Source organism: Echeneis naucrates, chromosome 21, assembly GCF_900963305.1.
Source record: "Echeneis naucrates chromosome 21, fEcheNa1.1, whole genome shotgun sequence".
Classification (NCBI taxonomy): domain Eukaryota; kingdom Metazoa; phylum Chordata; class Actinopteri; order Carangiformes; family Echeneidae; genus Echeneis; species Echeneis naucrates.
Window position 1 is genome coordinate 2898374 of NC_042531.1, and position 287691 is coordinate 3186064.

Consider the following 287691-nt stretch of genomic DNA (forward strand, 5'->3'; position numbering starts at 1 on the left):
CACTGAAAGCCCCCCCCACACACACACCAAAAAAAACCCCTGACTCCTCACTGAGTAACATCTGTGCACTTTCTTATTCGTGCAATCAATCAATCGGCCAATCGTTTGGCAGCAAAGCAGGAGCTTCAGTTAATGTTCACGTCAAACGTCAGAGTCGCAGAAACGTTACGACCTCGCTGACTTTGCCTGTTGCACGACTGTCGGTGCCAGATTGGCTGGTTTCCTGGGATTTTAAAGAGAGAGAGAGTTTAATGAGAACGGAGCCAAAAACAACAACAACAACAACAACAACAGCAGTGGAAAAAAAACCAAACTGCAAACACCTTGTTGATGAGAGTGTTTCGGTTAAACTCGCTGTGACTGTGGACAGTTGAACATCTCAGAATGCACAACACGTAGCGAGCTGGAACTGGAGGCTGCAGCCGGCCGGGGCGCACCAAAACTGGACCCTTAAAACATCAGTCTAATGATTTAGGATTTCTGCTGAAGCACACAGATGGTTGGGTCAGAAACTGGCACCTACGACATTAATCAATGGGCCGAACCCGCCTCCTGTCAGCGGTCCAGGTGTGGGGAATGTGTTTCTTGGCACACTTTGATTCCTCTTTACGTGAATCAATCGTGCTCGAATGCCACAGTGTTTGTGCGTCTCTTTATGGCGGTAGTTCCCCGTCTTCAGCCGCTACTTCCTGCATGATAATGCGGCATGATTACGCTGGAAGTATCCCAATCAGGAAGAAGTCAAATCAAAAGATGGCTCAAGCTGGTTTGAAGACTCAGGCGGAGAGTTTGGGATGTCATTAAACTGACAATTGACTGCAAGAATGTGCAGCTGACAAATCTGCAGAAATGATTGGATGCAATCACGGAGCCAAATGAGCGGGGAGGGGGTCACGGTGGCTCACCTGGAGGAGCACGTACCGTTATAGGAGCGCTGACTCATACATACTTCAGAAGTAAGTCCAACGGCACAAAAAAAGGTTTCCAGCAGACTGATGATCAATTAAGGTTTAAGGAAACATTTACTTTAGGTTCAAATCCACACCTCATTAAAAGAGCTTCGTCACCATTGGTGTGGTAATAACCATGTGATTAAACTTGGGGGACGGTAATGATTGCTGTCTCTTTGTGGTCGTTTTGTGTCTCTTTCCAGTCGATGTGCTTCTCTTAGGGATCGTTTTGCATCTACCTGTGATCTCTGAGCCTCAGAACAAAAAATATTAACAGTCTCTTCACGCAGAGGCTCCGGAGCTCCTGGCCCGATGCCCGGTCGGCCCATCCGGTAATCCATCCGTGTGGAGGACAGATTGAACGATATTTGTTCTGCCGAAATGGGAGAAACTAAAAGACCCTTTTTCGTTCTTTTCTTTTTTCTTTTTTTTTTTTTTCTTCTCTCCTCTTTGCTTCATTCTGGATGAAGTGCACCTCATCTGGAGAGCAGGCAGCGATGACAAAGAGCTGCAGTCGAGACAGTTTCCAGCAAGCCGTCACAGTCTGTACAGGAAGTCACAAAGATATTCACAGGCTGCTCACGGTTTAATCAAATGGTACCAGAACAATCTGTTCAGCTTGAGCTCAGTCTGCAGTGATTGTTTTAATTACATTCATCTGTATGACACGGTCCCTTATTAAACTGCTGAATAGGCAATATGTGACTGTGATGCCAGCTCTTGTCTTTGACCTTCATAATACTCAAATCCTTCAGAAGGAAAACAAAATGGTTCCCATTATATCAGTCTGCCTTTTTCCAGGAATAGTTTTCATATTGATCTCTCTCATATTCACAGAGTTTCATATCACTTTAAGTATCCACATGTCCCAGGGATGAAAAGTAACTATACTCAGGTAGGTAAAGAAATGAAACCAACTGTTACACCAGATGGAAGCAGTTGTACTGCACACAATGAAAAATCCACAACGGTAGACTCACAATAATCCACAGCCAATCAATCGATTTCATTTATTCCAGGTTAAAGTGTGAAGATGAAACGCCTGCACCGAACACACCTCACACGACTGAGCTGCTCTGGAACTGGATGTCGCCTCTGACCATTAATCACTAATGTCACAGTAGTGCCCGGCCCCGAGGTTCGGCATCGGGTCACATGACTGGAGCGTGACTGTGTCTGACCGAGTTTAGGCGGAGGAAGAGAGGAGGGCGGGTGTGAATGTTGAAGTTAATCTCCATGGTGGCTGTAAAAGATGAGCGTCAGTTTCCAACACAGATTTTAATACTACAGGTCAACAGCTCATTAAAGAAGATGAAAAAAAAAAAAGAGCCGACACCAAACCTGGCCGTGTGACGACCTTGGCTCATCAATACATCCTCCATGGCAGAGATGCTCGGCGTGAGCAGCCATTACGCAACAAAGGAAACTGATGATGACTGTACACGGACAGCCTTGTACTTTTCAAAGCCGTTTCTTTGTCTAAGCTTTGGGACATTGAAAATAGATTGACTGCCGAGGCTGTCGCTGATAGACCTAGCACCCCCCCCCCCCCCACCCCCCAAAGCCTCTGGGAGAGCAGAAGGAGAAGTGATGCGACACCCTTCCTTGGCTGCTGGAAGACGCCTGAAACCACAGAGGCCTTTTCATCTGTTACTCTGCAACCAATAACAAGTCCTCGCAGCCGTGCTTCGATTTCGTACTTTGATCATCCCTCATGTGCGTCGACCTGTTTCAACAGGAGCTAATTGTTTTTCGCTACTCTGGGCCATCCTTGTTTGTCACGCCGGCGTGTCGCTCCTCGGATCTGACATTGTGTTATCCGGGTTTGCCCGTTCCTTCATGTATGAATCACTCGTCGGTCACAAATGAAAGCTGGATCCACTTTTCAAACGGGCTGTGAAATACAGCACGTTAATATCACTCAAGAGTTAATGGCAGCGGTCAACAGTTCACCCAGTATATTAAGAATTCTGCTTTGTCTGCTCCTACTGGACTTTGAAGTCTCTCCTTAAATGTGTCCAGTATTTTTCCCACAGCCTGGAGCTCAGTCAGCTGTGCTTTAAATTCATCCTTCACAGGATTTCACCGTCATTAAACTCCAAGATCTAATCTAGTCCAAGAGCTGGCCTAAATATTGTTTATTGATTCCATTCATCAGTGAAAGCTAAATGTAATTTAACTCTTTCTTTATATTATTTCCATCTGCTCGTTTGAGCAAATGTTGGTTTTGCGAAGAAACAGCGAGGTTCAAAGGTCCGAGATGAAAAGGAAAGCATTATATAGCGGAACGTGGATTACCCACGGTGCAGTTCTCCAGCAGGGAATGTATTTATGCACAGGGCGGGTTTAGCTGAGCCTCGTTGACCTGACCAGTCCAGGTAGCTTCGGTCCGTGACCACGTTTGGAGACGTGGCACTCGTCCTCCGGGAAGGAACATCAGTCAGGAGCAGCATCAGTCCTTCAAGGGCCGGAGCGTTCCAGCAGTTCTCCTGATGATGATGGATGATGGAGAAGAATCCGCAGAGAGGAGAGATCTAGGTGACTGGATGGATCAGCAAGAAAATGTTTTCTACTGAAGGAAGTCCAGTTCTTTTTATAAAGGAAGGTCCTCAACTTCAACTCCAGCTGTTATTGTCTTAAAAAGCGTGACAGTGATCATTCCCAAACCTCAACCACGTATTTATTATTGTAATCATGATCGCAAAGGCCAGTTAACTGTTGACATTTCCTAAATGTAAAACAAATGAATTTTTCAAATGACATTATCCCGTTGATGGGGCAGTCAGACAAGAAAATGTAAATTAAACTGAAATGAACTCGCAGAAGAAGAAGTTTGGATCACTGGAAACTTTTGCTGCTAAACCCTGGTACTGTGTGACAGCACGCAAAATGCACACAGGTCAGTGAAATTCAGGTATTTCTTATTGCTGCTATGATTTTCTGTTAAACCGCCGCACTTAGAGATGAATTACTGCGACCACACCTCCTCATCGAAATCCAGCCGACACAAACACAGACATCTCACTGAGAGTGAGTTACGACATGTTATATCTGTCTGCTACAATATTCCCCATCCATCCGTCACGTGTGTCACATTAAACCGAATGACTCACACAGCAAACAAATGAAAAAATAAAAATACGCTGCGCTCTTATAAATACTGCTGCGCTTGATTTTATTACTGACATCATTCCTCACAGTCCCTCCACTGACAAAAACTCAGGTAATCTTTGAGAGAGGAAACAACGTCATCAAATTTCATATTGTAGAAGGTCTCTAGCCAATTTTCCTTTTGTGGAAAATGAAATAAAAAATAAAAATAGGACAGTCTTTGCATTGCTCTCCAAAGAAATTTCACTTTATCTCACCACACATGCAAAGGCTTGTTTCCATTCCAGCTCAACTCCAGAGACGATATGAACCGAGTCTGACATCAACAGCATTTCACCATTTGCTATAGCAAGGATTGGAAAATGTTTACTAGGTTGCCCTTCTCCTTTTCCACATATTTCCACAGATGGATGAGATCAGGTGTTTTAACACGAGCCGCCTTATCAGATGTTCCTGCAGGTCTTCCTACACCATCGTGCCATCGGACCCGCAGGGACTTTTTTCCCAAGAGAAACAATAGCATCTGTCATTTTAGCTAATCCCCGTAGACCGTATGATTGTGTTCAGCTGACAAAGACCGTCAGCGGCTGCAGGAATTATGGCTCGTCAGTGTGGGCGGATCAGGCCGCCGCTGGTTTCCAATTTTCCACCAGCAGCCATGAACGGTTCCTTCTGAGCACGAGTGCGATTGTTGCTTCAGTTTGACCGGGAGATTAATGTCCTAACTTTAATTAGGAAGGTTCTCCAACCTTCACAAAGAAGGGACATTAACCCGAAGATCGTTTTCCTTTAACCTACCCGTTGTGTTACCACATGACAAAACACGTTTATCTCTTAACCATGTTTGTGCAGATTCAGTGAGATGTTGAAATGATGTTGTCCTGTTGATGGAGGCATCCGATCAGAAAATTGTTATTCTGGAGAAATAAACAATGGATTTTGTCATTCAGTTTTGAAGACTTGGTGGATTTGCAGGCAATCACAAACTATCTGGGGGCATAAAGGCTGAGGAGCTGTTCTTCTGGGTAAATCGGCCATTTTCTGCTGGCTGCCTCCACTCCGACATCCACAATACCAGCTGCTGCTGATGGAAATAGTCTCACTTAACTTTGCATGCAATGGCAGGAAAAGACGGCAGCACTGGTGGAAAATACAGAACGTGTGATTTTGAAGAAAGTCACACGATGAGTGTAAAAAATTTTGAATTATTACCAAACTAAAACAATATCTTCACATCAACACTGAAGTAAGACAGAGGGATCTGAAACTTAAAATCAAATTAGACACTGAAGGTTTTATGCCTCTCTTCTTCTCTTTACTTCCCTTTTTCTTGCGCTCCAAGCTGCTTAGATCATCAAGCACAAAAAAGTAATGAACTCCAAAACAAGTGGAAACCCGTTGATGATTTAAACTGCTGTCTGGAACATCTGTGCTAATTGTCACTTTGATTTATTTCAAACCAGAAGAAACTATAATCGGAGGAGTGGATCTGTCCGCCTCTGATTGGGTGGTACAGTCTGTCAATCACTCAGTAGCCACGCCCCGAGCCGCACTTTGAATAAAAAAAAATGAAAATCACGTTGTAACAAACTGAGTTCATAAATCAAGGGAGAGGTATGACAATGTTCCCATAGACTTCAATACAACCAGGGGATCGTATAACACCATGACTTCTGAAAATGAAAACAAATCACGGCGGCGCTGATGGCAGCCATCTTAATTATGAGCACATAAACTGAAAACCTAAACCAAGCCATTCGTTCTGCAGCATTTCTGCCCTTTAGTTAATTCAGGAGACATTTTGGATTAGCGCTTTTTACTTCATAGTAAAAAAAAAGAAAAAAATGAACTGATATCAGTCACAGCCTTTACGGGTGGATTAAAATGGCTGCAGTCCCATCAGCCCCATATTGCCACTTGCATAATAATTATTCTTCGGGACTCTGTAAACAAAGTCATTAGCTGGCTGATGTAGACTTCTGTAGTCTCTGTAATAGGGCCACTGATTTCTTGTTTCGGTGTTAGCGAAGACATCAGCCTGGGAAGAATATTGGCATTAGAGCTGGATAGATCCAGGCCTGATCAATTTTCTGTTAATGAGCTCTCCTTCTCTTTTCTCCTCCTCTCAGCTCGTCGGCTGCAGGAATGAAGAAGTGTCCCGCTGGTTCATCCATGAACCTCTAAAGGTCACGCGATATCTTGGCGAGCAGCCACTAAACATTAACCTCCGGTTGCATTGTGCTCTTCTCTTTGTCGTGTCATGTTGATCTACCGGGGATGAGGCCATTATGAATAATATTTTACAGAGTGATCATCGTTTGGTTTTTTTGGTTTGTGTTGTGTTTTTTGTTTTTTTGCGGTGAATAATACACCTTTTCAAATTCATGAGAAAAAAACATGACCCATACTAACTATTTATCCAGGGGAACCGTTTTTCACATGTTGACTGGTTATTTTCTGTGAGAAATGAAAAGCCAGCAGTCACACACTTTCTGACTACACACACACACACACACAGAGGTGAAAAGGGGGATGTAATCTATGACTATGAAATCACAACACCGCACACTTATATTCATGGTGTCAAGTGTTGAATAAAACTGCAGGTATAATTTAACTACAAACCTTCTCCTCTGTTTTTAGCCCATTAGTTTCTTTTTATCAGCCCATTTTTTTCCCGCTCTGACCCGTCTCGCCGTATCTTACAGGTGTACATGACGCAGTAGCTGTTTCCCTGACTGTCTTCCTGCCGTGATGTGTGGAGCGCCGCAGGATGCTATAAGCAGATTTTCTTGGTGATCCATGAGCAGCAGCAGCAGCAGCAGCAGCGCCTCGGCGGCGGCGGTGGCGGTCGGCTCTGAGCTCCTGGAGTTTTTACCCACAGGGGGAAAACAGATGAGGTTGAGTCAGGGGTCATCAGCTCCTCTTGGGCAGGACCCAGCTGATCAGCCTCCTCTGCTCAACAATCCAAGCACAATACCAGAACGCAGGGGCAAAGAACCGAGGCAGGCTTTTACCACCCGCCGATCTGCCTGCAGGTCAGCAGCTCTGTGTCGGCTCAGCGATTCACGAAACCGTAGCAAAAGTTTGGACGAATATAAAACATTACATTTAAACTCCTATCTTTTCTATTATTGTGGTCAATGTAGAATCTAATTCAGTACTCAACTAAACAACTCAAAATGTGCGTTGAACAGTTAAAGAAATGTAGATGTAGAGGTTAACGTTTCACTCTCCAAAACAGTCGTTCCTATCCTGCTTCGACGTTCCCCTTCTGCTGTAAAAGAACCTCGGAGTATTTCAGGTGAGCTCGACAAGTTAAAAAAAATATGATAATAATAAAAACAACTTCATGCTGCTTATTCATCATATTGCCTTTCTCTTAGCAGCTGCTGCTCCTCTTTGAGGAAAAACAGCGAGCTTATTCCATCATTACATTCACTGTGTGGACGAGGACTGAATTCAGTTGCATTATGAAAAGAATTACAGACGGCCAAACGCACATTAAAGGCAAAAGAGGTTTTCATCAGGTGACAAACCAGAGTTTTAACCACCACGCAATGCATGCTGGGAAGTTTATTAACATGCTGATGATGTTTCTGTTCAAACTTGAAATGAGACGAGTGTTTCAAAAGTCTTTCGAACTTTGAAAGTACTAAAATAGAATATTTAAAGGTCCCACATCATGTGAAATGATTTGTCTGTTCCTTCTGTGCCATAAATCAGGTCCAGGTTCTGTATTAATGCTGCTAAAGCATGAAAAGTGCTCAATCTGCAGGAAAATGCTCTCAGCCTGGATTCAGGAGCTGCACAGGATTTTTGGAACTTTGTGATGTCACAACTACGCAGTCACGTCCGGTGAAGCTTTGCAACCAATCAGAAGAGTCCTCTCTTCTGATTGGTTGGCTGACCTGTCGTGTCTCATCCAGATGATTGATCCTCACCTCTCCTCCCTTTTCAGATTCCCACTTCCTGTGTCCCATTGCCTGTCTTCCCTCCCCCGCCTGTGTATCTCGTCAGTTTGTGTTTGTTGCTTTCCTGCCTCTTTTTGACTCAGATTCCTTCCCCGAGCCCGACAGTCGGACCGAGTACCGAAACCTTTTCTGGATTCTGACTTCTTACTTTTTCTTTGAGTCTTCCCGTTCTGTGTGATTTCTCATCACGTCCTGATCGCGTATATCACCAGACTCATTCTGGTGTCAAACCAGTCTACGTTCACTTCACAGATTTCTCTTTGCCCCATTTACTACAACAACCTGCGAAACGTTCATTTTTGGCTCCGACTACCATGCAAATATTGTCAGCAGATCATTTTCCTGCGTTTTCACTCTGAAAGCGCTGAAAATAAAAAATTTAAGAGGACGGGGATGATGATAATGATCATGATGATAAATGGGGATTTTTCAGTGGCCCCCCTCCTCTGATGCCCTCGGCATCAAGGAAAAAGCCTCTTTCTGAAAAAGTTTTGAATCGACACCACCGCAGCTCTGAATAATTCAATGTAAATATTCCACCTTGCTTGGTTTAGATAGCTTTCCTTCGAAGCTATTTATAATATTTAATTATTGCTCCTATCTCGCGTTCAGCTTCATCCAAAAGTTAGTTAACTATTTATCACTGATAGTTGTTGCATGCTCTCTGTAGGCGGGTTATTCAAATAGTTTTTCACTGAACCATCTTCCCCAGTTTAATAGAAATTGTATACACGTCACACTTTCTTCCAACTGTTTTGCAACGTGCTTCCAGTCCACTGTGAACCAAACTTTTCATGAAAAGTGAGTTTTCTTTAAATAAATGAGGGAATCGCTCTCGGATTTATCCACCAGCTGGACCTTTTCCCTTGACTTTGTTCAGACAGCTGGTTCCGATACTCCTGCAGAAGTTCTCACTCACTTTGTTTTCAATCGTGCCCAGTTTGTCCCAAATCACTTTCTGTGGGGTTATAACATGTGAAAACTTCATCTGGTTCTCTGGAAACCTTGGAACTTTTCCTCTCTTGTTTATTCTGCGTATAATCAGAGAAAAAGCTGCTCAGGCAAATGCAGAGCTTTTGGAAAAGTCTTAAAGGAACAGAAGTGAAGTGAAGTGAAGCTGCTTTGCAAAAACAATCCACCAAATAAAAATGAGATGAATCCTGGAAGGAGGCTGCAGCTTCTTCTTGCCTCTTCTTGTGGTCTCAGTTTGGCTCCGTGGTGCTCAGATGGGGACTCAGCGGGGCCGCGGCCTCCATTACAGCACTGCCTGCTCTCCTTGTTGCTGAAGATGCCGCAGTTCTTCCGGACCGGTTGGTGTCTCCCTGTTGGTATTATCTCGGTTTTACACGGCTCAGTTCAGGGCTGCAGACAGACGCGCTGCCACTGTGACACACGCTGTCAGACACTTCCTTTTCACATGTCGGCTTTCAGCTTCACACCAGACACGAGCCATCAGAGGCAGCAAAGCCGACTCCACGCTCTCACCTCCGCTGTCCTGTCAGCAGCAGAGCTCCCAAGGTGCCGAGGGGGCAGCAGGTGAACAGATTGTACACATTTTTTCCAAACTGAGTGAAGTTCAATACACGAGGAGAGTGTTTGAGTTGGCTGGATAATAAGCACGTTGGGAGATGATGGCTTTTCCGGCAGAGATTTACACAGACGCTTTTGAAAGCCGTATTTACTTTGTCATAAAATTTGTGCTACTCAATCTCCAAAGGAAATGAAAGTGTCTAATTTGAAGGCTGTTTTCAGTTCATGACATATAGAAGGTGCATAATGTAAGCTGCAATTTATTTTTCTTCTGAGTTATTTTGTACTTATTTCTCCTTCAGGTTCAGACGATCAGTTCTACATCAGCTTTGTGATCTCAGTGACTCACAATGCAGCATGAATGCTCGAGTAGAGCCTGCTGATCTTTCAGTCTGGAGAGGTTTTAGTCAGAATGAGGCCAAAAACATAGAAAAGAGAACAGAGAATCCTTCCAGGGATCCGCAGCTCTGTGGAGGAGACACCTCGTTGATGAGAGAGGTCAAAGGTCAGAGTGGGAGGAGCTGACAGAGAGGCTCCGGTCACTCAGATAACCGCTCCGTTGAACCTTGAGCTGGACCAGCAACAACAGCAGAGACATCTTGGAGCAGTTCAGGCCAGTCGCCCTGCATTTCAGGGGGATCTTAAAAGGACCCTGGACCCTTTGCGACATTCACACCAGGCTGGGAGGGAGGTGGACGATTTCCATTCTCAAAAAGAATCTACAAGCATCACCAGAAACCAAACTCCCATGCAAGACTTCTGTTTGCCGATTTCTCATCTGCAACCACACATTTAAAATCGATCATCTTGATTCCTTCTTTAACTTGGTTCTCAGATGACAGTCGAGCTTGAGCTTGAGCTTTAAGCCGCTGTGGTGCACTCTCTGCCTTTGTCAGCTGCTGTGACAAAAACCCTTGTGACCTAATTGTGTCGAAAACTAAAGAACATGTTGTCAATTTCAGCAAGAATAAAAGCGAACCTGCTGTTAATTCTATTCACAGCAAGGAGGTTGAGATTCTGGACTCCTATAAATATTTAGGCACATTTTTTGACACACAATTCAAATTTGATGTCTGTACAGAAATAATTGCCATGAAAGGGCAACAAAGGAAGTAGCAGATCCATCTGCTGAGGAAGTCGAAGTCCTTTAACAGAATTAAGAAGATTCACTGTGTGTTTTAAGTCCTCTTACCTGCTCCAGTGTGAAAGGTAAGAAGAAGGTTTGCCCCAAAAATAATTGGAGTACAGCGAGAAGCGCTGCCCTCCCTCTGGGACAAACGTGTGGTCAAGAAAGCAGTAGGTATTATTGAGCTGCATGACCACATCATGCCTGCGGAATTTTTGCTCATGCCCTCTGGACAGCCATTTAAAGCTCCACTCAGGAAAACTAATCGTTATTCCAGATCTTTTATCCCCTCTGCTGTCAGGCTTTTAAAGCGATGTCGGACCATGTGGGACTCGGGCCTTGAACCCTGTGTGGGCTTATTACAGCCCATCATCTGTAATGTAGTCTTTTTTTGGTTTGTTTTCTCCACGTCATGGGGGGGGCAGGACAGCACTACTGCATGTCTGCTGTCAAGCTGAATCGCCTTCTGGATGAATAAAGTTGTATTGAATGTAATTGAATTGAAAACGTCCGCTTCACCAACACCAGACAGTTAGTCCGGCCTGACGGATCTGGATTTCTGCTGCGGCAGCAGATGTTGGGGTCAGGATGAATCCGTGGACCCAACCTGTTTGTTGTCAGCAGTCCAGACCGGCGGCGGTGTGATGTCGTGGATAAACTTTTCCCGTTACGCTCTTATTGCTGACCCCTCGTCCCCTCTCCCTTTCATTTCCATCCTCTAATGGCCACTTGCAGCTTGTTAATCCTCCAGGTCACTAAGCAGACGTCGCCTCAGACCGGTTTTGGAATGCGTGAGTTCAGCAGCTCTGACAACAGACTACAGCCTGATCATAAATACATGTTAGGAGACATGTGATAGGATATAATGAGAATCCTTATGAACAGCTGGGATATTATTCACTGCAGCAGATCATTAGTGTTCCTGCTCTGTGTCACTAACGCTCCATCAGGATGCTCGTCATGTAACGCTTCCCCTGCATACGCATTAGGAATGAGGAAAACACACATTCCAGCTTGTTTGTTTGTTTGTTTCTTTGTTTTTACTAAATTCATCAAATTTCATTTCATGCAAATTTAAGTTTCACTTTCATTACAGCTCGCGATAATTGCCGATTTAGAATCAATGTGCAAATGATTTGTCCAGCCAGACAACTCTGTGTGACTGTGCATAATCAGAAATATGTGATATATTTTTGATGGCCCAATAAGAGTTTAACTGGTATAATCACTGTTGTCAATCTTTATTATGGTTTTGTGAGTGTCTATCAAGTTTAACTGGTGACACACAAAAAAAATAGTGAAGCGACTGATACTCAAACACCACAACTAGCACGAGGCAAAAAGGGGAGTACTTAAGTACGAAGCCGCGAGTGAATAAATGAGTAACACAGTCGGAATCTATTTCAGTAGCATGCAAAACCTATCAATTATGAAAGCAGCAGGATCTGAGCAAGTTGATTTGAGGTTTGTAGAAAACGTGTGCGTGCGTCTGTCGTTCCTCTTTTCTTTCAGAGTGTCAGAGGAAAAAAGTTTCACAGGTTTTGGCCTCAGAAGGGGAAAAAAAAAAGAAGTTTTGTTTCATTATAGTCTCACGACACACATGATTTATAATGTTTTACTGTCTGCTGATTTTCTAACAAACTGCAGCAGAACGCATTTGACACCAAACTCCCCGACTGTGTGATGATCTACCACATTCACCGAGACTCCTAAATACGTCAGAATTAAAACCAAATGACTTATAGTTAAATAAATATAGTTAATAAATCCCATCAACACACATTGTTGCACTTCTGCTTCACACACTGCTGCTTTTTTTCCACTTAATTCTGGTTCTGATTTAAAATGTGTGTTTTTCTAAACTAAAAAGTAGCATCAGTGAAATGACCTCACGATTGTTTTCGCAGCATTTTCCATGAACCGACTCGGCCGACATGCCCTGACAGCTTCTCTCAACTGTTGTGAAGTTCTCCAAAACACCACGCTCGACCCTTGAGGCCTATTTATTTCAGTCTTTAAGTGTTTCATCTGTGTGCTGGACTTCAGAATTGGCCAAGGTTTGAACCCACAACCTCAAAAACTTCACCGTGCTCTTCAAGCAGCCTGATGCATTTTGTCAAACACTTCCAGCATCTCTATCTGAGAGCTTTTGAATCGTTGACTGCACAAGTTCAGAATTTTTTGAATCTAAAAAAAGATCAAACGTTAAAACTTCTGTGGAAAAAGAGCCACTTGACGAGTATTTGTCAGCCTTCACATGCTCGAGGTGTTAAAGGGGTTAGCGAGATACGTAAAGCTCAAACAAAGATTTGAGAAGTTTAATAAACTGAGGAGTGAACTGTGAATCTTAATGTGCTGTCTTCTACCAGCCTCCCTCATAAGTGGACACCAGCTGAGGTTTGAACGAAAATCATCAGAGAAAGACTTTCTGCTGCTTATTGAAAAACCTTCCATCAAATCAGTCAGGTTATTTCCTGAACGCCACGCAGCTCTTTGGTTATCCCGGGGAAGCCCTGCCTGATGGTCCTGACTGCAGCAATCTGCCCCGAAGTCATCAGGTTTCCTCTCAGCAGCTGTGTTATTCATCCAGCGTTGCTGTCCGGACAAACAAATCAATTCCAGTCCAGACTGTCCTGATCCGCGGTTCCCTGGTGGTGGGTCAAGTTCCTGAATCCCACCAGACCAGAACGTCCCTTTGTCTTCCAGAAGCTCTTGAAAGCTCATCTGGCCCGGCCTCTCCTGAAAACCCCAACAGATCCACATTCTGACATGCCACAGTTTGGGGGGTTTCCAGAACTTCAGACCGCCCTTCGCCGCTCACTTAGATCTCACTAATGTTTCTGCTCACCTGAATTACTTGGACATCTCAGCAGTACAGAAATCTACTCAGTCTTTAACCTTCATGAAGTAAATTGGCGTGCTCTCTTCAATAAGCACACTACTGACTAACATATCTTAGTATTTTAATTTCCAACCTTTCTTTGGAATGAAAACCAGAATGTTCCACAAAAAGGCAAATATCAAGAACTAAGTATTTTGAACAAGTTGACATTTTGCTCTAATGAGAATGGAGCATCACGGGGATCAGCTGTTTCTGGTGTCGGTCTGCACTCAGCAGGCACTTTATTAGGAACACCATACGAATTCTGACTGAGGCCTTCATTCGCTGATGGTCTGCCGGGTACATCTCCTAAATACCGACACTTAAATACTGATTCATGTGCAGGAAGAGGCATCTGTGTGGTTTTGGCATCACTTGTACGGCAGATGGTGGGCACACTGCAGCTCAGGTTCGTAGATGCATCCTGTCAACACCAAATTCAGACTCTAACATCTGCTGCCTCAGCACAAATCTGAAACATGACGCCTCGAATCAACAGGCTGTTTCCTCCTCAGAGCTGCTGCTCACTGGATGGTTGTTGTTTGTTTTTTAGCTCCATTTCAGAATATGAACTTTCTGGAGCTGCTGATCTCCTGGATTTTCATCCACAACAATCTTCAAAGTCAGTGAGTTCGTTCTTTTCGCCCCTTTCCGACATTTGTTGCGAGCATTACTCGAAGGCCCTGACCGATATCTGCAGCTGCCATTCTGCTGATAACTGCATGAGTAAAAGTACTCCGAGTCTTTGCAATCTAAGTGCTTCTATGACAAGACGGGATTAGGAACAGAAAGGTGATTTAACTCAATTAACCCTGCTGCCTGAAATACTCTCTGGAGCTCCGAATGATCTGCATCTGAAAACAGTCACCATTTGTGCAGTTTATTCCCGTTCGAGCAGTTTCTCTGGTAAAGACGTGAGAGCCCGACCATTCATCTGTTCAAAATGAAACCAAATGTTCAGGGGCCTGTTTGTAAAGATTGACGCCTTCGCATCGGCAATCAGTCCTGCTATTTACAGAGAGCAATGCTCAGTCTGTCTTAATTACTCACAGCAAAAAATTGGAGTTTCTGAAGCCCCAAAGATTTCCAGCCAGTTGCATCATTGCATCAGAGATATTATTGGGTGCCTCGTTTGACGCCGTGTATCCCGCCAACACCTGCTGTTGAGGAAAATGTTCAAAGCAAACCGACCGTGACACAGAAAGATGAACAGGAACGTATGAAACATTGCTCCAACGAGGAGAGTCAACAGGTGTGACTGTACGACGAAGATGCCAGTTAATAAAAATCCTATTCCATTCAGTCGGGCATTATCAGAAAACATTTCGCTCCTGTGAAAGAGAAATGGAAAAAAATGTATGAATGCTGGAAGCGTCTTAGAACTCTTTGGGGACTTTTAATAATGAAGACGAGGACAGAAGATAAAGTTTGTGTTGAGTTTGTGGTGGATAGTTGTGTGTCCTTTATCAGATATTTTCTTATCATCGCCATGATGATCGTGTTAAAGAAGAGCTGCAACCTTTTCCCTTAAATAACGAAGGAATTTGACCTTAAATGTACGTTTATGATTGTTACTATGACAACGAAGGTCTCTATCACCGACCATCCCTTCTTTGGATCCGACCAACTGACCGCCACGCCGTTTGTTCACTTGTTTGTGTTCAACTCTGATACGACTGGACCTCCTCGGTTGTCATGGTGACAATGATCAACGTGCACACCGACCACCATCGCCACAGTTACTGTAATAAACAAAAAAACACTTGACGTGACACAGGCGTCATGTGTTGTCGCGGCAACAACTAATTGATTTAAAGGAACAGGAATGGAACTGACCTCGCCCCGACCTCGGCAGACATCAGGACGCTACGACCACTAGATGTCGCCTAGAGAAGAAGAAAATGGATTCTCCCACGCTGACAGATGCTGAATGATCGACAGCTCTTCTCCAACAACGAACTCACTCTGACTATCAGAGCTCATCTGTAACAAGGAAAGTCTGAGCAGATGCATTCAATCAAACGTTCTTCAATCAGGGTTTGACTATTAGCAGCCGGAGCTGGAGCGTTTGTCTGTGAATCCTCTTCTTATCAGGTTCTTATGATTTTACCCCCCCGCTCTCTTCTTACTTGCACACAAACCAACTCACTTGTGGACAATCGCACACCCACAAGTCTATTTTCATCCCCCAGCCACTTTTCAATACGCAGTGCAGATTGCATCACAGGCACACAAACCCTGCATATCAGATAGAACAGAATCCAAAAGGACTTTAATATTGAACACATCGATAAATTCACAAGTAATATAAACCTACAGCAAATATCTGGAGAGACCAGCGACTGGGATTCACATGCTGTAAGATATATTTCGAGATTAAAAAAAGAAGAAGAAGTGGGGGGAAGAAATGAAAAACACAGTGAGTGATAATTTTACTGATACTTTCAGTAAAACCTTTCTCTCCCTCCTCAGTTATGATTTTTAATATGATTTTCTTGTTCTGTTGATTACAAAACAAAACAGAACATCCAAGTACTTTGCAAACTATGATAAAAAGCTCATTTCAAGGAGACAGGTTGCCAAAAAACAAGTTGTTCAGTCTAATTGTATCTAACCTGATGTAATTTGCGGTCAATCAACAATGAAGCAACTTGACTCGAATTAAGTGAATCCGATAAAACTCTCAGCACCGATGGACCTGTTTCACTTTCGCAGGAGGAAAGACGGTGGAGGATGGACGTCCTATTTCTCCTTCACTTCTAACCATATTAATTAAATAGCGAGCAGTCCGTCAAGGTGAAAACATCAACTACGCTCACACAGAGAGCAGAGTCTTCATAATGGGTTTCTATTCCTGCAGGATCCCCAACTCATCCCTGCAAGAGCCAAACGGTCATGAAATCCCTCTCAGAAGTTTGTGCGAGGTGTGGCGGGTGGAGTTTGGATACGCAGACGGGACGGCGGCCCTGGATGGTAAAATACTGAGTACTCATGGCAATGATAGCACTAATAATACTAAAGGCCGGGTAAAGGAAACCTCACAACCTGCGGCCTCTCCGAAGGCTCAATCCCCAAAATGACGAGAGGTGTGTGTGTCAAAACAGAGCTGACAGACACACAGGAAGCCGACTGTAACGTCACGTGCCTGGAGACTTGTCAGCTCCTCACAAACTAACAAAAGAGTCTCACTCTGAGCCGCTTCTTTTTTAAACATGCGGGCCGTTAAAAGTCTGAACAAACAGACGAGAGCGCACAGAAACGGAAGCTGACTGGTGTTGCAGCAGGTGAGAGCGAACTCCAGCAGCTCTCAGGCGGCTCTCACGTTGTGCATCTGGTTGCGGCTTCACCAGACAACGCAACACCTTTGCGACTAAAAATAAAACCCACGCTGCAAACGGCTCAAAGGTAAATCAGTGGGGCGTGCAGGGAGGTAAAAAGGAAATCATAGCAGGGCTCCAGGAAACACGCGACAGGTTACAGTTTGGTTTGTGGCTGCCAAGTAAAGGCAACGGCACGCTTAGAATAGAAAATGTGTTACAAAAAAATGATATAAAGGCTGGCAAGTGTTTTAGTCAGCGCAGGTGAGAAAGTGGCGTCTCGTTGCAGCTTTTAGAGCCGACATCTGGCACCATAAAGACGTTATGAACGGTTTTATTTACCATTAAATGCTGCCTACACGCCCTCGACTGTACGCTTGTAATTTTCTTTTGAATTCTGTAAAATGCACAGAAGTTAACTCGCGGCACTTTTCATATGGAGCATGTCTGCGATGTGCTCTTTCATATTAAAACAGAGACCCACGTCAGTAGCTCTTGGTGACAGTGTCAAAGGAGGAAGACTCACTTGAGCGGATATAAAAACCTTTTAACGTTATCAGGCTTATGTTGCAGCTCTGGCTGAAAACATAACACATTCAAAAACGTGGAAGAGTGATTGTGAAAGAAGGCGGCCAACATGAGAGCAGATCTGTAGACAGTAATGTGGCCGACTTCCCTCTTTGCTGCAGGAAGATGCAATTTTATGCACTAACCTGGAAGGCCGGTCCCCGTGAGGTGATACCGCCTTATTTGGTGATTTTACTTTCACACATTCAAACGTTTACTCCCAACTGAATTTGGTATCTGTTAGCCATGATCAGATTTGGTTGAATTCACTAAATGAGAACGAAAGCAGCCTCAACTTCAGACCGACTACATTAAATTCTTGCTGCGCCTGAGATTTTAAAACTGATGCACGATTTTGATTTCAACATGGCAAACACACGTAGAAACTGCAGGAAACTATTTGTCTCATCATGAGGAGAATCATCATTTCACATTACTCTGCGCATAAATGGTTCAACAGCACGAAGACTGTCGAAAGAAAGAATGAGCAGGATCCAAAAATCAGTGACTGAAATGAGATTTTTATTAATGATCAGGCTGGTCTGGTTCACTCAGCTGTGCAGGTCACAGAAAAAATGAACTTTCTGGACTCTTCGAGGTGAATTACTATTTTAAAATCCCCCACGTGCTTCGTTCACACTTAGCTTATTTCAACATTTCCATCCTGTTTATGTTTTCTCTTTGTTAGAAATTCAGCCTTTATCGTCCTTGTGTTGTGAATAAAGTTAGTTTTAGGAACGCTCGTTTCTCTCTTCTTAAGTCCTCATGAACAACCTCCTGACGTTTTCCACTGCAGCAAACGACAAAAGGTGGTTGGGAAGAGAGATTATTTAGACTTTGCCGACTGCAGCTCCGCTCTCCGACATCAAGCTTATACCGGTTTCCCACTAATGCCTCAGTTATATCCGCCGGGAGGGGGGGCCCTGTTTTCTCCATGTCAGAGGTTGCAGGTGGGAGGTCAGGTCAGAACAAAGACCGGATTACTGTCCTTTATCCTCTCCGTCTTAACTCCCAGTCTTTTCCCCAGGAAACATCTTCTAACTGAAAAGGTGAGAACGTCCAACGAAGAAATTCAGCTGCCATTTAAAATACTTACCTTTTAGATACACTCGATCTTTCTGAGATGAGAAACTATGTTTAGATTTAGAATTTGCTTTGTTTTCTCTCTTTACACAATAAAGACAATATATAACATCAACATGCATTTCTTTTCTGTCCGACTCATGTTCTTCATGTTCCTGAGCCCAAACTCACCAGCTACATTAATCAGTGTGTTGACATGCACGATGGTGACAACTTGAGTGTGTTGAAGATAATGAAAACCTGTCGACTCCACTTTTATTATGTTGATGAGCAATAAACCATTATCGCCAGAAAAACTCATTATCAAGTTGGCATTGCTTTAGTGATCTTCATGACAGGACGCATCAGTTCCTGAAGACTGGTGGCAAAAAGAAAACCGCCCAAAAAACAACTTGCTCTGACAGATGAATGCCTCCTTTGGTCTGAGTAGCAGAAGACGTGTTGGTTTGTTTTGCCACGGGCTCCTGTCTGCCTTATTCAGGTGTGACAGTAGGATCAGATGCTCTCAACTTCATTTTTCATCACGTGTTTAAGATAAAAAGCAAGAATGAAAGCGGCAGCCGCCTGGGCCATCTGTAACCACAGCTACGGGTGGCACTGAAATCGATCCTAATGTTTGTTTTATTGTTATGTTTGGATTATATGGCCGGTTTTCTGTCACTATTTTCCTCGAAGATAGATTCATTAGATCAGAAAACAGTGTGAATGGACGTAAAAGCAGTATTTTTCATATCTCTTTCATTAATAAAAGGAGATCAGCGTGAAGTTGGTATCTTGGAGAAAGGTGTAAATAAAACGTCCTAATTGGACTTGGCTTGGCTTCTACTCCTCCTCCGCCTGCATTCACACACAATGCAGGAACACAATACGGTGGCGGTCAGCTGGTGCGAATCACGTTAGCGTGTTTGAAAATCCCAACGGAGTGACAGAAAAGCAGCATTTGAGTCGCCCTGATGTGTTTTTCTTTGCGCTTCATGCCTCTGATCTCAACCCAGTCGGGTAACCAGCTATCCTCGATGCTGTTATTTTTCAAATAATCTAGTTTACGAGACCTTTCAGTCTTTTTTCTTTGTTTTGTTGTTAAAGAAAGCAGTGGCTTGACTGAAATATCACGCTGACAGTGATGCCAGGGGTAAGGTCAGGGGATCGCCGGAGGAAGCAGTTTATGTTGAGGAAAAGATGAACGTCGAACTAATGTCATGACAATCCATCCAGCAGTTGTCAAGACGTTTCATTCTGGACCAAACGCGGCGTCGAGCCTGAGGATTCCCCCTCTGGGAGCCGTGAGATCTCCTGCAGACGCTGAAATATTTCACCCTAAACTAAAATGGTGGACGGCCAACGCTGCAAATGTCTGCAGCCCTGCTGTTTAATTATTCTGGTGATACATTACCGCTTTCATAACCGGTCCTCGGGAAAGCAGTGAATAATGTGTTAGCATTAGCTGCAGCCACACAGGTCTTTAGAAGAACATAATGGGCAACAGTAAGAAATAAATCAAAATATAAATAGTTTATTCAAGGCTGTCTGTTTCCTCACAGGTCATGAAACAGCTGATGCCCCTAAAAACTGCCCAAATACCACAAAGGATGATGGGAGATGAAGTCACATGATCCATTCTGGAAGTAGAAAAGGTCTGTTAGAGCCAATAAATCAAAGTCTAAAAACCAAAAGTTTCATTCAAGTGAAATATAATAATGCACATATGAATAAATAATAATGCATAAAGGCGTTCTCCGGGTGAAAGCACATACAGAGCCTAAAAACAAAATAACATTTAGAGTTTTTTAGTGCTTGCAAATGTTCAGACCCGAATCAGACATAACCTATGAAAGCTTCTGGTTACCAAGGCCGCTGCATTCAGCGAGAGAAAAAACAAAAACACAAAATAATGACTTCCACTTCCACACACAAGCATAATTACAAGAGGAGACAGATCATAATTATGGCTGAGTTAGTTCATCGTAACGACTGGGAGCAGGCCGGGGTGGAGGTGGGGGGTGCCCGGCTCTGTCCAAAGGTTACAGAAGAATCCGACCACTCACTAATTAACTGTGTCTGCGAAGTGAGCTATGGAGGTGCTGGCAAGTGGATTGTTTTCAATATATATATAACTTATGGACAGTGCCAGCTAATTATTGCAGAATTATGTCGACGAGACGTATTTAAAAAAAAAAAAAAAAAGAAGCTCAGTTTAAGTGCAACAACTCCCGTCCAGCAGTGGAGCAGAGGAGCGAGGTACTGACCCGCCTGGGAGGTCACACTTTGTCTTTGTTGGCTGTAAGCCCCCCACGAGAACACAACAAGCCTCATTAGCCACAGAACACACTCCCTCATGAGGTCCAGCCCCGTCCTCTGCAGACTGCAGCAGCACGAGACGTGACTCTTTCAACGTCGCTCTCAGAATCGCTTCTGCTAGACGTACCGTCTAACATCAGGACACGTATGTAGAGGCACAGGACGCAGTTTGGGGGTCAAGAGTTTGACCTGCAGATCTTTTCTGCTTGTACCTTTAAATAATTGTCAAGCTGGTTTTATGTCCGAAGGTTTTATTTGGTTTTGTGTTACATTCTGGGCTTTTTCATGACTGCAAGTAAAAACACTCCCTGCTCCTCAGCTTGGTGACTCGGCCTCACCTGCCTAATCTGCTCGCTTCCCTACACATCATCAGCGTAGACAGTGGGAGAAGACACTCCTGCGGGGTGACAGCTTTATCTCTTTCCAATGAAGTCCAGCTGAAGCAACTAAATTGTGGACTCTGGATTATTATAGAATAATTGTTGAATCATTCTAATTGAATTATCTCAAATGTCCTGGCGGCACAGTGTTGCCCCACAAAGAGGAAGGTCACATACAGGGAGTACAGTATATCTGTAACATTTCACACATTTTATTGGTATTTCATGTGTTATAAAGGTATATCTTTATTTATATATGTGCAAACAGGAACTTCCTTTTTGGCCAGGTAGCCGCAGACGTAGACACACGTGCCATATGTTACATTTCTGTTGTGTTCTCTGTCCTCGGTGAACTGCTGCTGTGCGATAAGGTCACCGTAACCGTAAGTTATACGGCTCTCTGCTCATGCACGTGCAGTTCAACGCTTTGGGTGATTACACTGATGTTTTACATTAATAACTGTTGTGGAGCCTAATGGAAACCGGCAAGTCAGCACCGCACCAGAATGGACGGCATCAGTTTTTGTGCAGTCGAGCGCTTCCTCGGTGTGGCAGGCGGGCTCATCATCAGGAGGTCAAACAGGACGGGGGCCTGGTGAAGAAGACAAAGGACGACAACCCCGCCCTCCTGCTCTGCTGGGGGCTTCTAATTTTCAATTACCCCAAATGGAAATACCACAAAAGTTATTAAACTTTCTGCATTAATTACTCAAAGGGTTTAACTGTAGAGAGCTGTAGAGCTCCCATCAGTCACCCTGGATGACTTCACACATCACATGTTGTGTCTGAGTCTCTCCTGGGCTTTGGTGCAATAAAAGACTCGGATATAAAAGAATTGAGGGATTTTTCTCCATCAGTGATTTCACCACTATACCAGATTAAACGCCTTTATCTTCTCACATTTATATTCAGCGGAGTGCGACCCCTGTGATGTCGCACTATTATCACCAAGACGCATATGGACTACCCAGGGACGCACGCCAGGATCCTGTTTGTGGGCTTCAGCTCGGCCTTTCAACGCCGGGCCCGCCACCAGCTTCCTGCCTGCATCAGCACCGGCCTTCTCCAAGGGGGGTTGTTCTCTCCCTCTCCACAAACCACTGCACCTCAGGGGACCCGTCTGCGGACGACACCACTGTCCTGGGCCTGAGTTTGGTACAGCTGGTCCACCGGTGCAGTCAGAACCATCTGGAGCTTAATCTGCTCAAGGCTGTAGAGATGACGGAGGACTTTCGGGGAACCAGAAGAAGGCCCAGTAGAAGAAGTGCAACCTGCCACAGGAGCTGCTGGCCGTCTTCCACTCTGACCAGCCTGCAGAGAAGATCATCGGGCTGATCTTCCCACCATCTACTGAACGCTGCAGAGTCAGAGCACTCCAGTACAAACTGGTACATTTGGACCTTTCTTCAATCTGCACTGTGAATTAATATTCAAGGTTGTTTTTGTATCATATGTTTTATTCTTATCTCTCGTGTCCCTCATCTTCTTGTGTACATAATTCCTTGGGGATATATTTCCCATCTAAAAACATACAAATGCTGAGAAATTCATTGTCTGTGTGCACAAACTTGGCCATTAAAGGCGATTGTGATTCTGATGATGAGTTCAGTCACACATCACCTGTGTAAATGGATACACCTGGAAGGTATTACTGTGAACTCTGCTGTGCCACAATTGACATGAAATGAGGTTAAAACTGATGCCTTTCATTTGTATTTGCAGGATAATAACTGGAGGGCGGGGGGGTGAATCCAGGCATGAAAGCTCATTCATGACCGTGGAAATGGTATGACGAAGCAATCCCACCTCGATGTGTTATTATTAGTGTTTTAGATTAGCGTTAGAATTGTTCTACAGAACAATAAACCAATAAGAAAGGGTGGAACTGGAACACGCATACTTCCAATTACTTTTTTTTTTTTTTTTTTTTTTTTTTTTGCAATTACATCGTACTGACAAACAAAATCACCGTCTTCTGTTTTTTCTTTCAGAGGCGTGTGCCTTTGAGAGGCTGCATTTATCCACCAGATAAGGAGGAGGTCGAGTGAGGTGATGTGCACGCAGACAGAGTGCAAATAACGCTAAAAATAATAATAATGATAATCCTGAGTCCAGTCCACGGCAGCACAAGAGCCCTTTGGTTAAGGTTAAGCTAAAGATCAGAGTATCAGTTAAATGTTAATAACATTGTCTTGTCTCGAGCTCGGAGTCACCGCAGACATCTTCTGTCTAAAACTGAGATCGGAAACGTTCTTCTTGTGCATTTTACAGTAATCCAGCACAATCCAGGATGATTTATTTTCCCAACGCACAATATAACTGTCATCTCAGCGCTAAATCCCCCCCATTACTGACACTGTGTTTGTGGCATATAGGCTGCAGAGTTTCCATTCCTGTCATACATCATCTGTGAATAATACCCCAAACACAACAACCCCCCCGACACCACCTCTCCATGTCAAAGGCTGCAGATTTCACATTAACTTCATCCGGAGGGGAAAAGAAAAACGACCTGAGCGGTCAGAGGGCAGAGACGAGTGGAAGACTCTTTAATTCGGAATAAAGAGACATTTTTATGTTATTTCCTTTCGCTTACTTTGGAAGATTCTATCATGTGTGAGTTCTCTCTCCGACCCAACGCGGATGTGTGTGTTGTAATTGTTGTCTTGAAGTCGGGAGAGATGGAGGCTAAAATTAGTGCCTGGCAGCTGCTGGCTGGTGAGCATGCTAACGGTAACGGAAGAGAACATGTGAAGTAAAACTTGAGGCCACATTGTGATGTCATATCGACACTTAATGTGCCAATTAGTAAGTTCCCATCTGCTGCCAGCGCTGGAGATGGGTGTGATTGTCACAACACAAGACATCATATGATGGCAGATTCTACACAACGTGGTAACACAACAGTTAACGTTGACAGAGAAATAAATGTTGGCGTTGATGTTGACCCCATCAGTCATCAGATAGCTTTAACAACTACCCAAATACCACAAAGGCTTTTGTATCACAGCAGGAACAGGAGGTTAAAAAAGAAAACAGAAATGTGTGTTTTAGTTTACATAGAAAAATAGTGTCACTAACAAGCTAATAATTAACAAATGAAATGAAACTGGACGCTTCAGTGAAGATGCTAATTACATTCTCGAAGGCTTCAGAAAGTGACATAAAGGTCTGAAAGCTGATGAATCGCTCCACTCAGGAGTGGATCAGATGAGCAGGCAGCTGAAGTGAGTTACTGTGAGAGTTCAGACGAGCTGCTGAAGACGTCGGACTCATGATAGCTGTCAAACTGATTGCAGACACAGCAGGCCTGATTGGAGACAGAGAGATGTCTCTGATCACTGATCGCTGGCCCCCATCAGCAGGGGTGAGAACGACCGAGCTGATTTTCCCTCATGATTATTGCTTCACTTTAATAACAACTTCATACTCCTGTCCCAGGTCAAATCGCGGACCAGGATGCTTTAGCGGAAGCTCTCCAGTCGGGATCAATTGGTGCTGCAGCATTAGACATGACTCATCCCGAACCTTTACCCAGGTTTCACATCTCAGACCAATCAGAGCCGTAATCATATTCTGCAGCTGTAATATCCAGCTAATGCTCCCGCTTAACAGCTCTTCTGCTTCTGTTGTGCAGATATCGGCCCCCTCCTCGGCCCCACAACAAGGATTGTGGAGAAGACGGTGGAAAGCGCCTCGGCTGCGGACTGCAGAGTTCCTCCTGCCGATGCTGCAGATCTCTTTGTTTTACTTTAGACATCTGTGCGTTCACCTTTTCAGAGCACTTTCTGTTTCAGTAGTAATACCCAAACATTCAGGGCTAAGCTGAGATTTGAAGGAGATCAGCTTTTTCCTTTTTATTTGACACAAGTAAAACTCTTCCTGTTGTTAACCAGCAGAACATTTTGGTCATCCAGTGTTTGCTATGAATTTAACATTTTAGTGCACAATCGCACAGAGATAGCAAGTTAACAATGTGGCTGTGATAATATGGAAGTGCCAAACTATAAATGTTCAAAATGATTATAATTATTGTTGTAATTCGACATTGTTTTTATTGAAATCATCATTTTTTTTCCCACAAATAACTGAGCCATCATATTTTGGTGGTGAATCAAAATTAAAATCGAGACATACATCCACGAGAGAACAATTTTACTCTGAAATACTTCTGAACAATGTTATCCACATTAAATTCTCCACCGCTCATTGTTCAGCTTTGCATGTGTCTGGTCAACTCCTGGTGGTTAATATTTAAAGCATTCCTTTAATCAGCGAGTTGACGTGATTTGTGGTAATGCGTCCAGATAATGCAGAGTGCTTTGTCGCTGAAAAATGGGCTAAAACCTTCTGTAATAACAAAGAGTGACAAATGACTCATTATATATCCTTTCAGTCTCACTGTGGAGGCGAGCAAAAGGACAATGGCACCAACTGTCAAGCATCTCCACTAAGTGTACATTTGTTATAAAACTATTTCAACCTTTGGGGGGAAACAAAGAATAGTCAAAGGTCGCTGTGCTGACAAAAGGCTGAACTTTCCTCTTTAGAGTCTCAGCACTACCACAATCTTTATTTTACATATAAATTGTTATATTATGCTACAGCTCAGCTGAGAGAAACCAGTACAGACGATGTTCCCGAGCTTCCCCTTCCTGAGTCTGTACGGCTTGAAGAGAGACGCTACGGTGTTCCTTCTGCTTAAAAACAAGTACAGTACAGCCGGCGTATCTGTTTCCACATCAATCACAGCCGCGCAGCAAAGACGTCTTCAATATGCATGTTGGACTGGGAAGGCCTCGGCCGAGCGTCTGTGAAGAAATGCTGCCGATGTGCCTGCAGAGGAACAGACAGCGGCTTTTTGAAATGTTTCCTGTGGATATGTGGCACAGCTGCATCCAGCTAACTCTCTCCAAGAAATTACATTTAGATCCTCCTACAGCGCAGCAGTGAATATGTTTGTATTGGAACGTAGCATTTCCTTCATTAGGCTCTTTTCTTTAACAGAGACAAGGACATCCTAATTAATGGATGTACAAACGTTTCATGTCCATTCAGCTAAGAGCTGAACAACAATCCAACCAAACAAACATTTCGAGTGTGACTTCAGCTTCATTCATGTCTCCTGATTTCCTCAGATAAATGTCCACAATGCCTTGTTGAGTCTCCTGAGAAACAGAAATGTGAATTCTTAGTCACCTTAATGGAGCCAGTGGAAACCAAGTGTCTGAAAACTCTTTCAGGTAATACGTCACCAATCTTTTGTGGTAATTTGGGCCTGTTTAAGGATCTTTGATGTAAAAAAAAAAAAAAAAAGGAAATAGAGATAGAAGGTTTAAAGGCTAAAAGCTGAAATATAAGACAGAACATGGCTCTCCTTCCCTAAACTTTGTTATCAGTCTTAATTTGCAGAGTGAGAAACCCGGTCTCCTTCAGTCAGCACGCCTTCGTTCGCCCTGACCAGAAAAAAAAAACACACTGCCGGAGAACATAATCCAGGTAGCAATGATTTTTTTCTCATCAGAATGTAATTGGAGAAACAGTTTAGAGGCGTATAAATGTAATTTCAGGGAGACACTGTTGATTCAATGGACATACCAGACACTCTGCAGTGATTGCCTACATTATTAGAACACCTAAACTGCTCTCGTTATATTTCATTGGCTGGAAAAATTGTACATTATCTTTACTCATATTGCTTCTTTTGGCTCTTTGGCTGCGCTGCATTCATTTGACTAAACTGAATAGAGTGCTTATAAGAAGGTATGTAATTTATACGTCCACAAAGACGTTCTCCTGCCTCTGAGACACTCAGAGTAGATGTACATATGCTGAGAAAAAGCCTGATTACAGTGTGGAGTTGAAGGTCATGTTTTGAACGCCAGGCGTCGACTCCAATGTGCCCAAATGAGGCTCTGGTGGGGGGGTGTGGGGGGGTTGTGAGTGAATGTAGCGATGAGCACAGACAACAGTAAAGGCTGCCACTCACTCTGTATCTATGATCGTATTTTAAAAAGGGCAGGCTGTCTAGAAATGAAGGGCACCCTTTCAGCAGGCGGCCCACTCAGGCCTCCCCAAAGCCCAGAGAGCGGCTGACTCCGGCTGGCCTTTTCCCTCAAGGCTTCTCCTATAAACTGTGAAGGTGTCCCTTATGGTGAGCGCTACATAACTCCATCACAGATGTGACCTCTCTGAAAACTAGACGTGTCCTTCAGTTGGTTTCATTGTCCTGCACTTCCTTATTCAACAGTCTTCTCCTTTCAAAGTACTCGAAAGCCGGCGAGTTTGCAGGAGAAACTAAAAAAGAAATAAATAAAATAAAACCGCTGCTTTTAATTATAGCTTGAGTGAAGGTAAAAAATAAAAAACAAAAGCACAGTGGACAAGGTGAAAATCACTGCACAGCCCAGGTCATGTAAAAAAAAAAAAAGCCCTGTCTTCCTTGGAGAAATAAATCCAATCCAAATGGGGCTCGTCCCTTCACCACTGCATTGCGGTCCTGTAACTGCTAAGTTATTAAATATATGACACCGCGGCTCCGTATTTCATTACAGTCAGACTGAGCCAGTCAGTCAGAGTTGGACAGTCTTAATTTGGTCAGATCAAAACAAGCCTCTCCGTCTCCTCTGTCGCACTCCACTTTCAGGTCATCAATTTTAATGACAAACTTTAACAATCACGCTGACAAGCTACATGCTTATCATTGTGGAGGATCATTTTAAATACGTTTCAATGAAAATGTGGAAGGGTCAAATTTTGAGCTTCGAATGAAGTGAAGTATTTCCCTCTCAGATTCCCGGCGCTGGGTGAAGGACGGCACCTTGATGTGATTTCTGAGCCATATCAGCCAAGAAATTAGATATTATTGAGCAAAATAGTCTCCTGAGTTAAATTTTTCTAAATCTTATTTGGGTTTACTGCTGTTTAACTAAAGTTGGGGAGCATTTCACTTTTAAGGAGTTTTAAGTAAAACGTTCGGTTTGTCTTCGGCTCCGTCCACCGTAACTCACCCAGCTCGATCACCCAAAGGTCGAAGGTTGCGTCACTTACTGAACAGTCTTTGAACATCCTTTTGCTTTCGTCTCCACCCAGAACGCCGGAGTCTCATTGGCCACAGTTCCTCACGTTTGACCTCTTATTCCTTTTATAGGCTGTTTGTTATGCATCTCTTTTGATAACGAGCGTTGCCGGCGGGGGTTACGCACATTTCCATACTGTTCCCAAAGAAAGAATGGCTGCACGGTTCACTAATGGCCTTGGTTTGAATCTGCAGACATGCTCGACTCCTGGACCATAAAATCTAAGGTTTCCATTTGCAATTCCCCACCGATAAAACCCCGCTGATCTGACACAGTTTCTCCGTTTCGCTAATGAAAAGTGGAGGAATGGAGTCCTATAAGGACATGAATTCTGAGCAGGTTTGTAAAACTGTACGAACAGATGAAAAGTTAAAAAAAAAAATGGATTCTGTGAATCTAATACATCTCAACCATCACTTTAAATCTTTTATGTCAAACAGCGTTGTGCTTCAAATTATACAATTATTCGTATTCATGTATTTTATGTTATTATTCAAAGACATTATGTTTTTGCTCTTAGCCTCACTTTAATCATGAATTATTGTGTGGAGATGACGGTCTCTCTTATATTTCTCCTAATAGCTAGTTTTTCAAGCTGAATGTGCCAATCATCTTCACAGAATGGAGCTTTAATGTATTTGGTCTATTCACTCAGACAGCAGGACGTATTCAACCACAGTCATCAAGACTTCAGCTTGACAGGTAAGAACTTCAAAATGATTCAAGGAAAAAATAGAAAAAACCTGCAGACAGTCAAACCTGTGGACTCTAAATACATTTCATTTTACAGCATTCAGCATTATTAGGCGGATTTATTCAAAACAAAGCCGCTCATTGTTTGACACTATACATTAAATGAGCGGTTTGTAAGTTTCCCCACTGCTACTTAGGCAGATCCAAAAATAGACATTTCAGTATCAAACTTCATTAACTTTACTCACCATCGTACCTCATCGTATCATAGTTCACCTTGATTAATTTGACCTGATGGTCACCCGATGACACCAGATCCAGGTGATCATATCCATCTCCAAATCTGCTTCATGCATCCACATCCTCTATTATGTCTGCTGTGGCCAAATTCATTTCAAGCATTGTGTAAATAAATAGCAATAACTCAAGTTTCGATCGGGATTTCAAAACCAGTTGTGGCCGGACGAGAATGAAAGTGACACTAATATAAACGGTAATTAGGTATCAAACCTAAATCACAGACGTTATACTTCCCAGAGAGCTTCAGGAGCTTCACCAGATATTCCGTCGCTGCTATGTGACATTTATTAATGTTCTTTTCTTCCCTTTTCCGCGATCAAAAATGATGTCTGCCTCTCACTGGGGGGGCCGAGCTGCAGCTGCAGAAGCCATAGGAGGGAGGAGCACTCATCCTTCTCAAGTTATCAAAAATGCCACAAGTTTCCTCCTTAAACACAGAGAATGCTGGATGGTGGGTGAATATTCAGGCTACGGACTTGTCATTCTTTCCTGTCAGCATCCTCCCACAAGGAGCATGTGGTGCAGATGAAGATTTAAGCCGGTCAAACATTTTTGTTTACATCAAAGTCATCGGTTTTATTTATTAGTCTGCTCTCTCTGCCAAAGCCACAAATGGCGCCGCAGGGAGGGCTGAATGAAGGATTTGGTAAAAGGAGTTGACCTTGGTCAAACTCAATGCTGCAGCCAAAAATGTAACTTGCGACCGGTGTAAAATTTTTAATATGGCCATATTAAAAATTTTGAAGATTCATTAATCTTCATTAATCTTCATTTATAATTGCAGCAGCTCAAATGAAGATTGTCCACAGTTGTGTGACATCATCACACACAGTGGATCACATCTACTGACATCTGATTTGACAGTGAAAAAAGGAAATACAGCAGTGAAGTAAACAAAGCACCCAAACAAAAAGTGAAAGAATTAAAATAGAATCAGAATAGAAATAAAAGCCATCAAGGTTCGGTACAAGTTGACGTACTGTAAAAACAATGAAACAAAAGAAAACGTGACCAGAGCCACAAAGATACAAGAAGACTTCTTCTGCTTTACCTTTTTCAGTTGAAAAGGTTTCCTTTAAGTTGAGTTCACTTGTGTTTTTAAAGGAGAGAGAGCTCGTGTCTCACAGTTCAACCAGCTTGAAATGTTTCACTGTCTACCTTTCACAAGCCTGCAAGAACACTATCAAAGTGCTTTTCACCATCTTTATTCTATCTCGCATTGCTTCTGCTGAAAAGAGGCTCTGGAGGTAAAATCCCACTGGAAACACCAGGGTTTAGTCATACTTTGTTCAATTTGTTTCAAATCTTTATAAAAGAATTAAAAGGAATCAACTGAGAGGATTTTTCCTTTAGTGAGATTTGTAGGTAATATTTGCTGCAAAGGTAAATCAAAGTTAAAGGCATAATAGCATCTGCACACCTTGGGGACTCACCGCTCCCAAATCTGTTTGTAACGCTTTGATAACACCGAGAGAAGACAAACTGTGTTTAGTCAGGGGATTTAGCCTCATATTGTTCCCTTTGAAGAATCAAAAAGAAACACAATTTGGAAGGTTTCATTTATGCTTCGTGCAGCATTGGCAGGATAATCACTGCAAGTAGCATTATTACTAGTTTTGTGAAGCGAAGGTCCTTTACAGACCTTTTAGCACGCTAACGTCGCAGCAACAGCAGTGGTTGGAAATGAAAGACCACCCAACACACATGTATCCAGGAACAATTGCTCAACAATAGACAGCGACATCAGGTACCAAAATTTGGACGGACGCCTCGTAACTGAGCAAACCTTTAACATCACAGCAGTACTCAAAACCTCAAACCAAGTCTTCAACCCAGAACTGCACCATTTGGGTCAGTGTCCTCAGAGCATCACTTTTTACCCAGATAAACCAAACCACTCAGGAAACTTATTTAAATAATTCATCTAAAATATATATTCTGATGAAATGAAGCTTTTTGCTGTGTTGGTGCAGTTTATTTCATGTTTACAAAGACGTCTAATTAAATATGTTGTTCTTGAGAAAACCTGCGTAAACTCATGATATTCCCATTAGCCTCACCTGAGTTTCCAGGTGCTAATGCTAATGCTAATGAAGCCGTGCTAAACTGTAAGCATGCTCATCAGTATGTATGCATCGTCACTGTGACCACGTTAGCATGCTAATGTTGGAATTCAGCCCGGAGCACAGGGTGCTAAATTAGAGCAGCATTTTAGTCTTGAGTCACGAGTAAAATAAAATTTGATGAAATTTTGAACAATTGATGTCGTTATGTTTGTGTTTATATGTTCAGTCACACTTTGGACTAATCTAAACACTGTGGTGCTAATCGCAGTTCATACACTGAGCTAATTTAATATCATCAGCCGATAATGTGCAATTTAATCAAAGATGTTTGGCTCTATTAAGTTTGAAGTCACTTTGGCTCGACGAGAAGACAGAAGGCAGGAAACTCATACTAAAATCGCGGTTTGAACAAAAGCCCTGCCTGCAGCTGTCAAAGTAATCCTTGTTGCTATAAGCAGATGCATCATAGATACGAATCCATCCCTTCAGAATAAACAGGGGTTCTTTTGTCGAACGCATGTAGGAGGGCTGTTTGAGCGAGGTGCGCTCTGTAGGTGAGAGGTTCGTGAATGGGTGAGCAGCATTTCTCCTTTTAGCTCTTTCCTTTTGAAGCATTTGAAGAGGGAAATATGTGTGAATGCTGATCACCACTCTCCAACATGCTGGATTTTATCTCCTCTGCATCCCACCAGCCTGAGAGCATCATCCGGGTGAAAAGGCTCATGTGCTTTATAAAAAGGAGAGGGCTCCTCTTTGAGGTTAAATTGCTAAAAATAACACAATAAATTCTTATTTGGTTTCATTTATTTCTCATTTACAGGCCATTTTATTACACACTTTGGTATAATGTGATTCTTTTCACCTTACGGGTCTTTGCTATTTCTAAACAGTAAGGGGGATTTTAAATCAGTCAGGGATGGACCTTCTCTTGACCTTGGTGTTTGATATTAACGCCACATCAGCGCTGTCCACTGGGCCTAGTAGGACTGGTCTGATGATGAATAGCACAGTGTTGCCGGGCTAACGTATGTGAGGCGGGACACACTGGAGAGTCCAAAAAAATGAGGAAACTGACCTTTCAGCTCATTTACTGTAGCTTTAGGGTGCTTTCACACCTAACCTAAATCCATCTGCTGGTCGTCTGATCTCAGACGGGGATTTTTTTTTTTTTCCTATTATGCATTAGAAAGTGAAAAGGACTTAAGATGGAGGCGAGCTCAGATTGTTCTGTGTCCTTCTCCACGTCCTCGCTTTTACCGTACAAGACCATATTTATTGCCCTGCTTCTACCTGTTTGTCGTCATTCGTCTCACACACACACAAAAAAGAATCTGATACACATTTATTCTTACAAGACTCAGCAGATAAAGAGCTCAGAGTGTCCATATACACATCGGTTTGAGAGGAACGAGTGTGGAGTTGGGGGGTGGGGGTCAAAGTGCTCTTATGTGCTATAAAGAGAAATCCAGGCCAAATCAATTCTGCTGAGCTCCAACACTGAGTGGTTTTCACTGAACTCCCAGTTTTTTACAACTTCATCCGGAGCACCGTTTTTTTATTTCAACGGAGGACAGATTAACTAAATATCTCGTAGCAATCAATGACCATCGATCAGTTCCCTGAAACGGTTTTATTTCAGGCATGTATGGACCGAAGTGGAAAGTAGGGTGTCGCTAATGGAGAGAAAAGGACTAAATAGGATAGTGGGCCAGATCCAGCTGTTTTTTGTTCCTCCTCTGTGAGCTCTCTGCTGTGTTACTTAATGAAACAGGAAGCAAAGGAGACCACATTTCCAAAGGTTATCGTGCTCCAAAAACTTGGACACCACATGAGTCCCGATCGGCCTCATGTTATTTCGTTGTTTGTATTTGTTTATTTGTATTCTCGCCAAAATGAAGGTGAATGTAAACTGGGATTTGGAATAAACCTGACGAAGTTAAGTTTTATATTCTGCTCGTTTGCTTTAGCAGGGAAAGACAAATGGCGCCAGAAGTATGTGGCCCAGGTCAAGATCAGAGAAAGTGCACAGTTAAATCTTAATTAAGTCAGCACATCTGTGTTGTGTTTGGAATCACAGTACTTATCCAAAACGCACCCAACCCAGCTGTTGTGGTTGTCCATCTGCAAAATGTGTCATCACGCTTTCATTGTAACAAACATATATATAAATATATATAAAAGCAAAACCAGCAAATATTTTGGTTTGTTGAAACAAGTAGAAGCAGAAGCATTTAATATTTGAATAATGAGATATCAAGTGCGATGTCAATTCTCGCCCTCTCAAAGAAAGAAATTAAGTCTATTTGTAACGTTTTTTTGTAAGTAGTTGTCAACTGGAGTCATTTCATCAATTTTCCGGTGTTGCATTTGAAGCATTCACATCCATAAGCCGAATGCTGGCGGTTTTCTCTGCAGAATTCAGGTGAATGAAACCTGGATATTGGACCTGTGAGACATGGCTAAGAGCGCTGAGTTGTTGTGACGTCACAGAGTCACAGAAATGGTTTTAAAACTCATCTTCTGAATACAAATTAAGCGCATCTCTCTGTGGATTGAGCTCTTTCACAGAATTAGTGCTATATGGCGTGATCATCTGCCTTTATACCATAAGGGGACTTTAAGGCGAAGCAAAGGTCATAGTTTTGGTTTGATGTAAAAATGCATTTCATCTGAGGTCGGCCAGACAGAATAATATTTCCCCGGCCTTAACCAAGCCCTGTAGGAGTCCACACCAAACCATAAAAGTCTTTAATAATGCTGTAGTTCCAAGCGGATACCAGCGGAATGAACGTTAGCTGTAATCCTGCTACAAAAGTACAAACCTGCTGTGTGTGTGCGTGTGTGTGTGTGTGTGTGTGTGCGTCAGAGTTGAGCTCAGCCTCTAACTGATCTCAGAATTCAGCAGGAAGTCCAGTTATTTATTTCCCCAGAGTTTCTCTCCTTTTTTTCCACCGTACATTACTGAGGCAGACACATAAAACCATGGGAGAGAGCAAATTTATTTTTTCATATTTTGTATGCAGTCACGCCATCTCGAAAGATTGGCCTCACATTCTCCTCCAGTACAGATGGCACAAGGATGGGCTGTTTCAGGACAACACTTTGGCTTTGGTTCGTCCCCTCAAGCTCATCGTGTCCAAGCTAACGATGTTAATATGATGCATATTTAAGTTACAGTTTTAAAAAGACTGTTACATTAGCACAGAGCTGTTCCAAACAGAAGCTGGAGAATGTAAATCAATCCAACAGCTGAGATATTAGATCAGTAGCGTAACCGGAGGATAGTGCACAGTGAGAACAGCATGAAATTAGATTTCAGGGCGGCAGCACCAGTGAAAGTGACTGGTTTCAGTCAAAGTGTCTGCTTGAAGAGAATATACATCTTTGTGAGGCCTTTTGCTCGATGGGCTGTTCGTTTCTAAAGGAAACCAAAGTCTACAAAACTGCAAAGGTCCTCCTTCCTCAACATATTTGATGTCACGGTTACAAAAACGGCAGATGTGGACTGTGGAAACAACATAAAGTGCCAGCTTTACGTGAAAATCAAATCTCTTTTGGTCCTGTCGTAATTACTGTGGCAACTAGATGTTGCCGAGCAACAAAACTCAACTTTTGATGTTGCACAAACTACTCGTCTCACGTTTAATGAATAATCACTCATAATATAACGTCGTTTAAAAAATACTTGCAACTTATGCGGCAAAAATGAAAATAAATTCAGCAACATAAATTAAATCTCCGAAAACTATGCACATGAAATTATTATAAACTGTATCTGCAGCTCTGGGCCAAGCTTACGCCAACCAATAATCTTTGAAATTGATTAGAAACACAAAATAACTACTGTTGATTAACCTTGAGAAATATGTAAATACGTATTGTCATTGCTGATATATTATTCCCCTTTGTTGAGTGTTAACTACATATATTGACAGCTCATGAATTAATGTGATCGCTCACACCAGCAGTTATGAGGCGAATTGCTATCACACAAGCAAACCAAGCAAACAGTATTGAGTTTGTTTATTACATCAGGAGCCATTAATTTTCTGCCAGCTTTATATTGAATTTTTTTTTTTTTTTTTTGGAAACTTGGCAAGCAAGTGAGAACAAAGACAAAATGAGCCAATTTAATACTGTTTGGCAGGAAGAGGCAGATTTCACTCCTATCAGCTCACTGGATTTTTGTCTGAATGGGAATCTCTGAAATGAATTTGCTCCAACCTCATTCTCCTGAGGTGTTTGCACCTGTATGTGGTTTTTATCTTTAGAGCTTCCATTAGTGCTCCATGATGCAGAACTGCACCACTGCGTTGGGTAATTTTCTAATTTCATGACAAGGAAGCTCATTCTCCGTTAACATGTTCTGTTTCCAAGTCACTTTTCACTTACAAACAGCATGCTGAATTTCCTGATACTCACTCTTCAGTTGGAGGTAGAAAAGAGGTGACTTGATTTTGTAAATTATCCGGAACATAATTCTGTTGTTGTCCTTATTATTAATTCTGTCAGTCTTCAGCTTCATCTTAAAGGAACATTTCACCATAATTTCTTTTATTCAGATCATCCAGTTTCTCACTTATGTGAATGTTTCCTTCCACAAAATATCTACATTGCTGCAATTCAGTAATTAGATCAACTAACACTCACCCAAACAGCAAGAGGCTCATAAATTGTTAATTGCTTGCCAAACTCCTTTTCACACATGAGAACTTGGACCCGTTTAGAATTATGAACAGAAAAAACTCTTAAATCTTAGTTGATGTTAGCAGCAACAGATGGTTACCAGTCTAGAAGAAATGTTGCGAGTTCCGCATCAAACTTTGTTTAAAACGGGAAGCAACGCCAACCTTGTCCACAACATGTTCTGCTGAAGTTAGCTGCTAAGCAGCTACCTGACGACGTATACAAAGAGCTTAAGATTTTAAGTATGTTTAAGTGTGCACAGATGGAAAATAAATGTACACACCAAATTACTCATTAGAGGGAAAAATGTAAAGCTTCTATACTGACATGATCACGTATGGTTGTATAGCTGAATGTCAGTGAAAAGATCAATACATGAAATTTTTCAGCCTAATTCAGCAACAAAGATCTGAATGAGTCTGAGCGTGGAGGCTGTGAAGCTTCCTTCCATAATTCGTCGTGAAACTCGTGAAATAAGGTCACAGCTTTAGCAAACACTTAAAAAATATCCTGTTAATAACATGTAACACAGTCAGATAAAAGACAATGCTCGCTTAAAGCCATAAAATCAGACACTAACAAAGCGCTGTCTTTAAAGACACTCTGCTGTCATGCTTCATCCACCCTTAAATATCGGCTGGATTAGTTGGCATCCGTTTGTCAACCCTCTTGACTGTCGGTTCTCATTCAGCACTCGAGTTGGAAAAATGGAAATGAATGTCAGCAACACCTGTTTCCAGCTACCACGACGGTCGCTTGCTTCAAAACATAAAAGCTTTCCCTTTTAGTTGCACTGCCACTTCTGTCTCCTTCTCTTTGGGAGTCGAGAAAGCACAAAAATATCAATGCTGACTGCTATGATCATTGTAGTGTGCAAAGTAATCTGCGGCCGTCCTGCAGAAAGCAGAAATAAATAATAAATGGAGACTTTTCTGTCTTTCTATATGTCTGTTTGAATTGAAGCATGATAAAAGTTGGAGTATTTTTCGAGCACAGCTAAATTCATCCATGACTATTTGAAAAAATATGCCTCTTACGTCAGCCAACTGCAGAAGCTAACAAGCTAATCGCTAAAACACAGAGAATGGATGAACTTCAATGAACCTCTTTAATCCAATAAATTAATGAGTTTAAAGCAAAATGTGTCAACATCTATTGCCCGAATTAGCCACTTAAGTGATCCCATAATTTTCCATAATATTTAATCTAATACTTCGTTATTTCACAGTTGTCGTTTGTCAACTTTCCAGTAATGCTGCACTTCTGTTGGTATCTTTCTCTTTGTGTTTTTGTGTGACGTGACAAACGCTGTGAACACAACATCAGCATGGTACCAGAGGCTCATTAGCAAGGCTGCAGGTTTGGTAGTTTAGTTAATGTTCAGTTCTGTGTCCTATACCCATAAACTAATAGACTACTTTCCTTATGCTGTGATGGCGGCGTAACCAGATTATCCGTCTGGTTGATTAGCCCGAGGCGTTTTGGTTAAGGTTTGGCAAAAAGTAAATAAAGGGTCTGCACTATAATTGGATATTTTATTGCAAAAATAAATATATTATTTATGGACGTTTTACAGAGCCATTAAGTATCAGCCTTTATAATTATGTCTAATGTCTAAGCAATCATTGCACATTAGCTGTAAATGTAATTTCTGAGAGGCTACATTTTTGAGGATACAACCCCCCCCCCATTCAAGAAATAAAATACAGGATGCATTTAATCTCATTAGGAATTATATCATGACATTTGGTCAGTGCCTTTAAAGCCAAGTGTTAACCCTGCAGCTCTCCACACGGACACACACAGGCTGTGATCTTTGTTGCTTTTGTACATGTGTGTCTGTGATACACTGATATTTGGGCAGCCGCTGTCATCCACCACTCTGCGGGCCACAACTCAACCTTAACCTCAGGCCGCTACTATACTATTTCCACTCTGCCCCTCTGTTCTCACATTTGAGGCAAACAGCCACAACAGGGGCGAGATGAGAGGGAGCAGAGAGGCGAGGGCGAGGAGGTGAAGCCGAGGGAAAGACGGGGGGGTCGTGGTGGTGGTGGTGGTGGTATGGGGGGGTAGAAATGTAGGGAACCTCGCTGATGTGACACACTGTGCAATAATGAGAGTTAGAGGAGTAAATAACAACGGTGGCAGAGAGGAAGCGAGCAGACAGGTGGCAGCGAACATGAGATATATAAAAAGATGTGGCAGAGAAGGATGGCGGGGGGGGCAGGGGGGTGGATGAGGGAGGAGGAGCTTTGATGTACCTTAGTTTTTCCTCTTTTTCTTTTTTTTTCCATGAATGGCATCAATCAGTGAGAAAAAAAAGTGTGATGTATGAGGTGATGACTACTATTCAGGGAAATTACGACCGTGTGTGGCTCCCAGAAGCCGGATAAAATCCTCACACTAACCACCACCTACTGTCCCTGAAAGTCAGGCTCCTCGGCGTCGACCAGAGGAACCAGAGCTCCTCCCGATGGCCCTCCGTGGCACTGCAGCACTCTGTCATGGACATGACCCACACACGACAGCCACAGCACCGAGGACAAGCTGCTGCATACACTGGACACTGGATATCTCTAAATCCAGGAAGCTGAAGCTGAAAATCAGACACCAATGTGGAGCCAACATGGCACCAAGACTGCTCCTCCATCTTGATGCCTACGAGGGAAACAGAATTAGCTCGATCAATTAGATTGTTCCTTCTTTCTTTCTTTCTTTTTTGCTGTAAAATCAACACCAGATAACAACTGGCTTCTCATGCTGCAGAAAAAACAAACATCCTTTTCACTTGTTAAGAAACCAAATTATTTTTGTTTGAATCAAACACACTGCATCAACCCTTCAGGGATTACGCACTCTTATAAGATACTGAATAAATAAAAAGTTTAATTTATTTTGAGAAATTGCTCTTCACGGAAACAGAGCTAGGATAATAAACAAAAATCTGATTCTTGCTTATTAAACATCAAAGTCCTGACAAGAATTGGTGACGCGCGATTCCCTAAACAATTTGATATTAATATTTTTGGTTCTTTGTCTGTAAACTCCGACGTACCACTGTGAAGTAACACAGAACACAGGAGGACAGTTGCCCATATATTTACATCTAAAAACCTGAATGAGATGGAAACATTTAAAGCTCTTGGGTCTCAATGTGCCACTTACTGTGAGCGAAGATTTCTGACAATCACCAGCAAATTTCTGTTTTTCCACTGATGGTAATGCTCACGATGATAAGAGTGGCGGCGGTGTGTAAGCAATCAGGATTTAACAACATCTGAATCACAGTCCTCCGCTCTGAGTTAAAGCTCCCGTAAGGCTGGGCCCGATTCTGATGCGAGACTCAAAGTAAAAGTCCAATTAGGCAGGCTGACAACACTCCTGCGTGTCAGATAAGGTGCTGCCAGCTGCTGCTGGAGTCACGAAAAAGTTTGCCACAAGATGCCGAGACAGATACAGAGATGCAGCTTCTATTAGGGCGCTATTTGGTACATAAGCAGATTGCATCTATATGTGGGAAGAAACCTTCAGGCTATCTGGAGAAAATATGTTTTCTTTTGGTAAGGGAGGATTTATCAAAGGGTACAATAACACTGGGAATACATTTTCGCAGCCTTTTGCTTTATCCCTTAACTTTTGTCTCTAGGTTTGTGAGTGTCTCAGAATATTTTCAGTTTGATCAGTGATCCTCTCATCTCTGCAGCTTTTCAGAAGCTTTGGTGGTTTCTGGTACCTGATGATGCAAGTGCTGGCAGGCAGAAATGGCAGCTGCGAGAATCCCCCGTGGAATATATTTATGTGTGTGTGTGCGACAGAGAACGAGAGAGACATGTGACTCCCCTCCATCCCTCCATTTTAGCGATCACAGGCACAGAGGAGGCTCTGATTGTGATGAACTTGCTTCCTGCTGTTCTCTCTGTCAATCCGTCACTGCATTTCCTTTCCGCCATGATGCATATGTTTGTCGTCCAAGCTGTCAACCAGAAATGTTCTTGGACGCAACAGCTCCCAGCTGCTGCAGCTCATGATGTCAATATTTACCACCAGCCAAATCGTGTCCTATGGTCCGACTGTACCGCAACGTGAACGATGCAAATCAGCAATCCACCCATCTGTTATTGGTGCTACCGTGTCTTTTATCAGACCTATTAAGAGCTGTGTCCTCCTTTAAGAGGAAATCTGAAACCACGTCTATGTCGAAAGTGTCTACAGGATAAATACAAGTCACAAAGGAGTCGCTGAGTCCCAGCCCTTAAAATGTCAAGCTGGCTGCCTTTGGTTCACCCATCAGGAAGAGATTTCACCTTTACCGATCCAACTTTACAGTGTTAAACACACAAGGGTGCAGTTGCCTCGAGCAGGGAGACACGACAGCCTGCGAGAACCTGGAGCAGGATGATGCTTTGATACAGAGCCATCAAAGCTTTAAAGTGCAATTTGATGGAGCAAATGTCTTTTCTTAATCCCCACGGAGAGTAATGGAGTCAGTCTGATACTTTGTTCCAGAGTTAGACATTTATTATGAGGTAATTACTCCATAAGATCTACTGCGATTTGTATCACACACACACACACACACACACACACACATATATGCATACATATCCTCCAGGTTCACCATCAAGCTGAAATATTACAATTTTCATCAGAAATAATAAGATCTAAACGGGAAAGTGTTGTCACTTCCTGTTTAACCTGCCCGTCATCTCACACCCACAAATACATCAAAGATTTCCTTTTTAATGCTTTAATCAGGTTTAATTTTCAAAAAGTGCACAGTTAAAGCCTCCAGATTGACTTCTGATGAAGGTTTTGTTTGGGTTTTTTTCCACTAATTGGCCGCCAGTCCCCTGATACTTTCAAGTGACCCTCTGTCATGTCTGAGTTTTCCATCATGATGTTGGCTAATTTCTGCTCCATGCAGCAGCTTCCTCAAGGTGAACAACATATATAATTCATGAGGTGCATTGGAATTTTTCACGTCATGTGTGCTTTAAAGTGCAGCATAGTCAGCTGGAAATCCAGCCATGTTTATTTTTTCATAGAAGTCCATGAAGTGGATAATTCATGAGTACAAAAGGTCAGTGAGACGTCCATCACACGTGTCCATCCTTTCCTAAAATGTCAAAAGAGTTTGCTCCAATTTAGAAGACAGGATGGGAGAAAATATTTCATTCTGCAGACTTCTGGTTCGTTTTAAATTGAAGTACTTTCATGACACTCAGATTTTCCTGATGATGAAGAAATAAGAAACTGTAAATGACCCAGGCAGATGTTTTTTTCTTTTTAAGTGCTCTTAGCAATGCAAAATAAGAATTATCATTGTAACCTGGATCATTTTCAGATTCAAATCTCATTATTTTTCTTTGTAAAGTAGTCCTGGAGGCTTAGCCCAGGGGAGGTAAGCCAGAGGGAAGAATCATTAAAGATACACAGCGCATGCGTGCTGTCTTACGTGCATGGGAAGAAGCAGTCAGACAGTGTATATGTATTTATATATATATATGTAGACTTGCAGTAATCAATAAGACTTTTGTTTTTGAGATGCTGTGATGGCTTTGTTACTGTGTTTACCACCGTGATGTTTCCACGCTACATTCCCCGGAGAGAGACAGAAATCAGATATAATGTTTTTAACCTTTCCAAAGACTTTCTGCAGAATGTGAATTGGCCTCTTGGGGATTTTATTTTCACTGCAAAAATGGCAGCAGGAGACTGAAGCTCCTGCAGGAGAGTTTGATAAAGAGACAGCAGTTACAGACACCTGTATGTTAGCCCCAGTCCCACATAAATGAACCTGTATGATGGATGTGTTTTCGTTCTTGATAATTCATGTCGTTTCATGAAGGAATGGCCTGTGAAAGCTTTACACCTGAGATCTCCCACATGCTGTGGCATTTTCTGCGCTTCTCCGGCGGCTGCAATCACGATCCACATGAGCATCATAGAACTTTTATTTCACATTTACAGCTGATAGAAACCACATACAGCGATGACGAATGATTGTGAGTCATACGTCCATATATTTTTGTTTAACTCTTTGTGAACTACCTCCCCATTGATGAATGATAGTCACTAAACAAATTGAATTTTAAGTTTTTCTGGAATTTGTATGAAAATGTTTACATCATCATTATTATTATGTGAATATGGAAGAATTTTAGCAGTTATGTGGATAAAGAAAACATTGTAAAACTGCACACATTATCAAAGGTATGAACATGATATTTAGGAAATATGCTAATTGCCGTTCTCCCTTACAGTTTTTTTTTTTGTTTGTTTGTTTGTTTGTTTGTTTGTTTGTTTAATAGGGACAGTGCATGATAATAAACATGAGTAAATAGAAAGAAAAGATTCTGGCAAAAATATATATGATGAAGCTGCAACTGCAGTAGTTAAATCAGCTTAGCTTAAACTCCGGGAAGAACGATAAAAAGCTAGCTATCTTAGCGTAAAATATGACATAATTGTACTAACTTTCGACAGTTATAAAACTGCAGCTTCAACTCTTTTTATTTTAGCTTTTGTAAGAATTAACAAATGAAGCAAAACGTAAAGTTAAGCTTGAGTGGCCACATTTGACGAGATTAGTTGTCTCCATTTTAAGTTTTTATGCTAAGGCAAGCTAAACGGCTAGTGGCTCACACCGACAGACCTCCTGTCTGTCGGTGGGGTATCTTATCTATCCTTTCATTAACTCCCAGCAGCCAACAGGCCTGTTCTGCTTTCTTGCATTATTTGAAATCGATAGCTGAAGTGCTGAGCGGCTAAAATCAGGCCGCTTCTCTACTTACTGCTCCGTTGGTTCGCTCTCTATTCCAGAGCCAGACTTCATGTCATGTGAGAAAAGGTCCCAGGGGCCCAGTCCACCACCACCCCCTTCCCAGGGAGGTTCAAGATGGTGGGGGGAGTTGAAGCCATCAAGCATCCAGCCAGTAGCCATTTTTCCTTTCGGCTAAACATTGCATGAAAAGTATAAATGATGTCAAACCACCCTGAACATCTTTTCAGGCAAAGAATCAGGCCAATTGAAGAAGAGTAGTGGCAGTTTAAAATGTGAACTGTGGATTCTGCTACCCATAAGAAAGAAAAATGTTGTCTGGCAGTCTTTAAGCATCGCTCCTACTTCCTTTTCTCACTCAGCCCAAAGATTTCTTCTACCGTTCCTCCTTGTTTTTTTATTTTTTGCTTCCCTGAGTCCTCAAGCATTTTCCATAATCGACGTGTTCAAACAAACAAGTGCAATAATTTCATTATTGATTCAGGACGTTTATTGAGGCAGCTGTGTCGTGACCAGACTGCATCATGCATGAACTGGGGCTTTGGGAAAAATATGTTCTCTTCATTTGATTACAGAATATTTGCCACGTTAGGCCGCAGTAGAAGTTTCAGACGGTTATATATCACTTTAAGCTTTATTTTTCTGACAGAGTTTGTCAGGAGTTCAGTGTCCTCTGCCTTTATCGACATCATAAATCATTCCATCACTTAAGGTGGCAACTTAAGAGTTTAAATCACATTCTGTGCACATTTACACTTGAATGAATTCTTGATTTAAACTCTCATTTCCACAATTGCAGAGATCACATTCATACCCTGTGAACTGAAGATTTGTGCTTTGTCTTTGTTAAAATGTTTTCTGCAGTTTCACTGTGTTACAGAATCTTGATTTCATATTTTCAACCGTATTTTGTATTTTGTGTGAAATGCAAATCAAACACCTTATTTACTTGATGTGTCCTCTAGAGGGGGCTGAAATTTCAGAAACTAGTCAGCGCTTTAATGTGTTACTTTACAGGTTTGCTTGTCTGATGATTATTTTGGTTGGAAATGTTCCCAACAACAGATTCTCCAAATTTTTTGAACATTCATAACTCGTCTTTCATCAAGCCCTTTTTCTGAAACCATTTCTACCAGCACCTGTTCTGTTTCTAACTATTCCTTCCCTCCTTTTTTGCTGTAAAGAAAAACTAAAATGTGGTTTAATGTCAGCATAAGTTAGGAATAATTTAACAGGCAGCATTTCACGATCTCCTGGTGCCCATGCAAAAAAAAGCAGAAGTTATCCAATGTGCATGCCTCTTCCTATTTTCACTATTAATGCCACTGTTTGTTTACATTTTGACTGCAAAGTTGTGCCTCTACCCTTCTGGGTGCAGTGCATGAGTGGAATTTTGAAACAAGGACGACAGAGAAGATGCCAAAGAGACCAGACTTTGTGTCTCTCCCACTAATGCTGAACTCAACAAACCGTGGCGTGGCGCCTCTCTGAGAGAAAACCGCTCGTGCTGCTCATTGGAACAGGAATGGGTAGTGTGCTGTTCCACTCCACTTATATAATACCGTGCCAGTTTAGGGAAACGCTCTGCAGAGCCTATAGAAAGCATCCACGATGTGACACTTCATGCACTGATTTCTCATGCCCATTCAAAAGCCACAGTCCACAGTCTGCTGAGGCTGTGGACCTAGTTATTGCCTGGACAGCTGTGACATCTGTGGTCATATCGATGGTGCTACAAAGCCAAGCTGCTGTATCACTGATGCTACTGTCCCTCTGAACATCAGCCAAGAAAGGATAATTAAGCCACAGGGGATTTGTGTGTTGCTTCAGATACAACAGATGTGTCACCAACACAACACAGGAGTTCAGGTTAGGCAGAATGTTCAGTCTGTGCAACCACGTCAACTCTCTGCACACAAACAACCATCTAGTTAACGTTGCATTAACGCAGCATTCTGTTGCATCCAGAATCTTAACAGCCTAAGCACATCCCCTCGCAACAGTCACAATCACTGCTATGGCCTGTCTCGCTCAGGCTAGTTATATCTACCAACAGGACTACACCATTGCCATTTTTCTCTATAAAGTGCAAAGTTGGATTGTGTTGCAGCCACAACCGGCTGTGGCTGTCAAATGAAATACTCCTAATGCAGCACATCTTTTCTCTTGGATGGATAAAAATGCAAAATAAGGTAACAAAATATTGCAGAGGGAAAACAAAGTGTGAGACAAAACAATATTCATTGTGAGGAGGCACAAAACCTATCGGGAGGTAAAGCAGAATTATTTATGAGGATATGGAAGAGTAGTCCAGAATACAAATCCCCACCATGACCCGTTGACAGCTCAGTAAGTTACCAGCTGGGTTTTACAGCACCTTGTGTCGCTTGTCTTTGTCTGATAAAGTTCTTCTGCAGCTCAGGAAAGAAAGAAAGATGGATTGAAAATATCTAAGGTATCCCCTTTTACTAAAAAAAAAAAAAATCCACTTGATTAAATCTGGAACAATGACATGACAGATTTCATTAAATGTGTCCCTGCATTATGTTTATGCTTTTTTGTCTAATATATACATTCTCTCCCCCCATGGCTTATAACCTGAGCTTGGTCGCCCCAGAATGTAATTTCCCAGAATAATTGATGGTGCATGTTGAGTTTTTGTTTGCAGTACAACTCTTCACCCAGAGGAGGGAGTGTGGCCCTTCGGCTGTGTGCTAAATAGACCAGCTCAGGTGGATAACTGGAATTTATGAGTGACCTGAACCAGGAAGTCTCTCTCTCACTAACTCACTAACTCTGTCAAGTTACAGGAAGTTCAGTGGGACCAACAGCTCTCTGGTGGATTTGGTTTCAGCCTAAAGGCCATATGGAAAGGGAAAAAAGGAGAGAGACTCTCATTAGAAGCTGTTTTTTATTATTTATATTCTAAATCTTTTTCTGCTGAACCACTCCTGGCAATTCAAAATGAAAAATTTGATAACAAAACAAAATTCAGCATAAAAGGCATGTTGTTCATTTCTAAAGTCATAGAAGCAGATGAGCTTTTTACCTTCAGAGTTTATCAGTGTGTAATGTAGTAAATTATGTTTGTATATACTTGCAGCATGTTTTGTTCCTCAATGGAGCTCAGTGATTGTTAATTTTAGCTTGTTTGTTTGTTTTTTTGAGAGTTTTTATTGTCAAGTTAATATCGCCACCTTTATTTTGAAAGCACGCCGGAAGCTTCAGCAGCCGTTATAAATCTAGTTGATCGTTTTTACTTTTCAGTTGGTTTTTTTTTTTTTTTATTATTATTATTATTATTTCTCAGCAGCTCGCCCGAAGACGCGCATTCACGCCTGAAATGAGACACTGAAGTCGGCTCCTGCTTCCTGACAGCTGCCGGAGGAGACCCACCGGTGAGCTTACCGTAAAAATAAAATTAAAAATAAACCTCATCCAGCGACGTTTGGTCCCGTTTTGTAGCCGGCTGAAGGAGCTAGCTGCTTTTAGCCGCTGAACTGTCTTTGTTTTTAGAGCAAACTCTTTTTCTAAGTTACGTTGAATGGAAAATTCCTGCGAACCCCGAAGGGATTTTAATGTTTGGGAATTTACTTCCGCATTTGTTCTCCAGAAATACGTGTGAAGGTGTGTGTGTCTGTCTGATTGACTGACTGCCTGTCTGTCTCTCTGTCTGTCTGTCTATCTGACTGACTGTCTGTCTCTCTGTCTGTCTGTCTATCTGATTGACTGACTGACTGACTGCCTGCCTGCCTGTCTGTCTGTCTGTCTGTGTCTGTTTGTCTGACTGACTGACTGCCTGTCTGTCTGTCTGTCTCTCTGTCTATCTGACTGTCTGTCTGTCTGTGTCTGTCTCTCTGACAGACTGTCTGTCTCTCTGTCTGACTCACTGTCTGTCTCTCTGACTGACTGTCTGTCTGTCTCTCTGTCTGTGTCTGTCTCTCTGACTGACTGTCTGTCTGTCTGTCTGTCTATCTGACTGACTGCCTGTCTGTCTATCTCTCTGCCTGTAGGTCTCTCTGTCTGTCTGTCTATCTGATTGACTGACTGACTGCCTGTCTGTCTGTCTGTCTGTCTGTGTCTGTCTCTCTGACTGACTGCCTGTCTGTCTGTCTGTCTGTCTGTGTCTGTCTCTCTGACTGACTGCCTGTCTGTCTTTCTCCAGACATGGGTGTGTTTGAGACCTGCTCGGTGCTGCTGGAGCTGAAAACTTTACCAGTCAAAGAGAAGCAGAAGGTGAAATCAGCGGTGACAGAAAATGGAGGGACCGTTTGCTTTGTGGTCAATAAAGAGGTGATCACGTCCAGCTGCAGCTGTTGTCTGTCCCACCCTGCTGTTAGAGGTGTGATGTCCATCATTCCCATCTGTTCTTCCGCCCACAGTGCTCCCTGGTTGTGACCAGCGATGCGTCCAGCCTGAGCTCCAGCAGGCTCCGTGGCATCCAGCGGTACCAAGTCCCCGTGGTCGGGGTGGATTATGTGTACAGTTGTGTGGACCGCGGCGTGCTGCTTCCTGTGGACGAATACGAGCTGGAGACGTCCACCACCTCTTCGTTTTCACCCCCTTCTTTTCTTCTCTCCTCACCGGCCCCAGTTCCACTCTCACATAAAGGTATTATAAAAAACACAGATGTGTTCCAATGATATGAAGACACATAAATCAAAGCAGGGTGAGAAAATGTTCTTTTTCCATATTGCCTGGACGCGATTAAGTGATTTAAAGAGACACCCTCATTAGCGAGTCTCCAACCCAGTTTTTTAAATATATTAATATTTTAAAATATAAGTCGTTCATTAATCAACAGTTAGCTAATTTTTACAGCGCTCTGTGAAGAAGAGAAAGAGAACAGGATTTAATAAATAGATGTTGAATTTAATGATAATCTTATTTGCAGTAAAACAAGAAGTATTGGTTAGTTAGCATGCATAACAGTAACAATGCATACGATAAGTCAGAAGTCATCAGAAGTTCATTTGTATTAAAATCTGTAGAATACACACTGTGGCTTTGTAGCCTGTTTGTACAGTTGGAGAAGAAGATTGTGAAATTCTTACCATAAACTATTTATGAGCTTTCCCAACTTTCCCAACTACTAAAAAAGACAAACCAAATCATAAGCAGGACTCCACCCAGCTGTTGCCTTTTTACTTCACACAGCACAGGTTGCGAGTTTCTTTTCCTATTAAACCAAGTTCACAAGTTTTGCCCTGCTGCTTGTTTCTTTTTTGACATATGGGCATTTTGATTACAAGTCCAATTTAGCAGGTTTAAGAATGGGGGGGGGGGGGGGGGGGGACAAACATGGGACTTTGGTTTGGATAAAGACAACAGGTGCCATTTCAAACCAGCTGTGTTATATAAGGAACGTTTTGTGTAGTCTGTAGCAATCCATTCAGATTGTTTACATAGTGTGGTGTACGTTTAATGTGCATACCAGCTCTTGCAGAAGATTTGACATAAGACTGAGTGAGTTGGGAAACATGCGTCCCTTCTGTGTCGTGCACTGCAGTGTCCAAATCCCCTACGAGCACAGGACCTGCTGAGCAGCCCAAAGGCCAGGCCAAGTCTGTGGACCCAGTCAGTCTGACTCCGGAGAGAAGTGGAGATGTCCGAGAGAAATTCAGGTGTGAAAAACAGTAACATTCACTTCAAACCTATTAAACCGTTATACATTTAGATTCTGCCCCAGATCTCTGGTTGAATCAACACTGGCCACATTTAACACAGAAACTTTTCATCAACATTTTGCTGAAAAAATATTAATAATCTTAAAATCACTGAACCGCTCTGTTTGTTTGTTTTTACTATACAGAACTTACACTGAAACTGATTCTGATCTTCCATCATTTCCGGATAAATTTCAAGTGGCCAAGTATTCAGTCTTTGAGAAGGTAAAGCTTCTTGTTTTTAAGATTATTACTCGTACAGTTAAAGTGGCATTAGTGTAATTCTTTGTAATTGTATGCACTTCTCTCAAGGTAAACAGCAACACATGGTGTGTGCTGGAGCTGCAGAGTGCCAAAAGAGAGAAAGGACGACAGTACCGTGTGCTCAGATACTGGAAGAATAATAAAGCAGCCGAGGTATGAAGTCATCTGTAGATTCCTGCTTGTACCACATATTTGTGAGCTTAGTGAGGCTTTTGTATTAAACTTTAAAGTGTAAGTTCACTTTAACTAGTAATTTAGATTCTGCCTTTCTACTATTTGATAATTTCTAATGGTAATTTTTTTTTATTTGTTTATTTTTTTTTTTTACACCTTATCAGGTTGGAGATACATCTTAGGTAGATGTTCTTCTAGATGTTCATCTTAGATATTTAGATATTTTACTGTCCTGTAAACTGCCGACTGACCATCAGTCAAAGTAGTCCTCAGTATATAATAACATACAAGTGTATGTCTGTGTTTGTGCTGATCAAAGGCGGCTACAAAGGATACGCTGGTGTTTCCCTCCACCTCAGAAGAAGCTCTAGAGGTGTACCAGGCTCTGAGAAAGAGCTTCCAAGCTACCGGTCTGCAGCTGAAGAACAATATCTCATCACAGGCCATGGACCTGGGCTCCACCGCCCTGCAACAGGTCTGACACGCTCACTGCACATCAGTTTATTCACACATTTACAGCAAGAAAAATAAACCTGCAGGCATCAGTGATAAGAATTGCAGCATTTTGCCTTGCTGTAAGGCATCGTCTGTGCTGATAAGCCACAACCAGGCTTGGTTATTATAAAACTGAAGCATTAGCAGTCATTGCTTTTGGAAATTTGTGTACTGTAGCTAATGAGCTGATTAGGTGATTTACATGTTCCTTGTTTGGTCAACAGCTGCTGCTGGAGGAAAAACTGAACACGGGAAGCTTATCAAAGGAAGTGGGCATTTTTGTGGAGATGCTTTGGACAGAAGCCCTGGGCCACCTTTCCACTATCCTCAGAGTTTCAATCAAAAATCTCAGCCTCAATGATGTAACGTTCTGCATGGATTGTTCCACACAAATCCCATTCAGATGTCCCATCAGCCTGTTGGGACATTACATAAAAGACTCTCCTAATGAATCTCATTAGCATTGTGCTCGTGCTTTGTGACTTGTGTATGTGTAGGTGACCAGAGCAGAGGGCTTGCTGCTTCAGGCTCAGAAAAAGCTAAGACAGGGAAATCATCCTGAGGTGATGTCTCTCCTGCATGAGTTTTACACCCTTCTGCCACACTCGCTGCCCGAATGTTCTCCTGATGCCAAGCTCATCTCTCAGAAACTGGACCTGTGTCAGGTAACACACACTCTACAGCAGATACACTTATACAAACGTTTGTGTTTGGAAAGCCTGAAATCACACACAACATTAACATCTCAACAGCACGCCGCTGAGGCGAGGTGTGTCATAAACGCTGATAAATACTCACACACACTAAGGGTCAGCAGTTTAGATAGGATCGAACTCTGATAAGTAACACAACCACATCACATTTTGTTTCCTTTCATCTGAAGGGTGACATGACGTGTTTTTTCAACCTCTCGAGCATTCACATTGCACGCCAATTACAACTTTCAATATTTTACTTTATGTTCAATCCTTTTATGGTAATTAAAACCACATTGTAAGATATAATTATAATTATAGATTGTATTTCCTAAATTGTCTTTTGTTTTAGACCTGCACAAAGTCCTGAAATGCGTATCAGTGGCTCACATTTATGAACTCAAGTCACCGATATCTCATGTGCATGTCCAGGCTAACAGCAACACACCTACTTCTGTTTGTCAAGTTAATTAGAGATCTTCTGAGCATAAGTGAGGTGACCATGAGAAGCCCCGCCCCTTCCTGTCTGGCACATTACCGCGCCCTGAGGTGCAGCATCGAGACCGTTCCCTCCAGCAGTCCAGAGTACAAGACTGTAACTGCTCTGCTCCAGGACAGGTATAAAACCTCCTGAGTAATAATTTTGTTTTCTGTTATCGTGGAAAAGAAGAACACGTTAGCAGTGACCCAGTTCTTCTAAGCCACAAAACACGGGCTCACAAAACCTGTTCATATAAATAAATACTATCTCTTATTTCTATCTCTTTCTAAAACCTTTTACTCTCACAAATCTACCAGAAAATACCAGTCATAACACAAGTTTATCGTGTTTCATTGTGCTGTTTTAGAGCTACTCTTCTAATGCTTTTTCTTAAGTTATAGAAAACAAGGAAGGAGGATTGATGTTAAAAGTAGTTACACATTCCTACAAAGTAACTCAGATGTCGAAAACACAATGCTGAGTATTCATCCATACATTTCTAAAAGTGTATTTATCCACTTGTGCTTTGCAGAGAGTTGCAAATCCATCAGGTTCTGCGTGTCAGCAGAGGAGTGGAGCTTCAGACATTCAAGAATGAGCTCGGAAACATTAAGCCGCTTCTTCATTCCTCCAGCCCCAGCAACTTTGTAGGACTCCTGTCTCGGTGAGATCACAAACACAAATACACACTGTGGACTCAAACCTAACCCCAAGTCTTGATTAAACACGTTCAATGTGAAGACCAAATTCTTACCTGAAAAATTCATAAATTATGAGCATGTTTATACATACAAGCACACACACCTAAAAACAGTCAGGGTTGGTGTGTAATATAAATTCAGGTGCACAAGTTTTGTTTTTTTTTTTACAATTAAAAATACCCATTAATTTTTATTTCTGTTCATTCATCTTATTCTATGATAATACATGTAGTTAAATTTCACATATTTCCTTCCAGCTCCTCACAAACTGAAGAACAGTATCCCATATCTGAAATCATAGCATTCTGAAATCCAGCCTCTTGATCTTGTTCAGTGATCGTAGCTGTTGTTGCACAGAGACCAAAAAGAGAATTAAGAGTTCTGGAGTGAGAAGGGTTTTTTTTTTTTGTTTGTGTCTTTGTTTGTTTTTTCACTAACTTTTCGAATTCCAAGAGCTTCATCGTCTGCTGTAAGAGAATGCCCCACTGGAGGAGCATTATATATTCTTCTGGTTTTTCTTTTGAAGGTTTTTGAAGTTTTTACACTTGATCAAGTGAACTTCTTCTGACATTATCCTGCAGAGTTTGTGGATAAACAAAGTTCAAGCTGTGGCCATCTAGTGCTGTCTGCAGATATGATGTGTGAGGAGGCTGCATGTAGCTTAGTTAAAGAGCTATCGTATTTGTTGTTTGACTTTGTCCTTTCAAAACATATGTATGATACATATATTCCAATAGTTTGTTTATAACATTGTGATATGATAAATGAAAACCAAATAGTTTACTCCACATCTATATCTCAAAGGTGTAAAAGTTCATTTGGTTCATCTGTATAGAAATGCATGCATGCATGCCTGTATTGAGAAATTGAGCCTTAAAATCAGCCATCAAAACTTTGTGATTGCGACATTTGGTGTCAGCCAGTCAGAGGAGAAGAACACATTCCTGTTGTTACAAGAGCTCCACAGAAAATCCTGAGAGACGAGATATAAACTTTCCGAAGACCACAAATCTCTTGAAATAAAATACAGGAAATGTGTAAGAATGGGACCTTGAAACCTGAGAAATCTCCCTTTATTTGGTATCCGATGTTTTACCTTTCTCTTTAGTGGTCTGCTGTTGCCCCGCGTTGGAGTGGAGCATCATGGGATAGAAAGAACAGACATCGGTAATCTGGGCAGTGGAATCTACTTCACTAATGCTGTAGGGTGAGTAGTTTTGTCATCTTGTATAAAAAATTGTCTCTACTAACATGGGTTCACTTGTCTAAAATGTTAATGGGGCTAAAATGAGCCCAAAACTATTTAAAAAGTATGAAACTACATTGAAAGAGGTGTAAATATGTCAACCATCCGCAGCACCAGTCTTAAATACTCCAGAGTTGGCTTGACAGACGGCTCTCGGTTGCTGCTATTGTGTGATGTGGCGCTGGGAAGTTGCAAGGATGTCTACAAGAAAGACGTCACACTGACTGAAGCCCCTGAAGGACACCACAGTGTGCACGGAGTTCGATGCAGCCGTAATAGGCACTCTGAGTTTGAGGTAGAATGCGTGTGTGTGTGAATATAGACAGAAAATACCTAATTGGACAGAAATCTGATTTTATATGTTAAATTCAATTAAACTTCATTTATTTAATAGTATTCATTAAACATTAATTTTGGTTTAAAAAACACACACACCCCTTCGCACTCTCACTGACACACAGTGTGTAGTTATACACACAGAACGCAAAGTAATAAGAACAACAGAAATCAAGACAATGATAACAGGAACTGAGGAAAGGCCATCATTGATCTCATGAATTTGCATTTCCACTAATAAAACATAAAACAATAGGGAAAGCAAAGGTAAAAAAATAAAATAGCAAATAATAAAAATAATAAAATATTGGTATCAAAAATACCAATGACATGACATCTTATGTCTTCTAACATGTAAAATGATGTGCTGCAGGACGATGAGTTTGTGGTGTACAACCCTGATCAAGTGAAACTGAAGTACGTGGTTCAGTTTATCATGAAGGGAGAGACACTGAAGGAGTTCAGACCTGAAGTCGACACCTCTGCTGAGTCCTCTCTGCCTCCCCATGGTCAAGGTGAGCGCCATCAGGACAGTGATGTTGTTGACACTTTTCTTTTTTGTGGGTGTGTGTGATGATTGCACTTTGTATTTATTAAAAAATACTTGAAATTCACAAAGTTTCATTTTGACGCTCATAGGATGTGTATTGTCCTGATTGTGATGCAGGCAAACAAGCATTTTGTGTATGTGTGTGTGTGTGTGTGTGTGTGTGTAGCACCCAGTCTGGATTTCGATGAAGGGGATGAAACGATTAAGAACCCCCTGGATGATGTGACTGCCGGGCTGCTGGACAGCTCTGGTCAGCAGCTCCCTCTGCAGGCCGTCCACGTAAAGTGCAAACTGATGGATCTGCTCTCTGAGGTGAGTCATGACAGTGACAGCTCAGTGATCTGCTTGATTCGATCCATCTCCCAAAGAGTCAGTCCAGTAGCTTCAGTCTCCTGGATATAAAATGTTATCAGTTTATTCACTCACATGAGACACTGACAGTGAGACTGTTATCTCTTTTTTTCTTCTTTTTTTTTTTTTTTCCTCTTGCAGGTCATCATTTTCCAGACGTACACCAATATGAGCTCTTTGCCCATTGAGGCAAAGTATGTTTTTCCATTGGATGATTCTGCAGCAGTGTGTGGATTTGAAGCATTCATCAACGGGAAACATGTGGTGGGAAAGGTAACTTCGGGTCACTGACCTGTTTAACCTGCAGTTAATCTGTTTTCTTTTTTCTTTTTTTTCTTCTCTAAATATGCAATACAAAAAAAAATATTCACAGGATGAAAAATGAAAATAAAAAACTTACGTCTCATGTTCTCAATTAACTTTTTTCTCTCAGCAGCTGTAGAGTTAACAGTTTTTGTTTTTCAACTCTATTGGGTTGTCCACATTTTGATCTGTGGGGACAGACTGCTGTTTATCAAAACCAAATTGAACCATTTTTTCTGTCTGGTTGTCAGGTGAAGGAGAAAGAGACAGCTCGAAAGGAGTACAAGCAGGCGATTGAAAAAGGCCATGGAGCGTATCTCATGGACCAGGATGCTCTTGTATGTCCACCCTCAACACGTATCATCATGCAGATTGCTCTAAATCAAGCTAACCAAGGCTAATCAGGCCAGAATGATTCAACAACCGATAGCATGCATGTCATTAAAGAAACAGAAAGATTGTGATGAAACTGAGACATGAAAATGTATTTTCACGCACCTTTTGTGTTGTCGCTGTTTGTGTTCACTGCAGGACGTGTTCACCATCAGTGTGGGGAACCTGCCTCCCGATGCCACGGTCCTCATTAAAGTTACCTTTGTGTCTGAGCTGATTGTCAGGGATGGAGGCATCTTCTTTTCCCTGCCGGGCAGTGTGGCTCCATGGCAGGAGAGCGCAGCGCTCAACCAGACCACACAGGCGAGTACAGTATTTGCTCACTAACTTCCCTTTTGATTAATGTTTAATTAATCACATTTGGATTTTTTTCTGTCTAAACTGGTGCTACTTTAACAGAAACGTGTCTTGTCAAAAAAAGAAATGACTGCTTGTTTGTTGTCTTCCATCACACAGGCCACTGTGAAGAAAGTTTGCGTGACTGATGAAGCAGCAAGTACGAGGTGTGCTCCATATAGTTTAGTTTAGTTTTTTTTGTTGCTGGTTTTTTTTTTACTTACTTGATGTCTAACAATTTAATTGTTTTTTAATTGCTTTGTTGTGGGGAAACAGTGAGTCTATCATAACTGTCCACAAATCATTTATCAGGAACAACTTTTGCAAAACGCTGTTTCCTTCCATGAGTTTTTGTACAGTTAAACATGTGCAGCAGTTGTCTGCATATGGATTTGATGTGTTGTTCTTTTTTTCAGAGAGTTCATGCTCGACATGTCAATTGAGATGCCCTATGAGATCAGCAGTCTGAAGTGCATCACTCACAAAGTCATGATTAAGGTAATTTGGGTGAATTTTGTCTCCCCAGATTACACTTTACTCCCACATGAGCCTGAAAATTCAGCCGTCTTGGTTAAACATTCCATACATCCATTCCATGTGTGTGTAATCCCACAGAAAACCGACTGTAAGGCAGTAGTGAGTGTGCTGCCAGGAGAAGTCATGGGCACAGAAGGTTTCCAACTGTCAGTCACTTTGTCTCAGGTCCACCTGCCCAGGATGTGGGTGGAAAAACACCCTCACAAGGACAGCCAGGTCAGCCCGTCTGTCCGACCTCTTCTCTTCTCTCAGTCTGCTGCATTATTTATTTATTTTTATCCCTTCATCCGTTGCTCTCAATCTTTTAGGCCTGCATGTTGGTTTTCTATCCAGACTTTGACATCCACTCCAGCTCAGTGTCTGATGAAGTCGTCCTCTTGCTGGACACATCCGAGTCCATGAAGGGAGAGTCTCTCCTCATGGCACAGAGAATCGCCCTCCAGGTCCTCAGAACCCTCAGCAACAACCTCAGACTCAATATAATTTTATTTGGGACAGGTCAGTTTATGTACATTGTGCTAAAGGTTGAAGAGGAAGTTAAAATTGGAGACGACCTATTATTTATTAATTTCACTACATAAAATAAAAAAGATCAGTAAAAGTATAAAAGCAGCAGTGTTGGCAATCGAAACTCTTACTTGCACCGCTGTCTCAGTATCTCACCTGAGTGCCGCAGACAGGTGATATGAAGATTAAACCCACCAGTATAAGAAAGGTGAAGTGAACTCTCTTTTTTTACTTTATGACTGTTTTTGTGTGGTCAGATCACACTGAAGTGTTTCAGACAGCCCAGCCGCTCACTGATGCTCGTGAGGCAGCAGAGAACTTCATCAAGGTAAGACTGGAAGATCATTTCACACTGTAACTAGTTTCAGAGCTTCCCAGTAACTCCGCTGCTCCTCTCCCTCCTACCAGCGTGCCTCTCCAGTAGGTGGCAGCACTGAGCTGTGGCGACCGCTGCAAGCTCTCAGCCTGCTGCCTCCGAGCCGGGGGACCAGGAACCTGCTGCTGCTGTCGGACGGCCACATCCAGAACGCGCAGCTCACCTTGCAGCTGGTCAGAGACAACACTCAGCACAGCCGGCTCTTCACCTGCGGCCTCAGGTCTTAACGTGTTCAGGGGTCTCGGGTCATGGAGGGTGTGAAGATATTGACTCCAACGCCATACATTTAATTTTAGAAAGTCACTATAAAAGATAGAGATAGAGTGCTAATCAATCACAAGAAAAGTGGGTGTTCATATTTCTTTGTCTTATCAGTCCAACAGCAAACCGACACATGCTAAGAGCCCTATCTCAGGCAGGGGGTGGAGCCTATGAATTCTTTGATACAAAAGCCAAACACACCTGGAAAGGGAAGGTGAGATGACGGCCTCCAATCCATCACAGACTGTGCTAATTTTATGTTTCAGTCCTTGATTATTGTGTGACGTGGTAGGAATAAAACCAAGATCCTTTTTTGTGTACTCAGCTACCATATTTCTTCTGTTGTAAAGATACAATTTACATTAAGAAAAGTTTCACTATAGGCTTCTTTCCAACCCCAGTGAATTCATAATACAAAGGATGGGCGCTAATGATGAGTTAAACGCTGTTCATCTGTTTGTGCTGCAGGTGGCATGTCAGGTGAAGCGTATTTCATCTCCTGGCTGCAGTTCAGTGTCGGTGAAGTGGCAGCAGTTCAACCCAACAGCGCCCACACCTGTCCAAGCCCCCAAACAACTCCACGCTCTGTTCAATGACTGTCACACCCTGGTTTACGGCTTTGTGCCACACTGCACTAAGGTACATAGTGTCATTGTTAGTCTCTTGGATCTTAATCTCACCTCTTCAGTTTGCGTGTCTTCTTAAACCAATTGTGAAAAACATAACAATATTGAATGTATAATAAGTATGAAGCACATCCTCATTTTTAAATAATAAATCATCAAATATTTGTGTTCCTGGATACATTTTCATTATTTCACACAGGCCACCCTGCTTGGAAACCTGAGTGGGCAGGAGCTGAAAACCATGGTGTCAACCAGTGAGCTGCAGAAGACCCAAGGGACAGTAAGTCCACACTCATTCCCTCTCCACAGCCTGAAGAGAAGCCTTTTTCTTACTGCACATGCACATCAAAGCTAGTTTGTCCTACTGATACTGATGCAGGTCAAAGATGATTGTCACTACTATAAAGGTGATGAGATGACAATTGTTGTTATCAGTTTCTTCACATGCTCACAGCGAGAGCGCTCATCAGGGACTATGAAGACGGGAACCTGGATGGCAATGAGGCCGAACATGAGGTGTGTGTCACTGCTCCTGTTTGGGCCTAACCCTAACCCAAGTTCACACATCTTCAGAGATCTAATCACAAGTGGGCGAACTGAGGATGCATTTGAGATCTGCCAGGCAGATACATGAGGCACCGTATTGGGCCCTCCTTCTCTAGTGATGTCCTCCGCAGTGACACCAGATTTCTTTGTGACAGCTGTTTGCAGCACTTTTAATTTGCTCACATGGACAATCGCTCTCTTTCTCACATAGACATACACACTTAAACACAAGTCCATTAACGATAGTCCTGTTTATTGCATTGGCTGAGTGCAACTCCACATACCTGTGTATTTACATACAAAATGATGCATGTGGAGACACATTTTAAATCCAGCCCCTTGTCAATGGATCGTTGAAGATGGTGTTTGTGATTGTCAAATTACGTGTTAAATATGTGTTACGTTATACATCTGATCTCCATGCCCTGATTTGGAGTTTTTCTTTCCAGGGGAAGAAGGCAGAGTTGAAGTCCTTCATCATCGAATTAAGCAAAGAGTTCTCCATTCTGTCTCAGTTCACCAGCTTTGTTGCCATTGAGGAAAGGGTTTGTGCGATGTACAGCCTTTTTCACATTCATAGTTATTCCTGCTCACCTCTGGTAGCTGTCCAGCACCACTGCCTCCACCCTGCTCACTTTATATGATAGGTTGTAGTTTTCTCACATCATGTTCTCTCCGTTCCAGACAAACCAAGCTCATTTTTCCTTTTTTAGGATGCAGAAACAGAAGAGAAGGGTTTCACAAACATCCCCAAGTTAATTGCTGAAGAAAATGTGGACTTCCTCCCCTACATGAGCTGGACTTTTCCTCAGGATAGTGGAGACAAAGAGATGTTGTCCAACCAAAGCGACATCATGGCTTATGGCCACGTTTCTTCTTCTTCTGATGACGATTTAGCTCTTGAGGTACCCTTAAAATGTGTCTAGTGTATTCTCTGAGGACAATCAAATCCTGTGTTTTTCTCTGTTAAAGATATCCACCGGTTACGCGATGTGTGATAAACTTGTCGCTCAGCGTTCAAAACCTTTGAAGCCTTATATACAAACGTTTAGCCCCATCATGCATAGCTACGGCTGCACATTTGCTATTTTATGACGCAAGAATGCATATTTTGATTAGAGCCACTGCTTTTTTAATGTAAGGTCAGTGTGAAGAAAAAATTAAGTACTCTTAATAAGTAAATGAATCTGCACCACATCCTCTGAGTGTCATCTCAAAACTAACCAATTACTATGTGGCAGTGACATTTCAAAGTGTTTGCTCAACAAATTCAATATGTAAACAGATTATATGTGTGTTAACTACACAGATTTTAGTGTTTTTGTTTAGTAGTTCAGTTTAATTTTATAGCAACGAACAGATTCTGACCTTTTCTTTTGGGGGGGGGGTTGTTTTTCCTCTCTTCTTTTGTAGTGCTTTGCGGCATTTTCTGGAAAGTCAAATGTGCTTTCAAGTAGCTCTGAAGATTTGCTATCTGGGATGGATATCACAGAAGCTTGTTATCGTCGTCCACTTCATCCCCTTCCTTCTCCTCCTCCACCACCTCCTCCTCATTATCATCATCCTCCTCCTCCACCTCCTCAACCTCTTCCTCCTCCCCCTCTTCATCCTCAACCTCTTCCTCCTCATCATCATCCTCCTCCTCCTCCTCCTCCTCCCCCTCTTCATCCTCAACCTCTTCCTCCTCATCATCATCCTCCTCCTCCTCCTCCTCCTCCCCCTCTTCATCCTCAACCTCTTCCTCATCATCATCATCCTCCTCCTCCACCTCCTCAACCTCTTCCTCCTCCCCCTCTTCATCCTCAACCTCTTCCTCATCATCATCATCCTCCACCTCCTCCTCCTCATCATCATCATCCTCCTCCTCCACCTCCTCAACCTCTTCCTCCTCCCCCTCTTCATCCTCAACCTCTTCCTCCTCATCATCATCCTCCTCCTCCTCCTCCTCCTCCCCCTCTTCATCCTCAACCTCTTCCTCATCATCATCATCCTCCTCCTCCACCTCCTCAACCTCTTCCTCCTCCCCCTCTTCATCCTCATCCTCTTCCTCCTCATCATCATCCTCCTCCTCCTCCTCCTCCTCCCCCTCTTCATCCTCAACCTCTTCCTCATCATCATCATCCTCCTCCTCCACCTCCTCAACCTCTTCCTCCTCCCCCTCCTCATCATCATCCTCCTCCTCCACTGCCATCGCCTCCTCTTGTACATGGCCGTGCATCTCCACTTGCATTCAGCAGCTGTGAATCTGTTGATCGAGGCTCAGGTTTATTTGGAAGCGTAGCCGGCTTTGGCTTTAGTGAAAGGTTGTCTGTGTTTCCTCAGCCAGTTGAGACAAAGTTGTATCGGAAAAAGAGAGAAACCTCATCTGCCCCAAATATGATGATGTCACACACGACATCTAGGAAGAAAATCCAACTACAAGCAGATCTTGTCCCAAATAGGGGGCATTATACTCCATTTTCTTCATCTGAAATTCAAGAGTTCACCAAAAGTGCTTTACCTGTCAAGATCAGGAGTGAAACCAGTGATACAGCTCGTGAACGGATGAGTCGGCGTTTCGCTGTTCCTGAAGTGAGAGCGGATGATCCAAGGATATCAGTCCCCCCTCTGCCTGGATTTATAGCAAGTCGTCCACTACAATGTGGAGTAAATTATATTTCTGGAGCAGCAGAGCCTCCATCTGTGTACAAGCCCGCTCTATATCTGAAATTTAGGTCTGCATCTTTATCCAGACCATCCGCAGTTAGAGCGAAAAGACCACACCGCCAGTGGTGAGTTCTGAAACAATTTCTTTTTAAACAGTTACTAATGTTAAATAAATTAATGCTGGCACTCACCAAGAACTTTGTGTGAAAGTGGACAGTTCTTTTATTTGCTCTCAAAACACTTTAATCCTTTAAAATTTTTTGTCAGAAGTTTACAGTCAATTCTCAAGACAGTGTGCACCGACAGCAGGAACAGCTTCCTCCATCGTGTAGCAGCTTCTCTTTACACATATTTGCTGTCGTCATAATTTTTTATAACCATATTGCAGAGTTGCTGAGATCCCACTGTTTCCTCAGTCTTAACTGAAGCTTGTTTCTTTTAGCTGCATTTTGATGCATTACTGCTGCACAGACAGCAAGGTTTTCCTTATTAAAGTGCTCGGTGTGTGTATGTGCCTCGGATGTGTATATTTTGGTGTCGATCCACTGAGAGTGTCCTGCTGTGATCATGTTGTTTCAACAGGTTGTCATCACATGAGACTAACAGCCAAGAAGCACTGAAGCTCAAATGGACAAAGATCTTCCAAATGCAGCATTCAGTGAGACATTTTATCTTTTATTTGGCACCTACAAGTGATATCTTATTTCACATGTACTTAATTAAACCCACACTAAAATAATGATGCTTAAATCTCTTTCCCAGCTGACACCGAAGTTTATCCAATTCTGACCTTTTGGATTTTTTGTAACGTATTGTTTTCCATGACACAAATTGAAAAACTGCTTTGTTTCATCACGATGAAGAGCTTGAAACAGTGTTTGTATGGAGGACAGGAGAACAACATGTAACTGTATTTACTGGAATTTAAACCAGCTTTGGCTGCCTCTTCAGTGTATTTATTTTAAATTTGTGATAATAAAGTAGAATCTTCAGCTTTAAGGAGAACAGTGTTTTCCCCGATGGTTTGGATGTCATCAATGGGCCACTCTTTCCCAACTGGTAGTAATTGTGCTGCTTGGAAAAGCAGGAAATGAAGGTCTGTGTATTTGTCTGTGCTGCAGGAGGGCTACTGGGAGCTAACCACAGAACTGGGTGAAATCATAAATGTCCATGTCGACCTCTTTGCCAACGTGTACCTTAAAAACAAGGGCATCAATTCTCTAGGTGAGAACTGTCAGAACCTGTTTGAGGTCAGCAGAGTGTGGAGATGGAAAGAACCTTTTATGGTTTATGTACATATGATTTGTGTAGGCGTGAGGGCCCGTGCAGACATCCTGAGGCTGGTTGCGACTCTCCTGGTTCTGCAGCTGATGAGGGTGGAGAGTGTGGAGGAAGGCAAATTTCTCAGCACCCTCTTCTGCCTGAATGAGCCCCCTTCACCCAGGTCTGTCCACATCCAGAGATCATAACAAAACATGAAATTAATGACTTCAGTAAACTAAAACAAATCAGCTGGGTCTAAAAAAAAAAAATGTCATTAGAAATTTCAGTTTGCATTTTGTAAAGAGGAACTGTAAGAGGAACTTGTGTACTTTCGTGTAATTTAGCTGCCTCTTGGCCAAGTCGCATTTGAGAAAGAGAGATTCTATATCTCAATAAGTTTCAGCTGGTTAAATAAAGAATAAAGAATAAAAAATATATATATTTCTAATCTGTGAAATCATCAAGAACATATAGGCTCCAAACATCATATATATATTTTTTTTTTTTTTAACTACATCAGTAATCCACCATGTTTAGAAATTGAGACATGTTGTTTTCCCGTGAATGATTTACTTAAACTTAAGAAAATATTTGGACGTTTCCTCCTTTATTCCAGCCTACTGCCTCTTCCATCTTTCATTCATCTAGAGGTTTCACTTTGGCTCAACAATGTTAAAGACAGATAGACAGATAATGTGACAGACAGAACACAGAAAGTGTGAACGTGTCAGTGTTTTCTCAGATGATGAAGTTTCCGTTCTGCTGTTCCTCTCAGGCCTGAGTGGTGGTCCAAGGTGCAGAAGGCGGTGGACTGGGTTCGCTGGGCTGACAAGCAGTACCCCTGCATCTACAGCCGGCTGGAGTTCGGCCTGAGCTGGGAGTCCTCCACCCGTCAGATCCTGGGCTACGAAAGCCTGCCCCCCTTCTCCCCCCTAGCTGGTCTACTGATGGCCGGAAAGGCATGAACAGGAGAGAGTGTGAGAGGAATTTAAACCAGTTTTAGTTTGGTGAAATGATCTTTTAGGCATTTTAACATGCGTGCGTTCGCCTTCTATAAATCACTTTGAACTGTCCCTGTCAGTGTGTTTCCAATAATAATCAGATATCCGCTTTCCTCAGTAAATGCACTTCTTAATCTTCACAATCTCAAAATGGATTGATGTATTTACCAACCCAGTAAAAATTGAGCAGCAATAGACAGCTTAACTTAAATTCGATCCCATTCCACAAAGAAGTGAGACTGTTTTTAAAGCAATTCGAGTCACTGGGTTTGTACATGTTAATGGCAAAGCTTAACTTCTCTGAATGATCTATTTGTTTCAGTGCTTGTACCTGTGTGATGTGTTTTAAAGGTTCCAATGCAACCAAACTGAAAACGTGTCTTTAAACATCCACCTGCCTTACAATGATGTGATTCTACGTTCAGTATGTTTCAACATGGGGAGATAACAAATATAACAAAAAATTGTGTGTGTGCTTTAAAGACGTGGCTTGAACAAAAATAATGATAATGATGAGCAGAACAGGATAGAATGTGAGAGGATAATCCCACATAACTGATCGGCACTGGTAGACTGTTCGTTTAGGTTGTTTGTGCATGTCATGGTGAACAGAATTAAAATCTTTCAAACGCTGTGACATCTCGTCTTTTGTTCCCCATGATACTAAACATCCACTTTCTGCTGCTGCACGGGCCAGTAAGTTATCTTTCTGATACAATCAGCTCACACTTTCAATTTCAAGTAAGTTCTTTAAAACCAAAGCTATAAATGACTCGTGCATCACGTGATCTACACAGATGAGGACTGATGAGTTCCTCGGAAGTTGGACAGCAGCTTCGTGGATTCTAACCTTTTGTATTCTAATCTGTGCTGAGCTTCTAGGACACTTTGACAACAATGGAAGAGATCTATTGTAATGTTTATCCGGCAAAGCCCGACAACATTAAAGCCACAACAGATCAATCAGGTAAGAATGAACAAAGTGAGCTGTGTGTAGATGTTTCCTATAACCTGTCTCTGGTCTGTTCAGGTCCCCGCCGGTCTGAGGAGAGACTCCAGAGGGCTGTTGTTCCCGGTCTGTGCCTGCTCAGTGTTTTCCTGCTGGTCGGGCTCATCGGCCTCGGCGTCCACAGTGAGTCTGCTGCTGTCCATGAGTTAATAATAGTGTTGGCTTTTCTTCAACCTCCTCTTCCTTCTATCCAGTACATGCTTCTTTTTTTTTTTTTTTTTTAAATACAATAGTTGAAGGTAGGATTTTCCTTCCACTTGTACTTGTACTTGTACCACTTGTACTTCCATTTAATTGCAAGTAGCCATCAAACGCCTCACAGATATCTGCCTTTTTTTCTGAGGTTATACACTGTCAAAACATCACCTGATAATTTTTGATATATTTTCTTGTCTCAGAGAAATAAGGCCGCCCTGCATGAGAGAGGAAAGAGAGAATAGTTTAACTTCAGGTGGGCAGAGATGCAGAAAGCTATCCAACCGTTCAGCCTAACCCTAACCCTTGTGAACAGAAATCTCAAAGTCTCTGTAACACAAATTTGGCACAAACATTCACATTTTTGATGTGTTGTGAATTTGTTTAATGGCCAAAAATACTCACAAATCTGTCCATGGACCAAACCACTCTGCTGAACACAAAACAGTTTCAATTCAGCTTTTTTGCATTATTCATGATTTTTCGGAATTTTTCAGAAATCGAAACAGACGGACTCGAGTATGTTCGATGTGTCAGTATTTATCTTTATTTCAGACCATGAATCAGCCACAAAACTCGCCGTCATCAAAGCCAACCTGACTGAAGAGAGAAACCTGCTGATTGCCAACCTGACTGAAGAGAGAAACCTGCTGATTGCCAACCTGACTGAAGTGACTGAGGAGCTGAAGAGGCTTCAGCGTTTGGCCAAAAAGAGTGAGTGTCACTTTGCTAAAACACATCCCGGCTCACTTTACATGTATAACTCTACACATTTTCCACTCAGCATCTATTTTATGACTAAAACTAAATTAAAATATGATGCTGCCACGTTTTGACTCAGTATTATGTTTCATTCCAACCATCATCTGGAGTTCCAACTGTCCTCAGTTCTTCACTTCCTCACACAACTGTGATCTAAATATACTCAACAGCTGCCACACTGCCAGTCAAATATCAAGCTTTTAATGCGTTGAGTTTGACATTTCTTACAGAGAAAGCGTGTCCTGCAGGATGGAGGATGCTCCACTGTAGCTGTTATCACCTCTCCACCAAGTCTGCTTCATGGGAAGCAGCAAGAAAGGACTGCACAGCCAGAGGAGCAGATCTGGTGGTTGTAGACAGTCTGCACGTTCAGGTCCGGTCCGCTATGTGTAAATATTGTAGTTCATACAGATAGAATTCTGCCTGAAGAAGAAAAACGTGCAGCTGGAGGATCACGTCAAAGGTCTGGTGCCTGATTGGAAAGCTGTGCTAAAACAAATATAGAACCCTGTTTAATTTTGCAGAACTGGTATGTAGTTTACAGGATCGGTGTTCCTGTCAGTGGTTAAGCTTTTAGCCATACTGAGGTCAGACCTCAGGACTGAGTTAGTCAGGTCAGAACACACAAGTTTGTAATGTGGTCAGAACATTTGGAACAGACTTTCCTTCCTTTATCTTGAACAGGAATTCCTCACTGCATTCATCCAGCAAGAAACCTGGCTTGGTTTGACTGACAGAAACAGCGAGAAAACCTGGAAATGGGTCAACGGAGCTCCACTGAGTGTCAGGTCGGGAAAACAGTGACGTAGCATCTCTGCACGTACACAACCACCACTGTGCATGAACAGCTCTTTTTTCAATGACTGTATCTGTACGCAGAGAGTTGGGGACGTGGACGATGCTGATATGGTACTTTTTTTATTACTCTCCTAGTTATTGGCAAAAAGGGCAGCCAGATAAAGGTAACAGAAACCCAAAGTGGGGCAAAGAGGACTGTGGAATTCTTCAGCCCAACATGAACGCTGGAGAGAACTGGAACGACCTACGGTGTGACATCTCCAGGCAGTGGATCTGTCAAAAAACACTTTAATTGATTTTTTTAAGTCATATATTTGTCAATATTTTAAGATTACACGTAGATGACTGAAACTGAGAAAATGTACCATTAGAACAAAAAAAAAGTCCATAATGAATATTAACTGTGAAGTACCGTAAATGTTTTAACTTTTATTAAAGCATGATTGAATTTAAACTGCCAGAACAATGTCCAAAACTTATTTTAAACCATTTTATTTATGCGTATCCAAAAAGAAAGCTTCAGCCAGGATTCAAGAATTATAATAATGATAAGAGCAAGAGGATTAATGATATCCCATCATCCCTCAGTCAACAAGACTAACTATGATGAACAACATCTCATGGGTCTGATAATAATGTTGCTCTAAGAGGAGGTGCCATCACAAACTTTTTTGGCACTTGTGGGACTTCCTCTAAAGGGTTTGTCTGTGAGAGTAAAATATGAGTCATTCACCACAGCACAGACAAGATATTCTCAGAGCAGACTTCTCATCATCAGAGATGGACGATGAAATCTACGTCAACGTTGAAAAGGCCAAATCCGCCAACTTCAGACCTTCAACAAGTCCGACAGGTGAAAACATTCAGACAGTGAGGCTGAGAATGAATCTGTTTTATCACCTGTGTTTTCACTGAGCCGTCTTTTCAGGTTCAGGACCCAGCAGGTCTGCTGCCGTCGTCTTTCTGAGCCTGCTGAGTGCTTTCCTGCTGGCTGCACTCATCGGCCTCGGTGTCCTGACTCTGGTCAAGGAAAACAAGCTCTCCTCCCAGACTGAGGACCTGACCGAGATGACCGAAGAGCTGAAGAAGCTGCAGAGTTTGTCAAAACAGAGTGAGTGTTTGTTGGTCTGTGTGTTTCCGGTGTGTTTTCAGCAGCTCTCTGAACAGTTGAAAGCCTGTCACAGGAAATAAGTTTTAGAGTTCGTCTTACTCACCGTCAGAAGGTTCTCCACTAGAATAATCCTTCAATTTAAAACTCCTGGTTCTGTCTGCAGAGAAGACGTGTCCTGCAGGATGGACGAAGAACGACTGTGTCTGTTATCTCCTCTCCAATAAGTCCAGTTCTTGGGATGAGGGCAGAGACGATTGCAGAGCCCGAGGGGCCGATCTGGTGGTCATCGACACTCTTAAAGAGCAGGTATCCATTTTAACAAGGAAGTCACAGAATGAATTTGAATTATTTCACGACTAAACTAAAACTCGTCTTTCCATGAGGATCAGTATTTGTCTCAAAAAGGCTCACTGTGCTACTGTGGTTAAATTCCAACATTGTCTAATGAGCTCTCTGTATGTGTGCCAGCAATTTCTCTCGAATTTCAGCTCAGAAAGCGCTTGGATTGGTCTGACTGACAGAGCGGAGGAGGGACATTGGAAATGGGTCGATGGAACGCCGCTGACTGAGACGTGAGGCTTATTCTTATTTTTATTTTTCTGCTCATTGGCACAAGCAATGTACTGAAGAAAAAGGACAGACTTTAAACTTAGAGAAACTTAAAGACTTTTAACTTTAAATATGTGAACAAACAAACAACACGTAAACCCCAAAAAACTGACCAACTGCGTATTCCTGTTCTGATCAAAGAAGAATGCAGCAACCTCACTGAATGCACAAAATGAAACCTAAATACTTTTGTACCTATTAGACTATTGGATGCCATTTTATTTAATCACCCTAATTGGCCCAGCAGCCAATCAGATCCTGCCTGTGACGGTGCTGGGGCGGGCCAATGAGACTGCAGAAGTGTGCAACACTCACTGTGGTTTTGGGTTAAAATAGACCTTTTCACTTCAGACAGGGAACTACATCAGAAAGTAGTTTCCTTCTTCAGAAACCTGGGCTTCTAATGAACCTGTTTCCTGGCCCGTCAGGTTCTGGGAGATTAATCAGCCTGATAACGGCTCTGGAAGACCACAGTACGGGGAGGAAGACTGTGCAGAAATCAGAGGGGTTGGTCATAAACTTTGGAATGACCTGAACTGTGAGAGTCAGCTGCACTGGATCTGTGAACAGACTGCGTAGCACGTTTGGCTTTTCTTTTCTTTTCTTGTCTTTCTAACTGCTTGTGATACATAACAATCACACTGTCAGACTTCAGCTAATAAAGAACTTCCAAAACAAAAAATACACAATTGTCAAGTTAATTCTTATTATTGTTAAATAATGTTTTTGGTCCGATCTGCTGAGGCTCAGCATTAAATCCCTGAAAGGGGTTGAGTGCAGATCTGCGGCAGTTTTGATCTTCCCATGTTTCTCTGTCTGTCTTTGTCTCAAAATGCTGCAACATTAATTAGAAATATGTCCACGCTTTAAAAAGATAAGATAGTCATGAAGCCAAACTGTATTTTCAACAACTGACAGACTTTTTCTAAAAGACACATGAAATAAAACAAAACCATCTCTCCCATCAAATCCCAACAGCACTCTTCATTTTAAAGAAGCTGTATTCAAATGTTGGATTAGTTTTTTTTTTTTGTTTGTTTTTTTTTTTGTTTGGGGGGAGGGGGGGTTTCTTGCTTATTTCGTTTGTTTGTTTGTTTCGTTTTTTGTTTGTTGTTCAAAATGCTCAAATCCCCAAAAGACCCGACTCCAGACCAACAACCAGAGCGTCCTGCTCTGATGCTGTTTTCATGGCAATCACGTTGTGTTTCAGTCACATGATTAAAAATCATCACGTCTGAGACTTCAGGCTGGACGGAATATACTATAATAAACTGTTGAAAAAGGAAAACAGACCAAAACCGGCTGAGGAAGATGGATTACCGAGGAGAGACGACCGGTTTGATTTTACTTCATTTGTCTGTTTGTTTATACATTTTCAGGTTTTTATGTGATTCGTCCTTTTGTGTTACGTGTTGCCTTTTGTATTTTTCTCACATGAACACATGTTCTCTGTTTTAGAATTTTATTTTATTATAGCCTTCTAATGTCTGGGATGGGATGTTGATCAGGTATTCATTAATTTCTTCTCTTCTTACCCTAAAATCTCATAAAATTAAATCTTTCGGTTATTTTTTTATTAATGTATTGTCCTTAAAACTACTCAACTTTAAATGGACTGCCTAAATATTTTTAATTGAATATTTTTATTTGAAAATGCCTGCTAAAAACCTGACACTCTCAGAGGAAGGCTTCATGCTGTAACGTAGATAAAGTTTGCGTGTTTCTCTACAACAACATGACAGGAATGATTTTGTGGCAGAGAAACAACAACTGTTAGCTTTTGAATTAAAAATATGTTTTTCTTTTCGTCCACTGCAGCACTTTTGGAGGATTCATCGTCTCCTCAGTCATCTGGATGAAAGTCTAACTTCATCAAAATATATCATCATGATAATTTTATGCTTAATCAATCAATGTACCCATCAAATTAGGAAAAGTCATGAAATATGGAAAAAAAAAAAAAGTCAACTATTATTTTTTTGAATGACAAACATTGATTGGGATCAAAATGAGTCCGAGGATAACAGAAGGGTCACGTTTATTCTTAACGATCGAGCAGGCTATTTTAATATTTTATGTCAGGATGTCAGTTAAACCATCTGACTCCATTTCTTTAAAGGTGTTTCTTTGGGGTTTTGGTTTGTTTAGTTTTCTTTTTTTTTTTGCACCTCTGATGCTCTAGAGGAAGTAACAGTGTCAAAGTGTCACAGATGATCTCTGAAAGAGAACTGATTCTCAGAGCAGACTTCTCATCATCAGAGATGGACAATGAAATCTACGTCAACGTTGAAAAGGCCAAATCCGCCAACTTCAGACCTTCAACAAGTCCGACAGGTGAAAACATTCAGACAGTGAGGCTGAGAATGAATCTGTTTTATCACCTGTGTTTTCACTGAGCCGTCTTTTCAGGTTCAGGACCCAGCAGGTCTGAGAGGGGACTCTGTGCTGTCGTGGTCTTTCTGAGCCTGCTGAGTGTTTTCCTGCTGGCTGCACTCATCGGCCTCGGTGTCCTCTGTGAGTCTGGATCAGAAGGAGCTTTATTCTTTATTCTCATCAGGATCTGGACTTTAGTCTGTCAGTTGCGGTGTGTCGTCCTTCATGTCCTTATTTTGTTGTTTTGTTTCAAACGCAAAGCTGATTTTTTTTTAATCAAAGCATGTAAAGAAAACACATTCAGATATTTTCTTTAGGTGAAGTTTTATCAAAAAGGTACATTTCAGCTTTGATTAAAACATCAAGTATCTTTTATTTAAAATTGTAATCCACATTTAATGTACTTTTTTTTAATTTACTATGAAGATATTTGCTGGGAAAACACATTTTTGTTTTCTTCAATCAAAACATTATTATTCATAGACACCTTACAATATAAAGCAAAAAAACTGCAGCAAAATTAGGTTTTTCAAGCATTTCGACTTCTCTATTCTGTATTTTGTTTCACTTCCTTTTTATTATCTACGTTCATGTTTGTATTTTAGGATCATGTTGAGACTGAAGATGTTTTGTTTTTATCTGGATGAATCGTCTCCTGTTAATGTATGATGTGGATTATTTTGGATCCGATAAATGTGAAGTTGTCGTTTTGTTTTGTTTTATTTTAGACGATGAGTCCTCAAAACGTTCATCTTCAGAGCTCAGAGCCAACCTGACGGAGCTTCTTCGGATCAGTGAAGGCAAACTGTCGTCCCTGACCGAAGAGAGAGACCAGCTGAACGTCAGCCTCAGCGAAATCACTGAAGAGTGCAGCAGACTTCAGGGCTGGCGTAGAAGGAGTGAGCCACACACACACACACCAAAAAACATTTCACACAAAGGTTGTATTTCTCAAAAAGGAAGAATTTAAGAGCCACAGCTGCAGAGGAGGCCGGAGCATTGACAGCTGCTCCAGGAGCTCCGTGGCCTGACTCTCTGAAACGTTTGTGTCTCCTCCAGAGAACTGCTGCCCGGCAGGATGGAAGAAGTTCAGTCATTTCTGTCTTCTCCTCTCTAATGAGACCGGTTCTTGGGACGAGGGCAGGAAGGACTGCAGAGCCAGAGGGGCCGACCTGGTGGTGATAGACAGTCCTGAGAAGCAGGTGCGTGTCACTTTGGTACACATGTGAGTCTTCTGTGAGGTTGTGCAGCTACATGTTGGATAAAGAGCAAAGGAATCATAAAGAGAGTTTTTAGCAGCAGCCTGTCCAGAAATAATGAGAACATTAATTAATCTTCCAGCAACTGCAAAGTTTTTGAAGGTTCAAATAAAACTCGTGGAGGAAGAATTGTGTCCATCTCTGGAAATAAACCTGCCATCTTCTTCTGTTTCCTCATCAGGGATTCCTCATTTCCATGTCCACGACAGAAACTATAGCCTGGATCGGACTGACCGACAGAGTGGAGGAGGGAAACTGGACCTGGATAAACGGCGCTCCGCTCTCTGAGGGGTACGACCACAAAGTCAAATCAGTCCGAGAGGAAAATCTTCACCCAGGAAACTCACAAGATGGTGCTGTGGCTCCTTCAGGCGGCCATGTTTGAAAATGTTGAGTTTCCTGGTTTTATCACACAGAGGAGGCATCTGCTGATTAAGTCCCGTTGTAATTATGAGTCTTTTGGTTGATTCCTAAATGTGGAGCAGGTGACCTGCACGTTTAATGGTGAGGTTCAGAGACATCTGTATTTCTTATTCTCGCTCAGTTTTTAAAGTGCCGCTGGTTTTTGTAAATGGACTTCAGCTGACAGTTAGTCAGTCGACCCGTTGAACCAGTTTCTCACGGCTGAACGAGAATCTGTTTTTTTTAAACGGAGGGAGAAAATGTTGTGAAGCTGCTGCTTTTACTTTCACAAATGTTTTTACATTTCTTTAGTTGTTTGGTCAGTCTGTGTTGGTTTATTTTCCGTGAAGCAGACAGTGAAGTGTGTAGCTGTGGTTTGTTTGTTTGTTTGTTTGTTGTTGTTTGTTGTGGTTTGACATTCATCACACACGTCATGTTTCTAGATAAAGATATTTGTAAATAACAGATTTGGAAGGTTTTCAGGAGGTGTTGTTGGAGTCGAACTGCAGAGGAGTTAGTGTTAGTGTTAGATGAGGACTTGTCCTCCATGACTTTTGAATATTTTGGATATTAATGAAAGAATGATTGAATGCTGCAGGAGTCAGCTCGGGGTTCACAGATAATGTGTTTACGTGCTCCTCCATCAGGTACTGGAAGAGGTCCCAGCCTGATAACGGCGGTCAACCAAGGTCGAAAACCATGCAGGAGGACTGCGCCCACCTCACGGTGGGGTTGACAATCACCAATAACTGGAATGATTTGCCCTGTGAGTGGATACAAAAGTGGATCTGCGAGCAAAGCAGTAAATGTGATCAAGATGGACGTGACGGAGTTCAAATGAAGGCGTGAATCATCCTGATTTAGAAAACATTCTGTCAGCCTTTGTTTTCCCACACCGATGCTGAAAGATTAAACATTTTCAAATCAAATCAAATCAGATTTATTTATGTAGCACCAAATCATGAAGTCACATCACAGCTCTTTACATGTCGAGCAGGTCCAGACCAACAGCAGGAAAAACTTCCTTAAAGAGGCAGAAACCTCGGGCAGAACCGGGCTCCGACACAGTTTAATTTAACACACACTGATGAAACACATGGCAGCACGGCGGCACAGTGGTCAGCGCTGTTGCACCACAACAAGAAGGTCATGGGTTCAGTTCCCGGCCTGGGGCCTTTCTGTGAGGATTGTCAGCGGGGCGGTCGTTGCTCTGTCTGTCTGTTTTCTATCAAGTAGAAATCCAGGGAGGAAATTTCCTCCCAAGCTTCAGAAACTCCTTCTTGTGGTTCATTTACATTCAGCTCCTTATTCTTGATGATTTCGAGGTGAGGCTCACAGATCGCCTCGGCTCTCGTTTTGGCGATGTTCTCCATCTCGATGGTCAGGTGGCTGCTCACTTGTTTGGACAGGAGCTCTTTGTAAACCACCCTGTAGTGGGGGGGGCAGCATTCCCCCGACTTACAATAAGATCTGCTGATTTCAACAATGCTCCAAAGACACAGAGAAAAGAAGATCACAGTGAAGCCAATGTCCTGAAATCCAAACAAGGAGGGAACATCAACACTTTAAATATTATTTAATGTTCACTAAATATAATGTCACGTATTACATGAAAAAAAAATATATAATTTAGCTCGGTAAACATTTTCATGATGTGTTTTTGGTCTCAGTGTGAAGTTCAGGTCAGATCCAGGTTTGATTTGAAAACTTCCTCACTGATGATCAGATATTTATGCTCTGCTTTGCCTGCCAGACCGCTCTACTCTGTGTGTCCATACTTACCAGTGACATTGTCTTGTGTGCGTCCCGGATGCGTTGCTCATCATAGGACAGATTTGCTCTGCAGGGGATTCCAGTTTGAGATGCGTTCATGTTGGTCATCAGGCAGAGGTACCAGTCCCCATCAAACAGAACGGCAGACACCCAAAGAGCAACCAGACCGGCAAAAGTGATCACCAGGTTGAAAAAGAAGCTGCAGCAGTTCTTGCAGCAGTTCTTGCAGCATCTACTCCAAGATCTGCTGATCTTGGAGTAGATGCTGCAGCAGATCTTGGAGCAGATGCTGCAGTAAAGACTATAGTCAGACGTGTTCTTCTTCCAGTGGAAATGCTCAAAGATGATGTAGACCAGCGTGAGGATGGCCGGGGGGGCCACCAGGTACAGCCAACCGTTCAGATGAAAACCCTGCACACAGGAGCACACGAAGCTCATGTCCAGCATGTGCTGCAGGAAGCAGAAGAGGATTATCAGCGCGAACTTGCTCACAGCTGTGGTGATATATTTCAGCAGTTTCTCAGCGATGTCGTGGCCAAAGTTAGACATGTTGGGAACATGTCTGCTCCATCAGATGCTCCTTCTTCCACCAGCCGACTGTCACTGTCTGATAATTAAACGCTCCCCTTTTCTAGACAGCACTTATTGCCAGATGATACTTTCACAATGATGGCTCTGTGGCATTTCACTTCTCAAATGCCCGAGGAGGAATTTCCTCAACTTTACATTCTCATGCAGTTTCCTGTTTTAACAAGTGTAAACTCATCATCTTGAGGAACTTTGTATCTTTCATAATTTTTATCACGTGAATTTGAGGGTGGCAGAATTTTTCAGTGGTCTGAACACTGTTGATTTCTCGTCTCTGCAGCATGTGAGCGTTTCCAATCAAACGCTTGGTCAGTTTCCGTGAAGGAGTCTGATCATTAATTATACTGATTATTTGTGCTTCTATTTTTGTGACTGTACTGAGTTTTCATGGCTCTGAACAGCCAGAGCCCCTTTCTCATGTAAATCAATCACGAGCGCCTATAAATGTGATATGAACAAGATGCTGTGACAACATATCAACGAGTTTGAAGGCCACGCCTTAAAGGTAATATTTACTTATGGTGTTGAGTTTCTGCTGAGCAGAGCTGGCTGCTGTTCTGTCTGCGGTCTTTCTGGAGGAATCCCGGACGTTTCGGACGAGTGGTATGACTGGATCCTTCCTCCAGCCATGGCGACCCTCGGACAGATCATCTTCACCAGGTGAGGCCACGACCTGTGCACGTGTTGATGATTAAAAAAAAGCATCTGCAGTGGTGGAGGTTCAACCAGAGTCATGTGATTTTCACCAGTATTTTTGTCTCAGCACCTGAAACTCTGTGAACATCGGTTCACTACAAACGGCACCTTCACAAAAACCTGCAAGAGCATCACAGACCTGGTGTGTTAATGTCAAATGTCACGGTGCTCCTTTGCTATGACAGCTGAAGAACATGATTTCCAAACAGCTGTGATGGAAAAAAAAAAAAGAACAATGTCCTTTCAGTTTTATGTTTGGCGACAGTTTCAACACTTTAAAATATTTTCTACACCCACCACACAAAAATAAAATTGATCTTCTGGAAGCCACATGACTTTATCTGCAATTGTGTAAGTGCTAAACAAAATTTGGTTTTGGTCAAAAAAATGACTCTCTTACGTCAAATTAGTTTTTTTCTCAGTAAAATCTGCGACACCTGAAACGGTCACATGACGCCGATCTCTTCCTTCATTTGGGGAGCTCTCCCCCTGTTGCAACCATGCCTGCTCTCCCTTTCTTCATATTTTCAGTTTTTTATACCTGGGGTCATAAAAAGTTTAATCAGCCACAGTGGATCTCAGCTCTGACCTCACAGTTGTGTACTTCAGGAAACACAGCTGTATACTTCAGGAAATTATATTTGCTCCACTTCCTAATTTCATGAGCTGTTTCCTTTTTTTCTGTTTCCTCTCTGTGTGCAGCATGATTATACTCATCCTGGTGTTCGCCTCCCTGATCATCCTCATCCTGGGCTTGGCCTTCTCAGGTAAGACCAGGAGCACGCGGTTTGTGTATTCAGTACACAGCAGGTTGTTGTGCATGTTGAAAACGTCCCCACAGGTCGTCTTCAGGTACAACGAGGGCTCATGTTAGAGTTCAGTCTTCACAAAGTGAGCCGGAGCACACAGCGAGGGGGAACTCTGTAAATAAAAGAGCTGACATTTGTCAGTCAGCACCTGCCAAGATACACACCCAGAGGACACACTTCAGCGCTGCTGCACAGTCCTCACCGAATTATTATTATAATGTTGTGTTAATGTTATTTCACCTGAACTCACAAGACCTTCAGCTCAACACGTGCTTTTTCTTGTTTTCAGCAAATAAATTAGATTCAAATGGACGTTTAATAGTTTTATTTCCAAAAGCTCATGGAGAAATATCATCAGTATATTATCATATATCAACGTTTCACAGTTTCTGGGTTAGCTGGGCCTTTAGAGCCTTCCCTGTGTGGGTTCTAATCTGGGTCCTGGTCCTGGTCCCGCAGGGTCCTCTTCCGAGGTGATGAGCAGGGACTTGGCGCCCGTCGCCAACCTGGGAGAGGACGAGCTGCTCAGCTGCTTCCTGCAGACAGAAAGCGGGCAGAGCGCCATCAGACAGGTGTCAGTCACCTGGACCAAGGCCGACACACAGGGGGTCGTTTACCGTTATGAGGACGGCGCTCCGGATCTGGTGGACCAGAACTCGCAGTTTAGAGGCCGGACTCAGCTCTTCCCCGAGGACCTGGCGACGGGGAACGCCTCCCTGCTGATCCGGAGCGTGAGGAGGAACGACGAGGGAGAGTACACCTGCAGGATCAGCTCCTCGGCAGGACAAGGCCGGGTCCAAATCCACCTGAGGACAGCAGGTGGGACAGAAATCTTATGTTACATCCCATAATGTCATTATTTCTGATACAGAAGCCACAGGAGGAGAGACTGAGGTTCACAGATTTACTCACACACTCTTTAATTAGGTCATAAAGAGTCATCTGCTGCATTAGAACTCGTTCGTTGTCCTTTTTAGTGAATATTACATCACATCATATTGATGGATTCGTGATTTTCCTCCTTTTCCCTTTTTCAGCCTTTTCGTTTCCCACGTTCACCCTGTCAGACTGCGTCCTGGCGGCCGGGGCTCGCAGCTGGTTCCCCAAACCCAACGTGACGTGGCTGGACAGTGATGGAGAAGTCCTGCAGGGAGACACCAACTTCTCAGAAGGCTCTGGAGGGATTTACAGCGTCCACAGCTCCCTGACGCCGGTCAACGTCAGCAGCAGCTACATCTTTAGGATTGAGAACGACTTGGTGGCGTCTGTCTCCAGAGCGACTGTAACAGGTGGGAGTCCATCAGGACTTCATGATACCAAGTTAGAATTAGACCAGAAAAACCTGAATGGCTTTAAACGACTCGCACAACTCTGCAGCTCTAAATGAGATTTATCTGTAAGTGCATCTGACCAATTGCTGACGAAACATCAGAATAATATAATATTTCCACTTCATGAGAATAAATTATTAACTTCGTTATTATTTCTGAAACAAATGATGCTTCACTAAAAGTTAAAATCAGATAAAATTTTAATTATTCCTGAAAACAAGATAAGATAAGATATTCCTTTATTTACATCGTTTCAGCAGCACATGGAGAGCAATAGAAAAGCAGAATATGTACTAAAAATAACCATAATAGATAGAATATATAATAAAAATAAAAATAATAACTGACTGGCATTATTTACACCAGAAAAGTTGGTACTGATTAATATTCCAGACATGAAAGTGTTACTGCACACAATAAATGGATGCATAAATGAATTTCTGCTGCACACAATATAAATTGAATGTATAATTGGTGTTGCTGAGACAGCGTTGGACGTCAGACTTTCCAGCTTGGGGGTATTTGTTTTTGGTTTTTTTTATAAATGTATAAATGAAACCTTTCTTTCAGACTCTGGTGTATCTGTCAGCTCGTACTTCACGCCCTTCAGTGCTGCTTCCTCCCTGCTGCTGCCGTCCCGTTTGAGCTTTATGAGCAGCTTCCTCGTCCCACTCATCTTCATCTTCGACTGACAAACGCAGATATCTCATCAGTCTCATCAACATGAAATGTTTTTCATGGGCTGCACGGAGTTAAAGTTCATTTCTGAATGTTGTTGTTATGAATGATCACAGTGGTCATTGTTACCATGTAACAGCGTTAATCTCTAATTATTTCCCTGCTGTATGTCATGACTGTAAGTTACTTATTTATCAGCACATTTTCCAAAATTATTGTTATTCAGAGTTTTTATTAAAAATGTCTCTCAAACATAAAACTACTTGTGTTGTGTTAAAGCTGTATTCATACAAATAAAATATCAATAAGTATATGAATATTTTTATTTAAAGATTAATTCTACACATATTATTGCACATTGCAGTTAAAACGTAACTGTACATTTAAATAGATTTCATTTAATATCAATATTTTACCAATGACACAAAATTAAATGAAATTAAATTACTGAAGCTCTCCATAAAAAATAATTTCTCCGTCCTGCCAACAGATGGAGACAGTCAGAGTCCCAGACGGGATTTAGGAGTCCTGGGAGTCTGATCCAGACCGGATGGTCTGCTGTAGGCCGGGTGTCATATGTCCGAGGGGACCGTGAACGCAGCTCGCTCCAGCCGAGGAGAAGTTGGACTTTTTGGTTTTTTATTCTCAAAAATTCTCAAAAATTAATCCGGAAAAAGAAGTTAAACCGATCCGGATTCGTGTGATCTGGTCCTGGTCCTAGTTCTGAAGCAGAGGCGGTTGTTTTTCGCTTGTGTGGAGCTCAGCGGGTTCATGGTGGTTTGTTTTCGGCTCCAGGAGTCACTGAATCCGGATCATGTCGGAGGAGAGTCCGGAGCGGCCCCGGCTGGGCCCGGATCCGGATCAGACCGGGTCCTCCGTGAACCCCAGAGCGGTTTGTAAGGCGTGTGACCGGCTGTACCGGGACCCGAAGATCCTGCCGTGTCTGCACAGCTTCTGCTCGGACTGCATCGACCGGTTGGAGCCCTTCTCCGGCCCGGACCGGGACCGGGACCGGATCACCGTGCTGTGTCCGGCCTGTGACTCCGAGGTGGAGCTCCCTCCGTCCGGGCCGGCCGGACTCAGCACGGACCACCTGGCCCTGGATGAAGTCTTCCAGGAGACTCTGCTGACGACCGGCCGGCCGGGGTGCGACCTCTGCGGGGAGGGAGAGGCCGAGAGCCGCTGCCAGGTCTGCTCCGTCAACCTGTGCGAGTTCTGCTGCCAGGCACACAGGTAGGCCCGATCCGAACCGGTCCGAACCGGTCCGAGCGGATCTGACCCGATCCGAGCCGGTCTGAGCCGGTCCGAACCGGTCCGAGCGGATCTGACCCGATCCAAGCCGGTCTGAGCCGGTCTGAGCCGGTCTGAGCCTGTCCGACCCGGTCCGGTCCAGTTTATGTTCCCATTATATTATATTATATATTCTGAGTATCATTCTATTTTATAGAAGCCAACAAACGTAGTTTCTTCTGTTCCCTGATTAATCCCATCCTGACTTCTATCTTCATTTTATATTTACACATTTACTTTAGTACTCTCGTTGTACTCTCGTTGTACTCTCTGTGTACTCTCGTTGTACTCTCTGTGTACTCGTTGTACTCTCGTTGTACTCTCTGTGTACTCTCGTTGTACTCTCTGTGTACTATCGTTGTACTCTCTGTGTACTCTCTGTGTACTCTCTGTGTACTCTCGTTGTACTCTCTGTGTACTCTCTGTGTACTCTCTGTGTACTCTCGTTGTACTCTCGTTGTACTCTCTGTGTACTCTCTGTGTACTCTCTGTGTACTCTCGTTGTACTCTCTGTGTACTCTCTGTGTACTCTCGTTGTACTCTCTGTGTACTCTCTGTGTACTCTGTGTACTCTCGTTGTACTCTCTGTGTACTCTCTGTGTACTCTCTGTGTACTCTGTGTACTCTCGTTGTACTCTCTGTGTACTCTCTGTGTACATATTTATTGTTTTATTTTACTCGGTTCTTCTCTGTTCTACCTTTTTGTGTTACACGCTGACAAAGTCACACACTGAAGTTGTGTTGTTTTCTTCTGTTGTATTTAGGTTTAATAGGTTCTGACTCTCTTTATCTTTTCATTCCACTCTGTCTCGTCTTAATGTTGAAGCCGATCTGTGCTCGGTGTTTTTTCTGTCCTCCTGCAGCAGCTGACCTTCAGATGAGGCCTGACCTCGGTGTTCGTCCTGCTGATACACTCATCGTCTCGTTCGTCTGCTCTCTCTGCAGGCGCCAGAAGCGAACGGCGTCTCACTCCGTTCAGGCCGTGGAGGAGCTGAGGGCCCGCGGCCGCCTCTGCCGCCCCGTCCTCTGCTCCCTCCATCCGGGCCAGGAGCTGCGGCTCTTCTGTCAGCAGTGCGACCTGCCCGTCTGCCCGGAGTGTGCCGCCACGCTGCACCGCGACCACCGCTGCTGTCCCGCACGTGACGTCATCAACCGTCACGGAGACCGCATCCGGGAGCTGGTCTCCGTCTGTCTGCGGCCTCGCCTGGAGCGCCTGGAGGAGTCGCTGCAGAAGGTGCTGGTCAGCTCACCGTCATCCCAAATTCAGAGGCCAGCCGCCTCTTTAACGCACTTCTATGGATTCCACGCAGGTGGAGCTTTCCCAGCAGGCTTTGCAGGCACGAGTGGAGGCGACAGCCGATGAGGTGAGGGCGTTCGCACGGGGCTACGCCAGCGCTGTGGAAGCTCACTGCCTGTCTCTGCTGCGACGCCTGGACGAGCTGCGAGTCCAACGCAGGTATGAAGGAACACAGACCCTCAAAACATGGAGGACAGCGCGGCACCGACCGGGTTTAAATCCGGAGGGGTGAAGGTTTGTCTCCGCTCTGAACAAGGCGACCTCTGACCTTTTCCTCGCATTCCGAACGTCCTCTCCATGTTCTTCTTCTGGACTTCGACTTCCTCGCCAGCGTCCTTTAACTGTTCTTATTCTTTGCTTTCACGATAGAAATGATCATTTTTCTGTATTTCTGATTCTGATGACATGAGTCCAAACATGAGAAGTGATTTAACCTGATTAAACAACCGGACCACGGCAGCAACGGAGACGAGACCGTGTCAGAAAACGTAAATAAGCTGTGAAAATCTGAAGGTCTCCCTCGGCAGCCAGGGTTCGAAGTGAAGAGCTTGTTTTTGTTTTCGGAGGTATAAAAGATGAACTGGTTGAAAATGAAGCGTTGTGGATCCGGACGTGAATGGTGGTTGATGGCGGACGGATTATTCAGAGAGAATGTCGTTCCCGCTGTGTTTGTGGATCAGGAACCAGCTCCACCTGCAGAGGGCCCAGCTGCAGCAGGTCCTGCTGGACGTCCGAGGCGCTGTGGAGTTCACGGAGAGACTGCTGGGCTGCGGGTCCGACGCCGAGATCCTGAGCGCCAAAGGAGTGACCCTGAGGAGGCTGACCAGTCTGGCGGAGAGCAGCTACGACCCCCACCCGGCGTCTGTCGCCCCCGACGACGGCAGCAGCATCAGCTTCCTGCCCAGAGAGCCAGCGGGGGAGGTGGAGGGCTTCCCGGTGGTCGGCGTCATCAACTCCAAGACCACGGACGTCAGCAAGTGCACCATCGAAGGGGACGGTACGGTGATTTATCGCACGTTGTTATCGACATAAAACCTTTGTCTGGGTTGGCTCAACACTGGAATGTGTTTTTGGTTTTTGTGTGTCCTGGAAAAGTTACACACTGTTGTTTCCCTCCTGGGAGCGTAAATTCCTGTGAGACTGCAGGAATGTGGAGGCCTGAAGGCGACAGACTGGGGTTTACACACAAACATCATCCTTCTGTCTGAATACACTAAAAGTCCCTCCATTATTCATAAAATTATGAAAATGTCCAAATTAAGTCAGAATTAAAGTGGCAACCTCAAGAAATGATCCAAAAGAGCACACAAAAAACAGAGTCGGTCGTCCGATGCGTCTTCACACACACACAGACTAAAGTAGGCTCACATCCTGATGGCTTTTATTGCACTGTGGTCAAAAGGGTCAGTCTGTGTGGCTTTTATGGGATGGGGGGGTCATTTTGCCCCCTGGTGACTTTCTCACCCCCACTATTAGAGAGGAAAAGGGAGGGTGTGTGCCATAAGAGGGTCTGGACTTCAGGGGCCACAACAGCTGGCTCTTCAATAGAGACAGCAGCTGGGAACTCAGCAGAGAGAACACACACACACACACACACACACACACACACACACACACACACACACAGACACACACAGACACACACAGACACATACACACACACACACACACACACACAGACACATACACACACACATTGACACACACACACACACACACACACACATACACACACACAGACACAGACACACACAGACATACACACACACACACACACACACACACACACACACACACACACACACACACAGACACATACACACACACACACACACACACACACACACACTGATAATTCACACCCATTAGTAGCAGCAGCCGTCCAGGAGAGACTCGGGTCGAGCCGCAGAAAGGAGCCATCTGATAAGGATGCCACCAGGCCGAGCTAACCGAGGATGGCGTTGGTTTTAACTATATTTCCTCTTAACCTTTGACCTCCTGGCTGTCCCAGGTCTGCAGCAGGGCCGGCAGGGCCAGCAGAGCAGCTTCGCCCTGGTGTGTCGAGACTCGGCCGGAGAGCAGACGGCACGAGGTGGCGAGCACGTCCTGGTCAGTGTCGTCCACAGGGAGAAGAAAAACTGGTGAGTGTGCGACGCCATCTGACCTTCGGTGTCGCCGTTTTCACTTTCTTAGGCAGATCTGCTTCAACAAGTGGAACCTCGTAGAACTAAACATTAAAGTGTGGTGGGCACTGATGGCTCTGAGGTTTTATCCTGTCAGGGAGAAAAACAGCTGCAGGTTGGAGGTCAACGATGATCAAGTTTCACCAGCTGCTTGGAGCAGGTCAACGGGCCGAGTGTACTCTGTGTACTGTCTGTGTACTGTGTGTACTGTCTGTGTACTGTGTGTACTGTCTGTGTAGTGTCTGTATACTGTCTGTGTACTCTGTGTACTGTCTGTGTACTGTCTGTATACTGTCTGTGTAGTGTCTGTATACTGTCTGTGTACTCTGTGTACTCTCTGTGTACTCTCTGTGTACTCTCTGTGTACTCTCTGAATTTTGCTGTTGCTCTGTGTACTCTCTGTGTACTCTCTGTGTACTCTCTGTGTACTCTCTGTGTACTCTCTGTGTACTTTCTGTGTACTCTCTGTGTACTCTCTGTGTACTGTCTGTATACTGTCTGTGTAGTGTCTGTATACTGTCTGTGTACTCTCTGTGTACTCTCTGTGTACTCTCTGAATTTTGCTGTTGCTCTGTGTACTGTCTGTGTACTCTCTGTGTACTCCCTGTGTACTCCCTGTGTACTCTCTGTGTACTCTCTGTGTACTCCCTGTGTACTCTCTGTGTACTCTCTGTGTACTCCCTGTGTACTGTCTGTGTACTCTCTGTGTACTCTCTGAATTTTGCTGTTGCTCTGTGTACAGTCTGTGTACTCTCTGTGTACTCTCTGAATTTTGCTGTTGCTCTGTGTACTGTCTGTGTACTGTCTGTGTACTCTCTGTGTACTCTCTGTGTACTCTCTGTGTACTCTCTGTGTTCACCATGAGCACTAACAGCTGTTAACTTCTCAGTTTCTTTCAGACCTTCAGCTCAGCAGACTGCAGCCACATTTATCACCAGCTGCTTTAAAACCATAATGAGTGAACAGTGAATGAGTGAATGAGTGAATGAGTGAACAATGAGTTTCAGGTTGGTTAATAATTATTTCTCCAGAAACAAGCTCTCACAGCTGACGTTGGTCTAACAAACGTGCTGGTTTGTTGTGTTTTCCTTCAGCACAGTGGAGACAACAGTGGTCGACAACGACGACGGGTCCTACGGTGTTTCGTACACACCTGAAGAGCCGGGGCTGTACTCAGTGTGGGTGTGTGTCAGAGCTCAACACGTCAAGGTACGAGGCAACGAGCTGCGTGCTGAAGTTACAGCCTGCCCTGAGACATTCAGGGGGCGCTCGAAAAAAGAGGCCACTTTTTCCTGAAATGAAAAAGGAAAAAACATGCCGCGGCCGTGTGTGTTTATTTCCTCATTAATGCTCAATATTTCTAAGCATTAGTCCGGAGTAGAAGCCAGATTTACGTAGTCACACCTGAACATCTCATTACAGCAACCCTGCAGTCCTACTGGATTAGACTGGACCTCCATAGAGACCAGACCAGACCAGTCCAGACCAGACCAGAGACTGGACCTCCATAGAGACCAGACCAGAGACCAGACCAGAGACCAGACCAGAGACCAGACCAGAGACTGGACCTCCATAGAGACCAGACCAGAGTCCAGACCAGACCAGAGACTGGACCTCCATAGAGACCAGACCAGTCCAGACCAGACCAGAGACTGGACCTCCATAGAGACCAGACCAGAGACCAGACCAGAGACCAGACCAGAGACTGGACCTCCATAGAGACCAGACCAGAGTCCAGACCAGACCAGAGACTGGACCTCCATAGAGACCAGACCAGTCCAGACCAGACCAGAGACTGGACCTCCATAGAGACCAGACCAGTCCAGACCAGACCAGAGACTGGACCTCCATAGAGACCAGACCAGACCAGACCAGTCCAGAGAATGGACCTCCATAGAGACCAGACCAGACCAGACCAGACCAGAGACTGGACCTCCATAGAGACCAGACCAGTCCAGACCAGACCAGAGACTGGACCTCCATAGAGACCAGACCAGAGACCAGACCAGAGACTGGACCTCCATAGAGACCAGACTAGAGACCAGACCAGAGACTGGACCTCCATAGAGACCAGACCAGAGTCCAGTCCAGACCAGAGACTGGACCTCCATAGAGACCAGACCAGACCAGACCAGTCCAGACCAGACACTGGACCTCCATAGAGACCAGACCAGTCCAGACCAGAGACTGAACCTCCATAGAAACCAGACCAGAGTCCAGACCAGTCCAGAGAATGGACCTCCATAGAAACCAGACCAGAGTCTAGACCAGACCAGTCCAGAGACTGGACCTCCACAGAGACCAGACTAGAGACCAGACCAGTCCAGAGAATGGACCTCCATAGAGACAAGACCAGTCCAGACCAGAGAATGAACCTCCATAGAAACCAGACCAGAGTCTAGACCAGACCAGTCCAGAGACTGGACCTCCATAGAGACAAGACCAGTCCAGACCAGAGAATGAACCTCCATAGAAACCAGACCAGAGTCCAGACCAGTCCAGAGAATGGACCTCCATAGAAACCAGACCAGAGTCTAGACCAGACCAGTCCAGAGACTGGACCTCCACAGAGACCAGACTAGAGACCAGACCAGTCCAGAGAATGGACCTCCATAGAGACAAGACCAGTCCAGACCAGAGAATGAACCTCCATAGAAACCAGACCAGAGTCTAGACCAGACCAGTCCAGAGACTGGACCTCCATAGAGACCAGACCAGAGTCCAGACCAGACCAGTCCAGAGACTGGACCTCCATAGAGACCACCAAAGTCCAGATCAGACCCCTACAGAAAATAGACTAGAGCAGTCCAGACTGGACACAGCTTCAGACTGTGTTTATTGTGTTTAGTGACGGAGTCCTGAAGTCCTCCGCTGACTGACTCTCTGATGTCCCCCTGCAGGGTTCTCCGTTCGCTCTGAATGTGAAGAGGACGTTCAGGCGTCACAGCGGGACGTTTCACTGCTGCTCCTTCTGCTCCAGCGGAGGAGACAAAGAGGCACGCTGTGGCTGCCCAGGAACAATGCCAGGTACTAACCCGACCCGAACCCATCATTTTACAAAGCGTGATCTCTCTCTGCTCTCCTTTCTTTCATTAAAAACACCTTCAGGTTCTCGTCTTCAGTCAGAATTCTGGCCTCCTGTGGTGACCTGTCTGTCTGTCTGCCTGTCTGCCTGCAGGAGGATTTAAAGGCTGTGGTCACAGTCACAAGGGGCACCCTGGGAAACCCCACTGGTCCTGTTGTGGCAGCACGGCGGAGCAGTCAGAGTGTCTGCCCCGGAGCGTGCTGGCCGCCGTTTCCCCCCGCGGCCACCTGCGAACCGTCGAGCTCTGAGGTGACGCCGAGATGATGCAAGATAACGGAGGGCGGCGGCAACCGAAAGGTTAGAGCTGCAGCTGAGGGTGGATGGTGTGACTTCAGAAGGTCAGACACAAAGTGAACTGAAACTATGATCAAAGCGTTCTCCGTCCAGCTCTGCCACAGAAACCAAAGTGAGGAAATATCAGTTTGTTGTTCAGTGCCTTGTTTTGTTGAGTGTCGCACAAACTACTTCACCGCTCTGTGATGCTGCTTTAAGTCGGATCGTGTGATTTGTGTCAGGCGGGACCCATTCAGCGCTTTATTTACCTCCATGAGAAGCAGCAGCTATAGTGTTTGCATGGTGTGTGTCTCTGTGCAAATCAGGGCAGATGAAATGTCGTATTAACCCAATACTACAACCAACAATCAGAAGTGGCATTAATGGGAAGGCAGAATAAATATGATGGGCACAGTGGAGCAGATCCCCTAAATCCCAGCAGGGGGCCTCCTCCTGAATCTGCCTTGCTGAAATGCACAGCGGTATTTTATTTTATTTATTTTTTATTTTGAGTTTTGCTTTAGCTTTGTTTCACGTTCCTTTCATCAGCCATCTTCTGCTCCCGGCTCAGAGCTGCTGTAGATGTTGAAATTACAGCAAAGGGTGTTTTTTTTTTTTTTTTTTTGTCCTGTTCTTTTAGATCAAAAATTGGATCGATCACAGCCTGAGCTGACTCAGATTGGCACAGAATTTAGGGGATTGTTTGGTTGAAGTCATTTAAATGCAGGAAGTAAAAAAAAAAAAAACCAAACAAAACACAAAAGCAACCATTTTTCTCGCCAGCTAGAATTTTGCTGATTCCAGATTCATTGTGGAAATAAGTTAATGTATTATGTTTCTTAGTTTATAGACCTAACCTGGAACTATTACCCCTTTATTTCTTTATCTTCATTTTCACACCAAATTGTTATATAAGAAGCGTTTCCCCCAGGTACTTAACTTTAGATACGTGTAGTAATTCTAAAATCATAAAGAATTAGGCATCAGAAATACAAAAATAAAAAAAAAGAATATATTTAGATTGTACTTCTACACATTTAGTCAATATTAAATATAAGGAAGTGATTATATTCCATGTCTTCTACTGCAGTGCCATATGCTGTTACCATCAGACACACCGTGCCTGTAACAGAACAAATTGTTCTGAACCACACACACACACACACCACAATTTTTTTATGTATTTCTCTCCAGTGCTTCATTGTTGCTGTTCAAACCTGCACACAATAGGGACTCATTAAGAGCTCGATCTCCAGCGTGGCTTTATGTGGGAAACAATGAGAGCTCGGAGATGCCGTCACCTCTCAGAGTATAAAAGTCATTCCTCTCCAGAGGCTGTGACACAAACTGAAGAGACTCTCAGTGCCTTTGTGAGTTTTCTGTACTCTGAACGTGCCTTATCTAAGAGAGAATTCAAACAGACTGAGTTTAAACTTGAAGATTAACCGCCTTCATTTGTGGTCCAAGGTCTTCACAATGACACTGTGAGCGTGCTGCTGCTGCTGTTTACAATTTGTGATTTTGTCATTTCACACTGGTTGTACATTAATCTGTATCCTGCAGTTTTATTTCAACAGTTTTCAATCGAGTGGTTTTTTTTTTTTGCTTGTTTTTTTTTTTTTTTTTTTTTTTTTTCCCTGAATGGTGAAATAAATCATTTATTATCACTTTTGAATTTCTGCTTCATTCCTTCATGGACAAAACACACAGGAAACAAAAGGCAAACAAAAATCTTCATGTCCTCAAAACCAACATAATAGCTTGTTCTTTTAACTTTCAATTGGAGTAATAAAATCATTATCTATCTGAGATCTGAGAAAAAAAATCTGGCTGCAAATGAAGGCAGATCTACAATTAGAAGGATTTTTAATTAGATTGTGCTATTTTAGAAGGAATTAATTTCTTTCTATGAAGGCCAACCTTTGTCTTAACCCTGATTTTCAATGCGTCCAAGATTGCATTTGTTACGTCTAATCAGGCAATATTTTTGAACGTTTGTTGATTTTTTTTTTTTAGATCGAACTGAAGCAGAAATTTGAAAAAAAGGTTGCAATAAGATGTAACTAATTTATGGCGACTTGCACAGAACGCACAAGAGAAACTGAAGTCTCACCATCAGCAGCTCCGTCATAAGACTTTCATGCCTCATTGAGCTTGATATGTGCTCCTTGAGCCAGGAGGTGGCAAGAGAGAGCTGCGCAGCCCTGCCTGCTCTCCCACAACTAAACACCAAGTCCCTCAACTTGTGGCGTTAAGTTTTCCCTGCTTGTTCTTACAAATCATTCTCTATGTGCCTTCTGAAACAGCCGTCTTTACCAGAGCCACGGCACGCTAAGAGGCTCCTGATGAATACTGCATTATCATGAAAAATGTCTTAAGCGGTTAAATATTGACTCTTGCTATGAATGTTTGATGAATGAGGGACGGCTCCGTTAACATCACAGAGGAAGTTCCATCAGCGGTGACACTGCTGGTGGCGCTGCTTAATCAAATACACTAATTCAGTTAGAGCAAATTGGAAATGAGCGATTACCTGACGTCCATCCGAATGGCAGTCAGCTCTGGGAGGGACGGGCTCACAGGCTGAAACTGGAGGTCACCGAGGGCAAACACACACACACCCACACACACAAGATCTCTCTCCATTAGGTGACAGCAGGTGTAGGTTAAAGATGATGGAGTGGATCAAAAGCGGCCTTTATCGTTGATATCTCACTTCTTTTAGTTCCCCAGTCGGACATGAACTGAGCCTACGACACACACGCACACACACACACACACACACACACACACACACACACCGACATGCACAACACATCACACTGAACAATGACGGCGCTCTTCAAATGGCAGCATGCTAACTGCCGCTGTGCACCCCAGAGAGAGGGACTTATGCCAGACCTCATAAACCCCCTTCACCCTCCATTGAGCCCCCAAGTAATGTACCCTGAGCCAACGATCGTGACACAATATTGTCCCGACAAGAGACATATTTCATTATGTTTAATCTTTTTACATCTAGGGCCTTTTTTTTCTTTTCTGGATGTTTTCATAGTTTGGCTGTTACATCTATCCAGTAAAGGTTGTAATTTAAAAGGTAATCATGCAGAAGAAATGAGAGTACACTGTCGTGCCGTGTGCCCACATAACAAAAAATAATTATCTCTAACTTAATGATGCCACCAGCTGGTTTTCTCATGTTGTAGCTGTAAAGCCTAGGTCACTGGTCAAAACACGGGATTGTCTCATTATAAAGTTAAGCCTAAAACAGGCACAGCTCATGCGACGGGGAAGAGGAATAAAACGCTGTTGGTGAAGATGCAGGTAACCCAACACAGCATTATGTTACCTCAAAGCCGGTGTTGTGACAGCACCTGACTTCGCTCTCTGAGAGACGCTTTATCTTTAGGCTGCGAGAGACAGCACGGGCTGTCTCTATCATTGTCAGGACAGGACGCACACAGAAAATAAAATAAAAATTAAAAATCATATGCTGTACATTGAAGGCCATGTAAAACTCACTCTGGGAGCTCTAACACACCTTTTCCATAGATGCCTGAGGGACAAATCCCTATATGTTGGGTTTTGAATAATTCATCTTGATTAGCATGGTGTCAATAATTCATGGAGTTAAAAAAAAAAAAAAAAAAAAAAAAACAGAGTGACCAAAACCAATAAAGAGCTGACAAAGGCTTCTTTCAAAATAAAAGTATGCGACTCCAAACTTTGGCTTCAGTTCTGCTGATGTGCTGTGAAATGAAGAAGAGGAAAGTGTTGGAGGAAGTCGAAGCGTTCTTCATGCTCTGACCTTGTACATGTGTCTGGATGAGCGTGATCAGCAGATTCTGAGGCCGCCGGTTATTCAGATTGACAGTAATATACTTATTGAGCTCTTGATGGAGCCTAACCAGCTCCCATTAGAAAACAGTGGCGTGGGTAAAAGCCTATAGAGCCTGTTTCTAAGGATCTACTGCCGTCTATCTCCACAGATACACTGCTGATATCAATAATATCAGGACATCTGTTTTCTAACTGCACATCAATCTGTTTAAAAAGATTACAGCTACATAAAGTCGGTAGCGGATGCTTATGAGGGATGATATAAAGTAGCCCAAGCTCTAGAAGAGGGCAGCAACACACTGGAGGAAAAGTACATCACTACATATATTTAGCTACTGAACAATAGGACCCTGGTGGATAAATACAGCCACTCTTTTTGTGACACATGAATTCAGTTTATGAATACGATGCAAATGCCTGGAGGAGTAAATAGACACTTAGACGCCCAGTGATGGCGTGACGGAGCTGTGAAAATGTGTAATTAAATATGATGAGGATTTTATGGAGATGGTTATTTTTCATGAATGCAGCTGTCTGTTTTATGCTCTGACATTGTTTCCATCTATGGACTTTCTTTCTCTGAGTGTTTATCCAAACTTTTTATATTTTTATATGTTAAAAAAAAAAAAAAAAAAAAAAGTAAAAACAAGCCAGAGAAAGCAGATGCAAACTGGATTAAAAAGGTTTTTGGTTCTCAAAATCACATATATTTCTTCTTATGGAGCATATTGTGAAATTTGAAAAGGTAAAATAGAATTTTAAAATAAAATGAAGTTGTAAAAATGGTTGTTGTGGCTGTGGCAGAACTTTTTCAGTGTTGTGTATGACTCAGCAGCTCCGACATGTTTTTATTTTACTGAACATGTTTTGGTTTTCTCTCACTGAATGGGAGAACCATCTTAAATTTCTCTCCTTTTCTATTCCAGGATAAATGAGTGGTTGAAAGTCACTTTGAAGTTTGTCTGCACAGACTACATTTCAGGAGTTTTATTGTGAAATGAGGCTGCCATCAACTGAAAGTCGAGCATCTGCTCTCACAAAATGAAGGCTAATGTGAAGGTATGCTAACCGTCTGGAGCGCACCTTGCAAAATTGCAGCATTACACCAAGTTTTGGATTTTACTCTTCATTTTTAGAGACTTTTTCCTTCTTATCCTTGTAAAGTTTTCCATCTATTTAAGAAAAAAGGGAACATGCAGTACCTTACTCCAGAATCTACCAACATATCTTGCAATCCTAATTTAAATTCAAGAGCTATACAAATATTAAAGCTCAAAAGTGTAATCACGCCTCTTAGAAACAGTGAAATGTTAAAATTGTAATAATTCAAATGGAGGTTTGAGACAGTTCCCCACCCTGCAGCGTCATAAAAACAGGATTTGCTCTGCACAACCACATGGACAGAATTCATCTACCCATCATGTCAGGCCCTCCACGGGGCCCCATGATCACTTTTCTCAGCGGTGTGAGAAGGCGTTATATTGCATCATTAACTGTAATGTCAAAAATCAAGACTGTGTCATAAGGCCCCCCCACTCAGGCCATTTCACATTTCCTCTGTGGACCAACCCATGTTACATGTCACTGTCCACCAGAGCAGGAATCTGCAGATGACCTTGCCAGGATCAGCTCCCTCAGGTGCTCTGGTCCGGCAAATCCTGCACAATTGCCCATTTCATCCTGTCAGGTGAGGAGCTGAGGGACAGGCGGTTTTCCGTCATGTTTATAGTATCTACTGTCATTCCAGGGACCTTGTGAGCATTTTTGTCTTCTGCAATCTCCTTATTCTTTATTCTTTCCACAAAAAATTGCAACGAGTGTTTTGTCTTTGCTGCATTGTTCTTTTCAGGTGAGGAATGTGCAATAAATTGTTTCCAGTCCATCCATCCCTTTGACAATGATAATCAAAGATGCATTGGAGCAAAGGACACCCTTCCTCCTCTCACCACCACTCATCCTCCTTCTCTGCAACTTGGCTGTGATTTGGAAGCTGTCAGCCTTTTCGTGCCAGCTCAGCTCTTTCGGGCTTTGTTCGATGAGTCTCCATTGCACCCTCTCTGGCACTTTCATCAAACCAGGCCAGAGCTCCTTGCTGAAGACTGGTTGACTGGATAGTCCGATGGGTTGGAGTGGAGTTCTTCACCACAACTCTGCCTCTAACTCACTCGCTGTGGTTGTGTCCTGTAAATCAGACACCCTGCTGGTCCTGTTGCTGCTACAGAGAGCGAGGCCTCGGCTGGGAACAACTCAAGGACTGGCTGATGGACTCAGCGCCTGGCTGTCTCCATACTCAGCAAAACGTTGGGACTGTCTTTGTGGCTGGAGTATACACATGGATAGATTACCTGTCAGAGAAAAGCTCGCTTTGGTGTGTGGGCTGAGAGTATCACAGTGCAGTCTAACTGCCTGCTAAGCTCTACTTCAATATGGAGCAGTCACAGTGAGAAACAAATAGAGAGGAAATCCAATTCTTCTTTCTAAACGCAAAGCATATTTGAGTCTGAGCTATTGTCTCATTTGTTCTGATAAAAAAAAACAAACAAAAAAAAAACACTGGCTGTCTGAACGATGAATGTAATTTGTTGAATCAGGGAGGTGACGCTGTAATAATTAAACAATCATTTTAACAGTCAGAGCTACGCTAACACAACGGTCCTGTCAGCAAAATGTTTAAGTCTCAATCCAACATGTTCAATAAGAAAAATTATTTTTATTTGGAATAATTTTCAATAGTTTAGTGTTGATAACAAATTATTAATTCATTCAAACAAGACTAAAAGTCTACAGCCATGCTAAGAGCTTGGTGCTTAAGTTACCATGCTAACATGAAGCTCATGAAATAATGTACTGATACAAACGTTTATTGAGATTAAGAGAATGAGCTAAAATCGCCATGCTAAGCTGCCCATAAAGATAATGTTCATCAGTAATTCGCACATGGGGATGCCATTAGTTTAGTCAGTATTTACTAAAGAACCAATTATTAGTTTATTCAAACAAGGCTAAGGGTTAACAGCCATGCTAACAGTGTCAGCTAACTGCTAGTCACTATGATAACATGCTCATAAAGACCATGCTAATATGTTGTGAGCTTCACCAGGAATAGTTTTTAGTTTGTTTAATGTCTTCTTTTTTTTTTTTTTTTTGCATTAGGTGATTATCACTAAAAACAGAGATAGAGCTAAAGTTGATGGGGATGTCAGCAGTTTAGTAAATATTAAGTGCTGGATAAAATTGGACCTGATGATGGGACTATATGAAAAGTCTAGTCACGATGGCAATTCATCCAACAGTTGATGAGACATTTAACTCAGAACCAAATATGTCAACCTGATGGTGGAGCAGGAGAAACAGAAGATTATCACTCAAGTTTTTAGTTTTCTACTAATGAGCTAAAAACAGAAGCACTCAGGCCTCACAGAAAAGTTTTCCATAGAATTCCTTTTGAAAAAACGCCCCATAAGGTGTCACACTGCCATTCAAAGCCTGCAGACCTTCTCATGTTTTCAGTCATCTGCCTGTGAACAATGTGCACTTATGCTGAAATTATGGGATTCATGCTTATGCGGTCACCTTGTATTCTCCTCTTGTTCTGCCCAGTGAAAAGGACTGTGGAACAAACCACAGCCACCTTTGTCAGAGGAAATCTTAAATGGTTTCTGTTACAGCCAGGTTTGTGGCCCTTCCCCAAGTCACACCACAGGAAAGCCAGCTATTCAGCAGCAGGAGAAGTGTCATCGCTGAGGTTTCTAACAAATTGCACCCTTCACTCGTGGAGAAAGCCAAGCGAGCTCTTGGCCGGGAGTGTGCTCTTGGCCAAGGCAAAGGGAAAACTGCTCTGAGAGTGAAAGAAACGCTCGTGAAAGCAAAGTGACACCTGTCTCATATTCAGCGGTGCCTCTCTGATGGAAAAAAAAAAAGACAGAGCAGTCATTGTCATGGTTAAAAAAAAAGAAGAAAAAGGAAGGAAAGCTCTCAATATATGCCAGGGGACTGATATGATAAAGTGTGTCCTTCCTGACTGCACAGCTCATGTGATGTTTGATAAAGGAGGGCGCATTTGATAAGATAATTCAGTTTGGGTGGTGACCATGTACGATGGCAATATCCTGCAGCGTCGTGAATGGAGCAGTGTCTTGCTGCAAGTAGCTGCCAAAACATCTGCTGAATGTCTGCCTCTGATGTTTCCTCTTCATTCGTCTGATTGTCGTTGTTTTGATTGTTTAAAGGTTTGTTTCTGTGAAGCCATATATTGTAAGATGAATAGCTGACTAAGCCTTCAGTAGTTAAGTCTTTACTCTTTGTCTGTCTTCTATGAGGCATTGGACTTTTCCTCTCCGCACTTTCCAAATAATTCACGACAGTAAAAGTCTTGGTTATCGTCATGTTTTGTTCCCCACAACGTCACTGGATGAGGCCTGTTCCCTTCTGTGATGTACAATATCTTGGAAGCTCAAGAATAACTTTAGAATGGGGCAAACTATTAGAGCTGCAGGGGGCATTATTTTGCACAAATTTAACGAAGATTAAATTATGTTAAAATCTCTGTAGAGTCAGAAATATATATAGATATATATATATTTTTTTTTTTGCTGAAATGTAATAAAGCAAAATTTGTGTCAGTTCAAGGTGCCACATCAGTACAGTCAGACTGGAGTCGTGCACGTTTGATACTGCTGTAAATTAACAATTGAAGCACTTCATTAAATTACAGCTTTGACTTAGCTGCACTTCAATTAGAATAATTTACCACTTTGCCAGAGTTATTTAACTTGCTTGGCTTTGGCCAGCTGGAGTACAGTCCGGTATGCATTAATACTTTTACTTCTATATTTAAATGCATCATGTGTTTATTCATTGTTACAAAGTACTTCCTTCACCACCGATTATAATTTCCCTATTGATCATTTAATAACAACCTTCACAAAGTGGCCCCTTATTTTGGCAAAATTGAGTGTAGGGGGAGGAAGTAAATTATGCCAAAATCATTGAAATTACCAACGGTGGAAAAGTAACTATTTCAGCAATGTTTTCTTTTCTAAAACTGAAAATTAGTCATTTTACAGCCACAATAAAGCTTCACAAATTGATATAATTGCTTTAAGGCGAGCCGAGCCGCGTTTGTTATCATCTTTATTACACGTTAATTGTCCCTGTAGGAAATTGTCAGACGGTCCCCGAGTCGGCAGGCTGAGCAGCTGATGCTGGATCACCGAGCGGCGGCAGCAGCTCTGTCAGTCCGTCGCTGCAGCCCGACAGAGCGGCCGAGTCGTCTCCATCCTCCGCGCGTCCTCCGGAGCTGTGACGCTATGTGGCCGTGAAGCGACGGCGGGCGGTCGGGCGGGCGGTCCAGCCGGAGCAAAGGGGTGGTGGTGGGGGGGGGGCACGGACGGATAGGAGGCGGTAATACATCGTGGACATGAGGACACCTGCGACGGCGGCTTCTTCCCACCGGCGGACCGATGATCCGGACTGGCGTCCATTTTCAGCGTGCAGAAAGAGAAAGGTGGTGATGCGGCAGGAGCGGCAAAGCGGCGGAGCGGCGGAGCGGCGGAGCGGAGACCGCCTCCGTCACTCCGTAACCAGTTAGCTAGAGTTAGCAACCTAGCCTGATAGGTAGCTAGCTAGCTAGCTAGCTATCTAGCTAGCACCCCGGCAGTCTGTGTTTATCTAGGCAGCTAAAAATGTCAGCGACTCCAAACAAGTAGGTCGGAACAGTTTTTATTTAAATCCGCATCTCTTTTCGCGTGGGCGGCGACTTGACTGTTTACCTACCGTTAACCGTTTTTTACCCCCCGTCCTGCTAGCCACCATTAGCTGGACTTGTTAGCCTCTCGGTTCGCTTTTTAACGGGCAGCCTGGCACTGCCAGGGAATGAACTTGGTATTCAGCGTGGAGACATCGAACAAACCCGATGGAAAACTACTGACTAACCCACCCCATCTCGGATATTAACACGTTAATTCAGGCGCCACCACGGCCGTTTATCTGTTTTTTTTTGTTTTGTTTTATTGTATTTTATTTTATTTTAGCTCAGACTTTGAAGAGGGCTACTCGCTTTATTTCCATCCATTCTTCCAACATTAGCGGTTGGAGCAGCAGCAGCTCAAACATTTGCTCCAAGTCTTATTTATTTATTTACTTATTTTAAATATACATGTGTATATATGTGACCACGGGGAGGATAAAGCCTGGTCTTCTCTTTCCACCCCAGTATAGCCACAGGGGTATCCGAGGGCTTCAAGTTGAGATGACAGACAGTGATGCAGCGTACTTAGCTTGCATGTCCTGCAAAAGAAAAAAGGAAAAAGGTTTGTGAATTGTCATTCCAGTCGGCTCTGGTGGCAGGAGGGTTGTTTTTAATGTAGCCGAGCTTGGTCTTCATCTGCTGACTTTAATCAGAGATAACATAAATCTGCAATGAATGAATGTGGCACTCATAGGAAACAATCACCCTGCAGCCTGCAGCCACAGATGACTGAGTGTGCAAAGAGGGCAGCTATTTGATGATGAAGATGATGATGGTGTCTGATATTGCACAGCCTCCTGATACCTTAAGCCTCTGAGAAATATGTTTGTGGTTTTTTTTTTTCTCAGGAGAGAAGGAATCCGATCGTTTAGGTGTGTGTGGTTGGGAGGGATTGTGAGGTATTTATTTTAGAAGATTATATGTTGACGGGCTGGTTTGTTGAGTTGTAGACACAACACGTGTGTGGTTGTAATTCAGTGGTGTTGGGCTCAGTGGAAGCCTGTCAGTTTGTTGAGATGATACCTGTGGTTACAGGGGACAAGCTGCTGAGGTGGAGTGATAGAAACTTAGAGAAAGACTAAGTGGAGCGGCTCTTCTGTCCCAGTGACATACATCTGTCCGTAGAGTGCTGCATTTGAAAGGAAGAGAACATCAAATTTGTATAAAATGGTTGAATGTGACTTTGTGTTGTCTTGTAAACTCTGTCTTCAAAGTCATCTCCTGATTTTTAATGCCTGTTTGTTTTTTTTTTTTTTTTGTAGGACTGTCATGCCCACTCTCCTGCTGAACAGTCACTCCTTCACTGAAGGACCTCGGCCCTTTTCCTTTTCTGGACTTACCGGCACAGGGATGAGATAATTAAGCAGACCAACTGGCGCATGCTGCTGCAACAACTCCTGTGGCACTTGTAAACCCACCCCACCCCACCCATCCCCGAGCCCCCGCTTCCCCTCACCCCACCCCAAGATAAATTTGAACTCCATCGGTCGAAACATGACAACACCGGCTCTCCTGCCGCTGTCGGGCCGCAGGATACCCACTCTGTCGCCAGGCGCCTCCTCTTTCCCGCACCACAGAGCTACGCTGAGGCTCTCTGAGAAATTCATCCTCCTCCTCATTCTCAGTGCCTTCATCACCTTATGTTTCGGGGCCTTCTTCTTCCTCCCGGACAATTCCAAGCACAAGCGCTTTGACCTGGGCTTGGAGGATGTGCTCATCCCTCATATTGACTCACCCAAAGAGGGGAAGCATGCCTCTGGACAGGTGGTCATACACGGACAGGGAGGACATGATGAGCACAGACATAGGTAAGTGTCAATCAGGTCATCTTTTTCAATCCAAGTTCACTTATGCAGAGAAGACGCTTATGTGACAACATCTTTTTATTGTTAGGAACCAGGAGGTTTATTTTTGGTTCTCTGCCCCAGTCACATTGCACACACCTGTTTCCTTGAGGTGTTGATGTCAGGTGTATTACGTAAGCTGTCTGTTATAGCACCCAGGTGTGGGGTCGGTTTTGTGGAATAATACGCTTTCTTTTGAGCATTTAGTTCCACGTCGGTGCAGGTGCCCCCCCCCCCTTTTTTTTTTTCATCTTTTTACTGCAGCTAGCCTTGTTCTGAATACAACTGCCCATTGTGTCTCTCTTGGGTGCAATTGTTTAAGTTCTTTTACAACAGAAAAATATTCATCACCCTGGCCCCAATGTTGTTGCACCATCCCACAGACAGACATGGTTGAACTTGATGAGCTAGAATGCACTGGCTGTTTGAAAAGCCTTAGTAACCACTTAAACAGGCTCGGAAATGAGTGCCCGTTGTGAGCCAAACACTGGTGAAATTTGGCTGCAGCTTTTACATTTGTCATTTGGTTTGGTCCAGGCTCTTTGGCCCATGGCCAGCCACCAACTGCTCTTTTTTTTTCCTTCCTAAATCGAATTCATTTTTGGCTGCTCTGAGTGTCTTGTGATATTTGGAATCCATGGTGTTGGACTAGTCTCATGCCTTGTTACCAAATATTATTCCTAACTGACCCCAGTTACTTAAAAGGGAATTCCACCATGTTTTTAATACATTCTTAATTACCTACCGTCAGCCAGCAAATCAGTAATGGGAGCTATTTTGTAAGTTAAAATCTGCATATTTTTAGTTTTACGATTCGCTAACAAAATGTTAACTTGAAACTTGGGAATCCCAAAATGTTTGTCTAATTTAATTGACATTATTTGTCTCTGAACTGTCAAATTGCACTGGTGAACGTTATTACTTAGGTCTGAAGGAAAAGTGCAGTTTTACATATTTTGATTAATTGCACTTTTAATGTTCGGCTCCAGGGGTTTTCAGAGCCTCTGTTTCTTTTTAAGCTGTGCACTACCTGCACACTGAAGGATTCAAATTTGGTAGAGTTATTTAACTTATAATTACATATTCAGACTCAGCTTTTTTGGGCTTAACTCTTACATTTGTGGATTTTGTTGCAATCATTTTCAGTTGGGTTAGGGTTAGAGGCCATAAAACCTATGGCTGAACGGTAATTTCAAAAAAGGCCAAACAATAACTGGAAAGACTCATTTTTTAGGAAAGGTCTCTCCTCCATGTTCATGAAGGTAGTCACTGAGAACTCTGCAAGGTGTTAAAAGCTATTTCTCAGACAGTTTCACAGTGGGGACCATTGAGTGCTGCCTCCTTATCCCTTGTGGATAAGCTAGTGGTTTTCATCCTGAAAGCCTCCCAGAGCTTTGGATGCAGCCTGCATGAAATAACACAATTATTATTGTCCTGTAACACAGGAGAATAAAACATGTCTGGCCGGCATTTTGTTTGGGCCCTTTCTGGATCTTTGGTAGTGTGGTACTTGGTACTCTGAATCTACCGCTAATCTGCTGGTACTAGTCGTCTGATCTACTTGCTGGGTTTTTTTTTTTTTTCCAGATTGAAGCCAAAGGCTTGTGTCCTAGGAAGACATTAAAATTAGAAACAAATAAATAATATATGGAATATTATTGAAATAACAGACAGAATAATTCATTACATGTTTTAATGAATATAGTTGTGTACGGACCACAGTGACTTGTTATTGTGGGATAAAGGAAAATGTCCTTGGGATGACAATTTAAGTTTTTTTTAAGTGGAACAATAATACTTTAGAGATTGCTTGGTATGAGTTTTATGCAAATGTAAATTGACACACATTTGTAAATTCACATAAGCATTCAGATGATATGATGATACAGTGTGTTTTTTTTTATTTTTTTATTTTTAATTAGTTTTTCCTCTGCTTAAAGCAGGCTCATGAAATGTTCCAGTTGCTCTTTGGTTATGGCTGCCTCAGCCAATCTCAAAATCATCACTGTGTCCTCCAGAGGACTCGGGTCCAAACAGCCCCTGGAAAATGAGGACCCCAGCATTTAAAGAGACCCTCAGGAACAGAGGCAGACTCAGAATAATTTCACCTTTGCTTTATTTGGCCACAGGAAACCCCGCAGAACCAGGTCTCTTTTCTCAACCTCACACGGCTAATATTCTTTTATAGGCGTTCGAAAGAAAGATTATTGTTCTCTTTGCCTCAGATGTAATCCATCTACTATAGTGAATATTTCAATTTTCAACCTTAATTCAAAATGCCTGAAAATATAGTCAAAGGTCTTGCTGTGTGGTTGCACTGTACTATATTCTCATTTTGTAGCTGACAACCGTTTGTTTTTGGAAAAATGTGGGGGAAAGTCCCAGAGATCCAGTGGCTCTGGTAGAGTAATTTGACTTCTCCCCCCTGGAGTTTTGACAGAATGTTATTTATATTATAATAATTTAAGACATTCTGTCATTGTCATTCACAGTCCCATATTCACTCTCACCTCCTGTCAAGCTCTGCGAAATCAACCAGGAAAACATTTTCTCTGAATGTTGGCATTTAAATTCTCTCTCTATTGTCAGCTTGTCTTTCTTGCCTGCGTGATGTGACTTCCTCTGGTCCATATTTATGATAGACTTCTCCTCTGCAGTGGATGTGCAGAGATGCAGCAGGTGCTTTGTGTGTTAAACTGGTTTTACTGGGGCTGACAAACTGACACTCCAGACAAAACCCACAGGCTGCTTTTGCCGTCCAGCCTCACAAGCCATTTCAACCACTCTGACGAGGTTAGAAGATGTGACGTCCACTGCTGAGGTTGCCAGTCATACAGAATGAAAGTGTATGCCATTTGGTTTGTGCATTTGGAGAAAAAAAAAATCCATTGCAGTGCAATCCCCAGACTTTGATGCCAGCCATCCATATTGAGAACAATTTTATACTTAAGTGTTTCTGCCAAGTGGGTCTGTCTGGAGGAGGTCTGTCAGAATGAGTACTGGAAAGTGAGCTCCTATGCAGAGATTACTACCACAGGCTAGTCTCATTGTGTTTCATTCTCCTCCTACTGTGGTGACAGCCCCATTAATCCCAGGAAAACTATCTCTAGACAATAAGATTAACATGTAAAACCTGAATGCAGTACGTTAACAAAGGAGTGGTTTAGCAGTAATGTTACCTGTGATATGAAAATGGGGAACATCCCTTGTTGAAAAGCCTGAGCTGGTCCTTTGGATATGACTGACGAGTAATGGCAAGCACGATTTATGAGGTCCAGTCCAATTACAAGTATGAAGTATAATATTAGCTCTTACAGACGTTCCACTTAGCTTCAAACTTAACAATTCCTTATTTGTCATTTTTCTGGTAGCTGCTTGTTCAACTTAAACTACAGCCAGTGTGTGTGTGTGTGTGTGTGTGTGTGTGTGTGTGTGTGTGTGTGTGTAAAAAATTCAATTTCTGGTGTTTGATAACTTCAGAATAATGTGGATAAGAGGCAGGAAAACATAGCCGCACATGTGTTTTGAAGGGGGAATGAATTAATCATGATTCAGGGAAATCGTGTGTATTTCTACAGAGTGTGAATAGCAAAGCTGCAGAGGATGCTGTGCCAGGATCCAGCAGTCCACCAGTTACAAGGTGAACAGATAGGGGAGCGCTATAGGATGACTGCATTGAGCTCTGCAAATGATTTGGGTGCAATGCTCTGTCAACCCCAACAAACTGTGAGGACTGTTAATGGCCCTACTTTGGTTTTGTTTTGCTCTCACTCTAACAAAATAGGAGTAGCCAGGAGCAGCTTCATGTAAGAGAGTGGAGCCAAGTGGACGTGTTGACAAAGGCAATGACTTTTCAGCAGCAGAATAACCAAAAGTGGCCACAGCAACAGCTGATCTGACACATCACTACAATAATTTAAAATTGGAGGCTGTTCATTTTACAGTGATTTTTAAAAAAGTACCGACCTCTCACTGTTTGTTGACAAAGCTACTTGCCGATTTCAGTGCTGAGTGCTGAGAGTAATTATGATGGCATTTATTAGACTAATAGGCACTGATTTGAAAGACTAATTGTACGGTTGATAAAGAAAATCATACCCGACAATGGAGGCATGTGTAATGGAAATCAAAATATCTGAATTGTGCTTTTCTGTTAAGGATTCGAAAATATAACATGAGCATTCATGCTGGGTTCAAGCCAAAGTGTCCAATTGTTTTAACAGGCCATCTGCCACCATAATTAACTGATATTTAGCTGTATGCTAGTGGGTTTTTTGTTTTAGGCAGTGGAAATCAAGATTTAATAATTACTTTAATTTTGAGGAAAATGCATATTTTGTGTATTTTGTTTCCACTAGTTCTGTAGCCATCACAATAAAATCGGCCAGTGAGGTGGGTGGAAGTACCCTCTTGGAGTTCAGGCATTGTTTAAGTCAATACTTTAATATCCTGTATTCTGATTGATTATTTTGCCCCGTGGTCTGGTAAATAGCAGATCATCTACCTGTGAATGAGTGAACTCGCCTGGACGTCTGCACCCAGGATGGAATAGTCACATCTCTGCTCCTTCCTGTCTATTGTTATTAAATGCTTTTTGAAAACCAATAAGAAACTGACGGCGGCGCCTGTGTGAAGCGTTTCAGATCAGTCAAGGCTATTCTCATCTTGCACTCCCCTGAACCTTTCAGCTTTTCTGCCCAAAACCTTTGTACAAACACGTCTCAACCAAGTGTCAGCCCACATGGCGTTGCTCACTGGCCTATGAACTGCCTTTTTCTAGCTTTCTGTCTGCAATTTGGCGTTGCTGTCTGTGTGTATATGAGCTGCTCTGTACTCTGTACTGATTGTCAGGCAATTTGCACTATGTTCCTCTAAATGGGACCATCATTTGAAAAAATTACATTACGTTTTAGTGAAGAAGACTTGAAACTAGAGACCAAAAAAGAAAGAAAGACCAACAATTCTTTAAGAAAATACAACAGAGCAATTGAGAAATGGGGCCATTTTCCCATAGCCTTCAATACAATGGTTTTTTTTTTTTTTTTTTTTTTTTTTTCTTCTAGCTATTTTAGCCCCCTGATGGTCATTAGGTTTAAGACTCTTCAACTTTGGCTTCTGTTCAAGTCCTGGTGTCTTTTTCAATTTTTATATACAGTCTACGGACTCAATCCCTCACATGAAACAGGCTCCGCCCACATGGTATCCAACACCTGGCTGAGGCCAGAAAGTTTCCGTGGAAGCCAAGACGGCATGCTTTTAACATGACCATTTTGAGGAATGATTTAGAGCAGTTTGACATTTGATACCTCGGAAGACTGTTATTGGTTCTGACGCCACTTTGGCATTTAATACGTTTAGAGAGGCAGCAGCGTCCTGTTGCTGGTGACCATCATATAAATGTTCCTCTGCAGCGTCGGCATCTATGCCTGCTGGCACGATAGAATATCTGCTCCTGCACCATTCATGCCCACGCTATCAGGCTCTGGGGCTCAGTTTCCTGCAACATTAGCCAGCGTTTGTTGGTTTTTCTTGTTTGTTTACTGTCCTGACAAGTGCTTGTCAAGTGATTCATGTGATGTCCAAACACAGACAGAGGTAGAGGGAAATGCTCAAGTGCAACCTTTTCACATAGCATCCTTTTCATAATGGAGTTTAGTGCGGTGACCGCGAGTAACCTGGTTAAAGCACTTATTGCCTTGCCATTTATTGTTAGAGTTGCAGGGCCAAAGCTTTGCCTATGTTTGACATGGCCATTAATCAACAGCACAGACCTACCCATGCCCCCGCCGCTTCCTGGGGATCATATTTAAAGCCTGGGCCAACATCAAAGTACACGTATTTATCATATTTACGCGAGCTCTCAGATATTTCTGTGGCTTCATGCTTCATTCGTTTGTCATCCACAAAGTAAATCTAGGTTGCTGTCTGTGTATTCCTCAATATGTGAGAACCTTAGTGCTAATAAAAAGTGCCAGCTTGTGCGTGCAGTTCACCCCATCAGACACACACACATACCCAACCATCATACACACACACATTCAGCCTGTCAAACAAGCTCAATTTGGAAGGAATACCAAGACGCTGCAGTTGGCGTGGAGGGCTCATGAAACCATCCATTCTGGTTTGTGGATTCAGCAGGAGTAGAGCCATTTAATATCAACATCTGTTGCTCAGAGGAAATGGAGGAGTCACCTACAAAAGAGGTGCTTCACACATCCATCAAACTAGACCAACTCTATGCAGCTTTATGTCCCAAGCCAGGCTGTGCAGTTGAATGTTGTTGAGCTCAGCGTTGGATTTTTGTGACACATGGCCTTAAAGGATGACATTACTGCGGTTTTAGCCTCGTCCCATCACTTTTTAAAATTGTAATTGTGCTCGTGGTGCGTTTACATTGCGAGGTTCAGCTGCAGGCCTTTTGGGTAGATTGCTGCAACTGCGTGAACCACATCCATCCCTTTGATTGTATGGCCTAGTTCATTGGGCAGGCCTTAAGAACAAACATTCCCCCTGAGCTGGTGAATTATAAAACAGGATTGTCCTGTTTTCTGCTGTTTTAGCAGCCAGATGCAGTCAGACACCAAAAAGATGTTGGGTTGTCAGACTGAGTGGCTGACAGTGTCCTCTGAATTTCCAGGTGGAAGGAGGAGTTGGCATGGGCTTATATTTTTTATTTATTTGTTTATTTTCTCATTCTGCTAGCATTTTTATTGTATTTTTCAAAAGTAGTGTTCATCACAGGAGAGAGGTGTGTTTTTGGGTGTGTAACTTGCAGCCAGTGTGTTGATTTCCATTAAATTATTTTGAGAGTATTCAATCTTTCACAACAAATTGACACTTGTTGGCATCAGAGCGTGAAAAGTATGCAAAAGTACAATTTCAGTGACTCAGATGTGATCTTCTAAACCAATACTCTCTGCAAAGATTATGTAAATTTAACATCAAAGTAATTTCCTATGAGGATACAAATTATCCCAGTCAGTGGCAGAGTTTGTTTAGCCAACATAAAATACATAGACATAGAAAGTGAAATTTTAGAACAGCAGAGGCTTAAAAACCTACATCTTTGCTCGGGATGTAGGTAGGAAAGATTATTTGTATTGCAAGTAATTTTTTCTAGTTTTACTTATCTTTACCTTATCGTGTCCATTTAAACTCAGCTCTCTCGGATTCAGAGTAGATATCACCTCATGCAGAGGAAGCTATCACATGAATTCATCTCTAAGATCAGTGTTCGTAGTAATTTCACTAAAACTCATCCTAATTAATTTGTCTGTTGTCTGCAGATCTGATCTAGCTGGGTTGGCATTAGAGCGAGCAGCCCGCAGAATGAGGAGTGGACTTCATCTGGCTTAATCTCCTCATTAACGCTGTCGCTGTTTTATCACATCTGCTCTCTGTGCATCTCATTTCCTGTCTTCTTTCTCTTGTTTTGTCTCCAGCGTTTTTTGTTTTTTTTTGTGTGATCATAATGTTGTCACTGTGCAACACAGCTGCAGCCTCTTAGATCGACCAAAGGGGTGTGTGTGTGGATGTGAGTTTTTGTTTTACAAGCTTCAGTCAATGGCATAACCACATCAGGAAAATCAGCTGATGTCCAGTTCAAACCAAAGGGGTCGTGGCCCTTCGTGGTCTAACATCTAATCACATCCCAGCGTGACGTAATCCTTTCATCTGTGAACTGACTCTTTTAAGCCCGCGGTTTGTAATTTTCCCATCCAATTTGTAATTTGAGACCAGATTAAACTATCTTTAAAGGAGAAATTGAAATTGACGAGGATGGAGGATGGGATCTGACCTGCTCTGGACTCTATCCTGATTGGGTGGTACAGCCTGTCAATCACATGGTAGCCAAACCCCCTAATCGTCACCTCATTTATAGTCTATTTTCCTATAAATGGAACCACCGTTTAAAAAAAGTGATCATCGTGTTGTATTAAAGAAGACATGAAGCTGGAAATTGAGACCATAAACTCATTAGAAATAATTTACTGAGCTAATAAATCCGTTCATGAAGATAAGAGATGAGATGAAATGTAGGTTTATGGCTCTTCAGCATTAGCTTCATTTTACAGACGTCTACATCCCTTTTAATTTACCGTCTGTGTTTAACACCTCTTTACAGCTGATCGTTTTTATTTTATTTTAAAATAACCTTTAAATTTGAATTTTATTTGCCTATTTAACTCCAACAATAACGGAAAATGTCTAAATGTCTTGCTTTGTTTGACTGACTAACCAAAATCCAAGGATAACAAAGGAGAAGGCAAAATCCCCATGTTTGAGAGACATTTAGTGATTAATGTTGGGTAAATTTTTTTGGCCATAAATCTATAGTCTATAGTTGTTTCATGCTGATATTGAATACTTAGTTAGATTAGTTAGAAGTCCTGATTAATTGTCACCTGATTTAAATCAGTTTCATATGGTGATATATATGTTTTATCACAAGTTGTTTTAATAATCCAAGGTTTAGTGACCTTCACTTTTGACATAGTAGACTGAGTTATAGGCAGATAATTTTAATTTCTAAACCAATTGTTGAACTAGTTTCAACATTATTGAGGGTGGTAAGATGCAAGGGTGCCACAGCTGGGCTAATGTGTTGAGCCATGGTAAAAATTTTATGTAAGAAATCCTTGGATTGAATGCAGATGGACCCCAGCTTGCATGAACGCGACACTTTACCTTGTCCAAGACAGAGCGTTTGTGGAGGAAATGGAGTTCTTTGTCCACCACCAAGTTGAAAAGAAAATAAAAACACAAAAGACCAGGGTAAAGAAAATTAACTGTGTAAAAAGCAGTAACTCATAAGGCAACAGTCGAGATTGGAGACTGTTTGGGGGAAAAAATACGACTGGAACCTTTAATCATTACAGCACAAAAAAATGTGATGCTAACAGGTCTCCTCAGTGGTAATTATGTGTGGTCGTGGGTATTTTATCAGTGTCACAGGTAAAGTTATGAGTCTGCTGACGACCTTGTCCTCACACTGTGTTGCTCAGTATCGGAACAGCAGGAATTTGGCTTTTACTTCTGACCCATGATGAGTGGGCCTCACCGGTATGATGTCATTGACATACAACAGGTTGAAGTACAATCTCTTGCTTCTGTGATGCACATAGGCTTACCCATTCTCATCCTGTCTGTGTGTTAGTGTAGGTGCGGAAGTTACACCTTCAGCACAACAACAAAGAAATTGGCAAAAAATATAACACAACACTCAGACGGACAAAGACAAGATATTCTGTCTCATATTTAATTATTAGACTGAATCGTCTGAATGTCTTGATATATTTTATGCAAATGTGATGAACCAATGGAGTAATAATTTTGTACACAAAGTTTTGACCCATGCGTTTGCACAAATAAATTGAATGAAGGAAGAATGAGCCACATTTAGAGTGGGGGTATTTCCATCATTGCCCCTCATCACTGTGTTGTCATGTGCTGTTGTGTGGACACGCCACATTATCAGCGGTTAGTCACAAGGTTAGAGCTCAGATGACATTAGATGTCATAATGCCAAGATGATGCAGAAATGGACAGATGATGAATACTCAGAGTAATACTGAGGAAAATAAGAAAGGAAATCAAAGAGAATTGTATTAAGATCTGGGTGGCTGCTGTAATAATAATGGTTACATTTCAGATCAAGAAGATTAACAATGGCACATTGGATTATTCCTGAAAATAAATAGATGTGTGAAAAATTTACCATTTACCATCAAGACTTCGTAACACTGAAATGATGAAGGTTTTTTTGTGACAGTGTGACATCCTCTAGTTATCTTTCTGTGCTTGAAACCATAATTCTCAGTCTCCCAAAAAAACAAAAAAAAGTTTGGCTATGATCAAAAACATTGTGCGTATGAAAGTCACCTCTGGACAAGTCATAGTAGCAGCCTTTTAAAAAATCCAGGCGCATTTTAAATTCCTCACCTGTCCTGGCTCGTGTGCCAGCAGCTCACTTTGCATTGATGCCTTGTGCAGGAAAATGTCGGTATTTTAACAGCGATGACTGTTAATGAGTTGGGAGAGCTTTTGGACAGCGCTGTCAGATAACAGCTGGATTTCATGACTCTCAGGAGTGGTTGTTGAGTTGTTGATATAATTACAGTAGCTGTTTTGTTTTGATTATTATTTAAACCCACGTGTGGTCATGTATGTGCACTTGTCCACGTTTTAATCTGTGCAGGATTTTTTTTATTTAAAAACTGAAAATGGCAACTTTATACAAGAAAGTAACATGAGAGCTGAATGTTTGAGTTAAAGAAGATTAATATGACCAAGAGATTTGGACTTGGATGGCTCATATTGGCTCAGAGGGCAGTTCTCTACACAAATCTAATTGATTTAATCAGGATTTCCGGACTAAATAAAAATGGGCTTTGGTCACAACTGTGACTTTGACGTCGGCTCCCGGTTGGCAGTTTTACTGAGTTTGTGCATGTGAGTGAAAGAGAAAGAGATGTAGAAATGTGTGTTAGCAATATGGCTTGCTCTCTGAAGCGGTTCTGTGATCACTCAAAGAAGCATGCAGCCCAGGGAGCTGGATCCAGAAATCTGAAGTTAATTGAAGATTTCGCAGGAGTAATGTGAGAGAGGAAGATGTAACAAATCAGTGGTCCTATTAAAATTACTTTTAAAGATGATTTATCACTGGAGAGGAAGGAAACTGCACCGGCAGCACCTTGGCATTCATCAAATGTATCGGGAACCTTGTCTCAAAATGGTTTAAGAACAAATCCAAAATGTGGTAATTGTTGACCCTTAAACCTCCTTAACAATCACAGCAGGTGTTGAGCTACTATCCTTTAGGAAAGATGAGAAGGATGCACGTTGATGGGATGGATGAATGGAAAAGAGGACAACAGTTTTCAGGAGCAGTCCAGGAAAGATTTGGTGGATATACGTTATTGTTTTTACCATTACAACTTAATTGAAAGTAAACCAGCGAGTGTGGCCTTTCCCTTTTGCTCCATGTGTGTTTGTGCAAGAAGGAATATGTGTGAAACGAATTGATAGTGCCTGTTGGGAGTGCGTCTCATTCTGCCTCACATTTGTCATCCCTCTGGAGTGCGGCGGTGGAGACAAGACCTCTCAAAAAGCTGGGGAAAAGAAAAGGAGACACTTGTTTGAATTGGTTTGCATGAGTGGGGCTCAGTGGGTTTTAGTGACAGACGAATAAGAAGAGCTGCTGCCCACGAGAAAAAACACAATCAAGAACAAAAAAAGACAATCAGGAAGAGAGCAGTAGTGCGGCATAAGAGAGGCTCTCAGTCTTCAGGGACGATGTAATCTGTAATCAGCACCACCACACAAGACGGGCCAGTGCCATGCAGGCCTGATAATGGAGGTTCCTCATACCAGTGCACTGAGACACTGGCTGGTGGATGGATGATTGGCCTTCTGAGGCACCGTAAGAGCCAAAAGGAACGGCTACATGATGGCCGCTGTACTAAACTACTAAACTAAACAGAATCAGTTGGAGTAACAGCCATGCTGTGATTTTAACTTAATGGTCACTGGAAAGGCAAAGTGTCTCTTCTGCAACAGCAGGAAAATGCAGACTATAAAAAGGAAAAATTCTCCTTGCTGCTCTTTGGGTAATGGAGGCAGCGGCCGCAGGTGTGTCGTAGCTCTGCAATACAGAGTAGGATTCAGTTTAGCTCCAATTTTCTCCTCTAATCTCCTGGCTCAGGTCTGCAACTACCTCTAACTTTAGGTGGGCTATAAATTATAGTAATGCAAAAAGAAAGTCTTTTTGTCAACAAAATTGCTCTTCTGCATCGTTTTGACGGGGCAAAAATGGGAATAAACTGAAACATTTTTACGGATGAATCTCTGAGTGTTGGTGTTTGTCATCCCTCTTTTCCACACTTGGACAAACCTCAGTCAGCTGGTCAGTAACTGGTCAGGTATACTGTGGTTCATGGAGCAGCAGGACTTTATTATTATTATTTTATTTATTTATTTATATATATTTTTTTAAATAAATAAAGGCATTAGTCAGCCAGCCATGATGTAGGCCAGATGGTCTGGATGTCAATGTGAGCACAGCCAGAGTCCCCAGGGTTCAGTTGTCCAGTGAAACATAGGAGAACAATAGGATGGCTTATCTGCGTATTTAACATATGTAAGAACTGGGGAGGGAGAAGAGGATATCTTTGATCAATCACCTGACTTTTCCTCTCTGAAGTTTAGTCTGTGTTTTAATGACAAGTTATCCAGCCTGCTGTTCGGTGTTTTTAATTTGAGCTTCAGTGATCATGTTTTGCATTTGCTTTGTGAGCGTTCAGGCTGATATGCCGCTGTAACAGGAATCCAACGCATCACTGAACAATACCATAACACTTGACAAGTGGGAGGAAGGAGATTGGACAAATTATTATGAAAAGAGGAAGGAGAGAGGGTTGCTACAGTTTGAGAGTGAAACTGAGAGTATATTTATGAGAAACGTGTGGTTGCAGCTAGTTAGAGGAGGTTGTTAGGGCAGCAATGGAGTTGAAAGAAGAAGAGGAGAGGATGCTGTTGTACACTCAGAATTAAGCCTGGGAGAGCTGTTACGCATACAGCACTGCAGCTGCCATATGAGCCAAGTGGGTCACGAGGAAGGGGTGGGGCGGGGGGGGGGGGGGCGGTGGCGGCGGCCATGGAAGCTGTATGATGTTAAAGGGAACCCCGGGAGCTACAAGTCACCAGAAACAAGAACTCTGCTGCCTTAACAGACCTCCAGCGTGGCCCTCTTCATTTCCACTTGCTGTGTTTATGGGGCCGGCGGGAACCACAGTCATCCACATAACCTGAGACACCTGGGGGGGTACACTCTGTACTCATGTGTCTCTGATGGACTCTGTAGGAACATAGAAAAGGATAAAAGTAACTGAAATCCACCCTCATCCACAGTAGCCGGTTTCCTGCTGAAAACGTCACGCATGAATCAAGACTGTAAAAAGTGGACACTCTTTAAAGCTCCCGTTTCAAGTACTTCACCTTGAACTGGTATTCATTGAATGCTCAACATGTGTCAAACAAGGTAAAAGGTTCCTTGTTGCTTCCAGCACCTGAAGAAACAGGAACTAATTATTCTCTACCTCTTATTGATTGGCTATTTTTAATGCATTTTTCTGCTCAGTCTGTCACTGGATAGAGCTGAGGTGTGGGAGTAGCTCAGCCATTATGTTCTTCGATGTGGGACTTGTATTTGGCAGTTGGACGGGCATTTTGCATTAGTCAAATGGGTTTAGTATGAAGAGAGGTGATTACTGATATTCTTTCCCTATGGTCGCAGATCACAGATTTATGAAAGTGGAAAATGTTGGTTTGAGGCATACGCCATGTTAGTACCGTCATCATTTCCATCAGCAGAGAAGAGGACACTGTTTAGCCTGCAGAGTACCCTTTAAAACGTCCGACACCACCCCTGGCTTTTATTGAAATACTCTCAGGAGTAAATGTGGCTGTTGATATGTACAGATGGCACCAAGATCATTACCCCGGAGCACACAGCACTCACCTCCTCTCAGGTGCAGCATCACCTGCTGAATGATTCCTGAGTGTTTCGCCGCTCAGCACACAACTGACAGCGCTGTCATCCATCGTGGTCTCACCTTTGATGGGGTCAGGTTTTGGGCTCCATCTTCCTGAAGGCAGGAGGCTGCAGCCTTCTCGTCATCCAAATCCTAACAGGATGAAAGAGTTGTGACAGGAAGGACATAATTATTGCCAGTTAATTCCTCTGAGTAGGTCACTCATTTTGCTTGTGAGGCACAGATGTGTTTGCACAGTCTGACTGGAATCGTTGAATATTCATACATGAAAATATGAAGTAATATAAAATTGTGGCTGACTGAGCTGTTGAATAAAATTCATTCCCCAGGAATGAAAGGATTATTCCAACTGGTGGCAACTTCAGTTCTTCACCTTTTGTCTGTTGCGGTAAACCGGCAGCTGATCCAGTTAAACTGCGCTGGATGTGAAAGTGGCCAACATTAATTACATTACTGTATTGGCAATCCTTTTTTTAATGGACCTGGGTTATACTGCATTTTTGGTTGTCCTGAGCTGTGAGCCATAATCATTGAATAAAAACAAAAAAATCTACATGACAGTTTTACTTTTTTGATTCAATTATGAAAAGGAATAACGTTCACTTTTTATTTATATCTATTTTTAGATGCACCTATATGTTGCTATTAAACATTGAAATCCACTCAGTCATTGTGAAGCCTCCTTAGCTCCATATTTGTCCGGTAACGCAGGTTGTGCACAGCTCAGATAAACAGTGAACCAAACCCTGATCATGTCCAGACAAACTTGATGAATTAGCCAGTTAGTGCCTGAGGAAGTCATGCGGTGCTGATGAGGCGATGATGTCCAGTCTAGACACAAAGACCATTCAACTCAAGAGAGGCAACAATCCCTTTATGATGTCAGGGAGGTGATGTTTAGGTGCCAGAGACCTTGTGGCTCATATATTTAAACCTTTTGTGACCCTGCAGGAATGTTTCAATGGTTCTTGTGCTCTGTCAGAGCAGCACAGGTGAAACCAAAAGCACTGTATGTTTAATCTTTTTTTTAATTAGATAACTTAAGGTAATTTTGAAAGTTCTCTGCTCATCTGTACATTGTATAGATGGCCTCAGTTAATGACCCATATATAGAAGTTATGCTAAAGATGATGTTTTCAGGCAGTGAGCTATGATACATCCTGAACGTGGAAGAAAAAAACATAGATGGTCCACAAGCAAAATTAGACATGGACAATTTTGGCTCTCCAAATAAATCGCCTTGTTTCAGTCGGCTGAAAATATAGAACCAGATCTACCTTTTGTTACAAGCTTTCAACAGCATAATTGGCTATAGTCGGATATATTCACAGGTATAATTCACATGTTAATTTCGTCACATGCTTGATTTGCCTTCTATAGAAATAAACTTGGAACTGGTTTTGGGTTCTAAAATGGTGTGTGCAGTCTTTGGTGCACTTTCTTCCCAAGATTTTGGTTGGTTTCCTCCAGCTTCCTGTCTCAGTTCCAAGATTGGCAAGTTAATTGGCGAGTCTGAAATTGCCCTTCGCTGTGAATATGATTATGAATGACTGTCTGTCTCTAGATATCTGCACTGAGTGGAAACTGGTGACCTCTCTACGTTGTACCTCGCCTTTTGCACAACATTAACTGCCCTTGGCTTTCATTTCGTCTCGTGCAATTCTGCTGATGAAGGGTGATGACCAGAGGTGAACCTGTGGCTGCAGTCTCTTATGAAAGTCATTCATTGTGAGGTCGTGCTGGCACCGAGCTGGAGCTGAGTGAAACGCTCTGCTTCAAGTGTGAAATGTGTCACCATCACCAGAGTTAGCCGCCATGCTGCGAAGCGGTTTCTATCATCCCTGCAGCTGAGGGGGGATTTGCTGGTGTCTTCATAGTTTCAGCTTTAATTACTTTGATGCATATTAACATATATTCAAATTTTTTGTGCACAGTGTGTCCTCTGGCTGTGGTAAAATTGATTTGCTTAAAATACTGACGGAGTCCCCCACTACATCTGCGGAGTTGGATCTCGTCTGAGAGGCAGCCGTCATGTTTGTTTGTCCCCTTGCAATTGAAGTGACACTGTTCAGGCACTAACAGCCGAGCTGTCTTATTCTTTTGCATGAATGAGTGAATTAAGTAATTAAGACTTGCTTTCTATGACCTCTGTGTGAGTATCCATGTTTATCACCATGGTGAGTGGCACTGAGCTTGTGCTGCTTTTCCCCAGAGACTTATGTATTCATTTAAAAAAAAAACAAAAAAAAAACCAACAACCCCTCCCCCCCCCCCCAAACCTTCTCATAGATACCCCACCAAGCTGTCAACAAATACTGCTTCTCTCCAGTTGCCATGGAAAGGGGCTGGCGTTTGCATGACAACACTAAAGAAGAAATTCCAGTGACAGGAAGGAAGGCTGATAAATGGTGGAAATTATTAGTGGCAGCCACTAATCAGGGATGCCAGGCACTCCTTGCTGGCAGTTAAAAATTTTGAGGTGAAGGCAGAAGGCGAGGCGTGGTCACCTGGTGGGCGTGACAGATTTGGCCGCTGCCTGTCAGGCAGTTGTTGATGTGCTCTTAATTGCGTCTTTGACATTACATTAGAATGGAAGGGGAATCACCGGCGATGCTACAGCGAGTCTGATAATGGCCCTGAGGAAGGAGAGGGAAAGTAAAACGTGGAGGAGGAGAGGAAGCACGTTTGATTGTGTATGTGTTTCTGTGACAACATATTTACACATGTATACATTAACATGGCGGCACGGCCCATAGTGGTTGGTGATCCAAAGACATGATGTTTACGTGAATTGGTGAGGGTAAATTGTCCGTCGGTCTGAGTTCGAGAGTACCATGAATGAATTAACATCAGGAGAAGAATCAGAACCCATTAGAGGTGATGGTGTCAGCAGTCTCTTCATTTTCTTCTGCAACACTTCATGGCATCAAACACACACACACATAGATGAACACAGGCATTTAATAGCTCTCCAACACATCAGCACCATCTAAATATCACATTTAAATGCATGTTGCTGAGGGCACACTCCACAGATGCAAAGGGGATGGCATACAGGGGAGGTGTGACCCCCCCCGGGTGTAGACATACACAAACACACATAGGCACACACAAGCTGTAAGAGTGCTGTTATTAAAACAAAAAAAACCTCATCAGAGACCTTGAAATAGGGTACAAAAATACTCTGCATGCACACATGTGATGTAGAGTGTAAAGTCACATTCACATGTTCACTGCACAGAGTAAACACAGCACATCTAAGCACTCCTACAGCTGCAAGCGTTCACCAGAGCAAACATGTACGCAGCCATTGCCATTTCACCGTTGGAGAATCTGTTTTCTATCAATTAAAGTCAGACACACAGCGATGAAATATGAATATTTATGAGTTGTTTCCAGAACGACATTGCATAACTCGGAAGCTGTTTATTTTGGTCTCTGTTGGCCCTACATTTAGCTTCGTGATAGGATTATAAAATGGATGCACATTGTGTTGTGTGAAGGATAATTAGTATAAAACATCTGCCCCTTCCCTGTTTGTCTTGTGCATTCATTTCTCCATTTTTATTTAGTTTTCGGCTTCACAGTTTCTCTTTTTTACGCTGTTTCACATTTCATTCCATCCTACACATTATTCTTTGCTTGCTCTGCAACAGTGCTGTGAGGTAGCTTTGGTTTTACCCCGTCTCTTGCTCACTGCATGCTGGGAAAGACTGGAGCCAGACCCTGAGCTGGGTTAGCAGTTGAAAATGGATGGTTGATGGATGCTGATCTCATGCAGCCTTTTCCGCCTCTGTAGCTCATTCACATGCAATCTACATGATTTTTCTTTTTACTGCCTCCATTCTCCTCCTCACACGTCTCACGCTATGTTTGCTTATGCCCCTCGACTCCATTATACAGACACAGTCACTGTTCCAGCAGTGATACATGCAGACTTGTTGTTGTCATCACACAGATGTAACCTTGTGGGCTCTTATACTCTTATAGGTTTCTATCTGAATGTGGATGATTTGCCACTTAACAGGAACAAAGCCTTGTTTCTTCTTCTTTCTTTTTTTTTCCTTTCTTTTTTCTTTGAATATTTTTCCCCCATCTTCAGCTCTGTGTTGATTTGGTGATTCACCATGCACCTTAGTTTGATGAGCGAATGAGTGTGTCAGCAGTGGACTGTGGGTCCGGTTCAACCTCATTACCTCATTTCATGTGTCCTCGCTCCTCAGGCGACCTGGAAACCGTTCTGGTTTGCTCTCAGGAAGGATGTGTCAGTTCCCTCATTAGTGTTTGGAGTAGCGAGGAGACAGGACACTGTCTTTTATCGGACACACGCACATTTATGACAACCGCTGTGAGTCAAGCAGGAAGAGTATTTTGCTTTGTGATATTCTCATCATATATCATCATATATATATATATATATATATACCGTAATTTCCGGATTATAAGATGCTACTTTTTTCACATGCTTTGAACCCTGTGGTTTAAACAATGATGTGTTTAATTTATAGATTTTTATGGGTAACGAGCTTTATGCCGCCAATACATTTAGCATCACATCAGACCAATGAAATTACTGAACAGGTCACAGTGGAGTTGTTTGAATTAAATTAAACAAACCCGCACAAAATTCTTCAGATCAGTAATTTATTTTGCGCTCTCTCGCTCTATCTATTGATATAGATATAGATATATATCTATATATATCTATATATATACTTAGAGAGAGAGAAAATACACTTAGCTTTTTAGTTATCAAGCTTTTCTGAAAAACAGAATTTACCAAGTGAGTTGACTTATTCAAATCTGAAAAGGGAAGCCAATGCTGAAGAACCATAAATCTGTACTTCATCTACTGGCCATCAAGGGATGACTCTACTGGTATGGAAAAGAAGTATATTGTATTGAAATCTATGGGAAAATTGCCTTACTTCTCATTTGATCTATTAGCTCAGTCAATGTTTTAAGTTGGCAGCTCACAAATCAACGGGTGTCGTCACGGTGGGCTAAACACCTGTAGAAACTGGAATTAACTCTTGATCACCTTCTGTAATGATTTCTCCTAATTTTCTGTTTTCACCAAACCTCACTCCTCATAGTTGGAGTGGGTACGACATACAGTTGTACTGCCTCCCTAAATGTTATAACTACAGTCAAAACTTTAGCGCACACACTTATTCTGAGTTTTGTTTTTGCAGAGATGTTGGGTTGAGACAGGGTTGGTGGAGGCATGCAGCTGAGTCCACACAGATCACAGCAGGTCTTCAGTTCCTCCCACATTTCCTGTGTTTATCTTGCTGAAAGGTCATTAATAAACAGACTCGCATGTTTGCACTCAGATGACACACACAGTTGATTTCTCATATCCATTCAGCCTGGCAACTCACATCAAACACAGTTTGATCTAATTCATTTGCCATGACAACTGAAGCAATACAACAGGATTGATAGTTGGCTTGTAGGAACAGAGATGCATATCCTTCATATTCATGCATGAAGGCGATTCTGTGTTGATTTAAAATGTATTCAAAGCTGAAATGTCCACATTGAGCTTCTGTGACAAAACATTCAAACAGAAGTAAACCATTCATTCATTCATTCATCCTCAACCGCTTATCTATTTCTGGGTTGCAGGGAGAAATAAACCATAAACTCTGTTTATGTTTTTGTCTTTCTGCCCAAACCGCATACATTGTCTGAATATAATATGTAACCAGGTTATGACCTGTGTATGTGGGCTGCGACAGTGTATTATTCACCGAGTGTATTTGTACATGTCCGCATAACAGCCAAGTTCGATTTAAAAAGGATATTAAACTTTTTCCTACTTCCGGATCAGCAGAAGACCAAGTGCAGCATGTTTGTTGTCCTGTTGCCTTCGCTTCAGTTGCCTCATGTTTGTTTTTCATCGCTGACCCACGTCCTCATGGGGCCGAGTCGCAGCGTCACCCTAGGCCTCGTCCTCCTGAGTGAAAGTGCAGATGATGTTTTCAGCTCAATCTGCTTCGCCTCCAGGTTGTGATAGTCTACACTTGTCTTCTTTTATGGAGCTGTTGGGACTTGGGGGGGTCATCATGTTAGTCATGTGACGATTAAAGATTATCTCAGCAATAGAAATTCAATACAATCTACTTGTTGTTTTTATTGTGATATGAAATGTTTAATGACATGCTTGGTGGTTATTTAACTGAGCACACACTGGATCAAACAGACCGGAGTGTTGTGTGTTGACGTTTGCTTTTTAAATGTGTTAATTTCCTCTGACTCGCTACTCGAGACGCTGCGACCAACAGCCCGTGATATTTGTCGGGGTGCTGGCTTCACGCGAAGCAGGTTAGAACGCCATAGACGGAGCAGGAGGTTGATCACACTCGCCCCTCACCGACTACCGTGCCTGTCAGATTGGTTTGTCACTCGTCTGCAGCCCGCAGCGTGAAGAAAAGTGGTTGAGGAGAAGAGAGTAGAATTAGATATACAAGCACTTGGAATCTCTATAAAAATGGAAATATTATGAGTTCCCCAACTTCACCTCCATTACTTTTTGACCGAATGATAGACAGTGGTGGGAATGTGCTCTATAATGAGCCAGAGCCTGAGGTGAAATTTTGCCTTATAATCGCAGTAGATTTTTCATTCAGTGGTTCAGTGTTTGCTCTCCAAGTTCATTTTTGATTAATTTCAAATAGAAATCCCTCTGCACACCTTTATTCCCCAAATGTCTCTTTTTTGTGTGTGTTACCATTGGTTAAAATTATTCTTTGCATGGAAGCCTCCTGGAAGTTGATAAGTACCCGAAGAGAGTAAAGAACAAAAAAGCTAAGAAAAAACAGAGAAACGCACCTCACCTCCTGCGTTTTTTTTTTCTTTTCTCTTCTCCCTCTGCTCCCTACAGAGAGGAGGAGGAGAGCTTGCGGGACAAGATTCGGGCAGATCATGAACGAGCGCTGCAGGAAGCGAAGGAGAAGCTCAGAAAGTCACGTGAGGAGCTGCAGGCTGAGATTCAGACAGAGAAAAACAAAGTGATGGAGGACCTGAAAAAGAAGGATACGGGGCCTAAACCCTTGCCGCCTGTCCCCATGCCAAAAGTGGCGGGCGTGAGCGATGGAGAGCCTCCGGAGCCTGACGTCAAAGAGAAACGTGACAAGATCAGAGAGGTAAGATGACTGTTTGTATTTTATTTTGTCAGATGACATGTTTCGTGGGTGATTTACGTAGTAAGGCTGCTGCTCACCGCGCCCATAACATGAATTTGGTTTAGTTTCATCTGTCAGCAGTAGCTAATTCATTAAATACAAATTATCTACACGTGGTAATAAATAGCCTGAAAGTGTCAACAGTGTTAGCAACAAGGAGCTAACTCTGAAACTTTCCACACTGCCCTCCTGATGCAAACCTACCATTTGACTGATGTTTCTGTCTTTTCTCGTGGGCCTGGCTACACAATCTAAGGACTCAGATTTAATCTATCAGTGCATGAGTGCGTAATCACGACCACTATTTCACATCCTTCCCAACATTTCAATGTGCCAATCAGATGATCTAATTTGTAAAATGAATTGAATTAATGAATTTTATTAGACAGCAAATAGCCACAAATTTTCTGTTGATTTGATGTGAAGAGTAGGTGCCACATTCCAGTGTGGGGCATTTGGCCCCCGACAGGATTTGGGGCATCAGTACCGTGTGCTACTGTCCTGCAGTAGACGTGGGGTGAAAAGTTGTGGCGTTGTCTCTGCCGCAGTTGAACTCCCTGCAGCATGTGTGTGTGAGGGCCGGTCTGAGTGTTTCTGTACTGTACATCAGAGTGCACTTCTGCTCCACGCCGTCTATGTCAGCGGCAGCTTTTATTGAAGGCAATGGCGAGCCAGACGGTCAGTGCCCGTGCAGAATGCAGATGGTGCTATCTGGTCCTGCTCTCTGTAGACACTACGCCAACCCCTGCCCACCCTACCCCCACCTTTTTTCTTTTTATTTTTTACATTTTTTTACAAGTTCCCCTGCATAATTATCTCATATCGTCTCTCTTGAAACAGCACTTGGAGTCAGACCACTCACTGCACATGGGAGCTGGCCTATTCACTCCCAGCCCGCCTTTGTCTCTAAATGTCCCTTTTGTTCCCTTCATAATTACCATTCTGAGAGAATGCCATACACTCCCAAATGAGCAAGAAAGTAGCAGCTGTATGGGCTGCAGCACAGCACACTCCCCTTTCTCCTGATTGCCTTGTGATACCAAGGAGAAATCATAATCGCACACTGCAATACAATAGTGAATCGGAGGCTGGAGGCTGCAGGCAGCCATTTGGCCTGCATTTTGATGCTGCCCATTCAACTCCCGCATCCATCTTGTCGTTGTTTATATTTGATGTGAAAGAAATTCAAAAGCACCAGATGTTTCCTGTTCAACTTGTTACTTTTTCTTGATTTATGTCTATCAAAATGTGCTCCGTTGCTTCCTGTCTTAATGATTTCAGGTAGATAAAATAATCCATCTGGATATATTTTTCCAGTTCTCTAACCGTGAAGGCCGTTCTGCTCTGTACCTGTCGTTCCCTATATCTCCAACTGAAATGGTAATGAAAAACCTTATCCTCAAAGCCCTTCCCTCCTATACTTCTGTAAATATAGGTAGTTATTTCAGTTATTGATTTTGGCCGTGCAGAGGTGTTACCACCTTCCTGCTAAGTTCTCTATATTTATATAAAATCTGCATTTGCCCCAGATTTACAGTTCTTGAGCAATTGCTTTGTTATTTGACAATCCTGACAAGTCGGAAGGATTTATTATTATTATTATTATTATTTTCTTATATTTGTTTTGCTTTGTTTTTTTTTTAGCTGTGAATAGCATGTGGTCTTAAATATAAAGGCATTAACTTTTGGTGATGAATGCCATTTACTGTTGTAACACAGAAATATGTCAGATCAGGGTTAGTCCTGCAATTTTTGTAATTATTGTGAAAAGAAATCCTGTTGTGATCTGAGTTGGGGTGGCCAATTTTCAGTGAAGAAAGGAGAGTTTTGTCGGGGATGGTAGCAAACAAACATTTTGTTTTGGATAATGACACATAGCCATGTTGGAATCAGTAATATTTGGAGTAATTGATCAGCTCTATTATTATTTTTTACAGATATAAATTTTCACATAAAGAAGGCTGACATATAGAAGCAAATATATGTTGCAGTCTATTGTATTCCATTTCTTCTTCATATGAATTCTTCTAAGTTTTGGTTTCTAACATTACTTTAGCTTTATAAATCAGTTTTATTGTATCTTATTGTCAGCTTTCTCACTTGATTTGTGCTTTTCTTCGTAGCTTATGAGTTATCTGTGAAGCACTTTGAGCTGCACCACACTGTATGAAAAGAGCTACACAAATAAAGTATGATTGATTGACCGTTCACGCTCCCATTCACACCTTCACCACTTATCCTAATGTGAATGTCTTTGGACTGTGGGGAGGAAGGGAGGAAACCAGAAAAATCCCCAGGCATCTGAATCCAGAATCTTCTTACTGTGAGTGTACTCGACTCGCATCACCGCGCCGCCGTGTCCCAAACACCCACTGCTAAAATAATCTGGTGAATTTGCTCGACTAGGGTGCCATGATAAGCGCCTTTGCATCTGCACTTGAGCATCTTGGTTGTGTTGACTGCGGAGCCTGTTCAGTCCAGCTGTTCTGGTGAATATCAGGACCAGCAGGGAGCTTTTTGTTGCTCTGTGGACCGCTCATGTCCCTCAGGTCCTTTGTTCTCCCAGAAACAGAAATGGACTTTGTTTCTGTTTTTCCCCGAAAATATGTAGTCCACTGAATGCACAGAGCGCAAAACCTCTTCTCCATTTTCACCACTTCCATTAGCTCTGAGCTCGGTGCACCTTTGGTATTATCCTAATTACACAACCTGGACATCAGTGGCCATTAAGCCTTTGTCTGTAGATAGAGAGCGCTTTAGGGCAATAAAATAAAATTAATGGAATGAATTTGACTATTAACTATAGTCAGATACAAAATACATTTCCCATAATGGGCATCCTCTTCCTGGAATGAATTTAATTAAATTGTAATACATTTAATTTGTCATTTGTCTTTAAAACTATGTAATCACCCAGTCTTCAAGGGAGGAACGTGCAAATGTTGCTTTTAGTATCATTTGAAGATAACAGGATCAGTCGAAATGATCCGGCAGCAGTAATTGGACAAAGTTAGCACGGGCAGCAGCAGCCTTGGCTGCGACTGGACGGTCGGCTTCAGAAACTCAAAGCATCGTTAATGAGTCGTTGAAGGGAAACGACTGACTAACTTTAATTGGCAGCTGATTAGTGCTAATTGCAGGGCAGGACAGACTTTAACAGAGAAGGCTCAGATCTGAGTCTCATGGCATGCTCATCAGGCACACAGTTTGACGACCGCAGCACAGACTGCCAACTTGGCGCTGCAGTTGCTCAGCCGTAACTGGACGAAGAGCAACAATTGGAGATTTGCGGCAGACACTGAAGAGGGTAATTGTTTGTTTCCCTTCAGAGCTGAATACCACGGCTGTAAAGCCTAGATAAATCGATGGCCAAAGCAGTGTCAGAGTCAAAGTCACGCAAAGTCAAACAAGTCAGATTTTATTTATACAGCAAAAATTACTGATCATATGCTTCCCTAAAGGAGCTTAGCAATGAAGGACACAACACCCTTGTCCACCTGAAAGTGAAGAGGATGGACAGACATGTATGTTGAGTGTGCGTTGTTCTAAACCTCTGAAGCCTCTATCTGAGAGGACGTTGGCTGACTCATATGGGCTTTCAAAATCTGGACCAGGACACGGCGACTTCCTCTTCACCATGAGGATCTGGAAAGAGGCCTGACAACACTAACACAAGAGGAGGGAGAGCGGGGCAACAAGAGACGAGGAGGACCAGATCCAGAGACTCTGGACTGAAGCACTGGCAGCTAGGAGACAGAGAAGGGTCCCAGGACGGCTGCTGCTCCAGCACAGACAGCCTGAGTGAGGAAAGGGAGGATCAGCTAGAGATGGGCATGCAGCCTGGATGCTTGAAGGAACAAACAAAGGAATTAGGAATCACCCTCAGCCACGTTGCATAAATGGCTCATAAAATCATCTCTTTTCTTAAGCATGGCCGAGTTTATTTGTGCCAAACATTGAGCACTTTCCGTCCTCAGACACCACAGTACGTTGATTTCACCCGATTCTGACCTTCATGATACAGCCATTCCTTGGTTGTTTTTTGTAGCGGACTTCTTTTCTCTTGAACTTGAGTTGTGACAGAGCGACTAACTAATTTTTTACCAAGCAGTTGTAGTGTTTGTTTTAGTAAAGCTCGAAGCCTCACGATCCACCTGGTAAAGAAGTGGCGTTTCCCCACCGCTCCCTTCTGCTGGAGTCATTATGTGTACGTCTACACATAATATATGACTCCATATGGCAACAGGACACACAGCTGCTAAATGTATTCCAACAGCAACCTTTAAGAAAGTGGACTTTGGGTTTCATTCCATCATTAGATGCTGCTCACTGTTTACAACATACATAAAGTGCCGAATATAACCAGTGTGACTAATGCTGCTCTCACTTTATGTCGTTCAGATTGTAATTATGAGAGGGAGCAAATGTCAAGGAAACAAAAGACAAAACATAAAAGAGATATTGAATTTTCTAGATAAAAACACTCTGAACCAGAGTAACCAAAGAAAACCTGGAGGAGTTTCTAAGGGAAAAGGGAGCCTGTCAGTCAGAAGCAGGAGTGCTGGCACCAAGGAGAAATTGAACAAAAGAATAAAGAAATATTAGGAGCTGAGCAGAGAGAAGTTTTTATTGACACACACCTTAGATCTTTCAAATTCATTCGCACTTTCCCCCTTTTTTTTTTTTTTTTTTTTTTTTTTGAAGGTTTTTGTCATGAGCATTCGAAACTTGCTGTGAAACTGATTCCAAGGACCTGGCACATTCTCTGTCGTCTTATCAAATTTTCATCGGCATGTTTGAAGTACCTACGCTGCTTTGAAACACTCCTTTCCTCTTTTCCTCTTCTCTTGTTCAAAATTAAAGCAGGGAGAGAAAAATACTGACCCTGAGTCAAAATATTTTCGTACATTTCAATTTTCCTCCTCTGTTTTTGTTTTGGACAGCGTGTTTAGTCATGATCCCCGTGTAGCTCTTATCAGTGTTATTGTTTCAGTTTTCTTTTTTATACAGTCACTCACTCATTTGGTTTGATTGCTTCTCCGCCCCGCTTAAAAATAATTTAGCCTGCGTCCTTCCCTCCGGGTTCGATGCCCTCGATGCTGTTCAATGGGGGAGCTGAGACGTCCTCTAATCTTTCCTTCGATTGTTTCTCTGTCTTAAATGTCCAATGACTCAAAGAATTCATTTGGTCAAAATGTGACCAATGAAAAAGACAGTTCATATGATTTCAAATAGATTTTCTGATAAATGCTAAAAACATTTTTTTTTTATAAACAAAAGACAGTCTGTATTGGAAGACGATGAATACCATCGTGGATTGCACTGCTCCCTGTTGAGACAGATAACCTTTCTGAGTGTGTTTTCGTATTACGAATCTGTATTTCCCTCCATAAAGCTCCGTTTTTGCTCCGACTTTGCTGTGAATGTACCTCAGTGTACACTTCCACTGATACTGGAGCTGTAACAGCCTTTTCAGCATCAGTGCTGCTCATAACACCACCGTGTGTGAGTTCGCTCTTTATCCAGCCTGGTTTCCTTTCGCAGCTACTTATTGATGTTAGGAATCAGGTTTTCAGGAGGCAGCAGCACAAACCAGCTGTGTTCACAGACAGCAGCGTTGACCTCCAGTTTAACCTCTCTGGGATCCAGAGTGAAGCTGCTGAGGAGCCTTCCACCTGTCTATTATCTAACCAACGTGATGTGACTCTCCTGGTCAGACTTGTATAGAATTGTATTGATGTCTATGTGAAAATGGCCCAACTTCTTCCTTGATCCTTTAGCTTAGTAAGCATTTTCCTAACGGGTCTTTTTCAAAACAATACAATGTTTATTTTTTGATGGTCACATTTAGAGGAAAACAATGTAATGTAATAAGATAGTGTCATTTTTTTCATCTTTTCAAGAGGTCTTTAAATAAATATTTTCAAGCAAGTTGCTAAAACATGTAGGTGGTTCTTTGATTTTTATCCCACACAACATTCACACAGCACACCTTGCTCTCAGTATAATGGCAGTATTTTATGTTGATAGGTGATAGTTAAAGCTTTGTAGGGGGAAATAAAATCAACTCACCTCAGAATCCCGAATCACTTTGAAACTCTTAGAAAGATATTTTAAAATAGCATTGGATAGCGTTACGTCATACTGTTGTTCAGATGTTTTTAGATTTAATGATTTGATAATTAGCTCTGCCTCACAAAGATGAAGTGTTTTGACCGGTAGACAGTAATTGACTTCATAGAAAAAGCTGCAGACATCTTTTCTGCTTAAAAAAAACATGCATATCTGATTAGAACAGTTACAGAAAGGCCAGTTAGCCAAACTGTCAGCAGTCTTTGATTTGCAGCCCAGAGCCAAAATACTATGCTTTGACCTTCCCCTGCTTTCCTTTTTTTCTTACTGAGGAACAAATGATTTTAAATCTGACATCCTCCTATTCCCACCCTGAGCTTTGTAATGTCTGACAGCACGGCAAACCGAAAGCCTAACGCTGTTTGACAGGTGGGAAATTTCTTCATAAGACAGAAGTTAGGAAGCAGCTTAATTGTAGGGCGGGTATGTTTGTCCGCTCCAATTAGACCTCAGGTGATGGAGGTGGCTGCAGCAGAAGATCACCTTCATCTCCTGCTGCATTTCTAGACAAAAGAAAAGCGGTTATATCGATTATCTGTATTATTATCGTTGGGCAGGATCACTGGACTGATGGCCAAATAAGTGTTCACAGCTTTTTCTGCCTTATCTTTACCTTGACTGTTAGACTTTGTCTGTATATCACAGATTAATAGGATGGTCTTCCTGATTGCAAAACTGCAAGAGAAGGAAATTTAGCATGCCAGGCAGGAGACGTGAGCTCTCAATAAGTCCAAGAAATGGCTGACAAACAGAAAAGTGGAGGGACATCCATGTGTGGGATGTTTACATTTTTATGTGGAATGTTGGATTCTGACTAAATTTAACATATCAAAATGAGGAGTAATTTGTCACTGCTGTAACCTTTTGGTGCTGAGGGAGAGCTGATGTTAGATGTGGGAGTGAAAGTTTTCAGCAGTAATGAATATATTTCCTCTTCTCCATCATTCTCCAAATTTCCACCAGCAGCCAGAGAAAGGAAACGTAAGATGCTAAATCCTCCATGTCATCGAGCGTGAATGTGGCAACACAAAATATTCACAACTTGACAATAATTACTAGGTTTTTATTGTGAAGTAGCTGCAGCTTTATCGCACCTTCGTCAGCAATAGCAGAAGCTCTTTACTGTTGAGTGCTGAAAGGGAGGATGAATGTGGGACCATCAACACATTTTACTGGTTTTGTTTTTCTATGGAAACTTTGAAGTTTCTTATTTATGGGTGGCTATCCACAATCATATTCTCCTGACATCAGAAAATATGATGTATGTATGTTTGGTACAAAACCCAACAAAAAATTTAATGCAAATATAATCAGTCCAACTGAAATCACAAAACAATCACAATGTGATGTTTGTTCCCCGCATAATACAGCTGAAATGCTTACTGAGTTATCACAATAGCTTTAAATCAGATATGGTCTTGATATCAAATCAGAACTAGGCCTTTTTTTTTCTTCATTCATGTTCTGCCTTACGTTTTCGGTTCACATTCGACAACATTTTGTGATGATGCCAGGACTGGTTACCATGGCAAATATTAGTCAAAGGCCGGACAGAATATGGCGTAGGAGAGGCCTGTGGTTGTTGTAGTCCAGTGTGGGTGTGCTGGTGCAGCCTGCAGACCTCTGCTCATGTGGAGCTCTGGTTCTCTAACTCCACTGGAACTAACAGCACAAATTTCGAGGATAATTCAGTGGCTGTGTTTGGTAGTAACACTCAGAGTCCCTCATTAACAAGGAAACACTCTCATGACTCAACAGTTCACTTGCCAAGTCTTTCATTGTCCTAAATATCTGCCAGTTATTTTATTTTATTTTATTTTATTTTTTTTTTAGCAGAACAGAATGTCCATGCGCAGACTTTGAAAGACTCAACTTCCATTTTCATCTGCTGAAAATTATGGCACAGTAATGAGCGATGAATCATGGAGAGGAGAGGAGTGGAATTGTTTTGGATGGTGGTGGTGTCGTCGTCTTTGTGAAATTTCTCTGCTCAGTCTCTTCTCTGGCTTTGACTCAGTGACAGAGTAGTAGTAGTTCATCTGCATGTCATCATTCAAGATGTATATTTTGAGTCCAGTATTTTTTAATTTCTTCATTTTTTAATTTAAAGATTTGTTCATTTCTTATTCTTGAGGTGTTTCTTGTACACTATCATTTTACTCAATAATATATATATTATATATATTTTTTATATACTTTTCTTTTTAATTTCTTTATTATTTCTGGTTGTTTATATTTTTATTGCTTCAATTTGTATTTCTGGGTTCTTCTCTTATACTCTGTTTTTACATCATCATCATTATTTTTTATTTCTATGCTTTTATCTTTTTAGTCCTTTTTGTTTCCTCAGTGTAACTTATTTAACGAAAGCATTCTTTCAGTTCCTGTCATTGTTGTGTTTTCATTACTTCATGCTCTAAGTTTAAATCGGGGTGTATCTCTCGGTGTATCTTCTTTCTTCCGTAAAAAAAACTTTGAGTTGTACTTTCGTATGAAAAGTGCTGCACTTATTGATTCAATTATTTCCTTATAATCAGCTTCAGAACGCTGACAACAGTTTTAACAAGCCTTTGTGCCGTTTTTGACAAAACACATTTAGCGTGGCCTTTTGTTATTTGCCCCCACAGGAGAGAAAAAAGAACATTTGAGCCTTGGGGCTGTTATGGAAAATCGGCAGTGTAGGAGTATTTGGAATATGAGATATGTTTCGTTTTCACTTGACAACATTTGGTTTAGCGCATTTAAAAATACAGTGTGTTAATGTGGTCCTGTATGGGAGTCAGGAATACTGATAATACTGGTTTGAAAAGGTTTTTGCCAAGTGAAATGGCCTAGTCTGAGAGTAAATAGAGACTGCAGCTTGTGTTTCTCCATCTTACAGCACACATCCAGTTGAGATCTTAAAGACAAACTGAAACTACTCAAAGCAACACACAATTGTACTTGCACTCAGAATGCAGCCTTTCTAAGATATTCTGCACTAAATACTTTGGCTGACTCATCTCCTACCTTTGAGAAAGGCTCACTGTGAAAAGATGATGTCTTAGCTCCTGAGCAAGGTAATTGTGATGTTACACAGGAGGCGATGACTCACGCACTCACCTTCAGCTCAGATCTGTCCCAGTAAAATTCTGAAAGACAGTTCACACGTTAAAATATAGCTTTTAAAAACCTTCTGCGAGGTCTTTCGAAAAAACATATCAACATACTTTTAAATCCAGAAATTAACAAAACTGACATGAGAGCAGTGGATTGTTAGATGTATATGTCGGCTCGATACATCACATGGGTAACAGTATCTGAGCCTCTCATTAAGAAGTCTTGGCTTGGAAGCTTTATACAAGGATCTTATGGAGATTCCTTTACTGTGCTGATTTCACAGGGAATTTATTACCACCCTGTGCTTAAAGTGCCATGAATGTATTTAGATGTCACATTCCCACCACCCTCGTGCATCTTCTGAAAGACCCTCCATCGAGCCAGATGGAAAAGCCTCCATGAGACGCGTTGAAAAGGAGATGGAAAAAGTCGAAGGCGGGCGGACGCTCCGTATCAGTCAAACTCACTCTGCAGGTCAGCTCACAGCAGCACATAAGTTCAGCTCGGCTCTCTGGCTCCCCAAACTTCCAAAAGCTTTTCACTGTGTGCCTCTTCTCTGTGAGCTAAGCTGGTTTTTAGATTTTTTTTAAAATTTTTTTAACCCAAACAATGGCAAAAGTAATGGCCTTCCTCTCAGCTGCTGGCTCAAAGGGGATTTATGAATATTTCACTGCCCCGTAGTTGTCTGTGTCCGTACATTGTAATTGTGTGTGTGTGTGTGTGTGTATAAGACCGAGGTACATCAGGGAGGACGGTGCATGAATCATAGCCGTTGGTCCTTTGGGAAAACGGCTGAGGGCAGATTGTGCTTCTTTTCTTGAGCAGGCAGCAAGCAGGAAATTGGCTGGCACTGTGAAGGTCACAGCTCCTAATAGACTGCGCAGTTTTGTTGGACATCAAGACGTAGGCCAACCTGCCAGGTATCAACTGGTGGTCGCTCCCCACCACCAAGTTGTATTAAATTTTTAGTGCTGTGTGTAAAGTATGAATGTGTAATTACCTTTAGAGATTCTTTTGTTTATTTCAATATGCTGTCAAACAATCAAAACATGTGTGGAGTAGTTTTAATGAAGCCTCCCTGAAGTGGTTACCACAGATTGACTGTTAATTTGTCCTGGTAGATCCAGATGCAGCATGGAGCACAGAAAGATTTCTACACAATAACAGTTTAGTAAATATATGAGCAGAGATGAAACGGTTTATAATTGTAGAAATGCCCAACGGTTAGTTTTAATGATCACTTTTGCAGTAGTTAATTACTCTGCCTAATCAAGTCATACACAGCATCGAACTGAAACAGTCCTCCAGTCATTTCCAGCACAGTCTGTCAATGTTGCATTGAAGAAGACTTGATACTGGAAATGGAGCATATCTAACCAAAGATTCAGGAAATTCAACAGACAATAAACCAGCAGAACAAGGACAATAAGGACTAAACTAGGCTCAGAAGATAATGAGATGAGATGTAAAGGTGTCGATGGATGGGCCCAGCTGATAGACATCGGCAGATTGTGTCACAGCTGGTGGGCTTTGGTGGAGAAAGCACCGTGATCTCTGTGCTGATGGTGCCCACTGATTAGGAGTCTAGATGTAGTGTGGGGGGTTAACAGGTCTGTGATGTAGGCGGTCGAGGGCTTTAAAAACGCACAATAAAACCTTACAATCCATCCTAAAGCAGAATGGGACTGTGTGGACAGAGGCCAGGAACAGGGTTTATGTGAACCCTCAGACTCGTCCTCCACTGCCACATGGTCGCTCAGTTTGGAGGACTTTGGTCCATGCTTAGAAATCTTTTTCCAACCCGATAAAATAGAAATACAAAGACTTTTGGGTGGGCTGACCACAAGTTCATCAAAACAACCGCTGGCTTGCTCTTCAAACCCAGCAACATATTTGAGGCTTCGCTTTTCAGTGGCAAGAAAGAGTTCATCTCCCTCAGACTCTGACCTTAGTATTACGGGCCCACTCCTGGGCCGCCACTTTGCTCCAGAAGTGAGCTTGAACTTATAATGTGGCATAATTAATAAATTTACTGCAGCCGCATAGAGACAAGACCTTGTAGAAATAAGCAGATGGCTGCAGAAGGATGTGATGGACGTCGGCAGTGACAGCGGTGTCTCTTCCCCAATCTTCTCGGGCGCAGGACAGGACAAGCTGTGATTGATTGAGTTGGTACTGAGGTCCTCACACATAGATACCACATGTGATCCTGAATTTGAATGTTGTTGGTGTGTGTAAACTGGGGAGGGGGGCGCATGGAGAAAAGTTTCCTGATGAATGATGATGCTTTGCGTGACTCTGGAGTCACCTCCAGACTCCCAACATGTCCCGTCCTTACATTAACAGATAATAACAAGAATAGCATCGCGTCCAACAAGTCCTCATGCTTTAGACTGTAACATGGTAATGGTAAAGCTCACTATCATTCCTGCGTAGTTTCAGTTCATATCAGTTTAAATAAAGAGAGACGTCATATAGTTATAATAAAGTAACTCACTGTTGACCAATACACAATAATCAGAAGGTCCTGTCTTTTGAAAACAACACAACAAATTAATGGTACTAGATACACAATAAAATTGGTAGTTATTGTTAAGCAGCAGTGAGATAACATGATTTAGACACGCCATTTATAATAGATGCTAATTATCAGCGTCCACTTCCCTTTATCACGAAAACAAAAGGCAAATGGGCCAAATGAGCAAGAGCAGTGAAGAAAATGTGTGCTCCATCCTCAGTTATATCGAGGTGCAGATAATTAGAACTGCAGATACAATTATGGGCAGACTGCAGGGTGACAGATTTTGCCAGAGGTGGCAATTGCGGCAGCCTCTCCACACACATCCAGGAATATGAGCACTGACACTGTGTGTGCCCCGGCTTCAACACAATTAGCACTTTTGGTGGGCTGGAAATGGGGCGAGACCCCACAGGAATTAACAGGTGGCAAATCTAATGAGGAAAAAGTAACAGGTATTAATGTTTGTAAAGACGTTATGTGACATGGACATCAGGCCAGTATTGGTGTAGGTAACTCAAACACCTCTGACTGTTTGAAAACACCTCAGTGGTCCTGTCACTTCTGCCTCGAAGCCAAAAAGGTGACGGTTTTGCGTTTATTTGGAAAGCTACTGTGAGAGAGAGGAAAGTCGGGAAGGGAGAAGGTGAATAAGATGCATTAAATCGCTGCAGGTCGGATTCAAACCAAGACTCCTGCGGTCAGGATAAAGCCTTTCTGGTCTATATGACTTTTCGAACGCACCATCCGGGTTTTCGGCAGTGTTAAAACACTTATAGACACAAAATAACAAGAGTGAGTGTAGATGTACATGAACATTTAATGGACAAGCTTTTAAGTAAAGAGGTAAAAACACAGGGCTCACTGCATGTGAGCAGCAGAGAAAGTGGATCACAAACACACAAACACACACATACACACACATATATATATATATATATATATATATATACTGCTGACAGTTTAATAAGCTCTCAGCCATTAATGGAAGTCTGCCTTCAAAATCCAAATCAAAGACTATGAAAACTTTAACACTTAATAAATTTATCTCTGGGCAATAAATAATTTCTGCTTCTGCATGTAAATCACTTCCTATTGAAATTATGAGGGGAAAAGATGAGAAAAAGAGACATTACAGTATTATAATATTTAAAATATACCCTTATAAAGAATGTATGTCAAGCCTCACCTTGAGGGTAAAAGAGCTGTTTCAATGTGTAGTACGGCAAAAAAAATTCTGTATTGATTTCTCTCTTGCTGCCGTGTTGGTCGTCATCTTTATTTCATTTTTCTGATCCATTTGCTTCAGAAAACACAGATCCACCAAAAACTCTTTTTTTTTTTTTTTGTTTGAGCAAACTTAATGTTGCTTATTTGTGCGTTTGGACCGAGTAAAACAGTTTCAATCCAAAATCTGCAAATTTGAAGTCTAGAGAAACCACACATGAGGGATTTTGGATTATGCGTTAATCACAGTATTGGTATTGGCAAAAATGCCATCAAAAGCTTAATTAAAGAAACAGACCATGCTGTCAATTTATTGACAGTTCATAAGAGCTCACGCCACAGCAAATTGGTGAGTAGACATTTGGAATTTAAAAAGGGGTATTTTACTCTACTGCTTAATTAATATCAAGGCCTTAAAATGATGTGAAAAGCAGAGAGTGGTATTTCCAAAGCTTTCTAATATTTGTGGAAAGGATTACAGTGATTCCAGCCCTGCAAGCAGCTGCCACAGAAAAGATGATGAATCATGCACAGGGACAGACTGTATTTGTGCATCTGCGTTACTTTGGAGAGTTGTCATGGTTGAACAGGCTGTCTTCATCCTACACTGCAAGTTCCTGGTTGGCCGTCATGCTCCACAGTACCAGATGTAGTAATTCACCGTGAGTCCTTGCTGACAAGAGGACTAACTACTAACAGGGTGTCGCAGCTGAATATGACCGAGGAGCACAAAGCGCATGTAGGATGAGAACCTTTGAGAACACGGCAGAACAATATTAATTGCAAAAATAACTTTCCTGGTCTGGTTTTGAGAGGCAGGCACATAGTATTGTATTCAGTTTGGTCTAAATATACTGCTCCAGATATTTTTTTTGTATCAAACTACAGACATTACAGCTGCACGGTCTCAAGGGGTTTAGGATATTTTCCGGCTAACAGCTTGGACTCGGCTCAAAGCGAGTCGTTTCCCACAGAAAACAGGGACTTGAGTGACTCTGTGTTGTTGGAAACCAAAATACAGACATGAGGTCAGCCTTACAGGACGGGAGCAGGTGAGAGAGACCGAGGCTGTCGGTGAACTGTTCAGGAAAACGTGGTGAGCCTCCTCCAGAGCTTTTGGCATTTGAACCTCAAACTCCCAATCTAACACAATGCATATTAATTTACTCCTACACCTTGAAGGCAGCCCATGCTGTCAAGTGCTCCATGGTGTTAACTAGATCTCAGTAACTGTGTGGGCAAACTGAACACAGTGGTTCAGTGTACTTTATCAGTCATGGCAACATCAGATACTTGAAAAGAAAGCAGTCCACAGTTATTAGTCTTAATTAATAAATAAATGTTATTGGAGCATTCGTCTTGCTGTCTCCAGTGTCACATTTTGAGTTGTTTTCCCCGCTCACAGTGATCCATGAACTATCCGCCTCATTGTTACTGCTTCTGCTGAAAGCCTGTGCCGGTGTAACGCTTTAATAGCACTTTAATTTGTGGCTTGTATCTGAAAGTGCTGAACAAGAAAATGCATCATTTTATAGAATTTCCTAACTGCTCAGATTTAGCAACAGCCGGCTGTAAACCCGGAGCTAAAGTAAGCTATAACAGAGGTGGGTCATAACTGTCTGCAATTTTTGCCAAAACGAGAGCCTTTGGACGTTACAGAGATCCATTTGGGGTTTTAACATGAGAAATATTTATTGATGCAGGTTTATCTGTCCCTTTTAGAAATCAGGATAGTGCTGAGTTTAGCTCCAATGTTTTTTTTTTTTTTTTTTTTTTTTTTTTTTAACAGTCAATTAGCAGCTTAGTTATTGCCAATGAGGTTTGCTTTTAATTGTGAAATGAAGCAACCCCTTTTATGCCACTGCAAACCAATTTCCTCCAACCTGTCCTTGTGGTTCTCTGTGATGGCGAGAGGTGGCTGTCAGAATCAATCAGAATGTAGTGCCTTAATGTTCAATTAGTATTCCAAGGTCCTTTAAATAAGCAGTTTGTCAACATTGTCAAACTCCCCAAGCTGTCGTGCTCGTCCTTGGCATATGGGCCAATCAAAATTTGATAAAGCATCCAATCAACACGGATCACAGGGAACCAGCCAACGCTTAAGTGTCCATGTCACGGTGTGTATTAATTTGATTTATAATCTGCGGTGTGTGCATGGAGTGCGTCACGGAAAGCCATGAGGCCAAGAACACAATGAAGCTCCTGGCCCTTGTCTTTATTAGCTTGGCTGCCTGCCTGTTCGGAGAGCGAGGGTGAGACAGAGATAGAGATGGAAGGAGATCTGGATACCCATCCCCACATGGTGGCATAAAGAGGCAGACGGGATGAGGCATAGCTTGGTATGTTGGTATAAATAAAACCTTGCGATTGATATTTGGAGAGCTCCTCACCAAGCTGCTTCCTGATACAGTCGGCCAGCCTGCTTGTTGCTGACAGCTTCTTCAAGGTGCTTTTCAACCTTAAGGTCCAAGAATTTTCCAGGAACTGAAGTTTTCAAAGCTTTCCAGAAGTAAAAGTTCTTTAGTTTTCCACAGCAGGTTAATATTCAGATTCAGCCTGTACACACTGGCACAAGAGGAGAGTATCAGATTTGTGTAACAATACTGGCATGATGTCAAAACTATTTTTGCTGCTGGAGGTGGAGTTGTCATTAGTTTAACACACACAAAAAAAAGGCATGACACTGAATCTACAAAACATGCGACACAGCTGGAAACCTGAGATGCAGGCAGTGTGTTGCATCTGGTGTGTGTCCTCCACAAACTCTCAAAGTCAAAAGTTAAATAAAGATGAAATCCAGAATAAAGCTAAATATTACAACTGCCGTTTGACAGCCGGATGCAGGGAATCGGTACAGACTTAGTAACAAACGTCACTGTCATCATCAAATCAGCAGATGTCAGAAGAATAAGACAGTGACAGACATGACCACATCGACGGTAAACGTTGTCGATGCCGCTTGAACGAGGGGCGGAGGAGGAGGGAAAAGATCGGTCTGCAATTTAAAGTGAGCAGCAGTTGATTCAGTAAAAGCTGGCCCTCTCCACTTGCTCTGCTCTGTCATCTTCTCTGTTTGCCCTGGAGCGCCTCTTCTCAGCGTCGGCCTCCATGTCAGGGCTCATCTCACAATCTCTTGCCCTTTTTTTTTATCCCCCCGCCCCTTCACTCCTCTACTGTCTCCTGCAGCCTTCTTCCAAAGGTCACATGAAGAATCAAATCTTATTTTGCTTTACTTGATAGACAAATTTCTACAGATAGGGGAGTGAGTGAGAGAAAGTGATGTACTAAAGGGAAATATGATGTTGGTTGTGATTATTGTCATATACACATTTGCATGTTCTCGCCATCAAGCATGAAAGGTGTGTGTGTGTGTGTGTGTGTGTGTGTGTGTGTGTGTGTGTGTGTGTGTGTGTGTGTGCTTGTGTGTGCTTGTGCAGTGACATGATCCTGCAGATTAAAGTCTTTGGGGTCATGGCCTCCATTCAGTGCTGCCTAACCATCAGTGATTGTATGTGATGGGGCGGGCTGTGGTGGTCAAAGCTCCTATGAATAAAAGAACACCTGAATCAAGATTTTTTTTTTTTTTTTTTTTTTGGGGGGGGGGGGGGGGGGGGGGGGGGTTGATTAAAGGCTGATAATTAATTATTGATTGCTCATCCTTTCACTGTTATTTGAGATTACTTCTCTTAGAGACAAGTATCTCCTTTTACATTAACATGTACAACATGCACATTAGCTGACTGATCAGTTCATTCCAACACTGCCTTGATGTTTGGGTTTATTTAAAGGTGCTATTTATTATTTCTACGTAGCTAACATTAGCAAAAATAAATTGCTGACCTGCTAGTGTCGAAGAAATTGTGCAAATATCAAACTGTCTCCAGCTGTGGAAAGAAGGTTTATGACAAGAATTGAATCATCACATTAATAGTATTTGTCTCCTTTTACACCGTACTGTCTGTATATTTCTAACTTCTGACATCATCACAATCAACACGTCGTCTACTGTCTCGTTTTTGCTCTTGTCTAATATTACTATTGTTTCATAACTTAAACTTTAAACATTCTGACACAATATTCTTCTTCTAATTATTATGTTTTATATTGCATTTGTTGTTAGTCCCTTAACTGCATAATATGCCAAAATTGTATTACAGAATAATAAATATGGTAGCAGTGGAGAGAAAGAAACTACGCCATTTTAAACCTCATTATCCTCCGGTCTCCATCGATCCACAATGTTGAGATGAAGTCGAACAAGTTTGTGGATTTGTGGCTGAGACGTTACACTGTGAACTTTGGATCTTTATGTAAACTGTTGTGTTTGGTGTTTCGTTTTATGTTCTTTCAGATGATGAAACATGCGTGGGACAGCTACAGACAGTACGGCTGGGGTCATAATGAGCTGAAGCCCCTCGCCAAGAAAGGACATTCCACAAATATCTTTGGTAAGTCAGACAAACCTCCTTTGTCCCACTGCTGACTGTGCCCATTGGCAGTTTACTCACACTGTTGTAAATCGCACATGGCTGCATGCACACACACACACACACACACACACACACACTTGTTTTGCTCGCACTCAGACACACAGACGTGCACACACAAACACAGACGCCCTGCGTTTTTCGCTCATGGACAAGGTTACGTGATAATGCCTCTAGCAGGATGCATATCACTTTGGGGAGAGCGGTTGTGAACAGAAGCACAAGATCAGTGAAACCACAGGCAGACGACACACAACACTGACACAGCAGACGTCACAAAATAACACAATGTTTTTGCGGCATTGCAAACATTTCACTAAACTTTAAATCAGTGGAGCAGTTGTGAGAACACGCTGATACTGTGTCAGTTCAGCTTGTTCTTGTTCCAATGTCAGCGGCACTGGTGCCCTTAATTAAAACAATAGCTTTCTTGAGTTAACAGTATTTAAACCTGAATAAATCTGTCACACTGTGAAGTGTTATTATATGAGATTTTGCATGAGACAGAGGAATTTAAACACATTTTCAGGTCTTAGTCAGGGTCCAGGCTCATGGGAGATTTGCGTTAGCGTAGAGAGAGGTTTTTCTGTCGGCAGTGATCATTTCTCCCACAGAGAGGTCAGTCCAGGTCAGCCTTTTATCATCTGTGATTTGTGTTTTGGAGCCTTTTTCTTTCTCTCTTTATTTCGTCTTCTTTTTTTTTTCCATCCATCTCTGCAGCTGCTGTTCATGATAACAGCGATCACACAGTTTGGGCTACTCTTGTGACGGCAGGAGAATTTTTACACCTTTCTAAGTTTGTCCCAAAGCAATGAAGGTGTTACTGACTTTTAAACACTACTCTAATCAAGTGTTTGAAGAAATGCACACCTTACCCGTAGAGCTTTTTTATGAATGAAAGCTTACTAAATATACAAAATTAATATGCAGACTGAATATCCTTTAACTTGTAAAGTGAGTGTGGACCAGAGGCAGGATTAAAACCTAGCTGTCTTCAGGCTTAACTCAAGTTTTCCTGTCCCACTTTAGGCCAGAGGCGGATGAATTTTGGATTTCAATATACACCCTGGCACAAAGCAGTTTTGTTTTTCACTGTCTTAAGGTCGACTTTTGTACCATGAATTGTGGGTAACTTAAGACTTTGCCAAAACGAAGAGATGGCTGTTTGGATTTCTGCTGGGGTTAATGGATGCTGTTCCTCAATCATGTTTTCTTGGGTTTTGTTATTTGGTGTTACTGCTCAATGCCAATGTTATTCATTGTTACCATGGTAATATTGCTCCTAATTTAATTTAAAATGGTTTGTCTTTGTGTTTGGAAGTGTCTCACTCGCCTGAGATCCATTAAATCCACCTGATGTGAAACAGACCAGACTAAAGTATCTCTGTTGGCCCAGCTTATCGTTTCACGTGGTTTCATGGTGAGGGAATTGTAAACAAAAAGCAGATGTTCTGAATGAGTCTAGTTAATAAAATGGTTGTCAAGACCAACGTGGATGTTTTTAACATCTGTCCGAGGGCGCGTGCTAGCTGATGTTAGCTTCAAGGGTAATGATGTTAACTATTTCTTGGCAACGCTGTTGGATGCTCAGTGACTGATGTTAACATATCCTAGCACTCCTGTGGTCCCAGTCTGATTGTAATGGGCTGTAATTGTAACCGTTTCTTCTGTTGCAGATGAACTAATCTCGCAGCTGGGTAAGAAAATGCAGCGTTAACGGAGCCATATGATAGCCAGCCTTGTCAGAGTCTTTTGGCTCAGTGATTAGAAAACCCCACCAGAGCTTGACAAGCTGAACTTGCCCCCCTGCCTGTAAAAACACCAATGATTTCAGCGGGCAGTCCAGAAAGACCCCAGTTGAACAACATTTTTTCTGTCAAATCACTGCGTCATGGCCCACGCAGCGGACCGTAAACATTCCCAAACACTTTGTCACCCTTTCCAGTGTCGACATCACCAATCACTCAAAAAGATCAGCCCTTTTCTTCCACTCACCCTCACTCGGCCACTCCCTCTGCCTTCCTCTGCTCTCAGGCGGGAGAATGTCGTCTTCAGTGGCATCATAGCTGTCACTGTGGATAAGGAAAGGCGTACAGATGGCACACAGACACGTTTTCTAAAGATATTATTTTAATATGTGCCCACCAGCTGGATGATTGGACCCCGCACATTTGCCCTGTTGTTATTTCATATTTTCATAAATCATCATAAGTGAGACAATCATTTGAATTTCAGGGAATAAATGGCTGAAGAATTAAAGGAAAATATTATGTTAATGTAAAAAAGATGTCAATACATTACATAAAAATTCTGAACGGTCAGTATTCATATTGATGACAAAAATCTTGACTGATGCTCTGTTCCTTGGGTGTCTGTGTCTGTGTGTGTGTGTGTGTGTGTGTGTGTGTGTGTGTGTGTGTGTGTGTGTGTTTGTGTGGGTGGGTGAGTGTGTGAGGATGCATGTTTATGAGGCTTTTGTGTCCAATTGGAATGTTCCGTCTGGCAAATTTGGCCGGAGGCGCCCGTGTTATTTTATGAGCCGCTGCTAAATGGTAGATAGATGCTGTTTGAGTGTTTGTGTGTGCATGTGTGTGACTGTTCATCTGCACTACGTCTTGGTGTGTTTTTCACTGCTTGTGCTTGCGTGCGTTTGTTTGAGTTGCTCGTTGTTCTTGTTGGTGGTGTTATTTCCTCGTGCTTCGTCTGTAATGTGTACGACGAGCCCGTCTATCTGCTTGTTATTTGCCACAGGGTGGCCAGCAAAACACGAGCGAGTTACCAGGCGAAGAATCAAACCTCAGACGCTTCACAAGAAACACTTCCATTATTGATGAGGTGTATTCTGTCTTCCTACAGAACTTGGCTGTATCGATTTTGTGTGCGTGTGTGGGTGCGTGTGTGTGTGTGTGTGTGTGTGTGTGTGTGTGTGTGTGTGTGTGTGAGAGAGAGAGAGAGAGAGAGACACAATAGTACAGAGGAAAAAGCCGTAAATTGAAGATGCAGCAGTTGCTCTTGTTGCTGTGTTGCTGTAGCTGTCAAGAGCATTTACATTTTGTAGCAAAGGGACACACACATGGACAAAGACGGGGTAATTGAATGGAAACGGGGCTTGATGATCGACTTTGGAACTGTGGATTTAAATCACTTTGATGTTTTGTCATTTAAAATGAACCCTCCCTTCTCTACGCTTTGATAGAAAAGCCAATCCGAGACGACAAATATTGTACTCATTATGCCCGGAGACACGGGAGCTGAAGGAAAATCTAGAAATGATTCCCTCTTCTCACCGAGTTGGTTCAGTACAATCCTGTGTCAGGCGAGAGCTCCCTTGCCTGATGCAGTCATTACAATAGTTTGCACACAGTTTGCCTAATTTAAACTTGCCATCCACACAGTTGTTAAATAGACAAAAGCTAAAGCTGTTTGTGATCTCTCTGCACCTTCCAGCTCAGTCTGGATCTTCCCAGAGAGCACAGAATGGTAACAAGAGGACTTGGTCTTTCATTGTGGCACCAGGCTCAGATAAACTTCAGTTCACTGCCTGACACCCCCCCCTGCTCCATGGAGAATGAGGAGAGCTGATTTTGAGAGCAGATACAAACATGGCCTTTGTCTCGAGGGTAAGCGGTTCAAGCTAGAATAACGCATGGTGTTGTAAAAGAAACACGGTTCAGACTGGGTTAAGACAAAGCGCAATGTCAGACACAGCCAGCGTGTCGTCTTCGGCTCATGCAACAAAGATCCAGTGCTGACATGGATTCAGCAAAGATTGCAGCTCATTTTAAAACACTCTGAGTTGATAAAGTCAAAAACAGTTCTTCAAACTGTTCCCTTGTACTGTCAGTTTCAGAAATAGAAGTTATAAACAAAGAAATAGCTGATCAAAAGAACATGAAAGGGCCCATATTTTCCATTTACTGTGAAGTGTTGATATCCATATGAAGATATATTTGTACTTTTAAGAACCAAAAACCATTTTAATGTAGTTTTATGTCTCCCCTCTGAGGTTTCTCTTCGGAGCTCAGGTAATAAAACCGAGCCAATCAGAAGAGAAGATCTGAGTCTCTGAGACCTTTGATACTTTTGCAGTATGAATATAGAAACTAGACCTGATTTATGATCAAAGGCCGATTGGAAATCGGTTTTTATAAAACATGGGACCTTTAAATATGAACTATTTTTACAGCCAAATAGTCATTCAGTCTAATGAGATGAATTGGTTGGATCGGAGGCGTTATGTGATTTAATGATGCCACTCGGACAGTTTTTCATTTCCTCGTAATGTTTAATCGACTACATGAATAATCAAATATTGGGGACAATGATCAGAGGATTAGTGTTATTTTCAGGCCTAATCAATTACTCCTGTTGCTTTGATCACAGTTCCTCTCTCCTCATTAATGAAACTGCTGTTGCTCTGTCTGCCCCCACTCCCACTCGCACACACAAGGTAACGATTCCCAGGGGTAATTGTATGAAGGCCATCAGCTGCCATTGATTCAGGCTGGTTTGACCCCAGTCGAGGTTACGGGCCAGGCGACGTAACGGCCAGGCTTCACCGGCAGATGAAGTGGCTTTGTTTACTCGACGTGGACAGCTCAGACTCTGATCTTTAAACACACTCCTTGGTGTTTCCTGGAAAATGATCTCAGGGGGATGTGGGTCAGTTTACACCGATCAGGATTTCATTGTGAGTATAAGTCCACATTGGTGTCCTCGTCTCCCTCAGGGGTGGGAGCAGTTTACAAACAAAAGCCTCCTCCCCGTTCTCTCTGCTGGACTCATCCAGGCAATAACCGTTTTGATGCTGGATATACTTTACAAAGTTCAACGAGATGATTAATCAACATAACATTAAAAAGCACACACTTTTATCAATCAGTTAAAGTGTAATTAGTCATGCAGTCTGTCCTTTATAACAGAGGCTCTGGAGTCTACTGTTGGATTTGTGACATTGGGTGACGTGATTGGAGTCACTTCATGGGATGTAATCTTGTCAACCACGTACAGGACAACTGGTGGTGGTCAGTCAGAGACCTGCCCCCCCCATACTCCACCCTGCAACTGTGACTTTTAATCCTTTATTGGTCTCCCAGAGAGCTCTCTGTCTGATGATTTTAATCTAAAAGTACAAGTGGAGAATCTCTCCATTTCTAGGCACATGGCTCTCTCCCACCGGCAGTTTGACATGCTCACAGTAAATCGTATCTTAGACCGCCTCAGGCATGCAGTAGCTGGAGGCCTGTTTGCTAGGAGTAAATGGATGATGATGCAAAACTGGGGTGAAGTTTGGACACCTGTCCCTTCTGTCAAAAGTAATGCTCGAGAGAGAGTGTGCTCATTATTCATGGAGCTGGCTTTATCCATTACAGGATTACTTTGGCTGTTTGTGCATCATGTTGCTCATATACACAATCTGTCATCTTACACTTGCAATTTACAAGTTAGAAGTAGCACAGAGAAGCAGTCCGAAGTTGACTGCCTTTGGCCTTTAGCTGCTGTTGCACAAATTTATGTAACTTACTTCAGTTTTGTTAACTTGCCTCTAAAGGAGCTGTTTGTAAGTTTTTCTACTGCTGAAGCGTCATTGATAGGATTAACATCCCTTTACTTGGCATTTGGAGAGAAATGTCTTGAATTCAGGATCAAATTTCACTCCTTTTATTCACAAAGAACCGCTCTCAGAGTTAGTAGAATCACTGTTACCCCTTTTTATGTCCCCTCTTCGACTGAAGCGTGCCAGCCTGCTAGCTTCGACCTTCCTCGTCCCTTTCCCGCTGCAATCTGCCCCGAAAACCTAAAGCAGCTCATGCCAAGTGACGATCAGCAATACACCTGCAGAGGCAAGAAACCAAGCCTGAGGTCTTAAACTTATGAGGAAAATGAAAAAACTAATTTAGAATAGCAGCATCATCGCATATAAGTCAATACAATGACTTTTTTTTTTCTTTGCCTTGTTTCCATTTTGTTACTGCTCTGAGTGACTCTAGACCACCTTGCTCTAAAACTGTTGTTCTGGAAAAGTGTGGGACTCAGCTCAGCATAGAATTAGTTTGAGGAAAGGCCTCATCCAAAACCCCATAAAGCCACAATACCACATCCAATGCTGCTTTGATTTCCAGCTTTTCTAATCAATAACACCCAATCCAGTATCCACTGAGGAGGCTAAGGTTTTGGAGAGATATTGGATATTTATTCCCTCTGGCGATATCCCTGAAGGGTTCATGTGGATGCTGTGATAACCATGAAGTACATGCTTGCTCACGGCTATGCAGCTTTACCCCCCCCCCCCCCCCACACACACACACACACACACACACACACACACACACACACTTCCAGAATCTAGGTCAAGTCTTCATGTGATTGACTCCCAGGGCGAAACAGTGTGTTGTATCCTGGAAAGAGGGCAACAGTGGCACCATGGAAATACACCAGTGGCTGAAGAATAATGACTCCGGCACAGAAGAGGGAATCATCAGATCAGTTCAAGTCAGACAATCCAGAATTCAGGATCAAGGCCATATGATGTGGACTGACCATGGAATTAAACTGACTAAAAAATTAAGAAAAAGTGTTGTGTCCACTGGACTGAATCCAAACTTAATTTCAAGTTGGTTAATTTAGTACAGAATGTGCATTATAACCATCTTCTCTGCTGCTCAGCTCGACGGCACCCCAACAGGATGATAATAATCACAATCCCCTGACTGTCCTCCAGTCTGGTCACGTCTTGGTAATTTTTATGGCTTCAGTTAGTTACAGAGTTTGTTTTTTTTTTTGTTTGTTTGTTTTTTGTCTTTGAGGTGGACTTTTTCTGTTTTTCTGTCTGAAGACATTAAAATATAAATCAGCCTTTTCAGTCATTGTTCTGAAGCACAGTGAAGGAAGATGAAGAAAAAGACCCGATGAGATCTGGGAGAATGATTTGCATTTAACGCACTTATTACAGTGGAGAAAATGAGGGAGGGAGGAAAAATTGAGAGAAAATTCAGATTTGCTTATTTACAAATCGGCAGTGCAGAAGTTCAGAAGAATGAGTACCAATCTCCAGCTCCAGGAAGTGAACCCTTATTGGGGGGTGGGCAAAACGTGCTCCTCTTTGTGCGGCGTCAGGATGGATTGATTGCAAGGCAAGATATTGAACATCTTGCAGACAGTTATCTTTAAGTACTTCCCGTGTGATTATCTGAAGCCTTATGAACGAAGCACGCTCTCAGCTGAAGGCACTTTCCTGTTCCATTACATTTATTTTATATTTCTACATTTTTTTTGTCATACTTGATACCAGAAAGATCCCTCCCCTCCCCCATGTTGAGTTGGGTAAAGTCCGTTAGAGTTAGTTAGCAATAGATTCTGATTGGTAAAAGATGTTCTGGATTTGAATATGATAAATTTGCAGTCAGACGAAGAAGCCAATTGAAGCCATCCCTGAATCCTGATTATTGGACAACGTTACATTTTACAGATGTCCCCTAAACACCTCACATCAAGATGATCAAAAAATGCTGCAGTTTATAATGTCCCACATTCCTCACATTCAGGTAGTTTGCACGTCTCTGTGTTTTTGTAGCTGTTCAAGGAAACAGCAGGTTTTAGTCAGGGATGTTTGGTTGATGAATCTGTACTCCACGCCATCGTTTATATATTTATGAGCTCGCAGCTCGTCTCTTTACAAATGTACACTAATGTCACGGCTAATATTGACTGAAAGAATGAAATTATTTCTCCAGTTGGATGAGAGAAAAAGCAACGTGTTGCCAAACTGAAAGCAATAAGGTGTTCAAGAGAATCAGGCGTCTCGTGCACATCTTCTCTTCAGCCCAACATGAGCCTGCTGTCTTGATAGCTGTAGCAGAATGGGGGGAGGCAGTTGTTGGTTGGGAGGTCTCACTGATGATCTTTTTGTAATGATTGCCTGAGGACTTAAAAATGCTTTCTTTTGTCAGAGGTGGAGGAGGATCAGAGATCAGAGGTTGGGGGAAGTGGGAGGCCACATTGATGATGATGGAAGATTTCCTTGGAAGGAAAGGATTCTTGAAATAAGGGCTTTTTTTTTTTTTTTTCTTCCCCAGGCATGTATCAACAACTTCTTTTTTTTTTTTTATAGTTGCTGTGCTGTGTGTGTGTTTGTTTACTCCTTTTATTCCTGGCGATTGTTGTTGTGATCCAATTTCAGGATGATCAGTTACTGACTGAAATGCTCCAAGATAAATGATTTATGAATTTGGGCTGTATAAATAAAAAACTGGGCTCTTAAATAACTTCAGTTGCATAAAATCAACCCCCAGTGAAAGGCTCTTAAAGGTGCATTTTATGACGGCGTACATAATATTAGGACGCCTCAGATGTGGCGCTAAAGGAGCAGCTAGTTGGCTCCATTGCTATGGTATAGTGAAGCAGCACTGAGAGAAAAAGCACACTGATGAAATCCCAGAACTCTGAGTCTGTAAATGTAGTGTCCCATTAGGCTAATTAGGCCCATATTATCAGAAACCCACACCACTGTGAGTCGCAGACAGTTAAGGGACTTTTATGCTGTTTGTAATGTTATGTATAAAGCCAGCCCAGGCCTGATCTGCCCCCACCCCTCTTGATAAGCGAAGCGACTATATCTTTTCTGACTGTGCAGACTTTGGGCTGCACATTTTCAGCTCAAATGAGACAGAAAAGAATTGAATTCACCCCCCCCCCCTCCCAGTTCCTTTTAGATTAAACTTTCAGCAGGGTTGCTGGTGCCAATTTGGACAGCAGGAACCAGGAGGATTTGCCTGCTGCTGAGTCCAGCAAGAATGTGCATAAGCCCCTTAAACAGAGTAAAAAATAAATTCATTAATTAAAAGAGTGAAATTTCATGAAAAACATTGCCTTACAAGTTCGTACCTTCAGGCTTTAGTTTTGCTAACGTCACCGCAATGCACAATGCAGCTCTGCGTATCACTGGAGAGGTTAGAGTTCCTGTTAATATCGCTATCTCTAACCTGTTAGCACCTCACAGGAGCTTCGGCTCCGGGGGAGGCTCTCTTGTTCACCTGTCTGGTCCTCCTACCTGCCTACCTGTTTATTTTATCAATGTGGAGATTCAGCGTTATATTAAAATCATGTCATGCTACTGGTTTCATACACATACACATGAATCAATGGAAATATATAATGTTCATTCAAATATCCATCTCATATAAGCTGGTGTTTAAATTCAACTAATGCAATACAAGTGTAATGCAGATTTGTTTGTACTTTTTGTGAGTTGTTGCAACACTGTGACCTAAAACGGATTGTGAGAGGGTTGAGGCTGAGCAGGAAACACAAACAGTGAGGTGAATTTGAGGGTGAGAATGACAGACAGGAAGGGAGCAGGAAAACACACCATTGTGATGTGGGGAAGGTGGGAAATGAAGCAGAACAGCATCAGACCGGCAGACGGTGTGTTTTCCAATGACCAGCTGATGTAATTAGCTCTCACTCAGAGAGCCCTGTGTACGTACATACTATTGGATTTTCAGGGATTTGCTGACCTTTCTTAGGATAAGCTGGCAATAGCATGAAACTCCATCCCTTCCCTTCTGCTCGGTCTTGAACAACTTTCACTGTTTCTCCCAAAGGATCTCTACCTAATTACTCTTTCTATAAATCTGTCTGCTACGTAGACCTGCTTCTACATCAGGCAGGGACGGTCATGATGCACTCTTCGTTGAGATGAACCTTTGATGCTTCACACAAACGAGTATTTTAAACACTCTTCTTCTTTTCCTTATTTTGTTTGTCCACACCAGAGGATGTTATTAAATGACTCTACAGTAGAAGCCTGTGCCAGCAGAGACCTTTGGCACTGGGCTTCGGGTTTAGTCAGGGCCTCGTGTAGAGGGGAAGGCTTGGTCTGAACAGTAACCCTCTAAGGCAGGAAACAAAACACAGCAGATGTTTGAGTCGGGAGCCAAAATAAGTTGGTAACCAGTTGTCCACCAGCAGCCAGCCTGATATCAATTAGCCCGGGGAGTTGGACTGGCTTTATCCATCACTGCTGGGCTCATTACAAACCACAGAGTTAGAGGACTTGGGGTTGATGCCTGCAGTACAATTTGTTTTTACGAAATTGTGCAGCAGCCTGTGACAGTTGTGTGTAGATAATCTCTAACCTGACCAACAACATCATGGTGGGACAAAGAGGCTACAAAGTAATAATCACTTTCTGCATAACTTGTTCCCTCGACTATTAATAACAATAATTAACCTTTGGGAGCAAAGTTTAGGAGGCCGACAATTTTATCAAATTATAGCTAATGTTGGCTGAGAAGCTGTGGAAAAAAAAAAAAAAAGAAAGAAAGTCAGTATTTGAGCAGCAGACGTTTACAGTAATCTGTACCACTAACTGAGTTGGCAGTGGATGTTAATCCTCAAAATCCAGATGTTTTCTTCAACTACTGCTTTGTTAACCATGTTTAAGAGTTCAGCTTCTTCGCTTGCTTTAGGTTGAGACCAACTGGGTTGTCTTTAATTTACTTTAATTTAATAATCACCCATTCCTGAGGTGAAGATAATTAAATTTTTACAACCGTGAAAATTGCACAAAAAACTAAAAACAGCAGAATGATCATCTTGATGCCTCTGGATTAAGCTCAGATGTGGTATCCACAGCTGAATTAGACAGTAATGCTCTGTTTTTCCCGCTCATCAGTGCAGTTACAGGCGTGTTGATGTTGATTTGAATGTTGATATTGGGAGTGAGGGATTGCAGGCCACAGGCTAAACAGCGATGTGGGGCCGGTGCAGATGGTTGTGTTGAGGGATGTCAGAAATGAGGCTGAGATGGAGGAGGATAAAAAAAAAAAAAGTCAGAGAAGGTGCTGCTTGGCAAATAGAACTTCCAGCCACTCAGCACCATCACCACACCTTCCGCCATCCTCTTTCTTCCTCTTCACATCCTTTCTGACCCATCCAACACATCCACTCACACACCTGAGCTCGCCATCATCTCCAACTCCCCCTTTGCTGACACTCTACAAGACAGAGAAGTGAGAGGCTGAATAATGTTGTCACGTTCTCCTGCCGCCTGTGAGTTCTTACCAGGGAGAAGAGTCGTCTAATGAAACTGGGTCAGGGACCAAGACAAGGAGCGAGAGCATTTGAGATTGTGATAGATGGAGAGTAGAAGTTGGAGAGTCTGAGAGAGTTCGACTGCGCGGTGTGCATCCAATCAAAGGAAAAGAGATTGTACACATAAGAGAATTTTCATCAGAGCCTGTCTGTGTGTGCACGAGGCTGTGGAGATAATTCCCCAATAAATAAACCTCATCCTGGCCAATTTGTCTCAGATAAGCAGCGCCTGGCAACCCTAAACTTACCTCCTGGAAGCGCCGGTTCAGCTTTCCTTGGGCATTGTATGAAAGGCTGCAAAGCGCTCAGATGTTGGGAGGGCGGTGGAAACCGACAGTGACAGTCACAGCGCAAGGTACCAAGAAGGACTAAGAAACAAAACGAGCAGAGATATGAATACAGACTGCAGGTAAAGGCAGGATTGGGCCAGATTAACGGAGGGAAAAAAAGGAGATTATTGAGAGCAGAACGGAAAATGAATGGGCAACAGAAGGTTAAAGAAGTATCCTTGTATCGGGGGTTTGAATGGAGGGATCAGAGAAAGATTAGGAAAAGCACAAGCATGACAGTGATGGATGAGAACAAACAGATGGTTAGTATGAAGAAGGAGGGAAGGATGAAAAGATGGAGGGTGTGATGGAGCAGAAAGGAGATGGAGGGGGAGTTTAGAGTGTTATCACAAGGTTATAAGCAAGCATCAATGTGAGCTGAATGTCTCAAAGTTGGTAAAACAGACACCAGAGTCAGAGAAAGACAAGCAAACTGCAAATTCCAAACTTCTTTTACTTTGAACCGATGAATGACAGCCAGTGGGTGAGTTGATAAAGGTCACAACTTTATAACATCTTAAAATATCCTCAAATCCAAATTAGAATTATCACAGTTTCTGATCATCACTGGGCTGCACCATGTTGACCCCCCGAGGCTGGGGGGGTCAGAGTTTTAATCACCAGATGGTGGTTAGTTTTCCAAACCCTGTATATCAGTTTTACCACCAAGCTGCCCCTCAAACCATGATGCTCAGACTCGACTCGCACAGTCTGTTTTAATCAATTACATAAAAATCATAGTTTAGTTCTATCTCTATTGGTTGTTAGGTTTTCATCATAGGTATTTTTTTTTCCTTAGGAGCCTAAGGGAGTGTCTGTCAACAGTTGTAGTTCTGTAGTATCTTCGTCAGGAACAAGGAAGGAAGCAAACCATGTAGATGAAAGGAATATTCTCTGACTGGAGGACTTCGACAGGCCTCACACGGCTGCGACTGCCTGCAGCGGACCTGTAGGTGACGACAGGGACAGAAGGGAGGGAGATAGGGGTTTTGTGGTGCAGCAGAGCCCCTCTGCTGCACCAACAGTCGGGCCAATCTGTCAAGATCCGGCAGGCGGCCAGGGCATCTTGCTATCAGTCAGGCGGGCACGGGCCTGTCCGGCTGCAGTGTATTTTTAGAGTGATTTAGCAGTTCCTGTCTATAATGATAATAATGCTGCAGTTCCTGCATACAGCCAGACGCTCTGCTCTGCCTTTGCATGGAGCCTCAGATAAGAGGGGGTGGCGAGGAGGCTCAGGGATTTCGGCAGAACTCACTGCTGCTGATATGAAATGAAGAATTTAAAGGGCAGTGACACTGATTTTTACCACTGAAATATGTCGGTAATTTATGTGCACCAGGCTGAACCCAACGCAGAATCTGAAGAGATCCTGAAACACCTTGCTGCATTATTTTACATATTAATGAGGAGATTTCCTTGAATCTGCTTTGAGGCTTTAACTCTTAGAGATATGTGGTGGTTTGTTTTATCAGATGTCAGCATGTTGACAACAACTAACTGACTGAAGAAGTTTTTCTGTTTCTATGAACTGAACCCAGCTCTGCTTTTACTGCAGCACCACGTTCTCACCTGGAGTCAGAGCGTCACGGATGGGATGGGGGGTGCAATCCCAGCTGGCAAGGGTGGGGCCCACTGGAAAGGTCGCCAGCCCGTCACTGGGCTGACACACTGGGGGAAAAATACATACACATCATTCACATGGGTAATTTAGAATCACAAGTAGAGCTTCACAGTAATTACACAGTGTGGCCAAGTGCAAAGACAGCTGCCACGTTTAAATGTTAAATGTTTCACAACATTGTTATGCATTGTTGACATGGTAAGTGTTGCAGTGCTAAAGAGACGCCACAGCTCACATATCACATTCTGCCTATATTCCACTGAAGTCAGTAAGATTTCCTCTGGAGGAAAGTCACACATGCACACATATCTGAATATCCTTCAGATGAACAATCTCCTGAACAAATTAGTGTATTCCTGAATAAAAATGTGTGATGATCAAACTGATCTGTCCAAGTAAAATCAACTCCGCTGTGGAAACGAAACTGTGAAAGAAACAAAGTGAGGTGTTTCATGTTTCTGCCTCAACTAAAGGTTTTCCTTTAGGAGAAACTCCGGGCTGAGGGACAGAGATTGACTGACCTGTTAGTTCTATAAATTATGGCCAAGTGTGTTTGTGACTACACCTTCAGAACTACTATTTACGCAGGTCTGAAGTCCTTTCTGTCTTACGTTTCCAACCAGAATCCCAATTCACAGTATCTCTAATGTCCTGGTCTTTAAAGAATGACGCTCAAATGAGTGAGGCGTATTATCATTTTACGATGCTATTTTACACTGCACTAATTAACTCACTGTCCCACATCTGTTCCCAGGTATTAATCTAACTGTGCCAGTAGCAGACTTCTGTAATTAAGCTGGGATTCGTGTTTGTCATGGAGGCACTGATGCCGGTTATACATCATAGAATGGCTGACACAGTCATAATTTTAACCTTTTAACCCATCAGAGATGACCGAGTATGAACTTCCAGCTGAAGTTCACATGAAGAGGATTGACTTCCTGCACCATCTAGTGAAGATGCAGCATTTTAAGTATATAAAATAGATTTTTTTGAAATGACTTTTTTTAATGAAAAAATCAATAATTTCCTGAATATCTGCTCCTCTGAGGTGTCTCAGAGGATGGGAATATCGATAGGAGTAGTCAAAGATAAATGAACAAATAAATGAAAAATGGAGCAGGAATAGGATGGAGGAGAGGTCTTAATACTCAGCGTTGAAGTAAATTATATCATCGGTATCTGTTGGGCTTCTTTACATGTCTCTTCTCTGGTTGCCATCACAAACTCAGCAGCTCAGAGGACGAAGGGTTAGTAGGAGGAGAGAAGTGATTTCTCTCATCAGCTCTCTTTTAGAGAGAGAAAACAAATAATGTGTGTGAGCAGATGGATTTCGTGTCAGTTCTACTCTGGGCTCATCAGGCTTCCTCATCTCACAGCGCCTCATGCTGGTCAGGGGAAAACACTGCACACATTTCACGGCGTTGCTTGTTGTTCCATCTTAGCGGCTTTTCTGCGGCTTCGTCGCTACCAAGGCTCTCATTGTAAATATTATATATGAGCTGTACATTTAAATTTTGGCTGAGTGTTTTCTCATCCTTCCACTGCAGCGACAGTGTTTGTTTCTCCTTCAAAAGTTAGACCTGTTGTGTTTTGTCATTAGCTTTCCACTCAGAATTCCCACAGGTGCAGGGTTTCTTCCTGAAACAAATTGGCCCGAGCGTGACTGTACAAATGAATCCAATTTTTACTGTTTGTCTTCCCTTGTCTCCTGCGCAGGTAATTCCCAGCTAGGGGCGACCATCGTGGATGCCTTAGACACGCTGTACATCATGGGCCTCCACGAGGAGTTCAGGGATGGTCAGGAGTGGATTGAACAGAACCTGGACTTTGGCGTGGTGCGTACACGCTTTTCTTTTTTATACAGGTGGTGGAGGTGCAGTGAAGTCCCGTTGATGCCGTTCCCGCAATGAAAGAGAGGAAAAATATTCAGATTTTTGATAATGTTGATTTAGTTTATACAAAAGAATAGAAACCAGGTTGGATATTGCTCATCAATCACGGAGGCAGCAACAGTACTTACAGCTATCTGCTAAATAAAATGACCCAAAAACCAACTTAAAACAAACTCCAGTCACTCTAAAGTGCCTTAAAAAATTTGGCCTCATACAAAAATGAAAAATGAAAGAGCTGTTACTGCTAAATGCGTGTCTGTCTTCACCCCTCCACCGCCTCTCATTGTCTTCTGTTAACAACCTCCTCTCCATTTCTGTCTCTCTTGTCCATCACATCTGCTGCTCTGTTCATTTATTCCGGCGTCCATCCTCCTCTCCTTCACCCTTCGCTAATGCCCGTCTCTCCCCTCTGTGCTCCCTGCTTGCTCTTCTGACCCTCGTCTTTCTTCCTCTTTGCGTTTTTATTGTCTGCTTTTGTCTTTACGATGGCTCTTTTCCATCTGTTTTATTTTATAACCTCTTTGTGGCCTCTCTATCGGTTCATTGTCCTCGATCTCCATCTTTTTTGCAACATTTAACAATCACAATTTTTTTCTCCATCGGTTTTTTCATCCCACCCGCCTCTCCTCTTAAATTCCCCCTGAGATTGATATTCTGTCCAAATGTCTCCACTGCTGTTTTCTTCTTCCTTCTCTCTGCCTGCACCAGTGTGTGACGCCCAGGCTTGTTAGTGCCCCTGCTGAGGCAATCATAGGGCAGCTAGCAGGTAGGCAGAGGGGATCTAAGAGTCTGACACTTGGAGGGCTAATTAACCTCTGGATCAGTGTGCTGGAGCAAAGGAAGGAGGGATTGAATGGAGGCTGGATGGACGGAGAGGTTAAAGGAGAAGAAGAAGCTTTGTCTAAACCAGGGATGCAATTCACACCAACTCTGCAATTTATGAAAAAACAGAAAAGATTTTTAGAAGATGATTAAAAGGTGTGAATGATCAGGTTTGGATATGAATAGATCAAAGACAACGAGTCACAGCCCATAAAGGTTTATTTATTTTTTTTTATTTCTTTTTGCAGTGAAATGCAGCAGCTTCATATTTGGCCTCCATACTGTTTCAGGGTTGCATGTTGCCTTTATTCAGATTTTCACAGCGGCCAGGAGTGGGATAAAACGCAAAAGCCTTGAAGCTTGAATTGTTGATTTCTGTGTCGATAATCCCTTAAATGAATGAAATTGCTCTTGTGAAGTCAATTTGTAGGAGTCTTTTTTTGGGCGGTGTTTAACAACGATGGACATTACAGATCACAAATCTGACACTTATTTAGATTTGACGTACTCACCGATGAAAGAACGTGATTTTGCTTTCGAATGCTTTTAATGAGCCTGACTGAAATGATCATTAGTCTGCACTTATTAAATTCAAGAGGAAGTATTTTATGGAATGCTAGAATAAAGGAGGAGGATATAGCAGGAAGAGAAATTATTTTAGATGTGACGAGTGGACAGGATCGGACAGAACGATGTGGTTTCCATGGAATGGAAAATTAAACCAAATCCAAAAAACTAATGTCATGCAAATAGGAATGACGGTAAACAGTGTCTGGAATCATTCAATCAGACTTGTTAAAGTGAAAATTATACATAAAAACAAAGCATGTGTTTTATCATTGAGTGACTGGCAAGCAGCACCTGGACTGGACAAAGAATAGTATGAGATCTGGGCCTTACTAAAAAATTAGCAGTGTAATAAATTGTAGAAGTCACACTGTTACAGTGACAGCAATGTGAGACGTTGAGAGCAAGATTTGCTGCAGTTGAACGTTAAGAAGCAGCACAGAAGAAGATAAGTTCTTCAGTCACACGAGAGGGAAGAGATTATAGGAAGAGTGCTGCTTTGTTTTTATGAACAGCCCGGTTTGATGCTCTTATACCTGCATGCATCAGGGTCAAAGATTCAGGATTCACCGGCTCCCAGCTACTGGAACAATCATGAAAGGTTAAGCTAGCTCAGGCTCAGTCTGAGCGGTACAGCCGTGGCATTACTCGCCTGGGCCCTTTTTACTAAACAGGTAATTCCCTGGCTTGTAGGGAGCAATGTATTTCAAGACTGCAGAGGCCTGGCAGGATAATTGGCAGCAAAAGTGTTATTAAGCTTGGCCCTTGTGAAAATCAAAAGATTTGCTCAACCCAGAGGGTGCAGCTGAACCCAGCCTCTCCGGTCAGGAGCGCCGAGCCTGGAATAAGGGCAGAGTCTGGATTTCCATTCAGGAGATTAAAGACATCACTCTTAGTCAAGTTTAATCACTCTCATGTGCAGGATTGTGTGTGTGTGTGTGTGTGTGTGTGTGCGTGCGTGCGCAAGCTCTGAAACATTACACTGAGCTTAACGGCTGCTGTGTGTGTACATTATCCCTGTTCGAGGCAGTTTGACCTTTAAATTGTTAAAATGTTTTTCCCCATTTTAACTTTATCAGTTCATTGTTAAAGATGAGTTTAGTTTGTATTTGAAGGGGAGGGGGAGGGGGAGATGTAGAGATGAAGATAAAGAGTGGAACTCGAGTCCTGCTCTGAGTTTATGGGTCCACATAGTATGCGTGCTGACCATTCAGTTGTCCATAAATAATATTTTCAATTGTGTTGCAGTTAAATTGTCTTTAGAAACCTGTTTTAAAGAAATCCAAGTGTATTTTTCAGCATATCTTTCTCAAATCATTGTGATAGTACAAAGATTGAAAACCTCTCCGTTCTATGTTGATTGAGCGCTGTGAGAGTTAAAAAAGTCTGAACAGCCAAGAAACACAAAAGTTTGAGGTGCCATAGAAGTAACATAAAGTTCCTATCCTGAAAATGATAATATTCTCATTTGTAAGCTGGGGAAGTAAAAATGTGTCAATGTGCGATTGAGTGTGCCTTCCAGATATTCAATTGCTGCTCTCTCTTATCAAATTGTCTTTCCTTAAAAGCACAATTTTACAGTTCCTGTGTGGTTTTAATAAAAGTTCACACATCTTCACAGTGTGTGTTACACCTTCGCTCCGACACCTCTCAATTCAGCCACCCACCTGCCGCCACCGGCACATCCAGCAGCTTCCAGCACTAATGAATGATTAAATAGCTGCCTTGTCAGGTTGAGCCAAGCAATGAGTCATTGTTTGAGTCTCCAGTGTCCTGGTGGGGCCCCCGCACTGCAGCCTGCCCTCGAATGATGATGAATGTGTCGGCATGAGCTCTACATCCATCTCCAGAGCCCGAAGAGCCACCAAATTAATGGACTCCACTAACTGATTCATTAATAACGCCATGTTAAAATTGTGGACCCGATCGGAGACGCTGCAGCAAAGATGGGCCGATAAATTAATGCCAACTGTCAGAGATTACACTTTTTATTCACGAGATTTAATTAATCAGAAGCAACTTCCCCTCAATTTTTCTCTTTTTATTCTGGTGGAAACATCAAGATGTCAGCTGTCACAAACAGCACTGCTTTTTATCAGACATGAAGAAATGCAGAGTTGTCTTTTTGCCGTTTTTTGAGGCAGCGGTGAGTTACAGTACACTCCGCTGTTTATTTTTCATGACACTGCTCAGCTTTTGTGGTTCCATACAGGAAACAAGCTGTCATGGTTGTCATGTTCAGATGCCCCCCCCACCTCCTCTTTTTGCACTTCCCACGCAGCATTTAGCTGAATGTAAGAGATATTTGACAGTGACTCCCCCAGCCTTGTATATTCCTCCGTCTCTCTGGAAGTGCCAACATTTACGCTGAGTCATGTGGGCGACATGTTTTCTTCTCTTCAAAACTTGAAGAAGTATCATCCAGTTTTTTGTTTTTTTTATTGTTGTTTTTTGAGAAAGGGTTTAGCCAAACCATGTGTTCAACCACACTTACACACTCAAATATACACCACATGCTGTGAATGAAAGAATTTGCGGCCTTTAACTTGCTCAATAGGCTTTTCTGTTTCTCTATACATGTTCACGTACAGCTTTATGCTGTTGGATGGGAGATACATGGATTAATACCTGCGTACGAGGGCTGAATGCGCAAGTCTTTTTTTGATATATATAGGCCTCTGGTGGAGCTTAACTTGTCCCTGTAAAGGCATTTATTACAAAACACACCATATGCTGCATAATAGTGAGCGTGGGCTAAAAGGAAGAGCACCTGAAAGAGCAGAAAAAACACTATGGCTGGTTTAGGAGCGACTCACTTCTTCACAGCTACTCCTGTTGGCTGTTTTAAATGTGAAGAATGCGTTCATCTGTCAGTGTCAAACATGAATTTGTCAGCGAATGTGACGGTTGGCTGTTTTATCTTGAAGTTACTGAAGGATGTACTACAAAACCCTCAGTGGTCAGTAAGAGTAGAAAAGGGCCGTCTTTTGTTTGGATATTCACTCCAGATTATGGCTGGTCTTTTACCCTCATCCAGGAGAAATATATCACTTTCCTGTAGACATAATGTTAGTTGAGCCATCTCAATCTGAATTCCTGTTCATTGTTCATTCCCCAAAACTCCAATTTTAATAGGATAATTGTCTTTTCATCGTCTATGATGTGAGCACACTATAACATCAGCGTGTGCAGGGAAAAAACTATATGATTGTGTGTGAATGTGGTGAAAAACACTTTGAGTGATCGATAAGATGAGGGAACAGAGAATCACTAAGTGCAGTCCATTTGGAGAATAAATGGTAAATGGACTTAGTAATAGCTCGGCTGTGAAGTCCTGCCACACTAGAGAGAGTCACAGAGAGAATCTGAGTGGTCAGCAGAAACGACTTGGACCTTGTGGTGCCATCCGTTCCCATCGCTCCTCTCTGCCTCCATTTACAGTTAGTTTTATGGTTTGAATGAAGATACCAATGACCTAACAACATGTATTTGTTAAAAAGGACAATTGATTATCACAGTGCACACTTTCCAACGCGGAAGTTTGAAGTTCACCAAACATAACAGGCGAAGAGGAAAGAAAATGTTCCCACGGCCCCTCGGTTGGCTACAGTAACATTACTGATGGGGTTTAATTAAAATAAACAGCAACGATTATCTACGACTGCAGTATGTAGAAGGAGGAGTGTGTTGTGTGTTGTGAGATGGTTTCTGTCTGTTATGAGGCTGGCTGGATATTAATAGAGAGTGGAGAAGATTAGAAAGTGGCTGTAAATCACAGGGGCAGAACGAGTACAGTAATTCTCTAAGAGCCTTCTCATGATAAAAGAGCAGAGCAGGAAGAGACTCTGCTGTCCTGTTTTGTAGCTTCAGACCAAAACGATTCATTAAAAATCTAAATTCTCCGTTTGAGCAGCTCTCACGCGTCACTGCACAACCTCGGACGGTTCCCCGCTGTTCAAGCTGTCGTTCACTGCAGGTGTTTTGAAATCAGCTCTGTCGTTCGTTCAGGTGTACCTACTCCAAAACTACAGGTGTGAATGGCTAACAAGCGAGACTGACTGACTGACGGACGGACGGACAGGCAGTTAGACAGATGGATGCCACGCAACAAAGCTGGCCTTCAGAGAGACACAGTGAGAGCGACTCGCTTCACAACATTGTGTCTTAAAAGGTAACACAGTTGAACAGTGCTGTATGGTGGCTGAAAAGTCTGTTGCTGCTACTTTCATCATTTCAATAAAAAAAGAAAGAAAGGAAATCAGGATATAATCCTCCATCTTTTATCAGTCTAATGCAGCTTTTTAGATTGACATTTACCTGCTATAAAAAAAAAACAACTATTTATTTCCCAAGAAGCAAATTTACTCTGAAGCTTAAAAATTTAGAACCATCTGAACCACCAGCTTTAAGGGCACAAAGAGGATTTATCATGGAATGAAAATAAAGACAAACAAAATGATTGAATTAAGTTCAAACTTCAAAAATAAATAGATTACTGGTGGATTTTTGCGTGCACCGAATCTGTTGCACTCTCTCCATCGCAGCACAACTGCACACAAGGGATCTGAGCTGCTGGTGGCACCGGTACATTATCAAACATTTTGACAACGTGCTAAACCGTTTCAGCTCAAGGTCGATTGTAGGTGCTGCTACGCTCTCTGCTGTTGTTCTGCTTTATGGGGGGAGGTGAACCTGTTGAGACAGAGAGGTCGACGGACACACCACACCACGAGACAGGACGCTCTCTGTCTGTACAAAGCTTCCAGTTTTTGGATATTCTCCCTGCTCTGCTGGCAAACACACAACCCCGTGGTTCTCAGTAGATAAGGGAAAAAATAAAAAATCTAGCTGGGAATTATAGTCCTGTGCATGGAAGGAAGCCAAGACCGGCCATTCCCCATATAATTCTATCGCAATTGCTTCCCAGCAGCAGCAGCACTATAACAATTTATGACTCTAGATGATGACAGGAAGAGCAAGAAGCAAAAAAAAAAAAAACAAAAGCTCAGGGGCAGGATCAGGAGTAGAATGGCTGGGAGCTGGACAACAAAGGCAGTAATGTAACCACAGCTGTTTACCCAAAACTGGAGGGTGTTAAAGGCCGAACGTGGAAACGGAATATAAATGTTTTCTGTCGATACTTGCTCCTGGCTTAAGGCTACAGTTACCTGATGAGCTGTGTGTAAGCTGCACTAATGAAGCCATGTGTGTCTCTCTTCCCTCCTGGGGTGTGTCATTGTAAATTGAGGTCACTCTGACTTTGCTCCACAGAGGCACAGGTAAACTCCTCATCGCTTGTACATTTTGACTCGAGCAAGGTTGCCAAGAGCTCTCAGGATTTGAAAGTAGTAGGCTCCGAGGCCTTTCAGCCATGGAATCATGCAAATTGTCACAAAGCCACGTTTAAATTTCACAAATTGGATTACTGTAACAAATTACCAAGTTGTATTTTGTTCCAAGTTGCTCACAGTTCCCTGGCTCTGTCCAGGCCACTGAGACCTCAGTGGTGTCGGTGAAAAGCAGGTGGATTATTCTTTGGGGTATATTAGAATGCAAAAGTGGAAGTTTTTGTTGAGCGTTAGCCCCAATTAAACTGTTCTTTTGCGAACAAGGAAGCTGGGGTGAACAGCAGCTCTCTTGCTTCCCTCCCTCCCTAACACCCTGAGCTACAAAATAAAAGCCACGGTGACTTCCTTGGGCTTAACTAGTGAGCGAAGTTTGCATAAACTCTGCCGCCTTAAAACGCACACACAGTTGGTTTGTGGTAAATGTCTGGCTTAGTTTAAGGCTCCTTAATTCATCGCAACTCTGCAGGCAATATTTTTGAAGCGATATGACATATTTAGTGGACTTCCACGTCTAGCTGTCAGCAGGTTTATCCACAGCAGTCCTTCAAGGATGATTTCACTCAGAAAAAGTGTTCCCTGACAAATTTTCCATTTGGATCCAGGATTTGTTTAGGAACACAAATTCCCTTTAGTCTGGCATTTAAGAGCACTCACAGTCTCCCTCCTGTTTTGCATTTTCCGTCTGCCATAATGTCTGGTCTGATACAGCTGAACTGAGCCAAGGTCACAAATTTACATTGTGTACTCTGCATTTTGTGTTGCACATATCAGTGGCCATTTTTACAAATTTCCCCGCAAACTGAGCTGATTATATACTGGTCTGATACAACAAGGACTTCTGTTCGTTGTAATAACAGACGTGTGGCTGAAATCTTTGATTGGGTGAGCGAAGAAACGCCATGTTTTACATGGCTACATGGCAGGGTTAGAAAGAGGAAGGACTGTGGGAGGGGTGAGCCAGTATTTTTCATTAGAAGGAGCTAGAAGTCAATCCCTCCTCAGTAATTTTCCTAAATTAATGATTTAAGTGCTGTAGTGCCGTTCAAAACGCCCCTGTGGGCCGTGGCTGATTGCTCGGCCTCAGACTGTGTAGTCTTGGTTACAGAAACATATTGAACGTAAGCAGGGACAGGGTGAGCCCCCCCCGCCCTCAGCCCCCTGCAGAAAACAAACATACCTGTGTAAATGTGTAGGCTCAGGGTGAAAGCTGGTCTAAGGCCTCTTCGTTTATCAGTGAAAATTATCAAAAATTACACAGTGAAAGCTGTGAGGGGACAAATACACAACACAAAGTAGTTAACAATAAAAAATTTATTGCTTTTCATCTTCTGTTTCTATAAATTGGTTCATAAATACATGAAAAATATAATAATGTTTGGGCTGTATGTTGTTCAGCTGGAGGTCATTTTAAACTAATTAACATCTAAATTAATATCTAAATGATATATATAGGTCTTCAAGGTCAAACAGGACAAGGCATTAAAATGTGCCACAGTATAATTGGAAAGTGAAATCTGGTTAAATAACGTTAAACCAGTTTCTTTTTCCATCCAAGTGTCAACAGTTAGGACGAATGAAACAAAAGCTCTTTAATACCATCTGTTGCATTTCATCATAAACTGTCGGTTCACGTTTCCTGAGAACTAAACATCTAGATTTCTATTTGAAGTTTGTTTTAAGCGGTTGATACAAACACCACAGAGGAAGAAGATGAAACAAACCACAGTATGTGCTGGGTTGGGGGGTGTCCAGAAACATCCACGGCAAAAAAACGGCAGAGAAGATGAAAGAAAAACTGGAACTGTCAGACAGGGACACACATGAAATGAAGAGAGAGATTGGCACAAATCCATCCAAACCCAAAAGAAAGTGCTCATCTTATCTCTTCTTTTCTCTCTCTCTCTCTCTTTTTTCAACCCAGAATGCCGAGGTGTCCGTGTTCGAGGTCAACATTCGTTTTATAGGAGGACTGCTGGCCGCCTACTACCTCTCTGGACAGGAAGTAAGTACTGCTGTTGGTGTGTGCGTCTGTGAACCTGAGAATTCAACATATTTAAGAAGGAAAGAAGTGACGGGGAAATGAGGGAGTGTTTGGTTTGTAGGCAGAAACATCCATCTCATCTGTCCTCTCCTCTCCTGCCATTAAAGTTAGATTTTTGGTTTTCACTTAAGCAGCCGGTCTGAAGTTGAATCCGGCCTTTTTCCCGTTCTCTTCAACTCTCTCCATCAATCCCATCCACCTCGGCTTTCATGGCTCGCCAAACAGTCCTCCCTCTGTAATGGAGGCAAATACATCAAGTACGCGCCGAGTTCGACACCCACATCCTGCCGTGCTCTCCGTCAGCAGTTCTCTGAGGAGAGACCTCCTCTTGATTGTCAGACACTTGACTGAAAATAATGCCTGAAAACACAATCGTAGATTTTCATCATCTCCATTTCCTCTCCTCTGTTTGTTTGTTCTGGGTAGAGCTCCGTAGTTTACCTTAAAAATACTGAAGCTGTGCGGTTCTGAGTAAACATCAGACTAAACTGTCTGTGTGGTTTCAGATCTAAAAAAATATCTAATAGTTGTATTCAGTATTTATTTGTGTCCCACCATATTCTAACATTCAATATTGTCTCAAAGTTTATAAGAGACTTTCATTTTTCTCACTTCAGGTCTGTCATGAGCAGAAGAAATGATCTTCTGCCGTAACGTTGATGTAATTGTTAGCCTTGTCCTGACCACAGTGGTTTAAGAGGTTTAAGAGTCGAAGGCTGGAGCCTTCTTGTGGCCCCCCAGATGAAAAGTGATTTCTGCCAAATCCCTCTGAATAACAACATGAGTCTCACAAGCACAAACCTAATGGCAACCCTGATTTCTGCTCCACCCAAATCACAACTTTCCATTCATCAGAGCCATCTACACTGATTAAAGGAGCAGTGGGTGGAGGGAAAAGGGAAAGATGGGAGGATGGGGGCTCAAAGGAGAGGCGGCGGTGGCAGTGGGTGGGGGGGATCCCTCGGATGGCACAGAGACAACAGGCGGAGGGTGTTTAGAGGTGATGTTCGTGATAAAGAGATGGGAATGGAAGATGTAGATGATAAATGGCTGATGGGGGAGAAAAGCGAGTGAGGCTCATTTTTCACGCTCACTGGATGTATCCTTGAGCAAGGCATTTAACTCCTCCACTGACTAAAGGGGGGAGGGGGGGGTGCAGCTGTTTGAATATGAAGCAGAACCAACTCCCTCAGAAGGGAGAGCAGGGCGAGGATGCTATTTTCTCGCTTTATTTGTTGGATTGTTAGCACGTTGTCGGGGATGAAGCTCTGATTTTGGCAGGGAGGAATGTGTTAAAGGAGGTGGGGGGCCAAGACAGAGAGCAGGACTGAATTAGAAGTGAGTGGCTATGACGCAGACGGCATGACAGTGAAGTAAAACACTGAAGAAAGATTCAGAGAGAGGAACAAGAAAGACAAAAACAAATGAAAAATGCACGGACGGAGCCAAACGTGTCACTTCTGTGCTACACTGAGCCCAATCTGTTAGATAATTAAGCACAACTGCAACAACTGGAGAGTCCCCGAGCTGCAGCACAGCTACACTCTGTGGCTCCTTAATCAGTGCAAACTGTCTCTGCTGTTTGTCCCTCATTGCTGCCTTCAGTGGGAATATCCACTCAGTCTTGGTTATATAGTTTTTGCAAAATGAAATGATTAATTTCAGGATGAATTTGGGATGTGGCCGTGTTCATCCTGGAAACATTAAAGGTCACATTCCTTGTTTTGTGCATTAACAGCACTAATTTTGTCATTTGGATCATGAAACTGTTGAGCGTTGTATTTGCCATCCTTCTGATTATTATCCGACATGAGCTGACACCAACTACCAGAGTAAGAGTTTGAATTAGCATTCTCAAACACAGAATGCCCCGCGTTATCAGACTGGGCCTGTTAGAAACAAACACTGCTGCCGCATGCAGGTGTGTAAAATGGAGGAAATGAAGCTGAGCTGAATTTGGGTTTGTGGTGTCAAAGTTTTTTAGATTTACTTCCCTTCTCATGTGCTACATGTGTGTTTGCTGTCGTAGTGATGAACCGCTGCCTCTCATCTAAGAAAGAAAGAAAAGTCAGCTTTTTTTATGGAATAACAGAAAAATACAAGCAAACAGAATGAGCAGGGAGAGGGAGGAAAATAAGTGGAGATCAATGAACACGACTGGGATTGAACAGAGGACGAAGGGGAAAAAAAAACAGGAGAGTGACAGACGAGCAAATGGAGGGAGGGGAAGGAGACGAGCGAAAAGAGAGAAAGAAAAGTTTCACCGCAGAGTGAAGGGAGAGTTAGAGATCAGCATTCAGGAGGAGGAGGTGTTGCAGCGATGATGGATTGTGTTTACAGCTCTGTCTGTCCCCACCTTTATTCCTTTACTTTCTCCTCCTTTTTGTCAGACGTCCTCGCCTCCTCTGTTTTTTGTTTTTTTTGTTTTTTTTTCTTCTTCACTTTGTCCTCACTCGGTCTTTCTTTCCCACTTCTTTGGGTCATGTCGTTCATTTTTGTCCTTCCTCTCTTCCTTTATTTCTCTATCGAGTTTTTTAACTATCCTTTTTCCTAATTCATCTTCTTTCCTATTTTACATCTGGTTTTCACCTCTTTCCCTCCTCCTTTCATCCTTGACTCTCCAGATCCTTTGTCTCTTCCTCTACATCCTCTCTTGTTTTTGTTCCTTTTACATCTGAGGCTTTTTTTTGTCGTCCTACCTTGTTTGTTTTACCTACCTTGTCATTTCCTTTCTCTTAATGTGTGCATTAAAATGTTCATCCTCTCTCCTTCTGCTCCACTCATCCCTCTTTTTTTACCTCATCACGTACCTCCAGTAGACGCCTGCTTGCACACCCTTTAATCCTTTGCCTCCTTTAATCTTAAAAACAGTGAACAGCTTTCTCTTTCCTTCATTCCTTTCTTTCCTACTCATCTTTTTTTCATTAGCTCATCTGACTCCATCACTTCTGATCCCTTTTCCCGCCTCTCCACTCCTTGTCGTCTTCCTCTCTTTCTTCTCTCCCTGCTTCTTTTGTTTTTCTAGTATTTTAGTTTTTCCTGTAATTTTATCGGCTTCTGTCCGTCTGTCCAATGACCAGGTCAAGCTTGATCATTTGTATCTTCTGAGATGCAGAGACTTCAGTAGATGGGCTGTATTTTCAGACACGTGCAGCTCTCTGATGTTTCTGCAGGAAGTAAAACTAAAATCTTAGAAATTTGATGATGAAGATGCTCTCAGGTCACGTGTCAAAGTTCATGTCACACGCTGAAGTATTAAAAATTTCAAGAATTGCCATGTTGCATAAGTGCAACCTTTTTATTTCCATTGATTTTCTAAATGTTGCATAAATCAAAAGTGTCTGTGTGGTGGAGAGGTAAAGGTCATGAAAGAGCAGCTAAAGTAAAAAGATTAAAAAATGTGGCACTTTTCTGAGCTTGAAGGAGTTGTGGTCTTTTGTGTCGTGCCCAAAAAGGTTCTCTCTCTTTTTTTTTTTTTTAAATAGATAGATTCATATTTATAAGATGAATTATAAATCTTTGTGTACATTTATCTCCATTAAAAAAGAATAAATCACATTGGACATACAACCAGTGTGTTATGGTGAGTTGTACTGAACACCTAGCTGTGTTTTTTGTACGATTCTGATCTTCATCACAAGTCGCCATTTTCAGCCTGCTCGCTCGGGCGACATTAAAGTTTCCTGTAGTGAAAGAGATTCTGCGAGCGGTAACAGGCAGAGGAAATGGAACGGCCTGAAATACTCACTGCCATCTGGTGAGCAGTCAGCGTGGATGTGACTTGTTGGTGCAGCAGAAAAGACCACAGGGCCCCTTTTAAACGTGAAGTTCAATCCATCCAACTGTTATCTAGACCTGGAGCCAAACCTAGCTGACAACCAGCAGACTGGCAGTGTATCACAGACAAACACACTCACATCCACGCCGCCGGGTATTTAGAGGACAGTTAACCTAATATGCATACGTTGGGACTGTGGGAGGAAGCCGGACTTCAAAATTACATCTCACAAGTGTGGAATCGGTACGAACCCGACTGAGAGCTCTTATCTGTAGCAGGAGGTCTGCTGGTCAAAGCCCGTGACTCCTGAGCTCCTCCCTGACCCGAATCAGATGCACCTTTAGCTCTGATGTCATCTTTACGTTAATCTGGTTTTAATCTGTCACGTGGAACGTTTTGAAACTTTGATTTGAAAAGTGAAAACTGAGAAAAGTGTTATTATAAGATAATTACCTTGAGAGAACCAACACAAGCACTGGGAGAACAGTCCTGAGGAAATCAAACAATGTTTTAATCCCATTCTCAACTATGATCCATTCCTTTTAGCGATATGTAACCTCACATACATTAGTAAATTTATAGTAAAAAACAACATCCTATAATGATTTGAGTCATCGTTAAAAAACAAAAACGGAATTGTAATTTTGCCTTTACAATCTTCACTGAATAAAAATTATTCTTCCTGGAGGTCAGGAATGTTCTCCTAAATCTGCGGAGAATGATTTACAATCGGCGGGGGTTCTCTGCTGCACCACAGCACTTCATTTATCATGATGTGTTGTGACGTGTTTGACCTTTTATCTCAGGAAATTGCAGCTGTGATATTGCATCTGGCCATGTTGAAACTTTGATAATATATTATTTAATTATGCAGCCGTAATGACAACCAGGCTTTTGAATAGATGTGACACAGAAAAGACATCCTGATGTGACATTTCCAACAATGTTTTTTTTTTTTTTTTTGCACCCAGTTTGTGTCAACCGTCTAATCCCGTCACCGAAGCATAGCACAGGGACGTGATGAAGATTGGCCAAAAATGGAGAGCAGATACATGTATTGAAAAATGACTCATCAGTTTCTGATAGTTATTGATAATAGGTTTGTTCGCCCAGCTCGGCTGTGAAGATCCTTATTTTTCAAGGATAACCTATAATTAACTTCATGAGCAGTGGGAGGCGGAGGAGAACTCGGGGATAATTTTCTCCTCTGCTTCGTGCAGTGATTGATGAATGTACAAAGTCATCCGCCGCTCTCACAGGCAAGCGGAGAAACACAGCGAGAACAGAACAGAAACTCCTCCAACCAGATAATGTTTTGTCTCTGCGCCTTCATTCTGCCTCTTTTCTCCTCTCGTTAGCACTGCAGTGAGTTTAACGTCCCGTCATCGAAGGAGAAGAAAACTTAGCAGCTGTTTTCACAGTGTGTCCATAATTTGGTTGGTGTTGCCCGACACGCTGTTGTCAAGTTATTAGGACAAATATGATGCTGTAGCTGAGCGTTGGGATAGAGGAGCAGTGATGGGCTCTGTTTTCAGTGAGGTCAAGTCAAGATATAAAATTAGAACTCACCTCCTGTGTGGTTGTTTTTCGATCCAGACTGTAAACATGTTGAGGGGAATGACTAATTTTTTGAGCCAGATGCTACAGAGCTGCAGTTTTTGTCACATTTTTCAACCCTGTAAGTTGCTACTTGGTTCATACAAGCTAATAATAATAGTCATAATGACATTATTTATACAGCGCCTTTAAGAAAGAGTTAATAAACCACGTTGATGTGAAATAAATGAGGTGGAGGACAGAAAATACAAACCAGATACCACGCTCAGGCAAACACACAGGAGCAAAGACAATAGAGGTGATTTAAAATGTAAACGTGTATAAACATGCGTGATTTAAAGGTGGCTTCAGGTTGGTCTTTCAGGTTTACTTAAAAGCTCCAGCATAGATCTGGCACATGAAAATCAGCAGGACAGGCTGCTCCCTCCACCATCAACAGTTGTGTTGTGTCTTATGTGGCTCAACAGGAGCTTTTTCCCAGCAGATAGCCTGAGTGAGCTCTCTGCAGTTATCTCAGCTCAGCCTGGGAGATGACTGATTTTCAAAGAGAGGGCAGCGTTACAGCCCCGAGTTGCCGATACTGACAGATGTGGACGTTCACCAGTCAAGGAGGAGACTTGAAGGAATCAGGGCTCCATGAGATTTAATCCGTCTTCCACCACTCGTAAAAAATTTGTCGGTCTGCAGGTGAATCAGGACTTGTAGAAGTCCACGTGCATGTGCCAGCCTCACTGCTGTGCTTCTCATTCCTCTGCTGCTGAAACACCTTCTTTTCTTTCCACTTTTTCTTTGCAAACATTTGCTTCATGGATCACTTGCTCACACCTCAGAAAAGTCTTTTTCTCTTTCTCCCCTTCATTCTTTCTGCCCCCGAGGCCACAGCAGCGGTTCATTGAGCTTGCATTATAAAAATGTAAACTGCTGGCAGGAGTTCTGGCCACCGGGCTTACTTAGAGCCATAGACATTGATGTATGGATGAATTTGTCAGAGAGAGGGGGAGCCTCTGACGTCCTCCTGCTGGGGCAGGCAGAAGTTTAAAAGTTAAAATACTTTCTTATATATATAGAGAGAGAGAGAGAAGAGAAATAATCCAGTCTACATCATAGACGTGCATATGAACTCTGAAGCCTGTATTCTCCACTGGTTGTAAAATCTAATTTGTTTAATTAGTTCACTAAACATTTCCTGTTTAGTGTTACATTTTGAGTTCAGTAGTGATGCTGTGTTTTGAATTTTTTGTGGAGGTCTCCTTTGAAAACAAGAAGGTTAATGTTAAATTATCCCCCAAGCAAACTTCTAAAAGTAAAAAAGGAAGCGAGTAGTAGAAGAGGAAGTTGAAGTGATAGAAAGAAGAAATGAGGGTGAGGAGCCGAGTGAAAAGGTGATGTTAGCAGATTTATGTTCAGTCACAAGTCTCAGACCTGGTTCTTTAAGGGTTAGTTCACACCTGAGAAAACACTTACACTTCCAAAGCCTGTAATCAGGAGGAAAAAAAAAAACTGTGGTGGATGTTCATTTCATTCCACTTCCCTTTGAGACAAACAGAGGAGAATGACAGGATGATTTGAGTGAGCGGGGAAACAGCCCAGTCCCATCTGCTTCAGAATAATGAGATGAAAAGCTGCACAAACGTTACAGCAGAATCCACCCTGTGGATAGATTGATGGATATATGGAAGGACAGAGATAAAGAGACGGAGAATGACAGAAGTAGAGCCGCAAACGTAGAGGCGGATGGGAGAGGGACAGAAACACGAGATAATGATGGTGATGGGAGACAAACAAGAAAGGAAGGAAGTTAGGGGGAGGACGGCAGAACCGAGGAAAGGATTTCAGTGGCCAAGAAAGAAATGCAAAGCAGAAGTAAAAGTTAGTTTGGAGGCTGCAAGATGGAGAGAGGCAGGAAGTGCAGAGGGCAGACCAAACAGATATCTGACTCCTCCATCTTCATCCCGTATCTCTTTCATTAGCCCAAACGTGGCCGTCACTCCTCCTCACTCCTCCCTCTCTGTTTGCTGACAGTGTGAGGCAGCGCCGACCCGTCTCTCATCCAGGGATTGGCACTGCAGGCTGCGCCCTGTCCTTTGGCTGGGTGTTTGATCTCGCTGGGGAGCGTTTGACTCCCTCCCTTCGTTTTATTTTTTTTATTTTTTATTTCTGTATTTATTTTCTTTTGGGGTCACCACTGAACCTGTCAAATAAATTCAGGCCATCGCTCCTGCTCGCTGGCTGGCTGACTGACTGACTGCTGCTCTGCAGGCGGCCGGACATGGGATGAAGGGAAAGGGGGAGATGTGGTCATTATGAATGAGCCGACAAAGCGGCTTCTAAATGTTGCTGTCCACTGAAAAAATAAAATAGAATAAATAATTGAGAGAATGGACGCTAATGTGATGAGAATTTCTCCGAGAGAAATCAAGAGAAGTCAAACATGAAGAATTCATATAAAACTGTCACTGTGGCCGAACAAGCAACGTGAGGCAGGTTTATGATTCCGACTGCCCTGATTCATTACGCATGCAGTATAAAATAAAAGGACCTGTGAAGGCCTCAGACATTTCTCCAGCTGTTTGGAGTCCAGTGAAGGAATGCTCGCTGCCTTGTGATCTCTCCCCTTGTAGAAAAATCCTAGGCTGATCAGAGGATGATAAATCATCTGAGCACAGTTACAAGTCCATTTAGTCTCTCCAGCATGCACATTTGAGTTGCTGTTGCCTGTAAGGGGAACTCGTATGTTGCATTTATCCCCCGGATTCTGTCGTCATTAGGCCGCCCACTGCCTGCATATAAGTGTCCCTTTCAGCTTCTGTTTCCTGTCACGCTTTGATTTGTGAAGTGCTGAGGATGCAGCTCTAGTCGGCCGCTCACGTAGTCTGTGACTGCTGTTGCAGTCCCCGTTAAAATCCAGAGATGAAGGACAGGAATAAAAGAAACAGTAAACAAAAAGAAACACAGGCGGCCGATATATTGTCCTCAAACAGATTAAAAGGAAAAGTTATCATGATCCACAATTAACATTTAACCTTCAGCTCCTGACTGAAGACGGAGGATGGGAAAAGCAGCTCAGCTCTGCTTCCACTCAGGGCCCTGCGTGGTAGACTGGGTAGGAGGGGGGCAGATTCTTTGTGTCGTTGTATAGCCCTCGATTGCAGTTGTGTATGCGGAGTGTGTAAAATGTCATAAAACATAACACCATCAGGTTTGCGGTGAGAAACTGATGGAAATCTAAATATACCGTGTGAAAACGTGCTCCTTTCTCAGGCGGCAGCATTAAAAAGGCAAACATTCTCTCCACTAAGACACGGCACACACTGAGGCCACCCCAGTTCTTTCTAGCAACAATCGTCCAGCGTCCTCTGGGAATCATTTTCCTCTTTTGCAGATTCTGCTGTGATGACATGCTCACTGCTGCCGTGCCAGCCAGCAGGCACAAACACACCGAGAGGAGGAAGAAAGCAGAGACGCTGTAACAAAATGGAGAAAAATTTTAATTCCGTCACAGCTTTATGAACCCTGATCTGCAAACAAGCGGCTTATCGTAGCAAGGTGGGGGTAAAATCACAGAAAACTTAATAACATGAAGCACGACGCAAAAGTACGAGCTGACACAGGGGGAGGGAGGTGGAAAAGGTTGGAAGGCAACACAAATGAGATTAGGCCGGAGAGCTGTGAAGAAGATAAGGAAATGGACGCAGAGGCGAGAGGACAGAGAGAAAGAGTGAGAGATTTTTGTAACGGAGATGACAAGCAGAAAGATGTGAAGAAATGGACCATGCCAAGAATACAGGAGAAGACAAGGGATAGAGACAGGGAGAATTAATTTAATGAGGGAAGGAGAACGGAGAAGGGTGGGTAATGAAGGAAAAGACATCTCCCCCTGAATTAATAGCGAACAAATGCAGGTGCTCCATCGCTTGATGTAAGAGTCATACTTTTCATAAAGCTTGGTCTCCATCCGAGAGAGGAACTCAAAATGAAGCGCAACGCAGAGGAATTTCAACTTAACGCCACAAAATCTTAAGATTCAATTGCAACGATTCGAGGCATCCCACGTTTTAATTTACTTAATGTTTCCTTGCATCGAGAGAGAGGAGAGCTTTGTTCTATTTTCACCTCCCCTCAGGGGACCGTGTGGAGAACTAACAGCAGATACAGTAGTGACGGTATGAACACGTCAGGTGGGAGCTCCTCCTCTGCACAGAATGAATCACACGCTCATCGTTCTCATTAGCTCTCATTGCAAAAATATCCGTCACGGCAAAAAAAAGAACGTATTTGATGATCGTCTGTGAGGCCGGTCTTGAGTAAATGGATCAGTTGATGAAGTGGTGAGGTGGCATGGCAAAGTATGGAAGTGACACGCAGTAACCCTACACACACACACACAGCGAGTCACTTAATCCTGTCTCTCCTGCAGGGCCTCGGGGCCCTTCTTACCATGCAGGCTCATTCAGCACATTTCACAGTCTACCCCTTAATCCCTTTAGGAAGCTCCGTTACATGTCAACAGTGGCCCACTGCTTTCACTAGAGACTGTGTGTGTGTGTGTGTGTGTGGTGGTGTGATTTCAGTGTTTGGTATGTAAGAGCAGACTCTTTATTGCAGTGTGAAAATGCTGATCTTATTAAGTCATTTAGGCGAATACTTAGCATTCGTCTTTGTGCACACTGTGTTTGTTCTGGTCAGAAGAGATGAAGTTTGGGGATCAGAGTAATAAATATCACCTGCGCCGTTTGATTGGTCAAAATGAAGTGATCACAACACTGAAGCATCTTGGGAAATTGTGAATGGGGGATTGTTTGGGTTCATTGCCGCAGATTTATAGACAAAGACGAATCGACTTTGTGAACTCAACAAGAGGATTCTGCTGCTGCAGCACAGGTGGTGGGTGATTAAGGCAGCAGAAACAAATGGAGCTGAATTCGTTTGAGTTCAGTTCAAACCCACCGGCTTCTCTCTGCAAATCAGGCAACAAGTGCACAGAATTGGAAACAACCACTGTAATAATAACTGTTTGTTTATGCATAGCACTTTTAAATACAACCACAAAATGCCTCACACGTCACGGCAGGTTTCATTTATGTGTGGCCAGGTCGCAACAAAAGTTATCGCAGAGCATTTCTGAAAAGGGCAAGTCCAGACCTGCATGATATTAATAATTTACAGGCCTGACTACATCTGCCTGGACCTGGATGAGTGCACTGTACATCAAACAATAAGAGCTTTTTTTTTTTTTTTTTTTTTTTAAATTAAAAATAGTAAAATAAGACCAGATGATACGTGTTAGCTCAGAGTCATGGACACTAAAACACAAAACACTGCAGCAGAACAAATAGACCTCCTTGCGTATTTGCTCTTCATGTGACAGGAAGTGAGTTGACCCGGATGGCTTTGACCTGAGGAAGGAGTTCTGGTGATGAGGTCGGGCTGACAGATGGAAGCTGCTGCAGCCGGAGGAGCGCTTTTAAAATCTAATAGAAGGGAGCTGACTGATGAAACTGCAGCGTCAATGACATCTGATTGTAAAAGATTGAGCAGAGGTAAAAACCTGCCGACAACATTAAGTTGACAGTTCAGGATGTCTGTGTGTTCGTTAGTGAAGATGGAGATCGGCTGCCGTTAACGTCAGCTACTTGGCTTGTCAGCAAACCTGCTGTTAATAAATGTATGCTTTGTGTGCGCTGATAGTTCGTACGTGTTTGACTTTTTGTACTTTGTTGAGCGTCTGTCTGTCTAGTCTCGTGTCTATCAGCGCCTGCTCTGCTTCATGGCGATTTCAGGATCTCCCAGCTGTTCACAGCTTACAAATTATATCCTTGTGTGGAATAACTGCATCATTGGCTGAGTTTCGGACATGTTGGAGTGGCGGATTACAGCTCTTTCTGTCCCTGGGACGTAACATTGTACCATTTGGCTGATGATTTCATCCGAAAGCGCCTTACAGGACCATTTTTTAGCATGGCTGATCTCCTGTAGGCCCCGGAGGACTCAAACCTCTCAGCCCTGCCTGCGCTGACGCCATTCTTTCACCATGAGGGGCCACAAAAACAGCCTGTGTCCCCCTTTAACCTCCTCACGCTTCCCTGCTGTACTCTAAATCTGCTGTCTGGGAATTTGGCCCATCGAAACAGACTAATCCTGAAAAGGAGAGAGAATGGATGGAAGAGAAAAGGAATGTGGGAAGATTATTTATTTATTTATTTATTTTTGGAAGGTTGGTTATAGAGGACACTGCGTATGAGTGAGAAGGGGAAAGCGATAATGTCAGTGGACACGGGCAAAATAAAACTGAAAGAATGGAAGATTTATGTAAAGGTATTTGTATCGATAGCGCCCACGTACGTGTCAGAGCTCAGTGGATTCTAGACGATACACAAAATGACATTTGAGCCGCCTGATAACAGAATACCACAGGATGGTATTCAGCTCATATCCAGTTCAGCTTTTGATGGAGATAACTTTTAATTTGATTTTGATATGAGTAAAAAATAAGAGATCACCCGAGCCGATCCTAAAGGTTGGCCACAGGAACAGTTGGTGTCTGGAAAAATGAATGAAGAACAGTCAATCTGCACTGTAATTCAGGGTGCAGGTGTTACAGCTCTTCTCCTTCAAGGCAGATAGATCTGATTTGATGGCATCTCAGTGCTCGAGTTGAAATTTAAGGCGGCTGAATGTGGATGGCGAGCAGCTGAGTTCAGATTAGGGAACTAGAAAGTCACTAAACTCTGGCTCTAATCATTTTTTATCAAACTGCTTTCTTATTTGCTCAGAGAAACCAAATCTGTTCATGTTCTGCTGTGTTGTGACATCACAAAGTCTCAGATGTCCTGACGGCTGGATTTAAAAAGCTCAGCTTCTGAATTCAGGCTTTGAGCATTCCTGTTTTCCTGGTTTCTAATCAAACACCATGTGGAAGTCTGCCTTTGGACTGTGCGGGACCTTTAAAAGACTCATGGTGAGACTGATGAGCGCCATCTGTTGACCTGTATATATTAAATAATGCATATAATATGTTGTGTGTGCTGTCACTGATACTATCATCAATATTATTATACAGTTTCGAATTGACTGATGATGTCACTCTCATCTCCTGATCCAGAGAGAGTTGTGTTTGATGGTGTGTCAGACTAAATTTATTGGCTTGTCCTATCGTCTATCTCAATATTGTGTTTCGCATCTTGTTGTGTGTGTGTGTGTGTGTGTGTGTTTGCAGAAAGGGTGTATCCTTCGGTGATCGATTTTTAAGAGTCCTGTAATGCATTTTAAAAGGCTGCGCGCCAAAGCTGTCAGCCCCTGAGGGACAATGATTGACACAAGTTGGGGAACTCCAGAGAGAAAAGCGTCTCAGCTCGGCCTCTCCAGGGAACTTCACCTCAAAGCTCGCAATATCCTGAACTTGTCTCCTCGCTACAGTAAATATTATGTCAGGACAGATGCACACAGGCCTCGTGGTTATTTTGCTGCAGTGATTTGGAGATGTGTCAAGGAGGAAAAGGACGCCAACGTCACTTTGTTTTGCTGACAGTTTAACAGTGGTACATTTCACAGCTCAGTAGTTATTTGTAGAACTGGACAGATTGTCAAAGTGAAGGTTGAATAACTTTCATGCTGTATGAGGAATGTGAGATGAGGAGGAAGGAGTCGGCATTAAATCTCTCACCAGCCTGGTAGTAGAAGGCTGATGTTGTCAAGTTTGACTTGTTTCTGTTAAAAACCAGACGATATGACCAACTGGCAGCCCAGCATGACCTCGCCCGTCAGCTGCCTGCTGAGGAGGACTTTGGTCTGACTGTGATCTCCGGCTGGTCATTTCTGGCACTGTGTTTTGAATCGCCCCAAATGCGTACCTTGATTCATGGTCTGTTTTATTTAATTCTGTCCCAACTCTTTGGCTCCATTAATTAGTTCCATTAGTGTGTGTCACAAATGTGACAGTTGTTGGTCATTAAAGTGGAGAATTTGTGTTGAGAAAGCGAGACTTTAGTTGATGTCACTTTGTGCTCATCAGTTAGTCGACGAAACAATTAATACAGATTAAAGGTTGATGAAAACAATCAGCGCTATCTAATACACAAAAGTCGTCTTTCCTCAATAGCAAAAATTAAAGTAATTAAATGATATATCTGACTGATCAGTTTGAAAAGTTTGGTATGGGCAGTTACACACACATCTGTTCGTGTCTAAAACTGTACAAACACCTAAAGACTAGATTATCGCGGGTTAGTTGCCATGGTAACTGTGTCATAGTTGTCGGTTGCTGGTCAAACCTCAGCTAAGTTTGTCTGATGCAGCTGGAGCCTGAACACTGAGTGCTCCGTCAGTGAGGACCACTTGGCTGAAGTGTGATAATGCTCCGTTTTAATACGAGCAAGATAAGCAAAGCATGCCGGCGCTAATGAAGCCGACCTTCTATCTTCCTACTCCTCTTCTTCGTCCTCTCAGCAGGTTTTTACCTCCATCAACGGTCCACAATGCAAGCCCATTTTCCCCAGAGAGCGGCGTTCTCGTTAATCCCTGCCTGCGGACGAAGGCAGTGGAGGGAAATTACCATAAACTACGGAGTTGTATCTGTGAGGGCGGCCGGTGGTCCCCTCCGTTGGGTCATTTGGATCCTGTCCCTGCTCCATGACATCAGCGGCGGGATTGGTAATAAAAGGCAATGAAGTTTGTTAAGGCCCTCGGTACAGTTAGCAGACAGGACTGCAAATCAGCAGAGGGGTTTATGAGGATTGGACAGACACACACACACACACACACCAATCACTGTGTACTCAACTCAAATCTGAAATGCAAATATGCGCGTCCTTTGAATCTCACCATGGACGCTGCCAAGACTCTGTTAGCGTCATTACTGTTAACTCAGCAAAACGCCTCTGCCTTAATGGGACTTTTATTTTGATGAGGAGGAGAAACCCCAGCAGGGGCAGAGGACCGGCCTGCAACACTAACTTCAGCTAGTCCAGCTACAGGACCGCAGCTGGATCTTTCTTTCTGAGTAATAACACAAAGAGAGAGAGACGATGTGTAAACCATCTGTCTGGACATGGACACCCATGAACTGAATTATATCCCATCATGTCCTCAGAAATACGCGTTTGGGTGTGACAGTATCTCGTCCCGACCTCGGACTCTTCGCCCCCTCCTCTCTCATTCTCACCCGTCACATCCTTACATATTCAGGCCTTTCTCTGTATCTCTTTGGCTGCTCTCACTCTCTCTCTGTCTGTATTTGTCTCATGTTTAACTCCGCAGTTTGACCTCCAACTCCTCTGTAAGATGTCCCACCGGCTGCTTAAGTATTCTGCAAACACCGGCATGTGTGAATGCTCCCTCTCACTTTGCAAGACAGCAGGAATTTTCCATAGTTCTGCTCTCCCTATAAAACTGCTCAGGCCTGACAGATTGTGTTGACGTCTGTTGCGTATTGGAGTGTTTTTCTCTCTGCCTCTGCTGTCTAGAAGTAGTACAACTCCTTCTTTGTGCATTTATCCCACCACGATCCTCTTTGGAGGAAAAATATACTGGGCAAAAGAGCAAATTCACCATCTTTATTATAAAAAAAATATATCTAAAACAAAAAGTCAGTCTTTGAACTGCTTGCTTTTCATTAGTCTGGACTGGATCAAAATTACATCTTTCTGCATTTCAGTCTTTTCAGTCGGCCCTTTCTCGACGTGGAGAATATAATTTGATCTCAAATTGGAAATTTCACCATCCCTCAGTCCCATAGGCACCATGGATATTTTTTGGGTCACTTAAGAGCCGAGGAAATGTTTTCCTGAAGCATCAGCAGCTTTGGCCTTATTGCTTTTTTCGATGGTGTAATATTGCCTTGGCATTAATAGATAGAAACACTGGTGCTTTAGTTAAAATCAGCATGTGGAGATCTGCAGTAGATGAAAAATTCAAGTCAGATTTTGAGTAGAAGATTTCATGTTGTCATGATTTTTAATATTTATCTCTATAAAGGTCACAATGCTTTAAAAATAATGAAGCATTGGTTGGTGAGTCACTGTGGTTCAATTCCTAAAAAAAACTAAACAAAACAAGACAAACCAATATTATCTACTTTACATCATATTACACATTCACAGCTGGCCAACGTTCAGAGGAAATACGACCAAGGAGAAGCGAAATTAAAACAAATTTCACCACAAAATAAAATCTAACATTTCTGAGTTTCAGAATTTCAAACGGATTGAAACCAAAAGACAGAAAATGCTTTCACTGCCTAATTTATGCAACACCAACGATCTCCGTTTTATATTTATATTTCACCATATTTCTTAAACTTTTCTTTTAGTGAGCCGCACATTCTTACTTCATTTTTACAGTTTGTCTCCTTTCACAGACAAGAATCTTAACGTCTTTCTTTCAGTTGATATGAAGAGATTCAAGCAGCCTTTGAACACAGTTTGGGATTCATCTTTTTTTTTTTTTTTTACATGATTGCAGTGCGGTTTAAATGTCAACCAGCTCATGAAACGTTGACGTATATGAAGGAATAAATAGTGTATTGGTTGGCTCGTCATAATTAGATTGACTGACGATGATGTGGGAAACAGTTTTGGGTCTTTGGGATGTAAACAGACGCCAGTTTCATCCGTCTGCCAGTTGTGCCGGCTGTTGTAGTTGGATTAAAATATTTTCCAGCACATGGTTCATTACCGCCGTGTTTTCATCTCTTGGACTGCTGTTGGCGAATTCTCACAGCTTGTGTCCTGCTGTACGTGTCAAGTTTGCCTTCATTAATGTTTGGATTTCATGATGTGAAAAATTTTTCGAAATAAGTGTGAACATTTTTTAGGTGTTGTTTGGGTATGAATGTGGCAGCATATTTTTTGAGGGTAAAACTTTTCCTTTATTTTACTCTTGTATGAATTCAGGTATTTCATCATCTTTATCTGTTTCGGTTACCTGGTAAATGTTGAGATGTTATTAATGAGAGTTTCAGTTGGAATGATGCAAATGACTAAACTTTAAATGCCTCTGTGTTCATTACATACAGAGTTATCATCACAGCAAGTGATGGTCCTTTAAGTTTGTTGTTGCTCTGTTTATCCAAGAACACATATTAAGTTGCAAGTTATAAATTCTCCAGGTTGATTATAAAGATCAGCTCTACGTGTGATTAAACAGGAAAGAGCAGATTCTCCTGTTGACTGGAATCTGGTGTGAACAGCTGACAGACTGTCTGCTGGCTGTTGTTCAGACAGTGAGGTCAGGCTGGGCCACAGACTCTATACTGTGAATACATACCGAGATCGCTCAGGACAGTTTTTCACAGTTGCTCAAACATGTTTCTTGAAAACTTCAATGCTTTTCTCAAAGCTGTCAACAGAAGATGCACTTTTGTCTTTGCTCCAAATCAAAAGTCATATTTAGATCATCATCATCATTTAGCCAATCAGGTGTTTGAAAAAAAAAAAAACAATAAAGGAAAATCAGGAACTCAGTTTATATTCTCAACAGTTAACATCGTCATCTTATTCTGAACACCGTCAAACTGTTCAGCCAATCACCATTTTGGGCCGGTTACTTCAGCAGCAGAATGACCTCGCTGTCCTTTTTATCTCACTGATTGGCATCCTGAGGAAAGAATGAGAGCCTCATCAGATTTTTTCCCTGGCCTTCATCTGTCAGACGAGCGCAATAATTTGTGTAATCTCAAAACGAGCATGTCTATTCCTCCACATCGGTCCGAATGAATCAGACGCCAGTCACGATAATAACAATCTGACTCAGACCACGCCACTCTGGTCCGTCCGAGTTTTTCTTGTGGTGTTCGGCAACATTTCACATTACTGCGCCGCGCTTTGAAGGGAGGCTTTGCATATATTAGGTCTGCCAGTCTGCCTAATATATCTATTGGGCCCTGACACAACGTGGCCATCATTTAGAGATCGTCTGTCTCCTTACATCTCACTTCGCCTTATTTTCCTTCAGCCTTCATTTGTTTTTGGGTGTCAGCAGCTGTTCTATCCTTGTACCTGTCAGCTGCTTGAGGAGAGTATGGGAGGCATTATATCTTGGAAGTTAACCTCCCCCCTCCCTCCTCATCCTCTGTTCACAGGTGTTCAAGCTGAAGGCGGTCCAGCTAGCTGAGAAGCTGCTCCCTGCCTTTAATACCCCCACAGGAATCCCCTGGGCCATGGTCAACCTGAAGAGGTGAGTGGCCTGTAGTGACCCCGTCCCTCCCAGGATGAATTAAAAGCAGTGATGAGTCACCTGTTCACGTTGTCTCTGTCTGCAGCGTCTCCAGTTTCCTTCCAAGGTCTAAAATCATGAACGTTTAGGTTAATTGTCTCTAAATTATGTGTGAATAGTTTTTGTTCCCTGTGTCAAAACATTCATCTGCGTCCTTAACAAATGATTTCTTTATTCTATTTTACTGCTCATTTCTCTTGTTTTACACTTTTATTTTGATTCCAAAGTCACATTTTATTTAAACATGAAGTCAAATTGTCATTTAACTGTGTAAAAATGGAAGTACATGTGATGTTCCATTAAAAAAAGAACACGTGGTAGCACAGGCATTCCCTGACAAGCTGTTACAGTTTTATTTACATTTAAGAATGAACCAACAACAACACATCAGTAAAATACGCTCCATGATAGCGTCCGTTAGAAGTGAAAATATATTTTTAAGTGTAATTCCACTTCTTTGACATTGAGGACACATTTGATATTTTAACATTTGTGAGTGTTTGTATTAGAAATGAATGATGATTGTTTCAGTCTCCAGACTGTGGTCAGCAAAGGTTGTAAGCACCTTCAGCACCGCTCGTAAATAAAAATCATTAACTGTGCTCCGTTCTGGAGAAGCGACAGCATTAATTCTCTGCAGACTGAACACAGGACGTTGATTAAGTGACGAAGAACTACCAGGCAGGACGAAACCAACGTGGAGAAGAGGCCACCTATCAAACTGACAGGTTGTGACCTTAGGCCTGGAAAAGTGGACCAGCTGTTGGACTTTCAAGGGGAAAGCATCAGCACGAGGAGAAGTTATTTTACAATTAACATACTCATAATGTCAGTATTGAGAGCTTCTCTAATAATGAATCAGCCAGACAGTTCATGTTTTTCATCCTTATTGATTATAGTTAAACCTTCGCTAAGCGCTGAAACTTTGTACATTATAAATCGTTTTTATTTGCCAGCACAACTCTGCATCACTCATACACACTGAGTGTTTGTCTCATAATATCTGCGCTGACCTTTAATTAACTCTGAAACTCCGGCTTGTCAACCGCCACCAAGTCTGTAATGACTCACACATACACACATCGACGCGTCCGCCAAGTGGTCCAGGTTGCCTTAATTTTATTGTGGAAGGTTAAAGGTCATCAAGGATGTCCTTGAGATCTAAATCAATTCTTTGAGGTCTTTAAAACTGCAGTCACCTCATGCAGGCCTGTGGTGCACGTCCACTCTCCAACCACACGAGCTTTCCGCTTTGTTTTTGCCTGATTAGACCGATTCACAGAGCGGGTGGGGTTTGACCTTCTCAACGTTTCTGCACTCAGCCTGGAAAAAGTCTTGATTGGTTAGATTAGGTGAAAATACACGTTTATGTTTATGTGTGAGTAAAAAAAGAGAAGAGAGCACGAGGCTTTAAGTCTTCGGTGAGAATGTTTGTGTCTGCACAAACGTGTGAAAGAAGTGTTAAATCCAGCTCCTGTTGTCAGCCCATTAACACCAGAGACACAGATGCACCCAGATAACATCAGGGGGCGTCACGCCATCCACAGATTCAGCATCTCATCTCTCATCTTTTTTTTTTTAGCAGCAAAAACAGACAAAGCTCTGTGACGTAAATTGTAAATAACACAAAACTGACAACTCTCTGTCACCAGACTGAAGCTGATAGTCCAATATTTTCCTCACAACAGAGTTAAAGCCTTTCATACTCAAAGGTTTTTACTCCAACATTAACCAGAAATCAACACAGCACTACTTCCTGTTACTGCTGTTATTTTGGGGCAAAATGTTTTTATTTCTTTATTTTTTATTAATAATCTGGGAGTGAAACTTTTAAGTTTAATTGTAACTCATATGGTGTTGGCAAGGATTGACCGGGAGGAATTTCTGATGCTTCCTCTTGTCATACCTCCATATCAGCGGCAGCTTTAGTCTGAGGTTTTTTTGTTTTGTTATTTGAATGTGATATTTCAGCAACAGCTTGAGGGAATTACTGATCAAAGGTCACTGTGGCCACACGCGAACACGACTCTTGCCACAACTCCAGCATTTTTATGCTAATGACGACACAATGCTCTCAGCAGCTTTTAGTCTTTAGCTGTGTACATGGTGAGTCTGAGTGGATGTGAACTGTAACTTCAAAGTCACACAAACTGCGAGTTGGCAGTTCTAGTTTTCGTTGTACCCGTGAAGTGTGTTTGTCTGTGTGTGTCTCTTTGCCACCGCTCTGTGTTATCACTGAATGAAACTATGAATTTCAATGAAATACCATATTAATCCCCAGACTACTAGTTGCTAAGCACCCTGGCTGTGTGTGTGTGTCTGTAACATTTGGTGGAACGGCAGGTTTGCTGGATGTGCCTATTCTCATCATATCAGCCTATTTCTGATTGTTTAAAGAGCGAACACTTTTTGATTTTCATCTCCAGCAGAGCAGAGAAAACGCTGCCACACGTGTTCATACACGCAGGAATTGAACTCTCAGCAGAGAGCACAGACACTCTGCTCTTTTCCTTCTGCTGGATCTGGTCAAGCACCGACTCCCTCCACAAACTCATTAATGATACATACCCTCATGTAAAATTGAAGCAGCTGCAGATGCTGCCTGTGTCATGTATGTAAATGTCATTTAAACCGCTGTGAACAACACGAGCGACACGACTGTGGGACAGGTGGTGGACCTGTTACAGCTGCTGCAATCAATAAAGACCATGCTTCTGTTGTTATGAGGAGGAATTACATCAGAAGTTTAAACCAATTTCAATCAACTACGGCAAAAATTCTCATCAAACCTTCTAGAGATTCATATTCTATCCGTTCAGCTGAAAATAGAGCCAAAAATGACTTAAATTTATGTTTGATACTACTTCCTCATATCTGAAGATTTTTGTAATATGAACTTTTTTTTATTATTCATTGAGAATTATTAAAATTTGTATTCAAAGTTTCTTTCGAACTCCAGTTCCAGCAAATGGCAGTGTTTTATACCAGATCAGTTCTCAGGTTAGAAAAATGCTTCTGTCAGTTGAAACCTTTATTATTTCTTTAAAATTGTCTTTCTGTAATCCCTCTGAAAACCATCTTCTCTTTCCTCCACGTCTCCAGTGGTGTTGGTCGTAACTGGGGTTGGGCTTCAGCGGGCAGCAGCATCCTGGCTGAGTTTGGGACTCTTCATATGGAGTTTGTTCACCTCACCTACCTGACAGGAAACCCCGCCTACTACCAGAAAGTAAGTGTGTGTCTGTCTGTGTGTGTGTGTGTGTGTGTGCGTGCGCGTCCACCTGTTTATAAGTACACCTCTATTTCAGTCTAATAACACTGTAAAGCTTTGTGTCAGGAGTCATCTCTTTGAGTAGTGTGCTGTGAAAATCATGAGGCCTTAAAAGCTCCCGTCTCACGCGGCTGTCAGTACGTGGGCACAGTTAAATGCAGTGTCGGAGATGTTTCCATCTTTTGTTTCTGTTATTCTTTTGCTTGTTTTATGTAATTTGCTTCTTTGGATTCTTCTGTGATGGCAGCTGACAGAAAACGGTGTCTGAGCCAGCTCCTCCCTGAAATGATTCAGTTTGTTCTGTTTTTTACTGTAAGACAGAAAGATGTCTCTGCTGCTGTGAGGGAAAGTTAAAAGATGAGCTGAAATTATTTCCCTCTGCGTCTGCTGATGATTGCAGGTGATGCACATCCGGAAGCTGCTTGCCAAGATGGACCGACCCAACGGGCTGTACCCAAACTACCTGAACCCCCGCACGGGCCGCTGGGGCCAACGTGAGTACACCCTCTGATTCTGAGCCAAACACTTCCACCAGCAGGCACTGCGTCATCGAATCACACGCAGCCGCAGCAACACCGAAACGTTCAGTCTGCATTTCCTGCTCATTTTTGATCCTGTGAACGGACTTCAGGTGCTGTGGAGCCGCTCGCACCTCTTCAGCCGTTAATTTGAGAGGTCACTTGAATTCTTATGTCACAGAAGTCTCAACTTTTTCTCGCGGGCTTGATTGATCTTGTGCTGGGAAGTGCTATGAAAAGAAATCGGAGGAATTAATGCTAAGTGAGAAAGGAAGGGAAGCATGAGAGAGGGGATCCTCTCCAAATGAGAACAAATTGAAGGAAGTAGAAAAAGACGGATGGGAGTGGAATTGGTATTCCCAGGATATTGATTACACTTTGGCGGCCCGCCCAGGGAAATTAACATCTCGCTGAGTGAAGTTGAATGAGCAGCAACACACAACTGTTGCTCTAAAAGCTGTCATTTCTGGTTCAAGTAACTTGAGACAAATGGTATAATTAAAGCTGGTGAGGCAGTCCACTCCACCAGCAATAATTTCATAACTTCAAATAAGCGGTGTCACAAAACAACACTCAGATGTTTCAGTGTCAGTTTTTAAGAATTTTAACGGTACTCTTATCTGAACATTTTCTAACTGGATTTAATGCCTCTTGAATGATAAAATGCTCTTTTTTATATTTGATTTTTGATTTTATGTTTGATAAGATAATATGACAATCTGATTATAGATTTCTGTAGTGTGTTTGCAAAAAAAAAAATGCACCTCCTGCGATGAAGATATAGCCATTAAAATTTTATAAATTAATTGTGAATCACAAGATTTAACCGCACTTTAAACTACGTTTCCTGTATTCTGTGCTCGTGTCGATGCAGATGAACTTCTTCATTGTGTAAACGGATGTCTAAGTCAGACACAAACTTGTTGAGAAAAAATGCAGAAATTCAAAGGAGTCCTCAGATACTGACAGCAGAAGCGATGATGTCAGAGCTCGTCCACTCTCCAGCCTGTTTTAATACGAACTCGTAGATTCATTCAGTATCAGATCTGACAACAGCAGATCAACTCCTGATCAGAGTTACCAACTTCTTGCTTGGCATCACTCCGTTTCTCTATTCATCCAAAATATTTTCTTTCAAACATGCTCTGTGGATGTTTCCCCCCTTCAACATTACTTGGGAATATTTCAAGTTATCAACGCAGCGTTCGGAGGGAAACATTAAGAATTCCCTTTTTTTTACACTTCAGTATTTTGAACCTGAAGAGGCGTTAAACACAGACTCAGTTGCAGGATGGCAGATAAGTGGAGGGTCACAGTTTATCCAACAGATTATTCAAACATGGATGATGGATGATAAAATATTCCCTTTTTTTGTGCCTTAAAAATCTCTTTTTTTTTTTTTTTATCCCGTGTGCTCAGTGCTGCCTCCTTCGTTCAGTGAAAGGAAATGGAAAGATGAATTTGATTCAAATTGAAAACACTTTGTTGTTGTTTTTATTCGTCCAGAGAAGCTTGACACACACACACACACACACACACACACACACACACACACACTGAGCACAGACAAGAAAACAGAGAAGAGGATGGACTTCAAAAATAGAAACTCTAATAACAAGATGAGAACTCTGTTTTATTTGTTTTAGCAGTCGGCAAAACAAATGGAATGCACTCACGGACGGATGGATAAATGGAGACGCTCATTAAAGGATGGATCGGTGGGTCTGACAGTCAGACTGATGATACCTGGAAGAGGAGCAGACTCTGGATGTAAATGGCTGCGAGATGGAGGGAGAGCAGACTGATTTATGAACTGATGAGTACATTAACAGATGGATAGTTAGCCTGCGAGATGCCGGATGTTTTCACTTTGGTTTCTGTGTGACAGTCAGGAGGTGAGCGTTTCGTTGTGTATATCGTTTATTTATAAAAAATATAAATTAATACAGTTTCACAATCTTCCGTAAGATCATCCCATGAAATATCACCAGCAGCCATATGATAAGTGGGCGGGGCTTATCTACCCGCCTTGCTCGCATTCGCTCTTTCCTGTTTTATGGCTTTTTTAAAATTAGAGGATTTTTATTCATCTGTGTTGGCGAAAGTTTTCTGACAGACAGAAAATCCTGTCCATTCACTGAAACGTTCGGTTTTTTTTTATATGCAAATGATCTTTTTGTTTTAAAGCCGAGCAGCACAGTGCATCAGTGGATATCACTGTCGCATCACAGCCGCAACGTTCTGGATTCAAACCCCGGGCAGTTTTCATCCACACAACAAAGGCATGTTGTCTGCAGGGGACTGGTGACCTGTCCACGATGAAGGCACACATTTCTGTTGTGATTGTTTAGTTTGGAAAATCCACAAAATCATTTCACATAGATGACAACGCAGGTGAAGAAATGCTGTTTGTGCTCAAAACACATCACGGTTCTGATAATGTTTCAGAGGCTATGATGTCGTCTTTTTGGTGATAATGACCTGCTAAGTTAAAAGACAGAAGATATTAAGACTTGTTGTTTTTAACAAAAATGAATTTACAACGTCGCTTCAGTGTTTGTGGGAAATCAATTTAAATGTTCAGATTTGCTCAGAGGCAGGGCCATAAAGACAAACTTCACTCCATCATCTGCATCATTAAAAACACATTTAGACAACAACGGTGATCCTCCAAAGTGGCTGCTCCCGGCTTGACGTGATGCCGACATTATCGTTCACGGATCCAGGAAGGCAGAAAATTGCAGCACGTTTGAAATGTCTCTTCAGATAAATCCACAGTGTGTGTAAGCGTGCTGTTGTTGGAACATGCCGGTTATTTGCATATTTTTCAACGCGCTTAACTGAAGCAGAGTCAAACACAGACACGAGAATCCATCTAAATTCATTACGGGACCATTTAGACCCCGAGAGGCAGAGAGCTGCTGTCTGGGCAAAATGTGAATTCAATGCTCCAGCTAAAATCTAAAATCAGATTTTCCAGAAATTTAAGCCGAGTATTTAATGATAAAACCAACTGTGACAGTCTGAGCTCAGCGAGTCTGCAGTTGAATTATGAACATTTGAATTGTGAGTAGCAGGAAATCTGAAATGATCGGTTAGAGGAAGTATGAGGAAGCTTTGAAACGGGGTTGATTGTGTGCAAATGTACTGTACGGTGGTGTATAAATCCATGTGTGTGCGTTTTTCAGTGTGTAGGTGTGTAGACAGTACTTAAACCAGACTAATGAGGAATGAGACTGAGCTCGTCTGTCTTAATGAGATCCTGCTGTGACTGACAACCTTGTTACCACACACACTCCTCCGCCTTACTATAATACTGTACCACACACACACCTCTCTCTTTTTAACACACAACACTGCAGCCTGTCAAAGAATCCATCTATTAAAATTGATTTTAAAATAGAATTTTTATTATTTTTCCGCTTTGCTACCATAAAACCAGGTGAAGTTAAATTTGGTGGAGCTCGTCAGCCATTAAAGCACAAACAAACACTGGAGCAACAACAACATGTGAGAGCTCAGACGCTGCTGTAAAAAAAAAGGTGTTGTTATCTCAGCGTCTCCACTGTGTTCGATGTAAATGACTGATGGACACACAAATCTTTGTGGCTCACCGGGGAACCGCTGCACAGCTGCTGCAGTGTAATCAGACAGGGTGTGTTTGTTTTTGTTGTGTCCATCAACATTATGGATAGATTTCCTACAGAGTCACATCCAGAAACAGCCGCGATCTACGTCACCAGACTCCACTGGCTAAAGTCATAATTTAATGTCGTGTAACACCGGAGCTGCTGGTCCGCTTCTACCATGATGGGTTAGTCAGGTTTGTGTTATTATGTGATATTTTTATTTCAGTAAAAGATCTGAGTACTGCAGTTCAGACATTAACACAAACAAACAAACCCAATGGAGGCAACAGTCAATCCGCAACTCCCCCGTCACACGATGCTAAAGTGCTTCTTTTTCTCAGTTGAGTCTGGTGGGGTCTGAACAGACTAACATATCTTTAGGAAATTAAAGCAGTTCTGTGTGTTTCTGGTGAAAGTGGAAAAAGTTTTAATTGGCTCAGTTTTGTTTTTGTTTTTTTTTTTTTCAACAAGCAGAAGAGCCCTCAACAAACAGACTGAAGGTTTTTGTTTGTTTGTTTGTTTGAACATCTTTTGTTTACGCTCCTTGACTAATGGATTACATTCTGATTTTGGCCACATTAGCTGTTAATTAACTCATTTACCAAACTATAGAATGACTTAATCATGATTAAATACGTGAACTTAACATGTGACCTTCGCTGTTGTGTTCTTGACACTGTCACAGTCTAACCGTGTAGGCTCGTCCTGCGCCTAAAACCAGAGAGCTCTGTGTGCTGTTTGACAGCAGCTTCCCTGCGTGACCTGGATGGTTTGATTGGCAGGGAGATGACAGGGGGAGTCGGGGAGTGTGTTGGCGGATGCTAAGCTGAAACAGTGCGGGACGTGATTGAGATACACAAAGTGGGATCAGGCGGGACGAGGGGAACACAGAGAAGATCAGACAGGACTTGAATGAACACTTGCTGCTTCACTTTGTCTCTGCGTTATTTCCCTCGTTACGCTCTGTGGTGCTAAAGGCCAGGTGGAGCTGTGGGTGTTGTTTCCTTTCTTCTGGTCTCATCCTGTGCGTTCCGGCTTCTTTGATTTCACTCTTACTTAGTTGTGTTTGTTTGCACCCTTTGACACACGAAGGTCCGTACTTGAATCAAGGGGTTTGCTTTCATTTGCCTCTTGCTTCAGATTTCTTTTGACATGTTGAACACAATGAAATCAAACAGGAGTTCAATCATTCTAAAGGGATTAGCAAACGTGAGATGACATGCTAAAAGGAATATATCTAATATAAATCAAACATAGACCAGATTCTGCCTACAAATATAGAAGAACTTTAAAAAGTATGTTGACTGTGTGACAGCCAGCAGCACATTTGGAGGAAGACGCTGCGTTAACTGTCATTTATTTCTCAGTGCCCAAACTTCAAAGTGAATATGTGTACTGGGAGTAAATTAAAGTGAAAGTTTGGGTTGTTTGGGGGAGTTGGTGAGCGGAATCAGCAGAAAAACAAAAGACATCCACTGAAATAAACCCATGCCTGTTTGAAAGTGCCCTTCATTTAGAATATTTTCTGCTCTTTATCTCTCCGTCCAAACTGCAGTTTCCTTTGTCGTGACACATTTTGCTGCTGAACTATAATATTACCTGACGACAACTACCGCATGAGACTGCAGCGACAGAGATAAACGTCACTTTCTCCTGACGGGGAGATAAAGCCAGGAAAATATTTGGCTTGTTTTGGTGGGAATCTTTCTGTTCAAATGCTCTTGGCTGCTTTCTTAAACTGAAAACAGGCAGTTAGTCACACTACGTGTGAATATTTCATACAGCCCCACATCAAATTACCTGAACTGCCCCTTTAAATGAAAACACAAACCACCTTACAAGTATTCGACACTTTGCAGTTTCGTCACATTGCTTCACAAAACAAATCCGTGTTACAGGATGAAGCGACAGTCCATTTCCATCTTGTATCACAGTTAAAGCAGCTGGTGAATTTTGTGATTCAGTGGTGAGGTTTTAGTCCTAAAATTTTAGCTCTTTGTTCTCAGAAGTGGCCGTGATGCTGTGGAGTAATTCCTCCCCCTGTCACTGAGCCACTAATGAATTATTCTGTGGGGGAACTTCCTCCACAGAATAATCAGCATGGTGGTGACAGTAACATGTGGACTGAAAGTCGATACCCTTCTGTTCTTAAAGAACAGACAGCCATCGACTTTCAGTCCACATCCACAGAGGGATGATCTCCGTCGCTGCGTCCTTCTGTCTCCTCCAGTAAAAGAGCCATCATGACCTGAAGAGGACCGCAGCGGCAAAACGTAGCAGCATCCGTCCAGCTCGGCTGTTTCCTGTAACGAGCTGTAACGCCTTTCAAAGCAGCTGCGCCGCTGCTAAACCAGAGACATCATAGCTGCTCTGGAGTGAAAAACTGTAAGCCGTGTGTGTTTAAAAAAAACAAAACAACAACACACAACCACCAGTTGAAGCGCCTCACCAACCACGGCAGGTCGCAGCTCACCGAGTTGTGTACTTACTGAAGCACAGCTAATTTTATTCAAATCACGCTTGTTTCAGCTCGTCTATAATATCTTTACCAATCAGCAAAACTTACTGACGTTACCGTGTGGACGCTATCTGGAATTTTCTGTGCAGGTACACCAACTCGCTCACCCTCATGTAGATTCACAACACATGAACACATACACCAGCATGCTCTGCCCTCAGCAGTGTCTCCAAGGTTGTTTGTGAGGTTTGTGCTCTCTCTGTGACAGAAGATGAATAATTCATGGCCTCCGCTGCTCCTTCATCTGTCTCGTTCTCCGTCATTGCGTATCCCTCCGTTTACCTACAGCCATGTTATCTGCATGCAAAGGAGGAAGATCAGCTCCGACGAGACACGAGGCATCTGCTCAGATACCGAGCGTGATGATAGGACGAGGAGAGGAACATCCAGGTTTCTCCTGGTGAAGTCTGAGCCAATAGATTCATTTTCTTCCCCATTTTTCAATTAACAGATGGAAATGTTCCTGCCTGAAAGTGATGAATTTTACAGCTCAGCTTTTACCATTTAGACAGTTAGTTGTTTTAATGCAGACACACATTACAAGTGATGGTGCGTTGACACTGCAGAACAAGAAGAAGCTTCTACTTTTAGATTCTCTTGTTTGATTTGTAAAAGTCAACCGAAGTTGTTCGACAGTTAAGAATTCGGTTGTATAATCATGTCATGATCTTAGATGCAGAATTGTTTTTCTTTGCAAGCACTGGAAGAAATATTTGGTGAGTCAGACCCGTTAAAGATTAGATCAGTGGCCTCTGGAGAGAGGAGTTAAATGTCTGAGTCGCTGCCATCGTCACTTGGACAGCCATTAAACCTATGTAAACTTCCGAGGGGACATTTGGGGATGTTGAAGTGTGAGCACATCAGCAAAAGAGCAAACAAATCGGCGAGTGAGAGGAAACATGGCTGCCAATTTAAAATGGGTGTACAGGGAAAGGAAAAAAAACAGGCCAGGGCTCGGATGGGTGCTTTTCATGCCATATGCTGCGTTCTGCCAAGGACTTTTTTTGGCAAAGTCGAAAAATGAATAATTCACTTTGGCTTCCTCATTTGTCTGTGTCTGTGTTTCCTTTTTTTTTTGTTGTTGTTTTTTGTTTGTTTTGTTTATCTGGCTCTGTCACAGTCTCACCCTACATGACCCTTCCCCTGCTCCTTCTAACTCTCCCTCCCCCCCACAGATCACACCTCGGTCGGGGGACTCGGGGACAGTTTTTATGAATACCTGCTGAAGGCGTGGCTCATGTCAGACAAGACCGACACAGAAGCCCGCAAGACCTACGACGACGCCATCGAGGTACGGTCCAGTCAGGAATTAGTCGCCATCTGTGTTGTGCAGGAGCTAACAGAGTCCTTGCTGTTATAATCTGAGGAAAATAGATGAGGTTAAAGGGCAAGGTAAGATACGATAGCCACACGTTTTACCATTTGACAGGGTTGAATCCCTGTTGAACTAAACTCAGATTTTGAAAAGTGGATGAAAGTAAATTTTCCTTCAAGAGTTATATATAAAGTGCAGCCTTGATTTAAGAGAGCTGAAATGTCTGGTGACATTATTTCAGCCATATTTCAACACTGAAAGGTGGTCGTGTGGTGAAAGTACACCCAACATCTGCAGAAGGAATAATGTATCTTCATAATATACATTCAAAAAGCTATAAAAGATGACAGACAAACCGAAATAAACTGTATTTATGTATTTTTAGAAAAAACCCATTAAGTGAATCGATGTTTTCGTTGCATATTTTAATAATAATAATTTAAAAAAAAGTCCCCAACATCAAAAATGGGTCTGTACAGTTCACATTCTAACCTGCTCTGATAATAAAATATAAATCCTTTAGTTTCATCTGTGCTTTGATTCCAAAAAGGAGTCGCTGACTGTGAGTGCCATCTTTTTATTAGGCTGGATGTTTAATTCACATTCACTAAATTAAATATTCTGTTCATAACCTCTGTCCAAGCTCCTGCTGCAATAAATACTGTTATTTTCTTTTTTCTTATCTATTCAAATGTCCAAATTCTTACTCACATTTCATCTACCTGCATCTTTTTAGTCAGTCTCTGCTTTCAAATAGACAAACTTAATATTCCGCCCCAACGTTTCCCACGGAAAGTATACGACATCTGCCTTTTTTTCTTTTCACACGCTCCCTGCCTCCGTCCCTCCAGGCCATTGAGCGCCACCTGATCCGCAAATCCAACGGCGGCCTGACGTTCATCGGCGAGTGGAAGAACGGCCACCTGGAGAGGAAGATGGGCCACCTGGCCTGCTTCGCTGGCGGCATGTTCGCGTTGGGCGCCGACGGCTCGCCCGACGACAAGGCCGGACACTACCTACAGCTGGGAGCTGAGATCGCACACACCTGCCACGAGTCCTACGACAGGACGGGTGAGACGCACAAACACATCTGGAAACATCTGCCCGGGATTTTTACCAATGAGAGTCAACACATGTCAGGAGGAAAACATGACTGAAGCAGTGAGAGAGTGTGAGAATGTGTGACGAAATGATGAAGTTGCTCTGAGAAGAAGGCCGTCGTAACAAGTGAAGATTGAAAAAGGGAGCGAGAGGGAGGGAGAATGCGTGCCAAGGTGACAGGGAGCTTGATAGCAGCGACCAGGCTGCCGAAAGTTGTCCTGTTACTTCTTAACGAGCAGTCATTCATGGAGACCTGTGTGTGTGTGTCCGCGTCCTTTCAGAGACAATCCTGTCACCACCTTGTCAGTAATTTTCCAGTTAGACTGTTCATGTCTGTCACACTTAATTGGAGGACACAGCTTATAAAAACATGAGAAACCTGTAAAATCAATGTGGTCGAAGGGCTTTTAGTGCTTTAACAAACGCACACACACTAACACACACACACATGTACTGACACTAATTCATATCAGCTCTGACATGTAATCAACAGCTGCTCAACCATGAAGACAAACAAGGAGCAAATGATGATTCTTATCTGCTCCCTTTCCCCTTCCCTTTGTCTTTTCCTCCCTTCCAGTGTTGAAGCTCGGCCCGGAGGCCTTTAAGTTCGACAGCGGCCTGGAGGCGGTGGCCGTGCGGCAGAATGAGAAGTACTACATCCTGCGGCCGGAGGTCATCGAGACGTACTGGTACATGTGGAGGTTCACCCACGATCCCAAATACAGACAGTGGGGCTGGGAGGCAGCGCAGGTAAAGAGCCAGCGTCTACACAAAACTGCTTGGTCATGTTTTAGAACACCAGAGGATGAATAATTGAATCAGCTGGCATTTAATGGGCGTAAGCAGCTTTTATCGGCTGGGGACTGTGAGGAAAAACAGGAAGGGTTGGCTGTCATTGTTAAATGGGGGTCAGCAGGGAAACGGGGAGCGTCTGATGACTCCATGAATCACCGGCCCCAGCTCCGGTGTCTCGCCCTTGAAAACAGCTGCAGACAGACGAGGCAGACGGTTAACAACGCTGACGTCCACGGGGAGGGGGAGGGGTTTATGGGAAGTAGATAAAATGGTTTAATAACGCTAAGAGGAACGATTTGGGTAACATCAGCTGGTCACGTTTCCCGCCTCCGTTTGGTGATCTCCTTCAACAAGTGAAGGTCAAGACGTGTGTTCATGTTGAAAAAAGTGGGAGACGAGAGAAGGCTGAGAGTGTTCAAGGTTCAACAAGTTTTTTTGCCATTTGACAAGCGAGAAGAGCCAAAAGATTTAAAAGACAGAAAGCATAAAGACAGATTAATAACAAAAATGGAATAGAGCAGAGATCCAACACTACATATGTTAAAATCTACACACTATAAACTAAACAAACAAACATTTCATTGACTGCGTGGAAAATATTACATCTACTCTGCTGTTATTGTTTTTATTATTATATTTACCACCTTGGGCTGATTCTGTATCTTTCCTACTCAATTAATTTAGTGTTTATATTCGTATCGGCATTGACCAGGCCTCTAGTCACACGCTTGTTATATTATAAGTTGTGTGAAATTAAATGTAATTAATCAACGAAGAGAACGAAGAACAAAAGGTTTAAAGAGGACTGAAAACACAGTTAAATTACAGCATAGCTTTCTGTTTTTGGATCTTTAATCAAATCGCTGACATTATGTCTCTTTAAATGAATGAAGTTTTACTCCAACAATTATCTTTAATTATATTATTTGCCTCATGAATATATTTTCATATTTTATTTTTGCCTTGTGTTTTGTCCTGAGCTTTTTGTACGGCGGATAAGACAACAGCTTTGAGCCTCTTGACGATTGTTATGCGTCTTGATTGGTTCTTTCAGCTAAATGTCACCAGCAGAATAGCTTTGGGTCTTTAGTATCATCGCTAACCTGTAACAGAAAGCTGGTTTCAAGAAGCAACAAATGAAATATAACAAGCCTCTACTTTGCCAATTTGCAAATGAGAGGCTGAAAACAAAACCAACAGCTGACGTCACGGCTGGTTGACACTTGCGTAATTATCACATGGCTGAGCGATGAAGCGCATTAGTTATGTGTGTGAGAACTTGGAGTCTTTCAGGTATTATTGGTTATTTATTCCTTTTGTGTTTTATTATGAGAAGCTCTCGCTCTCCTGCTCCACTTCTCCTGACAGATGATGAAACAGCCCATCTTCTCCACGCCAGCCGAAGTGTCTCCTCTGTCAAAATCTCAGCCGACCTGCTCGTCATCTTTTTTTTTTTTCTCCCATCAAACTCTCTTTTTACCTGCCAGTCTTCTTGCCACCTTTTTTTTTCCTCCACGTTGGTGCGGTGAATCTGTTTGTCTTTGTTTTTCTAAGTGGGAGTTAAGTGCAGTCTCAGCGCCGAAGGGTTCATCCTAACCTCGCCTGAATTATTTAATATTCCATCTATACATATGACAGATCCTGCGGTCTGCTCTGCTCTATTCTATACTTTTATTTCTCTTTACCATCTAGAATCCTATTATTGCAGTTCGACAGTCTTTGAATGTTGTTTTGATTTAATCTTGTTCTTGTCACTGCAGTAAACTTTGCGAAGCAGCGATTTATTTTTATTTTTTATTTTTTATTTTTTTGCTGCGGTTGCTCCAGTTCTCCACAAGACTCAGACTTTGGCCATCCGACTCCTGTCGATGATCTCATGTCATATTATATTCACGTCCCTTCATGCATTTCCAGAGATCAGTGAACTTTCCATATTTAAATACTCATCAGCTCGCTCTCAGGTCAAGGAAGTTAAATCTCCCATCTGTCTAACGCACCTGCTAAAGGACTAATGGAGGTTTTTTTTTTTCCTCATATACTATAATACCATATCACAACATAATAATCATAATAATGTAGCAACAGATAGCACACACCTGGTTTAGCATAAGCAGCGACCACAATCATCGCAGGTCATCCGTGATAAATCTTTTTCTTTTTTTTTTTACATCATCAGCTTCTCCCTGAGTAATCGTTAATGGTTAATGATCGGCCGTTTTCGCTCCTGTTTCTCCCTCCGTTTGTTAGAAGGGATGACATTTGTAAGTTTTCTCCAGTCCACCTCAGAATCTGCTGCATCATCATCATCCCCTCTGGTATCAGGCCTCGTATACAAAGCAGAAGGCTCTGTGGAGGAATGTTGTGATATTGTCCCATAAGTTCATCGTCATTTTACACTTAATGAGTCTCTGCAGCTCTGAGATCCAGACGGATGGACGTTCAGAGGCTGTTGAACCAAAGGCAGATCCAGAGCGGCCTGTTTTCCGCCTGTATTTCTCCTCTTCCTCCCTCTAATTACAGATTTCCACTCCGTAATTCTTTTGTCTGCCACGAAAAGTTTTATATTTAACAATGAATGAAATTCTCTCTAAATTTAAAGTTACCATCAAAGCGCTACCTTTGTCTTGTTTTTGTACTTTTTCTGTCTTTTAACTGTTCCCTTTTTTTTTTTGTCTTTTCCATTTCACTTTGTAGGATTATCTCACGATCACCTGTGGTCTTATTTGTATGTTACCTCAAACTCACCTCCGAAATCTCACTCAGACAGGCACAGACGCACAAACAAACACACACTCCTTCGTCATCCCAGCTGCATCCATGTGTTGTTCGGTTTGTCACGCTGCTATTCACATCATCTGTTAACACTGGGTGCACAGACTGTTGCAGGACACTGCAGTGTGAAACCAGGAGGGCAAAGGCACGTCTGGCTTGTCAGCCCATGAATAACAGATAATATGGTTGAAACTCCTTGTGACAGAAATCTGCTGACAGTGAAATGGTCACTCGAGGACAAGATAGAGTGTGTGTGTGTGTGTGTGTGTGAGAGAGAGAGACTAAAACACAAGGACAGAGATAATGCTTTCAATTACATGCGTTAATAGTGAAAGTCGATAAGGGTTGAGCAGGAGGGGAGTGCAGGCAGAATTTTTATGGAGGCTCCAACTCCAACATAAAAAAAAAACAACTCACAGGTAACAGCACACAGTCAGTATGAGCAACTGGACGATGTGTGTGTGTGTGTGTGTGTGTGTGTCGATGAGGAAACAGCCTCCTTGTTTTCCATTAGAAGATTCATAATGGTCATTTTATAATCATAAAAGTAGCAGAAGATTTGATCCTGGACAGAAAAGCTCCATGTAAGTTCAGTCCATTTACCGTCTGCTGTTCTACCTACTTAGAGCCAAGAAAATCTTATTTCAACGTCGTCATTTGAAGTAAGACAGCAACTTTGTGAAAAGAGGTAATAATGTAGAATAATAAAAAAGAGCAGAGACGGAAGGTCAGCTGACAGAAAATTAAGCTTCTCTTCTTTTCAGTTCTGTCCTGAATATTTGACCAACCTGTAAAAAAAAAGTTGAATGTGGATGTGAATTATTTGGCCTTGCAGGATGTTTCGGGGTCAAATGTTGACCGCCAACATTTTAGAGATTTTAGAATGTTTTTGATATTTTTATTGGCTTTTATCTGCTGCGGTGCTGCTTTACTTTGACAGGTGTTTTGCTTTTGTCATATTTTTCTGGTACCTTTGTGGATTGGATCATTTATTCACATAAATGATTCCCTCCTTTGTCCATCCGTTGTCCGTCGGGTTGATGTCTGAGTTCATGGTTAAATGGTATATCGTTAATAATTAGGATTTAAGCGTCACTGTGACTCAGTGTCTTTCTGAGGCATCATGGATGTGACTCTGGTCGTGACGGGTGTTTTCAGAAAGCTGGACGTTTCTGTTGTTGCTTGTGCCGGATGTTTTTCTCCGGGGCAGAGCACAGAATGCAGACATCAGCTGTTATTCGAGCTGGCTGTCCTCCATGTTTGTTTTTGTTTTTGTTTTGTTTTTTCTTTTCTTCGTTCCCATGGAAACATGAACATCACATCTGTCACGTTCCTGGAAAGCCGAAGTGTAGAGGATGGACGGAGGATTTCCGTCACAAGTGAAACCATATGAGCTTATTTTTGAGATTTGTCCTGAAACGACTGGACGCGTGTCTCTTTGTCAAAAATCCAAACCATATGAGACGTTACACAACTGAGCAAATGACATGTTCAAAAGCTGCTGCCTTCTTAATCACAGACGAAAGAGTCCGATCTGAAAAGACGAGTTCAGAAAGGAACATCTCACACTGCCGGTCTTATTTTCCATTAAATGAAAATCTGCAGACAAAGGTGCGAAGGCGACCTGCTGACCTGCGAGACGTCACTTCAGGTTCTTCTCTTTTTCTACATGTGGACAGAAAAGAAAGAGCTGAAAATGGAAATGCTGCGGAGGCATTTCTTTGTTTTCAGAATGTGTCTCGCTCTAATCCGTCACAAGTAAAAGAAATTAATTCTAGCTTTTATAATAATTTTATGAAAACTCTGCCGCCCTTTTTCCTTTTTTCTATCATTCTCTCAAATTTTCTCATTTTTCTGTTTCATTTCCTGCACTCTCTCCTCTTCTCTCCCATCTCATCGCTTCCTTGCTCCTCCCTTCTGTCCTTATCTCCTCAGGCCATTGATAAGTACTGCAGGGTGAGCGGAGGATTCTCGGGGGTGAAGGACGTCTACTCCTCCAACCCGACCTACGACGACGTGCAGCAGAGCTTCTTCCTGGCTGAGACGCTCAAGTAAGACGACGCTGATTGGCTGAGTCCTCAGTGTGGTTGTTGATCGATTAACCACTTTAATGATTAGGTGGATTTGGGCGGACTGATTGAAAGAACTTGTCACTGAAAAGTTAGCGCTCATATTTTATATATTTAGATTTTATAAAAATGAGCAGAAAACAGACTTTGATGACGGATTATTATAAAGAACCAGTCCACTCAGATCTGCTGAAACTTACCGAAGAGGAGGGTTGAAAGTTACAGAGATGCTTCATCGTCTTCAAAACTAAACCAAACGTTCAGAATCATATGTTTCCCAGAAGTCAGTGCTTGTTTGCCCTTTGACCCTGGATCACCAGCTCCACTTTGTGTCTGCGGGGTTGTTTGTGAAGCGCTCATCGGAGGGTAATAGCAGGTTAACGGCTCGGGCATCTGTTGTTATTTCTCTCTATTAGAGACCTTTGCTCTGAGCCCAGTGGGACAAAGACTCACTTTGTATGCAGAAATCGAATCTGTTAAAGTTAAAGGTCAGTTCTCGTGTCTCTGTGGTACATCATCATCATCACCATCATCACTGCTGGGGGGTGGGCATGAAGCCTAGTGTGGCTCTCTGGTTCCCCCTGCTGCCGGCTCTGTGAACACAGCAGCATTTCTGTCCATCAAACTGTGGGAGCGGTCTCAGAAGGACGGGGCTCCTTATCAGCCCTTCACTTTGGGGGTTGATGTGAAATTAAACGTCCACAAAGCTTCTCATGTCAGTAAAAGCTGTCTTTGGTGCTTAAGCAGTTAAAGGTCACCTGCCTCTCTGCCCGGTGACATTTTCTGGTTCTGGTTCGGTGTCACGCTGCCTCTCTCTGTTCTGATTGGCCGCCACGTCACATGATCTGGTGATCTGTTTCTCCCCCCGCATGGATGGATGGCAACGCTTTTTTTTTTTTCTCTCTCTCATTCATTTCTGGGTCACAGCGGATGCTGGGGCGAGTCCCAGCTCACACCCTGGACCGGTCTCCAGTCCATCACAGAGACAGACAGAGACCTACGGACACTTTACAGTCACAAGGTGACGGCCTCACAAACAATTAAACAACCAGGCTGTTTCAGGCAAGTGGACAGCTTTCAAATTAAAGCTCCAAAGCTGAAAAAAGCTGAAAATCCCCAGTTCAGCTGAACTTTCCTGATGGGAGTCCAGAACAACATGGAAGTTTTACTCTGAAAAATCTCCTCAAACGCGCCCAGCTGTGTCACAATTTCAGGGCCATGTTTGAAGACCGACTGAGTCAAAGTGCTTCCTGAGTCATGAAGAAACTGGCAGGTGGATCCTTTGTGGTCCGATCTGTCCCAAGATTTATCGCATGCTGGTAATGAATTTCATATGGCAGTAAACAAGGCCGACAGCTTTAGATTTTAAACGGGCCAATGGCCTTTGCACATTTGGCTCTTCGGGACACAGCTGATGACGTAAAGCCCAAATCCTCTGCAGTCCAGACTGTCTTGATTGTTTTAGTAGACCTGCTTATGAATCTGCATCTGAAGGAGAACTTAACGACACAGAGGTGAATTTAAAACCCGTTGAGCTGCAAAGTCAGAGTTTTTAAGTGTACTGTAGCTCAAAAACTTTGTGCTGTACTTTTCTGTACTATAAATTAGTGCTGGTCTTCTGTGGTTATGACATCTCTCACCATTTTCTTCTTTCTTTCCCTCCCTCCGTCACCCCTCCACCTCTCAGGTATCTGTACCTGTTGTTCTCCAGCGACGACCTGATGCCGTTGGAGAGCTGGGTCTTCAACACGGAGGCTCACCCGCTTCCTGTCCTCCACCTGGGCAACATCACCCTGCCCGGCAGCGAGCCTGCTCAGCGGTAGACGGATAGTCACCAGGGGGCGCCACCTGTCTGCCCGCCTGCCCAGGAAAAAAAAACAACAAGGAAAAAAACATAAACAACCCCCCCCCAAAAAAAAAAAAAAAAAACTTACTAAAAAAAACAAACAAACAAAAACAGCACCCACCAACACTGGACAAAAACTTACATTCAGCTCTACAGACTCTCAACTGCTTTTGGACTGCAGACATGAACCCTGAGGAGACGGAGAGAGAGTCTCCAGCACAGACTGCTGCAGAGACGGGAGGACTTCCTCTCCTCTTCGATGTTTTATGTGTGACTCTCTCTGTCTTCTGTGCTCCGGTCAGAAGGACGGCGGGTGTGCTGCCTCACCTTTGGCTTGAACGAACTCTTTTCTCTGAAGGACCGAGCTCCAAAGACAGAGGCTTGATTTGGTTTGTTTTTGTTATTATTTTTAGTCTTTTTATTTGACCAAAACTCCCATACGGACTCGACTTGAGGCACTGAGAGTGCACGTGGGATTTTGTGACGGCTCATACAGTTAGTTTGACACTACGCTGATGGAAGTGTCCTTTTTCCAGGCAGACAGACTTGAGGACTTCGCAGGGTCTGTTGATAAGGTGTTTTTTTTTTTTTTTTGCTTTTTGTTTTGGGGTGGGCAAACCCTAAACGGGGACATTGGGTTGAATGGAAGCCCTCAGCTTTTCCCTGACCCTGCCCCTCCCCAGTCCACCTCACCCCCCCATTTAATCCTTTGAACTTTGACCTGGAAATGTTAGCAGCTCGTCACATGATCAGTGTCCGGGCGGGTTGAGGCAACAGTCCCCATCTCCTCCTTAAATCCTCCTTTTTCAGAAAAGTGAACCATTAAAACGTGGATCAGAAGCAGCAGCAGGCCTCAATCATCATCATCATCATCATCATCATCCTCCTCTTCCATCCTCCACAGCTCCACATCCTTCCAGCTTCTCCACAACCATTCTGCTGCTACACGATCGGATGCTGCTTCTTTAACCTGTCCGCCGGTTTGCTCCCTCATCAATGAGTTCACATCATTTTCCCATCATTCATTGAGAGAGGCTGGAACCCCTCCATGCTTACGTATGAGTGTTTGTGTTTGTTGTGTTGCTGCTGTAAAATCATTTGTGCACTTTTGTTTGGGAAGAGGAGAGTGGAGGTGTAGCACTGAAGGAGCTGAGTAAAAGACTGCTGAGCTCCGACGCCACGTTCTCTTTTTGGACTGCAGGCTTCATTAACTCATCTCCACTTTTCCCAGAATCCCTCTGTTTTATTGTTGTGCTCCTGCTCCTCCATTTAACTTCCACCTCAGAAAACATGAACTCAAAAACCACTTCAGGAGAAAATGTGAACGATCCTTTTCATCATCAGAAACACGCCTTTCACTGCGTTGTGTGGAAATCGAACCTTGCACGCTAACATACTGACTAAATCGACCTTGTGCGACTCCTGAATGTCGGCGTCATATCAAAGGAAGTGCACATCCCTGTCTTTTTCATTTCTCCTCCCTTTAGCTGTGGAACGTCTACTAAAGCTGCCCCGATGCGGCATGATGCGGCGAGAGTTCGGCTTTGTTGAGGCCAGCGCCGCCACACACGACGCTGTCTGCACCGTCGGCATCACGAATCTGCCTCCAGTTATCGCCCCTGCTGCTCCATCCAACACAGCATGAGGGATTTACTGCTCAGGCTGCTCAGATAACACAGACTCTCAGAAACAAGCCGCAAAAAAAAAAAACTGACAGACTCGGCTGAACGCTGGACTTTGTTTAAAGGCTTCAGATTCATCATTTTAATATGACTTAGTGTATAAACATTATTCTAGGATCCACTGACAAGGTCATGGGAACATCCATTTGTTTTACGGGCTCAAATCCCAAAACAAGAGCAGAAAATCTCCCCAATCTATTTTCAAAGGGAACTCCAGACACCACCTTAAAATCAAACACAATCTGGTTTATTCACAACCGTTTTAGGGTTCCTATCTAATCAAGCTGAAATCATAGCCAGAGATTATTAACCAGGAGGGAGGAAAAATGGCAGCAGGGACGACGACGTACAGACTGACCAGTGACCACGTGATTTTAAGATAATTATATCCTCGACTTTGTTGTAATCTAGTCTTAATGTGAGAGGGACGGTGCGTTAAAGTGAGATTTTCCACTCATGTCCGCGGGCTCATTAATCGGCCTGTTGGCTGTCAACAGGAAGTGGCCAAAACCTGGACGATATGAGGAATGTTCATTTTTTCAAATGAGGCACCTCAACCGACGCTGTGTTCTTATTTTGGTGTGTTTTTTCTGATGTGTCACTTTGGATTTGATTCCTCTTCTAGTTTTTTCGCCAAACATTGTTTGTCCTCCTGTGTGACACTGAAAGAATAAAGTTTCAGGCCTCGAAGACAAAAACAGAAAATGACAGGGGCGAGATTTTCTTCATGATCAACTCCGCTGACAGAGCAGATTCAGGTTTAAATGTGATGTGATGTCAGGAAGAACACACCGAAGAGAGAAGATCAGTCCAAGCACAAACTGCTGTGAATACACCACAAAAGTTCTCTTTGAATGCCTTTAAAAATCACAATCGAATGCTATCAGAGATATTTACAGTAGGAGCTGATTTGACAGAATATTAAATGTAGGAGTTAGTGTCATTTAATTCTTCTTCAAATGACTAATGAGTTATCAGGTCAACGTTTACTGAGATATTCGCTCAGTTTTTATTATTGTTAATGATGTGAAAACAGCAGCAGGTGAAGGGGAAGCTCTCACCTCGCTCTTGTGCAGCGCCGATCGTGAACGTTCGCCGTGTTCCTCCGTGAATACGTTTCATTTCCTTCACTTTTCCTGTCATCTCATCCTCACCGCTCCATCATTCAGTCCATTGATGCAGCACAGCTCTCATCATCCCCCCCCCCCCCCCGCCCCCAAACTCTGACATCACACTGACATCATCACCATCTATATCTGATAAGGAGGAAGCCCGAGGAATAAATCCTGGGCGTCCGTCGGGTCGCTGGGAGCGACGTCGCTTTTGAAAATTAAGTGTTCTGTATTTGTATTTTTACTGAACTAAAAGAAAAAAAAAGATCAAATGAAAGTATCTGTAAATAAGTTTAAAACTGAGACACAAATTCAATAAAGATGTTATGAAAAGTGATCAGACACAAAGACTCTGTCCTTCGATTCGCTTCATGATGTGATGTTTTTGTTTTTGTGAAGCTCTTTTGGTTTCAGGTGTCGTTTTGTCAGCTGGTGGATCCAGACTGAAACGGCTCAACAGGAAAGCCGGTGCAGATGTTCTCCATCCCCAGAGGATGAATCCTCCTGATGAAGGTCCTCAGAATGACTGTCATGAAATCTGGTTCAGCCCTGAGCTCTGAACATTTAAAAGTGACGTTGAATGTGATGACGATGATGATAAGAAGAAGAAGTGTCTGATTGAATGTTTAAAAAGAGAACATGTAACTGATGATGAAATAATTTCTAAAACGAATTAATTAAAAGACGAGTTAAAAACCTGAACTGGGATGAACAGACAGGTTGAGCTTCCTCTTTTTATTTTATTGTGGTTTTTCTTCTTCTTCTTTCTCTCCTTCATCTAACCTTCCTTTGACTTTCAGTCTTTAATGTTGGCGGTTGCTGGAGGCCTGGCGGGCTCAGGGACACTCAGGAACAACCAGATTTCTTCTCGTGGTAAGAAACGCAATCATCCGCCCGTCCTTCAGTTTTCGGTCATTTAAAGCACATCACTGTCGCTAATGGGGAAACTCGTTTTCACAGCTTGCCTGGTGAACACACCATTTAACACTCAACCACACAGATACATCAAATCATGCACACACTGCCCAAAAGACAAATACATCACTCCAAGAAGTGCTGTGGTTGCTCAATAACTGTCCTCCTCTTTGATCCAACAATATCCAGAAATGTGAGTCAGTGTTTGCTTGTCAAACTACGTCTGTTAGCTTTAGCAGAAGCTGCCTCTTTAATGTGGTCGGCCTGCGGTCTGCTTCAGTATGCTGATCACAGACTGACAGAGTGTAGTGAATTCATCCATAGTTCACGTCAGCAGATGTGAACTATGGATGCATTAACGGAGGCAAATATTTGGATTAATGGGCGGCTCTGTCAGTTTAAATGTTCATTAGAAGCACGAGCTTGATCTTTCTGTGACGTCATCTCAGCAGATCTCTAATCCAACCCTTCAGGTTTGAGGAGACTTTAATTGTACTTGAATATAAATGACACATTTAACTTCCTCTTTAGGCTTCAGTGCCTTTAACAACTTCCTTCTACGCAGCTAATAGCTGTGGTGAAACAAATGCAAACACAACAAACACTTTTCAGCCAAGCTGTCGCCCTCTGATCTATATGTTTTACAGATCTATGATTTACCTCAAACTGTTCCAACCTGCTGCTGGAGAAGATGCCAAAGTGTCTGCGTGGAAGAATTCCAAACGTTCAAGTTGCCAGTCCGCAGGTCTGAGTCATCGCCCAAGTCGTAGCTGAGTGTCGTCGTTTCCAAACTCGCTGCACAAATGTGACAAACACCTGAATTTTCGGCCAGACACTTGTCATGTTGCACTTCAGGGTGAGTAAATTTCTGCTCTGAGTCTCAGGGCGTCAGAGCGATCAGAGTTCAAATAAAGATCAATGTAGGATTCAGGATTTCTTAAATATCTGATGCCACAGTTGTGTTTCGGCGGGCAGACTGACACCATTAACTCGCACCCATGTTGTCGCTCTCTCTCTGTTCTGTGTGTGCGTGTGTTTTGACAGAGAAACTCATCCTTTATCTTTGGGACGGAAGACATTTGGATGGTCCGAAGTCAAGAAAACTTTCCTGCCAAGTGTAGTATTTTGAACAGGTGCTTCCTGCTGCAAAGCTCACTGAGATCTGGAAAGTCCTCCACACACACACACACACACATCTGTGCGCATGGTGATTGTGCAGTCATCACTAATCACACCATCAGTTTCTCTACGTTTGTTTTTGTTTTTGTGATGGTAGTCTACGTCAGAAACTCACTGCACCAAATCAAACATACAACAAAAACTGTTCATCTACAAATCCTGAGTACATTTAATAAAATATTGAATTGTTCTCATCCGAAGAGAAATAAAGCTGATTAATTTAGTTTGAAAAACATGAAATAACCTGTAAAGAAAGATGAATGTTTGAGAACCAGCTGTGGTTAACGTCAGAGCCCTTTTCATTATGTTTTTATTACTTTAATATTTTTTGATTGATCCTTCTGAGCTGTTGAGGGTTCGGATCAGGTTTATTTTTTTACTGCTTCCTTTTTCGTTTGTGTTTTTGGGCCGTTGGACATTTGGACTTATCTTCCCCTTCAACGTTTGGACAAACAGCCTTGTATTCTTCATCTATAAATGTCACATGTCGCCACACTCCTGCCGCCACGTTTCATGGTCGTCCTGGACGGGTCCACGCCAAATGTGCCCAGCTCCAACCGAGCCAGACTAATCGATGAATGGGGCTTCTTTGTTTGTGAGCTGTGTTTCCTCTTTGAGAAGATTCAACAAAACACCAGTTTCTCATTTCAGATCACTTTGGGGCCACATCAGAAGCATTTCGTAGAACTGAAGTTAAAGCCACCTCAGTGATTTTCATCTCTCTGAAGCTGTAGTAACTACAGGTCGGCCTCAGCATATCAGAAGAGAGGATCTGTTTTCTGACTGCTCCGTTAAAAATTTGCAGATTTGAGGTAAACACTCTGACCTGTTTAAAGCCACACTTTGTGAACATTGCTCAACACTTATTAGACCCTGAAACACTTATTTGCAAAATCCAGAAACAGAACTTCGGCTTCAGCAAATGTAGTTTTTTTTTTTTTTTTTTTCTTCACACCACATTGAGTGTTAGAGGGGAACTATCTGTGTCTGTTACAGCTCTGACAGGTTAGAATAGTTTGAGTTTCTGGGAAAATTGCTGCCGGTTCTATTCGGGGGAAACTCTCCTGCAGCTGTTCGACACGTTATGTTGTCGTCAGCAGCAGCAGCGGCGGCGTTGTGTGACATTTGGCTCTGACATCAGCGCCACAACCATCAATCAGCCAAACGTTTGTGGCATGAAAGTTGATGTAGTGTTTTATTGAGTCACAGGAAATTTTTCTCACCTGAGATGACAGTTATTTCCTGCCTGATAATTAGTTTGTTTTTATTTATTGGCCCAATCAGCAGCGTGACATGACGGCTTAGACGGCACGTTATTAACTGGAGCCGTTTCTGGTGGTTTTATTTTATTGACACGTTTCCAAACAGCGTCTTGAGTCCGCCCCAACATGTGTTGTTTCACCACATGTTCGTTTTTTTAGCTGATCTCTTTGTTTCGTTTGGCACTGCGGCGCTTCACACCGATGGCCTCAGTATGTTCAGGGAGCTTGGTTGGAAAAGCGTTCAGTGAAGTCCCAAAAGTTTTTAATTCAAATCAGAAGTTTGGTGGTTTTGTACGATGGTCATCCAGCCTGAACCATAAAATGGATCTTATCACCTTCCAGGTCGTTATCACGATATTCCTCCAAAATGAGCTAAACATTTAGCTCTAAATCTTGCTTCTTGGCCGCCGTAGGCAGACATGTTGGATCTAAAACATCTCTGTATGTAAGCAGGGAAACTTTCCAAAAGTAATGAAACTGATAAACTAAAGAGTGGAAGTTTAATACAGTTGAGGTTTATTCCTTTATTTTATTTAATAAGTGGCTGCGGACGTGTGGCCGAGGCCTCTGGCTGGAATCGAACGCAGGACCCTGCAGTGACACGGTTAGGCCGCCGCCGTCACTGCCCTGCAGTCTACAGCCTTTCATCGCTGTTACAGCTGCAGCACTCATCATGATGAACAACTCAATTATTTCTTAAACCGATTTAATTTTGGGGCAGCATGGCAGCGTAGCGTTTAGCACTGTTGCCTCACAACAAGAAGGTCACGGGTTCAGTCCCCGGCCTGAGGCGTTTCCTGCCTCTGACTCTAAAGTGTCCATAGGTCTGAGTGCTTGTTGGTCTCTGTCTGTCTCTGTGATGGACTGGCGACCCGTCCAGAGTGAGCTGGGATTGGCTCCAGCAGCCCCGGTGACCAGGAATGAAGACTGTGCCTCTGAGAACAACATTGGACTTGAACTCTCTCTTCTTTATGATTATTGTGTTGCCCCGATGATGAAGTGTTCCCTCTCAGTGAGACCTCAGACTCCTGCAGTGCGGTTTTCAGCTGCCGGTGATCTGTTGGAAATCTGATGTCAGAATCTGGTTCTGAATTTAGAGTTTTAATGAGATTTTGTGGTTTTATATTTTCAACGTTTGTCCAGATGAGAGATTGTTTATGAAAGTGGACGTAGACTCTGTGTCTGTGAGCCTAAAACCAGCGGTCTCTTTGGCAGTGCAGGTGGTTCAGCGGTTAGCGCCCGTGACATGTTATTGCAGCGTGCTGGGTTCAATTCCAGCTCCGCTCCTCTACTGCAGGTCTCTCACCGTTTCCTTTTAGCCTCTCTGCTGCTCACCAGAGGAAATAAAAACAGCAGAGCACTTCACTGGCTCCAAAAACATGGTCTTGAATTCTATGGGAAGATGGCCCTCCTACTCTTTTGTTTCATAATATCAGTAAATGTTTTGCTGACGAGTTTATGGTCTCAGTCTCCAGTTTCAAGTCCTCAAAACAACGTGAACCAATCAGGATCGAGCACAGAGCAGGTCCGATCCAACAAACTGGAAGTTACCATCTTTACTAGATTAAATCCCTGACATGGTTTAGGGTTAGGGTTTCACTGTTTGGCCCAGATGTGTCCTTCTACTCCCAAACAGGAAGTCCAACACATCAAGAATTCAGAAGCGAAGGTTAGATCTGATTAAGTCACGTCAGTCGCTGTCAGATCCAGATTACCAAAACTGGTTGATATTCCTGATAAGCTCATAACCTCTCTGGTGCTGCTTTCATCTCTGAGTCAACTCGGCGTAAAAACATGATGATCACACAACTGAGGCCGAGTCCTGTTTCCACTGTGGTCCTGATGGCTCGTCCTAAAATAGATCAAACGGAGGACTAATCTGGGGGCAGATCCCTCTCTGTCGTCCAGACAGGCCGGGGGAGCTTATTGGGAAAAACTGACAGTTTGGGGTCTGTGAAGTAAACACGACGAGTCCGCCAGCAGGCAGATGGAGTGTTTAGGTTGTAAGGAAACCATTGAAAACTTCTATCACCTTCCATCTTGCGCCCACTTGAGCTCTTCGTCTTTTCCCTGAAGTCTTCAGTCCAGAAAAATTTCATTGGATTGCAAATATTTTTCCCCCTCGTGCTCTGTTTGAATCTTCCATCCCAAGCCGCTGGATTGGCTGCAGTTTGGGCCGGTCGCTGATGGCTCTCAGCAGACAGACAGGGTTTCCCTCCGTGTGGTTTGGATCGTGACGTGTTCCCAGTTTTGAAGAGATTTCAGGAGCAAACATAAAAAATTACCCAGAAGTGTTTCATAGACTTTTCTAACAAATTCCACAGAGCAGTCTTTGTTTCTAACAGGAAGAACACCAAATAACATTCAAATCTCTTTCCACAGTGGACTCAGCCCCAAACCCCCCTTTTTTTATTATTCCTTTATGCACATTATAAATTATTCGGGAAGTGGCTCTGCAGGACGACATAAATCACAGCTGAAGAGAAGAAGAGGGGGAAACTTTCTCTTTTTATCTGCAGTCTGGGGCTGAGTTCTGACCTTGAGCTCAGCCTCATTCAGGTATTAATGTGGATGTGGCCTCTGATAACCCACAACAGCACCGTGATGTCAGACCTGGTTCTGGCTTTTAACGGCGAGGCCGAGTTTGATCAGCAGACGTAGTGGAACCTTTAATGGAGCTCTCAGTCTGTTTGCTTTCATAGACACAATATGTCAGCCCACGTACATGCAAATCCAGTGTGATTGTGTGTGTCATTGTGTGTTTAATGTGTTAATGGCCGGTGCTGCTTATCCATCCGTGGCCTGGACACACTGAGTCACTCTTCAGATGGCACGAAGCCCGAGATGAGCAGGTGGCAGAGCACACAAACGCACACTCATACTGTACACAAACACGACAGGAACTGCACAAATTTGTGGGCGTTCATCCCTTAACAACAGCATCATGATTACCTTCTGTCTCCGGCTAAGAGATATTTTATTCAAGGTGTCAGAGGGAACTAGTTCAGCACACAGTAGATGTTTTCACAGGCTGGAGGCAGATGGTTTGACACAAACATTGAAAATTACACCTAATTCACAGCAAGCTTTTGTCCTATCAGTGTAATCCTCGCATTAGAAACAAGGGCTGGATAAAGTGAGTACTGAGGGTCAATCAAATCAAACTACACAATGTAAGGATATTGTGATTGTTGAGATGGGGTTAAGGTTGATTATTATCTGGATCTGCAACAGTTGTGTAAAAACTTGAAAGGAAAATAATTTTTTAAAAATCCAGTTTGCGTCCCAGCCATCAAGTTGGCTGCAAGTGAGTTCAATAGTCTGCAAACCAACCAACAGGCTCTCCGCCTCCATAATTAAGCTAATACATAATAATAAAGGTAAAGACGCTGAGCAAACAACAGTTACCTTAAATTCATTAACAATTTATTTGCCCTTTTATTTTTTGGAACGATAGTTTGGTAATTATGTGTCGGACTGACTTTTGCTCACAGCAGACTTTACCATATAACTCCAGACGTAAAGGTTTAGATTGTAACAAACTGAAGCACTGAGGGAGGATTTTCTCCAATCTGGCAACCCAAAGATAGTCGTGATGAATTCCTTACAGCTAGAATTTAAACTATTAGTAAACGATTCATTAAGCACTAATTCTGTTTAAATGGTGCCCAATCATAAAGTGATGCCAGGCACATTATGTCAAATCCACACAAGCATAGCACAGCCAATTAATGTGTGTGTGTTCTGGAAAACTACGCTGCATTTCACAATAAAAGTCATTCCAGTCGGTTTTGTTTCCAGAGTTAAGGCTCTGTGGAGGAAACGTAGGCGTTTTTTTCAGGGAACAGCTCATAAGTCAGAGTGTAGCCTGTTCGGTCAACAGCTGATCTCTCCCCGCTGTAGAGGAGTAACTTTTCAGAAGCACATCATAAACCGTCTGCAGCTCTCCACACTGTCATTTCTGTGTAGGGGTTTTCCTGTGAGCAGTAACTAACCCACCACATCCTCAGCCTCAATCTCTACTTAAGTCTGCGTCTGCTGCGCCATCCTTCCTCCCTCTGCTGCTCCGCTGCCTCTCATTACACGCTCACCGAGTTATTAAAGGATCACATCACCCAAATATCAAAAAGACCGACCCTCCCGGCGTCTCGCCTCGTGGGTAGTTTTCAGACGTCTCCCTCCACACCAGTGAAGTGGAGGTGAATGGACTTTTGCAGGTGGTGGTTGAATAAAAAAAATAAAAAATCCAATCGCAGGATCTCCGTTCTGCAGCCCAAATGTCTCTGTGGATGGAACCACTTTCCGCTGAGTTACCCAGATTAACCTGTATGTTGTTTCTAAGGGGACCAATGGGGCCCCAGTGTGTCATCGTTATCACTGAGGCTCCGTCCTTAGTGGCCCTTTGTTGCTCCTCACTGTAATAAAACGCTCAAAATGGCTCATAAAATTAAAACTGGACAAATTGAGCCAAATCTACTTCGACGAGTAAAAAAGAAAATGTGTTGTATTTAGATTTCTGTGAACCAGCTGAGGATATTTCGCCTCCTTGTCAAGTCTGGCCACTGCGAGCTTGATTTTGTGTTACATAAGAAAATCTCATGATGCAATGATGAATATTGAAATCAAACCAAACAATGACCACAGCGTCTGCATCCGGCCACATCTTCCTGCTGAAAGTCATCGTCGTGCAGGGAAACACTTACAGCACTTTTTAATACACTTGGCCGTTTTTAAACATCATGTTAAAATTTTCGGAAACGTTGTCAGTCATTTCATTCCACTTCCACACACAGCGGAAGCCATTAAAATTATAACTCCTCCATTAAACTCTTTGACCAATACCAATAGAGTCTTTTTTTTTTAATAATTAATACCTAAAATAAAAATGCACAGGATAACATCGGACTGCTGCTCCTGGGAATTCAGACAATAGTGCGTTTCCAAGCTGTTACTCAGTTTGTCTTTGGCCGTTTCCTGTAACATGACAGGCCTGTAAAGAAATCACTTTGGGGTGGAAAAACCTCACCGGCCTGCTCAGAGTTCTGGTCTCCACCCAGTCCAGCTGGGTCCAGTCCACCGCAGCACACGCTGAGACCGGCCCGATCACCTGACATCAGGTTCCAACCTAAAGAGAGTTAGAGCAGCTTCTAAAATGTTCCCCACAGTGGTTTGTTTCTGTTTTCTGTTTGTTCGTGTGCTCCATATTTCTGTGACTCTGAGGGAGTTGTTGGTTTGTGTTGCCCCCTCGTTTGTCAGCATTTCCGCCTGAACTGAAGTTAACGGATTTCCATCGTGACCATTTGGGAGCAACATCCATGTGAAGGGCGAATGACACTGTAAAGACTGTGGGTCTGAGCTGTCAATTCATTTATCCTCTACTGCGTATCCGTTTCCTGGTCACGCAGGTGCTGGAGCCAATCCCAGCTCACTCTGGGTGAGGGCATCACAGGGCCGACACACAAAGACACACCGAGACCAACAACCACCCAGACCTACGCACAGTGACCTTCTTGTTGTGGGGCAACAGGGGTAAACACTACGCTGCCTCCTGCCTCCTTTGATACCTCTGCCGCACACAGAACAACACGCCAACACAACACACAAGGCCGAGGTCTGCCGTTCATTTCTGGCCTGTGAAGCATTCATTTAACAGTCCTGCTCAGGATCACTTGACCTCTTCTAGTTGTGGCTGTAATTGTCTTGACTGTCTTTGACTTTAAAGATAAAAAAACACTCAAAGAAATGTGTCGGATGAAAACACAGCATCTACATCTTCCTGACAGCTGGGCAGACTTGTGTTTGGTTACTAAATGGTCTTAAAAGTGATTAGTAGTTTTGTCAACCATACAAAGAATTCTGAAGTGAATCTGGAGCCCTGCCTGGATTCAGGAATTTAAGTGGAAGCATTCAGGCTGTTTCTCATCAGGCAGCTTTGTTCATTAAATTCATGCAGCCCTGTATTTATTATGCTCAGACTGTTGACTCCAATGTTTTCTCCATCAGCGCACACGTTCTCAATCTCACAGTGAACGGCAAGAAAAGCTCTCAGCTGCTACTGCGTACAACGTGTTCAGGTTGGAGAACAGGCGTCAGGACAGTCCACTCAGCCTGTGTTGAAGAGGTCAAAGGTCAGTACACATGCAGACCGTGAGTGAGTCTGGTCTGAGCACAGATCTGTCCCAAGCAGGAAATGAGCACGAGGTCAGAGTGTACACAAATCCACACAATGCAGCTTGTTCCTGTCTAAATTGGCCTTTGAGGCCAAACGATCAATAACTTTGTGTTTACGCTGAACAGATACTTCATGCTCCAGTGTATTTTCATCATGTACATGTTTATAGTGAGCCTGACACCGACTCAAACTGGTGAATCAGCCCACACGGTGAATCTCTGGTTGGATGTATAGTGAACATGTCTCCTGCTTCCTGTTTTCTCAGATTAAAACTTCTTCATAAGGGATAAATGCTGCATGGCACTTCTTTACCTTTCAGTTTAACGTCACAGAGGAAGACAGGGGATCCCCTCTGCGCTCTAGCAGTTTCTTATCAGTGCTGCTGCTGCTGACTCAGCTACACTGAGATGAGGTTCAGCCCATCTCTGGGGGGGGCTGCCCCAACACACACACACACACACCCAACCACAACTGCACAGCTGACGGGGCTCAGGCCTCACAAACGCGTTTATCACCTCGACCTTTTCACTGACACAACTGAGGAGTTTCATGAGAAGCTGCATCTCAATACAGATCTGTTCTGTGTAACTCCCAGAGCTAGTCCTTCTTTGGATTATTTACTGGAGAGTGTGTATGTGTGTATTTGTGTTCCCTGCAGCTATCTAAACATGTGTCATCTTGTCTTCTGGCCAAGCAGAAAACACATTTAGAAAGTTAGATGAAAAAGACAAATGTGAGTTGACAAGGACACGAACTCTTTCAACATAAACACGAAAAATAAATATATAAAGTTTTTACATCCAAGAAACAAGAACTCCCTGTTTGTTGAAAGATTGTCTCACTGAACACTTGGAGAACAGATTTTTACTGGACACGTGTAAAGAGGGTCATGTTATATTTTACCACGAGCAGAAGATTAATTCTGCTCTTACTGTGGCATCTGATTCCAGTGTAATCGATTGTATATGTAAATATTTGTGCTGTCTATAAATATGTTTTCATTGGAAATTCACAAGAACAGCTTCTGTTAGTTGTCATAAGTTATCAACTGTGTTTAATGTGGATTTAAAGCAGCCATTTTGTCTGAGTACAAACTGTGTGAGCTGTACTATAAGCTCATTCTTTTCACATTTTAAGTTCTGCTCTGCGCTTCTGCTACTTTTCATTATCAAAATAAAAAACCACAAGTTCTTCCTGATGCGGGAGAAACTCTGGTTTTACTTCCTAAAGAGTCATCATTCATAGATTTTGTCCCTGAAACATTCGTGATAAGTGTCACTGAGTAAAGAAGGAACTCACTTCCACACTGTGTCACAGGGGCCTTCACTAAGGCAGCTGTGCTGGATATCACTGTAGAAGATGTGTGACTGCAGCAGAAAGATATTTAGAGAGGATTTTTTTTATGTGTTCTAATGAAATGAACAAATGAACTTCCAAAGAAGTAAAGGAGAGTTTCCCCTGCACATTGTCAGGTATCCTTACATCAGTTCTCAACCTTTCAGAACCATCACCTGAGGTGCTGGTTCTTTCCCCTGAATGCAAAACCATTAAAATCCCAACATATGTTCTTAGTCAGTTGGTAATTCAGAATGAATGCCCTCTAGTATGTGATATAATATTACCATTGTTTTTAGATGCATTAATTCAATCTAAAGGTCAGTTTCGGGAATGTAGTGTGTGTTACTTGCGAACATGAAGCATTTCTATGTTCATCTGACTGTGTGTATTGGATATTGATGCATTTGTGGCCGATGATGAAGGCCCTGAAAGCCCTTCATTTACAACAAAACAAAAAAAGAAGAAAGTTCCAACTATTATCTCTCGTTTAGAATGCATGCCTTTGTTTAACCCAACAATAATCAACACTACATTAACACTCATCAGTGTTGGAGCTTTAAAACCTGAACAAAATAATGAGATCACAGAAAAGAATAAAAATTCACCTTTCTTTTTTTTCCCCCGCTGACAGTCAGAAATTATTTTAAATTTGTCTTCAGTGTTTCAGAAGTTAAAGTTTGACATTTATATTTTGTATGTTTCCAAAATTTGACTCAATAACTTTCAAACGGGGACGAAAACAGTCTTTTGAATCGCTTCCTCCTTTTGACGTCACCCGCCTGGAGACGCTCCTGGTTACCGGGCAACGCCAAAATCCCGTCGACCAATCAGACGCCTCGATCGGCGCATTGGTACAACCGAACTCTGCGGACCGTTGGCGTCGGAAGTTGAATCTTCGGTAAATATTATAAAATATTATAAAAAATATTTATTTTATTTCGTATTTAACCGTGTGATCGTTTCTAAATGGGCTCACAGTTTGGTTTTGAGACGTTAAAGTTCCCGTTGAACGGTCGGAGGAGGTGGAGGTGGAGGGGGGGTGGCTGTGTCATGGCACGGCGGAGCATCAGCTCCCCTCGGGGGTCGTGCTTCGGCTGTATAAAGCAGGCGTGTCCTCCGGAGGCCCGGCCGTAGAAACTCTCCGCCGGTGCCCGACTTCAGCGTCCTCCCGCCGGGCTGTGGATTATGAGGAGCCCAGTCGGACTGTGAATCCTCCGGAGCTGCTGTGGAACCGTACGTACCGCTCCGTGTCCACCAAACCGCTTTAAAATGCAGTGAACGGCTCTTGGTTCGTTTTTAGGTGGTTTTATCTGGACTGTCGCCGCCATATGGTGTTAAAGTTAAAGGTTTAAAGCCCGTTTTACTGGATTTTAATGACCCGATACAGACAAACTTCACCGTCGGGACTAAACTGATAAATCAGCGGGAGCGAATAATTACAGCCGTCTTTTTTCTCTTTTTGACCCGTGTGGAGAGAGCCGGGGGCTCGGTGCTCCCTGGGCCGGGGCCGGGGGCTCGGTGCTCGGTTCTCTCTCTCTCTCTCTCTCTCTCTCTCTCTCTCTCTCTCTCTCTCTCTCTCTCAGCCCGGCTCGGTTCTCTGTTCTCAGCCCGGTTCGGTTCTCTCTCTCTCTCTCTCTCTCTCTCAGCCCGGCTCGGTTCTCTGTTCTCTCTCTCTCTCTCTCTCTCTCTCTCTCTCTCTCTCTCTCTCTCTCTCTCTCTCAGCCCGGCTCGGTTCTCTGTTCTCGGTTCGGTTCTCTCTCTCTCTCTCTCTCTCTCTCTCTCTCTCTCTCTCTCTCTCTCTCTCTCTCTCTCTCAGCCCGGCTCGGTTCTCTGTTCTCAGCCCGGTTCTCTGTTTGTGTCCCCGGCCGTTCTGGAACAGGCTCGTGCTGTTCTCGAAGCCTCGCGGATCGAGCAGGTTGTCTCGTGCTCGCTGTCTGCAGCTTCACGAGCTCCGAATCGATCACTTGTTTAAATTTTACCGTCAGCTGATCGATAAGCTGACTGCATTTGACTGCGACGCCATTAGTCGATAATCAGCAGCTGCTCTGACAGAATTGTTCTGAAACACGGAGAAGTTCGTGTCGTTGACTTTAACTACTAAATGACCAGTAATTGCACGAGTGACACCAAATTATGTAACAGCTGAGTCAAATAACCATCCAACTTAAAATTGTTTTGTTTTTTTTTTTCTCCTCCTTTCACAGTTAATCTGAACCTTGAGAGAAGATGGACAACACAGAGGAATCAAAGAGTTGTTGTGTCAGCGTCCTGTCCTGGGAGCAGGTGAGCCGGCTGAATGAAGTCCTGACTGAGGTGGTGCCCGTCCACGGACGGGGTAACTTCCCCACCTTGGAGGTCCGGCTCAAAGACATTGTGGCCTGGGTTCGCTCCCGCCTGGAGATGAGTGGTATCAGAGTAAAGGACATTCGCCTGAACGGCTCCACAGCCAGCCACGTGCTGGTCCAGGACATCGGCTGGAGCTATAAGGATCTGGATGTCATCTTCAGGGTTGACCTGCCACATGAGGCAGAGTTCAAGCTCATTAAGGACGTGGTGCTGGGTACCCTGCTGGACTTCCTGCCGGAGGGTGTGAACAAAGAGAAAATTACACCCATGACTCTGAAAGAGGCTTACGTCCAGAAGCTTGTCAAGGTCAACACAGAACAGGACCGTTGGAGCCTCATCTCCCTCTCCAACAATAACGGCCGCAATGTGGAGCTGAAGTTTGTGCACTCGATACGCCGGCAGTTTGAGTTCAGTGTGGACTCCTTTCAGATTTTGCTGGACTCCATGCTTTCCTACTACGAGCTGGCACAGACACCCATGTCACAGGCCTTTCACCCCACCGTGGCTGGGGAGAGCGTGTACGGAGACTTCGAAACGGCACTGAGCCACCTGCGGAACAAGCTCATCGCCACCAAGCGACCAGAGGAGATACGAGGCGGCGGACTGCTGAAATATTGCAATCTGCTGGTGAGGGACTTTCGACCCGCCAGTGAGGAGGAGTTCAAGGGCCTGGAGCGCTACATGTGTTCACGCTTCTTCATTGACTTCCCGGACATCAGTGAGCAGCAGCGCAAGGTGGAGGCCTACCTGCAGAGCCATTTTATAGGTGAGGAGAAGAGCAAGTACGACTACCTCTTGATCCTGAGACGGGTGGTCAACGAGAGCACGGTGTGCCTCATGGGCCACGAGCGACGGCAGACCCTCCATCTCCTCTCGCTGATGGCCTTCCGAGTACTGGCAGAGCAGAACGCCATCCCAGATGCGTCCTGCGTCACCTGCTACTATCAGCCAGCGCCTTATGTCCGAGACCACAACTTCAGCAACTACTATGTGGCTAACCAGAACATTCCAACATGGCTGCCGTGTAACTGATAAAACAAGAAAGTGGAAGGATGTACAAGAGGGCACTGCTGCTGCTGCTGCTTTTGAGAAGAGAAGGAATTAAAAGAGAAAAAAGTGATTATAGAGGCAATAAATGCTATGTTCCTCTCAAGGCACAATTATGTTTAAGTGGACAAGTGTTTTGCTTTGTTTTTTTTGCAATCCTTTCTCATTCCTTATCTATAGAGGTGTCTAGGTCATTGAATAGAAAGTGATATTTTTAAGTGTTATTTAGATTTAATTTTTTTTTCCTCATCATTTTCGATTGTTTTCCTGTTTATCAACCTTATTCTTAAAGGAGCTGTGTTTTGTGCCTTAACCTCCAGGTTTAAACTCCCAGTAATTTATGTATAGGCTGTTTTTTGACGAAAGGGAATAAGATGTTATAGCCTAAAATTTGGTTTTTCTCCTGTGATTTATATATATATAAAAAAAAATGTGAAAAGGAAGAAAAAAAATGCTGAAAATATTTAAAAAAAACTTGTGTTATTGGGGGAGGGGCAGTACGAAAGGTTTTGGCCCAATACAAAAAAAGCAGAGCACTGGTGTTAAAGTTTAAGGCACCGGGAGGGAAGAAAGGTGGTTTCACTTTGGTCACATCACAAAAAAAGGGGACGTGAGAGGAATCAATTTGTTTTAGTTTCTAAAGTGACTATTGCTCACAGACATTACAGCTCTCCTTAACATGCCGGCAGTGCCTGTGATTTGTAAAGATTGTGAGAGAAAATGTGTGTTTTTATTTCCACTGTGGATTTCAGGATAGGACGAGCTCCCCCCTCTTCCCCCTTTATCCAGTTTACTCAGCCCTGTACTTTTCAGTGGAGACCGGCTCTGAGTGGAACTCTGCCGTGAGACAGTTTTGGCCTCAGATAGACAGGCTCCTGTGTGTCTGAGGTATTTTCCCCTGTTTTTAACTCGCTTCCAAAGCCACCACCAGTGACCTCCAGATGTCACAATCCTCTGGTTATTGTGGGAGGCCGGCTGACGGGTCAGAGTGAACATGGGCCCGTTGACAGAATGCGGCTGGCCTCCCTGCGTGGAGTGGCAGGCTGACTGGCAGTCCCTTCCCTTAAAAGGAGCAGCACATGGGCCCGCAGGGTCGTCGCTCACGACCATTGCGGGCTCGACAGCAGCTCTGAAACAGGATCCTCCCCTGACACAGCTCCAAGATGGACCTCTCCAGCTACAGGCCTATAATTATCCTTTTTTCCCAGGGGAGGTACCGGCAGAACCAGGGATGGGTGTGTGAGCAGCAGCAGCAGCAGCGCTCCAACCTTACATGTTTGGAGGCTGAAGCACTTCCTGTCCTCTTTGTGGTGCCTGCTGGGGCCACGTTGTGTTTGAACCCCTTTTGTGGTCATGAGGACGGACCCCTCGCAGTTCGACTGGTATGTTAAGAGGAACGCCAGCATGTCTGCCAGAGGGATACCGCTCCCCTTTTGGATATTGATTTATCATGGACGCTCCAGCCAGATGGCCTGGCACACCAGCTATGTCGGGGTCGCCCCCCACACACACCTGCCCCCAAACCCCCGCATCCTATAAATTTCTAGCCAAGCCTATTATCTGTGAATTTGGAAAGTTTGCATTGTGACATTACTAGCAGACGGATGAAGTTGTGACTTAAACTTGTCATCAGTCCTCTTGTTGTTTTTTTTTTTTTTTTGGGTTTTTTTTTTTTTCTGACAAAAGTTGTTCTTAAACTATAAGTGCCGTCCCCCTCCAACCCCCCCCCCCCCCACTCCTGCCTTATTCCTGCACGCTCTTATTGCTGCTGCTTGTCTCACAGCGGTTCATGTTTATGCCAGATAACCATGAGCTTCTCTTATCGGGCACAGGGCATGATGTGCTGAGCTTTGGTGTGGGAACTGCCATAGTCTTTTTAACAACATGTGAGGTGCCGCACACTTTCTCACTCTGGACCAAAGTCTGCTTTACAACCAGCATCTGACGCTCTGAAGTGCCTTTCACTTTTTGGAGAGTGATGTAGCTTTTTAAAGGGTTTTTTAATGGCGATCAGGAGTTGTTGTTGTTTTTTTTTTGTTTTTTTCTTCTTTTCCTGACATTTCAAACCCTGTGTAACTTAATTATGATACAAGCCACCTCATTGTATTTTGAAACCAGTTCATGGTCAAATGAATTTGGGGGGGCAAAAATAATTTGGTTTGAATTTGAAATTTGAGTTATCTTACCAACTTTTTTTTTTTTTTTTTTTTTTTTTTTTTCCTCCTTCTTTTTAGTTTCAGTCCCAACGATACTTCTCTGTGAAACCTTGTCTAGTCATTCCTGTCTTCTCAGCCATTTTGTTTTACTCCTTTTGTCTTCTCCTACAAGTTTGGGCCTCATTGTCACTGGCAGCCATGTTAACTTCCCTCTCACACCAATGTCTTTGAAATCCAACTTTTGACTCACTCTGATTGCTGAAACAGATGTTGTATATTTACGCCCTTATTTTAATGGACCGCCAAGCATTCATCGCAGCTCTGCCTGCGCCGACACAACCGGGCTAAATTTGTTTTGCTGGCAGTTCTTCTCCCTTTTTTCAAACCAAAGCAATACCTGAAGTGCACTGAGGAGCCATACGGTGGCACAGTAGCTGGAGGTCACTGAGCAGAGACCCCGTACTAACAGAAGCACTTTAAAGAGGCCTTGTTTTTCTCCAAACCCAGCCACCTGAGAGGAATGTAAATAAGCTAATGATGTCAATTGCAGAGGGAGTTGAGCTGGTTCTCAGGGACATACTGTGTCTTGTGGGCTCTGTTTTGTCCCTTTTTCTTTTTTTGGGTGTGATTGGATTGCTTTAATCTCCTCCTCCATTGGGACATCACCTCCCAATACTCACCTCCATTTTGTCCCTTGTTCTGTTAATTGTAACCGACGCTGTAGTCAAACTAAAGGTTCCTATTTGTTGGGTAGCCAGCAGACTTCAGCTTGCTCCAGCCTGACAGCGATCCTGTTTTTGTTTTTTAGTGTGTTTGTTTGTTTTTGTTTTTAATCCATGTATCTAAATGCTCTGAGGCTGAGTCATCACTCAGTGTATGCCCCCCCCCCCCCCCCCCGACCTGTTTGGTCCAAACAGATGGATTTATCATCATGCTCATAAGCCTGAGATGATCTTTGCCTTGTTTGAAAGCCAACGGACAAAACATTGATTTAGAGCTCAAATCCCTTTCATGCAATGGCAGCCCAGAATCTTTCAAAGCATTCCCCCGTTTAACTTTTCTCTTTCTGAGTGATGGTCATTGATTTTTATCAGAGCGCTGAGCCACACTGAAAACCAGCAGCCCGGTGACGCTGTTGCAGGTTGAAGTCTGCTGAGCCTGATCAGGATTAGTCTTGCGTTGGGCTTCTTGTTCACGTCACGAGTGAAGTCAAAGGAAATGAAACACAAGCAAGCGTGCATTTTCCTGACTGTCGACGGTGAATGTAAATCCTTTACGCTGTTTGTCCCCCTGATGGCCGATGACGTGCTCCTGTTAACTAGAGCTGGATGAGAGGGGGCTCATGAGAAATGACTTCCTTCATCAGGGTTTGACATGTATGTCAATGTAACGACAAACGTTTTCTGAAGGACAATGTGAGAAAAGAGGACAAAGTGTTTTTTTTGTTTTTTCTCTTAAAGTTTTCTACTTTTTTTTTTTTTTTTTTTTTTTTTTCTGCTGCAAACTTGTCATTACTATTGATCCTGTTGCTTCTCACTCAACTCGTCTTTGGTCGCCCCACTTGTTTGGGCATTTGTTTATGATTACAGTTTGTAGTTTTTTGGGGGTTTCTTTCTTTTTGACACCTGTAGATGTATTCTTTTCTGGGGGGGTTGCAGAGAAAGCTGTGGATTAGGTAGTTAGTGGTTGTGCTTGTCTGATGTACAAGTCTTAGGCCATAGGAATGTGACGGAGGCCCTCTGGACGCTGTCCCACAGTCTCTATTTGAAGAGTTGTGAAATATAATTTTGCAGCAGATTTGTGTTTACGTTAGAGTGAGTGTGTGTGTGTGTGTTCGTTTGCATGTGTGTATGAAGGGATGCCTGTGGATATACAAGTAAAAAAAAAAATAAAAGTGGGGAAAATATAAAAATTGTGGCACTATATATATTTTTTTGAAATAGTTAATGCAAAAAGAGCTTTTTTGTCAGCTTTGTGATTGTGACAGTGACTTTGATGGTTACAACCATTATACTATTTCATTTTTCAGCACTTTTACCTCACTTGAGTTTTTCCTTTTGAACGGAAAATGTACTTGTACATCAGGAAAATGTGTTTGAAGAGGAAATAATAAATAAAGATTATGAAATGCAACAATCTGTTTCTGGTGTCTGGAGTGTCACACATCAAGCTGTGACAGATTTATTCAAAAGAAACCTTTCAAGTGTTTTTATGTGTAAAACTGTTAAATGTTTAAAGTCTCTGGCCTTTTACGTTCAACTCAAACAAACCCAGCATCAACTCTCCCGGACTGCAGGGCTGTAGCAGGCAGTTTGTTTTAGACCCGAGAAGTACTTCCTGTTTTACACATTAAAATTAACCCTAACCCTCCTTCAGCCTGCACTGTTGATGTATTTTAAAAAATATATATATGTAAACAGAATTTGTCTGATTCAGAATCCAGTTAAGTTGTTTTCTTTCTAATTGAAAAGTTTTTTTTTTTTTTTTTTTATAGTTGCACTATAAAGCCTGAGCAGAGCAACAATATAAAACAATGATATATTACTGTCAAATAAATACAGTAAATGAGCCAGAAAAGTAAAGACTTATACAAAACAGACTCAATAAAATAAATCAGACCAGCATGACTATCCCAAAACCAGGCAGACGGCCCCGCAGGGCCCCAGTTCAGGGGCCCCGAACCTTCTGAGACATGTTACACTGATTAGGGACTTTCAGAGAGTTATTTGTCCACCACGAGGACGAGACAAACGTGGGCGGTCTCATCCTTCAGTCCTCTGGGACTTTTTTTTTTTATTTTATTTTAAATAAATCCAACTTTTGTACAGGTGACACATTAATACGGTTACGTTACACTCTGTACATTAATAATATTCTTCCATCAGCAGAAACTGGTTTTAACATTTTCCCTTTTCCATCCGAGTCCAGCATCCCGACGGAGACTCCAACCAGAGATGTTTTCCATCGTGGTTAGTCCTGCTCTTGCTGATCTGGCCCCCAAACAGCATTATTGGATAATCACAGCCTGGACATTGTTTCAGTGAATCAGCCTGACCTCCACATTTACATCAGCACAGCTCAGGACACCAGAGGGACCTCAGATAAACACATCTCTTCCCTATCTCACACACTCATCCTAACCGCCCCCTCTGCCGTGTCATTTATTTTCCACCCCCCCCCTTCCCTCAGGCTTTGAATCACCAGATGCCATTCATAAAACTTAATGTGTTATCTCGCGGCGATGACTCAGAGCGGACTTTGGTGACGGCCTTCTGTTTTTCCATCCTGATGCTGCATCAACCCTGACACCCTTTCTCTCTCCCTCTCTCTCTCCCTCCCTCTCTCTCTCTCTCTCTCTCTCTCTCCCTCCCTCTCTCTCTCTCTCTCTCTCTCTCTCCCTCCCTCTCTCTCTCTCTCTCTCCCTCCTCCTCTTCTTCTTTGGTTTGTGGTTTTCTATGAATAAAGCTGCAGAATAAAGCTCTCTAGATTGTGAGCGGCAGCAAATATCTAATTTATGTGTGAATTTGATCGTCAGACTCTCTGCAGCTGGACAATCAGCTGGACAAAAAGCACCATTATCATTAATAAACTGGCCTAAAAAGCAAAAAAAAAATGTTGTCTGTGATGACTTTGCTCAGCATGTCCACGGTGCTTTTGATGATGTTCCTGCTGGTGTGTTGTGCTGCCAGCATCTCTTCATAAAATGATGCAGTGACATAAAGACTTTGTGGTTTTGCATGTTTTACTGTTTCATAGTTCACATTTCCTGCCATAGTAGAATGTTTTCTTCCTTGTTGGGCCTCTTTATCCAAACAAAGACAAATAAAAAATAAAATGATACGAGTGTGAATTTGAATCTAGTAGATCCTGAGAATTAAGTTTGATCATACATATATTTATCCTCCTCATGGAGATGTTTGTTTTTCTTGCTGCGTCTGACCAGATAAATGCCTGATTTTACTGACTTTCTCTTTTTTCTTCTAATTTCATATTTATACCTTTAAATTTGGGCCGTGGCATCAGTTCTCACCGAGAAGCGTTCAATCTCTATTTCCACCTATTTCACCTCAGAGCAGCTGATTTTTCTTTGTTGTTTCCTGTTCGTTGGGATAAATGTGGAAGTTGTCTTGGTCTAAATTTACACATTTGGTATCTTGAGTATTTGCAGCACATGTGTTGTTGTGGAATTGCTGAATTTACTCAGTTTTTCATAAGTTGCAGCTTGAGCTCTCCAGGCCACCGTAATCAATATCTGTTTCCGGGTCACGGGTGCTGGAGCCAGCTCACACTGGGTGAGGGCCAGTCCGTCCCAGAGACAGACAGTCAGACCTACGGACAGTTTGGAGACACCAGTGAACCCAAACACGATGTCTTTGGACGGCGGGAGGAAACATGGAGGCCCCAGGCCGGGAACTGAACCTGTGACCTTCTTATTTGTGGGGCAACAGCACTCACTACTCTGCTGCCGTGCTGCCTGAAGTGTTTCCATTCTAACTGAATATTGAAAACCTCTGTGAAGTTCAAATATGAAACACATGACCCCAGATCGAAGCTGTTGGCCATAAATAACAGCAAATATTCCTCTGGTTCACGGAGTCCACAGGCTGACTGAGGAGCTCGAAGACTTGGCGTACATGGAAACATTAAGGCTGAAGGATGACTTGGCCCCAGCAGTTTCCCTCTTGTCCCTTCTGTTTTCCTTATTTTCCTTCCTTTCTTCTTATTTGTGTCTGTCTGCCCCCCCCCCCCCCCCCCCCAACATCCTATCTTAAACTGTTCATGCGTATCACAGTCTTTTTTTGGGAGGGGGGAGAAACACCACGGACGGCAGCTTTTCTCGGAAATATGTTTGATAGTTATGATTTTATGGTGCGAAGAAGAAAAAGATCCTGAGCGCCTTGTGAGAATTTAAGACTCTGATCCACTTAACCAAAGCAATCCGTGGGACTGGACGCCATCAAAGGTAAAAATATATACCTCATCTTTCCCCGGACTCTTTTTGAAGTCAAAGACTCCGGGATGTGTTTGAAAACAGATTTTTTCCAGCTTCAGTCTGAGCCGTTCCTCACACCTGAACGTTAAACGTCCCCTGAGGAGCTTTTGAGCTCCATCAACAGGCCGAAGCTTCGACTCTGTGGCTGATCAACGGGGGGCAGTAACGTCCCCTCAGCTGCAGGGATGCACCGGCCCAAAGCCTTAAAGGCCGTGAAGAAGAAAAAAGCCAACCACTGACCATGGATGAAAACAATTCGGGATTTTAAATGTTTGTTTCATCGGTTTATGAGGGAGGAAACGCACCGACCACATCTGGGGGATGTAAACAGCAGGTGGGAGATCAGTTTCTCTCGGAATCATCTGTATGTGGATGTTTGAGCTGCTTTGTTTTCAGGTCATCTTTCACTTCAGTCCATGTGTGAAGCCATCTGGAGGTTTTCTTAACATCACTGAGTAAATGCAGTTTTATTTTAAAGTTCAAAGTTTTACTGGTTTAAGTTCATTTCAATATTAATCTCCCTGAAATGTTCACATTGTGTTACTGTTGTGTGGGATGAACTGTGTACACACATATAGACATTTTTAGAATGATCATTTTATATTTAACTTTTCTTTTTACTGAGCTGTGGCCTTTTTTCTGACGCAGCCGTGTGTCTCGCTTCCTGAGTTTCTGAAACGCAGTGATATGAGAACCGTCTCCATGAGGCCGTTTTAGAGTTTCAACGAAACCACGCAGCACCCCACACCCACTTTTACCCCCACCATCCTGTGCATGCAAACACAACTCGATGTGAGGTACCCACACACATTTACAAACACAAAAAAAACCCTGCAGCAGTGTTTGGCCAGTTCAAACAATGCACGATTTCTGGAAAAACACTGACACAAGAATTTGGATGGGGGGCGGACAATGGGACGATAACAGAGAGCAGAGAGAGCGAGCGGGGTCAGGGGGGTCGCCCTCCATCTTTCTCTGACCCACACACCTGCCTCGAACAGCAGATTATTGTGTAACTCTTGTTGTCACCAAACTTCTCTGTGGTCTGTTTTTTGGCAGGGATTCTCTAAATTGGCATCAAGCGTTAAGTTTTAATCCTTCAGACTTCAGTCTGGGATGATTTGGCAGATCTGTATTGACTGCTGGGAACAGGAAGTGGTGGCTCATACAGAAAAAAAAGCTGGTAGTTTTGTAGTTTTGGCTTTTGGTGTCTGTCTCAGAATGGATCAAAGGTCAGAGCTGAAGATGGTTTATTTATTTGGAACAGCAAATTAGTTTGGAGAGAATCTGTGTATCTGTCAGCTGACAATGTGATTAATCAGAGGATTCAGTTAAAGTCAGAGCGTGACGGAGGTCGAGCATTAACCGTGTTTGTATGATCAGAGTTTAGTATTTTTATGTGTCAACACAGCGACGTACAGAAAACTGGACCTGAACTGTAGCAGTGTTTAGTCGTTGCCAGACCTAAATTTAAAACTCAAACGACGCAGGCTTTGGAAGTCGGAGTCGTGCTGGAGGGTTCAACGTTCACCCACACGGCAGTGACCACTTTCACCCACAACAGGAAGTTTGTTTTTTTTTTAGTGGAGGAAGTTTTAACCTTAAATGGCTTTTTGTCTCTGTGAGCATCCTGCTCCTGTTATCAGACATTCAACCTGTTTAGTGTCGCAGGTCTAAGTGGCCGTTTGGTGTTTAATAATCTGAAGGAATGCCTTCAGATCTTTTTTGGCAGCGTGATGACTGCACAGAGTCAGAATCTGCTCTTAGACTAAGCAGCTTTTTCTACATTAAACCAAACTCTGAACCTTTCACTGATCTTTTCAATGTGCTCAGCCAAACACACACACTGAACTCAGTGCCGCACCTTTCACACCTTCCATCCACCCTAACCACTTTCGCACAACAACATGACACAACATTTTCCTGTGAGCAACAAGAGCTTGAAGATTTCCTCAGAAGCTTATTAGAAATAAGACAAATGAACACGCTGGAATTATGATGACCTGATCACCTGTTTGTCTCCACAGCTGGGCGGGCTTGTGATATTTCTTGCATTAACGCAACCTTGTTGCTCTGAGTGAGTCGAAAATAAACCGTCAGTCAAAGAACAAAGGTCGAGATGCAAGTTCAGGCTGTGAATCAGCGGTATTTACAGAGCTGCGTCTTCCACCCCCTGGTGTTTCACAACACCCCCAGTGCTGTTTGACGGAGCAAAGTTAGCGTGATTAGAAACGGCCCTCCGACTGCGAGGCCTCTCGGAGCCAAAAGTTCAGAAAAGACGCGGCATCTTTCATCATGGCGTTGTGTTGAGAAACACTCCTGCAGCTGCTGATAGCTGGCCTCACAGCTCAGGGGTGTGTGTGTGTGTGTGGGGGGGGGGGGGGGCGTTCCCACCAATTAGAGCTGAACTTATTTGTGTAGTAAATAATGCAGAAAAATGCTTCCACATCTCGCTCCACTCCTTCCTGCGCTGGCGGCCGGACCGTGCAGGGCCTCATGAGTGGGTGCACATTAATTAGTGTTTGGCTGGATTGAAGCTGATGTGCTGTAGATCCCTGAGTAACCTCATCAGCATCCAGGCGAGCCGTCCAGGAGTAATGAGCTGCGGCGCTGATAACATCTGTTTTCCTCCGATGATGATTTTGTTGATAATGTGTTGTGTGTGTTTTGCTCCTTCACGCGTGTGTGTGTGTGTGTGTTTGTTGACGAACCGGCCTGTGTCTTTGCTGCTGTCCATCAAAGACATCTGTGGAGTCAACTGGAAGGAGAAAACAACACAAGAGGTGGAAGCACAACGTTGGACCAGAACCAAAGTCCAGATGCTCATCTGGTGTGTTTTGAGTAGAGTAATACTGACCAAACTCTGAGGGGCAGGGCGGTTGGGCTTGTTTGCTTTTGTTAGTTTGCTCCCTACAAATCAACGCGTCCTCGCAAAGTTCAGGAAGGTGAAGTGGAAAAAATGAGCGGCAGCCTTGAGCCTGTCAGGAAGGCGGGGGACATCGATTTGTGATAAATTAAAGTGGGACTTCTGGCCAGTTCGTTTTTTCTCGACCTGGAGACGAAAAAAGGGAAAAATCTGGTTGGATGAGTCCATTTTTATAGTTTTTCAGACAATAACTGGTTCATTTCTGTGGCAAATTTGACAGGTCCTTTATTTTGATATCCACATTCCTACACACGACGGTGAACTGTGAAGCAAACAATAAATGAGCAGTTTTTTAATTAGTGATTTGATGTCAGAGGTTCATTCATGAGTGAAATTCATGCATCTGACGTCTTGTGAGGAACATTTGACTGTCGATGAGGTGTAAAGTCATTTACTTTTTTTTCCCCTCCAGCTGCTGCCATCCAAAGTCACCGGTGCATAAAGAACTCACCTCATCTTTGCATCTCCTCATGGCTCGCTGCCCGAGGCAGAAATCCTCCAAAAGACTTCGCTGTGACTCTTCTTTGGTGAGGAATTTCTCATTAAATGATGTATTTTATTTTTACTGATTAATGCTCTGTGTGTAGGCTCCGGTGTCTGAAAGATATGTTCAATAGGAAAGCTTCAAAATAATAAAAATAATTAGAATCATAGAAACTGCTTCATTAAAAAAAAAAAACAAACACAAAATAAATCATGTGGATTTACAGACTGTACAATGTACTTCTGTATACACACAGTGAAAACAATAAACGGCAATTTATCAATAAAAACATAAACAACTCAAACACAATAAATAACTAGAAGAAATTAAAATGTAAAAAAATGACATCATGCAGTTTATAAAAGTGAGAACTAAGAAGCGAATGAAAAGAAGTCACTTTCCTTCTGTGATGTTTTAGAGTGAGCAGCCGTCCTTCGAGTACACATCGAAACGGTTCTAGTTGACGTGCAGCATCAGAATTAAACGACAAATTAAAACAGGTCACAGCTCGTTTGGCTCCTGATCAGAGAGGTCAGCGGCCTGAAGTAAACCTGCATCAGACCGAGGGGCCTGATGGGAAAAGCCCGCTGAAGTTTTTAATCCTGGACTCCAGATACTGCCGGGAGGATCTCAGTCTGCGGATTGAGCTCTGTTGTGTAACTTGGAGTTGGGTCCCACTGGGTTTTATTGGTGATCAGTAAAATCTCAAATTTAATTTAAAAGCAGACGAGGCCAGAGGAAGAAGCCATCCTCAGTATAAACTTCACGCTCGGCCTGCGACGTATCAATAATCCCAAACTGCTGCGTCTGCAAGATCAGTTACTGTCAGAGTTCGCTCCGGGGAGTCACAAGGGTCAGAGCCAAGACGCCAAATGTTATTGCTGTGTTTTATTCTTCTGTCAACAAACATTTCAAAAGTTCAGAAGGTGACTGGAGTTTGGTTTATATCGTGAAAACAGACCGAGCTGGTGAAGATGAGGAGCCGCTGATTCCTCTCGTGTTTTTACAAAAATTCATCTGGAACCCCAGTTTAAGACAAGAATGTGAGTTATGAGTTAATCTGTTTGAAGCGGCGCTGTCTAATCTGTACAAGGCAGCAAAGAGATGACTATCAAATCCCCAAAACCCAAACTGCAGATTCACAGTTCGCTCCTCTGACATGAGAAAAAACAACAAAAACTTTCTCTGGAGTAGTTTAGAACAAATTCCTGCAGAGATAAATCAGAAATATGTTGTATCTTAAATTTAAAGCCAGACAGGTTTTGTTACACTGCATGAAAACAAAACAGTCAAACTAAAAGCTGTCCATCACAGATCTGTCACTCTCCTCCTGGACTTAAAATGAATAAATAAATAAAGTTCGTAAAGTTGAGCAGCTTGTGTAAACTGTCCAACCTTCTCAGGAATCAGGCAAGCTGTGCAAACACAAGCAGCCCCCCCTCCGTGTCGAGCCCCAGAGGACCATATATAGGAGGACCAAGGTCCCGAGAAACAGGTGACGGGTGCAGGGCGGAGGGTGAGCGACCTGTGGCTGAAACAGAGAAAGGAAAGAGAGAGAGAGCAGTCCGAACATGTTCATGTTCTCATGTACCTTTCCACGCACTGCTGGTTAGCTTCCCAGAAAGAACACACACACACACACACACACACACTGCCTCACAGATCCTGTTCCAAGCATGAGCGCATCAGCTCGTGTGCACGCCGACCTCCTGAGGATTTACATGCACCCTGCCACCATGTTAATTTTTCACATTCCCATCAGAGCGAGGCCAGCCGAACATGTGTTCAGCCATAAATGCTGCACAGCTCCGACTCCATACGACGCCGTCTGCATTCTCCTCCTCCTCCTCCTCCTTCGTGTCTTCCAGACTTTATAGAGAGCGGCTTGGCTCTGGACTTTTAGTGCACTTTGGCATAGTGTTCCCATTATCGTCCTTCAGCACGCTGGAGCAGGAAAATGGGCCTTCGTGCTGTGACTGAAGAAGTCGGAGTTCATCGTTGTTCACCAACAGGTTTCACTTTCCTCCTGAAACTGCAGATGAACAATGTGGAGTCACCTGCTTTTGACTTTTCTCAGTAAATTAAAGTCCGAGGTTCCCGGTTTTGGGGTCAGGGCTCCTTCAAAGTGTCACGTGTGGCCGGATGTGAGATGATTAATGGGAAAGGAAAGACGAAAATGGGTTTAATGTGTTCTCATGTTTTTGCTCTTTTCTTCAGTTCCTGCTGCTTTTTTTTTGGGGGGGGGGTAAAATATTTAGTAATTTCATCCCTTTGAGGTTCAAATTGTTGTTGAAATGAAACCATGTGAGAAGTTTAGAGGAAACGTCTCTTTAGTGGTGAAGGCTAATAAGTCATAGATGTTTGAAAGCATTAATTCAGTTTCAGCTTCAGTAAATGCACTTTGCACGCTGCTGATGGTGACAACATCCGGCCTCTCGTCTTTGTTTCTGCATGCAAATGATTGGCTTTGTTTTTATTTTCATTGCAGAGGCATCTGCTGAGTTCAGGTTCACGTGGTTGAGATCCAATGATCTGGTTTCTCCGTCTCAGCACTACACTTACAACTGAAACGCAAACAAGAACATGTTCCTTTTTAGTTTCTTTTCGCTTCACATTCTCACTTTTTTTTTTTTTTTTCCTCTTTGCTCTTTCTCGCTCTTAATTGGCCGTGAAAGTTGCTTTCTTCTTTGGCAGTCGAATATTTTGAAAAATGTAAATCAAAAAAACAACCCGAAACCCAACTCTGTTTGTGAAGTGTAAACTGTCTTTATTCCATCCTCCATCTGTGCGTAGCTCATAATTCTTCAGTTCATTTGCGAGATATTTGCAGGCATGAAGCTTAGCCACATTGCAGCTGAGGAAGTTGATGTTTATTTTCTCTCATACAAACTTCATCAGCGCCTTTAAACCCGCGACCTCTCAGGTCACAACGATCACATATCACAATATGAGAAGGCGGCTCAGCTAACCGGCAGCTGGAGGCCTTAAATATGAGGTTAGCTGCTTACGGTCTAAAGGTGGACCTCCATGTGGGCTTTGATTATAAATCTGTTTCTATATTCATACAGTGAAAGTAAGAAGGAGCTTCAGAGGAGTGATCTACGGTACACTGGGATGGATTTTGGTTCTTAAAACCATAAATCTGCAGGCTTTATCGATGTGAACGGCTCAAATATAACAATGGAAAAGTGTAAAATACATTTAAATCAAAAAATGACTTTAAAGCCCAGGCAGGAAAATGTCACTTGAAAATATTTTAGTAATATATAATTATTTTGTTGCTTTCCGGATTTCTTCTCTTTGTCTGGGATGAATTTGAAGAGTGAAACGGAGAATGTGATGTAGATGGAGGCTAACACTTCAGCTCCTGACATAATGGAACATATTACCTTATAAAAGAAATCATATGACATTTATTACACAGCTCTCGTCTCGATCGGGTCTCCTAATGGATGTACAGTTGCTGGATTAAGCTCTGTTGGACCTGGTTCTTTCTGGGAAGTGGGGGCACAGACCTTCAGACTAACAGCAGGATGAGTCATGTTTCTGTCCACTTGATGGATGAATATACGTCCATTATTCACTTTCCTTTATCTGTTCTAATTTCCACCAAAGGGGATTTTTCTCATGAGGGAAATATCTGGCTCTGTAGCTGCTGAGTGCTCCGACATGTTCACCAGCTTTGTTAGCTGTTTCTACAGTCGACTCATCCCAGCAGTAAGATGAAAACAGCCGCCGGCTCCAGCTGGAAATAATATTAATGAGCAAAGTGAAAAATGAACCAGGAGAAAGAACTTTTTCTTCGATAGAAATCACAAAATCACGGTGTCGGAAAAAATGATATCAAGTATAAATAGTTAACAGCATTATGTAAATTAGAATGAAAGATCATTTATCAAAATGATCAACCAAAGTGGAGTAAAAAGTAAAAACCAAACTGGGACACAGGGATATAATAATAATAATAATAATAATAATAATAATAATAATAATAATAATAATAACAATAACAACAACAACAACAACAACAACAGTAGCAGTTGAAAATAAATAATAAACTGTAATTGAGAAGAGCTGCATCGTTGGTTGATAAAAATATTGATTAATGATTAACGGCTTTATTGATCTGTCAGTTTTCAGGATAAATAAAAATGCAGGTGGAGTCTCTCTCAGCTGAGCTGATTGATGATTGATTGTTTGAACTAAATCTGAACTCGACAGAACAGACGATGAATCGTATGCCGGACTCGCAGCTTGTTTGGTCAGATTGTAGTTAAATAAAAATAATTTCACATTAAATAAACTCTATCGATATATTAGACTGTCCATTTGGACCATCAACAACATTTTACTGTTTAAAACTTTATATACGATCAGAGTTTGCCAACATAAGGCCCAGGCTCCTCCAGAGGGTCGCTGGAGGACTCTGAGCGGTCCTGAGATCATTTCCACTTTTCTGTAACGTTTGATAGTTTTTGGCATCAGACTGCCATTTAAATCAAATCAAATCAAATGTATTTATTTCTGTGGCGCCAAATGATAACAAAGTTACATCACTTTACACGTCGAGCGGGTTCGGACCGAACTCCTGGTCCAGGAAGTTAAGAAGTTTAGAGAATTTTCTTTAGTTAGCCTCGGTTGGACTTTTAAAGATAACGGGAACATCAACATAAGAATCAGGACAGATTACAGAGCCGGGCCGATCCAGCCTTCGCTCCTCCACAGCTGCACGTTCTCCTCCTAAAAAAAACAAAACAAAAACAAGATGGTGCCAGCCAGTTTATCATCTCAAAACTTCAAAATGGCCGCTGACGTCGCGCTGGTTCAAACTTCATACTTTACTCAGAAACTGGAGTTATGAAGTGTTTTCATCCATTCATTCATTCATCTTGTCCTCCTTATCGCGGGGTCACCCTGGACAGGCCTCCAGTCCATCACAGGGCCAACACACCGACACAGACAGAGACCAACAACCACGCACACTCACACCAGTGAATTCACTTCGTCACATTCTGCCAGCGTGTTTTTATTACAAACTGTTGGTCATTTGGATCGATTCGTTTTTTTTATCACGTATTAATGAAGCTGCCTGTCAGAAGCCGGTCGGTCGGCCGGTTGTTTATTCTGAACGGATGGCTCTCCAGTTCGGACTGCAGACTGGAGGCAGCTGCAGGTACTACAACCAGAAAACACACATTTAAATGTTTCACATGGCTGCAGTTGTGCGTTCCTTAACAACAGTATAGATCACGTGATGGCCCACACAGATGTTGACCTGGAGCTCCCAAACAACATGACTGCGTGAGCTTGTATAGATGTCGACATAAATCTGTACATCCACGCCTCCTCTCCTCGCTCTGACCCCGTCCTTCAGGTTTAATCACGCCAGCACGTGCTCGGTTTGAAACGCTGCCACGTATCTGTGCCGTTGATAAAAGGCAGCCCAGACAACACGTCCCGTTATTAAAATATTTCCCCCAGACGCACAAACACCATCTGGTTTGGATAACTTTCCATAAGTCGTCTGCGGATCGTGTCAGTCGTCAGGCCCGGCTGGAGATGTATGGGTCGATTGTTGGGATACTTTTGCGACATTAATTTCTCATATCTCATATCTCTGGATCCTGGCCATTTTACACGGCTTCACCTCCTCAGTCTAGACTGAAATATTTCATCACTTATTTAATGGATTGTCGTAAAATCCGATCCAGGTGGTCGCGGTCCCCAGAGGATGGATCCTGCTATATCCTGAATTTCTTGTGGGCCACCGTGGATGTTCAGTTTGGGATGTTTTGACTGTTTCCCGTCCGTCTGTGGAATATCTCAGCGTGGACTGGTTGAAGTTTGTGTTGACATTCACGGATCCCAGAGGATCTACTGTCTTCTCTGTCAGTGCCACTGTGGACGGGACCAGTTTGGAGCGATCTCAGTCAGCTCTGCTGATTTCTGCTCTGTGCAATGCTCCGCTTTTTGGCCAGGAAACTGTAGAAACAATGAGTCTCTGCTTCGTGGTTCCTCGTGGTAACAAGAAAGACCAAAAACAAAAAGCCAAAGTTGTTCACTTCCTATCTGCTCAGCATCATCTCTCCTCTGCCGCTGGGAGCTTGTTAGCATGTTGATGCTTCCACTTAGCTGCAGCGCTGCGCAGCCCCGTCGAGCTGCAGACTCTCAGTCTGGTTTGTTCCTGCGCGCCAGCTTTGGTGTCGACACAGTGTGGCGTGCATCAGATTTTCCTTTTGGTTTATGCGCTATTTGCCTCTGTTGACATTTAACCCTGTTTGTTTTCTTCTTCCCTTTTATTATGTCAAACACCAGACGGCATGGACCAATGTGGACTTTTCATGGGGTCTCAAATGCTCCGAGTGCGGTTAGCAGCGGTAAAAACGGGCCCACCGCCACTTTGGACAAGTGACAGTGAATAAAATACACAAACAAAGGAAATGAGTCAGTCTCAGCTTTGGCGTTTGTGTCCAAGTTTGAGTAAATAACAAGTGGAGCTAGCAGCAGGGGAAGAGGTAATGACATCGGAGACTACTGGAGTGCTCGGCGTTCCCATAGGGGGCCTCGTTAGTGCAGCCGCACACGTTTTATGGGATTGACCGTGATCTTGACTGAACACACAACCGGCAGCTCGTCGTACAGCTTCCTCATGCACTTCACCAATCCCCCGTGGCGTCGTGCGCTGCTAATAATTACTGGTGAGGGTGGTTTTTAATTTTTCCTCATCTGGAGGTCAGACCTGATCAGGGCATCGTTCAGCGCTGTCTGAATCTGAGCTTCAAAGGCGGAACGGCGAGGCCTAATGGCTCCGAGCACATGGTGGTGATGAGGGCTCTAATTTCGTCCAAACATGGATGCTGACTGAGCGGTTAGGAGTTTATTTCTTCTTCTTCTTTGCACTGAAGTCTGCCTTTCATTTGAGCTACTTTTGCCATTATCTCTTCATCTTTCCACTTTGGATATGTGCAAATGTGGGAACCTTCTGTTGTGTGAGAGCCAAGCACATGAATCACTGCACGCCGCTGCCTTTCCCTTTCCCTCACGCTCCCTTCAGGTGAGTGTGGTCACGTGCGGTCCATTCCCGTGTAAACCAGCTGCACACCATCCCGCGGTGCATTGGGAGCCACGAGGCCGCTCGGAGCAATTCGTTTCTGTTTGTTTGACCAGGTGGGAGCAGATAACGTCCACTTTTCATTCTAGCTGTGCCACATCGAGCATCAGTTCGTTTTCTGCGTGGAGTTAAAGCCATATCACTCCCCCGTTGGCTAAAACGCTGAGGAGGGAAACATTTTGACTCTCCAAAGGAAATAAAATCCATCTACCAGCTGAAGCTGAAGCCACCAAGACCATTTAACTTTTACTGAGCAGCAGCCGCAAGTCAGAATTACAGGAGTCAGCCATGTTGGACTCCAAGTATAAACGTTGAAGGGGCCACTCCGAAGCCAAGTAGTTAGGGATCAGGGGAACCCCCCCTCCACTCCCATTTCTGGCGATGCTCAATTTTTTTTTTATTTTTTTTCCTGCACGTCTCCGTCCTGTCATATAATAAACGCCCACAGCTGTAATGGAACCCGCGTAAGGCAAATGTACAGAAAACAAAAAGTCTATGATTGTCTCCGTACAAACCAGAAATCACACTGACCTCTCATGTCAAGTCAGCTTTTTATTTCTTATTAAAGTTGTTATTTCAAAGTAAAATAATATTTTAAAGTTGCTTTATCTCAAATCTTAACTCCCGGAGGATGTTAAACTCTAGCCAATATTAAATCAGAGCCTCAAACTTTTGGACTTCGACTTCATCCTCTAATAATTTATTTTATTGTAATGACTTGCTGATATTGTAAATAATTTAGTGACTCATTTTAAATAGTTCCTTTTTTACTCCTTTATTGTAAATCTGTTTTATATTTTATTCTTCTGTTAAAAGAATTTATTTTTGCTTTGTTGTATCAAATCTGTTTTACAAAAATACCTGCATAACTCTGCTTTTTAAAGTAGATTAGACACATCAACTGCAGCCCCAAGTGCAGAAATGCCTTTTTACATCAGTTGAATAAGCTTTTTCACTTTTTCAGCTGATACACGACTCATTTCGTTTTTGAAAGTAATGTTTGTAATAAGTTAATGGAAATGTCTAGTTCCATTTTAAAGATTAAATGTGTAATTTTCTACAGATTCCTCCGGCAACACGAGGTAAGTTAAACAGACGTCTCCTTCTAAAAAACAAATCACTTACAGAGACATTAACACAGAATAGAATAGACATCATCTGCTAGTCGTGTTAAAAATAAATACGCTTGCTGGACTTCCCTGAATGTGAAATGCCAGTTTTAACTACAGGGAAAAATCCTCACAGCATGTTTGGCCCAAACAATGAGCTCATGTTTGAAAGTTGGAACAAAAACAGCGTTAAAAGTGACTTTTTCTTCATTAAAACGACATTTGGAGTTCAGTTTAATGGGTTCATTTAGCTGCCGGGGAACAGACATGTTTCTTCTCTCTTTCCAGAGAACTATGAACAGTAACGCTTCATTTTTTTAGACTGTAGTATGAATTTTTAAAGGTCCTATAGAGCATAAAGTTTTGGATCAGAGCCGTTTGGACTTCTGTAACTTTGTGATGTCACAACTAAACAGTCACTGCGCTCAGTCCCGCCCAGCTCACTTCTGATTGGCTGTCTGTTGTTACTGCAGCTGAATAAAAAGAAGCAGCTCAGTCACAAACCAGTTTTATAATTGTTGATTTACATGATCGGACTGAAGCTCAGAGTCTGGAGAGTAAAAAATAAATTCTAAATTAAATTCTAACTTAACGTAGATCTGGTGAAGCAGAAAGAAAAGTGATCTGTTTGGGCTGTTTTCCTGCTCAGACTGCAAATTGAACTGTGCTGGTTTCCTGCCTCTTCCTTTCTGTTTGGAGCAGCTAATCCCCGTCTGTCACGGAGGGAGGCCCATAAAAGATGGATTTCCTGCTCCGTCCGGCCGCGGCTCTTCATTTACAGGACAGCAGCATCCTTCCGCCCTCCATCTCCTGCTCGCCACTTTAATCCAACAAGGACGAAAAGAGAGATTAAAAGGCGAAGGATGGGGTGTGATGCAAAGGAGGGGGGGGTCACGGCGGTCAGCAGGATGTGGGCAGGTGAGGAGACGGAGCTGGAGGTTTTTAATCAGCGCACGGCTTCCTGGAACACGATGCTGTTTCTGTGCAGAGAAGGTGAGACTGGTGGAAAAAAACACACACTGAGTGCAACACCTGCTGTTTATCCTCATAATTCAGACACTGATGTGTCTCAGCTCTTAAAGACAAAATGCACCTGATGTCTGTTTTATCTGTGCAGCTAAATCAGTCACATTTAGAAAAACTAAACGCGTTCTGTATCTATGATAAACATTTAAGCACTAAATAAATATGAATATATTCATAAACCAAACTAATCAGGTTGTTGAAGATTTCTGTTATGTTACCAAAGATTTTGTGATATTTTTTGATCAAAAAGAAAAAAACAAACAAACAAACATTACAATAGATGTAATTTGCTGCAATTTATTTAGAAAAACAGCCAAAGCACCAAATAAATATGAATTCATTTGCTCCTGACTGGCCTTTTTTTAAATTAAATGATTTGTTTAGGAATGGATGATGATGAGTCTGAGGATGAACTGGTGTTTTCTACATATTGTGTCCAAATCTATTTAAAGAACGTTGCCTCTTGACTCATAATGTTGATTTATTCTGAAGTATTTAAATATCATAAAGAATTATACTTTGTAAATGTAATATAGTAAAATCAACTGGAGTTTGAGTGGCTCCATTAAAATGATAAATGGATAGTAAAGCAGAATTTCCTGGTTTCTATTTTTTTGTTTTTATACATTTCAGCCCTTCTCGTTGTTCATATTAACATGATTTTAATCTGCCAACTTTTTAAAATGTGCCGTTCTGTTTGTGTTTTGGTCTGAACCAGACTCACAGTCTTCACACAACCTTGACCTCTTACACAACATTTAAACGCTCCAAGTCTCCTGATTCTATCTGAGCAAACTTCGGGATACTCAGACAGAAACGGCAGCAGCGTTTGTTTCCCACGTTGACGTTTTAGTCAATATCCAGAAAAAGATGTACATTTTTTACAGGATGTTTTTTTTTTTTTTTGTGGTTAAATTTAAAAAGTTATCTTTAAGTTTGTGTGTTTAAAAAAAAAAAGGAAAAAAAAGTTTTACTTCAGTCTGCTGCTGTCACTTCAGGATAAATCTGAACCTTTCCTATTTTATCTGAATCACTCTGACATTGACTTCTCCATCCTGATCCTCAGGGTCTATTTGGAGTCTTGATGCTTGTGATCCATGAAGACGTGAAATCTTGACGGAGAAGATGGACGGAAACATCTGGATAGTTCATCAATGAGGCGTGAAAGTGAGAGAAGAAAAAGGGGTTGAATCTTCGGTTATCTAAACCCATTTTGGATTTTATTTAGCTTTATTTTTTTTATTTAGCATAAATGAATTTCTCAGGAAATTGATAAAATTCACCTAATTGAGAAAGACATCACCGATTCAGGGCAGGTGTGATGTTTTATGTGTTTTTGCAGAAACTTAGCATGAAATTTGAGAAAATTTGAACTCGAGGCCAGAGAAGTCCTCTGAAATATAAAAATCCATCAAGCACCTTCCAAGTAAACTCAGATTTTTCTCTTCACAGAAACTTTTGACATTTTGACGCACTCCAAATTGCAATTACCGACTCACTCCGCCAGACTTTAGAAGACTCCAAGTCCATTTTGCTATTTTATCAGTGTAGAGAGCGAGAGAGTGATTATTATCCGTCTCTGGCTGACCTGAATTCAGCACAGCTCTTGGACACCGTTCTTAGTTCATGGACAGAACCTTTCTGTTTTCTCTCTCAGGAGCTCTTGGTTTGTCATCGCAGTTGTAAATATCACTTAGATCCAGTTATTTGAGGTGGAAATTAAAGTTGGGAGCATTTCGCATCCAAAACAGCAGCTATTGGAGAACATAACTGAACTGAGGAAAGGATGGAAAAACAAGAACTCATCTTTTAACCAAATGATCGATATGAACTTTATTGTCTTTGTATTTAGTGATTTTATTTCCTGACTAAAATCGAAGGCTGTTGATCTGTGAGGACAATCAGAACTGAGAAGCACTTTGACAAAACCATTTTAATCAGTGTAAACAAACAGTTCAGGACACCACTGACATCATTTCCTGTTCTGCCTTTTGCATTCATCACTTTGAAATCATAAAAAAAAGACAATTAACATTTCCAGAAAGTCACAATTTGGCTCATTATTTATATTTATATATGTATATTTACATTCTGATAAGATCACAGTTCTACAATAACGACTTCACTAATCTCCACTGGTCTTCCGGTTGTTCTTCATGAAAGGAACACTCAGAATTATTTTCAGTCTTTAAATCAAAAATTTTCCAGAATCATCTCAGCACAAAAATCAGATTTGAAGATACTGAAGCTGATTACAATTCTTCTTCTGTCTGACTGTGCATTGCATTTTCTCAACAGGGCAATGATCCTTCGGCCACGATGCCTACAGAACCGTAAAAGGTAATAATGTGTAAGTTATGAACGAATGTAAACGCCGTACGATAGTGTCACATGACTTTCCCGACTGTGTGGACACGCTTCTGAGCCTAGTTTATTGCCGGCAAGTGTGAAGAGATTTAAAGATGCAGATTTGTGAGGTGGAGACACAACAGACAGGACCGGGTGAACGCGAAACTCCACGCAGGTGAAATCCCTCCCCACAGTGACGAGTGCTAGTCAAACACAATTTACGGAGATTGTGTTAACATGCGCACACAGATGGAGTTTGCTACATAAAGACTGCTGGAGGAAGTTCGGTCCATTTGATTTTCCCTGATAAAGTGTCCCCACCAGTCCGGCTAAAACAAACTGCTAAGTAAAGATTGTAAAGCTCATCTAATGACTCCAGGTGGAGAGCAGACAGTGAGGAAGTTCAGCTTCGACATCAGTGACCAAGACTGCGGCCTTTCACACAATCCAGAGCTTCAAGAATATGGCAACATTTCAGAGAAACATTCAAATCCTCTCCTGTTTACGTGAAACTCACATAACTGCGTTTAATATGTTACCAGTTAGAAAATCCACCTAGCGCACTAAATCCTGTTTGTTTTTTTTTTTGTACATATTATTATTAAAGTGTAGAAACAGTGATTGAAATTAGCCGTTTCTGTTAGTTTCATATTTAATGCACCAATATGAGAAGGCTGTAGGCTCATCTACATCCCAAAAAAAAAAAAAAAAAAGACTCTTTCCCATAATGTCAACTTATTCCCTTCAGGTGTCGAACGGGGTGCACTTAAAGATAAACCAGCAGACAGTGTGACTTTAGCTAATGCATAAGACGCAGCCTTTAGGTCCCCTCCACACCACCAACACCACCAACACCATCTGGGCTTTCCTTTTTTTTTCCAACTATGGCCACAAACAACCACAGAGGTCATTATAGCATCATACCAGGTGGGAATTTCCAACTTCCGACTGAGTCAAACGCAGCGTTTGTCTTTCCTTCATCCACGGTGGTTTTTTTTGTTTGTTTGTTTTTTTTCCTTCAGTCCACAGCGGCGCTCGATGAAACGGTTCAGAAATCCAGATGCACGTCACCTTTTGGGGTGCAGAATCTGAGCGGTCAGTGTATTCTGAGACATCTGATGTGACCGCACGACGGAAAAGGCTTTGAGCGGCTCACAGGCTCAACATGATCCTTCATATTTAGAGATGTCTGAGGAAACTGCTGAATAAGAACTCTCGGCGTAAGGCATAATCCAAGAGCAATACCAGCTCCACAAATAGTCTGTGGTGAGTGAGAACCGCCGCTCAGCAGGCCGCGAGCTGCCCAACGTGGCCTGTTCGTTTAGTCCTTTTTGGCAGGATCAGAACAAGAGTCTACCCACCGCAGTCCAGAGACCGGAGGAGGAGGAGGAGGAGGAGGAGCAGGAGGTCAGACCACAGAGGCCACATCACGTTCGTAAAGGGTTTCCAGTTGACACGGTGTCACCGCCCCGCCGATAGGTGGCCTGTCACAGGCCGGAGGACTGGGCCGGGTGGTACGGCCCGTTCACCTGGTGAGGAACACAGCAGTCAGTCAAACCCAACAAAAACAAAACTCCATCATCGCAGCAGTGTTGTCTTCTTTACCAGTTTTCTGCTTTGGGTTTGTCTTTTTTTTAATCTTTTTAATCAAATACTGTTCTGATGAGGAGCGTATCTGAGTCCATGTCTTATTTCACAAGAATGTTCAAAATTAGACGCTTCGCAGGAACAGATGATACAGGAAGGGCTTTAATGTCAAACAGGAAGCGTTGACCACAGTTCAATACCATAAATAAAACGTTAAAAATCTGAGAGAAAGAAGACGGCTGTTAAAACTTATCAAGCAAACAGATAAACGTGAAGGTTTCAGTTCGAGCGACGGCAGGAAATTCAAGTCGAAGCTCAGGAAGAAAGATAAAAAATACAAGGCCAGTCGGCAGTTTGCAGAACTACTGAACTAAAATATAGCACAAAGGATGGTGTTTCTTATTTAAAAATAAAGGAACTGTAACACAAACTGTAGTTAACGTGAATTATCCGTGTTTGATCCTAACGAAGGGAGGAGTTAACGCCGAGCCTGAGAACGGAGCATTACAGCCTGTTTCCAATAACGGCCTGGCCCTCTGCCTTTGTGTCGAATAAAAGAAGTCATTTGTGAATTTGTGGTAACTGTACACAGCAAACATGTCCCTAACAGGAAGGGACCCCACGTGGCCCCTCAGGGGCGACTGTGAACAACAAAAGTGTTGCAGCACTGACATAATTTGTCCCCCGCGGGTCAATAATTTTTCCGTGGCGGTGGAGCCAGAGGAGAGCTCAGTGCATTCAGGTCATTTAGCTCTGGATGCACCGTTCTGGCCAACGGGTAACTGTGTTTCCACACAACAACAACAAACAAACAAACAAACACACACAGATGAGATGTGACACCTGGTGCCGTGTCTCCAGGGACGCTTTACTGAAGCGCTGTAATTAAATAAATTCCTCAAGGTTTGGCAAAGTGCGACAACAAAAGCCTTCAATTTCTCCTAATAATGGACAAATAATACGTAATACCTTTGAATGGACGGCCTCCAGTAAAGTGAAACCAAATGTACTCTTATCTTTTCAATGCACGTTCCAGGAAAACTACAATTATCTGAAGTCAGAGAGGTAACTCAAGCTCACCTGTTATTTTCTCACAAGTATTACAGGTGTGTTCTGCCGTACAGAGGCGGGGCTGGGGACGATGCCATGCCTGAACATAATTTATCCCTTTGGAAACATAATGCAAGACAGAATAATCTTTTCTTTCTTTATTTTTGGGGGTTTAGCTGTTTATCTGATAGCTCAGCAAAGAGAGCAAGAAAGGAAGCGGCGTTCTGAGACTTTCTGCTCTCAGCAGAAGGTCATTGACTCGATCAATCAATCAATCAATCAGCCTCCCCATTTCCTGTTTGTGATGAAGGAAACATAACTTTAAAAAAAGCAGGGGGGAGTGAGTCGGAATTGAAATGGGTCATCTGACAAAAACAGTTAGGTTGATGCGACACACTTATTTATGTGGAACAACAATAGGCCTTGTTCTGGTGAACACACACAGAAAAAGGACTCTGCTCAGACTGTAATTCAGCCCAGCAGCCCGAACTCTCTGAGACACTGACACCCTAAAACGATGTGAGTGTTCCTGCAGAGGTGAAGGGGAGACGCATCGCACTGCAGCCTCCACAGCACGCCGTGTCCACATACTGACAGGGACTGAAGGTCGGCCTTAAAATAGAACCGTGTCGAGCGAGTGAGTCCCGAGGGACCACGAATACACTGGCAGTGACAGTGAAACAAGTGACGACAACAGTAACACAAAACGTTACCTACATGCGTGAGTGCCAGGAACCCAAACTTAAGGGGTCTTTTCATCCACATCAGATGAACACGTTTATATAAACGTGCTGCACAGCCAGTTCAGATATTAACACCCTTAAAGCCCACAGTCTGCACTTTTAAGGCCTTGACTAATGAGCCAAAAAAAATATGAAAAACACATTCTCATTACACACACACTCACTCACTGTAGATCAGATTCATGGCATCACATCAGAGTAACACTTTCTGTTATAATATATTACAACAGAAAAAATTACACAACTTAACTTTGTTGTGTTAAGATAAAAAAAAAATAAAAAATAGATGATCAGACTTCAATCAAAGCTCACTGGGTCTGAAACAGCTCCAAGCTTCAGCCCAGCTTTTCGGGTTTGGTGCCCGTCTTCTGTTGTATCTTTAAAAGTGGCTCCTTTTACCATTTTACCAGCCAACACTGACGACAGTGGCTGTAAGAGCTCGCACTTACACGACGCTCTGTTGGTGTGTGTTTGGGGATGGGAACCGGACAGGGATAGGAATCTTGGGATAGGAAAAGTAGGACACATTAGTCTAAGAGAGAGCCTTTGAAATGGGATGGACTGGTAACACAGACTGTGAGGCAATCAATCTTCAAGTTCAGCCTGCGGGCAGAATGTGGCGCCTGATTAGGACAAAGTTTGTATGTTCTCATCATTCCGTGTTCCTGTTTTCTGTCATATAAATTGAAATATATGGCGAATTATCCACAAAAGGATTTCAGGGTTCTCCCACTGAGGGCCGCCTTCAGGCAGCAGTGAGGCGGATCCAATAAGTGGATCTGTATATTGGTATTTACAGAAATATCCTTCCTATTGGCTCATGTGCGGCCCAAATGACTAAAACTGATTAATTTCCTAAACAAACTCATTCTCTTTTCTTTTTTTTTTTTATAACCATATGAATACATTGCTACAGACAACACAACCTGTGTTTACTTTGGTGAAAAGGTTCTGACATCTTCATCATTCATGCACTCTCATGTCACAACTGAAGAAAAATTAATTGTCATTTCATGGCACAAATCCACACCGAAGAATCCAGAACAATCCAAAAACGACTGCTGATCTGGACCAAATACCTGCCAATCCTCATCCAGGATCCAACAAAGATCGGCCACGAGAAACTGAAAACCCACAGAAAGTGAATATGCAGAATCAGGCAGGAGCTGACATGACGGACATCGCAGCAAAGATGTTGGATCTTTTTCTTATGCATCTGTAGAGCTGGGCACGTAAAGCAGGATTTCCGATTTCATAATGCAACACATTTCTTTTCTTAAAGAGCTTCATTTGAAGTACAAGACTCCAGAGTGTAGGTTTGCCAGATCAAAGCCACCGATAGCCATGACTTCACTGAATTATCTCCCCGTCAGATGGCAAAAAAACCAAAGAGTATCCTGGTGAACGTAACTTTAATTGGATTTGTCAACCAAATGATTAATAGTTGTCATTTGTGCACACTCACATTGACAAAATCAACAATCATTAAATGGCTGTTACTTCTTTTCTGCTCAATATCACCAAGTCTAACATCAACTGTAGATATACAAACTAGGTGATTGTTCTCATTTCGCCTCTGCTCTGCTCTGCTCTGCTCTGCTGCTCTTTCCCGTCAAAGAAACGGATGAACAAAAGCTCAGAATAAAACACGCAAGTGTAAACACATTTAAGCGTTTGTGTTTGGCAACACAATACGGCTGAAAGCAGATGTGAGGCCTTACAGTATGTAATTCAAAACGTTCACTTGTGCTGCTTGCCACCTGCAATTGTAAGACTAATTGTAAATACAAAAAGGGACCTCCGAACTTCAAAAAAGGTCGATCGCTGACTTGGTTTCAGACAACGGAGCTCTTTAAGTCTGCATCTTTTTTAAAGAAAAAACAAAGAGAGAGCAACTGGGATTGTTTGTCTCATATTTCAGATGTTCTTCTACACTCCAGTAGAATATTTTGGTTTTTGGCAAACGTAACCTGAGCTGAACCGCATGCTTCACCAGAGGCATTGTCCAAATGCAGCCCATCCTCTGGTGTTTGTGTGACAATCTCCAGCATCATTTAAAGACACTGAAAAGTTTGAGTCTGAGTGCCCAACAACAAAACAAAGGTTTGGGAGCATGTAAGCCGCTTTTAGAACTAATCTTGTTTGATTAACAAGAGCTCAGGAGAAGATTTGCACATTATTTAAAAAGATCCAGAAAAATTATAATTCTTAAAAATGACTCTTTTTCATTAAAATACAAGGAAAGTGTTGACCTGAAGTGAGAGACCAACAAAAATCGAGGAAACGTTAAGTGGTCGGAGAGCGAAACCTCCCTCCAGACGATGTGATACAAAAACACTGCTGCTGTTTGAGCCACAGTTTCCTGACCAAAATAAAACACTTCCAGGATTTCAGTTCGACGTAATAATCTAACGTTTGCTGTGTGATGACTCTCACCCGTGTGTCGTACTCCAGGACGAACGGAGGGATGTCGATCTGCTCAGGTCTGATGCAGGTGAAGAGCTGGTGCAGGCTGTCCAGGTAGCGGACTTTGTCCTTCATCCCTGACACACTGAAGGTGGTGAAGAACCATGTTGAGACCTGGATCATAAATAAAGTTATAGATGGCATCTGATCTTGACTGTATGTTACCACAACATCAATCTTGCTATCAGTAACGAAGATAAAAGTGAACACAAGTTTCTAAAGCAAACAACCAACCAGAAAGGGCATTACATCTAATGAGACTTTAATGAGCCCCGAAGGAAAGTTCGAAGAAGAAAAAGAAAATGCATTTCCAGTAAACATTTAAGAAACAGATATAAACCAGAAAGCACACAAGTGTGTAAGTGTCTCCACCAAGGCTGCACAAGTTACTGCATTTGTTATTTTCAAAACTGAAAAATATTTCTAAAGTGTATGTGTTCCTAATTTTTCTACTTTACTGCATCTGGATTAGGATGAGCATCTAAACACACAGCGTGAGGGACCGTCATTCAGACCTGAATAATAGCCCACCTTGGGAGTGTTAGGCCTTCATCCAAGGACAAAATTGTTCAAAATTCCAACTGAGTGAGTCTTGATTGCAGACGTTTAAATGATAATGTGGCTGGAGCAGGGTTGGTGTGCATTTGTGAGAAATATATTCTGTTGCAATCAACATGACTGGTTTATGTGAACTTGTCCACAATCGGAGTGAAAATGCCAATAAAAACAGCATTTTAAAATGAGATTAATGAGGATTTTTATTCATTTCTTGTTGCACATCAAAAATATTTTGCCAAATTTGGTGAAGTCATCCAGAAAGCTTTGCAGAAATTTAAATCTCTCTCAAAGGAAATAAGGGCAGCTGTCACTAAAAGATTTGTGCTTCAAAGGGCAACTTGTAAGTTTTCTTGTTTCTTACTGGAAGTGGGTGGTGATTGTAACTTTATGTTGCGTTTACAAAAAGAAGAGTAATAAAATGCCCTCTGAACAGCGTTGTGTCTCCAGGACGGAGCGTCAGCTGCAGACAGACACTGTCAGAAAGAGATGAGATGCAGATGCTTATGTTTCTCATGCCAAAGTCGGCTCTGTAGCAATAGAAAACTTACAAATACGTCCTTTAACCCGGAGAGCTATGAAAATATTTCCACACTGATATGATCTCCTAAATCCTGTATGAACAGTGAGTTCTGTTGACAATAATTTCCAGCTAATCTAACATTTCACTGTATAATCTCACCTTGGAGCGAAATGTTGGATGAACGTAGTAGAAGGCCTTTAGGTTCTTTTTGAACCTGCAAAACGCACAAACAAGAAACACTTGCAAAAGTTATCATAAAATGATTCAGGGTTATTTAGTAAGTTAAAAACATCAGAGGAGAAAGGGAGTAACCCTCTCAAGAAGACAACATGTGTGTGAGGTCACTGGCATTGTGTTTCCACAAAGGTGTGTGTGTGTGTGTGTGTGTGTGGGGGGGGAGCCTCTGATGGAACGGGAAATATTCACCACCTACGACACAAACGCCCCACTCCACTTACTCATGCAGCAACAACTCTCACGCACAATGGCCTTGAGGCCATGGTGTGTGCCAGTTAACTCTCGGTTACCTTTGTACAGTTGATCATTGTTAAAGAGCCTGAAGAAATGTATTCACAGACAGGTAGGTCAAATTTGATGCCAAATCCAATCAAACAGTTAAATCCCTCCAAAATAAATACACACAACAGCACAATTTCCAGGTTAAAGCAACAAGGGAGGAGATGTGCAAGGATATTTTGAGCTAACTGTGCACTTTTTCCTCAACATCAATTCCGTTGAAAACACCAAGAACAACACTGGACCGACCCTCAGCACATGCTGGAGCCAAACCCCAATATAAAGTCTGTTATTTCTCTGTGTTATAGACCTGCACTGTCCTCCAAAGACTAATGAGAAACACTGACTAAATAAAAATGGACATAAAGTCGGAGTCTGTAAAGTCAGGCCAACGTTTAAGTGTACTGTATCTAATGACCATCAGGTGGCGACTCCACTGGTTGTAAAGAGAAGTCAGATTCTACTGAAGGCTTGATTTAGTAGCTCAGTAAAGTTTATAGTCAAAGGCTTTGGTGTAAAGTTTCTTTTTTCTTAAAATCGCCGTCCCATTTAGAGGATAATAGACCATAAACCAGGTATTCATGAGGAGGTGTGGCCAGGTAGTGATTGAGACACTGTACCGCCCAATCAGGATGGAGTACAGAGCAAGACAGCTAAAATAAATTCCCTCTATGCCTCCGTCTGAGCGACATTTGCTGAAAATAGGAATAAATATTTCAGATTCTTAAAAGATCTATCTTCACCAGGCATGAATGGGCTTTGAGCTAACTGCCACAGACAGGCTGGAGAAGTCTAGGAATATTAAGGACAGACCGACATATTGTTCCAGTTGTGTTGCTTTCTCCATAAAATACAGCAAACCAAAAAGCTGTAATGAACTGAGTGCAAGTTTGAATCCCTGCTGTGCAACTGAGTTGTGCAAGAATAGATCTATATTCCTAGAAGAAGACATCATGAGGAAGTGATGGACTAAGTCTTGGCTCAATTTTTGATGGATGTGAGTGAGAGTTGAGTCGCGACAAGGAACTGTGTTTCAGACATATACAATGAAGGAGTGACAATTTTAACTTGACCAAGAGGAAGAAACACCACGTAAATAGTTCTGTATATGTTCAGTTATTTTGGCCGTCTATAGTTTCATCTGTTTTTAAATTTCAATAACCATTGAATGCATCGCCATGAAAGCCGTCAAAAACACAAACGGTCCCAGGAGGACTAATCATGTGAGGTTTTGAGGATTTCAGCACGTTGGTAGCGCCATCACTACCAACGTTCCTCCAACATTTCAGTTGTTGACTACAGATTGGAAGCAGTGACTGATGGGAGGACTTAACTGGATTTTCTTCTCTGGCCTTTTCCTCCAGCAGCACCTACAGATGAGAAAGTACACAAGATACTTCAAACTATCGACCGTTTAGGTTAAATGTGAAGCCGCAACAGGCCGTGAAGGAAACTTATTTCAGTCACTTGTCTCTGTGATCTCATACCCAAAGCTCATGGCCAGAGGTGAGGATTGGAATTGACTTGTAAATTGAGAGCTTCACCTTGAGACCAAGATCTTTTTCTCATTCTGGTTCACCACAGCCAAAATCCCAGATGCTGCGGCCTCATTCCCATCAATCTCACACATCTTACGCTCACTGACGGAAAGCAGCCAAAGACACTTGAATTGGTTCAGTTGTGACAACCACCGGGGAACAATCCTCCATTATCTGGCAAATTATTTTGAACCTCGTAGGTGCTGACCCTCATCCCAACCACTTCACCCTCGGCTGCAAACCGCCCCCAGCTGGATGTTGCAGTCCAATGAAGCTTAAAAACTATTTTACTGGCAAGAGGACAGATGCAATCCTGAGGTCACCAAACCAGAATACACCAATTAAAATGGAAATTTTATAATAACTCAAGTAAACCCAAAAAGATGGGAACCATTAAAAGTCTTTCTTACCCTCTCAAGGGTCGCAACGTGTGATTTTTGTGCCTGTGCCTGATGTTGAATCTTTGATATCCACAAACAAAGTAAGTGAATCAGTAATTACAAATTAAACAACTATCAGCAGTTCAGTGATTGAATAGCTTCAGCTGTTCCATTCATGGCAATACACTGACAATAACCTACAACATTTGTCACAGTTTGCATCTTACCTCACACAAACACAGTTTTATTCAACATCTGTTAGTATAGCAGAAAAAAACTGTTGGCTGATGCTGTAGTTGACAAACTAGCTCAGATAGGAATCAGGAGTACTAAGCCATGATGTGGGACTTCTGCCCCGGTCCATAGCTGGACCCAGAGGGGACAAAAAATAATAATAATCAACCTCACACAAGCTCATCTGTCTCTCGGAGAAAGTAATCAATCTCCCCACTCAACCAGAGAGTTTTGGAAACTTTTCTTGTCCATGTTTGCCTTTGGTCTGCTGGTTAGGTTGTCTGGAGCCAAAACGCATCTGCAGCCAATCTATAGCTCAGTGGGTTGAACGCGCTGGACATGCCAGGCTAAGGTTAGCGGTTCCATTGCCTGTGCAGACCAACAGTGACTCGCCAAGCCAAAAGAGCAGAGAAATGAAACAGGGAAGAGAGGAAAATAAAAAAAAGAAAAAGGAAAGCTTCGAAATTAGCCACACATCCTGACAAAAGAGTCGGGACATAAATAGAAACTTTCAGCCTCAAATAACATTTACAGATGAGTGTTGTGTTTTTATGAAATTTAATCCCTAAACATTAAACTCATGGAACACAGAGACACATCGGCCTGCAGAGAAGTTTTGCAGAATAAAATAAAAAAGAATAAAAAAGCAAGAACATCGTGTACTGGAGGGCAAAGAGTCAGGGTTGTACCAGATGCCACAGTACTGAACCATGAGCCTTTCTATAAAACCAGCCACTGAAAAACCTAATAAAAAGAAAAAAAGACAGCTCAGCAAAAATAAAAAACTATCAGTCCTCAGTCGATGTGAAAAAAAAAAACCTTTCAAAATAAACAGGTTCTAGTTTCATTGGCAAGCTTTCAAAGTACGACAATAATCATTCAACAATTCAACGATCAAACATTAAAATCCACCAGAGAGTGGCTGTCGAACCAAAACAAAATGGAGCCGAAGCTTGAACGTAAAATAATCCTGATGTTTTCAGGTGATTAGCATTCAGCTAAAGTCTATCAGACTTTTTGTGACTGAATGATGAATGATTTCCCAGTTCTGGTGAGAGAGGAAGCTGAATGATGGGCGTTTTCATTCATATTAAAAGCTGCCTGTTCATTCCGTGGTGGAAATATAATGTGTGAGCAGCTAGTGAAGACAAAACCGGCTTAAAAAGTGTTAAAGGTGTTGTGAAACCGAATGACCAGTCACAGGAAGAACGCGGGGGCTGAATGGTGCAAATTACAAATAGCTGGAGTTTCCCACCGTAATGCAGTTTGTTTGGTTGCGGTTTCTAGACTAGAAAGAAACAAGAACTTGACGGTTTTAACTAACCCACTGAGCCAGAGGTTCCTCTTTAAGTTTCCTTTTAGTATTTTGGACTTCGTGGCCTGTGATCGAATTAAAGGATGAGATGTGAGAATCTCAACTAAAATTACACAGAAAAGGACAGTTTCAGTTGATAAGTTGGGGAACTTTCAGCCAAACTGAAGTACATGACAGCACTGCTCGATCCATACACACCATCAAGACATCTCAGGTCATCATCCAGTGGTCTCCTGGTCGTCCGCAGGTTCAAAACCAAATCAGGCGAATCAGCTTTTAGTTATCACGCCCCAAAAAAGTGGAACTCTCTCCCTCACAGTATCAGAAGCGCTCCAACTATCAGCACTTTCAAAACTTTATTTGTATATAACTGCACATTGCATTGCTCTATTTATTTATAATCGTTTTTTATATTCATGTAATTGTGCATTTATGTCGTGAGGCACATTGGCAGGAAATGTGCGATAGAAATAAAGTTGTTTCTCCCTCTTCAAACTGAGTGAAGGACTCTGAGTGTTGCAGATAATGCCCCGCTGTTGAGTTAAAGCTGAACCAGCAGGCCGGTCGGTAAACTGTGATTCACAGCAGACTGTTTGGGTTATAACTCACTCTTGTTTTCTCCTCTAACCTGCGGGTTTGTTGAAACCAGTGTGATCATCTTACTCCTGGACGTTCACTACAAACCCAAGATGCCACTTTTCCATAACTGCTCTGTTGCTTCAAACAGGGCACCTCAAGCATCAATTTAACCACATTTTCCTACAAATTCGTTGCGATGCCTTTGAAACTTAGAGGCCCCCCAACTAAGACTTCAAGGGAGATGAACTGAAGCTTGACTTCAGACGGTCAGTTTGACGCTTGAGGAGCATGACTATCTCTTTGGATAATGCAGAGCTGTGACGGCCAGAACTGTAAACAGCTCTGGTTTCCATTTGGAGGATGTGGCTCCTATTTAGCTTGATGAAAATATTCATCTATGGAGAACCTCACAGCAGACTGCAAAACAAAGAGATTCAATGTTCTGCCAGTATTGATCCCAGATTCAACATCTGACTCCATATGTAGAGTAGCTGATGTAATAATGTTGAGTATTTAGACAGACAGCGTGAATCCTCTGTGTTTTTTTTCACTGTGATCTGATTTAGATTCAGGTCTATCAGCGGGTTCAGAAACTAATCATCATCCCTGTCCTGTATTTATCAACGCTAAGACGACCTCTCTGTGTGATTTAATTTCATTTATAGGATTTAAACCCGAGCTGACTGGGCTCGTATTTCATTAGTTTCTGGTTGGACATGATGAGATTTCCCGCTGGAGGTGTATTCTTCACTTTCTTAAGCTCATATAATGTCTACTTATGTTTTTCTAAGTGATTTCGATGTGAGGCCTAACCAGAGCTGGTTCAGGACAAGGGTCCGCTATTCAAATCTTTCAACCCTCAGATAAAGGATGAGTTGCAGCCAATAAATCACCCCGAGAACTCACTCCAAGTTTGGGTTTCCTGTTCCAAATATGGCCTCCAGATTTCCAAAACCCACAACGAAACAAAAGCGTTTCACAGCTCGTTCTGCTTTTCCAAAAGTCTGAACGTTATAACCTTGGCTGCTTCATACTGTAGCATGAGCAATGTATCTGAACTTCAGCGCGCATGCAGACATCAGCAAAGTCAGATGGGTACAGAGCGAACGCCAAAGGAGGGTCAACGGGCGGTGAGGCAACGCAGAAGACGCTGCGTTTTGTACTTTTACATCTCATTAGGACACGGGACCTGGCCAGACTTAACATCTTATTACCATAAACAGAGAAACAACGACAAGTTCCAAGGAGCTGTCAAAACCTGTCAGACCTTCGTTCCATCTGGAAGAATTTTCTCAGACATTTTGAATCATTTATTAAACCGCTCACACTACGTCTGATAATCCTGGCCATTAATGACAACAGACGTGGCCGGCCAGCGGAGTTACGGCAAATGGCATTAATTCTATTGCAAACCCAGAACATACAGCACAGAACATTAAAGCTGGTGCCCCTGTGTGGGTGGGAGGTTAAAGCAACACCAGCGTTTTCTTATTTAATCACTGTGTGTGGCGAAAAGGACGAGGCGGACTGGAAAGCAGAGAGGCTGAAACAAGGGGAACTAAGCCGTCTCACATCTATAAAACGCAACAAACCCCAACGTACATTTAGTGGTTTAGATTATGTTCATCTGACTGTGTGACCCTCTCATTTCACCCACCATGTTACCTGGCTCAGCGTTTAACAAGGAGAGTAAAATGTCAGACTGACTTGGCGTCGACGATGCCGTAGAGGTTCTTGAGGAAGTCGGAGTCCAGGTGGTTGTGCTCGCCCGTCAGCGTGTGGAAGTAAACCATCACGTACTCCTTCACTGTGATGTGGTCCATCACGTGGATAAAGTACAGCAGCGCCTGCAAACGCAAAGACACAAGTCAGCTCAGGGCACCTACGCTTTTACAGTCCTGGATTCTCCACGTTATGGTTCATTCTTTTGTGTTTTTTATATTTGCATTTCACTTCACTGTGACTTGATTTAATAGCACATTTGGTCAGTTGTGCTTCTTTGGTTCGAGATCTATTATTTTTGGGAGGCGGTGTCTAATTTTAAGGAACAATAAATAGCTCAGTGTTCGGTAAAGGACCAACACATAATAAATTACTGTCAAGGCATGTGTTGAATTTATTTACTTTAATTTTAAAATGTTTGAGTGAAGAAAAAGTTTCTTCACTGAGCACATTAAAAGCACCAGGGCAGATTATTATGATACAAACTCTCACTCAGACAGCTGCATCAATACGCTGCAGATCATAGCCAATGTGCTTGCAAATGAAACGCATTTGCATGATTTTCAAAAAGCACGTTTGACGACAGATGGACACATGAAAGGACAGACAAACACACACAGATGCTCAAAATATGCAACACACATTCAAACATGCAAAGACAAACACGCACAAGTTTGTACCTCGGATCTACTAGAAGTGTTTTATTTCTCATGTTGTTACCTTTTCAAGGTCAATGAGGGTCACCGGGATGTTTCGTCCGACCACGACCATCACTGTCCGGCCACACATGTCCACGCCTGGAGACACACACAGCCATAAAGATAAAACACACACAGCCTCAGATAGAAGACGTCTGACTGATGGCTGACTGCAAAGTGTCTCGACAATCGTTTTGTTGAGGCCAAGTTTCTGCTCTAAAATACCCAAAGATAATCTATCAATTCAGCGAGGAGGGTGCGACTTTGATTTCCTCCTCGCTGGAATTGCTGTTGATGCAGTCTGACTTTCTCTAAGTGGCTCTTTTCATTTCCTAGTCGGCTACACAGACTCTTATCACTGCCTACTGTAACACAGCTTTATTATGTCTTCAATATTTCGATATTTATGAGTCCTTTGGTAAATAGTTTTCCAAAAAAGGGCTGAAACAGTCAGTTAGCATTTATAAGGAAAAAAGCAAACATTGATCATTAGCTGCTCCAACTGTGAGGATTTGCTATTTCTCACCATTTTGTTTGTAAAGTGCACATTTTTGATTTTTGACTTGCTGGTTGCACATGAGAAATTTCAACATATCTACAGTTGTTTTCAGAAGAGTAGCTGGAGCACCAATTTATTTTATCATTATTCATCTGTGGGTGTAACCCGCCTCCATCTGCAAGCTTGGTTTCATTACAATGATATGATGACACAGCCAATCAATATCTGATATCATCATAATGGTGTATTCCAAAATACAAATAATATTCATGGAAACTTAGTGACCTGTAAAATGTACAAACTCATTCTGCCCTCCGGCACTTGATGTACTGCCTCCTACAAATCAAAGCCTGTCCACACAAAAGAGATGACAGCTTCACTTTGGAAAAGAATTAAGAGCAGCTCAGCTCTGTGAGAAACTCTTCTGAGGTTTGTGTTTTCTTGAAGACTTTTTTTGGTTTTGTTTAGTTTTTTTAAATGAGCGACCGTCGTCCAACGAACCAACGTCACAGTTTTTCTTTCTCTTTTTTCGGCAGCATGACCTTGAAAGATTCACCATCTTTTTACATTGCTCCAAGTTCATTCAAGTTCAAGTAAACAGTTTGATGTTAATTTTACATTTTAATAATTTTTTTGGGCTATGACTCTAAGAACTAATTATTTTATTGTAACTGTATTTCTTAAAATGAAAACTAGTTCAAGATTCACACATTTCATCATGAAAGCATTTTTCATCAGAGGAGAAAACAAACCCAGTCTAACTAATATGGAGAACAAATGTGCATATATTAGTTATTAAAAACTAAAGCAATGCCTTCATTCAAGTTCATCATCATAAAACAATTGACCGTAATGGGAAACACAGACAGTCACATTTTCCTGGAGCATTTAGATTTTTGCTGCAGTTTCACTCCAATCGACTGGATCTGAACGGAGCGGGGTCAGTAAGTTCAGATGGGCTTCAAAAGCAGGTATGCAGATAAAGCAGCTTAATGCAGAGTCATGGAAGTTTTCAAATGTCATTTTAAAGGTCAGGAGGGTCTGATCACCGCGAGGTCAACTGAATTACAACACTGCCTCCTACTGACGATGACATTCAACTGCAGCTGGTAACAGCTGAGAAAAGAAGACAAGATGCTGCGTTTCATTTACTGGCCTGCAAACAAAGACTGTGCGAAATAAGATGGCTGTTCTCCACCTGCGCTGTTTTCAAGCATCACCCCGAGCATCGCACACACTTCTGTTTCAGTTTTGCAAGTATACTGTAGAGATGAGAGACTTGGCAAACAACTACGAGGATCTAATATGTGAGTGCCCTGCGTCCTTCTCACCCTGAGTGCATCACACACAAACACATACCAGTCTGATATAATGCTTTCAGTGCAGCGATGTCTGACAGATCTTCTGCTCTGGCTCGACACAGCCAGCGATTGTAACTGCAAGGGGAGGAAAACAGACACACAGAATCATTGCTCTTAATTATTTATACATACTTCACAGACCAGGAATTGATATCAACCTTAATAAATAAAATAACTTTACTTTGTAGTTCTGTAACAACAAAGGCTAATAATAATTTAAAAAAAAAAAAAAAAATCACTTGTTCCTTGTTATCTCTTATCCGGCTGTAAAAATAATTTTTTTTATTTTTTTCATCTAAAATCATTTCACTGCATTGAATTAAAAAATTAAATATTCCAGTATGATCATGATACAGTTATCCATCAGGTGTTGTACATGTGATTTGTTTTTTTATATAAAGTTCTAGCTGGATCTTTTCTAGTCTTTCCTGTTTTGTCTGCGGCTGCTGTTGGTAATGCCAACATGCGCCTGATTACTGAAAACTGCGGTGACGCATTGTGTCATATATATCTTTGCTTGTCTTACTGTCTGTTGCAGTCATTTCAGAGTTACATGCAGCTCTTACTTCCTCTGATGTTGTTTCTGCATGGCTGCCTCAGACATCTGGCCCTGTAGGATCAGTTTCCGCTGTTTATCCACATCACCCTCCATCCGGGCGAAAGCATGATTTCCCACCTGACCCAGATCTGATTCCAGGCTCTCCTCTTCACTGTCGTCTACGCAAACAAACAAAAAACCAACACAACATGTTACTTTTACTACGATTTACCAGCTTTAATTAATTCATTGTCATAGTGGCAGCATGCACAAGAGTTGAAGTGAAGTTAGACGTAAACCAGGAAACATTTTCACTAAAACATATTAAAGTTCTGCTCCCACATGTTAACATTAAATTCACCGTCCACACCATGAAATCGCTCATTAAATGTTGATCTGGTTTCATTCTGATCTTTACTCAAGGATCTACTGTACAGTGGAATATTTCAAGTTGTAAAGCTACGTTTCCATGTGTGTGCTTGCTTGTGCGTGTTTACTTTCTTTCACGGATCCAATTTTATCCTCGAGCGTGACTTTGTTAGTGTGTGTATGTGTGTGAAAAAGCTGCGACCGGGTCATGAACTTAAGTGACAGAATTAAGGCTCAGGTTCAAATCTGTTACCCTGCTTGTTTCTGTTTGACCACATGTACTGCTGTATGCATGCCTGAGCATTTTATCTACGTCCAAATGGGCATGTGTCTGTACATCTGCCTGTTGTTATTGGGTTTTGCTCGCAGGCGGCCTGCTTGCTTTGGAACAACACCCTGAAGCCACATTGCATCTCTCTGAAGCACCACGCCAGCTGACATCAGCCTGGAGGGACTGGAGGACGGTGGAGTCAGCGGGCTCGATGCAGAAACCACAAACACTCACTAGCACATGGGCTTGTGTTACTTTCACAATCCTCTTCAAGAAAAACTAACATTTAGACAAAGTGCATGCAAAAGCTTAGGTTGGTAAACGAGAGAGGTCACCCTGAATATAGTTTATGTGAAGGTTTATGGCCTGAAAGGGAGTTTAAACTTAAACTGCCAGCAGCAAAAAGAAATATTGGCCCAGCTTAGTTCCTTCATGACTGCACAAAAAACTACTCACCCAAAACCAGTTTCATCATGCCTTAATACAGATTCTACAAGTCACTGTTTTTTTGGGGTTTTTTTAGGTTTAGGTTTTAAGAGATAATCTTTCTCTTAAGTAAACGCTCTACTGACAAAAGGAGCGAGCGGCGGAGTGGTGATTGGGAGGTTTGGGGACGCTGGGATTGTTCTGGGCCGAAGACTGTGTGAACTGAGCTCATGAAGCTCAGCATCTGCAGTCTCAGTGTCTGTGTCCATGCACTCACTCTATTTATGGCCTGATTAACTCTGTAGTAGAGGAACAGCGCTACCTAGATCTGAAGTGTGGACAGCCAAGCCAAGTTGGCAGTCAGGCACTTGGCTGAGGAGTAAATAAAATGAAAGACACGATGCAGTGCCAATAAAACACTGATTAAAAGGAGAGGAAAAAAAAAAAAACTGCTTTGCAGGCTGCTGCCAGGCGCTCAAAAGTAAAGGGAGGATTTTGTGTGCTAACTTCTCAGTGATAGCCCTCACTGTAGTTATTTTGTCCCAGACTGAAAGTCAGTCCTTCTGGGAGACTGCAAGTCTTCATTGAAACCATCCATCCATCATCTATACTTATCCATGCAGGGTTCCAGTCTCTGGAGCCAATCCCCGCTGACATTATGCCAGGGTGGAGTACAGGTCGCTACTCTATCTCAGGGCCAACCGTCTCATTCATCACTAACGCCTAAAACATGAGAGGAGGCTGGAGTAACATGCAGCAGAAAAGCCCCAGGCCTGGGGTACAAACTTGGAAACCTGTGAGGTGACAGTGCTAACCGCTGCGTCAACATGCTGCTGCTCAGTGAAACCAGACTGCTGAGGTGTGATTTCCCCAAAAACAACAACGTGACATAGAAATCCCGGTACATAAGCCACAACAAACAGAAAAATATTGTCACCCTGTCACGCAAGCGCTGTCAGGGTGTCATGTACATTCTATATCAGGCAAATCAGTCAGTTCAGCCTGACATCCTTCTTAGACAACTCTTATTAGCTTTAACACGTCGACTGTAAATGGAAACACTCAAAACACGCCCTGATCGCAGTGCTTTAACCTTTACATCGGAGAGTGTTAAAAAAAAGATGAGTTCCTTTTCCTCCAGCAACAACTACTCAAACTCATGTCACTTCTTTCTGAATTTTGGTGACATTCATTGTTTCACATAAAACCTCTGAAGTGCTTAGTGAATCATCACTGCTGATGAAATATCTGTTAGTTGCACAAATGTGTGAGGAAATTCCAGGAAAAGTAAAACTTCCTTTGAAGTGATAAATATAAAGTGAACATCCTAAAATAAACCTGCGAGTTCATTCCAACAAAGAGACACCTGCTCTGTGTTAGACTAGTAGGCTGCCGGTCACTGACTAAAACTCTTTGTAATGTGCAGATGACGCTGAGTGGAAAACATGACGTTCTCCAAAAAAGCTCGGCTTTCTGGATGAGTGAGTTGGATCCGGGCAGCCAGATGCTCCACTGACACGGTTAGAAAATACTCTGATCCTCTGCTCTTCCATGTCGGCTGACCGGCTCGCTGGCTGGATGAGCTTGAACATACCGTCCTCACCAAAATTGAATGTTTGTGCAGACCTTCATCTCTGGGCTGCAGCTGATGCTTTTCGCGGACATTCGGACTTGTTGAGGGGTTGACTGATTGACTGTGATGGTGAGGGGTGACTGGTTGTACAAATGGCCAGTTGACTGGATGGCTGATCAACTGATGAAGTGACAGATTGGCTGATTTGTCATTATCAAAAAAATAAATAAATAAAATTTAAACCAAAGGAGGAAAAAAAAATAAACGATTCAACGAGTGAGGTCAGACATTGGGAAGAATAAAATATTAAATTGTGCCTGTGTGAGTTTATTTTGCTGACTTTTGCAGTCACAGAAGTTGATCTTGGAAAATTTATTACTGACACAAGAATTGGATCTGACTCCAAAACCATATATCACGAGTTTAAAAAATATGATTCCCCCTCTTATAAACACATTACGGACATAAAAGTGAATCACATTACAGTACATATCCTTTCTGATGGGTGGAAAAATGTTATCACATTCAACGAAAAACAAAAACAATAAAAAAAAAAAAAAAAAAAAAAAAAGGTTGTGTACCTTCCAGAGTGCCTGGCTTCTCTGCAATGCGGATCTGTCTTTCTGGGACAACGGGTTCACCCTCAGAGTTGCCAATGTCAGCTGGGATTAGAGGCAGGCAGGCCTTCTCCTCTTCTTTGGAGCGAGGGAAGTACAGAGGCAGTACCTTCTTATACACCACCTGGAAAAACACACAACGGATATCAGGACACTCTATATATGCTCCGATATGTTAGAAAGCTTAAACAGGAACACGAGAGCTCGGTCCTTCATGACACCCAGCATCTGACTAGCAGAAGTGGCCTTAAAGAAGACATTAAATGAATGAGGATTCTGCTTCACAGTATGAGTCAGATGTCAGAAACCGCTTTGTGCAGTGACAGAGCAGGTCTATAGGGAGGAGACGGTAAGCGTGCGTTTGAGTTTCTCCTCAGGCTCTTTAAACAGCTATCTCTACACTATAACACTACGAATACCGGGAGGGGGGGCTTCTGGAAATGTTTTTCTGACGACGGTCATACGATATCCTTTAGCTTTTCTAATTAAGTTTTCAGATAAATGTGCACAGACATTATGGCCACCCATGTGTAACAAGCTTCTGCTCTCATCTACCTCTAAAACAGCTCCAACCCGCCACAACATGAACTCTACAGGTCCTCTGAGGGCGCTCTGTGGTATCTCACACACAGACGTGCTGACCAGAAGCACCCTGGTAACCCACCCAGTAACCAGGCTTTGTTACTGCAGGAGCCAAATGTTTACTTGCTCTTGAACTTTAACCGATCCACTTCTGCTGTACGACAATGAGTATTATTCACTTTATCTGTGTGTGATCAGAAAGTTTTGGCTCATCGTTGTACACAAAACAAACCTCCTCTGTTTCAGACACCGCAAACACCACCGCCTCGATACTGTTTCCATGATTCTCCAGGAACCTGCGCACTGTCCCTACAAACACATGAACAGACACACACAACTGTAACTGCACGTTAATGCACACCATAAACTTAGAAATTACAAAACAGAATTATGAATTATTATCAGAAACGTTAGATTTACTCTCCAAATCGAGACATTAAAGAGGACAGATTGTTTTTATGTGGGTTTAGTTTTATCCAAACATGGACAGCTTCTGTCTACATGGGCAAAACAAAAGTATTTCCATTGTGTTTCTTTTATACTGGGGAGGAGCACAAACTGTTGATGTGGTCTGATACACCCCCTCCTGTGGTGGCTCAGGATCTAGATCTGGACCCACTTGGTGCATCTGAGACAGACTTTTTTTGGGGGGTTGTTTCTATTATCACATTTATTAATGCAAGTCGAATGTCTGTCACACATTTTGGGTGTGAACTTTTTTATAACTCAATGTGTGCCAACGTGTCTATGACTTGCTGACCTAATTTAGGAGTGGGTTGTGTGTTTAGTGGGACTAATGTAAAGAGGAGTGTGTGTGTGTGTGTATGTGATAGATGTGATAAAACACCCCACACAGACCTCATCTCTGTTTCTCACTGATAACAACAACAACAACAACAACAAAAAGGTGCGCCTTTGTGCGTCTTACTGAAAGCGATGTGTGTAGCATCCTCCAGCGGGTAACCTCTTTTGGCTGTGTTCACCACACAGAAACCAACAGATGCCATTGACTGCTCTCTGTGAGAGAGAGAGAGAAAAAAAAACCACACATGATTTCACAGACTGTGCAGCACATTTACACACCACACCAATGACTGGTTAGACGGTGTCACACACAGCACTAAGGAAATTCATTAATACAGTTAAAAAACTAAAAATACTTTCAGCCACAAATGAAATATGAATTATTGTATATTGTTACAGTGAATTTTTTTTTATTGTATTGTATATCTTATCTATCAGCTACATGGTGAAAGTTTAAGCGAGATGAATATTTTACTTTATATTGTAGCCGTGACTGTTGTTAAAACCTAATGTGATCGCACACAGTGAGATGATGACAGATACTGTCAGGGAGAAGATGTAACATTTTTGAATGCGTTGCCATTTCAAATTTTAAAAGAGTTAATAGATAGATAAATTAATCCTGATCTGGGGTTTTTGCCATCAACTCCCTGGCAGATGTAGTCGTTATTTCTGAGACATCTATTCCTCCAATCTTTCAAACACATGAGAAGAAGCAGTTATGGAGCTCCAAGCAGCTTTTATCAAATCACTGTTTATTTGCAGCTGCCAGGCTCAAGTATTGTTGATCAAGGTCGCATCTCAGGGGAGAAAATGCCGAGGGCTGAAATCTGAAAAAAGCTCCTTTGACAGCTTGACCACACAGGAAATTAATGTGTTTGCTTGTGTAACTTGTTGCTTTATCAATACAACATTTGAAGTAGTGAGCAATGTGTGTTTATACAAGCACTATCACTTGATTGCATTAATACGGTCTGGTTTTAACAGTGAACAGTCGGTCAGCCGGCTGACTGCATGGCTCATCTATCAGCTCTTACGCGGCCAGCTGCATGACGTTCCTGTAGCAGCTGTACAGGGAGCTCTCAGCGGCCGTCCTGTACTTGGTTTTGTACTTTGGTCCCACTGTGTGGATGATGAACCTCGCCGCCAAGTTGAAGCCTTTGGTCAGCTTCACCTCACCTGTCCGACATCCTGCGCACAAACACGAAAAAACAAAATAAACAAACAAACAAACAAAAAAAACGTCATGCAGTGAAAATATTATTATGCTGTGGCTTCTTGACTTTTCAAGTGCAAATCTTAAAAGGATCAAACTATCCAGACAACAAAGTCTTTCAATGTCTGACTATGGAAATGCTTTTACATTTTAAATATTAGCCTCGGAATAAAGACTTTTTATTCTATTTATTTGTCATATAAAACAAAAGGAGGCCACACATCATTTTAACGTGAGAAGCTGGAGACAGCCAATGTTCATCTTGGAAATAAAAAAAATAAATCTGTAACTTTTATGATGAGCTAATTAATCAGTCCAATTGTTGCCGCTCTTGGCGGCAGTAAATTCACTGTCCAGAAACAACGACCTGCTGACTCTGGAGAACAGCAGTTGTTCAAAGGGGTGCAACAAACCGCTCCACCTCTGTCGTTAATAAAAAACTGTATTTTGGGTCACTGCAGGAACCCAAGAAAGACAAAACACACAATGAATTGGTCCTTTATGAATTACTGTTGATGTTTTACTGGTCTGGCTCCTAATGAGCAGCGGCTCTGTAGATCATAGACTGTATATCAGGATGAATGGTTACGGCCTTTCTCAGTGAATTCAGCCGAGCATCACGATCTGGCGTGTGTCTTTATAAAGCTAGCAGTGAATATGAACACTGTTTTCTCTCATTGACATTCACACTTCCTGTCTGCGGTGTTGCTGAGCAGGGGAACTGAAAGTCTTCCTTCAGGTTGGCTCTACCTTTAAGTTTGAGCAGCTCGTCGCGCAGCTCTGGCCCTGCCAGCTGATGGATGCTGTCAGACACCGTGTTCTTGTCGTTGAGCGACTCGTTGCTGGTGTTCACGATGGCGGTGCAGTTCAGCAGGGCGATGTCCCCAGTGCTGCCGAGGAAGGGCAGAAAAGTTACATTTCAAAAGAATCTGAATATCTGTTTCGATCAAAGACGAGAAGAGTCATTTCGATTTGTACGCACGTTTTTAACCAAACAGCTTTGATTATGCCAAAATAATAATAATAATGAAAAAAACAAACAAACAAACAAACAAAAAAAACCAACGTATTTTACCGTAACTTCAATTAAGTGATTTCTTCACTCGGAAGTCCTTCAGGGATTGTTTGGAAGCAACAATAAGAAAATACTTGAACATGTGTTGAAAGAATTTGCTCACAAGATGAATTCAGCCTCCGGGATTGAGAAGAATTTTTTCCCTTTCTTACAACATTCTTCTTAGTTTAATAAAAAAAAAAAAAAAAAAAAAAAGACAAAATATGGCTGAACAGAAATGTCCAACACGGGGTTAGGGGGTTTGAACCAGATTCTCTTTCACTTAGTTGTACAGATAGACGTTTTATGAATGTCACGAAACCAAATGATAATAAGTGTGTATCTATTCTGACAAGAATTTAAGTGACAGCGTGTGTAGTCAAACAGCTGAAGTGTCCCATTTTCACCCTCTGCTATTACCATGTTTGTTTTGCTTTCCCTCTAATTCCCTCTCATAAAATGAACACATCTGACAGTGACAGTAAGTGACAGAAAGTTCACTGCAAACTCTGCTGGTTCCAAAAAACTAAAGAGCTGTAAAAAGGTCCAAACCCTGAATCTAGTGCAAACACATTGGTGAAATTAGACTGTGATGAGACAACGACTTGACAGGATTTTATTTATTAATTGGAATTCATCTAAAGCTGCTGCAACTGACAGTGAGCTGAATAAAGGAGACGATCAATTTACTGTGAATCTCACTGCAAATGGCTTAACGAGAGCGAAGACAAGAATGAACAAACCCTAATGATATCATTACAAAATAAGATGAGACCAAGATCATTATGATGTTGGTTTAATTATCACAACGCCATTTTGAAAGATTGTGGCTGTTGAAACACTAATGGAGGCAGAAGAAAAGGTATTTAAATTTAAATTAAAATGGAAATGTGTCATTTGAACAATGAAAGTGAGACTAAATTAAATGACACTGCAGAACTCAATTTGATCAAAGCTGTTTATACAATTAAAGCTGCTTTTGGGTAAATTTCATTTATAGAGCACTCTCACGATTATCACTTCCTCATTACCATCTCGCTGCTGTCATCCATAATAATGAATTATCTGGAGAAGCTGCTGCAACAAACCATCCTGCCTACTGTGAGACAGGAATTTCTATTTTAAGTTGTCACAAGCTGAAAGGCCCCAGCGCTGGAGGGTCTGTTCCTCCTGGTTGAGGTAGTGCAGCAGGAATGTGCTTGCTCCTGGGCCACGACAACAAGAGTCTCACAGAAAAACTACTGCCGAGTCGGGCTTCAGACTGTCATGTGTTCCTCCACAAAGAGGATTTGTGAAGTGGACTCTGGACTGAACTGGGAGCGCACGTGGGGGGAAACACAGGCAGTGTTTACCCTGGAGACACAAAGCTGCTGAGAACACCTGACGAGTTTGTGTTTCTGCTCGTTTACTTTGTAGAATGTGACTCGCATGTGATACTTTGATTTAACTGACTGGTGATGAAGAAAACACACACACGCACACAAAACGACAGTAAAGGCTATCGTAAGCCTTCTGGTTATGTCTTTGTCTTCCCCACACAAACTGTCAGCACTGTGGAGGGGAAGGGTGTAATTTTTTCAGGACTTCAAGTCACAGATAAAATTATCATTTCCAAATCAAGCTTCTATGCAAATTACAGATAGGTTGAACAACTGAAGATCAGGAGTTTGGTACTGCAGCACAAACATGACTTAACGAGGACAGACGGAACAAAACAAGTCATATATGATAATTACATGGTTTTATGGGGCGGCCCTAAATTTTTCATTATCACTATTCAGCTAACTTGGAGGGAAAACAACTGAAAAATCTGGAACCAATATTTCATGGGCTGAAACATTTTTCTATAATCAAATCTAAATACATACATTTTAAAAAGAGTATCACCTCGACAACACAATGCTACTGTTAAAGTCAACAGCAGCATCACGAAGGCAACTAAACTATGAAGAACTCCTGAAGCACAAAGCAAAGAAGTGGATAAAAAGTTGATTTGTGATTTCATCCAAGGAGCACTCAGCTCAAGTGAAAACAAAAAGTCCCACTTCAAGTTCTACAAGCTGCTTTCATTTCAAAATGCATAACACAATAATCTTCAATTACTGTTAAACATCATAAGCAAGACAGAGTTCAAGAGACAGAGCTGCTGATTTATGCGTTTTCCCACCAGCGCAAACAAAACCTCCAAACTTCTCAGTTTTCTGTCCAAAGACAACAAAGCTCAGTCTCCTCAGTGACAGTCCACTTCGGGGCAGTATGAAATGTGATGGTATAAATCAATTTTCCAGTAATAAGAATTTGGGATCATCTTATTCAAATATTCCTCAGCTGTAATTCTCATCATATCTCAGAAAGGCTGAAGCGCCAACAAGAGGACAGTCAGTTCAGTCAACAACAAAATGGAGGAAGGTTAAAAAAAAATAAATAAATAAAAATCAACATGTAGCCACAAACACAACAGAACATTGTTAATTATTCATAACCCCAGAGTCAGAACAACTACAGTAACAAAAGGAGGTCTGGCACAGCATTTAGGTTTACAGCCACAAAGAATTTTACCAGATGTATTTTTGATATCTATGGGCTTTGAGCGTAACAATTGGAGTGAAGATGTTATTGACTAAATGATTTTCATATGATGAAAATAAGATTTAAAATTCTAATTTGTACTTCTATTTCAAAGATTTCAGGATAATCGACTGGAGCCAAACTCGGAAATGAAAGTCTGTTAAATTAAACGGGCATTTTGAGGTCTGCATGTACTGACAATGTGACACAGTATAACAGTGACTCACAAGAGCATGATCTTGCGGTTGATGTCCGGTCTGAAGGGGAAGGGCGAGGGGAAGGCCTGCTGACTGAGCAGGCTGTCGCTCTTCTCCTGCAGCGCCTCCTCACCATCCTCACCCAGCTGCTGCTGCCACGTAGGGAGAGTCTGGATGTCCACGAATTGAGAGCGAGCACCCAGAGGATCCATCCTCTCGGACTCTTCAGGCTGAGACCTGGTCTCCGAGCAGCCTACCTGCAAGCCTGGGCGAAAAGAGAAACTAATTATACATCAACAGGAGATCGAGTCAAGTTATTTGTGAAGCCTTAAATCAGAAACCTGAGACTACGTCTGAAGAGAGCTTAGTGTTGGTCAGCCGGTGATGCTCACTTCTCCCTGGATCCAGCCATCAGTCAGTCAACAGAGCACTGACAACTATTTTTGACTAGATCATTGATAAAGTCTTTAATGAGTTGAGTAATGAAAGATCTTTATTTGGTGTTGATTAGTTAAACCAATGAATAGATAAATCGGTTACAAAAAATTATTGCATTGTTTCAGGTCTTTGTTTTACATGCAGATAATTTAAAATACTTTTTTTTCGACTGATCAGAAATGAAAACTATTGTGATCTGTAAGCCAAATGGAAAGTACACCTCTTCTGTTTATCTATTAACTTGGTATGAAGTCTTCAGTTAGAGGGCTGACCCAGCACTGACACACACACACACACACACACACACACACACACACACACACACACACACACACACACACACACTCAGCTCTTTATCTCTTTATAGTAACATTATCTGCAGATTAGAGGAGATGAGCTTCATGCCTCATTAAATACAAACATGACAGCAGCCTCTCTGTCCGAACATGTGGTGACATCTGAGCTAAACTCAATACACCGACCTCTTCAAGAGGTTGATGGGCTCATTCTGCAGTGATGATCTGATTTGCAGATTATGATTTACCAGACAAAAACACCTTTTCAACCCTTTCCACACTCTATAAGGAAAGAAGCTCATTTCTGTGTGAATATCTAGTGGAATAAAAAAAAATGTGCTGAATAAATGGATTAGTCAGTAGATGGAGAATTGCCAAACATTAACTTTTAACTACTATGCCTTTGTTTGTTTCCCATCAACGTGGATTCACTATCTTTGTGTTTATCTCAAAGATTAGGAGGACTCAATGCTGTCTAAGAATATAAATATCTGATTTGTGCCTTTCCTGGTTGTCCAAAATGACATTACTGTGAATCATCTCCTTCTGTGTCAGAGGCTGGACATGTCCAAAGAGACAGTCCTCCTCCATCATCCCAGTCCCAGCGGTGACATTTCTCTTCGTGTTTCAGTCCAGTCACTCTCTTCGGTTACCCACCTAGCTAGCCAGTTGTGTTTCCTCCAGCCAGAGGTGATGTCCACGCCAAAAAAAAAACCCACAACAAAAACACATAAAAAAAAAAAAAAAACAATCAACAAATCTCGACACGACGTTTATGGACTCAGGAGGTGATGTCCTTCCTCTGAGCTGTCATAATATGCAGCAAAAAAGTGGCGAATACGCACAAAAGCGGAGTTTAAAGTGCTCATTGGGAAGGTTTACACATTTAGCCAGCATGCTAGCTGCTCACTGCGGCTACGTCAGGTTAGCAAACATGGCGGCGACTTCCGGCTGAGAATTTCGAAATAAAACTACAAGCGATGCGTCAGTATTTATTTATTAATTTATTTATATTTTTACGGTTTAATTAGAAAATTAAAAACAAATTACACTTGTTTATTTATTTATTTATTTAAACCTTTTACAGTCACACTCCCTCATTAGTATAAGCCTGTGTAGATGAATATGTTAGCTTTAAATTTAATCACTTGTGTCTTATTTCCTGAAGTCCATTCTCAGGATCAAGTACAATTGTCATATATGTTAAAGTTTCTGTTTCAGTCTGTTCATTTTGTTTAGTGAAAATAAAACAAAATTAAAATGGAAACGTTAAAAGTCTGGAAGAAGAACTGCTGTGAATGTGAAACCTGGGAGATGTGTTTTCATGTTGGTTATGGATAGAAAGAAACCATTAAATCTCATAGATGAGCATATTTTATATACTTTATATGCAAACAAAACAAACAAACAACAACAACAAAAACGTGTGTTCTTCCCACTTCTCTGCTTGTGTCCCAATAGCAAAACAAAAGGCTCTTATTTTGTATCATGTTTCCGGTACTAAACCGTTTATTTCTAATTTGCTTCACTTTTCTCCTTCAGTTCCTAATCAGCTGACTAATGACACACACACACACCACGACAAAACCAACAGTTCTGTGCTGAAAATGTTAGCTGGCCAAGCAGAATATTCAACAACATACTTTAATGTTTCATGTCTTGACATTATTATAACTCAACAGTTTTTTTTTATCAAACGCAAATTTGGGGGGAATTAACGATTATTCTGAGTTTGTTTCAATTTATCTCTAAAAACTACATAAAAAAAAACCTCTTTCACAATAAATAAAAACCTGAAGGGAAATCTTCACAATACTCTTATTTTCTCTAACGTGTTAATTTTTATTCTTTTTTAGTTTGAAATTTTTTTAACAAACAGCAGCATATTTTTCTTACATAAACGGTATCTGTGTATTTTTAATAACAAGATGCATTTTTGTTATATAAGCGGTGACTTTTATTTATTTGTACATTTTATCGTTTCATCTCGATGTGAGCTCGATTGGTCGAGCCTGAAGCCGGAACCGGAAGCAGCTCGGTTGATCCCGCAGGTTTTTCTGAGGTAAGAAAAAAAAACTGAACAAACAGCCAAAAAACGCGCAGAATCACGAAATAAACCCGATCTTTGGTTTTAAACATCACCAATTCAAACGCGCGTCAAACCGGATTTCCTGCGGGACGTTTAATCTCGCAGCGGCACCACGTGGGTTCGGGGACACCCAGCGTGTGTGCGGGGGTGGCCTCGATTTGTTTCACGTGGCAGCCTGAGCGGGGCGGGGCTTACTGCCGGTTTCGTTGATTGAGCGGTCAGTAGCGTTAAACACCGACCGCGCGGAGAGGTGCGTTTACGGGAAACGAGCGCTCCTCCGGCTGGGCGAACCCTTCGTGTCCAAACCTGAGAGAGCAGTGAGTGTTTGGGTCAATTATCGCTTATTTAACAGCATGATAAACCGACTTTAGCTGCAGAAAACAGTTTTTATCATCGCAGCGATGATTCCGGAGATGAAAATGAGACGAAAGCTCACTGAACTGACCGTAAACAACGAGAATGAAATGAGACAGAAGTCTCCTTTCATGGCTCATGTGCTGTGAGGTGAAATGATCCGTGTCTGTTCACTGTTACTGCGTTTTACTGGACAGTCTGTGAAATGTCACCATAGCTGGTTAAAAAATAATTATCAGTCACCAACAGGGTGTTGGCTGTCCATATATTTTTGGCCATGTAATGTATTTACTCATATTTAACATCAAAATAATGGACTTAAAATTATGCTCTTGTAGTTTTAAATGCCCCTTTTTAAGTGATAACATCTAATATATAATAAAGTCTGTCTGATTTTTTTGACATGTAGAATAGTCTAACACTGTATTTTGGTATTTTGGTGTCACTCTTCATCCTTTTAAACAGGACTCAGCAGGTCATGGGGTTGACCAAGCAGTACCTGCGTTATGTTGCCAGTGCGGTGTTTGGCGTGGTTGGCAGCCAGAAGGCCAACATCACATACGTGACCCTCCGGGGGGGAGAGAGGGGTCGGTATGTCGCCGTGGCTGCGTGTGAACACGTCTTCATCTGGGATGTCCGAAAAGGAGAGAAGGTGTGTTTTTTTTTGTTTTTTTTTTTCCTCCCTGTAGTTTGTGTTTACAAGCATCTCCAGATTTCATCCAGCTTCTTTGTCTCTGTCCTTCTGTCCAGGTCCTGATCCTGCAGGGCCAGAAACACGAGGTCACCTTCCTCTGCCCTTCGCCCGATGGCATCCACATCGCCGTGGGTTACGAGGACGGCGCTGTGCGAATCTTCAGCCTGCTGAACGGCGAGAGCAACGTCTCCTTCAACGGCCACAAATCTGCTGTGACTGTGATCCAGTACGACGGGCTCGGGGCGCGACTCGTCACGGGATCCAGAGTAAGTCAGGCAGCGGGATTTTTGTTTGAGAAAAAGAAACAGTTTCATTTAAGTCGATGATGAAGTGGGTTTCTCTCCCCGCTTCAGGACACAGATGTGATTGTGTGGGACGTCATCAATGAGTGCGGTCTGTACCGGCTGAGAGGCCACAAAGACGTCATCACTCAGACGCTGTTTCTCAGAGACAAGAACCTCCTGGTCACCAGGTAACACACTTTTCCCCGAGTGCTGCAGAAACAGATAAAAACAAACAACATGTGAGAGCCCTTAAAAAAAAACAGCTTTTTCTGTATGAGAAGGCGATTTGTTTGTAAACTAGAGATTAAATAAACCTGTATCTTATCGTTACATCACATTTAATAACCCTGGACGACTTCACCAACAGCATCTCTACTCCCCCAAGTGGTGGGACGTGCGACCAAACGAAACACAGAACAAAAAAATGGCTGTCACACAACAGGTTGTACAAATATACAATATAAGAGACACAGAGAAGTCATGCTTGTGTTGAGTCCAGAAAACTGTAGAAGGGCCAAAAATGTATCATTTACTTTACAACAATGGCTCAGAGCAATCAGAGTTTATGAGGCTATTCATCAGTTCTAAAAGCTTTAAGAGATCACACACACACACACACACACACACACACACACACACACAGTATGTGAGGTCAGAAGGAAACTTCAATCTCCAGCCAAAAAAAAAAAATCTGTTTTAATAAAAAAAAATGTAGGATTAAGGAATTTTCATCTATTAACACACAACAATTACAAGGTGTTACTTTGTGTGTGCTCTATAAACAGCTGGGGAGGTGAAAGCTGCACTCAGGACTTAAATGCAGTGTGTTGTTCCATGACTTTGTTTATAAGCAGCAAAAATCTTAACAACTACGCACACCTCATGCCCTCAATGCCCCGAGCTTCCTGGTGTTCGTTTTCTCTCTCACTGCATCTACTGTCTGCCTCAGCTCCTACTGTCAAAATAAAAGCATGAACTGGACTGTGTGTCCATCATCTGTGCAGCTCCAAGGACAGCTTTGTGAAGTGGTGGGACCTGGACACGCAGCACTGCTTCAAGACCATGGTGGGCCACCGCAGTGAGGTGAGGAATCAGCCAGCACAAGCAAAGGGATCAGATCAGGGATCCCAGCTGGCGTCTTATTAGTCAGGATCAGTGAAGGTTTCATTTTTAATTTTTCTGTTTAAAAAAAAAGGGGATCAGCTGTCCGTGCCTTTGATTTATTGATAATTAGGGGAATGGAATTAATTCACTTAGTTGAATGGAGGCTGACGAGCACATCACCGTGATGGCTCTTTGAAAATCATCATCATGATTAATATCAGCAACCTTTGTAGTCCATCCACGAATCTTCAGCAGTTGGAAAAGTGACTTTTTCACCTCAGCCAGATGTGTCTGTTTTCCTGCTTTACACATTTTCACACATGGCATCATCCTTTTTGAAGTTTGTTATGAGGAAATATGTTGTGTGTTGGACAGCATATCATTAACATGTGTTCACAAATATTTACACCTCCTGGACTGCTGTTGTGGAGAGAAGATGTTTTCTTGGTTTTCCATCACACACCGACGTTGACGACGACGACGATGATGATGATGATGATAAATATAAAAAGTAATATTTAGCTGATTTGACCTTGTCCTCTCTGGATGAACGTGACGGTGTTTATTTATCTGTGTGTGTTAGGTGTGGGGTATGGCGCTGCTGAACCAGGACAACCGGCTGCTAACAGGCTCAGCAGACAGTGAACTTCGAGCCTGGGACATCAGTTACCTGCAGGAGGTGAGGAAATACTTCCAGGCAGACACTGACTGATACAGGGTTAGGGTTAGGCTGTGTGAGATGTTGTGAAGGCTCTTGTCTCTGCTCAGGAGAAAGCTGAGGGTGAACCGAAGGTGAAGAAGGGGAAAACTCTGCTGGACGATGACGACAACGAAGACGATGAGGAAGGGGTGGGCGAAAGTCTGGAAGAGGTACGAGAGCTGTGTCAGACAGATGAATGTCTCACATCTGCTGCCACATCAAGAAAACCTGAATCATTCTGTCTGTAAAGGTTTCTGTTTCCTCATTATTTTGAAACAGCAGCAGCCCACCTTCTGGGCCTCAGATCCATTTCTTCTGCTCATACTTTTGTGTGCTTTGTGTCGCTGTCCGTTTCCCAGCGGATCCTGAGTTGTAAGAAAGCCGGCTCCATCCTGAGAGAGGCCAGAGACAGAGTCGTCTCGCTGACAACAGACGCCAAGGCCCGAGTCATCGCCTGCCACGTGAGTGTCGAGGCGTTTCTGCAGTTCCCTCTGAAGGATGGTGAAACAGCTGGACCACACAGAGCAGAATCTACAGGAATCATTAAAATCAGGGAACTGGAGATAAAGCACTGAAAATGATTTTACAGCCACAGCTCAGGTCTGCCCCCACTGGGACGATCAGCTATCAGTTTTTTGCAGGAAGTGCAGTCAGAGTGAGGTGAAATGAAGCGACCTGATGACTTACAGACAGATTCTTCTTTAGAGTGTTCGGGTGTGAGGAAACACGTTGTTCACTCTGATGGGTACGATCTGTTTCTGTCTCTCCATCAGGGCAACGATTCGGCCCTGGAGCTGTTTACTGTGCTGTCGGAGGAGGAGGTGCAGAAGAAAATGGCAAAGAAGCTGAAAAAAGCAAAGAAGAAAGCAGCCAAGTAAGGACGAGCTCACTGTTAATGTGAACTGACACGGGAAAGACTAAAATGTTTTTAAATGGGGCCAACTCACAAAATAAAAACTGATTCTACGCTGCCAGACAGACACCGTTTGCCTTTTTTTGCAGAGCTCAAGAGGAAGCAGGAGAGGACGCGTCAGAGCCGGCGGTGGAGAGGGCGCTGAAAGACGAGATCATCAGACTGACAAACATCAAAGCCTCTGCCAAGATCAGGTGGGTGGACTGCCTGTCCTGTGCGGGCGGCGAGCTGAAGGTGGCGATGCTGCTGCAGAACAACACCGTCGAGACGTACAGCCTGAAGATGTCAGACAAGACGCCTGCAGCCAATAAGACGGCTCGCCTCACGCTCGGCGGCCACCGCACAGACGTGCGGACGCTGGCCTTCAGCTCGGACAACCTGGCCATCCTGTCCGCATCCGGAGACACAGTCAAAGTCTGGAACAGGTGCGTCACCTGTGTCCTTTTTGTCTCGTTGGTTTGTGACGTGTTGGCGACATGGCTCCTAACTGGACGTCCCATCTCCTGCCACAGGTCCACTCTGCAGGTGATTCGCACCATGGCCTGTGAGTATGCCCTGTGCTCGCTCTTCGTGCCTGGAGACAGACAGATCATCCTGGGGACTAAGGTATTCAAACACAAACCTACACCTACACCTGTTCGGAAAAGGAGAATCTACAGGAACTGGAGAAAACCTCTGTTCTCGTTTTTCCTGTCAGAGCGGGAAGCTGCAGATCTTTGAGTTGTCCTCAGGAAGCCTCCTGGAGACGGTAGACGCTCATGATGGAGCCCTGTGGTCCCTTTGTCTGGCCCCTGATCAGGTAGACCTGTCTTCACTGTCTTGTCTTATTTTCTGCCTTTCCTGTGTGTTTTTGATGGATTGTGTGTGTTTTCCTGATAGAGGGGGATTGTGACAGGAAGTGCAGACAAGACGGTGAAGTTCTGGGATTTTGAACTGATCAAGGACGAGGGGACGGGCCATAAGTAAGTCCCAATGTGGATCAGGACTCAGATTGGTTTCTTTGAGATGATGTATAACGGAAACAAATAAATTAGCATCAAAACACAGTCACTCACATTCCATTCAACACAAACCACCTCACTCATTTGCTGTAACTTACGTCGTTGAGTGGCAGTTTGTTCGTTCCTGCTTCAGTCTTCACTTTTATCATTTATCTTTTTTTTTTCCATTTTTTTTATTCATTTTATCATTATCATAATCCATATCCATGCCATTCACAGTTTAAGGGTGTGTGTGTGTGTGTTACAGGAGGCTGACAGTGAAACACACTCGCACACTGCAGCTGGAGGAAGACGTCCTGTGTGTGAGGTTTTCTCCCGACCACAGACTGCTGGCCGTCTCTCTGTTGGACTGTACTGTCAAGATCTTCTACACAGACACACTGAAGGTGCACAAAGCACCACAAACGAGACACAACATCACAGCTCAGTGTGTAACGACCTCATAGCTCCTGTTTGTGTCCTAACTGGTTGTTTGTCCCTCTCCCTGCTGCAGTTCTTCCTGTCGCTGTATGGACACAAGCTGCCTGTTCTCTGTCTGGACATCTCACATGTGAGTGGTTTCAAACTGAAACTATAACTTGAAGACAGTCAGTGAAAGGTCAGAGGTTCTTCTCTAACTGTGACGCTGAGGCTTCAGCTCATATTCACACAAAGTTAATGAGTCTTGTTGTACATTGAATGAATTTATATCAAGAACAAAGTCCAAACTTGAAGATGAACTCTTAGATCAATAGAAGCTGCCTGTTGTCTCCTGCTCACTGTGAATATCAAAATAAAAGGATGTATAAATCCACATCTGGAAAAGTGTAGCGTGTCATATACAGACGCTGCAATAAGTATTTTAAATCCAGAATCACTGATGTGTGTGTCTGTCAGCTCGCCACCTGCTTCTTCTTCATCAACACAACTAATTCTCAAGTCCATTAAACAGAAATTCAAATGTAAACAAGCCGATTAGTCTAAAATAAAACAAAAAGTCCTTTGGACCTGCACGGCATCTGATGTTTTTGTTTTTCCTTTTTTTTTTTTTTGGTTCCCAGGACAACACGCTCATCGCCACTGGCTCCGCTGACAGAAACGTAAAGATCTGGGGTTTGGACTTCGGCGACTGTCACCGCTCCATGTTTGCTCATGATGACAGGTACCACCCACAGACACGGACAGTTCCAGTCTGTTTTTTTTTTTTCTAAAATCAGATGTGTGGTAATGAAATCGGCCCTCCAGCTCTGACTTCATCTGTTGCGGTCAGGGACTCTGATCCATGTCCTGTAAAAACTCGGCCAGCTCTGTGACTTGAGCCCAGCTGCTCTTTCATCTCTCTCCGCTCAGCTCGTTCTGTGCTTGCCTTTATTTCATTTTCCTTTTGGTCCATTTTTGGTCCAGCCTTTCTGAGTTTATTTCTCTCTCTGCATGTCTCTCTTATGAGCTTTTCATTCTTTCTTTCCTTTGCTTCTGTTTCTTTCCTTTTCCAGTACCTGCTGAGTTACTGATTCCACCTTCCAGCTATCGAGTTTTCTTGCCTGTCTGACGTCCTCCCTCTTTTTTCCCCTCGCAGCGTGATGTTCCTCCAGTTTGTCCCGAAGACTCATCTGTTCTTCACAGCGGGGAAGGACAAGAAGATCAAACAGTGGGACGCAGACAAGTTTGAGCACATCCAGACATTGGAGGTGATGCTGCTCTCTGTTTTATTTTATGTTCAGCCCGTTGATCTTCAACGTTGACCTCACCTCAGAAAGCTTTAAACGACGTGTATTATACACACAGGCCTGAACTAAATTTGGTGCCTCTGCTGCAGAATTATTTATGTTTGATGGTTGGTCAACTAGAAGGACATAAAGAAAATAAATCAGGAGAAGACAGTCTGTCCCACAGTTGTTAAAATTGGACTGTCTGTTGCTTTGAAATGAATTGGTGATCCATTTCTTCCTGCCCTCTGAATTCTGCCACTGCACCATAAAAAGCCTGTCCTGTGCTGACCTCTGACAGGGTCACCATCGGGAAGTGTGGTGTCTGACCATCAGCCCCAATGGAGACCACATTGTGTCGTCCTCCCACGATAAGTCTCTGCGCCTGTGGGAAAGAACCAGAGAGCCCATCATCCTGGAGGAGGAGCGGGAGATGGTGAGGCCTGGCGGTGGACAGATCATCCATGACACAGTTTCGGGGCATCGGATTGAAATAAAAAGTCTTTGTTTCCACAGGAAAGAGAAGCAGAGTTTGAAGAGAGCATGGCCAAAGGAGACGTTCCTGTGGTGAGAGCTCAGTCTTTCACCTCCAGACTTCATCAGTGTGCCTAGTTTTCCAGCTTCATGCTGGGCCAGCTAGATAACAGTTTGAATGTTTATTTCAGGTACCTGGAGAGACTCAAGGAGAGGCAGCACCAGCTGGAAAGAAAACTGTGGAGACAGTCAAAGCCGTGAGTCAGCCGAGGCTTCTCTCAGTGTCTAATCAGCATCTGGAGTTGATAGTGACACAAATATATGAATGTGAACAGTGAAAAGGGACTGTTAGAAGGTAAAAGCTGCCAAAAGTTCTAGTTGTGCTCTTTCTCTGCAGGCAGAGCGAATCATGGAGGCTCTGGAGCTTTACAAAGAGGAGAACAGGAAGATGGAGGAGCATAAATACGCTTGTGGGCACGCAGGAAAAGAGGTAACGCCACAACACCGTTCTGCATCTGAAGGGTTTATTGATTCTGAACGCCTGCAGCTGCACTGATAAAACATCAGACAGACGCTGTGCTGGAAAACCTTCACTCACTTTCTGGTTGATGTTTTGCAGCTTCCTCCGCCGAAGCCCAATCCGATACTGGTGGCCTTTGGAAATGTTTCCGTAAGTATGAAGCAGAGACATCCAACTCATTTATAAGACTTTCTGATTGGTTGTGACCTAATTGTGTCTCTTTGTCGTCCTTTCAGCCGTCCCGCTATGTTTTAGATGTCATAAGGAAGGTCAGATCCAGGTGAGCCCACATGACCTCCCGACAGGATCTCCACCTGCAGCTTTCTGTGCGTGTTCCTGCGCTCAGTGTTTTGTTCTGTTCTTTGTGTTGTGATCACCAGTGAGCTGGAGGTGTCTCTGCTGGTGTTACCGTTCTCCTACGTCCCCGAGCTGCTGAAGCTCTTCAGCGGATACATCCAGCAGGGCCTGGAGGTGGAGCTGGTCTGCCGCTGCCTCTTCTTCCTGCTCAAGTGAGTGAGGAAAGAAGTGGAAGAAATGTGGCATCTGTCACAAGAAAGGAATAACAATAGAAAACTGGACAAGTTGAGAAAATACACATTTTTTTTGTATGGTAATTAAATAACTATTTCAGATCTTTGACCATTTTCTGCACTCAAGTAGCCAAAGAATCACAGAATACTTCATTGTCCAAAACTAATTTAAGACCTAAAATTAATTTTCAAAGTAGTTTCCTTATTGAAGAAATCAGATAATCTTAGTTAAAGAAACAGGCCATTTAGACAGATCGTGTTTTTGGGAATATTGAGGAGAAACTTGAAACTTCAGAAACTTCAGAGCTGTTTCCAGAAATCAAATTGTTTTGCACAAACTGCTGCCATGTGTCCAGTTTCACTGCTTCCTCACATCTGTTACTTAAGTACAGAAAAAAATCACAATTGATTGATTTTTGTCTAAACAGTGTTACTCTTATTGGAGGCTATAGCACGGACCATATCAGTTCTATCTGTGTCTTTGAAATCTTAAAATGTGGTCTAAATACTAATAAATGCTCTTAGTTACCTTACAGCACTGTACAGTTTTGGGCTGAGCCGACTGTTTGTCTCCTTCTAGGATCCATTTTGGCCAGATCTCCAGTAACCAGATGTTGCTGTCGGTCATTGATGAGCTGCGGATGAACACTCTGTCAAAAGTGCAAGAAATCAGAGTAAGTAACATCTGGAATTAAAGCGAATCAGGCCACAGCCGAGGCGATCGTCCTCTTTTCCATTTCCTCACTATTTCCTCCTCTTTTTTTACGTGTCTCAGGACGTGATGGGCTTCAACTGCGCCGCCCTCCAGTTCCTCCAGCGGGAGATCGAGAGCAAAGAGGAAGTGATGTTCTTTGCTGATGCCACGGGCAAGCTGGAGGAGAAGAAGAAGAAGAGGAGGAAGAGGGAGCGAGCCATCCTCACCATCGCTTGAATCTTTACGGACATTTTTGACTGTGTGTACATAAACACCCGCCTCCAGGGTGGAGCCGCAGGATTTCCCTGCTGTGTCTTTTTCTATCCACTTGGTTTCCCAAATAAACTGTCTGAATTTTTTCCCTCACACTGATTCAGGTTTTGTTTGGAGGTTTTCAAAATGATTAAATGCAGTTTGTGTACATGTCAGTTCCCCCTGTGGACTTAAGCTTATATGATAGATGACACACACAGACACACGCACAGACACACACACACACACACAGGCCAGGTATGATTTAAGCTGCTTTCCCTCCCACAGGCCTAAAGGGAGCAATTCAGACCTGGAGCCAAACCACACTGAGGAAGGTTCTGTCCAGACCACCTGGGTGTGACCACACTGTCCCAAAGCAGGTCATCAGCCCCCTCTGCAGAGAAAATACACCCCCGTTGGCCCCCCTCACTGGAATCAGGGAGATGAGTCTTGACTTTACAGGTCCAGGATTTACAGTCTGAGGGTCCTCTGGATGTGATGAACATATTTCATAAAGGGGGGCTGGTTCTCAGGTTCCAGCTCATACACGAGCTTGGATGAGCTCTCTCTAATCCTGTGACCTTCAGAAAAGCTTCACACCCACATCAGGCTTTTCATTTTCCACCACTGTGTTTATGTCCTGACTGCGGGGCGCCGTGGAATAACGAAATGAGGCCTTTAAAACACCTCTCGCTCATTGTTCCTGGATTAATCTCGTCGCAGACAAAAAGCAAATTAACTCTGTATTTACAGAATTGTAAAAAAAAAAAGAAAGGAAAAGGGGAACAGGAGCTCTTTATGGGGCTGGACTTGGTCTGCAGGTTGTAAATGTCACACCTACCAAAATTAAAAATTCTTCAGGAAAATCCCAGACCGCACGCTCACACAATCCAACAGCAGCCAGCAGCACTGTACATCAACCCAAACAAAATGTGTGAGAAAATCTTAAAGGACTATTAAATATTTCATTCAACTTATGTTTTTACACAATGTGACACCACAGTGATATTATTATAATTATATATTATTATTATTATTATTATTATAATGTTACTGCAAATGAAATATTGACATTAGTACCCAGTTTGTGTTTCAGCACAGACTCCATTTTAAAGTTGTGGAGTAAAACTACCACACAATTTAAAGCTGCAGCATTTTGATTTCGGACAATTTTTTTAAACCATCATGTCAGGTTAACCAGGTTAATCTGAGCTAAAAAAAAAAAAAAACATCTTATCAGAAACTTCAGATGAAGAATCAGCTGTGTCTGCTTTCCCCTGTGTTGGTTTATCACTTTTAGATTGTCTGAAAAGCCTTAGATTCCCTCCATGTCCGGCTCTGCTGATGCTCTCATTGGTTATATCATCGGATATATTTCTAACATATCACACAAACAGCTGAGGTTGTTTCTGAAGGAAAAAGCACAACATCTGCCTCGGAGTCACTAGATGGCGGTCTTGCCTTTCCTTCGGTATCTGGGCTCCCGTCCCACCACCTGCTGCAGCGCTCAGCCCATCATGGTCCAGCTCTGCACCGCCGTCCACAGGAGGAGCAAGAAAATCTCTTTTACTCTGAATATGTGAGCCTGAGTTGAGGTTTTGGGAGGCAGTGCTCTCTTCTTAATGCTGCTGTCACTGCTCATGATGATTATCTGCAACGGGACACGTTGAACACATCGCCTCACAGCATAATGTGCTATTTTACAGCCGGTATTCACATCGGTGGATTTTGACGGATAGGAGATAGTGTTACTTCGTGTGTTTCACTCTGCTATAGTCTGTCATCGTATGGCCCACATGACATTATATACTGCAGGATACGATCGGCTTGGAGCTGCTGATTTGATTTGGTGGTGTCTATGGCCAGCGAATGTGATACGAGCTATAAATGCGTATGACCCCGTCTTGAGATAGATCCTGTTGGCATCAACAGGCGTCCAGTTACAGCAGTGCTGTTCCTCCGACGCACAACAACTCACAAACAGGCTGACTGTGCAGCAACACGACGACGTCGAAGTCACACACGCCTGTCCTTCATCGATACGTTAACAGGGAACAGATCTGGTAAAACGGCTTTCGCCTTCTTTAATGTGTTTGCTGTTCGACGAAAGAGCTTAATGGGTTTAAATATAAATCATGTTACAGTGAAACTATAATCTGATCCTAAAGCACTAACAACGTGTTCATCTACAGCTGAAAATACAAATAAATAAATAGATAAAACTCCCTTTTTCCCAGTTTAAGTAAGAAATTAAAAAAATGACTGGGAACTATTTTAAGGTCAAACATTCAGTCTTTGATTAGAATTAGAGCCACAAACAGGGAAGTTTGGAAAAGTTAGAGACTGTTTCTGAACTTTTAGTGTGGAGCCTTTAAAAGCTTTGAGTTTAAACACATTTTTGAAGCTAAAGTTTATGCTGCTAATTTAACAGAATTCTGGATTTGTCAAAACTGTCTTACGTTTTTTTGCAGCTTTTTGGGCAGCGGCAGATTAAGGATCTCTCACTCAGATCAAATTTAGATCAAGAAGTGAAAGTGAAGTTGAAGTAAATATTTTACCTTCCCAGATGAATTAAGGTCTGATCTCATAGGCTCATTAAACGCTGTCAAACAAACACTGTCTTGTTCTCCCAACGTGCTGCAGGGGTTCATTCCTTTAAAATGCATTTTAACTCTGTTGCCTGCTTCATTTCCAAGAATTATTTACCTCTTACTTATGCAAATCCAGTTTCCAGCTCTGCCTTGAATTAAGAGATGTGTTTTTTGTGCACGTCTTCAGCTGAATAGTTGTAGTGCTCCATTCACAGCCTGAAGCTTCAGCGTTGTCCTTCGATTCTAAGCTGCTACGATTAAACGTAACGCAGCCGTAATGTCATTTCATGTTTCATGCACCTTCCTGTATGGCAGCATGTTACAATATATTGAGCAACAAATGCCAACCAGCTGATCAAAGCAGCTTCTCGTTCAGAGCAGCACACTCATCTGCCGCCGATGACCTCAGCGCCATCATGACGGCGTCCAGGCAGACAGCAGGCCGTCCGTCAGCCTGCCAGGCTACCAGTCATCCCAGCAACGGGCCTCGTGTTAAACCTGTGTCCAGCACTCATGAATGAGCCCGTACCTGCGCTGAGATATGAGGTGGTGGGCCGGTTCTGATGAGACGCAGCCCGTCGGCCGTTCAGGCAGGCCGGTGAGTGATGAGGTGACGGGCCACTAACTGAATTTAGCTGAACAGCAGAGCTGCAGACACACACACACACACACACACAGAGCCATGAATGTTTCCTTTCTCTGTGTTCTGGCTTTTTTTTTTTTTTTTTTTTTAACTGTCCTCAGACTTTTCTCACTTCATTTTCTCTCGTAGCTGATTTCTTCATGTATTGAGGAGCAGTCAGCCTCAAAGTGAATCTATCAATACATTATTTTATCTTAGAGAGTCGTTCGTCGCTGCGCTGGTGGAGGCGTGACTTCGCCCCCTCTCATCTCAGCGGAAGAGAGAAACGTGTTTCAATGACCAGGTTCTGCAGAGATCAGGGCAGAGGGAACCTTTTCTTTTTGGTCCCACCCTGCACCAAGGTCAGTCCTCTATGGGCCGTCATGGAGCCACACACACACACACACACACACACGTCCAACAGGCATTGTGAGCTCGTAATTCTGCAGCAACTACAGGCTGAGAGTTAAAACCATACAACTTTCAAAGTATTCACATATACACGAGGCTGCAGGAAGGGCACCAAACACATTAGACTTATACAGCTTATACAGGTCTACACACACACACACACACACAGCTACCATACCCCCTTTAAGAGCTCTCCCCAGAAATCCACATAGCTGATGTAATTAGTGATTTTAGAGCTCTGCACTTCATATTACAAGTCATAAACAGACATTCAATACTGGGCTTTGAGAGAGCTGTTTATTCTGGGGTTTTATAGTCCACGCAGGGCATTTCTGTGTTTATCCTCCGAGAACAATAATGCCACTATGCTCCTGGGCTGGAATGCTATTCATTTGTCCAATTAAACACAGAAAATAAATACAAAAAAAAAAAAAAAAAAAAGTCCACAGCCGTCTTGTTCTTCCACGATTCCGCTCCAAAAACACAACAGCGGCGCTCTGCTCGGAGATTTACAGGGTGGTGTTGGCTTGATGAAATTACATGGACCAGAGTGTTTGTGAAAGGCTTAATCTGTGTTTTATCTTAATACATCATGGCATCAATGTGGATTAGGAAAGCAAAACATGGAGCGTCCACCAACTGGAAAATCCTTTTTTTGGTTTGTTTTTTTATCCAAGTATAATAAACGTTTTTATATTAAGAACCTAATCCCTTAAGAATCTAAAATATCAAATTCACACTGGATCACTGAAGGAAAAAAGATAGCAGATCTGCAGAGCTACAACTGAATCGGATCGGACAGTTTTCAAATCAAATGCGGCAGAATTTGCAGAAAAATACCAGTTTGTATGAGAACAAGTTGAAGGGAGCGGAGTGATTTTATGTAACATGAAGTTACTGTGTGGTCACTGTTAAAGCCATGATTTATGAGCAAGACACTGACCCACAATCCTCCTGACAGGCGTGCAATTTCCTGTGTGAGAAAAAAAACTACCTTAATCCATACAGCAAAGAAAGCCACGGACAGAAAGTATTTGTAAATGAATAATAGTCAAACCACGAGCGGAGAACGCCAGAGCAGAGACAGTTTCAACTCAAATTTTCCAATGAAAGCCTCTGACTGTTTAGTTTTACGGTATTTCCTGTGAAAATCCATAAACACCGACGGCACAATTGGTCACAATGTTTACTTATTTTATGTAATTCCACAAATCTGGAGGCACACATCATAAAAATTCTGCACACACATCAAAACGCGGCCACCCCCAAAAAGTCAGAAGTTTCATCCAAGCTCTGACATTATCATAAATCTTGGAGTAAATTATTTTTTCAGAATTACTTGGATGGTTTAAATGTATGAGTCAAGACAGAGGAACGCTAGATGGCTCATTAGGACTCCTCGAGATCACAACAGAGCTTTTTGTGGAAAGATGTACGAGCAGAAGTGTCTTCACTGGCACCAACTGACAATTAAAGCCCTTGTTTGAAAGATGCTGCAAATAAAAGCAAAAATCTCCTTTAACTAAAGGAATCAAAGTGGCGGCTTGTTTAATTTGGTTGTCTATCAACATTTGTGTTTGCGTAAAAACAGACTTTTAATCCAGTTGTAAGGCAGATTTTTATGATTCAGGCTAATTAGTGACTCTAAATCAGCAGCTTGTTTTTGTATGTCGGCCTGTGATTGGTCGCCTGGACGGGTCGCGGACGAAATGGCCGTCTGGATCTGAACTTAGCCGAGAAAAAAGATGAAGGGTGAAGGGCACTGATTTTTGTTTGGGAAAGGAGGAGACCAAAAGAGGACAACAATTCCCCTGATCCCTTAGTAATTCACAACATTAGCATGGTTAAAAATGATGTGCCACAGAAAAACGAAATGGAAAGCCACCGCGTTAGAGAGAGATGTGTCACGCTCACTGTTTCCTTTGTACGAAGAACAGGAGAATAAAATTCTCCAAAAATCCGAAGCCCGCTCTGTTTCCTTTTGTTCTTTGCAGGCTGCAGTGTGTCGTTCCTCAGTGGATCAGCAGAAACCCAAACACAGCCAATTACCAAGTTCCATTCACCGTGTTGACCCAAACATCCTGCGGCCAGCGACGCGGACGCAACCGTGGCCCGTCGCTTCGGTTGCGTTCAAGACTCCGTGTTTGGTCTAACATTGGATCAAGGTGTCAAAACTACTGTGCGCTCAGTGAGAGGAAACCGGGAATCACCAGACGAAATGAGAAACAATCTGAAGAATGCCTGTGAAGTCTGTTAAAGTCCTACATCTGGATGGGGTATGACACCGAAAGGGCAAAAGGTCAATCACTGTTTTAAGCCATTAGCGAGGACATGGTTATTAGCCTGGAGCAGGAAGTGTGTGGTTGTGGGGGGGGTCACCAGTTCAAAACCAGTAAAAAAAAAAAAGAAAGTGCACCCTCCTCTCTTATGTATGGAAATCAGAAGCTAAATATGAAAAAAAGGGAATATCTAGCATGGCAATGTTAAAACGGTGATATTTTCCTGTGTTGTCTGAGTAATGTGGAGAAAAACTCTCAGATCAAGTAGAAAACAGCACTTGTTCAGAACAAACAGAAAGAAAACTGGGAGGCTGAGGCGTAAAACACAAACCTGAGACAACATGGCTGAAATACAGGACGCCACGATTGGGGGGTGATTCAGGTGAGAAGATACGTCGTTCTCAAACATCACACAAGAATTCTGCTTCCAAACTTTTGAAGCTGTCAAATAAATTCACTGCTCCTGAATCCCAAATAATCAGGGAGCTGGAGTTAATCAGATTAAATGACATCAGAGTGGCTGAACTCGCCTTCGCTGATGGACTCAGGTTCTTCTGTAACTTTACAGTCTGAACGTCCCGAGTGGGGAAAAGGTCGGAGATCTTTTACGAGGCCTGAGCGTCTCTTAAAGCGAGGTGTGTTCGGGTCTGCGTCCAACATGTCGGATTCGCCTTTGGGGCTGAGGAACGGACACATGATGTGGACTACTCCCCTTAAAGAGTTCTGGGGGGGGCGGTGGACCCCCTCACCGGTGCTACCAGCAGCACCAGCACCGCCACTCGGAGACCACCCAGAAAGAACAGCGAGCTGCCAATCATCCCATTTGGGGGATAAACACTGCAGGATTTAGTTTCCGGGTGAAGTATTGCTCTATATTTCTTCTCAAGTCATATAAAGGATGCTGATATATTGCTGTGGTGTAAATGGATTTTTTTTTTTTTATATATATATTTCTCAGCGCAGACGTTCGTTTCTTGTGGTTGTCAACATTTTGTTGAAAGATCTTTTTATAGGAACATTAAACTTAATGCATTTTTAACCAACTCCAATTCATTCAGACAACCCAAATCCCACATATTTATACAGCGTCGGGGGGGAAAAGCAATTCCTCCTGATTTTTCCTGGATCAGCTTCTGATACACAATGCATCTTTAACAAACACCCTTATGTGCATACATTTCCGTAGTTTACATGTGCAGGCTGCTGATTTATAGGCGATGTTGTCGCACCACACAGGTACTGTGGGGGTATTGATTAGATTGATAACGGTACCCTCGAGGTGCTGCCTAATCATCACCGTGATAAAAACACACACATCGGGGTCAGCCGAGGGCACAGGCGGAGTGTGTCTCCAGAGTGTGTGTTGACTCTCAGGGGCGAGTTGTCTGTCAGCGCAGAGGCTTGAACCCCGAGCCTGCCGTAATCCTTCTGTCAGTAACTGCACCTCCTGCCAGTAACACACACACACAAACTACAGACGACCCAATCATACGACCGGGCTGGACTTCAGCATCAGTCCAAACATGACGTACAGCATCTGGCTAATCTAGGGAGATTTAGGAGAAGTCGGTGTAAACGGCGTTCCTTTCATGTAATGACGGACAAAGCGATATACGATTACATATCACAAAACACCGAGGACCACTCACCAGTGAGCGGTGAGACAGGCCGGTGGCGGCCATCGTGGAGGCGGGAATTCCGACATGATGTATCTATGCCGAAGGGTTTTCTGAGCAATTTCAACAAACAACTGAGCAGCACCAGGCTGATACCACGTCGTGTTTACGGAAACAGTGAGGGGCCGCAGGTGTGCCACAAGGAAACGCCACCTCTTGGCCCTTTTATGGCCAAACACAACACAGATCCACTGCTGCACCGAAAGCAACTCAATCCGGTAGCAACAGAGGGAAAACACATTTACAAAGCGGTCAGCTGTGATGGCTGGATGATTTGTAGCTAAATATTGAAAACCACTGGTATGGCACTTTAAAGTATCATTAGCAGATCTTGTGCTCTAAGCTACCTGTGACCTTAAAACTCAACTTCTTGTGGTTTGAAGATTTGTAACCAAATATTTCTGGTGAAAGACTGAACTTTGGTAATTACAGAAAAAAACGCACAAGAACATTAGAAAATATGGAGGTGAAAGACGCCAGAGATGGAACGATATTGCGTGTATCGCAGACAGACAGCTTCTGGCCAAAAGTATGTGGACGTTTCAGCGTTTCATACCAAAAGTCTGCTCTGTTTTTGCAACGTGGCTGCAGGGAGTTTTTCGTCCACAGCAGGAACAGCAGGAGTGAGGCCCAACACCGATGATGGGTGATAAGCCCCGAATCCCAGTCCACGTCCCCCAATCCATCTCAAAGGTGTTGGATGTGGTTCAGGTCAGGGCTCAACGAGTCCTGGATGTGTCCACGTATCGAAATGGGAAGGGGCCGTCCTCGCTGTTGCCGCAAAAGCCTGTTTACAGGTGTTGGGGAGCACTTCTGCATATGTGCGTGGAATTTTCTTTTGTGGTTTTAGAAGTTGTGCAAAATATGATAAATCGACAGTCGGTCGGGGCTGAAGAGTGTAGGTCAGAAAATGTAAAACATCTGCGTGTGCGAAGTTAGAAAGATGTGAGTTTACCAAGTGACATTACCAGACCTCAGTTTGAACTCCCTCCACATGACAGATTTTGTGTGCACTTGTTAGACACTCAAAGTGTGTGCTGAACAACAATCGCAAGAAAAATTTTGTTGAAACATTCAGAGAGATCAAAAAAAAAGAAGCATTTTTATCACACAAAACTTTCTTTCTCATTTTAAGCCAAACAACACACACACACACACACACACACACACACACACACACCCCTGTGGCCTCTGACTAATCCTATCAGACTAACATTATCAAAACACACACTCCTACACAGTACCACAAGCTCTCACACACACCTGACCTTTCTATCCCCATCTAATAACACCTCTGACTTGCCGGTATTGGAGGCTCTGGGGGGGTCCAAACTCACAAACCCAAAGACTGAACCTCCAGCCAGATCTACACACACACACAGACACACACATGAAAGCCCACGTAGAAACAGGGAGAGGCACTGACTGCTTCACATTAGTGTTTAATTAAGTTAAAAGACCTCTCTCCACCTCTCTCGCTCCGCACTCCAACAACTCCATTGAAGTCGTCTATTCTTTCACGGCTCTGAGCTGACGTTCCTGCAGTCTGGGATCACAGGCCTTAAAAAGCAGCTTGTGGCATCACGGCTGCTGCCCTGACATCCGCCTGCGGCCATCGCTGATGTCTCACTCATGCGATTAACTCAATAAGTCTTATTTCGCGGACCTCCCTCTATCCACAAACCTTTCTCTTGCTTTGTCTCGGGCAGCCCCTCCTGTTGTTTTCTTTTCATACTACCTGCTCTCTCTCATCTCCGACCGGCCTCTCTCCTATCTGAGTCTTTCCGAGGTTCCAATTTTCCCCCGCGGCCAAAAGTTCAGGCTCGACCACTGCCAAGACAAGCAGGGTGGACTCTTTTATCTCCACGAACTTCCAGCGAAGCCACAAAATCTGTTGTGTTTCCAAATCTGATCTTCAAGACCAACTGCAAAATATACAGTCGGACTTCTTGCTGGTTATTTTACATTTTCCATGTTTCGGGAGTCGACACGAAAAAAAAAAAAAAAAAAAAATCAACTATATAGAGACACTCAGAGATTTTCCAGTCTTTGTGTTTTTGTATAAGTGAAGGTGATTGAATATGTGGAGAGCAGCAGCCTGTGGAAGATAAGAACTTTCTTTGGCCGAGCTGATCTTAAAGATCAGTATCTGGGCTGATGCAGGCTTCTCCTTCAGGCCACTACATGTTCGTATCGGTGGTTGACTCATGTGTCCCTGATGAGAAAGTTTTAGGTCGTGACCTCAACTTTCAAGAGAGACTTGTGACTTCTCAAAAAATGTCTACGCATCATCATTACTGTGACAATCTCCTTGAGTGTTGCCGTTTCTTCTGTTTAGACTTAATGTGCCCCCTGGTGGGCGCACAAATGAACAATGATACTGTGGGCATGAAAAAGGTGTCAGTGACAGAACAACCAGAGAGGTTGATGCTTGGGTGCCCCGGTGAGAAACTTATTTTGGTGAGCAACTTGGTAACGATCACACATTGAACTTGTCTCTTTTCAGACTATTTGGGCCGATCCCGGACTGATCAGCTGATTAGGCCGTGTCTGAGAAGCCGTTAAAACTGAAGCTGTCTATTCACAAAGTGTGTCAAACGTTTGCGGGGAGGTATCTGCTGCTCCTTGTCAGATTTATGAAGTTGATGGATGACACCACCCGCCCCGGGACCTTCACATTTCAGCGAGACGGGCAATTTGAATCTGAAACTTTCCTCGCTTCACTCCCAGGTTTCCCGCTCCGGAGCTTCCCTTCTTTTTCAGCACCTCTCTGCTTCTTATTTGCCTCTTCCTCCCTCACGCCCATATTCAGTTTATATTCCTCCCCATCCTCCTCCACAATGACAGATCTCTGCTTAGCACCTCCAGAAATTGCAGATAACCTTTTTTAGCGCCAAATAAACACGGCCGGGCCTCGTCTCCGGAGGCTGCCGCTGTGGTTGTGATCGGATGTCAGGGAGGGATAGAAAAACAGATGAGATCTCTTTGAAAAATCCTCCACCTTCCACACTTGTTTTGTCAGTGAAAGGAAAAGAGAGGAGATGGCTTTTCAGCTGCTGTTGCAGAGATAAGATAAGCTGCATGTGTGCGGGATGGTTAGATAGGAAGGCTGGCCATTTCTTTTGATTCTGCTTTCTCTTTTAACCTCAATTTTCTCCTTTCTCTGAAACCTTATCCCTCCATATCCATCAACATCTTTCACTCCCACTGAGCGCTCTGTTCATTTTTAAACACCTACAGCAGACACTGTAACTTCTCTCAAGTAACATTTTATCTGGCTAACGCGCTGCTGTGCGGTCGATAAATCTTCGTTCTTCCTTACAGTCTCTCCCACGGTTTGATTACGCCATCTTGGCAGCACATTTTATTTTATATCCCCTAATTACCGTGTCAAAAAAAAAAATCTGTGAAGCTGTATAAATCCCTCATCATTATACTACTGTTAAAGTCCAGTGAAAGTGTATGCAGGTTCAAGTCCATTATATTTCATCCCTGGCCTGAGCTGAAAAAGCAAAAAGAGCCGACGATAGAACTGCTGTGTTGAGGGTTTTGTTTGACTTCAGATAAATCAGAGCTTGGAAATAAAACGATTTGAGATGAGGCTGCTCCTGAATTCTGGCAGTTTCGGGTGTTGAGAGGGTTAAGGACCACTCGCCGGCTGGAGGTAAAGGTGGCGGGGGTCTCCCGGGCAGAGCGCCATCGACCGGCGGGGGGGCCCTCGTACTGAAGCTGCCTCATTCTCTGCTTGAATAGAATATAAATTTACACCCGGAGAGATTAAGCATTCATATCGCATGAGCGCGTCGTGTGTCCAAATAGTAAAAATAAAGTGCATGTGACACCGCCGCTGCTTTCGCTTCCTCCTGCTACACACTTGTGGCACATTTTTGGTGGGTTGGGTAAGAGTATCGTGTTCAGCGCCCCCCACAGGTACCTGCAATGGATACATCTACTAGTTACACAGATGGTACAGGAGGGAGGGAAAGGAAAAAGGGGACGGGGATGTCCAACCCTAACGAGAGGCAGTAACTCGGGTCAGACTAGAGAGCTGTGAGTTATGACCTTTTCATTCCCAAACCAGCTGACACTCGACCTGGAGGGTGCGCAGACAGCTTGATGTGTCTGCAGCAAAATTTATGGCCACGATCGCTGTCTTTGTTATTTTTGCTTTTCAAACTCCTCATTACTACAAGCCCGCCTCCCACCTCGTGTCCAAACTGTGCATTTCTGGCCCCCCGACCTGTAGCTTGATACTCTGGTGGCAGGACGAGAAAGGACAGGAAAAGATCCCATTTGGGGAACCGGGGAGACCTGGGCCTTTGGCTGGCATTTGGGATTTTAATTAAAGTCCTGACCCTCATCGCCCTCATCAGCAGGACTGAGTTCCTCTGTGACGTAATGAACTGAGAAGGAAGGTCGTTTTTCCTGATCAACTGATAACACGCTCGTGTTTTTGCTTGTGAAGCTCTCTCTTTTCAGATCCCTCATTCATCCAAATTACAGCTGGTTACATGTCTTGGCCGAGCTTCAGCCGTTCGCCCGAGCGACACTTTTTCCATGTGGCTCCGCGCTCCGTTGGGACGTCCAACTTTCCACCAGTCTCTACTGAGAAATATTGATCTCATCCCCAACAAAGTTTATTTACTCGGTGATGGATGGGGGAAGTCATTTTTTCTCTTGTGTGGATCCACAAATTGTGGAATCCATCTTTCTTTGAAGGCATCATGTGGTGGCTGTCTGACAGCGCCGGGCGAAACGCAACAAGCCATTCAAAAATTTCGGAAAAACACGAGGCTCAGATGATCTCCGCTCACGTGGCAGCAAATTTCCATTAAATAGCTTGTTCAAGAATGCAGAAGAGGGTGACTAAATTCATCGACTTTTTTATTTGGGGAATTTAATGTAAAACGCGTCAAGGCGGTCATAAATCTCATAGTTAGCCTGCATAAGTGACACTTAAAGCTTCATCTGTGAGGAAGCTGAATGAAACCTCTTCTAGAATCTACAAATAAGTCCAGTTGTTCAGGATTTAGCTTCCTTAGGCAACAGCTAACATAATATAAATATATCCAATTAGCGCAGGTTTTGGCTTCTGCTTGGTTCTGTTGAACTACTCGTTCGCATTAAAAGAACACTGATTGATGGATCTGTCATCTGTCAGCTCTGATGTCTGGTCTGTCGCTGCAGGAAATCAAAGGAGTTCCAGTAACCTGTGTGTTAATTAAGCAATAATTCATCTCCAAACGCTTTTCTTCTCCATCTGCATGTCTTCCACTCTGATTATCTCTGTGGAGCAGAGACACCGAGCGCTTGAGCTCGTAAATTTTGCCTGGTGTGAAACAGAAGATGGCTTCTCAGGAGAGCCGAGAGGTTTTTCATCACCGGAGCCTTTTTAGTGCTGCCCGCTGCCACCAGCACATGTCACCAAACCCCCACAAGGCAACGTGTTTATGTGTGTGTATTTGGGACTTGGAGGTCTAAATACATGGCAGCAGTGTAGAAGACAGGAGTGAAATGTAGGTGGACAACATGCCAGAAGGGGAAAGGACAGGATGACGAGGAGTGAATACATATAGAGCTTCATAAAGTTGTCAAGTGGTTTGAAATTAAAAATAAAAAGAAGAGAGAGAGAGATCGGAAATGTAAATACGGAGTAAATTGCCAACAAGATTAACATGCAGCTGATGGGGAGGTTTTCACGACAGGGTGCCAACAAATAAACACAATTCAGAGATGACACCGCCCCCCCCCCACCCCCCACACCGTGGGCTGGGTACGGCAGAGGGACATAGCCATTCCCCAAATTCCACCGGACCGATCTGGTGTCAGATGGTCCCAGCCATTCTGCCTCGGCCCCCACGGGACGGAAAGGTTATCCCATTCGGCCAGAAACACGAATAAGGAGGCACGATAAGGTTCTCCGGGACAGCTGTGGCCTAAGCTCAAATCCACACCAGCCGTTGCACAACGCTGGCAGATCACAGTCTGTTATCTGATAGCAGTGTGAAAATGAGACAATTTCTTTTAAAATACATACAAATCAATTAGCCGGCACTGGCGGCGCCTGATTGCATCAATCAGGTCAAACAACCTGCTGTTGGAGAAGTCCGTATCAAACTGTAGAATCGGGCGGATTTCTTGTTTTTAGTTTGTGATGAAAGTCGACCCCCTGGAAAGGCTCCTCCAGGCCCAGACGACCATCCTGGGCTGCATACCCTAGAAGTGTGCTCACCGGCTCGCTGACGTCTTCACCGCCGGTGTTTTGGTTGCCTCACTCTGCCAAGTCTTTATCCCCACTTGCTTCTAAGCTGCCTCCGTCACCCACGTCCACCAGCACCTCAGAGCAACTGCTCCTCAGCGACCCCCACCCTGCTGCACCGACACCAACCGTCATGATGAAGAGCTCCATCTACCACAGTGGACTCTCATGCATGTGTGTTTACTCTGGCTCTGACCCTTCTGACAAACAATCCTTTATAAATGGCTGCACCACCAGCTTTTGGTGCAACATGGATAAGGCCGACATACACGGCTTTACACATGACGGTGCACACCAACCGGCTCGGACTGAATCTTCAATAAAACGATCTACAGGAGTTCTTCCTCAGCAGGATGTGGGATCTGGTTCAGCTGACTGAGACACTGGGAGATAATCAGTGGACCGAGAGTCCTTACGAGGATCAATAACAAACATTCACGTTACCATCGTGATTTAACAACAGCACTAAGTCTTGCTTCTATGCAGCATTTGAGATATTTAAAGTGCAGCCACTAAAACAACTGGAGGCACTAATTTGAGAAACAAGAGGAAGCTGAACTTGATGCAGCCGAAGCTATGATCCGTCTCTGGAGACCCGGAGCGTCCCACTTCATCAGATTCTCCCGTCTCCTGCCAAGTTAAATCTTCTCCCTCCCTTCTCTCGTCTCTTACCGTCTCAGCGTGCTCTGGGCTTACTCGGGCACTGTGATCAAAATAAGGTTCAACAACAGATGGCGTCAGCGCCAGACACATGCTGAGAACTGTCCAACAAATGGTTAAGAACCCACAAAGCAAATGTTGA

At 42.8% G+C, this 287691-nt stretch overlaps 10 protein-coding genes across 16 annotated transcripts; 8 read left to right on the forward strand and 2 right to left on the reverse strand.

The window, feature by feature from the left end:
• The first annotated feature begins 46112 nt into the window (after nt 1-46112).
• On the forward strand, nt 46113-63213 carry parp4 (poly (ADP-ribose) polymerase family, member 4). The gene is made up of 36 exons (XM_029530745.1): nt 46113-46223; nt 46991-47118; nt 47208-47436; nt 48335-48449; nt 48638-48716; nt 48804-48908; nt 49249-49404; nt 49649-49786; nt 49922-50089; nt 50586-50737; nt 51133-51264; nt 52410-52508; nt 52659-52842; nt 53257-53398; nt 53600-53745; nt 53926-54057; nt 54339-54425; nt 54619-54783; nt 54937-54983; nt 55233-55314; nt 55432-55569; nt 55662-55851; nt 56118-56188; nt 56269-56456; nt 56612-56711; nt 56966-57136; nt 57323-57403; nt 57559-57639; nt 58119-58214; nt 58383-58574; nt 59083-59301; nt 59746-60440; nt 60898-60973; nt 61437-61539; nt 61627-61759; nt 62354-63213. The coding sequence occupies exons 2-36, from the start codon at nt 46993-46995 to the stop codon at nt 62541-62543; spliced, it is 5208 nt and encodes a 1735-aa protein (XP_029386605.1). The 5' UTR covers nt 46113-46223; nt 46991-46992; the 3' UTR covers nt 62544-63213.
• A 124-nt stretch (nt 63214-63337) lies between these two features.
• On the forward strand, nt 63338-66412 carry LOC115061930 (C-type lectin domain family 4 member E-like). Of its 3 annotated transcripts, none has more exons than XM_029530511.1 (6): nt 63338-63711; nt 64339-64373; nt 64407-64497; nt 64776-64918; nt 65230-65333; nt 65479-66412. In XM_029530511.1, the coding sequence occupies exons 1-6, from the start codon at nt 63477-63479 to the stop codon at nt 65633-65635; spliced, it is 765 nt and encodes a 254-aa protein (XP_029386371.1). In that variant the 5' UTR covers nt 63338-63476; the 3' UTR covers nt 65636-66412. The 3 variants fall into 3 exon arrangements, with proteins under 3 accessions (XP_029386371.1, XP_029386372.1, XP_029386370.1); XM_029530512.1 differs by having other exon boundaries at nt 63338-63546; nt 63610-63711; nt 64339-64497; XM_029530510.1 differs by having other exon boundaries at nt 64339-64497.
• On the forward strand, nt 66032-71978 carry LOC115062127 (uncharacterized). Its single transcript, XM_029530747.1, has 11 exons — nt 66032-66196; nt 66272-66454; nt 66618-66760; nt 66923-67026; nt 67492-67638; nt 69246-69388; nt 69473-69577; nt 70165-70335; nt 70496-70638; nt 70877-70986; nt 71745-71978. The coding sequence occupies exons 1-11, from the start codon at nt 66064-66066 to the stop codon at nt 71944-71946; spliced, it is 1584 nt and encodes a 527-aa protein (XP_029386607.1). The 5' UTR covers nt 66032-66063; the 3' UTR covers nt 71947-71978.
• A 309-nt stretch (nt 71979-72287) lies between these two features.
• Nucleotides 72288-73419, reverse strand: LOC115062128 (uncharacterized). The gene is made up of 2 exons (XM_029530748.1): nt 72880-73419; nt 72288-72629 (listed from the first exon to the last, which is right to left on the reverse strand). Exons 1-2 carry the CDS (start codon nt 73417-73419, stop codon nt 72288-72290), a joined length of 882 nt encoding a protein of 293 aa, XP_029386608.1.
• Nucleotides 73420-74021: 602 nt separating this feature from the next.
• Nucleotides 74022-77188, forward strand: vtcn1 (V-set domain containing T cell activation inhibitor 1). The gene is made up of 5 exons (XM_029531043.1): nt 74022-74118; nt 74857-74921; nt 75423-75782; nt 76001-76252; nt 76865-77188. Exons 1-5 carry the CDS (start codon nt 74087-74089, stop codon nt 76984-76986), a joined length of 831 nt encoding a protein of 276 aa, XP_029386903.1. The 5' UTR covers nt 74022-74086; the 3' UTR covers nt 76987-77188.
• A 338-nt stretch (nt 77189-77526) lies between these two features.
• trim45 (tripartite motif containing 45) lies at nt 77527-85875 on the forward strand. Its single transcript, XM_029492979.1, has 8 exons — nt 77527-78205; nt 79208-79496; nt 79573-79718; nt 80240-80556; nt 81571-81700; nt 82837-82951; nt 84643-84769; nt 84921-85875. Exons 1-8 carry the CDS (start codon nt 77787-77789, stop codon nt 85073-85075), a joined length of 1698 nt encoding a protein of 565 aa, XP_029348839.1. The 5' UTR covers nt 77527-77786; the 3' UTR covers nt 85076-85875.
• An 8390-nt stretch (nt 85876-94265) lies between these two features.
• man1a2 (mannosidase, alpha, class 1A, member 2) lies at nt 94266-197597 on the forward strand. 2 transcript variants are annotated; one of them, XM_029530874.1, is made up of 15 exons: nt 94266-94446; nt 95155-95251; nt 95952-96497; nt 116976-117237; nt 134604-134700; nt 149503-149621; nt 158337-158417; nt 175868-175962; nt 179104-179227; nt 179670-179763; nt 187110-187225; nt 188101-188320; nt 188931-189103; nt 193856-193971; nt 195677-197597. In XM_029530874.1, the coding sequence occupies exons 3-15, from the start codon at nt 96184-96186 to the stop codon at nt 195810-195812; spliced, it is 1947 nt and encodes a 648-aa protein (XP_029386734.1). In that variant the 5' UTR covers nt 94266-94446; nt 95155-95251; nt 95952-96183; the 3' UTR covers nt 195813-197597. The 2 variants fall into 2 exon arrangements, with proteins under 2 accessions (XP_029386734.1, XP_029386733.1); XM_029530873.1 differs by lacking the exon at nt 95155-95251.
• A 13042-nt stretch (nt 197598-210639) lies between these two features.
• On the forward strand, nt 210640-213902 carry tent5c (terminal nucleotidyltransferase 5C). The gene is made up of 2 exons (XM_029530657.1): nt 210640-210728; nt 211700-213902. The coding sequence occupies exon 2, from the start codon at nt 211722-211724 to the stop codon at nt 212871-212873; it is 1152 nt and encodes a 383-aa protein (XP_029386517.1). The 5' UTR covers nt 210640-210728; nt 211700-211721; the 3' UTR covers nt 212874-213902.
• Nucleotides 213903-235911: 22009 nt separating this feature from the next.
• Nucleotides 235912-262654, reverse strand: gdap2 (ganglioside induced differentiation associated protein 2). Of its 2 annotated transcripts, XM_029531037.1 has the most exons (14): nt 262415-262654; nt 261054-261288; nt 257955-258094; nt 257026-257179; nt 256113-256201; nt 255417-255493; nt 254567-254726; nt 251375-251525; nt 250807-250883; nt 248971-249047; nt 248236-248375; nt 242126-242180; nt 240859-241002; nt 235912-236571 (listed from the first exon to the last, which is right to left on the reverse strand). In XM_029531037.1, exons 2-14 carry the CDS (start codon nt 261233-261235, stop codon nt 236530-236532), a joined length of 1488 nt encoding a protein of 495 aa, XP_029386897.1. In that variant the 5' UTR covers nt 261236-261288; nt 262415-262654; the 3' UTR covers nt 235912-236529. The 2 variants fall into 2 exon arrangements, 1 of the variants encoding a protein (XP_029386897.1); XR_003842382.1 differs by lacking the exon at nt 235912-236571 and having other exon boundaries at nt 240913-241002; nt 242126-243852.
• A 1126-nt stretch (nt 262655-263780) lies between these two features.
• Nucleotides 263781-273165, forward strand: wdr3 (WD repeat domain 3). 3 transcript variants are annotated; one of them, XM_029530473.1, is made up of 26 exons: nt 263781-263819; nt 264666-264852; nt 264951-265160; nt 265248-265366; nt 266183-266261; nt 266866-266961; nt 267051-267152; nt 267342-267443; nt 267756-267856; nt 267985-268320; nt 268408-268501; nt 268593-268694; nt 268775-268857; nt 269144-269282; nt 269390-269446; nt 269937-270037; nt 270452-270563; nt 270883-271017; nt 271098-271148; nt 271247-271312; nt 271453-271545; nt 271675-271725; nt 271812-271855; nt 271956-272084; nt 272686-272779; nt 272881-273165. In XM_029530473.1, exons 2-26 carry the CDS (start codon nt 264679-264681, stop codon nt 273034-273036), a joined length of 2826 nt encoding a protein of 941 aa, XP_029386333.1. In that variant the 5' UTR covers nt 263781-263819; nt 264666-264678; the 3' UTR covers nt 273037-273165. The 3 variants fall into 3 exon arrangements, with proteins under 3 accessions (XP_029386333.1, XP_029386335.1, XP_029386334.1); XM_029530475.1 differs by lacking the exon at nt 263781-263819 and adding an exon at nt 264101-264163; XM_029530474.1 differs by lacking the exon at nt 263781-263819 and adding an exon at nt 264170-264350.
• Nucleotides 273166-287691: the final 14526 nt, after the last annotated feature.

What these genes read in the sequence shown, in the direction of transcription:
- parp4 (XM_029530745.1), top strand. Translation starts at nt 46,993, where the DNA reads ATGGGTGTGTTTGAGACCTGCTCGGTGCTGCTGGAGCTGAAAACTTTA. An exon ending in TTGTGCCACACTGCACTAAG is followed by an intron (nt 57,137 to 57,322) that starts GTACATAGTGTC and finishes TATTTCACACAG; the next exon opens with GCCACCCTGCTTGGAAACCT. An exon ending in AAAAGACCACACCGCCAGTG is followed by an intron (nt 60,441 to 60,897) that starts GTGAGTTCTGAA and finishes TTGTTTCAACAG; the next exon opens with GTTGTCATCACATGAGACTA.
- LOC115061930 (XM_029530510.1), top strand. Translation starts at nt 63,477, where the DNA reads ATGGAAGAGATCTATTGTAATGTTTATCCGGCAAAGCCCGACAACATT. An exon ending in TAGACAGTCTGCACGTTCAG is followed by an intron (nt 64,919 to 65,229) that starts GTCCGGTCCGCT and finishes TATCTTGAACAG; the next exon opens with GAATTCCTCACTGCATTCAT. An exon ending in GGAGCTCCACTGAGTGTCAG is followed by an intron (nt 65,334 to 65,478) that starts GTCGGGAAAACA and finishes TTACTCTCCTAG; the next exon opens with TTATTGGCAAAAAGGGCAGC.
- LOC115062127 (XM_029530747.1), top strand. Translation starts at nt 66,064, where the DNA reads ATGAGTCATTCACCACAGCACAGACAAGATATTCTCAGAGCAGACTTC. An exon ending in TCGACACTCTTAAAGAGCAG is followed by an intron (nt 66,761 to 66,922) that starts GTATCCATTTTA and finishes TATGTGTGCCAG; the next exon opens with CAATTTCTCTCGAATTTCAG. An exon ending in CATCGGCCTCGGTGTCCTCT is followed by an intron (nt 69,578 to 70,164) that starts GTGAGTCTGGAT and finishes GTTTTATTTTAG; the next exon opens with ACGATGAGTCCTCAAAACGT.
- LOC115062128 (XM_029530748.1), bottom strand. Translation starts at nt 73,419, where the DNA reads ATGTCTAACTTTGGCCACGACATCGCTGAGAAACTGCTGAAATATATC. An exon ending in CACACAAGACAATGTCACTG is followed by an intron (nt 72,630 to 72,879) that starts GTAAGTATGGAC and finishes TTTGGATTTCAG; the next exon opens with GACATTGGCTTCACTGTGAT.
- vtcn1 (XM_029531043.1), top strand. Translation starts at nt 74,087, where the DNA reads ATGGCGACCCTCGGACAGATCATCTTCACCAG. An exon ending in CCTGGGCTTGGCCTTCTCAG is followed by an intron (nt 74,922 to 75,422) that starts GTAAGACCAGGA and finishes CTGGTCCCGCAG; the next exon opens with GGTCCTCTTCCGAGGTGATG. An exon ending in AATCCACCTGAGGACAGCAG is followed by an intron (nt 75,783 to 76,000) that starts GTGGGACAGAAA and finishes TCCCTTTTTCAG; the next exon opens with CCTTTTCGTTTCCCACGTTC.
- trim45 (XM_029492979.1), top strand. Translation starts at nt 77,787, where the DNA reads ATGTCGGAGGAGAGTCCGGAGCGGCCCCGGCTGGGCCCGGATCCGGAT. An exon ending in TTCTGCTGCCAGGCACACAG is followed by an intron (nt 78,206 to 79,207) that starts GTAGGCCCGATC and finishes CTCTCTCTGCAG; the next exon opens with GCGCCAGAAGCGAACGGCGT. An exon ending in TCAGAGCTCAACACGTCAAG is followed by an intron (nt 82,952 to 84,642) that starts GTACGAGGCAAC and finishes GTCCCCCTGCAG; the next exon opens with GGTTCTCCGTTCGCTCTGAA.
- man1a2 (XM_029530874.1), top strand. Translation starts at nt 96,184, where the DNA reads ATGACAACACCGGCTCTCCTGCCGCTGTCGGGCCGCAGGATACCCACT. An exon ending in CATGATGAGCACAGACATAG is followed by an intron (nt 96,498 to 116,975) that starts GTAAGTGTCAAT and finishes TGCTCCCTACAG; the next exon opens with AGAGGAGGAGGAGAGCTTGC. An exon ending in CCTACGACGACGCCATCGAG is followed by an intron (nt 187,226 to 188,100) that starts GTACGGTCCAGT and finishes CCGTCCCTCCAG; the next exon opens with GCCATTGAGCGCCACCTGAT.
- tent5c (XM_029530657.1), top strand. Translation starts at nt 211,722, where the DNA reads ATGGACAACACAGAGGAATCAAAGAGTTGTTGTGTCAGCGTCCTGTCC.
- gdap2 (XM_029531037.1), bottom strand. Translation starts at nt 261,235, where the DNA reads ATGGATCCTCTGGGTGCTCGCTCTCAATTCGTGGACATCCAGACTCTC. An exon ending in CGAGCTGCTCAAACTTAAAG is followed by an intron (nt 257,180 to 257,954) that starts GTAGAGCCAACC and finishes GTTTGTGCGCAG; the next exon opens with GATGTCGGACAGGTGAGGTG. An exon ending in CAGAAACAACATCAGAGGAA is followed by an intron (nt 250,884 to 251,374) that starts GTAAGAGCTGCA and finishes CTCCCCTTGCAG; the next exon opens with TTACAATCGCTGGCTGTGTC.
- wdr3 (XM_029530473.1), top strand. Translation starts at nt 264,679, where the DNA reads ATGGGGTTGACCAAGCAGTACCTGCGTTATGTTGCCAGTGCGGTGTTT. An exon ending in GCAAAGAAGAAAGCAGCCAA is followed by an intron (nt 267,857 to 267,984) that starts GTAAGGACGAGC and finishes CTTTTTTTGCAG; the next exon opens with AGCTCAAGAGGAAGCAGGAG. An exon ending in CTGTGGAGACAGTCAAAGCC is followed by an intron (nt 271,313 to 271,452) that starts GTGAGTCAGCCG and finishes CTTTCTCTGCAG; the next exon opens with GCAGAGCGAATCATGGAGGC.